At 48.9% G+C, this 213,116-nt stretch overlaps 2 protein-coding genes across 9 annotated transcripts; both read right to left on the reverse strand.

The window, feature by feature from the left end:
• Positions 1-1,085: 1,085 nt before the first annotated feature.
• On the reverse strand, positions 1,086-136,183 carry ST3GAL3 (ST3 beta-galactoside alpha-2,3-sialyltransferase 3). Of its 7 annotated transcripts, none has more exons than XM_036756276.1 (14): positions 136,158-136,183; positions 127,629-127,761; positions 106,921-107,136; positions 93,532-93,579; positions 91,259-91,339; positions 80,948-80,990; positions 66,253-66,345; positions 23,040-23,134; positions 21,705-21,768; positions 20,768-20,863; positions 20,298-20,484; positions 7,225-7,371; positions 4,335-4,481; positions 1,086-1,655 (listed from the first exon to the last, which is right to left on the reverse strand). In XM_036756276.1, exons 2-14 carry the CDS (start codon positions 127,747-127,749, stop codon positions 1,566-1,568), a joined length of 1,428 nt encoding a protein of 475 aa, XP_036612171.1. In that variant the 5' UTR covers positions 127,750-127,761; positions 136,158-136,183; the 3' UTR covers positions 1,086-1,565. The 7 variants fall into 7 exon arrangements, with proteins under 7 accessions (XP_036612171.1, XP_036612172.1, XP_036612174.1 ...); XM_036756277.1 differs by lacking the exon at positions 136,158-136,183 and adding an exon at positions 128,056-128,075; XM_036756279.1 differs by lacking the exon at positions 106,921-107,136.
• Positions 136,184-147,535: 11,352 nt separating this feature from the next.
• Positions 147,536-174,409, reverse strand: KDM4A (lysine demethylase 4A). Of its 2 annotated transcripts, none has more exons than XM_036756202.1 (22): positions 174,259-174,409; positions 172,883-173,058; positions 172,072-172,247; positions 168,905-169,019; positions 165,432-165,625; positions 164,134-164,183; positions 163,578-163,681; positions 162,370-162,507; positions 160,531-160,754; positions 159,778-159,974; positions 159,138-159,376; positions 157,131-157,233; positions 154,562-154,743; positions 153,855-154,059; positions 152,459-152,535; positions 152,207-152,262; positions 151,391-151,499; positions 151,090-151,278; positions 150,331-150,501; positions 149,745-149,864; positions 148,865-148,957; positions 147,536-148,783 (listed from the first exon to the last, which is right to left on the reverse strand). In XM_036756202.1, exons 2-22 carry the CDS (start codon positions 173,018-173,020, stop codon positions 148,643-148,645), a joined length of 3,021 nt encoding a protein of 1,006 aa, XP_036612097.1. In that variant the 5' UTR covers positions 173,021-173,058; positions 174,259-174,409; the 3' UTR covers positions 147,536-148,642. The 2 variants fall into 2 exon arrangements, with proteins under 2 accessions (XP_036612097.1, XP_036612098.1); XM_036756203.1 differs by having other exon boundaries at positions 151,108-151,278; positions 174,259-174,400.
• Between the last annotated feature and the right edge of the window lie 38,707 nt (positions 174,410-213,116).

Genomic DNA, 213,116 nt, shown 5'->3' on the forward strand with positions numbered 1-213,116 from the left:
AAGGGGAGGCCCTTGTGCCAGGGGCAGGCAGAGCTTAGAGCCAAGGCCCGATGGACCACTTCTGGTTTGTCTCTCCCTGGAAAAATCAAATGAGGTTTTGTATTTCATTAAATATCATAGGAAGGCATATCTTGGCTTTGGTGAGAGTCTGACCTTGTACAGGGAATCTGACGGTGAAATGCAGTAGAAGCCACCAGGCCAGATCATTGGGCAGGCTACCCCAAAAGGGCTCAAAGAGGGCTCCTGACAGAGCTGGGGGTGGGAGCAGGCCACCAAAGGGGGAGGTGCCTGCCAAGCCCCTTCAGAGTCTCCAAGTTGGGCTGGGTTGGGCTAACAGAAGGAGCTGGTGAGGCCCCAGGGTCCAGATATGATTGGGGCAAGCAGACAGGGCTCTGCTGTGCACAGGAGATACCAGGCTGGCTAGCCTCAGACCCTGCCAAGGGAAAAGGTGAGGAAGAGACCCACGCCAGACTGCTGCTAGCTTTATTGCTCCTTGGCCCCTGAAGAAGGGGTAGCACAGGCCCTATAGGCTCCTGCTCATCTGGGCCAGTCCTGGCCTTCTGGCCTGGATCCCACCCAGCAGTAGCAGCAGCAGCAGCAGCAGCTCAGGGCCTTGGGAGGCCAGATCCATCACCTCTGACCTCAGGTCCTGCAGGTCCTCAGGAATGCAGGGGAGGCCTGGGCCCTGGAGCTCCAAGGTGCCAGGGAGGCAGAGGTGGTGGTGGCGGCTGCTGCTGCTGCTACAGAGAGCTCAGGCCTCCTCTCTGGGCCTTGCAAGGCTCCAAGGGCTCAAGTCAGGCAGGGATGAGGGGAGTTAGGAGAGGAGGGTACAGCACTCTCTCTGCTCCCTCCGCTGCCCCCGCTGGCTCCAAGCCACACCTTCTACCAGGGGCAGGTCTGGGAATAGCAGACACCCCTCCCCCCCAACTCCTCAGACCCCTTCTGCTGTTCCCTGCCCCCACCCCCCTGGGGTGCAGCCCAGGGACATTGCCTACTTTCTCTCCTTGCCAAACATTGACCAGACTTCATGTCTTCAGCCTTATTTAAAAAATAAATTATCCCCCTTCCCTCCCTCCCCACCCCACTCGGCATCCACAAAATAAAATACAGCAAACACTGAGGAAAGAGACTTTCCCAGGGGCCCTGAAGGCCAGACCCTGCCAGCCAGCCAGTCAGGGCCCCCTAGTCCCAGCTAGGGCCCTCAGCATCAGGCAGGGCTCCCCAGTCTCAGGCAGACCCCCTCAGTCCCAGGCGGGGCCTTTCAGGGCCATGCAGAGTCCCCCAGTCCCAGGGAGGTTCCTCAGTTCCAGACAGAGCCCCCAGGTAAGTTCCTCAGTTCCAAGCAAGGCCCAGTCTGGGAAAAGTGTTTTTCCCAAGAGGCCCTGCCTAGATGAAGGAGGCTGGGCAGGTCAAGGCTGGCACTGGTGGCCCTTGGCACTTGACCACCCAGATGCTCCTCGTCCATCCAGGGGTCCAATTACAGGGGAGGAAGGTGGCTCTCCCATCAAAGGTTGGGCCTGGCATCCTGTGGAAGTTGGGGTTTCAAGTACTACATCCTGGGCCCTTCAGATGCCACTGGTAAGGTCGGTGATGACATGGGCCTTCACCAGCTTCCGAAGGAACTCCTTCTCTCGCTGGATGTTGTGTGTCCAGGACTGGAAGTGAAGAGAAGCTTGGTCAGCCAGGCTGCAGCCCCCACCCTCATTCCTTGTCTCAACTGGGCCAGACACTGGAAGGCCCCGATCCCTGCCTTACTGTGGGCCTAGCTATGTGTCACCACCGGGGCAACATGCTCCAAGCTGGAAGCCTGCACCTAGTGAGGTGGGGGCATCTTGCCCAGTCTGACCCTGAACCACATGCTGCCCTCCCACATCCAGCTTCTACATGGCTCTAAGATGCCAGAAGCCAGGCTGGATGTGGGTCCTGGCACCGGGAGCTTGGCGGGGCAGGCTCTGTGCCTGGGGCCCAGCAAGACAAACCTGACCCTCCTTCCACAGGCCAGCTCTCACCAAAAGTCCAAGGGGGCTGGGGACACTGGCAGATTCAGGACTGACCCCTTGGTGACTGGGAAGGTGGGGGGGGCAGCCCAGGGTAAAGCCTTTGACCATGAATGACTTCACATATCTCCAGCCCTGGAAGGTCAATGGTGTGCCCAGAGAGGAGTGGGCACTGCCTAGGGAGAGGGGTAGGGGCAGGGAATGGGTGTGGTGGCAGTGATATCTGCTAGGTTGAATTTTTCTCATTTCTGAGGTGATGGAAAACATGTCTATACCAGTCACTTTTCCTGGAGGATGAAGATACTGTGTTAACTCAGGGTGGATGAGGGAGCCCAAGCCCATGCCCGGGCCCAGGATGCTACCGGGAGGCTCCATGTCTGGGGTGTGGCTTGGGCTGTTTGGGGGCAGGAGGCCTTAAGGGACAAGGAGGAAGAGAAAGGAAGACCCAGGGCCCTGTGGCTGCACTGATCAGGCTGGGGCATCCTGAGCACCCGGCCTGTGTCTGGGGGCTGCCTTCAGCCTCTTCTGGCAAGTGGTTTTTGAATTGAGATTCTGAAGGAGACAGACAGGAAGAGAAAAGGGCTGGAGGCATGGGAAGACTGGAACTAGGGAGCTCAGGACTTCAAGAATGGGGCAGGTGGAGAAAAGCTCAGGAAGTTCCAGTGTGGGAACTCTCTGAGGGCAGGACTGGCTGGGAAGCTCAAAGACATCTAGGGATGGGGAAATCATTACCTCCCAAGGAAGCCCCCTGTACTCAGCTTGGCATTCAAGGCCCTCCCCATACACACTGTCTCTGCCCTGGTGGCATGACCCTTGGGCTGCCCTCACCTCCACCTGGATATTTAAGCAGGCCATGTCCCGATCTCCATCCTCACACTTGGCCCTGGCCCCAGCCCAGTTCCTGGTCCCTCAGACTCTGAGTCCCTGGTACCCAGCAGCAGACTGGTCCCCTCTGAGGTGGAAGGATCATGGCAGGCTGCCTGCAGAAGGAGGGGAGCCTCTGCTGCAGGCCCCCCACTCATCCTGTCCATAGGAAGGAGCCTCAAAGAGAAGGACCCTGTGAAACACACAGGTGGGGACCCTTAAGTGAGTGTTGGTAACCCTGACACTGCAGGGTTGCCCCCAAGAACCCTGATGATAAAAAAAAACAGTCAGAACTGGGAGAATGAGCCCAGAGCCTCCTCTCTACCAGAAAAAGTGCTAAGAAGAGACTCCTTCAAAAAGTTACAAAATGCATGAACAATTTGAGTTAACCTTCAGAAATCCACTGAATAATAACCAGTGCCACACACTCATTTCAGAAGGATCAACAAATCCCCGGAGAGTTCTTCACCACTCATGGTTGGGAGGCTGAGGTCCCAGAGGAGAGAGGTTTGCCCTGGCCCCAGCTCACATAAACTCTGAACTGAGCTACAAGAAGCCAATCTGCCACAATATGTCTGACAAGTAGACATCCTGCTTCTGCTTTGAGCCCTTTTAGGATGGGGAGCTCACTACCTCCCCCCATAGCCCATCCTGCCTCTGAAGGGCAGCTCCCGACATCCCGCCTCATCTTCCTGCTCTAGAGCTCTCTCCCACTCCCCTTCTAACAGAATAGTCTGGAGAGCCCTTCAGCCATCACATCCCCCACGGGCCTTCTCTCCACTGGACTAACACCCTCCAATTGCATCAGCCACTCCTCCTTGGGCATGGACTCCAGGCCCTTCCCCAGCCTGGGTGCCCTCCTCTGGAAACTGTACTGAGCAGGACATGAGCCTCCAGAGGAGGGCTGAGGAGGGCACGGTTCAGGGCACAGCCACCTCCCTCCTCTTCTGCCCCTTCCCTGAGCTTCCCTGGCTGCCAATCACATGCCTGTGGTCTCATGGGGACCTTGTGGTCCTTCCCCCAGTTCAAACTGCAGCTAACCAGTCTTGCTCCATCTTGGATGCGTGAGGGCTGATTTTTTGAACCCAAAGTGTAAGTATTGACATTTATTCTGGTTAAATTCACTTGATTGGATTCAGCCCAAAACCTCAGCCTGCTAAGTGTTTTTCAGATTTTGACTGTATTACCCAGTGTGTTAGCTCCCTCTCTCCCTTCCAGCTTTGGGCCATCTGCAGATTGGACGAGTTTGCTTTCAGCCAATCACTGAGAAAAGTGTAGAACAGTCCAAGGGGATGGCTGGCCCAGAGCTCTAGGCATGAGGAGCCAGGAAAGTTCTCAGGTCCCCCGCTCCCACCTCCCAATGTACATATTCTCAGAGAACAGAGGCAGAAAAGACTCAGAGTGGGATTTGGGCTAGGACACCACCCCCCCAGGGCCATCCTCCAGACCTGTAATCCTACACCTCATTCCTACCTCCTTGATGGCTGCCATGCGAACAGATTCGTAGTAATGAAGGGGGGCATTGGGTGAGCTCATGTCGTAGCCAAAGCCGGCCACCGCCACCTGGTCACAGCTGTGCAAGGCCATTGTGACTGCCACGGTGCCCAGAGTTGGGATGTTCTGGGGGAGGAGGGAGAACAGCTCAGGGTCTGTGTGTTGGAAGGATTCCCCCTCCACCTCTGTCTCCCCAGAGGCGTGCTGTGCTCCCCAGCCCGCCGACAAGCCTGGGCCTAGGTAATGAGACTGAGCCCCATCTAGGGAGGGCAGCAGAGTTCCCTGGGGGGCTGAATTCCCCATCTGGGTGAAGGATCTCTCTGCTATCACTACAAGGTCATGGCAACACTGGAACCTTCCACCTCTGCCCCATCTCCCTGCCTTGGGGAGAGGTGGAGATCATAGACAAAGAGATAGGAGGAGACCCGAAGCCCTCTCAGAGAAGTAGAGAGACAGAGAGAGAAAAGGGGGAAGGGCTAAGGTACCAGAAAGAGGATCAGAGACACAGAGCAGGGCCAAGAGAGAGATGGAGGGACAGAGGGAGACCCAGGGGGATGGGTACAGACAATGACATGGGACAGAGACCAGCAGAGACAAAGAAGCAGGTAGAGACAGCTGCCAGGAAGGGGCAGAAAGATGGGGCCACCTCGAGGCCAGGCTGGGAAGGGGTGGCCGAGCTGCTCAGAGGAGGGATGCTTTTTGTGGCCTCACTGGTAGGCTCTGGTGGGGTCTGGAGATGCAGGCTCTGTCTCCCTGTGCTCATGAGCTGAGCATGGAGCTGGCCTCCCTGCCCTGTGCCCGCAAGCTAACCACAGCACTGGCCTCCCTGCTCTGTGCCCGCAAGCTAACCACAGCACTGGCCTCCCTGCCCTGTGCCCACAAGCTGACCACAGTGCTGGCCTCCCTACCCCATACCCGCGAGCTGACCACAGTGCTGGCCTTCCTGCCCTGTGCCCATGAGCTGACCACAGTGCTGGATTCCCCGTCCTCACTCCCTTCCCGTCGGGCTTCTAAAAACTGAAGTCGGCTGGTGAGCTGCCAGCGTGGCTACAATGGTCTCTTTAGACAAGGGCCACTTTTCCTTCTCGTGAAGACTAAAGGGCTGTGAGTATGTATATGTGTGTGCTTGTGTGTGTATATATATATATATATATATATATATATATATATATATATATATATATATATATATATATATATAACAAGTGTTTACAGATGTATGTCTAGGTATATATTGTGTGCAGGTGTGTTTGTATGTATTGTGTGTACATGTGTATATTTATGTCCATCATGATGCGTGTCTATGTGGATGTATATGCATGTACGTGTTTATGTATGTGTGTGTGCGCATGTGTGTGGCCAAGGCTTCACTGAAAGCTCCTTCTCACCCCTAGTGAACTGACTTCCCACAGGATTTGGCCCCTTCTGTGCCAGGCACGGCCCTTGACGTCTCCCCAGAGAAATGCCCTGGACCAATGGTCCTGCCCTGCCTGAAGAAGGGCCCTGCCCAGGGCCACGCTACCGATGCAGCATCAGAGGCCAGACTGGAACTCACATCTTCCCAACTCTGAGACTGGCTTTTTCTCCTCTCCTCCACCCCGGCTCTCCCACCTTTATTCTGAACTCTCCAGCCCCATCCCAAAGACACAAGTCAGACTCAGCCCACTCTCAGCATTGCCCACTCTAAGACAGAAAAGTCCTTGGTGCTCGCGTGGAACCAGGGGTGCCATCACTTGTGCTGGCCCGGATCTGGCACAGGATGAACCTGCCCAGGGTCGGGGGGAGCACTGGAGGCTCCGCTTCTGAAGCACACAGCCCTCCTGCTGCAAGTCAGCTTTCCCAACACTTTTCCTTCCTTCCTGGACAGCTTTAAGATCCCTTTCCGTTCTGGAGGCAGCCAGGGAGGGGGCAGGGGAGGTGATGGTGTGGGGGAAGTGGGTAGAATGCAGGACCTAGCACCAGAAAACTGGAGTTCAAACCTGGCCTCAGATACTTGCTAGCCGTGTGACCCTGGGCAAGTCACTAAACCTGTCTGTCTGTAAAATGGGAACAGTGATAGTGTCTTCTTCCTACAGCTGCTGTGCGGACCCAATGAGATGATGTTTGTAAAATGCTATCTGGTGCCTAGCACACAGTGGGTGCTCATTAAATGCTTGCTCCCCCAGTCCTTTCTCTGTGCCTTTCCCGTGGCTCCCCCCACGCCTACAGAGTATCCCCCTTCCTCACCGCCATCTCTGGACAGCCCCTTCTGCACAAAGCCCTCCCCATCTGCCATGCACTAGCACCTCAGACCCCCCATTCCCTCCTGCTTCCTGTGTATCCGCTTCTCAACTGAATGTGGGCCCCTGGAGGCAGGGGCTGTCTCAGCTCTTAATCAACGCTCGCTGGACTGGCTGTGACAGTCTGGCCCAGGCTGCTCCAGGTGAGACCCTGACTCCATCCTCTGTCCTGCCCTGGGCCTCTGCCGCCTTGCCCAGGCAGCTCCCTGCTCACGCTCGATGGAACAGAGGTCCCACTGCTCACTACCACAAGGCCTTCCAGGGAAATCTCTTCTTTCCACAGATGCTGAAAGCCTGCACTTTGCAGTAGCTGTTTTCCTGGTTATTCAGCCACATCCTGAGCCACCTGATTTTAATCTCATCTGGCCTGCAAGCACATTGGGAGAGCCTCTGTCTAGTTGGAGACGCTCTTTTAGGCTGCAAGACTGGAAGCTAGGAGAAAGGTTAGGGCTGGATGTACATATCTGGGAGTCAGCCTCCCCAAGATGACACTGGCCCTCTGGGTATGTGCTCCTCCTCCCAACCTCATGCTCTTGTACCCCTCCCCTCCCTGAGGCCTCCTGCCATCCTGGCCCAGCCAGGCTTCTTACCCCCCGGCCCATTAGACCATGGTTGAAGGGGAGTCCAATGAAACTGAAGGCAGCCTCCTGGATGAAGTAGGGGTTGAGGATTCGTATCTCAGGCGGCTCCTTGGGCACTCGAGTGGCCACTGACTTCCAGAAACCATCCGAAGCACTCTGGGAGGGAACAAGGAGATAGTAAGTCTAAGAAGAGAGGGTGACAGGGCTGCAAAGGAGATTCCAAACATGTGACGGAGGCCTGAAGGGTGTGAGCCAAGACCAGGAGTATGAATGGGGGCCAGGAGGGCATCAATGGGGACAAGAGCATGTGACTGAGGTATCAGGAGGGCACACAGCTTAAAGGAGGGGTGTGACTAGGAGTGAAACACATGTGAGATTGGGGGAAGGGTGTGACTGCAAGTGGGGGTAAGTCACAGAGGGGATAGGAGAGAGATGAGTAGAAATGGGAGAGAGGAAATGAGTAGAAATGGGAGAGAGGTGTGAATGGGGATAGGAAAGAGGTGTGAATGGAGATGAAACAGAGTTGTGAATGGGGATGGGACAGAGGTGTGAATGTACATGGGAGAGATGTGTGACTGGACATGGGAGGGATGTGTGAATGGGGATGGCACAGGGATATGGATGGGGATGGGAGAGAGATGAGCAGAAATAGGGAAGAGGTATGAATGAGCATGGGAGAGAGATGTGAATGGGGATGGGACAGAGGTGTGAATGGGGACAGGAAAGAGGTGTGAATGGACATGGGAGAGATGTGTGAATGGACATGGGAGAGATGTGTGAATGGATATGGGACAGAGGTGTGAATGGGGATGGGACAGAGGTGTGAATGGTGATGGGACAGAGGTGTGAATGGGGATGGGACAGAGGTGTGAATGGACATGGGAGGGATGTGTGAATGGATATGGGAGGGATGTGTGAATGGGGACAGGAAAGAGGTGTGAATGGACATGGGAGAGATATGTGAATGGACATGGGAGAGATGTGTGAATGGGGAAGGGACAGAGGTGTGAATGGGGAAGGGACAGAGGTGTGAATGGGGAAGGGACAGAGGTGTGAATGGGGATGGGACAGAGGTGTGAATGGACATGGGAGGGATGTGTGAATGGGGATGGGACAGAGGTGTGAATGGGTTAGGAAAGGGGCATGAGTGGTGATGAGGCAGGTTGTGGTTGAGGGCTGGGTAATAGGTGAATGGGGATATTCACATATTCAGGCAGGGGCCAGAACTGGCTGTGAATGAGGAAGAGGCAGGTTATGATTAAGGATGGGAAGAAGAATGAACAGGGACGGGGCAGAAGTATGAACAGCAATGGAAGAGGACATGACAGGAATAGCAGTGTGAATAGAGCTGGCCCAGGGTATGGGGGGACAGGGTGGGTCAGTGGTGTGCCTAGGGTACACAGGAGCATTACTGGGGGTAAGTTTGAAAAGCAGGCTCCATGGCAGTGCCATTCTTGGACAAAGGGGCCCAGGTCACCATCCTGTCTCAGTGCCCAGGCTCACCCCCCTCCCCGTTTCCTCATGGCAGCTGGTCCAGTCCTTCCTGACACCGCTCTTGCCTCCCCTCCCTCCTCCCTCCAGCCTCTCCTGGCCTGCCACTGTCTCCTGGGGGGCCTCTGCCCCCCTCTTCACGCTAGCTCACACTGCTGCTGCCTCGAGGGTGGTGGGCACTGTCTCGCTCTCTGTCTTCCTGGCTGCCTTGCTCTCTCTATCTTGTTTGCTTCCTTGCTCTGTCTTGATCATTCTTTCCTATAAGGAACCTGGAAAATGAAGACACAGGCAGTTAGGTGGGACTCCCTCAGCTCTCTCTGTCCTTTGGGCCTTTCCTCAAGGCCTGTCTCAGGACAGTGGATCAGCTGGCACCTGAGCTCTTGTCCGGCTCTGACTCAAATCATTAACCCTGTCCCTCGGCATCCCCATGCTAGGCTCTTCTAAGCCTACAGCTGGGGAAGTTGTTGGTTAAAGAGAAAGAGACATCTGGATTACGGGGTGGGGGGAGAGGAAAGGGGACCACGTGGAAGCCTGATAAGGTGGGCAGAGAGAAAGGAGACCACCACCCGGCAGTGGAATCTGGGAAGAGTAGCCACATCTGACCAAAGACAGTCAGGAAGCTGGGCTTCTAGGCGAATGAGAAATTGATTCTCAAGGGATAGAAGAGAGGGGAAATCCCAGAATGATGGGGGGAAAACCACAAGCAGTATCGCCATCATTAGTGGCTGCCAAACCACAGGCCTGTTTGTCATCATTTCTCATGAGAACAGTCCAGAACATGGAGATCAATCAGCAGAAGGCAGAGACAGAAGAAACCAGCGCTGCCCTCAGGGAGCTAACAGTAACAGTCTAACTCTCAAGAGCTGCCTCCTTGCCAGCACTGGGCTGCTTGATCCAGGCTGAGCCGGTGGGTGCAGCAGAGCTGCGCATTAGCTGGCCTTGCACGTCCTTCTTGTGGGTGAGGCTGGAAGACCCCGATGTGGCTTCAGAGCCAGATGAACAAGATCCAAATGGAGGCCTGCCGGGATGCTCAGCCATTCTACCAGCTCTGTGGGACTCAGGCTCCTCATCTGTGACACGGGGATAACAGCAGCTTATAGCAGAGGGCAATTATACACTTGGATAGAGCCCTGGACCTGGAGTCAGGAAGACCTGAGTTCACTTACTATCTGGGTGTCCTGGGCACAGGGTCACCGTGAGGCAAGGAAAGCCCCAGAGAAATGGAAATGGTTATTACGAAGAGATGAACGTCAGCATGGAGGGAGGTCTCTAGGAGAGTGTCACAGGGATCTTTCTGCTGCTCTGTTCTTTAATCAAGGTACTTTGTGTATTGATGCAGAAGCACTCGGTACTTTGAGCAGTGACTTGGATGAAGGTTTGCACATGAAATTCAACAATTTGATTCAGCCTCCTACGTGCCACACACTGTGTTCAAGCTGGGGACTGTCCCAAGGGAAGGTCTGCTTTATGGATGACCAAGTTGGGCCGGCCAGTTAGCACCTCCAAGGATGATGGACCCTTTTCTCTTTCTTGTACTTCTATTCCTGCACCAGCCCACCAGACCTCAGGTCTTTAAACCACATCTTTTGACCTGCCGACCCAAGGCAGACACCCTTGTCAATCGTATTTGTTGCCGAGTTCCTGGGAAGGATACCTGCTGGCTGTCTCTCCTCCTGATCCATCAGGCTGGCTTCCATGCACTCCCAGCCCCCCACCCTCCCATGCTAGAGACATGGCTCTGACCAAGGCCAGACACGACCCCTTCTAACCAAATGCAAAAGGCCTGCTCTTTTTCTCCTTCTGAAATTTGGGGCTCCCATTCTCCCCTCATCCTTCCAGTTCTCCCTGCAGCAATCAGTACTGGTGGGCACCCCCCGCTCCTGTAGCTCACTCCTAGGAGACTCCTTTTTCTTGGTTCTCCTCCTGTCCCTTCGACTGTTCCTTCTGGAGTTCCTCTGCTGGATCCCACACTCTGGTAACAAACTTCTTCGCCTTAGACCTCATTTATGGGCCTTCCACCTTCTAATACTCATGGAAAGTGTCCTCCTCCTTCCCACCCCCAAGACCTTACATCCACAGCCAGCCCCACTGAGCCCAGAGGAAGAGGAGGTGGCTCCCTGCTTCTCACAACCTCTCCTCCTCCTCCTCAGAGGCTTGCTCCGTTGGCCTTCATCATACCGCCAACATCCTTGCTACAGACTTCTAGCCCCCAGGAGTTCAGAACCCCAAGCCCTGGCCCCGGTCAACTGCTCAAACGTGGGGTCTTCCATATACCCTTGGACATACCCTCAGACACCCTGACTCCCAGGTCAGTCTCCAGCTCTGCTGTGATTTGTGCCCTTTTTCCCCCCAGACACAGCCACACCAGCATCTGAAGTATTCCACAGCTGTTACCTGGAACTCAGAATTCCCTCTATTGCTCTAGAGCTTCCTCTGCCTCACTCCCCCCAAACCTCCAGTCAGGCCATCGCCCCAGTCACGACATCTGTCTCAGAGTGGAACGGGCTAGCTTAGGCGGAAGGTGGCGTCACCACCTTGGAGTCTCCAGGCTGAGGAGAAAGTCTCCTTGTCAGAGCACAGGCGAGATCCCCTGTATCTGGTTTGGATGACGGAGCCACTTGAGTCTCTCCCGACTCTTGGCTGCTGTGATTCTGCTCTGGCCTTTTCTCCTCACAGACCTTGACCTCCTGGTCGATGAGCCCAACTTTCTACCATCCTCTCTGCTTGAATCCCTTCTCCTTCATCCTCTGCCATCTCGTGCCTCGCTGACCCTCAGCTCTGGGCTTGCCCCTACCACCCACCTGCTCACTTCCCACTAGGGCACTGCTCACCATCACTAAGCTAAGGCACACAACTTTGTGGGGATTCCTGGCCTACCACAATTAATCAACATGTATTAATTAATCACCTACTTGGTGCTAGGTGCTATGTCAGGCAGACACCAGGCATATAAAGGACCAAGAATGAGACAATCTCTCTTCACAAGGAGCTCCCATTCTAAGCAGGGAGGCAAGAGGTACATATGAAAACACACACAGCATAAGTGAGTAAATAAAACGTACGCAAAGTCATTCAACACAAGGTTGTCTGGAGGGGCGGCCCAAGCAGCTTCATCTTCCCTGCCTGATTCCAAAGGTTACCAACAACTTCTAAGTTTGACAACCTCCCCTCAGCCCTCACCTTCCCGGCCCCTCGCAGAGCCCTCCCCGAGCTTCCATGCCCCTGCTCTCTCCTGGTTTTCCTTCCTCTCTACCTGTTCCTTTGCTGGATCATGGGTCATGTTGAGCTCCCTAATCTTGGGTGCCTGCCTGCTCGGGTGCTGTGGCCTGGGTCCCTCTTCTGCCCCTCAGTCAGGGATTTCATAGCCTCCCATCACTTCTCTCCTGAGCTGCAGTCCCACGTTCCCAACACCCTGCTAGGCATTTCCAGCTGAATGTTCTCTAGGCATCTCTGAACCCACATGCCCTCCCAGAAGCCCTGCTAAGCACATTCTGTCTATGGACTTCCCAATTGCAATTATGGGAACCATTCACATCACAGTTTGTACCTTTGGATCACAGCTTAAAATACAGAGATGGAGTATAGCTAAGGAACACTGATAAAAAAGTATTTGCTCAGTCCGGCAAATCTAAAAAGAAAGACTTCTACCTGAAAAAGAAAGGGGACAGAGAAAACTGCCAGTGTACATCCTTGCTAGACATCACAGAGAGCAGCTATGTTGCAGGAGGGTGAGGAGCGGCAGCAGTGACGCCCACAAATTCAAGAAAGAAGATACGGTTCAAGAAAAAAAGTCATTAAAAAGCCCAGGCCTCAGGCATCTGCATGCAAAAGCATGAAGTAGAATGACCCAGAGATCCTGAGGCTGGGAGGCGAATTTGATCTTCCAAACACCACTGAGCCTCGGTGAGTTGAGATCCATGACTTGAATAGGGCTCTGGAATCATATAGCTTATTCAAAAGAAACAGAATATGGAAAGAAGGGACGGGGACAAAGGAGCACTGTCTGTTAGGAAGATATATATATGTGTCAGAAAGTCTAGGGACCAGAGCGGGTGGAGAAGAGTCAGGGAAGAGCCAACGAGATAGTCTTGGGGTAAGCATCTGCACTGTCATCAGAGGGGACTAGAGACCACTGGGACGCAAAGAGGAGAAAGAGGAGGAGCCTGCGGGTGATGTCCACCGTTTTGACACCTGATGGCTCTCTCAGTCAAAAGCAGTTCAACCCAATTCAATATGCCTTACTAAGTAGCAACACTGTGCTAGGTAGCATGCTAATCGCTGGAGATAGGTAATGAGATGACCCAGTGGGGAGAGCCTGGAGACAGGAAGACCTGAGTTCAAATCCAGCCACAGATACTTACTAGCTGTGTGACCTTAGGAAAGTCACTTAACCTCTGCTGCCTTGGTTTCCTCAGTTAAGGGGATAATAATAGCACCTTCCTCCCAGGGTTGTGGTGAGACACAAATAAGCCAATATTTGTAAAGCACTTAGCAGTGTCTGGCACGCAGTAGGTGTTCTATAAATGTTACCTATTGTTGCTGTAGGAGGCAAAACAGCCCCCGCCCTCCAGGAGCTTATAACGTCATGGGGCACTGTAATGTGTATTTAGATAAAGTCAGGCCATGCTGAGAGGTAGAGAGCATTAGCAGCTGCAGGGCTAGGAATTGGCTTGTGGAGGTGGTGCCCCAGTGGTGCCCTGAAGGCAGCCAGTGATTCTAAAGAGTGGAGGTAAAGAAGGAGGGCATCCCAGGCATGGGGCTGCCTGTGCAAAGACATGGAGTTGGGAGATGGACTTTGCCTCTGGGAAAGAACTAGCAGGCCAGCTAGACCAGAGGCAGAGTGCACCACGAAGAGTGCGGAACAGCCAGGTATGCCTCAGTCTGCCTCTAGCCACCTCATCCTTCACCAGGTGGAAGAACCAATAAGGGAAAATCCTACTCTGGGCCTGACTGAGAAACGGAAATGAAGCATTCAAGTCAGAGAGGTTGTGGCATGATCCCAAGAGAGATGGCTCCATCGGGTCCAATGTTGGTCTGAATGTAAGATGGACTGATAAGGACGAGCAAACATTATGACATTTAGATCCAAAACTGCTGTTTCACAGGATGGTCAAGGCACAGTTTGACAGCATGCTGAAAAGGATCTGGGGGGGTCAGTGGACCAAAAGCTCAATTGGAGTCAATAGTATAATATGGCCACACCCAAAGCTCAGGCCGTCCTAGGCTGCACTGAGAAGAACCAAGTATCGGGGACAAGGTGGTGGGGAGGGGGAGGGGGGCAGTCCTGGTCAGAACACATATGGAGGATTACATGCAAGTCTGAGCACTACATTTTAGAAGTTCCCTACCCATTTGGAGAGTGTCCAAAGGAGAGAGCGCAGGCTGGTGCAAAGCCTGGAGACTACCACATCAGGCCCAGGCAAAGGAAAGGGGGAGCTGTAGCCCCGAGACACAAGGGACGGCAGGGGGGGTATGAGAACTGTCTCCAAGGATGTGAAGGGCTGTCATGTGGAAAGAGGGGGACAAGCAGAGGCGGGGAGACCCTCGTCAATCAGATGGGCCAGAGGTGATGAAGGGTCCCATCGCTCCAGTGGGAGGCAGATGGCCAGCCCATGGTTAGGAGGGTGGTTGGGAGGTGAGCTGTGTCTCAGGTCCATCCATGGCATTTTCCTCACTGGCATCTGTGGTTCTTCCCTCCTGTTTCTGAAGGCTTTCCATAAGCCCATTCATTTCCCAGGGGAAGGAGGCAAGACCTGGTGTTGGCCCTAAAACAGCCTTACACAGGCCTCTAGAAACCTGAGATCAAATTGTCAGGGACTTGGGGCCTGAGGCTAAGACCCTCCCTAGCCTGGCAGATGAATACTGTAGCTGTGCAGGCCTTCTCTCACCCTGGGCCCTCCCCAGGTACAGAACCATGCTCTCTCCTCATCCCCAAAGCAGATTCTAAACCCCCTGCACCCCTTCAGGCCCCCACTTGTCTTGCCCCTGTGGTCTCAGGCTACACATGCCACTCTGGGCAGCTCTCAGGCTGCTGAGGCCCAGACACTTAGCTTGAGAGGGCAAGCCTAGACCTGGGACCCTGGGGAAGGCTTCCTGATTGCTGAGCAGCTTTATCAGACATGGAAAGCTGCACCCCCACCCCCACCCCCACACACAACCCTCCATGCAGTCTGCCTGTCTGGGAGTGGAAGCTCCCTGGGGTAGGGGGCAGGCTTGGGTCAGGGACCACACCCACTACAACAACCCTCCTTACTCTCGCCTACCCTGCAGGGATGGAGGAGGCCCAGGCTTCAGGCCTGAGTCTTTCATCGGGACAAGTCAGCCATATAATGACACATTTCCTGTCCTGGGAGGAAGGAATGAGGAAATAGCATGTGAGAAGCTTGGGGGCTGGGCTGGGGGAGCAGCTGCCATTGGGGCATCCTCCTCTTCCTCCAGTGGCTAACTCTAGCTTCAGTGATAAGCCATGCAAAGCAGGGGGAGGGGGACTGGGAGGATGCCTGAAGCCTCCCTCTCCTGGTCCATTCCAGGCCTCTGCCTGGGAGAGCATGTTTTCCTGATGTTAAGCCCACATTCTCCTCTTAAGAATTTGCACCACACATTGCCCCTGGTCCTGCCCTCTGGGTGTGCCAAGCAGGACAAGTTCCCGCCATTGGACAGCCATTCACATACCCCTGAGTTTTTCCTTCTCCAAACTAAACATGCCATGTCCTTCAATCTCTCCTCCCCCGCCATGGACCCGAAGCCTTTCTCTATTGTGGGTGCCTTCCTCTGATCCTCCCTCACCAGCTTCTCAATGTCCTTCCTAAATCACATCACAGAGCAATGAGAACCATCCTCCACATGTGTTCTGGGGGCTCAGGACAGAGGGGACCCCTCCCAACCAGGCCTGGAAGCCCTGCCTAAGATCCCATTAGCCTCCCGATGCCACAGTGAGATAACGCAGAGCCAGTGCCCAGCTGCCAACCTTGGCATGCTAGACAAACGGGGTTAGGGTATCGTTCCTGTCCCGAGGGCTAGCGTGGCCATTCCCATGTTCAGCAACACCCTCTTCGTGGCCTGCCCTTGCTCTGGCCTGTATCTGCCTTTGGGAAATCAAGGCTCCTCATGCCGCCACATCAGGCTTTTTAGACAACGATCTTCATCAAGATCATTTCTCTTTGTATCTTGAGAATTTCATTCCCAAGCACTCCCCAAGGTCCCCAAGGGCTGACTTATGCTGATACTTTTAGTGTGGGGCCCCAGCTCTCCTTTCTCTGACCCACCCCAATGTAATCCACTCTCCCCCTATCCGGGGCACTTCCAGACTAGCCCTGGCTTTCTTCTCCTGCTCTACCACAAATTCTGAGAAGAGAAAAAAACTCCACTAAACACTTCCTCCCAAGATTCTACCATTGTAAGCTTCAGCAGAACATTCTTTCTTGTTGCTGAGAATCAGATGCAGAAGACAAGGCGAGGAGCTTGGAGATGCTCCTTGTCCTCTGCCTTGGCTCTCCCCAGGTCCTGGGCCCAGGGTGGGCATCTACTTCCCAAAGCCCTCTCCCTTCTTCTTCAGGACACGTCCCTTTGGGGCCTCCTCAGCCCAGGGTTTCAATGAGCCCCTTTAGGCTCGTCATCCTCAAGTCTTACCCATCTACCTCTCTCCCGACCCCCAGATTCACATCCAACTCATCGGTCATTTCAAACGATGTCCGGCAGACATCTAAACTCAGAGCTCCGAAATGGAACTTGTCTTTCCCTCCAAACACGCCCATCTTCCAGACTTCCATATCATCATCGAAGGCACCACCACCCTCAATCCCCCGGGCTCAGGATCTAGGGGACATCTGCAGCTCCTCACTTCTGCCACCCCCCACCCAATCTATTGCCAAGGCCTGTGGTTCTTATCTTAATGACATCTCTCCAACACACCCCCTTCTCTTGTCTGAGACTGCACCGAGCCCAGCGCAGGCCCCCGTCATCTCACCCCTGCTGGAGGGTCTCGAGTCTCCCCCAACTCAGCTGGCAAAGTGCAGGTCCCACATGTAACCCCACCTCCACTCAAGAACCTCCAGGGGCTCCTATCACCCCCAGGATCAAGTGTAAAATCCTCTGCTGTCCCTGACCCAGTTCCTTCCTACCTGTTCAGTCTGCTTACACTCACTCCCTGCCATGTACTCTGCAATCCAGCCACACTGGACCCCATGTGGTTCCTCCATCTCCTGCCTCCAGGCATGGTCACGGACTGTGCTCCCTGCCTGGAGTGCTCTCCCCCCTCATCCTCCCAGCTTCCCTCAAGCCCCAGCTAAAATCCCACCTTCTACAGAAAGCCTTTCTTCATCTGCCCTAATGCCAGTGCCTTCCTTCTACTGATATCTCCAATTTAGCCTATCCAGAGCTCGTTTGTACTTTGTTGTTTGCCGGTTGCCTTCCCAACTAGACTGTAAGCCCCTCAAAAGACAGGCTGTCTTCTGCCTTTTTTTCATTTCCCCAGGGCTTAGCATAGTGCCTGGCATACAGCCAGCACTTAGCCAGTGCTTACTGACTGACTGACCCCTCATCCGTTTCCTCCTTCTGTCTCAGTGGTATTTAGTCAGCTCTGAAGACAATTCGCTTCTCTCTCCACTAAGGTGCTCTCTGGTTCCTGGTTCTCCTCACATAAGCACGGATGTCTTCTTAATAGACAGTGCTCCTTTGTCCTCACCCCACATGCATTTTAAAGCCCATCCTGTGCGTACAGCTCATTCTCCCAGTTAATGGATCTCATCCCACCATCTCCTTGGCAATTGGGAGATCAGATTTGCCTCCTGGACTCAGGATTTCCTGTCTGTTCTCCTTTGTGCCACCTTGTACAGACACTCGAGGCCGCTGGCTTCTTTCTTGGATTGTGTCTCCTTTCTTAGATTTCTGGGTGTCTCTGCTGCTGTTATTCACCTTCCTGCACTCTGGCTCCTCTCTGCAGTATGTCTGAGATGCTGGCAGTTTTCTCCTTTCCCCTTCTTTTTCCAGTGGAAGTCTTTTTCTTAGATTTGCAAGACTCCCAACAAACTCCATCTTTTCAGTACTTTTTAGCTACACTCCATCCCTGGCCAGGAGCCTGTCGTTTCCATGTTTAAGCTGTAGCCCGGACATCTGCCATTCACCTCCCTTTTCTGCCTTTCTTTCTGGAATCCTTGCCTTCATCTCTCCTCCTTTTCTCAGCCAAAGTCTTAGAAAAGGCTGCCCACACTCTTCCACTTGCTGCCTCCTACACGCTACTTAACCCTTTGTAGTCTGGCCTCTAACCTCACCACCCAGCAGAAACTACTCTCTCCAAAGTTATCAAAGATCTCCTCCTAGCTGCCAAATCCACTGAATGTTTCTCCCTCCTCATCCTTCCTGCCCCGCCTCCTTCCTCCAAGCCTTTGCCTTCTCCTCTCTGGATTTTTGTGACACGGTTCCCTCAACATTCTGTCTGTCTGGACCCTCTTGGGCCCTACCCTGGGCCTTCTCCTCTCTCTAGAGCATCTCCCTTGGTGACTTCATCAGCTCCCACAGGAGCAATTCTCCCATCCCTGAAGAAGATTCAGAGTTCCATCTCTCTAGTCCTTGACTCTCTCCCCACCCCCAGGAAATCCACATCATAAACTGTCTACTGGACATTTCCATCTGGAGGTCTTGGGCATTTCAAACTCAACAAATCCAAAACAAAATCCATTAGCTACCCCGTCTCTTCTGAACTTCCTTGCCCTCCTTGATGTCTCCCAGGTTCACAGCCTCACAATAAGTCACTAACTAGTGACCCTGGACAAGTCACTTAACCTCAACTGTAAAGTGGGGATAATAATAGCATTTAGTTGCAGGGTTGTTGTGAGGACCAAATGAAATAATTTGTGAAGCACTTAGCACAGGGCCTGGTACAGCAGATGCTTAATGAATGCGCACTGGTTGCTTGAGTGACTGCCGGACAACAGTGACAGAAGTGCCAGTTCTGCCCCTTGGGCTTTCCCTTTCCCACTAGGACCGTGAGCAAAGCTTCTCAGTCTCTCCTGCCGACATTCCCTTTGCCCATGAATCACCACCGTGGGTGGCAGGTACCTCATCTGATAAACCACTGTGAGTGTCCAAGGTAGGATGGGCTCAGCAAACGCCAAGCAACAGCTGCATCTCAGCACCCTGAGAAAGGGAGCTGCCTGCAGGCCCTGCTGCAGGCCCTGGCTGATTAGAACCAAGTCAGGGAAGCCAGAATGAAGTAAGGAGGAGGAAGGCTGGCAGCTACAGGAAGAAGAGGGTCACCCCCGTAGCCTCCCACGGTCACATTTCCTAGAGAAACGTGACAGACACACAGCAGGGACGAAGTCTGGGAGCCCCAGCCTGGGCTAGGCAGAGACACAAGACTGCAGAGAACATGGGCCCCTGAGTGTGTGAGCAGGGAGGTGGGGTGCTGGGCTGGGTAGAGAGCCAGCCACACTTGGCCTCCCCGTGCCCCTGGGCAAGTCTCTACGATGATAAAGGGCAGAGAAGTCACCATCCCCCTCTGTCTTGGCACCTTTCCCATCAGAGGCAGAGGCAATGGGCCTGCAGTGAACTGGGCATGGGAACTAAGCCTGGGCAGGCTGAGGGCATTGCTGAAGGATCTGGCAGGACCACATGAAAGGCATGAAGTAGATCTCTTCTCACTGCAGCCACAGGAATAGCCACCTAGGGCTCCACCACCCACCAAGGAGCATAGAGGAGGCGCTCCAGGCTCCCTGCACCAGCTCAGGGCCTGCCCTCACAGGGTGTACATTCTGTAGGAGGTGTCTTGTGCCAGGTGACCTAAGAAAACAAGACCCCAGCAGCCGGTGTGCCAAGAAAGCCCTCAGGGGGAGGGGGCCCTGGAGCAGAGCCCAAACAGAAGCCAGGGATTCTACACCAGGAAGATCTGAGTTCAGATCCTACCTCAGACATGAGCTGTGGGACCCTCAGCATTTAACCACTCTGAGCCTGTAGCCTCATCTGTAAAATGGGATCACTCCTACTTTCCAGGGTTTTTGTGAGGATCAGAGGAAATAGAAACCTTAGAGCACTCTATACATTAATGCCCCATCTCTAGAGCACATTAGGAATCTTAAGTTGCTACTCTGGCGTGCCCCAGATGCCGGGCTCTCAGCCCTCAAGCCCCAGTGACGCCGGCAGGTTCCCCCCTTCCCCTCCACATACTGGGGAACAGTACGTCTGTGCTTTGAGCCGCCACCACTTTTGGCTCCTGACCTAGCTCAGGCTGGGGGGATGGTCGGGAAAGCTCAGGGGCATCTCCAGGGCTATGGGAACCACTCCATCTGGTGCCAACCCTTCCTGACCCCAGGGCGGATGGACAGTGAGAAGGTGATGGCACCATGGGAGGGCCAGTGGCACCGCGAGAGGGCTGGCGGTGGTCAGGGTCCTGAAGGGCCAGATGGGCAGTGGGAGAGTGGTGGCACAAGGGGAGGGCCAGCGGCACCACGGGAGGGCCAGTGGCACCGTGGGAGGGCTGGCAGTGGTCAGCATCCCGAAGGGCCGGATGGACAGCAGGAGGGTGGTGGCACCAGGGGAGGACTGGTAGCACCAGGGAAGGGCCGGCAGTGGTCAGGGTCCCAAAGGACCAGGCTCACCACTTTCTCCTTGTAGACAATATACTTGAGCCACTTGAAGTCTTGCCACTTGAAGCCAGCCAGGACAAAGAGCGAGTCCTTCTCATACTCCTCTGGCCGCTGCATGGCTCCCTCGGGGTAAGTGATACGCAGGGTGGTCTTGCCCCCAACGTCCTTCTCAAAACCTTTCACCGGAGCTGAGTTCAACCTAGTGAAGTATGGTCAGTGTTGGTCCCCAAGCAGTCCTGCCAGATCCCTCCTCTTCCCACCCCTAGCTCCCAGCCTCAGTTTCCCCATACATAGCAGCTATGGAGGATGCAGCCTATGGTGCTTTGTCCTGCCAGAAGGATGGAGCCACAGGAGCCAGCAGCCAGTCTTCACTGGCAAGCAAAGGGCCTTGGAACACTTCTGAGGCCACCGGCCAGAGCCTGGAGCCCGACTGCCCTGTACCCCTCTCTCTGCAGCTAGGCCTTGCCCTGCCCACAGCTCACCTGACCACGATGTCATAGTCATCGATCCGGGCTCCCAAGGACTTGTTGGCCAGGACACCTCCGTTCCCTATGATGATGCAGCGACGGCAGCTGAGGCTGTTGGGGAACAGCAGAGGCCCCTCGAGTTGGGCTGGGCCCAAAGCTCAGGCAACAATGGTTGGCCACCCCAGCTCCCCCAAGACCTTGGCCTCCCTGTCTGCCAAGCCCACTATTGATGCTCAAGGAGCTTCAGACACTGTCCACTGGGGAGCAGAAGGGGGAGTGGGCATGGGGGATGGGGGACAGGTGTGGCCCATCACATTCCTAGAACCCTGTGACTTGTAAGTGATCCTCAGGCCAGGAGGCAATGTCTCTGGGCTGCTCTCTGTGGGTCCTATTCCATGTGGGTCAGTGTCTGTTCCATTGTGCTGGTGAGGGCCCCAAAATGGTGGCATGGGGGTGGAGAGGAAAAGGTGGGGAGAGAAGCAGGAGGAAGAGAAAGAGAGGAGGACAGAGCAGACTGGCAGGGAAGGAAGTGTGGCTGCCCAGGGAGCTCTCTGACCAATGGAGATTTTAAAAGGCATGCACAGGGGCAGCCCATGGAGGATAAAGGCAGAAGCCTGGGTGGTTCACAGAAGCAGAACTTCTAAGGCCCAGGAGAGCTGCTCCAGAGTGGAATGGGTGGCCTCAGGAAGGAAGGAGGGAGGGAGGGCCTTGCCCACAGGAGGTCTTTAAGGAAAGGATAGACAGCCTCTTGTTGGAGATGTTGGGGAAGGCCTCCTTGTTCAGGCCTGGGATGGACAAGAGGCTTCTGAGCACTTTCCAACTGAGAGTCTGTGACTCTCGGAAGGCAGAAATGAGGGAAGGGCCAAGGAGATGGGAGGAAGGTGGGGGAGTCTGGGTAGGTACCCAGGCTCCAGGATCCTGAGGGGGCCTGTGGGCTCAGCTCAGGCCTTACCTGTCCAGGGCAGGGGTCAGGCGGTACTCTTTGGTGGCTGACAGGATGGCTTTGATCAGATTATCTGTGGGACAGAGAAGGCTGATTTAGAAGGGTGGCTGAGTGGAAATCCTCCTCTGCAAAGACCACTTGGAAGCTTTACTACATAACCATAATTTGAACTGTGATCACTGGGGAGCTGGGGTCTGAGGCTTGAGGCTTGGGGCCTGGACACCTGTGTTCTAACTGGTGGGAGAAGGTGCTTGGCATTCTAATATCCCTCTAAAGGGCTTCTGCCAGGATCATCCCTGGAGGAGTGGCTACCTGCCCCAGTGAAGGACCATTCTGCATAGCTCTCCCCTGCCTCATCCCCCCCCCCACCCGCTGGGGAGGCTGCCCCAGCTGTCAGCATAGCCTGCTGGGCTGTAATTCATCAGTCTTGGCCTTGGCAGCTGGGATTTGGGCTTCCTCCCAGCTCTTTCCTCCCTTCCTGATACCACCCTGGCCCTGCTGCTCCCCCTTGTCACGGCTTTCTCCAGACCTTTCTCTGGTGCAGCTCTGGGGATGCCAAGGAGCCAAGTTGAAGTCCAGGCCAGAGCCTGGGTCAACCAGAGCCAAGGCAGAAGGGCAGGTGGGCAGGCTGCCTCACCCCTGCAAGCCGTTTCCAGAACCCAGGCCCTTCCTTCTGCATGTGGGCAGGATGGTGCAGGCCCTGCTCCCTTTCCCAGAAGGCCATCATTGTGCCCAAAGGGCCCCGGGGAAAAGGTAGCCTCCCCTCTGGGCTCAGGGGGACACAATGGACAGTTTGCACACTATGCTCACACATGAAAAGGTATGTGTGCATGTGTGCGTGTACATGCGTGTGCCTTCATACAAGAGGGACCTCCAGGGCTTCTGTAGGTGTCTATGTGGGCCTGAATGTCTAAGTATATTTGGACCTGGGGACATTTATATATACACATGAAAAAACATGCAACTATCTCATCCCAGGGAGAGAAAGAGACTTGGCCACGGTTTCCCTTCTCATGTCTGCTCCAAGGGTCCCCGTTTCCTGTGAGGTTAGGCTGAAGACCCCCCTTCTGTGGCACTCCCAGGCTTCCCCTGCCTAACCCCTCCACACACTTAGACATGTACAGATTAGTCTGCCTGTTTTTGCCTCGGTCTCCCAAGTGGCAGGCACAAAACAAGGACTTTAACAAACACTTGTCAACTGCCTGACATCCAGATCTGGCCTCTTGTCCCCAGCCTGGCTCCCTTCTACAGGGCCTAGGGAGGCCAGGCACCCAGGCTGAGCAGCCTGCTGTCTGAGTGGTACTGACCCTCCTTGGACGTCAGGGCCCAGGCCCCGCAACGTACCTTGTCCTTTAATTCCAAAGGGTGGCACAAAGTCTCTGATGCGGGCCCACTTGCGGAAGGAGTCATCCAAGAACATGGGGGCAGGCCTGGAGAATCTGGGGAAACAGCCCATCAAGCCTGGTTACTCTTCTGGGAGAGACCCTGGCCCTCTCCTCCCAGGTGGGGGAGCCTGCTTCTCTCAGACATGGCCAGCAGACAAGTAGACAAACCTGACTGGCCTCAGGAGTTGGCCAGCAAAGGTGCTAGGGGAAAAGACAGGACCCTGCAGAGTGGACAGGCAGCTTGATGCCCTTAGAGGATGGGGAGCTGGTGCAGATGGGGAAACTGAGGAAGACGGGGAGAAAGGATGGCTGAGCAAGGTCTGGGATACGTCATTTAGAAACATCCTCTGCTTTGTGCCGAGTCATTCCAGCTCAGGGAATGAGAAGGGTGGCAGCCTCGCCTGGCCCCGCCCTGCCCATGGTTGCCCTGCCTGGCATGGAACGGGGCAGCCAGTGTTGGCCCCCAGGCCCTCCTGTTCCCTGCTTCCACTGGTTGGTCCTTTTTGTTTTGGTTAGCATTTTATTTTTTTCCAGTACCAGTATAAGTTTTATTTATTTCATTAGTTTTCAACATTCACTTTTATAAGATTTTGAGTTCCAAATTTTTTTCTCCCCCTCTCTCTCCCCTCTCTACCCAAGACAGCAAGCAAAACGGTACAGGCTGTACATGTACAATCACATTAAACATATCTCTACATTAGTCATGTTGTGAAAGAAGAAGCAAAACAAAAGGGGAAAACCACAAGAAAGGAAAAAAATAAAGAAAATCGTCTGCTTCCATCTGCATTCAGACTCTCTAGTTCTTTCTCTGGACATGGACAGCATTCCCCATCATGAGTCTTTTGGAGCTGCCTTAGGTCCCTGCATTGCTGAGAAGAGCTAAGTCTGTCAAGGTCAGTCATCTCACAATGTGGCTGTTACTGTGTACAGTGTTCTCCAGGTTCTGCTCACTTCACTCAGCATCAGTTCATTTAAGTCTTTCCAGCCTTTTCTGAAGTCCACCTGCTCATTGTTTCTCTTTTTATTAATTTGTTTTTAGTTTTCAACATTCATTTCCACAAGATTTTGAGTTCCAAATTTTCTCCCCATCTCTCCCCTCCTCCCACCCCAAGATGGCATGCATTCTGCTTACCCTTCCCCTAGTCTGCCCTCCTTTCTATCACCCTCCCTCATCCCCTTCCCCCTTACTTTCCTGTAGGGCAAGATAGATTTCTATACCCCATTGCCTGCATATCTTATTTCCCAGTTGCATGTAAGAACAATTTTTAACATTTGTTTTTAAAACTTTGAGTTCCAAATTCTGCCCTTTCTCCTCTTCCCACCCACTCTCCTTGAGAAGGCATCTCATCATTTCTTATAGCACAACAGCATTCCATTGCATTCATATACCCCAACTTGTTCAGCCATTCCCTGACCGATGGGCGTCCCCTTGGTTTCCAAATCTTGGCCACCACGAAAAGAGCTGCTATAAATGTGCTCATACCTGGGCGTCCTTTTCCCTTTTTATGATCTCTTTGGGTGCTTGGTCCTTCTTAATGGTCATCATCTCGAGGCAGAAGCAAAGGGCCTTGAGAACAACCCCAGGAACAGTCTGAGAATCTCAGGGCTAGCAAGCCCCTCAGAAGTACCCCTTCCAGTGACAGGGAGCTCACTACTGCCTGAGGTAGCAATAATTATAGTGTCCTTAAATTTCCCTCGAGTTAGCAAAGTACTTTGTGTCTGGTCCCAGCAGAGCCTCTCAATGTGAAGAGAGGTGTGTAGATATTATTAGCCCCATCTGACAGATGAAGCCACTGAAGCACAAAGCCATACTGCCAGGCAGTTTCAGAGGCAGGACTTGAACCCAGGTCTTCCTGTCTGAGAACTCTATTCATTACTCCACACTGCCTCAGAGATCTAATGGAAACATCTCTGTTTAATTTTGAAAGCCCTTTAAACCTTGGCTCTGGTGTAGCTTTTGCAGCCCCTCACTAGATGCCACGCCCTGCCACCTCCTGCACTGTGCCAAACTGGCCTTTTTCTCTGTTCCTCATTCATGACATTTCATCTCCCAGCTCCAAGCCTTTGCACTGGCTGTTGCCCATACCTGGAATGCCCTCCCTTCTTATCTCCTCCTCAGAGTCCCTCTCTATGCTCCTGATGCAGCTCAGGTACCACCTCCTGCAGGGAGCCTTCCTTAATCCCCCCATCCCCAGGTTCTCATACCCTTGTCCCTACCACGCTACACCTTGTAGTGAATGGCTTTGTGCCCATTTGTCTTGATTCTCTGTACATATGCTGCACATGCTCATACATGGCGTCCTTGTTGTCTCCCCCCCTTAGAAAATCAGCCCCACACGAGCAGGGATTACTTTATTATTTGTCCTTGTATCCGCAATACCTGGCATACAGCAGATGCTTAATAAATGCTTACTGATGACCTGTGGCAAAGCAGCAGTGAGCCTTAGAGGCGACACTCCCTGCCAGGCTGGCGGTTACAAGCTGCACCAGCTGATAATATAAAAGGGCCACTTCAAGGCCCTGCTGTCCCGATGTATGACCTGGCCAGTGTAAACACAGCCCAGCTCTAGCTAGTGGGCCACAGACCACCAACCACCCAGTCATCCCACTTGCCACCTGCATTAAGACAAATTTAGATTCAATGTCAGAAAAAACTTACTAAAAAAAGAAAAAGAAAAAAACTTCCTAATGAAGCTCCTTTTAAGTGTTTAATAAATGTTTTTCATTGAATTAATTTGTGCTTCTAGCCAGTTTCACCTCATAAAGCAAAAAGAAACAGTGGGAGGCAAAGAACCAGTTCAAAGACATCTTGATCAAAGATTCAAATAAGCAAAATTATGCCAAAGATGTTTAAGGACAGATATAGCAGGACAAAAATAGAAGAAAAGTGGAAAAGATCTGCAAAGATGATTATCACCAATCGTTTTCAGCACAAAGGTTAGTGGAACCACCTACCACACCTGGCCTCTGACCCCACAGCTCTGGATGTACTTACCAGGAACACGGAAACCGCTCTAAAAAGAACAAAGAAGGGAAACGGACTAAGGGAATACAGAGGAGATCTACGTTGGTGACAACACAATTGGGAATGCATTGAAGGACCAACATGCAAGGCATCTGAAGAAGAGGAAGATGCCAAAGATGCTCTCACCACTGATATTCAACGATGGACCACATCTTTAAAAGGATGTAGAGAATGCAAGGTGTGTCAATCAACAGGCAGTGACCTACCACGTGCCATTCCTTCTGTTAAGTGGTGGTGACACAAAGAAAAGGAAAAAAAGCCCCTGACCTCGAGAAGCTCACGTGCAGTCTGATGGGGGAGACAACGTGAAATAACCAGCAAACAGGACGCACAGGCGGCATCTACACCACCAGCTGGCACTTCAAGGGTGGCAAAATACATTACAAGCTTTATTTCATTTTATCCTCACAAAAATGAGAATGGTGCTAGTATTATTTCCATTTTACAGATGAAGAAACTGAGGCAGAGAGCAGTCAAGTGACCTGGCGGCTCGTACCTGAGGCTGGACTTGAACTCTGGTCTTTCTGCCTCCAGATCACTGTGCCTCCTGGCTGCTCCAAGACATATTCAGAGTAGGTGGATAGCAACCTTAAGGGAAGGCCCTGACAGCTGCTGGGGCTCACTGTTTGACAATCACAGAAAAGCATTTGATTCAGTAGACCAACAGTGCCTCACTGGCCCCACAAAGATGTGAGTCTCTCATCTACACATCCATCAAAACCATCTGACATCCTCGGATATACCCACAGCAACAACCCTGAAGGCCTGGGCTGAGCAGCTAATGGAGGCCCCCAGCAAAGCCAGAAAGGATGGACCCAGAAGATGGTCATCCAGCTTCCTCTTGTGGACTCCTTCCCTGGTCCTTCATTCCTGATTCCACTGCCCGGTTGCCTGAGTGATGTTTTGCCCTCCAGCAGGGGGAAGGGCCTCTTTGTGGGCTAGACCAGAAGCTCGGTGGGGACAGGAATGGAGTCAGATCCAGACTTGATGAATCCCAGTGCCCAAGGCCAGGGCTCTGCACACAGCAGGCGCTTAATCAATGGTGAGTTTTCATTTGAATAAGGGGCCCTTTGGACCCATGATGGTCCTCCTGGCTAGGAAGTCTGTGGGGGAGGGGGAAGGAGTGGTAGAAGGGCAGCCCCCCGGAGTCACAGAATCTCAGGGACAGAAAAGGCCAGGCTGCAGAGACCCCTGGCCCAGCCCACACTTGAGCAGGTACACCGTCTGCAGCCTCCTCAGCACATGCTCATCTAGCCTCACCTGGGAGGCCTCTAGTGACTGGGAGCTCACTCCATCCCCAAGGCAGCCCCTCTCCCCGTTGCTCGGGAGCCTCAGTTTGACTCTGCACTCCTTCCTTCTCCTGTCTTCATTAGAGGCCCTGGATACAAGGCCCTTCTGCACCCCTTTCCTATTACTGAAGACCACAGGTGCCAAACCAGTCACTGGGGCTGCACACTGACCTAGAAAACCACAAAGTCACACTGTCTATGCTGTATTTCTGCTTATCTTGTTAAACATTTCCCAATTACATTTTGATGTGGTTCCTTTTGTTGGGCTGCTCCCCAAAGTTTACGTCACCCAGGCTCACATCCTGAGCATCAGCCTCAGCTCCTTCTTCTCTGCCAACCCACAAAACCAATCTGCAGTCAGAGCTTGTTGTTTCTGCCTTCGCCACACAGCCCTGCCCCCAATTCTCGGGCCTTCTGTCTCCATCATGATCCATGAGCCTCCTCACCTCGGAAGATCCCTCTGCCCCACAACCCCTTGTTCTGATCGGTCCATTTTAAGGAAAGGGCTCAGGCCAGCCATGGTGGCTCCATTTCTGGGCTCCACCCCGATTTGTTTAGAATTCTTCAGGGCAGGGACTGTCTTTTTCACTTGTATTTACATTCCCAACACTTAGCAGAGCGCCTGGCACACAGCAAATGTTTAATGCTTGTTGCATTAAGCATTAACCAATAGGTGCTTTTAGGTGGTACAGTGGATAGAGCTCTTGGCCTGGAGTCAGGAAGACTTGAGTTCAAATCTAGCCTCAGATACTTATTAGCTGTGTGACCCTGGGCAAGTGGCTTCACCCTGTTTGCCTCAGTTTCTTCTTCTGGAGAAGGAAATGCCAAACCACACGAGTATTTCTGCCAAGAAAACCCCAAATGGGGTCAAGAAAAGTCAGACAGGATGAAACGGCTGAACAACCACAATAAATGCTTGTTGATCATGTCTCTCCCCGACACAGCCGTCACCCTGGCTCAGGGCCTCACCACCTCTCAGCTGGACTACTGACATAGTCTTCCTTTATTTCAACCATGCCCTTTATTCAGCTGCCAAAGTGACAGAGGTCCAACCATGTCTTGGTCGCTCCCTACGGCCTCCAGGGCCATCTAGCTCAACCCATGCCCAGCACAGAGCTGCCCACTGGTGTCCTATTTGGTACTAAAGGTCCTCTGCAGCCTGGCCTCCACTGACCCTTCCAGCCTCAGGACTCACTTTCTCTCCTGCTCACTCTTTCAGCTTTCTGTCTTGGCCTGCTTTCTCATCCTCCTCCGTGACATCCCATCTCCCCTCACCACTCCTTTGCCCAAGCTGTCCTCTATACCTGGAAGGCTCTCTGTCTCCTCATTTCCTTCTCAGATTGCCTGGCTTCCTTCAAAGTTCAGCTCAAACACCAGCTCTGATGTGAGGCCTTCCTGATCTTCTCAGTTATTAGGGACCTCCCCGATCCCAATAAGTACTTAGCATTTCTCTCCAGCCAGGTGTGACCTCCTCAAAAGCAGATTGTCCTTTTTCTGTCACTACATCCTCAGGGCCAAGCATGATGCCGGGTCCACAGCAGACCCTTTATCCATGCTTGGGGATTGGGTGCATTTTGCAAAAGGGCCACACCTCCCCCAGCTCCTTCTTTCCAGGCCCCATCCTGACAGCCCCGGTGACACAGCCTCCCTCCAACCCCCTACAGAAGCTGTGTGGAACTGGCTCTCTGGTGGGCTCTGTGTGTCATGGCTGAGCAAGCTCACCCTGGCGGCAGGGGACAGATGAGGACAGTGTGCTGACCCAGGAAGAACTCAGCAGCTGTTCAAGGGTGAGACAGCTTCCTGTCTAGCTTCCTTTCTCCCAATGGCTGAGGGTGTGAGGTTCTGGCTTAGATTGCCCAGGTGGATAGAGGCTGTGGGGTGCCTCTCCCCTGTGGCACCTACAGGGGCTGCTCCTACACAGCCCCCACAGCATGTATTTTTGGAACTGGATGCTCTACGTGCTCCTTCTTTGTGGAATCTCTCCTGAGCACAGGTGACTGAACCACAATCCCAAGATGGGCATTTCCAGCCTTGGAGGCAGTCTCCAGTGTGAGACATGGAGAGATCCGGAGTCCTTCAGTCAGAGCAGAGCAGAAGCAGCAGGAATATTCTGTACACCAAATTCTGCCTTCTTAAAGAAGTTGACCAGAAAACCTGCACACAGCTGAGGCAAAGCACCTATTCAGCAGTTTCATAAAAATGTCCCAGGTTTTAATGCTTTAAGTATCAGTTTCCTGAGTTATGGGTTCCTGTTTTTACATGGTTTAAGTCTTTGTCAATGTATTTTTAGGAACCTTTTGTGTTTTAAGGTTTTGGTTTTGGGGTTTTTTTTTTTGAGAAGGAAATAAACAGCTGCCCTACATTGTACCTTTGTCCCCCCAGATCTGGGGAGAGCCCAGACAAGAGCCAGACCTAAGCTCTCAGAGATTTCCTTGGGGCTCAAGGGTGGGGGCTTAAAGAGCCTGAGTCTTCTCATTAGAGGCCAGGATCACCCAGACTGAACCCAGGCCCATGTGTACAGAGGGGAGGAGAGGGAAGAAAAGGGTTCCCTGGGCCAGTACATGTACAATTTTAGCAGAAAGCCTTAGAATCCAGGCCAGAGGTGGTGCTGGAAGCAGATGTGGGTCAGCATAGCCTGACCTAGCCTAGGGCACAGGCAGTTAGTTCTCCATGAGGGGGAACCTAAGGACACTTCCTCTGCTCAGCTCCTGGGCCTAGGGAGCCTCTGAGGCAGAACTCTTATGAGCACCCTTCTGAACCCGCTGGGCTCAGAGCCCTGTGGACCCCCCATGGGGGAGGGGTGTGGAAGACTCCAGTCCTAGCTCTTGGCTCTGGAGGAGCGGGGGGTGGGGCAGAGCAGCTGTGAAGTCAGAGGCAGACATGCCCCAGCCAGCCCAGGTGGAAGGCCAGACCAGGATCCTGGAGCACAATGAGGCAGCGATCAAATTTCCCTGGGTGTGTATGTGTGTGTGTGCGCGTGTGCACGTGCACACGTGCGTGTGTATGTGCACATGAGAGTGTGTTAATTGTGTGCAGGTGTCTGTCTATCTGCTTGCGAACCAGCAAATGTTCATGGCATGTCCAGGGCTTGCAAGGTCAGGCTGGGAGGATGGATGGGTGCCCCAGGGTCCTTGGGGGCTGGGCTCTCCTAGGCCTCATCCCCAATGTCCCCGTCCCTCCATGCTGGGGGGTGCCTGCAGCTGGAGGGAGCAGGAGGGCATGGCCATATGGCCCAACAATGGGCATGGAAAGAAGAGGTGAACGTGAGCCCTCGCACGCTAATGATCTGCCCTCATCCACCCACTCACTGCCTTGCTCAGGAAACAGCAGCTAAGGCCTGGGCTCCCCCCACCACCTCTGCCATCTGGCCCTACCTAGGTCTTCCTCCACACCCCACACTCACCACAAGGGAACAGGCCAGGTCTAGAACCAGGGCAGCCCCACGCAGACACAGAGCAGCTGGTCCTTGGACCAGGCAGGTGCCTGGGTGACTGGCCATAGACCCCTCGCAGGCTTGCGATCCGCCCCATCGCCCAGCCCATCATCACACATGGCATGACCTGCTACCCCATTTAGTCTAAATTGACTCCTCCCTCTTTTTTCTCACTGCCCTCCCCCCACCCCATAACTAAGTCAAATGGTGCACCTAGAACAGACAGTGGCTGAGTGTGGCAAGTCAAGGGCCTGGTCCTATCTCAGTGTGATCTATGTCAATTCTGGCACCCGGGTTCTAAACTGAGGGAGAGGAGCAGAGAGAGAAAGAAAGAAGGGGGAGGGGCAGAAGGAGAGGAGAAGAGAGAAGAAGAAAGAACAGTAGCGGGGAGCTATCAGGAAGGTGGCAGGTCACAGGGAGGAGGCTTGGGATAGTGGGTGGGAAGTCAGAATGATCAGTCCCTTACCAAACAGCTTGCCCCGCCTTCCAGGCTGGCTGCACACAGCCAGCATCCTGGAGCCCATGGCACCAGAACCAGGGAAGGAAGGAAGGAAGTTTAGATAGCTGGCTCTCGATGGCATCAGGAGGTAGGAATGCCCCAGTGCTAGGTCCTGGGCAGAAACCAGGGGGAGGCTAAGGATCCATTCTGAGAGCCATGGTTTAGGAGCATCGGAAGCAGAGCATCCACGTCCGAGGGGATGCTGAGGACGGCTCCAAAGGAGATGTCATCTTAAGGCTTACAAAGCCTTACGGATTTTAGCTCATTTGAGAGACAAGTAAGGGGCTTGAGATTGTGTTGTATAAGGATCAAATGAAGGATCTGAGTACATTTGGCTTGGGAAGACGCAAGGCACTTAAGTATTTATGAAGCTCTTACTACATGCAAGGCCCTGGCCTAAGCAGGGAGGAGACAAGTGTAAGCAAAAAGAAAGCCAGTCCCTGCCCTCAAGGAGTTTTCATTCTAATGGAAGAAAACAACAAATGACAGGGAATCAAAGTCTAGAAAGTCAGAAGCAGAGGGGGTAAAGGAAGGGAATAAGTATTTATTAAACTCCTACTATGTGCCTATCAGGCACTGTGGGGAAAGGGAAAGCGAATAAGCATTTTTATATAGCACCTAGTGTGTGCTAGGCACTGTGCTAAGCTGCAAATATTATCTCATTTTATCCTCACAACAACCTTGAGAGGTAGGTGCTAGCACCCCCATTTTATAATTGAGGAAACTGAGGCAGGCAGACATTAAAAGACCTTGCCAGGGTCATACAACTAGTAACTATCTGAGGCTGGATTTGAATTCAGGTCTTCCTGATCTCAGACCCAAGACTCTCTCTACTGCATTGCTTGGCTGCCTCTAAAAGCAGAGCCAGGAAAGGAAAGGACAACTGGCTGGCCGGGGCCTTCCCTGAGATGGAGGTTCCAGAGGGACTGGCCATGGAAGGAGAAGTCCTGGGGTGGAGGGACATTCTGGGGTGAGAAGAGCCCAGGGGCAGAAGGCAACTGAGGCATGCTGGGAGAGGAAGAGAAACCTCAGCCCAATGGGTGTCTCTGAGTACTGAAGGAGGGATTGGTCCCAGGGGGCCAAAGCAGAAGGCTGATGGAGGCCACATGCCAGGGGAAGCTTCCTAACGATCTGAGTAGGGTCAGAGAGGGCTGCACCACCTGAGCTCCCCTTCCTCAGAGATCTTCCAGCAGATGCTGAATGACCACATGTCCTTTGTGTGGTGGGGGGCGGGGGGGGGTAACCCCTTCCCCTTGGTCAGACCTGGGTTGGACTACATGGTACTAGGGACCCTTCCAGCTCTGACATTCTGCAGCCTGGGACATCCCCCAGTGTCTGACCTACTGGAGCTAAAATAGGAATCAGCAGGAGAAATATGAGGAGCTGCTCTAGTCACTGCCAGGGGTGGGGAATCAGGACCATCGGGTCTGACTCCATCTGACACACCGCCCTTCTCCTCCAACCCATCTGCCAAGGAAAAGGTCACCAGGTCAGGCTTGGGACAATGCCCGGAGCCTTTGGGGCTCACAGCCATGTGGAGAGGGCAATGGGGGAAGAGGCTCCATCACTCGGCATCACCCCCCTGCTCCTTCACCAGCCTCCAGCCCAGTCCTCCTATCAGCAGCAACAGCCCTTGAGCTCTAGCCTCTGAAGCATCATGCTCCCTCCCCCAGGCTGCAGAGGCTTGTAAAAGCAAACAAGGTTTTAACAATGTTAGGGCAGAACACCAACCTTGTAAAGTCGACCTCCTAAGAAGGACAGCACCCAGATCCCCACAAGAGGGGCCACTGCAGAGGACTGGAGAAGGGGGCTGCCAGGGACCCAGAGGGAGCTCTTAAGGGCCCCTGGTCCTCTCTTTTGGGGAAAGGACCATTGGGTCCGATTCTGAGCTGAAGGCATCTGTTCAGCGCCAGAGTCACAAAAACTGGCTGAAAACCAGGCTCAGTCTAAGACCTCGGATCTGCCCAGTGGAAAGCCTTAGCCCCCAGACCCACATCCCCAGGCCACAGCTCATGGCAGATGTGCCTGGGCTCCATGTGCTGGAACAGCTTCTGCCTGATTGTTGTCATCTCACCCAAGAGCTCCCCATCCACATCCAAGAAGTCTTGACTCCAGCTGCCTACCTTCCCACCCCTCTCCCCCTCTGCCTCATTCCTTCTGAACGTGCTCATCCTCACCATGGCTCCAGACTCTACCCTCTGTGCCCTTGCAGGCCTCCATCCTCCCTGCCTTCACTTTCCTCCTTTCCTAACATCGACCCTAGAGCTGACCACTTAAACTCCACATTGTCCTCTGCTCAGGAATCCCTCGCTGCTCTGGCCATTCATTCCTTGTCCAGCCCTAGCCTGGACAACTGCCCCTCCCAGCTTTCTCCACACCCCCTTATATGACATCCCACAGCCACACTGACTGTGCCTCTGCATGTTCATGCTAGCCAACTTCAGCTGGGCCCTGACGGCAGCAGGGTGATCCTTTTACTCCTCCCTAATGGAGTCTCCATCACAGTCAGCACCGCACCCCCTCCCGCTGAACCAAACTCTCCTCAAGCCTCCCACGATCCCCTGACCCTCTCACTGGAGGAGTCACCTCTTACTGAAGCCCTTTGCTGGGCGCCCCCTCTCCATCTCACAGCCCCTCAGCATCATCCTCTACTCCAAGCTCTGACAAAGAGGTGACCCTTCTCCTCCTCAAGGCTAACTCCTTGTGATCTTGGGTGTGTCCCAAAGAGACTGCCCCCACCATCCCGGCTCTGTCTCTTTCTTCTGGCTCCCTCTGGGCTGCCTAAAAACCTGCCCCAGTCTGGCCTAGCTTTCAAAATAGACTTCATTAAACCCCCACCCCCTCAAGCCACTGTCTATACCTCTCCTCCCTTTCTCAGCCAGACTCTTAGAAGAGCTGTCTACACTGATGTTCCCACTTTCTCAGCCCTTTGCAATCTGGTTTTCATTGCCCAACTAAAATCGATGTCTTCAAAGTTATAGTGATTCTTCATTGTTGGATCTGATTTCTTCCCATCTTCTCTGCAGCATTCAACACTGCTGCCTACCTTCTCCTCTCTGTTCTCTCCTCATCTCCTGGTTCTCTTCTTGTCTCTCTGGCCACTTCTTGGGGTCAAAGGGCAGGGGATACACTTTGACCCCTACTTCATGCTTGGAAGGCTCTCCCTCCTCACCGCCTCGAATCCTTCTCTTTCTTCCCTGACCCATCTGCTCAGGCCTCTCCTCCCAAACCACTTGTATGGATTTTGTAGTTTTCCCACAGGCTATGGTCACTGAGTCTACTTACTCTGAATGGACACCCAAATGTCTACACTGCCTCCCTGAGTGACCCACATGGAGTAATCAGGTACTTAATAAGTGTTTGCTGACTAATTGGGTCTGGCCAGAGCTGGGGCCTTCTCCCTTCTCCCAAGGGCTGCAGGACTTTAGCAGCCAAAGTCTTGGTCCCAGAGGCCTCTGTTCTGGTTGGAACATCAGCAACACCGTGCCCCACTGGCAGCATATTCGAAGAAGGACATTGAAAAGACAGAAGGTGTAGGCCACAAAGAGTTGGACTTAACTGAATACAACGAAACAATAATAAAAACAAGCTCAGGACAGAGAGGGGCCCCTTAAGGCACACTCCTTAGCCTGGAGAAGAGACTCTAGGGGACGGGAGAAATATCTTCAAGTCTCTGAAGAGCTGCCTTTGGCCCTGAAGGGCAGAATCAGGAGTAGCGGAGGAAGGTTCAGAGGCAGATCGATGCTCCAAAGGTCCTAACCATGAGATTTGTCCCAGGGTAGAAAGGGGAGCCTGGAGAGGGAACAAGCTCCCCCTCACTGGAGGGCTCCAAGGGAAGGCTGGGAGATTCTTGCTGGAACAGCTGTAGCTGAAGCCCTTTCCCGCTCTCAATATGGGACTCTGTGAGTCCATCGGAACAGCCTGGCCTCACTGGCCCACACCCTGTCAAGCCTCACTCTAGTTAGCTCCCTCCTCCCTGCTGGGGCCACAGCAGGGGCTTTGTGCTACCCCCAGGGAAATCATGGGGTAGCCAGGGTGCTGACGCCAGGCTCCCTTGTCATTGAGCCCAGGGCTCCACCTGCATCGGGGAAGACATTCAGGAGGCTGGGACATTTCCCTGTACAACATTTGCATCTTGTGGAAATTTCTCAGGTAAATGGCACGCTACTTACATCACCCAGGCTTCAGGAGGCCTGAGGCTTCTCACAAATGAGGAAATGAGGAAAGCCATGCTGACAGCTGGGCAGAGCATCACCCTCTTGTCTGTTTCCAGGCCCTCCTGCCTGGGGCCCTCACATGGTCCCTTCACATCTGGGTAAGCTACTAGTCACTAGGGCAGGCCATCAGCCCTCTGTCAGAAGGGGGGACTAGCCCCTGGCTCTTGATGCCTCCTGCCCTTGGGCCAGGCACAGGGATCTGAGAGAGCAGCCTCCCACTTCCCCAGGACCAAGCACTGCCTCATGCTGCCCAAGGGCAGCTCCCTCTGACAGACTTCAGTATTTCTCTAAAAATGTCCACATACCTGGTGCAGTAGAAGAGGAAATAGAATATTTAAAATAACTCTGTCTTAGAAAAAGAAACTGAACATGCCTTGCTGAGCTCCCTAAGGAAAAATCCCCAGGACCAGATGGATTCACAAGTGAATTCTAACAAACATTTAAGGAACAATTAATCGCAATACTATATGAACTGTGAAAAAATAGGTAAAGAAGGAATCCTACAAATTCCTCTTATGACACAAATATAGGTTTAATACCTAAACCAGTGAGAGCAAAGACAGAGAAAGAAAACTATAGACCAATTTCCTTTATGAATATTGATACAAAAAGTTTAAATAAAACCCTAGCAAGAGGATTACAGCAATATATCACCAAGATCACACACTATGTGACCACAAGGTGGTCATTCGTACTAGGAATGCAGGGATGGTTCAATATTAGGAAAACTATCAGTATAATTGACCATATCAAAAATAAAAACGATAAAAATCATATCATTTTCTCAATAGATGCAGAAAAAGCTTTTGAGAAAAACACAGCACCCCATTCCTATTAAAAACACTAAAAAGCATAGGAATCAATGGAACCATTCTTAAAATGATAAGTAGTGCCTATCTAAAACCACCAGCAAGCATTAGTTGTGATGGGGATTAAGCTAGAAGCCTTCCCAATATAAAACAAGAAGGTCCATTATCACCACTATTATTCAATATTGTACTAGAAAAGTTAGCTATAGCAATAGGAAAAGAAAAGAAATTGAAGGAATTAGAATAGGCAACTATTCCAGCACTCTTTGTAGACAATATGATGGTATACTTAGTGAATCCTAGAGAATCAACTAAAAAACTAGTGTAAATAATTAAAAGCTTCAGCAAAATTGCAGGATATAAAGTAAACCCACATAAATCTTCAGCATTTCTATCTATTACCAACAAAGCCCAGCAGCAAGAAGTAGAAAGAGAAATTCCATTTAAAATAACTTTTGACAATATGAAATACTGGGGCATCTACCTGACAAGACAAACCCAGGGACTGGATGAACAAAACTATAAAACAATTTTCACACAAATAAAGTCAGATCTAAACAACTGGAGAAATATTAATTGCTCATAGGTAGGCTGGACCAACATAATAAAAACGACAATTCTACCTAAACTAATTTACTTTTTCGGTGCCATGCCAATCAAACTATCCAAACAATTTTATACAGAGCTAGAAAAAATAATAATAACAAAATTCACCTGGAAGAATAGAGGGTCAAGAATATCAAGGGAATGCGAGAAAAAAATGTGAAGGAAGGTGGACTGGCAATATCAGACTTTGCATTGTAACTCTGTAATTAAAGCAATAACCATCAAAATGATCTGGGACTGGCTAAGAAATAGAGTGGTGGAGCATGGGAATAGATCGGGTACACAAGACAGAGTGGTAAATGACTATAGCAATCTAGTGTTTGATAAATTCAAAGATCCAAGACCATGGGACAAAAAAAGCACTATTTGACAAAAAACTGGAAAGCAAAGCAGTTTGGCAGAAACTAGGTATAGATCAGAATCTCACACTGTATACCAAGATAAGGTCAAAATGGAAACATGATTCAGATGTAAAGGGGTCTATTATATAGTCCCTAAATTTATATATAGCCCTCTAAATTAGGGGACTATTTTACCTGTCAGATTTATGGGAAGAATTTATAGCCAAACAAGAGATAAAGGCAATAGCAGGAAGTAAAATAGATAATTTTGATTACATGAAACTAAAAGGCTTTTGCACAAACAAAACTAACGCGGCCAAAATTAGAAAGAAAACAGAAAACTGGGAAAAATATTATGACAAGTTTCTCTGATAAAGGCCTTACTTCTCAATTACTGAGCCAAATTTATAAAAATAAGAGCTATTCCCCAATTGATAAATGGTCAAGTGATATAAACAGGCAGTACTCAGAAGAAATTAAAGCTATCTATAGTCACTTGGAAAAAAAATGCTCTAAATCACTACTGATTAGAGAAATGCAAATTAAAACAACTCTAAGTTACCATCTCATACACATCAAACTGGCTAACATGAAAGAAAAGGAAAATGACAAATGCTAGAGGGAATGTGGAAAAATTAGGACATTAATGCATTGTTGGTGGAGTTGTGAATTGATCCAACCATTCCAGAGAACAGTTTGGAGTTACACCCAAAGAGTTATAAAACTGTGTACCCTTTGATCCAGCAATACCACTACTAGGTCTGTATCCCAAAGAGATCAGAGAAAAGGGAAAAGGGCCTGTTTGTATAAAAATATTTACAGTAACTCTTTTTGTGGTGGCAAAGAATTGGAATCTGAGGGTATCCCCATCAATTGGGGGCTGGCTAAACAAGTTGTGGTATATGAATGTAATGGAATACTACTGTTCCATAAAAAATGAAGAGCAGGTGAATTTCAGAAAATCCTGGAAAGACTTGCAGGAACTGATGCTGAGTGAAGTGAACAGAACCAGAACAACTGTACACAGTAACAGCAATACTGTACAATGAAGAACTATGAATGACAGCTATTCTCAGCAATGCAATGACAAAAGACTCATGATGTAAATGCTATTCACATCCAGGGAAAGAAGTATGGAGTCTGAATGCAGATCAAAGCATAGTATTTGCGCTCGCTCTCTCTCTCTGTCTCTCTCTCTCTCAGTTTTTTCTTTCTCATGGTTTTTCCCTTTTGTTCTAATTCTTCTTTCACAACATGACTAATGTGGAAATAGGTTTAATACGATTATACATGTACAGACTACATCAGAATGCATGCTGTCTTGGGGAGGGAGGAGGAGAAGGGGGGGAAAATTGGAACTCAAAATCTTATAAAAGTGAATGTTGAAAACTAAAAATAAAAAAAGCACAGTGAACTAAGAGAATAGGGCCAGAATTCAGCTGAGAAAATTAAGAGTTAACTCCAGAGCACCCGAGTAATCTGGGCAGGATCAGGACATTAATTAATTAATGTAATTAATCTGTCTTCCCTTAGCTGTGCATTTGCCAATGATACGTAATCTCATAGAGCTATTTTACAGACAAATAGCTGCTTTGCTTCTGTTCTGCTTTTGATTTTGAGAGCCATACCTGTGTTTTGATTCAATAGGATTTTTATTAAAAGCATTTTTATGAATAAAAAAAAGAAATGAACAGTATGGTTTCAGAAAAACCTGGGAAGACTTACATGAACTGATGGGAAGGAAAGTGAATAGAGCCAGGAGAACACTGTACACAGCAACAGCAATACTGTAAGGATGATCAAGTGTGAAAGACTTAGCCGCTCTGATCCAGACAATGATGTAAGGCTACCCCAAGGGACCCATGATGAAACACATGATCCACCTCCAGAGAGAGAACTGAAGAACTCTGAATGGAGATTGAAGCAGACTTTGTTTAACTTTCTTTATTATTGTTGTATTATTTTGTTTATGTTTCTTTTTACAACATGGCTAATATGAAAATATGTTTCGCATGGCCTCACATGTATAATCAAATCAAACTCCTTGCCTTCTCAAGGAGAGGGGAAGGGCAGGAGGGAGAATTTGGAATTCAACATTTTTTAAAATGATAGTTTAAAATTTTTTACGTATAATTGGGAAGTAATGAAATGAATAAAAAATAATTTTAAAATAACAAAACTAAGCATGTCAAAAACCACCACCCACACACGTGGTGTGCACCTTGGGCAGGCCAGGTATGTGGTACTCTCAGAGCTAGAAGATTTTGTGAAAGGATCATCCCAGCAGCAAGGTCTTGGCAGGGTCTCCAAGCAGTCCCACATGAGTCCTGCTGCCTAGGGTTTTGATTGCTGGCATCAGATGGCACCAGGAGGGTGAACCAGCTCTGGCCAGTCTAGCCAGAGACACTAGGGCGAAGATTTTTTCCAAGCATTAGGGTGGAAGTGATAGGCTGGAGACAGCTCTCACATTCAGCTATTTGGGATTTGGAACGCTTTGGCTGGGTCACCTTATGAAATGCTGTTGGGCTTCCTCTACCACAACACAAGAACCCCTGGAAGCACTCCCAGCACAGCTGCCCAGGCCAGGGTCTTGCCTTGGTGGTCCCTTTGGCCTCCTCATCCTCTTCTCCCCAAGGGGATATGGGGCAGATTGCCAGCAAAGCTCTCATTCTACTTCCTTGTCCTGATCCTGCCCAGCTGAGCCCCTTTGCATAACACACTGGCATCTCATGCCATCACCTTCCCACCTGCCTTCCTTCCGGCTCAGGGTCACTCCCTAGCTCCCCCACCTGCCCTGCCAGCACCCTGGGGGCAGAGAACAAGCTGAGTCCTGCCCCTCAAATTCCCCAGCCCAGGCTCCTTCCCAGGTCCCTGCTGGGCCTCTTCAGGTCACTTCAGCTGTCTGGGCTCACTCGACATCATCTATCTCCTCGTTCCTTTCCAAGCCTTGTGCTTTCCCTATTACTCACAGGCCCAGGCACCTCTCACTTCCTAACTCATCAGCCCAAATTCATTCCCAACTGCCAAACTAGCCTTCCTACAGCCAGAGTTTGACCAGACCACTCCCTTGCTCAAAAGCCTTTAATGACTCACCCTTGTTTGAAAGAGAAACTTACAGAACTTACGGAGGGATCTCAGAGGCCACCCAGCCTATCGCTGACCTGAACACAGCACACAGACAATTCGGCTCCAGGGATGGGGAACTCACTACCTTCCAAGGCAGCCAAAGCCCCCTGAGGACAGCTCTGATCATTCCAAAAGTGTTTCCAGATGTCCAGTCTGAGTTAAACAATTCTGCTGTCAGGGACCAAGCAGCACATGGCTGATCCCACATCCCCAGGACAGTCCTTTCCATGTTAGGGGTCTTCTCTCTTTGAGTCTCAATGGTTTGATGGGCTGCAGAGCTAGGGAGGAGAAGTGAGAAGTGACAGTCCCTCTGTCCTTGACCCTAGTCAGACAATAACAGGGGCACAGTGGCCATCTTTGGGCACCACATCCTAGGAGGGACATGGATCAGTGGGAAAGTGGTCAGAGAAGGGCAGAGAGGATGAGGAAAAGCCTGTGACAGACAGTCCCTGCCATATGACCAGGAAGGATGAGAATTGGGAAGCCACAGACAGACACAATCCAGAAGGGAGGACAGAGCACAGGACAGGCCTGTCTTGACTTCAGTAGAGTAGCAGATGGCTTATCCTGGGATCCCTCACCTGGGAGGCCACCAGAGACAGCAGGGAGACAAAGTCAGGCACCCCAGCCTAAAGGCTAGCAAGGCCCACTCCCTTAGGCCACCAGCAGCAAATGCTGACCCAGGGCATTTCTAGGAGGTTTTCTGACCCTGCCTCTGCCATCAGAGCCTGTGCTTCTAAAGTCCCTTCAATGTCCACCTCAGAGTGGGCCATCCTGGAGTGGGGTGGCTCAAGCAAAGGCTGCAGCACCACTTGCCAAGGATGTTGTTAAAGAGCTGGACTATGCTGAGGTCAAAATTCTGTGTCAAGAGCTAATCTCAAGACTTTGACAGGTGTCAGAGGGCAGAGGGCTGACCACCTCCCTATTCCTGGAAGCTCTGTCTCCCTCAATTCATCCCAAGGCTGTCAAAAATGCCTCTTGGCTGCCATGTCACACCCTTCAGTCCACTAAATTCCCCAATTCTGTCAGATGACCTGCTGTCTACCCACACCTCCCCCATCTTGGCACTTGTGAAGTTGATTATTTGGACCCAAGCATACGACTTCACATTTATTTCTGAATTCAACTTGCTTGGTTCAGCCCAACGGTTAAGCCTCTTTTAGTTTTTTAAGATCCTGACTATGGTGTCCAGTGGATTAGCCAGCCCTCCCAACCTGGTGGCACCATCAGCAAATTTCATAAGCATGCCATTGATGCTTAATAAAGTTAATAATAAAAGTTCAAAGGGCACAGTCGAGCACAGATCCCTGGGGCACTTCACTGAAGACAGTTTGCCAGGGTGACATCAACCATTAATAACTATGTTTTAGGTCAGGCTATCCAAATAGCTTGAAATCCTTCTAATTGCTCCCCCGTCTAGCTCCACCTCTGTCTTTTAGACATGAATAGTAAGAGACTTCATCTAGTTATTAACCAAAGTCCCAGCATTCCCCTAATCTCTCAGTTGAGTAATCTTGTCCAAAAAGGATGTGAGCTGAGTCTAGCCAGGGAGGTGGGTAGGTGCTCGGGGTCACCACCTCCTTTTCTAGGCATTCATTAACTTGCCATCCCTTTAATAATATAATAATAATTTCTCTCCTAGGAATCTAAGGCAAGTACACTGACCCAGAGCATGATGTCTATCCCCTTCCTTTTTTTGAAACTTGGCCCATCTATTTCTTTTTTGGGGGGGGGGGGAGGGAAGGCAGGGCAACTGGGGTTAAGTGACTTGCCCAAGGTCACACAGCTAGTGTGTCAAGTGTCTGAGGCTGGATTTGAACTCAGGTCCTCCTGACTCCAGGGCCAGTGCTCTACTCACTACGCCACCTAGCTGCCCCTGGCCCATCTATTCTTCTGCAGTCCAGCGGCACACACCACTCTTATTTGCCACATCTCTGAAATGTCACAAACAGTGGTTCTACAATCAAAACCACCAGTTTGTTCTCTACCTGGGCCTAGTGACTTAACTTATCTCGAGAGGCCAGATTGTCCCCTCCTATCACTCTTCTTTGGTCAGGCATTCAAGGTCTCCCATGACCTGGCTCCAACTGCCTTTTCTGACTTGGCACCTCACTACTCCCCTTCACACGCCCAACAGGCCAACCTGGAAGAAACTGCCACAGGCTTTGGGCCCATTGAGGACTTCAGCTTGGTGTATATGGTATGGGGGCAAAGAATTATCTTAGCATAATTTCAGCCTTGCTGTTCTCTGAACCCTGGCTCAATGTACTGGGTCCCTGATAGCCTGAGTCATGGGGTTTCTGGGTTCCCCAGGCTGGGGGCTGCCACGGTTCATCACAGACAACCTGTCCCCCTTGTGAGCTGTCACCGATAGCCCTGGACGGCTGCTTCTACCCTCCAGGTCCTCTTCCCTCCCAACCCTGCTGTAACACCTCCCATAGCCCACTAGTGTGTCTTCATAAGGAAACAGTCTCCACCCAGGCCAAGGCCCAGGTGTAAGGGGACGGCCAGGAAGGAGAACGTGCACCAGAGTCCCTGGAGCCCAGGCTGGGGAGAGCCCAGCTTAGCATCTGCTAGGGCAAGGCTCACTCCTAGGCATCTGCTTTACCCAGGCCCCAGGAGATGCTCCTACTTCTCTCTAGCTCCTCTCCATCTAGCCTCCAGGGTACCACTTTGGGCCCAGGACCCAGTTCAAATACCCAAGGTCAGCATCTGGGAAATTTCTCGGAAGGATTCACTGATCACCAGAGAGAATTTCTGTTCTCTCTTTAAAAGGGAAAGGAAGGATGGATGGCCAAGGGGGTATTTGTGGGGAGCTGGGCTCTATTTCTGGCCCTGGTGCCTACTCCAGCATTCAGTGGCCTGGCCAGGAGCATAAACACCCTGCTAAAAATAGGGTCTTCAAATCGAAGGCATGGGATTGAGGAGACTTCCCCAGGGGCCTCAATTATGGGTGAAGCACTATAGTAGGGCCCATTCCTAGGCAAGGACCCTGGGAAGGGTTTCACCTCTGACCGCTGGGCCGGAATCCCAGTGTTAATGGCTTCCCCAGCTCCGTCTTGCCTGGTAACAGGGAGCCCCAGCCTTCCCTACCCCATCCCCGCTTGCCTACACAGCCCACTGATCCAGACTCATCTCTACCCTGGTCCCACAGACAGCAAAGTCAACAGTCTCCCTTAATGCCCCCTTCCCTGACCCACCCACATCCATCATGTCTTTGTCCAACAGCACAGCGGCTTAGATGATCACTGCTGGAGCGGAGGCCCATGCCCAGGAGGGGCAGAGACGTCAAGATGGATAAAGAATCAAAGAACCAAGGCAAGATTTTCCAGAAGCAGGGGGAGGGAACTAGAAGCTATGTCTGATGTGCATTAGTCCAGGGATCACGTGTGCCACTGTCACTTCACCCGGCACAGCCAACAAACTCTCACTGACTAGTCACCCTTCCCAAGGACTGTGCCAGCTAGACCCTACTTAGAGGGTTTCTGACCCTGCCTCTGGACCAGGGCTAGTTTCCTTAACTATTCCCGAGGCTGCACTAACCATTTTTCTACGTGAGAGGCCAGGGGCTCAGGCCCCTGGGCCTCTCTGATCCTCCTAGGACTCAGTCACTGGGCTTGTCAGCACCACCCCTCTCCTCTCCACACTGATGGCACGGGAGATGGCAGGCTTGAGCAAAAGTTATAAGGTGGGCATTGTGAGCTGAGCAACAACAAAGGGAATAGGGGGATGGCGAGTCAGGGACCAAGTTGTTGGGGCTCAGGCTTCATACCATAGAAAGGGAACAAATAGGAGCAGAGCTTCCACGTGGCGAAAAGAAAGCCTTAACAGCTAGGGAGACGTGGACCTACCTGGGGGTGGCATCGGGCACCATTTCTCTCATTCTTGACCTTATTTGTTCCAAAAACGAGCACATCCAGGCCCACACAGAGCTAGAGCTGGGGAGCTCCTGTGCACCGCACCAAGCAGGACAAGTACCCAGCACAAGCAGATACTGCCCAGAGGATCCAAACCCAGGGCAGAGTCCCTGCCTTGGGGGATTTAAGAGAGGAGGAGAATTGTGGCTCTGGTCACAAGGTAGGCCAGGTCTGTTCAGGGCCCAGGAAGGCAGGCCTTTGGACCAGCAACAGCTACAGCCCACCCCAAGTCTGGGGGCAATTCTGAAAGGGAAACCAGACCTGCCGTCATTCACCTCTGACCTTTGGTTAACTAAGCTTATCAAAGGAGAGCTGGGGACAGCCAGAGCAGAGATCCATTGGCCCTTCTTGTTCTCCAAAAGACACAAACCTATTTGGGAAGATTGAGGGGGAAGCTCATGGCCTGAGGACAAGCAGAGTTTTATTCTTGCAGCTTGAAGGAACCTCAGAAAAGCTTCTAACTCAACACAGACTCGGTCTGTGAGCCAACAGTCAGCAGCTTCTGCTGGAATGCCTCTAGTGATGGGAAACTCACTACCTCCCAAAGCTGATTGGGCACAGGACCAAAGTACACCAGGGGCCAGAGAAGGTCATCATCTATAACCACCAGGACACTGAGGCTTTCCTGGGCTTAAGAGAGAGAGAGAGGGTATGAGGACAAATGATGGGGCAAAAGAAAGTCTAATTTTACGTAGTGGGCAGAAGCCAAGTTAGTCAACAAGTGTTCATGGGCTAAGGAACTGCTGTGTGTGGGGCCTGGGCCAGGTGAGTGGGATACAAACCAGGTGCCAGGTCAGTGGGGGGCAGAGGCCCTGTCCCTGGGCACACAGAGGCCTCCACTCTAGAGCCCCTCCCCTTTCCCACCATCTCCTCGGATCCTGCAGATCATAGATTTTGGGCCTCTTGCTCTGTCCTGCATCTTTGGCCTTTGTGTTCTAGTGAAGGACAAAGGGAGATCAAGGGACAGTGAAGAGGCCAATTTGGCGAGAGTCCAAGGCCTGGGGAATGGCTGCAAAGGCTAGCTAGTCACACTGAAGAGGCCTTGAACACTAGGATAAGGAACCTGACAGTTTCATGCTTCTGTCAGGGAGACCTGGGGCAGAGGGACCACGGACTGGGCTGCCTGAGTCAGCACGGCCACTGGGAGCTCAGAAAGCTCTTGACTCAACGGGATTCTGCCTCTGAGGAGAGGAAGGCTCTGAAAAGGGCCCTGTGGAAGATCAGGAAGGTTCTGGGAAGTGGGAAGGCAGGAACTGCATTGATCCTTCCTGGTATGCCTTATGGGCCAGCACAGGCCACTGCCTAGAGGAGGTCCCAAATCATTGCTTGCAGAAGAGAAAGAAGGAAGAGAGGAGCAAGAGAGGGAGGAAGAAAGAGAAAGAAAAGAGGAGGGAAGGGAGGAAAGAAGAAAAATGGAGGGAAGGAAGAAAGAGGATAAGGAAGAGAAGAAGGGAAAAAGAGACAAAGGAAGGAATCAGAGAGGCAAGGGAGGAAGAAGGTAGGGGAGGAGGGAAGAAATAGTTATGGTTGGGGAAGCTGGCTCCATAGGCCTGAGGATAGGTGAGGCCTTGAATGACTAGAAGAAGAAACAGAAGGAGGGCCCCTGTGTGAGAGAGGTAGGCCCTGGGGGGTAAGGGAAGGTGAGGCCCTGGCTTCCCTCCTGGGCTGGCATCTAACCAAACATCAGCACCCTCTCCTTTGGCCACAGCCCCTGCACCCTGAGGGGTGCTTGGGCTCTGTGCCCAAGGCTGCTGGCACGGAAGGGCTGTGGGGTGGGGGCAGGGGCTTGGCTGCCTGGCAGGATGAGGGAGGGCTGGTCCCCTGGGTCGCCTTCCCAGTCTCTGTTCAGCTGGCCCTCCCTCTGCCTGAGGCCTTTCGTGACTTGCGGAGGAGATGTTTCATCAACAGACTCTTGTTTGGCTCTGAGGGCTGGGAGTGAGCCAACAAGAATCTTGCTCGGAAGAGACTTTTCAGAGGTTATTTCTGTCTATGTCCATCCATGGTTCCAGAAGCCGTGTGATCCTGGGGCTGGGGCCATCCTGGCCACTGCAGCCTGTACCCTGCTCCTAACAGAATCTGAAGGCAGAAGAGCCGGGGTTCCCCCCAACTCCCTCCACCCTGGACCTGTCCTCACCTGGCAATTAGGTCCCTGGCCTAGTGTTTCCCCACCCCTCAGAGGACAGAAAGCAAAGAGGAAAGAGAGCAAACCCAGAGATACGCTCAGAGAAGTAGAAACCGGGGGACAGAGATGCCAAGTTAACTTAGGGGCCGTTCTATGTTCCCCAGCACAGAATCCTAGACTCCCCAAGTAGTCGATGCAAGAATCCCCTCTATGATATCCCAGACCAATGAGCTTCCAGCCTCTGCTCACAGACCTCCAGGGGCAGGGAACCCACCACCTCCCCAGTCAGCCCAGGCCATTTTAGGCCAGCTCCCATGGTTAGGATGCATTTCCTGACATCCACAAACACTCCCTCCCACACTGCTCCTGGCTGGGCCCTCTGAACAAGGCTAAATCCTCTTCCAGTACTTGGGGACGTGGACAATTTCTCAATGACCAAATGAGATAATTGTAGATGAGATAATCTCGTTGTAAATAAGGTAAGTCATAAATCTTCCCCTTTCTCTTCCGGCTCTAAGCTGTCTCTTCTCCTGGCCCAATATGCCCAACCCCCTCAGCATATCCTCAGATGAGGACCCAAGGCCCTGGCCACTCTCCAGATTATGAGTGATGCTGGGTCTGAGCTACTCTCACTGCTGCTTCTGAGGAAGGAAGTACTGAGGACCAAACGGTCCAGTCAGTCCACAGGCATTTATTAATCACCAACTATGTGCCAGACACCATGCCAAGTGCGCAGATACAAAGAAAGGCAAAAGCAGTCTTGTTCTCAAGGAGTTCAACTCTAATGGAGAAGACGTGAAAATAACGAGGTCCAAACAGGAAACATACAGAGGAGGCTGAAGGTTGACTTAGAGAAGAAGGCAGCTGGGGAGACCAGGAAAGGCCCCCTCCTTCAGGTGGGACATGAGCCAGGAGTCCGAGCGAAGGAGGGAGAGCATTCCAGGCATCTGGGAGAGTCAATGGCAAGGTGTGGAGTGTTGTATGTACATGAGGAAGGGTGAGCAGGCCACTGGACCTGGACCACAGAGGAGACAAGTAAGGTACAGGAAGACCGGGGGAAGAGGGGTGAGGAGGGGCCAAATAAAGATCTGATATTTGATCCTGGACTTCACTGAGCAGGGTGCTGACCTGCTCAGTCCATGTCTCAACAAACACCCATTGGTGGCTTGTACGCCACAGTCCTGGGATGTTGGATCCCTGCCCTCAAGAAGCTCATGCTCTACTGGGGAAGACAGCATGAAAACAAGTCAGCACACACAAGATACGGACGAGCGGATGGAAGGGAGTCTGCAGTGGTCCAAGTGCAGAAGAAAGTGTCTGAGGAGAGAAGGGCGCATTCAACAGAGGAGGGACAGGCAACAGGCCTTGGCAACTGAGTGGCTGGGGCGGGGGGGGGGGGGGGGGAGCAGTGAGAGAGGGAGGAGTTGAGAATGACCCAACAAGGTTGAGAGGCAGTGCCTGGAGAGCTAATGGAGCCCTCACGATAACAGGGGAGTTAGGAACAATAAGCTGTGGGGAAGGAAGGGGAGAGGATGAGTCAGTCTTGTACATGGTGAGTTTGAGCCGCCTATGGGACAGCCAAGTGGAGAGGTCTGGCGGGCAGGCAGTGATGCAGGACCACAAGCTGGGCAGAGAAGTTAGGAAGGAGCTCCAGATCGGGAGTCATCCCAGGGAGAGCTGAGGAGATAAGGAGAGAGCCCAGGACAGAGGCTCAGGGGGGAGGCCCTGTAGCTGTTGGGGGTAGAGAAGTTTCTGGAACACGTCCCCCACTTCAAGTCAGGATCCCTTCCCCAAGCCAGGCCATGGAACCCACACACCTCTTCCTTCATGGAATGACTTTAATTCAGTACAGACTAGGTGCCGGAAACGCAGATGGGAACAAAACAGTCCTTGTCTCTGGGGAGCCAACATGAACAAAGGAGAGGGGGAGTGACTCCGGGGGCACAAGCACCAGCCTCAGAGGCTCTGTGCCCAACAGCAGCTGGGTGATATCAGGCTTTGGTGAGGTTTCCCACCCCAGGAGGGGCCCAGAGCTCCCTGGGGCTGCTCTGATCCAGCCCTAGCTGCAGCTGCTCTGGGAACTTCCCTAAACTCAGACTGACCTTTAAAGGCAGTCTGGAAGCCTGGCCAGCAACTAGAAACCCACCCACCGCCCAACAAAGAAAGGGCACAGGGCAGGGGCACCAGGCTTGGCTGTGGAGGCTGCCGGGGGCTCTGTGGCACGAGGCTCCTGGCTATGCCCAGTTCAGCGGGGATCCTCCCCCTCCAGCCCCTTCTCCAAGAATAAAGGCACCTCCCATTTTCACCAGCTTTAAGTTTCCATCCTAATGCTGCTAGGAGGGAACTCCTGGGAGCATTTGTTGTCCCCAAGAGAGCTGGAGTGACCTGCTGCAAGGGGCCAGCATGCTGACCAAACTGGCCGACTGTGCAACCGTCTTCCGGTACTTTGCCCAGGCGCAGACCTGGAACGGTGTCCCCATTTGAGAGGTACTGTGGTATTAGATAGTTCTGTTGTGTTATAGAATCCCTAGCTTCCTCGTACCACTCCCGACCTCGTACCACCTCCCACATGAAGTCATCCTGGATCTTAGGGCCCCTCCGTCCTCACACGACTAACACACACTCAGTCACTTCGGGCACACCTTGAGGTTTACTTAGATGTGCACATGTCTCTTCTGGTAGAGTGCAAAAGCTTCTGGAGTACAACAATTGTTTTATTTCTGTTCTATATATCCCCAGAAGCTAGCACAGGGACCGATACGCTGCTGCAAAGACAGATTGGTGAGCATCTAGACTCCCACTTAGCCTAACAGAAGCTGATGCCCCAGCAGTGAGGCTCAGGGGACTGCTCTCACTGTCATCAGTTACTTCTTCTTTGGGCTGGTCACCCCCAGCAGTTCCAGGCCTGAGGCAGGGAGCCCTCCCACCCACATCAAAGCTAGCAGGAAGACATCCTGGACAGCTCTCCTGAGCAAATACAGATGGCGCCCTGAGGTGTGTGAAATGATGGAGGCTTTGACAAAGTCAAGCCAGTGGGCTTTGGCCCCTAAGGCACTGCCCAGGGTTTGGCTGACCCAAGTCACCAGTTTCCACAAGGTAGCAGCCTAGACAGAGAATGGACCAGGAGAATGGACCAGTTCCAGCTACAGCCAAGCAGCCCTGATTGATAAGAACCTTCTTCAAGGAGTGGGGAGGAAAAATTCAGGTGGGCAGCCAATTAAGAAGACAGCACCCAAGAACAGTATGTGGATTCCTGAACCAAGCCTTAAAATACAGGAATGGCAGCTTCCTGGCCAGGGATGGAGAGTATCTGACAGGGGACTGGGTAAGAGTATATATATACGTATACATATACATATACATATACATATACATATACATATACATATACATATACATATACACATTATACCAATAATACATTATTGGTAGAACAGTGAATGAGCCCAACCACTCTGGAAAGTGATTAGGAATTACACAGTGACAAAAATCACTCATATGTTTTGCCTGAGAGATTCCACTACCAGGCATTTACTCCACAGAGGTCAAGATAAAGAAAGGTTCCATAGACACCCACAAAGGCAGTAGTACTTTCTGTGGTAACAAAGAACTGGACACAAAGCGACATTCTGATATCAACGGGGGACTGGCTAATCAAATGGTGGTATGCAAAGGTCAGAGAAGATCAGTCCACTTACTAAGGAATAATAAATAAGACGAATTCCGAGAAACACTATGAACGGAGACAGTGATTAAGCACCACCGAGAACACAAGGGCATGATGACTGAACAAGATGAAACACCCCTGTGTGATTCCAGTGGCCAGCCTTGCCTCAGAAGACAGGATGGCAGGGAAGCCAGGGCAGGAAGCACCTAGCGCAGGCCTTGCCAGATAGGGTTCATGTGTTGTTTGGTTGCTGTTTTTCTATATTGATCTTTGTTGAAGGGAAGGCTCGCTCAGCTCAGCCGTCCCTGGGGCCATGCATCCCCAGGATGGCCCTGGACATCTGTGCCTCACTGCCACAGCTGATGGCCCTCCTCTTCTTCACCTCCCCTTCTGGCCACAGCAACAGCCTGCAGAAGGGAGATGGGGGTTCTGCCTACCTCAAGTGTCTCCCACTTCAGCCCATCCTCCAGTCATCTTCCTGTGGCACATCTCACCATGTCACACGCATACACGACCCCCTTCCCCAATAAACTCCAGTGGCTCCTTGTCCCCTCCAGGATCAAACATACACTCCTCTGCTGGTCTTTGAAACCCCTTCACAACCTGGGCCCTTCCCATCTGTCCTGTCTTTTTACATGTGACTCCCCTCCATGAACTCTCCAATGCAGAGGCACGGCCTCCTTGCCATTCATTCCTATGTGACACATGTCTGTGCTTTGGCGCTGGCCTTGAATGTTCTCTCTCCTCACTTCTTAACTCCTGGCTTCCCTGGGAAAGTAGCAAAAGCACCTGCGAATCCCAGGCCAGTGAGCTTGACTTTGATTCCTGGCAAATTCTAGACCAGGGGACTTCAACCTGGGGCCACAGACCCCTTAGACTTTAGGGGGCCTGCAAACTTGAATGAGAAAAAAACCCTGACATAGACAGTAAGCCAATAAGGTATTTACAGTGCGAATGGAAGGACTAGCAATGGAGGGGCAGGACTTCAGTCTCTAACTGAAATTTAGCATTTCCTTCCATTTTTTAAACAGGAGGGTCCATTGGCTTCATCAGTTTTCCCACCCAAATAGTCCAGGACACTAGGTAAAGAACCTCTGTTCTAGACTGAACTGTAGCAGGCACCCACGATGGCTTTTGCCCCCCACCCACCCCATGTCCCTGGGAGCAGCTGGACACAAGACTGATTGGAAAGCAGCAGAGCTTTGTCTTCCAGAAAACCAAGCTTTTCACACATTATTTCTGCTGACCAGAGGGTCAGAGGGTCATCGTTAGACATAACTCCACATAAGTTTAGAAAAAGAGCTCAAATAAATAAAAGGGAAAAGGACCTACATATAGAAAAACTTTTTGCGGTGACAAAGAATTGAAAATGGAGGGGATGCTCATCCGCTGGGGAATTAGCTGAACAAGCTGCGGTATGTGGTCGTAATAGAATACTATTGTGCTATAAAAAATGACAAGAGGGATGGTTTTAAAAAAGCCTGGGAAGACTTACATGAACTGATGCAGAGCGAAGCGAGCTGAGCCAGGAGAATATTGAACAAAGTAACAGCAACACGGGAAGGACGATCAAGTGTGACTTAGCTACTCTGATCAAGACAATGATGAAAAATGCTATCCACCTCCAGAGAGAGAATGGATAGTGAACTCTGAGAGCAGACTGAAGCATATATTTAAAAATTTTCTTTCTGTTTCTTGTCCTCGTGAGGGTATGTTTTCTTCAAAACATGGCTAATAGGGAAATGTGTTTTGCATGACTTTACATGTATTATCTATATCAAATTGCTTGCCTTCTTAATGGGTGAGGAAGGGGCAGGAGGGAGATAATTTGGAACTCAAAAATTTTTTTTAAAATGTTAAAAAATTTGTACATGTAATTGGGAAATATATAATGAAACAAATAAAATATATTAAATTTTTTAAAAAGAGAGCCCAAGGACACCTCAGGGTTCCAAATATATTGGGGGGAGCCTCCAAGGTCAGCCAGGACTAGCCCTTATTTCACAGAGGAGGAAGCTGAGGCCCACGAGAGTGAGGTGGGACCTTGCCAAGGTCAGCCAGGAAGTCCACATCAAAGGAAAGTTTTGCCTCCAGGTCCTCTGGCTCTCTCCACCGCATTCCCCCCATCCCAGTTTCAGTCAAGAAGAGAGAGGGGAGCAGAAAGCCAGGGCCCTGGGCCAGGCTTCTGGGGGAGCTCTGGCTGTCCCCTTTAGGCTCTGGAGACACTGCCTTCCTTGCTGTTCCTCACATGTGACCCTCTAGCTCCCACCTCTTGGACTTTGCACTGGCTGTGCCCCATCTTTGGAGAGCTCTCTCCCTTCAACCCTAATTTCTGGCACCCCTCAAATCCTGGCTCAATCCTCTCTTTCCCTAGAGGCTCGTCCTGCTCCCCATACCCACTGTCAGTCCTTTCCTCTGAAACTGCCCTCCATTCACACTGTAAATCTCTCATGATGCAGTTTTGCCTTTCTTTGCATCCCTAGGGCTTAGTGCATGGCCTGGTACACAACAGGCACTTAATAAATGACTGAGTGGCCTAGAGTTTAGCAGCATATTTAGCAAGATCTCTCATGTTACTCTCTTTCCTTCTTTCCTTTCCTTCCTTCCTTTCTTTCCTCCCTCCCTCTCTCCCTTCCTTCTTGACTCTTTACTCTCACCACATATTCAATCTCTTGGCAATTCTCATTTTTAGCTTCTGAACATCTCTAGCATCTGTCCCCTTCTCCCTACTCACCAGGTCACCACCCTACATCAAGCCCTCAATTTCTCTTGCTCAGACTATTGCAACAGCCTTTTCACAGTCTGTACTTTTTTTACATTAATTTTTTTTCTTTTAATCTAGATCAATATTACAACATTGATGCGCTTAGCAGAACAGCAAACCTAATCATCACCCCTTCTGGACAGACATTATCCAATTTCTGATATAAATGTCCTTAAGTCTGATTTCAAAAGAAGACATGTAAAACTTGAAGAAAATAATATTTTGACATGGAAATGATTTTATTGCTAAAGATGTTGAAATGTGTGCATATCAATTTAGGTACAAAGCATTTTTAACCTCAGTAATGTTTTAGCCTTTCCAAACCATTTGTCAAGCTGACATCCCTATGGCCCATGGTTCATAGTCCAGCCCAGCCACATGTTTGCTCCCTGCCTCACTGCAGCCCCCTCTGAACCTGCAGAGACCATGCCTGGGGGCCTTGGACTACTCAGCTTGGAACCCCTACCATAGGGCCAGTCCCATGCTGGCTAACAGACCCCCACAGCCCTCTCTGTCTAGCAACTCCATCTCAGCCATCTTCTTCCCATCTGCCCAGTAGCAGCATATACCTTTTCTATCCCTCCACACTGTCCCTAGAGGAAGACTCTTCTTGGAATCTGCCTCACTCTCTGATGTCACTTCCACCACCCTCAACAGGCTCATCCCTGCAGCAAGGCCAGCCTTCTATTCCTTTTTAATTGATTATCTTTGAAAAAAAATTTTCAATTAACAAGCATTTATTTTCTCAACTTCCTACCTTTCCCACCCCAACTGAAAAACAATAAAAAACATAAAGGCAGAGCCAAGATGGTAGAAAAGCAGAAAGAAGTAAGCCAGCTCCTCTACCCTACCCTGCACAAATCTTTCAAAAAGATCTAGAGAATGCAGGAGACTGAATCCTGATCAGGAAATACAAGAAAAAGTCACAGTGAATGATTTCCAGCCCAGGTTGGCAAAGGGAAACATACCGGTAGGTCTACACAGGGGAAGGGGTTGGGCCACAATCATGCTGCTTAGAACATTCTAGGACAGAAAAGATCCCACATGGAGCAGAGAAGGGCCCTCCTTGTTCAGGGTACAGGAACAGGTGCTATCTAGAAACTCCGTACTTCCCTTCCCAGGATCCAGGGAGGACTGAGGAGGGCAGTTGTACTTAGGGATGGTATGACAAGGCAAAGGGTGGTTGCGGGTCCTAGGCTACATATCAAGAGGAGCAAGCTCAAAAACAAGCAGCAGCTATGTGCCTCCGACCCTAGGAGCAGAACCTGCAACAGAAGAACCAGGGCAGGAAGCCCAGATCAAAGGGGAGCCAACAGTTCCATCCCTCTCACTAGCAGAGCTTCTCAGCTGGCTGACTAATAGGGGCTGAGTCCAGAAACAGTCTACTGGAACCCTAAAAAGGGCAAACCTACCAGCCTGCTACCCAGGCACAAACTCAGGTCAAGAATTTGCACAGCTGTCATGCTTTGTCCTAGATCTGACCACTCTGGGAGTACTGGAAGCTTGTAGGTCTACAGCCTGAGCTGTTCCTGAGATCCTGGAATAATATGGCACTCAATACCCACAAGAAAGCAGCAGCAGGACTAGCCTAGACCTTCCCTCCAGAAGTGGGCAGAGCCCAGACCTAATATCAAGTCCAAAGTCAGAAAGTGGGCCGGAAGGATGAGAAAATAAAAAAAATCCCATCATATAAAGCTATTGTGGCAACAAGGATGCTCAAGCCATAAACACAGAAGAAAGAAATGGGTGTTGTGGGTTTGTCTGGGTTTTTCAGGACACTGTTTTCTCCTGGTTCTCCTCATACCTGTCTCATCATTTTTTCAGTCTCCTTTGCTGGTTCTTTATCCATGCATTCTAGCCAGACTAGTGAAAACAGCCTTCTTACTGTTCCTTACACATACACTGTCTCCTGTGTCCAAGCTTTTGCACCAGCCATCCCCCACTTAGAATACTTTTCCCCAGTGAAGACCTCCTACAAGCAGGCTTCCTGGTCCCTCCACCTTTCTTCCCTAGCTACTTCTTCTTTTTCTATGTTATACTTATAAATATGCCTACCATCTGCCCCTTGGAGTGTAAGCTCCTTGAGAACAGGGCCTGCTTTGCTTCCGTCCATGAATCTCCAGCTCCTGGTAGTCCCAGCCACTTAAAAATGGCTTGTTGATTGGCCGACCTAGGTTTCCCAGTGCTATAGAAGCATAGTTACACCACTACCAGTGAAATCCCTGCTCTCAGGAGCTCTGGGCCATGCCACATGCCCATCTGCCAGCTCTGTATCCAAGGCACCATGAGATGAGCTATTATTAATAGGGATAAAAGTCAGTCACAAGGATAGGATTGGGGAGGGGTGGCAACACTGAATTTATGAGCTTCTGCTGCCAAGGCTAGGCAGTGAGGCAGGAAGGTGCAAGATATATCTCAGCAGACTATCACAGCCATGATGTTTGGGAATGGATCTTGCCAGATTAAAGTCTTAGCTTTTCTTGAGTCTGTGCCCAGAGCAGTCTTCGAAGGGTGCACTCACTGTGATGAGCAGAGACAAGACTGGAGCTAAAGAAAGCCATCCTTGACTCCTCTTGGGTATGCTGGGCTGGAGCCTCATTGCTCCCAGTGAGACCATTCAGGGCCTCTCTTCTGCTGCTGGAAGGCCTAGCTGAGATAACTCTGGGACCCTGGACCTCACCTGGGGGGCCTTCCTGCCTTTCCTCACTGTTTATTGCTTTTCTTTTTTTCCCTCTCTTATTTTTTCTCAACGTTCGAAAAATTTTAACGTTCATTTTTAAAAACTTTGAGATCCAAATTCTCTCCTTCTCTCCTTCCCCTTCCCCCTCCTTGAGAAGACAATTTGATATAGATTATACATGTACATTCATGCAAAACACATTTCCATATTAGCCAAGTTGCAAAAGAAAACATAGACCAAGAAGGAAAGCACAAGAAAAATCAAGTTTAAAAAGTATGCTTCAATCTGCATTCAGACTCCATTAGTTCTTTCTCTGGAGATGGAAAGCATTTTTCATTGTAAGTCGTTTGGAATTGTCTTGGATCATTGTATAGCTGAGAAGAGCTAAGTCATTCACAGTTGACCATCGCACATTATCGCCATTACTGCATACAATATTCTTCTAGTTTGAATCACTTCACTTTGCATGAGTTCATATGAGTTTTCCCAGACTTTTCAGAAAGCACCCTGCTTATCATTTCTTATAGCATAATATATAGCACAGTACTCCATCATAATCGTATACCACAATTTGTTTGGCCATTCCCAATTGATGGGCATCCCCTTGGATTCCAATTCTTTGCCGCCACAAAAAGAGCTACTATAAATGTTTTTGTACAAACAGGTCCTTTCCCCTTTTCTCTGACTTCTTTGGTAAACAGACCTAGTAATGGTATTGCTGGATCAAAGGGTATGCACAGTTTGGTTGCTCTTGGGGCATAGTTCCAAATTGCTCTCCGGAATGGTTGGATCGGTTCACAATTTCCCTGACGGTACATTAATGTCCCAATTTTTCCACATCTCCTCCAGTAGTCATCATTTTCCTTTTCTGTCATGTTAGCCAATCTGATAGGTATAAGATGGTACCCCAGAATTGTTTAATTTGCATCTCTCTAATCAGTAGTGATTTAGAGCATTTTTATATGACTAAAGATAGCTTTGATGTCTCCTTCTGAAAACTGCCTATTCATATCTTTTGACTAGTTATCAACTGAAAAATGGCTCTTATAAGTCTGGCTCACTTCTCTCTATATTTGAGGCCTTTATTAGAGAAACTTGTAACAAAAAAAATTTTTCCCAGTTTCCTGCTTTCCTTTTAATCTTGGCAGTAATGGTTTTATTTGTGCAAAATCTTTTTAATTCTGTGTAATCAAATTATCCGTTTTACATCCCATAATGTTCTATCTCTTGTTTGGATACAAATCCTTCCCTTAGGTGCAGAAACAGGAGAACATTATACAAGATTACAGACACACGGTATCTGTAAGGACTAACTTTGATACACTTGGCTCTTCTCATCAATGCAAGGTTCAAAGACAGCTCCAAAAGACTCAAAATGAAAAAGCTATGCACATCCAGAGAAAGAATTACAGAGTCTGAATGCAGATTGAGGCAAACTATTTGCTCTCTTTTTTTTTTCCTTCTTTTTTGGTTTCCTTTCTTCCTTCTCATGATTCATTCCATTGGTTATAATTCTTCCTAACAACTAGACTGTTACGTAAATAAGTTTAAAGTGAAGGTATATGTAGAGCTTATATCAGATTACAAGCCATCTTGCGGGGGAGAGAGGAGGAGAGGGAGGGAGAGAAAATTTGGAACTCAAAAACTTGTGGAACCAAGTGTTGTAAACTAAAAATAAAAAATAAATTTTAAAAAAAGAGTTGTAACAGAACTTCAAAAAAAAAATAAATCTTTACCTCTTCCATAAATCTGACAGGTAAAATTTTCCATGTTCCCCTAATTTGTTTATGATGTCACCCTTTATGTCTAAAACATGTACCCATTCTGACCTTTTCTCAGTATACAGTGTGAGATGTTGGTCTATACCTAGTTTCTGCCGAATTGCTTTCTAGTTTCCCCAGCATTTTTTGTCAGATAGTGATTTCTTGTCCCAGAATCTTGGATCTTTGAGTTTATCAAAGAGTACATTACAATGGTCATCTACTACTGTGTATTGTATGCCTAATCAATTCCACTGATCCACTACTCTATTTCTTAGGCAGTGCTTTATAATACAGTTCGAGATCTGGTACCGCTAAGCCACGTTCCTTCACATCTTTTTTTCCTTTGGTTCCCTTAACATTCTTGACCTTTTGTTCTTCCAGATGAATTTTCTTATTGCTTTTTCTAGCTCTATAAAATAATTTTTCGTAATGTGATTGATGTGGCATTGAATAAGTAAATTAATTTAGGCAGAATTACAATTTTTATTGCATTGGCTCAGCCTACACGTGAGCAATTAATACTTCTCCAATTGTTTAGATCTGACTGTTTCTGTGAAAAGTGTTTTATAACTGTGTTCATATAGTTTCTGAGTTTGTCTTGGCAGGTAAACGCCCAAGTATTTTATATTGTCTACGGCTATTTTAAATGGAATTTCTCTTTCTGTCTCTTGCTGCTGGGCTTTGTTGTAATTTATAGAAATGTTGATGATTAGAGGCTGTACTGCAACATAGATTGGTTCTTGATTATTTGCTAACAGAAGAGGAAGATGTTTGTGGGAAACTCAACCTCTCTAGTTGTTGCATAAAAATAGATGATAATGGACAGGGTGTAAAAGAAATTACTAATAGTATCAGGAAACTAGCACATGTCCCAGTTCAGACATGGACCAGTCCGTTCAATCCTTCTTGGTTTGATTGGTTCAAGGGTTCCTGGTGGAAACAAATTATTGGAGTCTTCCTGCTAGCATTATGTGGCCTATTCTTGTTACTTCTATGTATACCCTGTATTATACAATTGGTTACCAAAACTGCCATTCAGGGTATGGGGGTGGTATATTTTAATGAAGGAGGGAGGGTAAAAATGTTGATTGTAAAAACAGATGATGGGAAAGATGATGAAGAATGTGAATTAATGTTAAAACAAATTGAGAATAGGAATGAATAAGAAGTGTGGGAGCAAAGATCCCAAAAGGGGGGGGGGAGAAGTTTTCATTATCCCATAGACTAAGGCTGGGATTTAAAGTTATATTGTATCTTTGTGGGATAGGGTCCTTAGATGTTTTAAAGTGATATAAGAGGGGGGCGGAGCCAAGATGGCGGCTGGAAAGCAGGGACCAGCCTGAGCTCCCTGCCGAGCCCCTCCAAAAACCTATAAAAAATGGCTCTGAACCAATTCTAGAATGGCAGAACCCACAGAACAGCAGAGGGAAGCAGGGCTCCAGCCCAGGACAGCCTGGATGGTCTCTGGGTGAGGTCTATCCCACACGGAGCTGGGAGCTGGGAACAGAGTGGAGCAGAGCCCAGCCTGAGCGACTTGGACCATCCAGACCAGAAGCCGGGTGGAGGGGGCCCTAGCGCCCTGATTCAGTGAGCTGCGGTAGTTACGAGACTTCTCAACCCACAAACACCAAAGACTGCTGAGAAGGTTAGTGGGAAAAGCTGCGGGAGTGGAAGGAGTTCGAGGTTCGGCTTCCAGCCCCGGGGGCAGCGGAGGTGGGGCAGCTACAGCTGCTGCTGCTTCCGGCTCCAGGCCCACCTGGTGGGAGGAATTAAGTGGCGGATCAGAGCAGGGGTGCACAGCCTGCCGAAGATCTAAGCCCAGTTCGGGTTGGGGGTCCTTGGGGAAGGAGCAGTGCTGGTGCGGCAGAGCTGGCACCTCCCCCCCAAACGTGGAACATAGAACTCGTTAGTCTACAAGCAGTCATACCCCACTGAAAAACTCAAGGGTCAAGTTAGTTGGCTGGGATTATGGCCAGGCACCGAAAACACACCCAGATTCAGTCTCAGACTCTGCATTCTTTCTTTGCTGACAAAGAAGACCAAAACATACAGACAGAAGAAATTAATAAAGTCAAAGAGCCTACAACAGAAACCTCCAAGAAAAACATGAACTGGTCCCAGGCCATGGAAGAGCTCAAAAAGGATTTGGAAAAGCAAGTTAGAGAAGTAGAGGAAAAATTGGGAAGAGAAATGAGAAGGATGCAAGAAAACCATGAAAAACAAGTCAATGACTTGCTAAAGGAGACCCAAAAAAATACTGAAAAATACACTGAAGAAAACAACACCTTAAAAAACAGACTAACTCAAATGGCAAAAGAGCTCCAAAAAGCCAATGAGGAGAAGAATGCCTTGAAAGGCAGAATTAGCCAAATGGAAAAGGAGGTCCAAAAGACCACTGAAGAAAATACTACTTTAAAAATTAGATTGGAGCAAGTGGAAGCTAGTGACTTTATGAGAAACCAGGATATTATAAAACAGAACCAAAGAAATGAAAAAATGGAAGACAATGTGAAATATCTCCTTGGAAAAACCACTGACCTGGAAAATAGATCCAGGAGAGATAATTTAAAAATAATTGGACTACCTGAAAGCCATGATCAAAAAAAGAGCCTAGATATCATCTTTCAAGAAATTATGAAGGAGAACTGCCCTGATATTCTAGAGCCACGGGGCAAAATAGAAATTGAAAGAATCCATCGGTCGCCTCCTCAAATAGATCCAAAAAAGAAATCTCCTAGGAATATTGTCGCCAAATTCCAGAGCTCCCAGATCAAGGAGAAAATACTGCAAGCAGCCAGAAAGAAACAATTTGAGTATTGTGGAAACACAATCAGAATAACCCAGGATCTGGCAGCTTCTACATTAAGAGATCGAAGGGCTTGGAATGCGATATTCCGGAGGTCAATGGAGCTAGGATTAAAACCTCGAATCACCTACCCAGCAAAACTGAGTATCATGCTCCAAGGCAAAATATGGATTTTCAATAAAATAGAGGACTTTCAAGCTTTCTCAGTGAAAAGACCAGAACTGAATAGAAAATTTGACTTTCAAACATAAGAATCAAGAGAAGCATGAAAAGGTAATCAAGAAACAGAAATTGCAAGGGACTTACTAAAGTTGAACTGTTTTGTTTACATTCCTACATGGAAAGAGGACATGGATGATTCATGAGACCTCAGTATTAGGGTAGCTGAAGAGAATATGCATATATATATATATGTTTATGTATATATATAAGTGAATGTGTATGTATGTATATATCTATGTGTATATATATGTGTGACACAGGGTGAGTTGAAGATGAAGGGAAGATATCTAAAAGAAATAAAATGAAATTAAGGGATGAGAGAGCATCGTACTGAGAGAGCGAGATGGGGAGAGATGGAGTGGGGTGGATTGTCTCGCATAGGGGTGACAAAAGGAAGCAGTTCTGTGGGAGGAGGGGAGAGGGCAGGTGAGGGGGGAATGAGTGAACCTTGCTCTCATCAGATTTGGCCTGAGGGGGAATACCATACATACCCAGTTGTGTATCTTACCCCACAGGAAAGAAGAGGGAGGAAGAAAAAAAAAATAAAAGGGGGGGGATGATGGAGGGGAGGGCAGATGGGGGTGAAGGTAATCAAAAACAAACACTTTGGAAAGGGGACAGGGTCAAGGGAGAAAATTCAATAAAGCAGGATGGGTTGGGAAGGAGCAAAATGTAGTTAGTCTTTCACAACAGTGAGTATTATGGAAGGGTTATACATAATGATACACATGTGGCCCATGTTGAATTGCTCGACTTCTTGGGGAGGGTGGGTGGGAAGGGAGGAGGGGAGAGAATTTGGAACTCAAAGTTTTAAAATCAGATGTTCAAAAACAAACAAAAAAAAGTTTTTGCATGCAATTAAAAAATAAGATACACAGGCAATGGGGCGTAGAAATTTATCTTGCCCTACAAGAAAGGAAGGGAAAAGGAGATGAGAGGGGAGGGGGGTGATAGAGGGGAGGGCTGACTGGGGAACAGGGCAACCAGAATATACGCCATCTTGGAGTGGGGGGGAAGGGTGGAAATGGGGAGAAAATTTGTAATTCAAACTATTGTGAAAATCAATGCTGAAAACTAAATATGCCAAATAAATAAATTTAAATTAAAAAAAATTTATAGTAATACAAGACATTCCCCAATTGAAAAAAAAAATAAAGTGATATAAGAGCAATTAGGTATTGATACAAATAATGTAATTAATCACTGGAACTAAATCAGAGACATCTTCAGTTTGGGGAGAGGAATTTCAAAGTAAGTCTCTTTAAGAGAGATAAGTTGTAGAATTGTGTTGATGGAAAAAGTTAAATGTGGATTTGAATTCATTCCATCGTCTAAAACGTAAAGATAAAAATTATATGGTACAATTCTTTCAGATCAGGTATAATTAGAGAAGAACAGAAAAATAGAGGAGAAACTGATGCAAATGTGTTAGAGCAGTAACTTATGATCTTAATGGGAAGATTTTATGAACAAGGGAGGAAATGCATGCAAGCTACTTAGAGCTAGCTTTAAGGATGTTCCTTAGGCAATAGTTGGAACTTGCCGTTCAAATGAGACTGTTAACTGACTGTGTCTCTGAGTCTAACTCCAGGTGTGAGCATCAAGGAAGGCTGACCCAAGATGCCAGCAGCCCTGTGGGAGGGCAGGCACGAGCTGCAGGTATGATTTCTTGGCAAAGTTGAGGGGGCAACTGTTCAGCATGTGCTGAGGTGGGACCGTCTTGACCTGATGCCTCAGCTGAAACCTGGCAGACTAGGCCTGGCTCAATGCAGCTTGCAGTTTGACACAGCCTCTGCCTGGAGTTCAGAGGAAGCTGGGGAAAATATGGTCCCCTTACTCTAAGTCCCTACTCTCTTGGTGGCAAATTTCTATAATCAGAAGGTTTTGTAAATCTATTAAAATAATTGATTATGGAACATCTTAGATTACTCCAGGACTGGGACTAGTGTTAAGTTAGGTTTTTTTCTTGGAGATGGTATTGAGACAATTAGGTCAAGGGCTTGTGAGAATATTTTGTTATTTGGTTAATATCATGCTTGTCTAAAGCTTTGTTATGTTAAGTAAAATATGTAAAGAGTTAATGTAAAGTATGAGGAACTGGGTTCTGATGTAAAATTTCTTAAACACGGCAATTGGCCAAAGTTCCAATTTTGAATTTGTAAAAATGATCAGGGTGTAAGGATTAGAAAATTGTGCCAAGGTAACTTTTGTAGGAGAATGGAAAGAAAGCTGGTTCCTACAAGAAGGCAAGAAGAAGATGCTGGAGATGGCTGGAACAAATACCAAGGACCAGAAGACTTCACTGATGCTGTTCCCTGCCAGACAGCTTATGGGAAGAGACTTTTGAATCTTAAAGGGACAATTGCATTATCGTTTTCTTTTGGGTCTCTGTATCTGTATTTACAAAGGGGACTGCCCCCTTTGATTTTTCAATGCATCGATCAATCCTTCCCATGATTAAGGAGAAAAATTCAGATGAGAAAGAGAGTAAGGGAATATTAAAAATGTGGAAACAAAAATTTGAATAAAAGAAGAGGGGGAAATTGTAAGAAATGGGCGGAGGAGTTTTGTTTCCACAGAACTAAAGGTGTGCTTCCCCGCCCTCCCCCACCCCAGCTTTAGCAGAGACCAGGCCTCAAGGTTGGTCAGGTGAGAGGTCAGAGGCTTGTAAGCATGTACATGCTTTTTGAGAAGGCAGTCTGGGGAATTAGAGAGGCCAAACCCGCTTGAACCAGTTCAAGCTTATCTAGGGTCTGGTCTTGGTCAAGAATCCAGGCCTACTGATTTGCGTAATTTGCATATGTTAAAGAGGGAAAGTAGGGGAAGTAAAAGAATATAGTTTAATCCTAAACTAAGACAAGGAAAATCTAATTAACTTCATTTTTGCTTCTGTATCCTTATTATCCTATTTATATAAACTGTATAACCTAGGAAAACTATGTAAAAAATAAAGAATGTAAACTAACCATGACTCTAGCAGGAGTGGAGGGAATGGTTACCCCTGCTCCTGCAGCTGTATCAGTGTGAGTGTTCTTGAGCACTACACCTGCTGTCTCGGGGAGCGTGATAAAATGCCTTCCTCTGCCAAAAAAAAAAATGTTGATGATTTATGTGGGCTTATTTTGTATCCTGCAACTTTGTTAAAGTTATTACCTCAACTAGTTTTTTAGTTGATTCTCTAGAATTTTCTAAGCACATTATCGTATTTTCTGCAGAGTGATGGTTTTGTTTTCTTGTTGACTATTATAATTCCTTCAATTTGTATTTCTTCTCTTATTGCTATAACTAGCACTTCTAGTATAACTTTGAATAACAATGTTAGCAGAAGGCTAACTGATCTTACTGGAAAGGCTTCTAGTTTATCCCCACTATGGATAACACTTGCTGATGGTTTTAGATAGATTTAGGGTAGCTAGGGGGCATAGTGGATAGAACACTGGCTCTGGACCCAGGAGGAAGGGAAGGCTGACTTGCCTTTCAGTCCAAGCTGCTCTGCCCTAGGCTGCTGTGGTGACATGTCACCTGAAAAAGATCACAAGGTTCTAGTGAACCCCACACTCAAGTGGATTGGAACTCAGGTTTTCCTAACCCCAGGCCCAGTACTCTATTCACTGTGCCCCCAGATGCCTAGAAGACTTGTAACACCAGCAGGACACTGGATAGAAGCCAAGCTGTTCTCTTCACCCTCCAAGGAGCCCACCTGGAGAAATCTTCCTGCCCAGACCTGAATTCAGGAAATTTTGGAGTCAGCTGTAAGGTGGAACCGCACCAGAAATCTCCCTTTTTGGCTAGAGGGCCAGAGGACAACACCACGCCACCTGAGAGAACTCAAAATCTACCTCCACCCCACAGAAGACAGGGGTTAGAAACCCTGCCCTTATCTTCCTTCTCAGGCCATGTGAACGTACGCCTCCCTTGCCGTGTGCTTTTGGTAGGAAAAAGAAATTCCCTTCCCCAATCCCTGGCCACATTTTAGAGAGAAAAAGGTAAGAAATGAGTCTCAAGAACCTCCTTCTTTTCTTTCTCCTCCTCCTCCTCCCTTTCTCTATTTTCCTTCTCCCTCTCTCTCTCTCCCTCCTTCCCTCTTTCCTCCTCCTTTTCCTTTTCTCCCTTTTCTTACTTTGATTACACTGCACGCCTAAAAGGAAGCTAGATGGCCACTGTGGCTATTACAAGAGCATCAGCACCCAGCCTACAGTCAGGGCCTGGCCGTGGCACAGAAGACCTCACCAGAAGGTGGGGATGGCTTTGGCCTTTCCTGGGCTGCTTGTGATTCTGGTGCTCACTGGAGCTTAGAGCAGGGCTACCTGGTTGCTGTGGCTTTCTCGCCTCCCCCCTGCCTGACAAGGCATTGAGCTCAGCTGTTGGCCCAGTGGTGGGGCTTGCCTCTGGCCCCCTATCAATTTCCTGGGCCAGGAAGGACAAGGTGCTAGCAGGCCCCCAGCTCCTCTTCCCTGCTTGCTCCTTTGCTCAGCAGATGGGCCATGCTGGTGGCCAGGGAGCAGGCCTGGGGCAGGGATCAGCTTTCCCTCCACCTCCAGTCAGGCAGGTGACACATGATATATGGCTGCTCAGCTGAGGCTGCAAGCACACACAGGCAGCCATAATGCCAGGGCTCCAGGCGCGTAGGTGCTGAAGGTTAGAGGGTCTCCATAGCCATTGTGGTCCCAAACTTCTCCAGGAGTCTGAATCTGGACTTGCCCCCACCCCATTTCCTATCCACTAGGTCTCTGGAGTCCCTGGCACAGCAGGCCTCAGCCCAGTCCTCACAAAGACCACCTACACCAGGCAACTGTCAAGATATCCACAGCCAAAAGCACACGGGGGTGTGGCCAAGGAGCCCAGGGCTCTCTGGCTTTTATCTGGCCACTACTTGCCCAACAGGACAGGGCTCAGAGGCCCACATCCCTGGGGAATGGCAAGCAGGGCTACCCTAGACAGAGGAGGCCAATGAGCCCGAGGAGGCTCTCTGTGCCATGGACCTATGCACCCACCACTACTGCCCAGGCTGGGCTGATCACAAATGCACGTGGCTCACACTAGGGAATCCAAGCCAGTAGCGGAACAGCAGTGAGGTCAGGTCCCCCTCCGCCTCCAGGACCCAAGAAATAGCATCAGGCACAGACGACCAGCCAGCAGTCACAGCCCACAATGAACCAAGGCCAGACGTAGAGCCCTCTTCCCTCCCACCTCTACAGGCCAGCAGGTGATACACTTCCATGCTCTTGTCCCTAATTCTCTTGAACTAGCCCTCTCTCTGCTGGGTCTACTTAAAGTGGGCAGCTACCAGGAGCCAGGAACCCAGTCCAAGGCTGTTCTCCCTAGGAAAGAGCAAATGGTGCTCCTTGCCCCTGTCTTCTGCCCTGCTCCATGGCCAGACAGGCAGACAAGGCCCTGGAAGGAGCCCTGGCAGAAGGCTGAGTGGGCTAAGCTGAGTCAGCTGCCCCCTGCCCTCGAGCGGTTGCTTTCAGAGGACATTGTTTTCAGGGACAGAGCAGTCAGTCCCTTCCAGACCTCATGTGAACAAGACTTGACCAGACAGTCACATCAGCCAGAACTTGGGCAGTTTCTCAGTGTGGCCGTGGGCACCTCACCTCGTCGGCTGCCCATCAGGGCTCCAACCTCCTCACCACAGCCTTTATTCACATCCTGCCAAGCCTGGGGAGGGTGTCCGTCAATAGAAGCTTCAGGCCACAGGGTGGAAGGCCCAGTGGGCAGAGAGCAACGTGGGGCAGGCTCATCTTACCCAAATAACGGGCTAAAATCCTGGCCAAGAGGTCACCAGAGGTTGTCTTGTGGGGGTAGAGAAGAATGTCTTGTTGCTGGCTCTGATCCCCAGGCCAGGGGAGCAGGTCTGAAGGGTAGAGGGGGACAGAGTGCACTTACTTGGGGAAGATGGCCGTCATTAGGGCGGATGCGTAGCCAGGCTTGCAAGCCCCATCTGACAAGTTGGCATACTTGGTCGCTAACTCTGCAGGCCTGTGAGGGAAAAGGAGATGGGAGTTAGCAGGCCCAGCATCTTCACTGCTCCTCAAGTCCACATCTAGAGACTGTCTGAGATCTCCTACAGCATGTCCCCAATCCTACTCCCTCTATCTACCTAACTGCCTCCCATCCTTCAAGAAGACCTTGACCTTCAAAAAGTCTGTCCTGAACTGTCCCCAGCCTGGAAATGCCCCCTCCCTCCTGAAAGCCTCTAGTGAAGGATCCTGGAGTAGCAGGCCAAAGGATCGGCCATCTGCCCCCATCCCTAACAAGCAGCCACCTGGCCTCTGTTTAAACACTTCCGATGACAGGAAGCTCCCCACCTTTCCGGCAGTCAGGAGCAGTGGACAGAGCACTTTGCCTGGGATCAAGAAGGCATGAATTCAAATATGACCTCAGACGCTTTCTAAAGGGGAAAACAAAGGCTGAGGGAGATGAAGGGAACTGCCCCCAAGATCACATGGGAGGGAAAGAAACAAGATCTGAGTTCCAAGCCAGCACTGTGTCTACTTCCCTGAGTGTGGGCAGCTGCAGCAGGAGGTGCAGGCTACAGGGCAAGGGAAGGGGTGGAGGAGTCAGCCCCAAGGGCCTACTCCTCAGAACAGGGACCACACCTCGGGGGCCGTGAGGATTCCCCCAAAGATCAATGGCCGGGATGCTTAACCAAGGACGTCTGATGTCCCTACAGATCTGAGGCAACAGGAGTGGCAACACCTCCTTCCCTAAACCAGGGACAGGTGCCCTGCCAGGAGAAAAGTGGCTCATATCAGACCAAAGGCCTTTCATGGGCAGGAGCCCTGCATGCCTCCTCTAGACATAACCACAGGGAAGCAGCCTCTTTGCCTCAGTCCGTAAGGAAGGAATTCATGGAAACCCCCACAATTTAGCACTGGTTTCTTCAGTCAGACCCGTGAGGATATTGACACCATGTGGACAGACACAGTCAGGGCCTCTGGGAGCCCGGTAAGCCAGGGTGGCCTTCTCAGACACACACACACACACACCCCACTGTGGCTCTCTCCGGTGGGGACCGACACAGCCAGGGCCTCTGGGAGTCCTTCTGAGGGCTAGGACTGGGGAGGTCGGGGAGGTTGCCACAGGAAAGGGGAATAAGAAGGAAGAGGCTTTGATTAAAGGCCTACTACGTTCCAGGCACTGTGCTAAGAATTTTACAATTATCTCGTTTGGTCCTCACAACTGTGAAAAATAGGTGCTATTATTATCCCCCATTGTACAGCGAGGAAACTGAGGCAGGCAGGAAGTAGATGACTCACCAGGATCACACAGCTAGTAAATGTCTGAGGTTGGATTGGAACTTGGGTCTTCCTGACCTCTCTAGATTGCACCACAGAAGATGGATGGGCACCCGACATCAAACCACCCTGACACCTTCTTTGCTGCCCACCTGATCCTATCTCTACATCAGAGGGAAGACTTGGGGAAGACGGAGGTCGGTCTCGGTGGGGCCCATGTCCACCACGGTGCTGAGCACGTACTTGCCAGCCTGGATGTGCAGCCAGAGCCAGAGGCCTGGGGCCAGTCAACTTGAGCTCCCCTCAGAGGGAGTGGAAGGGACGAGGCAGGCCTAGCTCCCTCCTCTCCTCATCCTGGCATTCTGGGTGCTCTAACCCAGGCAGCAGGGTCCGGAAGGCCTCCCCCACAAAGAAGTGCCCCCTCTGGCCCCAGAATGCGGAGTTCCCTCTTACAACAAACAGGCAAAGTCAAGGCCATTCCTCAATTAAAATGCCACTGCCATGAGCCGCGCTGCCTGTGTAGGAGAAGAATAAGGGGAGTGTTGGGCTGGCTGAGTCACCTCCCACAGCAGCCCCTCCATGGGTGTGGGACCCCCAGGCCATCTGTAACCCAAACCACAAGAGTTTCTGAACAGGGAGCATTTTACTGTCAGGCCTAACTCCGAAATGCCATAGGCTTATGAGGATGTCGAAGGCCACCCCAGATGTCTGGCTGACTCTGGGCTCTTGTCCTTGAAAGAGCATCCATCAGATAGCATGTCACAGACCCACTGTCTCCCTAGGTCCAAGGGGAAAAGGCCCCCAGCTCTGCAGCCATGTGAACAACACAGATTCATTTAACAAACATTAATCCGATACCTGATCCTGCGCCCAGCACTGAGGGTAAAGACAAAAAAGAAACGGCCCTAGCTCTCAGTAGTTTAATTTAATAAACATTTATATATTAAGTGCCTACTGTGTGCCAGACGCTGTGCTAAGAGTCGGGGATACAAATATGAAAAAGACAGTCCTTGCCTTCGAGAAGCTTCCCATCTAACAGGGAAGACACAGAAGGAGGCGGGAAAGGGGGAGCACCAGGGGTGCCCCCCAGTGAGGACTCCCCCACTCTAGGAGGAAGCTTCCTCGAGGGCTCTTGCTGAGCAATGTGCTTTTAAAACGGGGAGGCCCAGAATTCACGGCACGTACATGAGCAAAGGACACGACACCTGTGAGACCCCTGGCAACCCTGAAAGCACCGGGGAAAAAGCATTTATTGTTATTATCACTACCTCTTATGTACGTAGTTATGTGCATGTAGTCTCCCCAATTATAATGAACTCCTCGAAGCCAGGGACCATGTTGCCTTTCTTTGTATCACTGGGGCTTAATATAGTGCTTGGCACACAGCAGGTGCTTAATAAATGATTGCTGACTGACTGAACCCAATAGTCTACATGAGGCCTGATATGGGCAGATGACAGTGGGACTATCGCTTTCCCTCTCTTGGATGCTGTACCGCTCTCAGTACAGCCCAAGTTCCCGTTAGATTTTTTTTTGGGGGGGGGGGTGCGGCTACCACTTCCCACTGCTGCCTCATATTAAGCTTGTGGTCTGCTTAAACCTCCAGATCTTTAACTAGCCATTCATTTTCTACATGTCTCTTTGTATTTGGTTAAGTGTCAACGTTTCCCCTATGGGTTATAGGCTATTATAAACAATGTGGTTATAGTGGAGATGTGTCTCTAAGCCCTGGGATCCAGGAGTTAATTAGCATAAAGGAAGACACAAGAGAAGATGTGAAGAAAACATTTTGCCAGTCTCCAAATGTCCAAATGGTAGTCAGATGGAGAAGGGTTAGATGTTATCTTCGGAGTAAACCAACAGGGAGAAGCTGCACAGTGTCAGAGCTTGACTCAACACAAGGAAATATTTTTTTACAAATAGAAATATCGAAAAATGCAATGCACTTGGGTGGTAGTGAGCTTCACATCACTGAAGGTATTTAAGAAGGCTCTGGCTGACCACTCAGTGATGTGTACCTGGTAATCCCAATTTGGGCAGACGCTGGGCTGACCCCTGGGGCCCCTTCCAATTCTGCAGGCCCAGAGCTTGTGGTTATCTGGGTGCTTGTCTCACTCGTCTGACCCTAGCTTCCATGGGAGCCTCATTCCCACACAGACCAAAGTCTTCTTGGATCTTCTTCCTAGAGCTTCGGGAGGAAATAGAATTGTGGGAGAGAGGGTGCAGACTGTCATGGCTCAGGAGGGACTGAGGATAGAGAGAAAAGACTAAGGAAACTTCTCCCCTCAGAGGCTATTAAGCTCTTATCATAGGGAAGAGACATCTTGAGTCTTTGAAATCCTCAGACACGTGAATGGTGGGAGTCCATTTCCAGAGTTAAGAAGTCAGCAGTTATAGTTAATATTTAGAAGTGACTCCAACTGCGATCTTTCTCACTGTGATACATTGTTGAGGTATTTAAATATGACAGAGTAAACGTTTAAATACTCAACTGATTAATATCTTTTATTGTTTGTTACACTGCTAATAAATTGCATATCCAGCAACACAGATGTTTATTTCAGTTTATGAGATTAAGCTGTTTGAGAGGAGAAAAGGAACAAGAGCTTATGGAGGAAAAGGTTTCTCCAGTTTGTTTAATAAACTATAGTGAGGGCTCAGTGCTAACTGATTAATTAATGAGATTGTGCATTCCTATTACTTTGTGAGCAAATATCAGAGCACAGCCTTGGACTGGCTTAGAGTCTGAGATGAGAATGAAGAAGGCCAATGAGGCCAGTAACAGGAGGAGGGGAGGGGCTTTGCTGCGGCCACCTTTGCCCTCCATTCAGTGGGGCAGTTGTCCCGTATGCCTGATGGGATGCCTTAGTTGTAAGCTCCTTAAGACAATGGGGTGAGAAGTCCCTGGGAGTCAGCTGCTTCCAAGATCTCTCAATAAATGATGCACCAAAGGGAAGAAAAACTACAAATGCCTCATGGGAAACTAAAATCAGCATCAAATTAAATGAGCTAAGAAGAGCCAAGTGCTGACCCAAATTGTAGAGTCCTCCAGAACAAGTGACAAAGTGATCAGAGCAGAACCAAAGGCCCAACAGAGAAATGACCTTTCTGAAGGAAGGGGGCGAGGACCTCTGGCCAGAAAATCCCAAGACAAGCGGAAGTTGAAGGGAAGAAAATATCAAAGGTGAGAAAAAGGGAGACTGGCCAGGAGCAGTCACAACGATAGCCAAAAGGGAGAGAGGAGTGAGACACTCAACCTTCCACAGACTCAACACATCAGCAAACAGACCGCCCTGATCCTCAGGCAGGGGAAGAGAGGATCAGGAAATCCCCAAATGCTCTTGAGAAGAATCGAAGGGACTGAGGTCTGGGCTTGGAGTCAGGAAAGGCATGGGTTCAAATCCTGGCTCCAGCCCTGGACAAACCATTTAAGAACTCTGAGGCTCAATTCCCAGATCTATCAGAGGTCTGTCAGCCCCTTCACTGCCTCTACTCTATAGAATCAGGAGGACAAAGAGGAGGAAGAGGACGAGACCAGTGCTTTGCAAATCCTGTTCACTGACAGAAACCAAACTTTGATTAAGATAAAGTCTGGCAAAAACCTGAAGAGCACTTCTCTACTCTCTGGAGAGAGGTAGGGGACTGTGGGTGAGAATGGTGCCTACACTGTATCCATTGGTTTTACTTAATTACTTTTCTTAAATGACTATGATATAAAAACAACAAGCATAGGTAAAAATTTTTAAAAAGAAATTAAGAGTTATGAGCATCCTTACTAAAATATTCAGAGTCAAGAGACTAACCTAGAAGGCAAGCCAAAATAGCAATCTCAGAATTATTGACATCACAGAAAATTTAGAGAAAACAAAAGAATCTGAGCACGACATTTCAGGAAATCACAGAAGAAAGCTTTGCAAGCTCCAGGGACTCCCTCTTGGCTCTAGGATAAAGTACAGACTTTTCACCTTGCTGCTTAAGGGCCTTCACAAGCTGGCTGCAGCCCATCTTTCTGGAATCTCTGCACAACACTTCCTCATCTCACTTCAACCTGGGGCTGCAATCTTGTGGACTGCGGGGCCTCCCAGACACTGCTGTTTGCAGATGACATAGTACAAATGCATCACACCCTAGAGCCCCTCAGAGGCTCCTGGAAGAGATCTGGACCCACACAGAGGAGTTTCCATCCATACAGGAAAGACCAAGCGGATGAAGAATGTCTGTTGCCCAGAGCTCAGCACACATTTGGATGGATGCCCCATGGAGGCTGTCCAACAATGTGTGTATCTGGCGTGGACAGGACAGGTGGAGAGTAAGCAAGGCCCCAAGCTAAACGAGAAAAGGACAGTGGGCTGGATGCCCATCTTTTCAGGACTCACACTCTACCGGTGTTGCTGTACATTAGTGAGACACAGAACACAAGTTTCTAAAGATGAGCATCGGCCAGAGGGCTGGAGAGAGAGGCCCACAGTCGTGGGAAGAGCCGCTACACAAAGGCAACGGAAAACTAAAGGGAAACAGGAAAAAAAGACGCCATCATGGAACCATGTGACAGGAAGAGAAAGCAGCTGATCACACAGCGAGAGGTGGGTAGCCAGAGGGCTCCCTCCCCCAGGGGTCCTCACCTGTCGCATAGTCCCTCTGATGCTAACTTTTGGGAAGAAACAGGCTGCAATCTGCATCATGGGAGGGAATTCCTGAATCCGTGGGATCACAGGGACACCACAGGACTAGAATATATACTTGCGTACTCTGCCTCATGCACCCTATGTAAGAATCCATCTCCTGTCTCCACTCACATGGTGACCAAAGAAGCCTAGTCTTGGCCCTGGGCTCTGACACAGGAGTCCTGCCCCACCCCCTCACCCCAACACATACACACACTTCTTGTCTCAGAGCTCACCCCCTCTGCCCCCTCCCACTCACCCAGGATACCAACAAGGAGAGGAAGAGGGATGACCCAGGATCCAGGACTGGTCTTTTCCTTCCTGGGGGTGATTTGTTTAACCAAATGCTGATACAGGGAACATGGATAGACCAAGGCAAAGAAAACCCAATCTAGGAAGTCAAGGCCAACAGGATCCCAAGCAATGGTCTGCTCCAACAACCAGAGCTGCCTGCAAGGGGAATGGATGATTTGGAAGCTAGTAAGCTTCCTATCCTGGCCACTCTTCAAGCTGAAGTGGGGTACCCACTGCTTAGGGGTGCCATGGGGAGATTCCTGTTCAAGTGCCAGCTTGACTGAAGCCTCCACAGGACTTTCCAGGTAAGCTATTCTAGGGATTCAGTGTCCTACAAGGGTGAGGCCCGGCTCAAGGCTCCAACTCCAACATCTAGGTCCCAGGCCACAGGCCACAACAGCTTGATAAGGACAATTTGGATTAAGAAAGCCTCTGAACCTGCATTCTACCAAGGCAAAGCTCACATATAGGGAACAGACCAGGAGCCTCTGAGCAAGGGAACAAAGAGAAGCCGGACTCCAGCTTTTCAAGGGTAAGCATCTGTTCCATAAAAGGGAGGGTCAGGCTCTGGGGGAATGCAGAAGAGAAAGGAAGGAGGACAGGGAAGGCGAGAGAGAGAGAGAAAAGGAGGGAAAGAGGGAAAAGGGAGGGGGAAGAGGAGAAGGGCAGGAGAGGGAGGGAGGAGGAAGAGAAAAAGAGAGAGAAGGGGAAGGAGGGAGGGAGAGAAAGAGGGAGGGAGGAAATAGGAAAAAAGCAGGGTATAGAAAGGGGGAAAGGGAGAGGGGGAGAAAGAGAAGAAAATGCAACTGGAGAGAGACAAGTGAGAGGGAAAGAGAAAGAAGAAAGGCATTGCAGTGGCTAGAAGGCCCCCATCTGCTCCTGCTTACAGTAGAGGTAGCCCAGGCTCCCAGGAGGGGACATGGGGGAGGGAGTTCACAAAACCTGGGCTCAGATATGGGCCTGGGATATGTGGAAAGCCGGGCTTAGCCAAAACCAAGAGTTCTCTTCCCAAAGGGCTCATGAAAGTCCCCAGTGCCAGAGAGAGGCTACCAGGGAGCAGGCAGGCAGACAGATGAGTGGGTGGGTAGCCAGGCTCTTGGCCTGAGTTTTTTTAATATTAATTAATTTAGTTTTAGTTTTTTTAACATTCACTTTCATAAGATTCTGAGTTCCAAATTTTCTCCCCCTCTCTCCCCTCCCCCTACCTCAAGATGGCATGCAATCTGATATAGGCTCTACATATACATTCATATTAAATGTATTTTCACATTAGTCATGTTGTAAAGAAGAATTAGAACCAAAGGGAAGAACCACAAGAAAGAAGAAACAAAAAAAGAGAAAGCAAATAGTCTGCTTCGATCTGCATTCAGATGCCATAGTTCTTTCTCTGGATGTGAACAGCATTTTCCATCATGAATCTTTTGGAGTTGTTCCAGGTCCTTGCATTGCTGAGAAGAGCTAAGTCTATCAAAGTCAGTCATCACACACTGTGGCTGTTACTGTGTACAGTGCTCTCCTGGTTCTACTCCCCTCACTCAGCATCAGTTCATGTAAGTCTCTCCAGGTTTTTCTGAAGTCCGCCTGCTCATCATTTCTTATAGCACGATAGTATTCCATTACATTCATATACCACAGCTTGTTCAGCCATTCCCCAACGGATGGGCATCCCCTCGATTTCTAATTCTTATTGTCCTGAGACAGTTTCTTGTCCCCCTGAGTCTCCTCTTCTCCAGGATAACCATGATCCGTCTTCTGATCATCACCAGCATGTCCCCGAAGCCCCTCCCTAGCCTGGTGGTCTCCTCCCAAGTTCAGCACCTCAGTATTCTTCTAAAACTGCAGTGCCAAGAACTGAGCACATCCTCCAACGGTTTGACCTGGGCATGATGCTGTGGGCCTATCACCACCCTATTCCTGGAGGTTATGGCTTTCTTGATTCCACTCATGGTCATCACATCACACAGTAGGCTTGCTTCTGTCCCACCTTGCACCAACACAGAGGAGCCAGAAACATTCTACTCCCCTGACATTATCCATGGAGCTACTCCCATCAACTGCTCCTCTGCCAGGACACATCCCCTACAGCTGGCAGTCTCCCAGCGCCATTTCCTTTCCTGTTCCCTGTGATGCTGGATCCCCATCTGCCTACCGTCTGACATCTAGCTCAGCCCTGCCGCTTCCAGAGCCCACTTCGGGTCTGCCTGCCTTTTCCACCGTGCCCTCTGGAATTCCTGAACCCTTCCTTTTAGGTCCCTCCTCACCCTCTTCCCATTCTCCGGGATACCTGGCCCTGCCACTGAGGATGTGCATCCCTGGCTGCACCTTGTATCATACCCCCCAACTCACTGTCTTTTGCCTGTCTTTGTAGAGACAGCTGGTGGCACAGTGGCTAGAGTGCTGGGCCTGGAATCAGGAAGACTTGAGTTCAAATCTGACCTGAGGCATTGATTAGCTATGCGACCCTGGGACCTGTTTGTCTCAGTTTTCCTAGCTGTAAAATGTGTATACTAATAGCATTTATCTCCCAGGGTTGTTGTGAGGACCAAAGGAGATGATATTTGTCAAAGGCACTTAGCATAGTGTTCGGCATACTGTAGGTGCCGTATGAATGCTGATTCCCTTCCCCAGGCCCTCATGCTGAACACAGTGCCTAGTACATAGTAGTCGCTTAACAAATACTTGCTGACTGACCAGTAACAGTGGGGAGGTCAATCCCCTTTGCTCCCTTCACCATGTCCAGACTCTCCCTCTGCCTCCATCACACATTTTTCAGGGAATGGGCGCTGCCCTAGCTTCCCTGTTCAATTCCACACCATCCCCTGGCTCTTGAATTCCTTGCCCTGGGTCCCAAGCCCTCTCGCATGGCTCCAGCTCAGAGAAGATCCAGGAATCTGGCCCAGCACAGGTGCTGGGGGCACAGACATCACCAACAGACACCATGAGAAGGCCTTCCACGCAAGCCTCCAATCTCTTGGCAGAATGGTAGCCCCATAGATGGCGGCAGGAAAGCAGGGACTTGCCTAAGCTCCCCCCGCCAAAATCCCTCCAAACACCTGTAAAAAAATGGCTCTGAATGAATTCTAGAGCTGCAGAACCCACGAAATAGCAGAGGGAAAGAGATCTCCAGCCCAGGAGAGCCTGGATGGTCACCAGGTCACAAGAATCAAGAGAAGCATGAAAAGGTAAACAAGAATGAGAATTCATACGGAACTCACTAAAGTTGAACTGTTACATTTACATTCCTACATGGAAAGGTGATGTGTGTAATTCAGGAGACCTTTCTCAGTATTAGGTTGAAGGAAATATAGACAGAGGGCACAGGATGAGTTCAATATGAAGGGATGATATCTAAAAAATGAAATAAATTTAAAGGGTGAGAGAGGAATATATTGAGAGAGGGAGAAAGGGAGAGATAGAATGGGGTAAATTATCTCACATAAAAGTGGCAAGAAAAAGCAGTTCTGTTGGAAGGGAAGAGGGGGCAGGTGAAGGGGAATGAGTGAATCTTACTCTCATCAGATTCAACTTGAGGAGGGAATAACATACACACTCAATTGGGTATCTTACTCCACAGGAAAGTAAGGGGAAGGGGATAAAAAAGGGGGGATGATAGAAGGGAGAGCAGATAGGAGGAGGAGGAGGTAATCAAAAGTAAACACCTTTGAAAAGGAACTGGAAGAAAGTTGAATAAAAGGAGACAGGATAGAATGGAAGGAAATATAGTTAGCCTTTCACAACGTGAGCATTATGGAAGTATTTTGCATAATGATACATGTGTGATCTATGTTGAATTGCTTGCCTTCTTAGGGAGGGTGGGTGGGGAGGGAAGAGGGGAGACAATTTGGAACTCAAAGTTTTAAAAGCAGATGCTTAAAAAAAATTAAAAAAAATTTTTTTGCATACAGCTGAGAAACAAGATATATAGGAAATGGGGCATGGAAATCTATCCTGCCCTACAAGAAAGTAAGGGGAAAGGGGATGGGGGAGGGAATGGGGTGAAAGAGGGAAGGGCTGACTGGGGAACAAGGCAATCAGAATATGCCATCTTGGAATGGGGGGAGGGTAGAAACGGGGAGAAAATTTGTAACTCAAAATCTTGTGGAAATCAATGTCGAAAATTAAAACATTAAATAAAATATATACAGAAAAAAAGAATGGTAGCCCTAGCAGGCGCTGGTTCTGTGGAGCCCAGGTAGGAAGCAGAGACCAGACACTGCATATCAGGGTGTCTCAATCCCCCCATTCACTTCACAACATCGACTGCGGCTCTGCACTCCCTGTTCTTCCATGGCCACTGCCAGGCCCTGGGGCACAGAGGGGAGTGGAATCCAGCCTCCTGCACTGCCCAAGCCTTGGTGTAAAAGGCTCCAGCTGGCACCGACTCCAGTGAAAAGAAGGGGCCTCCGCAGGGCTCTGGACTGGGCAGGGGTAGGGCTCATGGTGGCTAGAGGCAAGTCCATTCTCAAATGGGTAAAGATCTTCTCCTGTGAGATTACCTTCCACCTCCTTGGGGTGGGGATATTGGCGGTCCCTGGCAGTTTGCATATTGTCACTCTCCCCCACTGGAAAGAGGGCTCCCCAGGGCAGGGGCTGCTTGTGCCCTTCTTCATATCCCCAATGCCTAGCACAGAGTAAGAGCCTAGAGGCTAATAAATAAATGCTTGCTGATTGATTGAGTGAAATGAAATGCTTATTAACTTGGTAACAGAATGGCCCTTAAAGGGTTTCCAAAAAGTCATTTCCTCTGCCAGATGATTGGAAAGCCGAGCCTTCCCTGGGGGAGGGGAAGAGGAACAACTTCATTTTCTCTCTGTACTTTACTAAAGACACTTGAAATAAGTCTGGGAGCTGCTCCTTCCACAGGGAACACTCCTTAAGTGGAGAGGAGGTGGGGAACCTAGGGGAACTAGGTCAGGAACACTAGCAGTGCCTTGGGCCCTACAAGAGGCCAGCCTGCCTGCCTTATAGAGCACTGAGGCAGGCACTGGGGAGACTGAGATACCAGGGAAGGAAAGAAGGCACACAAGAAGAGATGAACCTTGGACTGCCCAGTGGGATTTTTTGTTGGTTTTTTTGGGGGGCAGAGTAAGAACATTTAATAAGCAAAGGGAGGGAAGAAGGACCTTTCAAACATAGGGCACAGTATAAGCAAAGGCCTGGAGGCAGGAGAGCCATCAGGAAAATTGGAAAGCAATTTGCCAAAAACAGAGTTAGCCCAGAAGCATCCACATGGAGACTTGACCCAGAGAAAGGAAGCTTCTTGAGGTCAGAGGGTATTTGTCTTTGTCTTTCTAGTGCCCAACAAAGTTCCAGGAGATGGTTTCAGAGAAACCTGGGAAGACCTGTATGAACTGATGAAGACTAAAGTGAGCAGAACCAGGAGAACAGATAATACAATAACATCATCGTCATAAACATAAGCAACTCTGAAAGACTTCAGAACTCTGATCAGCACAAGGACAGAGCACGGTTCCAGAGGACTCCCGATGAAACACCCTGCCCGCCTCCAGTCAGAGAGGGGAGGGTCTCAGAGTGCAGGTGTATATTGGGGGGAGGGGACATTCTTTGGCCAGGGCCACTGCAGGAAAGCATCTTGTTTGACTATACATGCATGTGACCTGTTTTGTTCTTCTTGCCTCCTCAACAGGATGGGGAGGGAAAGGGAAGAAAAGAGAGAGAAGGTAGAATTAGGGAACTGGTGATTGAAGGTTATCTGTAACGATGGTACAGGAATGTTCTGAGCAGTAATTTGGATTGATCTCTCCTTTGGCTTTTGTTATCAATAAAATTACTGATCCCTTTTCCTTTAAAAACACACACAAAGATTTGTTTCCTTCAAGGCTCAGGGAGTCTCCTCAGATTATTCCTAGATGGTGCTGGCTGTCTCCCCAGATACGCTCATTTGTCTGTTTGCATCCTATTTCCCCAGCAGACTGTAAGCTCCCTGAGGGCAGGAGCTATTTTTCTTTTTCTTTTTTTTTTTGGAGGGGGGAAGGCAGGACAATTGAGGTTAACTGACTTGCCCAAGGTCACACAGCTAGTAAGTGTGTCAAGTGTCTGAGGATGGATTTGAACTCAGGTCCTCCTGACTCCAGAACTCTACTCACTGCACCACCTAGCTGCTCATTTTTTTTTATCTTCAGATGCCCTCTTCTGAGTGCAGGAATGGCTGGGCATACAGGACGAACGTGGTAAATACTTGGTCACTTGAATCCTTGACTTAAGGCAGCTTCTCCCAATTCTCCTACGCTATTTAGGGTTCTGGGGACTCGGCCTCAGGGCTGATGTTAGTACTTGTGGAAGATGAAAACTGGTCTGGGGCTGGTAACCCAGCTCAAGGTCTGGGGTATGTACAATGGGGGAGGCAGAGAGGGTCAGGCTTGGTGAATTAGCCCTAGAAGTGGGAGAGAGAAAAGAAGCAGGTGCAAAAGGCTCTCCTGGAAGAGGAGGAGGGAAAGCGTCCAGGTGAGGCTGAGCTCCCACACTCTAGCCCATGTCCTAGCTGCACTCCCACAGCGGGGCAACAAGGAGTGTGGGCCCTTGGTCAGCCCCAGCCTTTTCTGGGCTCTTTCCTATCCAGCCCCCAATGACAGCAACATGACATATGTTAAGTGCCTGCTGTGGTTCTAAGGGCCTGCCCTCAAGGAACCTGGAGTCCAGCTGCAGAGAGCCAGGCTCTAGAGTGTGCACAAAATCACACAACCAGAAAACACAAGATGCCAGCCAGCAACATTCAAGATATGCTCACGTGGAGGAGGGGTGCAAGGGAGGGCAGGCTTCCTGGAGGAGAGGGCACCAGAGCAGAGCTGGGCTTGAAAGGATGGGGAGAAATAAGGATGGGGAAGGGGGCAGGGAGGGCGGGGGATGAAGCACAGACTTGGGGAAAGTGGGGCAGGAAAAATCCCACTTTTGTATCAAAAGCAGCTGTCACCATCCTCAACTGTGTCTAGACGCTGCCCCACATACAGCCCGTGACTCTTCAGTGACTACTGAACTCGGTTCCCACAGCGGGGATTCCTTCTGACACAGTTTGGTTCCCTGTGCGTTTGGGGGAGCAGAACCTGAGGAGGAAGCTGGGCCCTGGGTCCCAACCCCTTTATTTCTTGGAGGCCTATGGGGGGAGGGGCATGGTACAGGAGCTAAGAAACTGGGTAGGGACAGGATGTCCAACAGTGGAGGACCTTCAATGCCAGGCAAAGATGCCTGTACTTTACACAGTATGTGTCGGGGTGTACATCCAAGCAGGAAGAAGAGGAATTGGCCCTTGGGCAGGACTTTTTCTGAGCCCACTCATTTACATGGAGAACAGAAGAAGCTCAGGGTTGGAAAGCTAGGGAACTCTGAACCCTGGAGCTGCCAATCACCACACCTCCCTGGTTTATAGTTTTTAGAGATTAAAATTGGGAAGAATATGGAATGATCACCATGAACTAAAGTGGGGTATCCTATGACCTCAAGCCTAGAGACTTGGGAGTTTGTCCAAAGAAAAGATTGAGCCTGAGGACATTAGTGAAATGAGGGGACCCTCTATTTTGTTCTAAGAGCCTGGTACCAGGGACTGAGACTCTCTAGGCAGCCAGATGAGAAAAACCAATACTCTTAAGAAAACAAGACTTTATGAAAACCTAATGAAATGGGGTTTGTGGAAGAAATCTTTTCCTGCTGCTTTTCTTCCTATTATTTCATTAAATGTCTTTTCTTTGAACTAATTGTACCTTCTAGATGATTAGAAAAGGAAAACACCTTGTGTGGGGGCTTGTGAACTGCAGTTTTAAGAGATGAACGCACAAAATATTTTGAATCTGGATGACTCACTCAGAGACTTGGGGTGGGAGGCTGCCAATAGGCACTAGGCATCAGGAAGATCAATCTGGCAGTGGTATGAAAGACCAAATAGTGCGGGGAAGACATGTAATGAGGCCCATTCAGGAGAGCATGGATCAAGCCATCTAGTCCACTCTCCACCCCACCCCCAAGTAGTAAGTGGCAGAGCTGGGGTTTGAGCCCAAGTGCTAACATTCTGAGTCCAGCAGACTTTCTCCCTGCACTGCCTCCCTACTACAACTATGGCAGGTAAAGATGACCCGGCTGAAGGCGTTGGTGAGGGGAACAGAGCAGAGGAGAGAGCTGGGAGAGGCTGAAGTTTTGCATCAGCAAGACTCTGTAATGGAGCAACAATCCTGGTGGTATTGTGCCAGGGCACAATATTGCCAGGTACCCTGTGCTACCCTGCGCCCTGAGGGTAACAACTCGGAGAGCAGATGTTTGCTGAGCGTCCAGCTTTCCCCCTCCCTCCCCACAAGGTCAAAGACAGGACTTTGAGATACCGAAAACCTCACCCTTCATATACCACTGGGACAAACCCTCCCACCTCATGTTACTCACAATTTTGAGTCCAATTTCAGGAGAAAACCCAATCGATCATATTCTGAAAAATAAAGCAGAAAAAGAAAGTGTCAGCCCCCAGTCCAAAGGGCAGAGGGGTCTGGTCAGTCCAGCCCACTATCCTAGAGCTCAGCTTAGGAGAACCACCATGAGATGGTAGGCCCATCACCTCACCAAGCACTGAGGGGTGTCACCAAGCACCAATCTAACTCTGTTAAAGTGCAGTAAGTCATACAGTTGAAATTCACAAAAACAAGGTGGTCAGATGATGAATTGTCTGAAAGAGATATCTAGGGGGTCTGAGTGGACCAAAGCTCAATGAGAGTCAGCCAGAAAACATCTCCTTGGGCAGAGCTTCTAGGTATAGGGAGGTGAAGATCTCTGTCCTCTGGCCTGAGTAGGCCTCAGCCAATGCCTCGTGCATATTTTAAGAAGTGCATTGACCAGATGGAGATCATGCAGAGGAGGGAAGGGGGGACATGAGGCTGTGTTCAAGTATGTGATGGACTGTCTTATGGAAGAGGGGATCAGCCTTGTTCTGCCTGACCCCCAAGGGCAGAGTTAGACTAGACTGTCAGGAAGTTTCCTAGCACAGAGGGCTGTTCCAGAGTGGAAGGGGGCTGCCTCAGCAATGATGGGCTCTCCCTCATTGGGAGAGTACAGAGACTTCCCTCCATCATCCATGGACAATGGAACCCACATCCTCTCCCTTCATCCCCCCAGGATTGCCCAGATTCTTGCGATCCTTAGCTTCTCTTGCTCCTGCCTGACTGTGCCATATTTCTTGGGGCTCCCAGCCTCCTTCAGGCAGGTGTCTAGAAGGCTGGGGTCAGTGTTTACTCAGGAGTCCATCTCATATGTGTCTCACTGTCTGCCTAATGTCTCCCTCATAAGACTGTGAGCATCATGAAGGTAAAGATTGTTTTCGCTTTATTTTGTGCCTTCCCCAGAGTTTAGCATACAGGAAACTCAGAATCAGTGCCCGTCAATTAATCAGAGGTGCGCTAGAGTCAGACTGAAAGAGCTGGTTGTTAAATGTTCAGTGTAAACACTGACACCTCAGAAATCAGCAAACCTATGACTAGGGCCTGATTTGTTTTGCTGTCGACTTAAAGTGATGGAGAAAATAGCAATGCTGCAGATTAAACTTACGAATGTCTTTTATTTTTTTTTGGAAAGCAGGTTGTTAAATATTTACCAGAACATCCCCCCCAATAAAGGCTCATCAGAAATAATCCTTGTAGGAAAATCACTCCCCCCACCAAAAACCCAAAGGATTCCAAGGAGCTTCAGCTATCATCTCAGCTGGCCTGCCAGCCCTGGGCCCAATGACCTGGCCTCCCTGGCCGGCAGGCACTCTCTTTCCAGCCCTCCATTTGCCTTTCCTCTTCAGTACTTGGAAGCCTGGAGATTGTCTCCTGGTGGAAAGGGCCAAGGCAGAGAGGGACCGACTTCTCCCATTTGTGAGGACCAAGTTCCCACGGGTAGAAATTTCTGGCTCACGCACAAGTGTTCCTGCAGACTGTCACTTTTCAGCAGCTTCAGTGTGGCCTCCCCTTCCCTCACCTCCCATCTCCGCCCTGCCTCGCTGATATTGCACAGAAGCTCCAGCTGCCAAGACCTCAGCGCCTGGAGGCCTCTCCCTCCTCCCCTCTATCCCCTGGGGACCAGAGAGCCCAGCATCACAAGAAAGGACCACAGGGTACATCGAGGCTAATGGAGAAGGAAACGAGCCCAGAGAACTAGCCCAGGGTCACCCAGATCTGAGGCCAGCTTGGCCACAGATTCCTTGGGCTGGAAGAGAATCATTTGGGTCCCCCCTTCCAGCTCTCAGTTTCTGTGTTACTGAAGCCTCTGTCAGAGGGATCTCCAAGAAAGGAAGACCGCACGTAGCCAGGTCTTAAGAAGCAGCTACCAAGGACTCCCCTTTTCATGACTCTCAAGAACTACAAAGAACTTCGATCTATTGCTTGCGAGGTGCCGGGAGGGGGCTCTGCCAGCCCTAGGCCGGGCCAATGCTGAGGTGAGACTATTATGGGGGGCCTGGCAAAGAGGCTGCACTTTGCCTTGGGGCTAATCTGTGGACAGGGTACTCAAGAGGCCAATCTAAGAGCCAGGAAGATGTGGGTGAAGTCCATGTGACTCTCCTAACACCATTGAAATCACGGAGATGGATCAGACAAGACATCCCATCCACCTTTTCTTGTGATGGCCAAGCACAGGTCTGTGGTTCCCAAAGGGACAGATGGATGGGTCACCTAGAGCCCCTCTGGCTCTCTTGAGGCCTTCCTCTTCTTCATCCTCCCCTGCAGGGCTCCTCAAATACCACTGTCTACAGGTCTTCGAGGGCTCTTTATCCATCTCGTCCACTGAAATTGCCTCAGAAGTTGCTCATAACTTGGCAGTGTTTCTCATGTGCTCTCTGTCTGGGCCCGGGGGGCCCTCTCAAGACTTCATCATCCATAACAGGCTGGACAATGACCCAGGAGAGCAGCCAGGATGGTGAGGCCAGGAAAAACCTCCCTGGCATCAGAGCTGGCCAACAAGAGGTCCCAAGCTCAGTGCAGGTTCTTTGGAAGAAGCCCCAGTTCAGCCACCCTCTGGGCAGAAACAGCAGGTATCAGTCAGAAGTACCTGCTGGTCACTGTCATAGTGGACAGGATCTAAGGAGAAGGTTCAGACATGCTCTGCCCTGCTGGAGGGCAGGTGAGGCTGGATGTCAGGGCAGACTTCCCAGCAATGACAGCAATCTCAGAAGGGTAGGGGCTGTTCCAACTGGTAGTGAGCTCTCTGTCCCTGGAAGTGTGCAAGGAGAGACAACCTGCCTGCTGGGTATGCCTCTCAGAGTCTTGTGCAGGGACCAGCCAAACAAGGTATCCCTGAGACCCGCTGGAGCCCTGAGATTCTCTAATTGGCACTGAGAGGGGTGGTCTCTAGTGCCACCTCCGGCTGCCAACAGTAAGCCTCTCACCCTTCTTTTGGCCCTGTGTGGATCATAATGGCTGGGCAGTCAAGCTCTGCTGAGGAGGCTCTGAGGAGAAATTGAAGGGACAGAGGCAGCGAGACATGGGTGAGGACCATGACCTAAACCACCCAGGATATTACTCAGAATAGACTCATAAGGCCAGGCTTGGGCACCTGGGGAGACCACAGCTCTGGGTGGGGCATCTCGGTGAGGGAGGCAGCTGGCCCATGCCCAGTGCCAAGAGGGAGGGTGGTGGGGTGGGCATGGCTGCTCTTTCTCCACTACATAAGCTGAAGAAATGGGTGATGGAGGGGGGAGACAAAAAAGGTCCTCACTGATGCCCTAGAGGAGGCTCCCACAAGGAACAGCTGGTGCTCACTCATGGAGTGAAAGGGGCTGTGCACACAGTGACCTTAACTGCTCCAAGCCTCAGTTTCAACATCTATAAAAAGGGAATGAAATCATTTGAATGAATTTCCAGCTGCCATAAGGAGAGCCCTTGTTGCGTCTTAAGCCATTATCAGCCCGTGGGTTGGCATTTCCTGGCCAAGGGCAGCTCCCAGGATTAGGAAGGCTCAGGCTGGAAGACCCACCCAGGATCCCTCTGTCTGGCATCAGGCTCCCAGGGCAGCTCAGACAATGTGAAGAGCTGAACCACGGGAGGTGGGGAGCAATGTGGGGGTCAATCAGGGATGGGAAAAAGCAGTGCCATGGAACTGGAAATGGCTAACCAACTCTATCCTGAGAGTAAAAACAATGGGGAAGTGTCCCCAGGAGGGAGGGCTTCAGGGTCATGCCACAGGGCTCTGTGACACCCACCATCTATACCAGTGACTTGAATGAAGACAGCCATGGCAGACAGATCCATCTTCCCCAGTAGAAAGCCAGCTCTCTGAGGACAGGAAACTCTCCAAGATTCAGCACAGTGCCTGGGCAACAGCCAGTGCCACTGACCCCCGGTCTGGCATGCTTAAATCCAGCCAAGCTCTGTCCTGCTGCTACCCGCTCCCCATTGGGCAGGCCTCAGGCCTGGGGTCGTCCACCTCTCCCCCAGCCTGGCCGGGAGGCAGGTGTGTGGGTGCACCAGGCCACGTGCCATTTTGGCTCACACTCAGCCCTGCCTGTGCTGGGCCACCCCCAAGCTGACCGCCAGCCCTGCAGCCGGCTTCCCAGAGGCCCTAACTCCTCTTCTGCCTCCTCAGCTCAGGATGCTCTTTCCCATCCTGTCACTCTCACCTCCAGGCCCTCCTAATACTGACAGAGCTCCTGGAGGGCAGCAATCATGAGCAGATGGGTGAACAGGAAGAGACTGAAGACAGACCAAGCCATTTGACTGGGCAGGGAGGGGCTGCTGGACAGTCTTGGGCCAGAAGAGGTCAGACTGCCCAGGGGGAGCCATGAGTGGGACAAAGATCAAGCAGACACAGTGAATGGAGACGTTCTTTCAAGGATTTTGCTGTGTAAAGGAAGCCAGGGACAAGCACTGGGTATCTGGAGCCCTCCACCACTGGCCAGGGAACACACCAGCAGTCCTCAAAGGAGCGTGGCTCCCTGCAAGCCCATGATGGGCAGACCAGCAGCAGGGCGCCTCCCAGGCCTGGAGCCAAGGCCATCCCAGCCAAGCACAACAAGCTGTGCAGAAGCCCCCCCAGCAGGCCCCTGGTGAGGAGGCCAAAGAAGTCCGACTGGTGGGCAGTGAAGGAGAACTGTTTAGTCTTTGGCTGCAGAGCCTGGGGGACCACCCAGCAGGAAGGGCCTGGCTTGGGGCAAGCAGGCAGAGAGGGTAGAGACTGGCCAGGCCAGCCTCATCACCTTTGGCCTTCCCTCAGCCCAGCACCAGGGTGCCCCAGGATTCCCAAGCCAGGCCAGAACCTCACGGCTGGACAGCAGCTCCCTGAGGAGACATAGCAGGCAAACTTCAGCCAGCAGCCTCAGGGAGAGGGCCAGGTCCTCAGGGAAGGACGGCATGCCCCTCTTCCCAGACTGGAGGCCTGGCATAGTGAGGCTGCTCACCCCACAGGCTCTCACTGACAGTGGATCAACAACTGTACTACCAGTTTGCTCAGCAGACCAGGATGTGAGGGGAGGCCCCTTCCACTCTGGGATGGCTCTCACTATTAGGAAGCGCTTCCTGATCAGAAGCCTCAGTTGGACTTTTTGCAGCTTCCTTTTAGCTCCTGGCTCTGCCTCTCTGGGGCCAAGTAGAAGAAAGCTAATCCCTCTTCCTCCAACAGCCCCTCAAATACTTGAACACACAGAGAACAGGGCCCCCCGAGCTTTCTCTTCTGAAGGCTAAATAACCTCAGCTGAACCTCAGGGCCCTTCCCCAGTCTGGCCTCCTTCCTCTGGATGCTGTCTAGCTTGTCAGTCTTCCAGAACACATACAAGGGGTCAGATGTGGCCTGACAGGCAAGAATCACAGTGACCCCAGCAGACACTGATACAGGGTGCCAGGGGCTGCAGAGTGCCCCACGGGCCTGCGTCTCATTTGAGGCCAACCACCCCACCAGGAGCAGGGCACAACCAATACCACCATCAGCACCGAGCAGATGAGGAAACCGACACTCAGGGAGGGGAGGGACAAAGCTGAGAGACGTTAGGGGAAGGACTAGAATCCAAGTCCCCCTAATGCCTCGGCTTGACCTCTGACTGCAACACCCATCTCGAGGAGAGAGGGAGAGCCCAAAGACACCGAGGCGCACTTCGCTCCTGCTTCTCCTCCCATCTGATTCCTCCTTTCCAGCATCCTCTGCTGGACCTTCATGTAACCCCAGCATCCCCCTGGATTCCTCTGTATCTCGGACCCTCTCGATTTCACCTTTACCTCATCTGTCGAATACGCCGCCTTCTCTCCTCTGCACCCTCAGTGCAGGCCCTCATCACCTCCTGCCTGGACCCCTGCAATAGCTGCTGGATTGTGTGTGTGTGGTGGTGGTGGGGTCCTGCCTGTCCTTAGTCTCTCCCCACTCCAATCCAGGCCCCACTTGGATGTCCAATCGACTTTCCTAAGGTAGAGGTCTGTCTGACCTTGTCACCCTTCTACTTAACAAACTCCTGATCACTTCCAGAAACAAATGCAAAATCCTATTTGGTATTCAAAGACCTTCCTGATCTGTCCCACCCCCACCTTTCCAGGCTTCTTACACCTCATACCGCTCCTCTCCCCATGCTCTGGGATCCAGTGATGCTGGCCTCCGACTGTTCCTTGAATAAGGTCCCCCATCTCCAGACTTCGGGTGCTTTCCCTGACTCGCTCCCACATCCAGAATGTCCCCCCTCCTCACCCCTGGCTCCTGGCTTCCTTTAAGCCCCAGCTTCTGCAGACCACCTATCCTGACCCCTCTGTCTCTAAACTAGCTTGTATGTATAATACACACACACACACACACACACACACACACACGCACGCACGCACGCACGCACGCACACACACACACACACACACACTCACACTCTCATATGCGTGTGCACACACACACCTACACATACCCAGAAACCCTGAGTTCTTAGAGGTCAGGGACCAGGGGATTCTTAACTTTCTATCCCCACAGCTCAACATTGAGCCTGGCAAAAAGTGGAAGCCTAGTAAATACCTGTTGATTAATGACTGATGAATGATATTCAAGGAAACAGAAAGAAAAGGCAGGTTCAGCTGCTGATCCATTCTGAGAGATCTTTGGAAGGTGGTAGGGGAGGAAGGAAGAGTTACCTAAGGCAGGACAGAAGAAGGTTGAGTGTGGTCCCAATTTTCTAAAAAAGGAATAAAAAAAATAACTGCAAACCAGAGGCCAAAGAGCTTGACTGACTTCTGGGAAAACTCTGGAATAACTTTTTAATAAAAAGGCTGCCTGGTGGAAATTTCGAAAAGGAAGCAGTGATTGCAAAGAGGCAGCCCGGCTTCATCATGGACAGGTCTTGCCAGACCAACCTCGTTTCCTCTCCTGACGGGGTTAGTAAGCTAATAGATGAGGGGAATAGAAACATGGAATGGATGTGGTTTACCTACATTTTAGGAAGGCATTTGAAAAAATCTTTCCTACTAAAGACGGATATGGGATATACAGTAACATAAACTTTCACAGACTCAGCATACAGGAGTTGGAAGGGGCGGGGGAAGGGAACAAGCCTTCATTGCACGCCTGCTAGACGTCAGGCACTGTGCTAAGCGCTCTACAAATATCATTTCATTTGATCTTCCCAACAACCCTGGGAGGCGGGTGCTGCTGCTATTCCCATTTCCAGTTGAGGAAACTGAGGCAAACAGAGGGTAAGTGACCTGCTCAGGGTCACTCGGCTGAGTGTCTAAAGTCCCATTCGAACTCAGGTCCTCCTGACTCAGGCCCAATGCTCCCCCCACAGCACCACTAGCCAGCAAAGGAAGCTCAAGGAATCCCGAGTACACCGCTCCTGACCAATGGTCATCTAGCTGCTCAAGGGGTGGGATGATGGACAATTTGGGGAAGGAATAGGGCTGAAACCAGCTAGCAGTGGTTGCAGTCATGCAGTGCCAACAGACAGAGACAGAGAGGCAGAGACAGAGACACAGAGAGACAGAGACAGAAACAGAGAAAGAGACACAGAGACAGAAACACAGAGACATAGAGACAGAGGCAAAGACAGAGGAGTGCCAGCCATGAGAGCTGTCCAGAATGTAGAATGGGTACAGAGCTGGGCTAGGAAAGAGCTCAAGCTAATCTGAAGGTCTCCTGGGGACCATATGGGGCAGGTGTGTACCCCACATCCTCCAGCAATGCCAGCCTCCCCAGTTCCTGTCATTGCTGACACCAGGACAGGCTTGGGGAAGGGGAAGGAGACTTGTTTTCCTTGGCTGAAGAAAGCAGAGATGGGGGTCCCAAGGAACTCCAGGAAGGAGGACTTCTTACGAGCTCAGTGATGGCTTCTCCTGATTGAGGCAGTTCCTCCTCCACGGAGGCTGGGAAGCCTGGCAGGGATATCGGGCCAAGGACAGACAATACACCTGGTATTCTATGACATCATGTGACTCCAAGGGTCAAGTCAGAGAAGAAAAGCACAAGGGGTGAGAGCTGCCTGTCCTGGGGCCCAGGAATGAAGCCTTGCCTTGGACTCCCTCCTTCAGTATCGATGGCTTTGGGGCCCATGAAGCACCCCTGGGTCACTGATTCCCCCCATTAAATGAGGGCGATGGATAATGCCTGGGATCCTTCCCAGCTCTAGATTCTGGAAACTAAAGAAAACCTGAACCAGAAGAAATAACCAGGGCTCTCCCAAGGCTGGGGTTTCTTTTCTTTTTGAGGCAATCTAGGTGAAGTGACTAGCCCAGGGTCACACAGCTATTAAGTGTCAGAGGCCACATTTGAATTCAGGTCCTCCTGACTCTGGGATATACTCCATCCACCTTGCCACCTCGCTGCCCTCGGGCTGTCGTTTTCAAAGCTGATGAAGGCCCGAAGGTGAGCATGTGTCCCAAAGAGCCCTGGGAGGGCACCCCCTGTTCCCCAATGCTGTCCTCCCTGCTCACTTCAGCATCAGTGCCAGTATGAGGGTGGGGTGCCCTCGCACAGAGTGGGGTTCAGTGTTGCGTGGTAATAAGAACAACAAAGTAGGTACGATTCCCTATGAGAATCCCTTGCTGGTAGCCGATGACCCAAGTCGGGCCAAGGTGTGTTGGAATGGTACTAGGCCTATGAGAAAGCCATGGTGGCCAGGCCCCTGTGGGATGAAAAAGGAGCAAGGCTGCTTGGGCAGAATGCACAAAGATGGCCATGCAGTATGTTCTCCACGAGGCGCCTTTGCCTTCCTCCACACCTCAGCTAAACCCCATCTTCTCCAAGAAGCCATCCATGTCCATCACAGGGCCAGCACCTTCCTCTGGGGATTGGGAGCCACTTACCCCAGCCAGAGCTTGTCTGTGCACAGCTGTCTGCGTGTGATGTCTCCTCCATGAGACTGTGTGCTCTCCAAGGGCAAGGCCAGCTTTCTACTTTTCTCTGGTATCCCCAGCCCTCAGCACAGTGCCGGGCACACAGCGGGCATGTAATAAATGTCTACTGGCTGGGACAGTATAGCTGGTGTGATGGGTCAGAGCATTTGTTACTGCACAATTATAAGGCTTTTTCAAAAAATCTCTTTGAAGCTCTCCTTCCGTTGTGGTGGAGGGAATAAATACCTGCTGGTTCTCTTCCTTAGATCAACTTTGTACTCCAGCATCCATTCTAGAAGGGACCCTGTCAATGCCTTTGAGGACACCCTCAACAGGAGCTTTGCTTTAAAGATTTCTCCCTAGATCTACTCTGGGCTGGTGGGAGGCGGGGCAGGGTGCTGAGGATGAGACAGAGAGTATAAGAAAAGCCTGATTCCCCTCTTTGGGCTCAGGTCCCTCCCAGGATCACTCAGGCTTCAGGTGAGTTCAGAGTTGAGCCTCCTACCTAGAAAGGGGCCCCCCAGCCCTATCTTACACCTTAGGGACACCTAGCCCCCAGGGCCACCCTGCCTTCCTTTCATTTGGGGGCTCAGAGGCTGGCTAATGTATATGGAGGGGTGAATGGTGGCATGATGGATGGCCGTGCGGCCCAGAACAAACACAATGGAACACAAAAACCATGTTAGGGAGGGGAGACCTTGGGAGGAGGGAGTATCCTTGATTAGAGCACCAGGGATGCTAAAGAGCACAAGACAAAAGATCCCACCAATGAGCACCCTCCACAGCTGGCAGCTCAGCCACAGGCTGGGGCAGGGGGGCAGTGAAGGCCCAAGGGGAGGCTGACAAAACGTCAATCCTCTCCCACTTGGTCTCCAGGCTTGGAGATAAATGAAAAAGTTTGACCAATTAATCACAGGAGGAGGGAAAAGCAATTTGACAAACTAGGTGTGGAAATTTCCTGACCTTGACAAATAAGTGACCCAGGGATTGAACCTGAACAGCCCCAGAGCACCAAGCAATTGTACCGGCGAGGCCTGGTGGCCTAGGCGTACGTTCATGCCGGCTCCTCTGCGGGACCCCTGCTCAGGCCCACTCAGCATGGAGGCTTCCACACAAGCTCAATGCTGGGGAGCCTTCTGGGCCACTCTCTGGAGGCAGAGGCCTCCCAGGCAGGCACCACAACATCCTCCACCTGTCTCAGTGCCATGCCTCACACCTTCCCTGAACATCTGCCATGTGTCTGGCCACACCATGGGGAGGGGGACGGTTGAGGGGACCAGGCCTTCAGAGAGCAGCAGTTACCAGCCCTGCACAAGCAGGGATGGGTCTTACAAAGTGACTCCCCCAGGGCACTGCCAGCCAGAGCTGGAGGGGCAGGGGAGGGAGGGGGCAGCACAGTCAGAGCTTAAAGAAACCAAAAGGTCCCCTTGGGGGCCACACCTACTGGGCTGGGCTGGGCTCTGGGCGGCCCGGGCATCGATCATCTTTTTCTGGGTTCTGGATTGTCCTGAGTCCACAGCAAGGCCTGAGGGCAGCGAAGAGAGAAAGTCAAGGGCCACATTGTTGCTCTCTCTCCTTCCTGTTTGACAATGAAAGCTTTCCCTCAATGGGGAAGGTCCAGCATCTTATTCCATACTGGGAGGCCCAAAAACCAGGTCTTTTCACGTCCTCCTGGGACCTGCAAGGGTGGCTCCAGGAACCACAGGAGGGATGAAATGGGTGATCTCTTCCTCCAATGCCACTGGCAGCAGCCTCTAACGTGGAGGAGGCCAACTGGGTCCGGCACCATGTGGGGCCTCCCTTCAGCAGGGGTTGCCCAGGAGGAGCCCCAGGGTGGCCACCCCAAGCCCCTCCCACTGCAGCAGAGTACTAGGCTCCCAGGAGCATCAGCAGACCCCATTCATTTGCACCCTGATGTGGGCTCAGTATGAACAGATGCCCTCCAGGGGCCAGGGGCCAGGCCATCTCCAACCTTGCCCAAAGGAAACCGCAAGGTGTGAAGAGAATGCTAAGGTGTCCAAGCTCTACAGAAAAGGCATCTGGCCTCTCCAGTAGAGCAGCCCAGAACCATGAAGGGTCTTAGCTCCACCCTCAGTGAGGGGCCATTCCCACCTCCCCTCCTGCCCTGTCTCTGGCCAAGACTGCTAAGGCATAGCACTGGCTGCGGTGGTGGGAGCAGTGGCGGTTTGGGCAGCAAGCAGAAGGCAGCGTGGGACGCAAGGGGGAGTTAGGAAGCCAGAGGCCTGAGGAGATAAGCATGGCAGTTAGACAGGGCCATTGGCCCAACAAAGGCACCATGTTGGAAGGCAGCAAACCCGCTATCAACTCTGGGGTACGGGAGAGGTAGCACCTAACCTTCTCCAGGTCAACCAGGGCCTACCTTTCATTTCTAAGAGAAGGGTAAGTGAGCCATGCTCCTCTTGATGAGTGCTAAAGGACTAGGCCAGGGCCAGGCAATTCTATTAACAGCCCAGGCCTCTAAGAAACTGATGTCCGTCAGGAGAAAGCCAGCTGAAACCACCAGGAAATAATTCTGTAGGCCCAGTTCCCTTGGGTGTCCTAGAAGGGAGTCTAGGCCTAGAAGCAGTAGGCCCCTAGGAACCAATGAGGCCCAAAGGATCCCCCCCAACTCCCAGGGCAAAGGCTGTTGCCCTGACAACAAGGGACACCAGACAAGCAAGGGGTAACCCCAAAAGGGGCAGAGGGTGGGCCAGCCAGAAAGGGCTCATCCTCTGTCCTGACATTGTCTAGAATCTCTGGCCTGTCCTTCCTGAGCCTAAGGAGGCTCAGTGACATATTCAGTATGACTAGAAGGGAAATTCTGGTAAGCCACTACACCAAGATCCCTAGGGCTCTCTGCCGCTCCAGACAGCCCTCCACTACCCTCCAGCCTCATTCACTGGCCTGTAGGACAGTGATTAGGGCCCTGGCAGGGCATGGGCACATGCCCTTCCAACAAGCCAAAGCTGAGACCCAAGGCACAGGAATTCAAGCTTTGGTCTCCCTTCCCAGCAGGGAACAGCTTAAACTAGGCCCACTCCTGGAGAGTCACCACTAAGCAAGTGTCCAAATCTACAAGGGACAATGCCAGGCCTCTGAAGTCTAAAGGAAAGACCACCTTCCCTGACTCTCCCTCCCCAATTCCTGGCTTGGCTAGGAGGGCCTAGTCAGCCCAGGGCCAGAGAAAACACCTGCTGAGCCTTGGATGGAGTGGAGGAAGAGGGCACCCAGGGACATGTAGGTATCCACACTGGACAGCTGCCCACTCCCTTGCTAGGCCAAGATTGGCCTGGATAACCTCTGAGAGCACATAGCTGCCAGCTCTGATCATAGGAGAAGTTGAGGCCACTTTGGCCTAGACCCTAGGCCTGTTCACCATCTCCTGCCTACTCAAGGGGGTTGGGGTCCCATGGGGAACGAATGCTAACAGCAGGTACCACACGCACACATGCCCACAGGCACATGAGCCACTGTTCACGCCAAGCCCTGAGGATGGCAAGCTGCCCTCTCTGCCCCTCACCAGCCTCCCTGGGGCCCTGAAGGTCAGCCAGAGGGGAGCAGCAGTCCTGTCCAGGTCCACCAAGGCTCAGAAGACCCTGGCCTAGCTGCACCTCATCATCTCACCTGCCTGTGCCTCCCAACATGGCCATCAAGCCCCACCCTGGACAGAAACAAGCCTGGGGCCACAGAGGGAAGAGAAGGGGAAGGAGATTGTACCTGAGCCTAGTGTCCGTCCAACGGAGTCAAAGGTAAGAGCCCCTGAATCTGCAACACAAGAGGACAAGTTCATGGCTTTTGCCTTTTTTTGGTGGGCTTCTCAGCATCCCAGCCACCCCCCCACCCCCAAGAGCACAAAGTGCTGCCTGGTACAAGCTTCAAAGCAGGTACCCAGCTCTACTGTACATCTCCCAGGTCAGGTACAAACCCATCTGGAGCCCAGGGCAGACTGCCTGGCCTTTGTCTGGGGCACTGCTAAGCTCCCCTGCATGAGGGGCTAAGTTCAGTTGTCCAGCAGATGGGGGCTACCCATGACTGGGGAGGAAGCTTCCTATAGGAAGACCATGATGGCCCTGGGAGGGAGGCAGCCAGAAGGCTCCCCCCATGCCCACCCCTACCCTGGCCCCTCTCTCCTTAGAGATGGACAGCAGACTCTACCTGTCCACTGCCAAACACTCAATAGCCAATCCCTTATACCCTATGGTTATGTAGCTTCCGTGGAGAGTTCGGGTTTCTGGACCTAGACTGCAAGATCCCTGAGGACATGAACCATGGTTTCTTCCCAATGGCCTCACTCAGCAACAGATGTGAACACAAGGGAAGGGGAAGGATACAAGTCCTTAATGATGGTGATTCTAGAACCACAGAACTATAGACCAACAAGGACATCCAGCCCCACCCCAGCACTCCCACCCCAGGCAAGGAGCCTGTCTATGACAACCCAGAGAAGTCAGCTAGTTTGTGCTTACATCCCTCAAGTGAAAGAGATCTCACTAACTTCCAAGGCTCTCCTCACCCATAGCACTTGGTGCACAGTGCCAACTATTAGAAAGTTCTCCTTTTATTAAGCAGAAATGTACAAAGTTTCAGCCAGAGGGCCTGGGTCTGTTCAGAACAAATCTGATCCCTCCTCCATATGGCAAGGGAAGAGGGAAAAAACACTGATTAAGTGCCCACCATGTCCCAGGGGTTGCGCTGGGTACTAGTCAAGTCAACCAGAATTTATTAAGCACCAACTATGTGCCAGATGGTCCTGCTCTTGAGGAGCTCAGTGGGGTAGACAATACGCAAACCACTCTGTAAAACAAGCTGCAGACAAGATAAACTGGAGATAATTAACAGAGGGAAGACCTTAGCTTTAAGGCAGATCAGGAAAGGCTTCTTGTAGGAGGGATTTTAATTGAGACATGAAGAAATCCAGATAACCCAGGAGGCAGAAATGAAGTAGGAGATGGGGGCATAGCGGCCAGCCAGTGAAAATGCCCAGAGTCCAGAGATGGAGTGTCCTGTTCGAGGAACAGCCAGGAGGTCAGTGTCACTGGACTGAAGAGTATGTGCAAATGGAGAGGAAGAGGCGAGGGAAGAAGACTGAAAAGATCAGGCAGGCAAGTTATGAAGGACTTGGAATGTCAGAGGCTTTTAGATCTGATCCTGGAGGCTACAGAGGGGTGGCGGGGGGAGGGTGACATGGTCAGACCTTCAGGTTAGGAAGATCACTGACATCCGAGTGGAAGATGGACTGGAGTACAGAGAGACTTGGTGAAGAGAAACCAATCAGCAGGCTCTGGCAACAGCCCAGGCATGAAGAGAGAAGGGCCCGCACCAGAGGGTGGCAATGTCAAAGGAAAAACGGCAGGGAATATAAGAGAGACCCTGGCAATAGACTGGATATGGGGGGTGATAAGTCAAGAATGACACCTAGATTGTGGGAGGATGCGGAAGCCAAGAAGAAGGGAGGGTTGGCGGGGGCTGGGGGATATAATGAGTTCAGTTTTGGACACGTTGAGTTTAAAATGACTGCATGTACACATCTAATTCAAGATGTCTAGCAGGCAGATGGAGATGCAAGTCTCGAGGTCAGCAGAGAAGTTAGGGCTGGAGAAGGAGATCTGAGAATCATCAGCATAGAGATGGTCACTGAATACACGAGATGATGAGATCACCCAGTGAAATAGCAAAGAGGAAGAAGAAAAGAGGGTCCAGGACACCTACAGTGGGTGGTTAGGGCCCAGATGAAGATCTAACAAAGGAGACGGGAGAAGGAGAACCAGGAGAGAGCAGAGTCATAAAAACCCAGAAAGAAGAGTGCATCCAGAATAAGAGGTTGGTCAATCGTGTCAAAGGTTGCAGAGAGGTCACCAAGGATGAGGACAGAGAAACAGTCCTTAGAAGTGGCAATGATGAGCTAACTAGTACCTTGGGAGAGGGGGCATTGGGTTGAATGATGCCAGATTGCCAGTCAGAAGCCAGAACGCAGAGTTAAGAAGAGAATGAGAGGAAGGGAAATGGAGGAGGGCCTTCTTAAGGTCATCTAGTGTGGGAATACAGTCCTCCTCATCATAAACCCCTGGAAGGCAGGTACAGGTTTGCTTTGTTTTGTTTCATAATTAGAACACAGTGCCCTGCACATGCAGAAAGCACTTATGAATACATGAAGGAAGGAAAGAAGAGAAAAGTATCTCTGTGTCTCTCCTTTGTCCTACACCATCACTGGTCTCTATGGGAGGAGTCTTTGTCTATTTACCAGGCCCTGCACCGCCCCCCTCCTTCCTTTTCAGCTTACAGCCTTTTGGATTACATTTGCAAGATCTCCGGGCTTTACATGTTTCCAGGTGCACTTGTAATATCAATTAAGTTGGGACTTTCTTACTGTTTTAAAATGATTAAGTGTATTTGATTGAGTCTTACTAGGTGCTAAGCCCCAGGCCCAAACCCCTATCTATTAGGTGCTAAGCCTATGTGTGTGTGAATTGGTAACTAAGGTGGGGATCCAGGTGGGGCCCATGAAGGGAGGTCTGATTATATCTTCACTCCCAGGTAGGCCCCAAACCCCTAGCTGTTAGGTGCTAAGTCGATGTGGGCGTGAAGCCCTGGAGGTGCTGACTCCAGAGCCAATAGTAAAAGCTTCAGTTCTGGTTGTTCAGATGACGTTTGATGATGGCTAAAGATTGCATAAAAAGGGAAGACAGAGCTATTTGCTGAGGGCTCTCACCCTTGAGGTGCCTGATGTGGAGACTCTGGGCAGCTGTAGCTAAGAGCCCTCCAGCTGGTAAACCCGGAATTTCGGAATTGGTTAAACTCTGGTAACTATGTATTGAGATTTGAATCAGACAAGGTCTGTCGATGTTTGTAATTTGTTTGTTTGCTCTGAAATTCAGGGTGCAGGCTTTTCCCCCTGAACTAAGTGAATGATATTTGTATGTTAGATTAAATTGAGATTGTTAACCCCTTAACGTTGCTTTCCTTAGTAAAGCAGATCAAAAGAACTTGGGCTTGCAGAATTCTGTGAGCTGATTGTTGTTGGTTTTTCACCCCCACAGCAGCTGCTAGCCGGACTGTTGAAACAGCACTCCATCCCTGACCAGGAGTCTGCCATGTCTATATTTTAAGTTACAAGATGATAACTATAGACTAGCTCTATGAAGGTAGGATTTGTTTTTGTTTTGTATTCTCAGCATCTAGCACAGAGTCTGGTGTTTGCATTGTGTAGGAGCTTCATAAATGATTGTTGGATTAGACTGAAATAAATTTCATCTCCATCACTACTATCTTAACTAGTTAGCGATTTCCCACAGTTCCATGCCCTCCTCCTCTCATTATAAAACTAAAGAGGAGGAGGGTGCTATATCATGCTCTTTACTCCTACTGACCTTGTAGTTCATTGGGACAAAACTCAGGTGTTTTTCAGAGAATGTCTATCTAGGCATATCACCCCATCCTATCCCGCTGAAGCTGACTGAACCCAAGTATATGCCTTGACATTTATCCCCATTAAATTTCATCTTATTCAGTCCAGCCCAATGTCAAGATCTTCTCAGATCCTGACTCTGTCATCCTTGTGGGTTAACATTCCATTCCAGCTGTTTGGATGCTATTTATTTAACATGGAAAACTAATGAGGTTCCAGGACCATCATGTTTCAACAGCTCCAATGTAGTTCCTTTCTTTAAAGGGGAGATTGTGTTTTAAATACACATACAATATAAAAGCAGGAAGCACTTGTTTAACAGTTTCTGGACCCATGTAGCCAGAGCCAAGCAGGTGTTGGGTGCCCCCTCCTTCTAGTTCAGAGAGAGCTAAGTGCTCGGCTTACACTGCTGACAATTTATACAGCTTACAATGGCTAAAAGAATGGCTTGTTTCCAGTCACAGACCCTGCTGCCCAGGCACAAGAGCTAAAAGAGTCATTCTCCCTAGACATGGCATGGAAGAGAAGAAAGACAGGAGGGAGGACCGGCTGATCTAGACCAGGTAGACACAGAAGACAGCTGGTTTGAAAGAGAGGAAAATGTTTGGGTGAAGGCTCTGGGATCTCACTGATTCAATGTGACCTCCATGATGTTCACCCCAGGATTGCGGGACCACTCAACGTTCTGGAGGTCTCAATTTCTCTTACCCTGAGAGGGCACCAGGGGAACACTTGATACTGAGCATTTCACATGGTGTTTTGAGGTTTGTGTGGTCTCATCTGATCCTCCTAAGAACCCAGTGAGGTCAACGCTATTCTTATTCCCAGTTTACAAAGGAGCAAACTGGGCTTCAGAGAAGCAAGATGACTTGCCCAGGGTCAAACAGTTAGCAAGGTCTGGGTCTCCACTGCCCTGCCCAGCTGCCTCCCTGGGCCGTCTTGTCAGCTCTGGCCCCTGCCACAAGACCAGCCCCTCACCCACTCTCAGCACACATTCTCTCGATGACAACCTTGACTCCTGAACTTCTTCCTGGTTCCCCACTAGTCACATGGCAGAGCCTGCTGACACCCACAATGCACCTCTCCATTATTATCACAATTAGACACCTATCTCATAGAGCAGAGACAGTGTAGAGTAAAACCAGTTTAAAGAGGCCTTGATAAGAGGGTCAAATAAGCAACATCATCTCAAGGACATTCAAGGTTAGAAATGGAAGGACCAATAACAGAAGAAAAATGGAAAAGATCTGCAAAGATTATTATAGCAAACTTTATCCAAGACAGTGGAACCATTAGTTTGTCAGCTCTTCCATTAGATTGTGCACTCCTTGAGGGCAGAGACTGGTTTTTTGCCTCTTTTTGTATCTCCAGTACTTGGTACAGTGCCTGGCACATAGTAGGTGCTTAATAAATATTTACTGATTGATTGGAACCACAGAAAAGGACATTTGGACCCTGATATCACAGGCTCCAGGGTGTTTACGGAGAGTAGAAATGACACAAAGAAAAGTAGCCAATTAGACCAAATACACATAGAGGAGAGCCATGCTGGAAACAATGCAATTGTGAGCATGCTAACATACTGATATACACTGTATCTGAAGGAGAGGAAGGTGGGAAACATTTTAGCTCTTACTGATACAGAAAACATACCAACACTTACCCACATATATACCAATTCTCCCATTTTTTTTCAAAATACCCAACACTTGGGAAAAAATCATTTATATTATTACCCAAAAAAATGTACCTGTAAAAAAAGTCAATAATCACTGATCTTCTCTTTTTTTAAGTTCAGTTGGATTTCACAAACAATTGCTAAGCACCTATACGTGCCAGGCATGAGAAACAAAGCTAACAGCCAAAGAGGTCCTTCAGAGAGGATACAACAAGATCATGAGGAAGCTGGTCCAAAGAACACTCAAAGTAACAAAAGGGAAGCCTGCCAACAAGAACCAGGGAAGTCTCTCGGAGGAGGCATCTCAGCTGTGCTTTAAAGGAAGCTGGAGATTCTAAGGACAGGAGGGAGGAGGAAAGGGTTCAGAAGGGGTAGACTTTGGGTAAAGGTATGGAGGTGGGAGATGTAACAAGTACAGGGAATTCTGTGAAGGAAAGTCATTTAAAATAGGACTGGAAAGGTAGGTGACAGCCACACTGTGGAAGGCTTCAAAGTTTGCCCCAGGACTTTGGTTTTTCAATCAATCACTTCCTACTATAATTCTCCCACCACCACCCATGTAACAAAGAATAATCGAGTGACACCAAGCCTGAGCCGCACTATACACTCATCCCAAACCCAGAAGTCTCTGCCAAGGAGAGGAAAGTATGTCTCAACATCGGCCATAATCAAACAAGGCGCTGGGGGAACTCTGAGGGGTGGTTTAAATGCCACTTATTGCAGTCCCCAGGTGAACAGATCCATCCTGCTGAGCCAAGATCACTCACTCACATGCACACTTTTCCATCTTTTAAAAAACCTCCATAGAGTAGGATTAGCAGTTGGTAAAAAGCAAAAGTTAATAGAACATGTACAATCATTACAACATCTTGGTGGGGAAGAGGGTAATGATCCTTGCTTCACCTTGCACGCCTGGCATTACTATTTTGTTTTCTTATGTTCTTGTTTATATAATCAAGGATCTTTACTCGTCAATAGAAATGAAAATAAATTTATTATCAATTTTTTTAAAACCTCCATAAGAGTAACAGCCTCTGTGTGAACAGGGACAAGCACAGCAACTTATGATCAGTCCCACAACTGCCCGAAAGGGGCAGACAACCTAAGCTCACACTGAGCTTGTTAATCGAGACCTCTGTTAAAACACAATGCCGCTTTCCAGGTTCTCCTCTGTCCCCCAGACCCTGTTCCATTCCAGCGTCTCCCCAAGGAATACATCAAATCATTTGAAATTCCTCAAAAGGCTTCACAGCCCAGAAAACTCTGCTGGATGCCCCCTGATTCCTGATACCAAATGGGGCAGAAGGTTGTCCAGCAAGTTCTGTGCCAGCTCCCATGCCAGGCGCGTGCCTGACGAAGGTGACTGACTGCCCTGGTCACAGTGGAGCCAGCCAGAGTCCAGGTGAAGGGAGGAGATCCTAGCCATGGCGAGGGCCCCCAGATGGCCTTTTGCTGATTGCTTTGAGCCCTGGGACTCACCAGAGCCTCCAGGAAGAGATCTGGAATCAATCAAAAGACTTTGGCCTCCACAATCCACACAAAAAATCCAGGGCCCCTGCCTCTACACCCCAAGGCACACCGCTTCCTGCTGGCAATCAAAAGTGTGCACCTTAGCTGGAGGGTGCTATGGGCTGGGCTAAGCATATTTGCCCAGTGATCACACAGATCCATTGAATAAGGCCTCAACGGGCAGCACCGAAGAGTAGTTTATTACATCTGAAAACTGAGACGATATTGGAAATCATTTTTACAGTCAGATGTTTCCTGTTTCTGGTTTCTAAAGTGGCTTTTTCCTTCCCTATAGGGCCTATGAATAAAACGAGGGCTGGGCCCTTTCAGCACCTGGTCTGGGCTCACCGCTGGCATTCTGCCCAATCCCTTAGTGCCCTGGGCATGCCATGAACAGAGGGCCCTGTGGGCACAGGAAGGTGTCTCCTTGCCATTTGTGATGGCTGGTGGAAGCGTTGGATTGACTCTCCAAACCCTGAAACCTGGAAGAGGCAAAGGAATGCGGGAGAGGAAGGAGCTGCCACGAAAACATTAGCCCCTTTACTAAGCAGAAAGAGTCATAGCTGGGGTAGGGCAGTACTCTGCTACCCTGAAGAGGACAGACACTGGCCCCAAACAGCTTGGCTCCCATTCTGAGCCCTCACTGTTAAGTCAAATTAATTAAGCACCTACTATGTGCCAGACACTGGGCTAAGCACTGGGGATAAGAAGAAAGGCAGAGACAGTTCCTGCCCTCAAGGAACTCCCATTCTAACAGGGGAAACAACACGTAAATAATTATGTACAAACAAGGTATAGACAGGATAAATAGGAAATAATTAAGAAAGGGAAAACATTAGAATTAAGATAGATCGAAAAGGAAGTCAGGGAAGCCAGAAGGGAGAGATGAGGAGGGAAAGGATTCCAGGCATGCGACACAGCCAGAGAAAACACCAAGAGGTGGGAGATAGAGGATCTTGTGCACTAAGTGCTGGATTCGGAGCTGAAGAAACCTCTGAAGCCGCCAGCCTGGCCCACCCCGGGTACCGCCACCCGAGCAAATCCAAGTGCCTCGTTGCCATCCTTCTCCATCGGGGTTCTGCAAATGAGCCGCCATGCGCCATACTGATTCCCATAGGGTTCAGGCTGCCTGGCGTGGGAGAGGGAGCTAGAATTGAGACTAGAACCTGGGCGAGAAACCTGGGAGCATAGCCAGGAGAGCGTAGCTATGGAGAGGAGGCAGGAGAACTGAGCTCTCAGCTAGTTAGGGCCTGGACTGACAGACGGCAGCCCTAGAAAGCTCTAGACAAAAGCATTTGTATAACTCAAGGAAGCCAAAGGGAGTGACCTTCGAGGAGGCGGCTCTCTCCACAGGTAGTCATGCAAGGAAATGACTTCATTCATAGAAGGATTAGCTACTACACAGAGAGCCATTTTTTTTCTCCTTTGGGTACCTATGTACCAGTGGATGAAGCTCTGGACCCCTTGTGGTCTATCTGGGCCAAAGCCTTGAGCAAGTCCCCTGGAGGCCCAGACAGGGAGGGATGGGTCTGGCCAGACAAGAGGCCTTTCTCTCCACAGTCCAGGTCTTTTCGAACAATGGAATGGGTACTCGCATGGAGCTCCTCTTGGCAACCCAAAGATGATTTTTTAAAAATCAGAGATATGGAGAAACAAAGACAGAAGTAGAGATGAAAGAGAGAGAGAGACTGGGAGAGACAGAAGCAGGAAGGCAGGGAAAGAAAGACACAAGGGAGAGAGAAGGGAGGAAAGAGCGTACGAGGAGGTGGGAGATTTCAGTGTCAGAGACTCTGAGAAGACAGGTCCATAGAGGCACAGCCAGTGGAGCTGTGATGTGGCCCAACTGTTTTGGATTTCCATTTGGAAGAATGTAAGAAAAGCCTCTGACCCAGCAATCCCTGTGCTTGGCAGACACCCAAAGGTCAAAGACAGCAGCAAGGGCCTAACACGTACCAGAATAGTCAAAGAACCACACTTTTTAAAATGACATTGTTGTTAATTGATACTGTTCTTACACCACAATGACGAGTAGATTCTCTTCCCTTCCCCTATCCCTCATGTCATTCAGTCATTTCAGTCGTGCCCGATTCTTCTCAACCCCACTTGGGGTTTTCTTGGCAAAGATAGTAAGTGGTTTGCCATTTCCTTCTCCAGCTCATTTTACAAATGAGGAAACAGAGGCAAACAGGGTCAAGTGACTTGCCCAGGGTCACTCAGCTAGTAAGTGCCTGAGGCCAGATTTAACTCAGGTATCTTCCTGACTCTATCCACTGTACCACTCAGCTGCCTCTCTCCTCACTCCTCTTCTCTCCTCTCTCCCTCCGTGGTTCCTCTCCCTACTCCCTGTTTTTCTGGGTTTTTTTTTTGGAGAGTCTTCCAATATGAGACTCTTCAACTTAAATAAACTATGATTATAAAAGCTCAGAACACATGGTAGCCAACAGGCTAACTCAGCCCAGGGTAGACAGCACCTGGCCCTGAGAGAAGGTAGAGTAGAATATGTGAGCAGGCCTCCTGGCACAGTTCTGTTCTGAACTGAATGCATCACACAGAGAGGAGGGGTCAGAAGTAGCCAAGTGGATTCCTCTCTTTGTCCAACTGCAGGTAGTGAGGAGAAGGCTCCTGGCTTGGTTTGCCACATCCCTGGCAGGGCTCTCTGGGGATCACAGGGAATGAAAAGCCTCCTGCAGAGTAAGAGAAGGCCTTGGGCTGCCTCAGCTTTTCAAAGAGGGGGAAAAGATGGTCTCAGTGAACTGCAGACTGGGAGACTCACTTTGATTCATGACAAAATTGGCATGGGATGTTTTCTGAGTGCAGAAAAAGAAAAACCATAAACCCTCAGGGCCTGCAGGGTTAATGAGGAACACATTAGGCCACACTCGGAGCAGTACCTAGTGAGGGGATGGTCTAGAAAAAACAAGAACAAAATTCATCTGCAAGAACAAAAGGTCTGGAATCACAAGGGAAAGACTGAGGGAAAAGTATGATTGCAGGGAGCACAGCATTACCAGACCTTAAACTATATTATAAAGCAGTAGTCATTAAAACTATTTAGTACAGGGTTAAAAACAAAAACAGAAACCGAAAAGTGCTCTATCATGGAACAGACTACATAAATAAGAAAGAGAAGCAAGAAAACAGTGGTCTAGTATTTGACAAATAGGAGGACGTCTTTCTTTGACCAAAACTGTTGGGCAGAAATTAGGCTTAGACCAACATCTTACACCATCTTAAAATGGGTACATGGCCTGAATATAAAAGGCCACAGCAGCAGGAGGAGGAGGAAGAGGAAGAGGAAAAGGAGGAGGAGGAGGAGAAGGAAGAGGAGGAAGAGGAGGAGGAGGAAGAGGAAGAAGAAGAAAATGAGATAGACATTCTAATACATTGTGTGTTGGGAAGGGGGGGGGGGTTGTTCTATTTTTTGGAAGCAATCGAGGTTAGGTGACTTGCCCAGGGTCACACAGCTAGTAAGGGTCTAAGGCCAAATTTGAACTCTGGTCCTCCTGACTCCAAGGCTGGTGCTCTATCCACTGTGTCCCCTAGCTGCCCCCAACAGATTGTTAAAGGAGCTGTGAAATGGTCCAGTCATTTTGGAAAGCAATTTGGAATCGTGCAAATAAAGTGACTAAAATTTCCATATCTTTTGAACCTGAGACTCCATTACTAGACTTATACCCTGAGAAAGCCATCAATAAGAAACAAGTCCCCTTATAGTAAAAAATACTTATAGCAGCACTTTCTATGATAGCTAAGAATTGGAAACAAATCGATGTCCATCAACTGGAGGATGGCTATACAAACTATAGTATAGGAATGTAATGGAATATTACTGCCCCCTGTGAGAAATGATGGGTATAATGAATACAAAGAAGCATGGAAAGAGCTATATGAACTGATGCAGAGTGGTGTAAGCAGAACCAAAAAAATATACACAGTGACCACAACAATGTAAATGGAAAGAACAGTGACACAGCAAAAAATCAAAACTGAATGTAACAAAATTATAATGATCAAGTGGGACTCAAGTAAAGAGACATGAGAAGATACCCCTAACCCACCCCTTTGTGGAGGTAGAGGGATCCACAGGGGTTACGCATAGCACAGGTTTTGGGACTTTTGTATTGACCTTTTTCCTCCTCTTTTTCTTCTCCAAAAAATAATATTTTTCATATGGAATGGCTGTCAGGGAGAGTGAGGGAGAGGGATACATGGAAGATCACAGTGATATAAGAAATAGAAGTTAATTTTTAAAAAAAGAAAAAGACAACGAGATGAGACATGTTTTACAACTGGCTAAGAAAGAGAATTCTTAAATAAAAAGAGAAGGCAATTATAAAACACAAAAGAGGCAAATTCCATTACATAAAGTTAAAAAGCTTTTGCATGAATAAAATCAATGAATACAGAATGAGAAGAGAAACTGGAAAGCAAGAAAATATTAGAATTAAAATTTACTGATAAAAGTCTGCTATCCAAGATGCATAGCAAAATGACCCACACATAAATATGTACATAGGAACATACACAAATGTGTTTTAAAAAAAACCCTAGAGTCATTCTTCAACAAAGTTATGAACAGATAATTTCCAAAAAAAAAAAAAAGAAATGCAAACTATAAATGATCATTTAAACCAACTCTGAGGTTTCACCTCAAACCCTGCAAATTGGCCAAAATGACAAAAATCAGAACTGTCAGTGTTGGAAGGACTGTGGAAAGATAGGAACACTGAGGCATGCACAGTTGGTGAATCTGTACAGTGATCTAATCATTCCTCAGGTCAACTTGGAATTCTGCAACAAAAGTGACAATACTATCCAAATGCGTTGGTCCAGAGATTGTATTGTTGGACACATACCCCCAGGGAAGTCAGACAGAAACAAAGGTAGATAGATATACCAAACTATTTGGAGAGTGTTCTGTGGCATTAAAGAATTGGAAAGAAAAGTGGGTGTTTATTGGACTGGAAAATGGCTAACCAAGTTGAACATAATTAGATATTACTATGTGGCATGAAAAAAATTAACATGAGGAATTCAAAGAAACATGGAAAGATTTGTATGAGCTGATGCAGAAGGCAATTAGCAAACCCAGAAGAAGAGTAATAATAACCGTCACAATGTAAAAGAAAAGATCCCTAATAGGAAACCAAACTCTGAGCATCTGAAAAAACACTGTTGAGCCACAAGAACAAAAGCCAAAATGTACCTCTCTCCTCAGCAAAAAGTTAGCCAAAGAAATGATGGGGAGAAGGGCAGCAGGGCTCCCAATGAGGAAATTCCAGGGCCTCCAAAGGGCAGCGCCTCCTCCGAAGCTCCTCTCCTCAGGTGACCAACAGGAACGCGGGCCTCAGGCAGGAAATGACAGGCCCTGGCGACCCTTCCCTCTGCACATGGAACATGCTGCTCATTTCTGAACCCCACTCTTGGGAGGGCACCATCAGGTCGGCCACATTGTAGAATGACTGGCAGACCAAAGAGGGCCCAGGATGGGGCCTTCTCCGCATAGGGAAGGGGCTTCCCTGTGCAGAAGGGCGAAACCTCGTTCTGTTTGGCCCCAAAGGGGCAGAACCAGGAACAGTGGGAAGAAGGCTTACGGTCACCACAAGGAAAATCACTGCCAATGTCTTTGGGCATGGGGCAGGTATAAAGGAGGGAAGGGATGACAGCTTCAGGCCAAGGGTGGGCCCCCACCGACTTTCCAACACTGCACCTAGGGGTCTAATGAATCAAGGTCACAGAGAGGGCAAACGTTTACTCCCCAAACTCTACAAGCCTAGACAAGCTCCAGGTCCGGAAGAGAAAAGTTTAGGCAGTGATCTTCCTCCAGTGCCCCCTTCTCAATGAACTCAAGGGGCTGCCTAGCATCTCTAGGATCAAAAACCATAAAATCTCTTCACAACCCGGCCTCCTCCTACATTTCCAGCCTTCTCGCACTCTACCCTTCTCGCCACCCCCAAGTACTCCAAAATCTAGTAACACTGGCCTCCTGGCTATTCCTGGAAAGAGACCCCCAACAGACCCTCCATCTCCTGGCTCCGGTCATTCTCTCCGGCTGTGCCCCCTGCCTGGAATGCCCTCCCTCCTCATCTCCACCTCTTGGCTTCCCTGGCTTCCTTCCAGTCCCAGATCAAATCCCTCCTTCTACAGGAAGCCTTCCCCGCCCCCTTAATATTAATGCCTTCTCTCTATTGGTTATCTCCAATCTGCCCTGTATATATCTTTTTTGTCCAGAGTTTTTTGCATCTTGCCTCCCCCATTATACTATGAGCTTCTGGGGAGCAAAGACTATCTTTTTGCCTTTCTTCATGCTTAGCACAGTGCCTGGCACACAGTGGGGATTTAATAAATGCCAGTTATCTTTTGAACAAATGAAAGAAAATGACAATTTTCAGTTTATATCAGGAAAAGAATTCTCTGTTAGTTGCATCACAGAGAACTCTACTTCCCTCAAATTGGCCACACTAAAATATACTTCAAAGGCCCCAGGGTGCAGGTCAGGTGAGCTTTGAAGTACCTGCCAACTTAGAGGGTTTTCCCACTGGGCTACCAAAGGCAGGAAGAGAAATCTGTTCTTCAAGAGGCTTCGGGGAAGGCATCTTGAGGACCAGAGAGGGCTGCTGAGCCAAGGAGATGAGGCCATTCTGGGGTGTAGAGGAGGCAGATTCCACAATGTTCCGTGATGTCACCCCTCTTCTTTCTCCATCAGCTGCAACCTCCTTCCAGAAGGGTCCTGTGGCAGAGGGGAGGTGCCTGGGTGAGAATCTGAAAGCTGTATTGCCATTACCGGGATGGGTGAGCCTGGGTAGGTAACTTTCCCTCCTCAGCTGTAAATGGAGGCCAGCAGTACCCCGTAGCTCACAAGGCTGCTGGGAAGGATTAGACTTGAACAGAATCAGGTGAAATCACCCTGAACTAGGAATGGACAAATGAGCTTCAATTAAGCTTGATATCAGGCAGTGGGGAAGGAACCTGTGGATAATGAGAGCCTGACAAGAGGGATGGAGGGACCCTAGGCCAGAAGGGGAAGGGAATAAGCACAGATAAAGTGCCTACTGTGTGCCAGGCACTGTGCTTAGAGCTTTTCACAGTATCTCATTTGAGAAAAAGAGTCACCTCTGGAGCAATGGGAGCAAAGCAGGAAAGAGTAAGGGCAGGAACGGAAGGAGTCACCAACAATTTTCAAAGTTCGAGCAGACTAAGATTCTCTTCCAAATCTAATCAATTAAACTCAATTAGCATTTATGTCTTCAACACCTGCAATGAGGCCGCACTGTGCTGGGCCCTGGAGGTCCTCAGAGGCATAAATGGGGGGAGGCACAGCCTGCCCATGGTAATAAACACGATGTATAGACAATGAAAATGCAGTGTAATGGTAGGGAGGGAAAGGTCAAAGCTGTGCCACTGGAGGAACAGGAAAGGCCTCGTGTAGGAGGATGCACCAAAGCCAAGGCTGGAACAGAGGCAGGGGCTCCAAGAGGTTTCCAAGTCAGAAGGGAGTGAATTACAAGCCTGGGGCACAGAACGTGCAAACACCAGGTGGTGGGAGATGGACTGTAACGTGGTCACCAGTTTGGCTGGAATAAAGAGCATGTGAAATCAGTCCAACAAGATGGGCAGAAGCAAGGAAGGGTAAAGAGGGCCAAGGGCCTTGACTTGGGTGGGTGTGATGTGAGGTGAGAAGAGATAAAGAGATGAAAGCTGTCTGGATGCAGAAGCAGCATCCTGGACATGGCCACCTCATTGGTGACCATCCCTCCCCACACGTGGAAGCACTGCCTGGTCACAACCCCTGCTCACCCCAGAGTCCGGGCTGGGGGCCCAAGGATGTGCTCCAGCCAAACAAAAAAGCCCACACCTACCTGGCCCCAGGAGGCCCAGTAAAAGGAGGCTTTCCTCTGAGCGTAAGAGAAAATCCCCAAAAATGCCAGGCTGGGAATGAAATTCAAGTGCTTCTGCTGCCCTCTGCTGACTGCTGTGCTTACTGCACCCCAGGGTCTCATTCAACAGCAAAATTCCACAGTGACATCATTATGAGGTACACGTCCCACAAGGAGGGATCAGCCTGGCCCTCCTGGGCCCCAGGAGGCAGAAACAGGAGCATGTTCCAAGAGACAGACTGAGTGTGACATCAGGAAGAACTTCCTAAAATTAAGAGCCATCCTAAAGGGCAGCGGGAAGCCTCAGGACGGGAAGGATTAAGTGACTACTGTGTGCTGAGTGCTTTGCAAATATCATTTCACTGGACCTTCACAAGAGCCCTGGGACATAAAAGTGCTATTATTACTAAGCCCATCTTATGACTGAGGAAAATGAAGCAGGCAAAAGTTAAGTGACTTGGCCAGGGTCAAACGTCAGGCCATCCCTCAGGTGCTGTGTGAGAGGAGACACAGGGTCACAGCTAGTGAGGAGGGATGGACCACAAGAGGGTTTGTGAATGGGGCATTGGAGAGATGGCGTTCCATCCCAGGCTGCATGCTGGTTCTGTCACCATGTCCTCTTTCACCCCTGTGTCACATGAAGAGATGGTAACCCCCTCCACATGCACAAGTGAGCCATTCCCATCTGTCCTCTCCAGCAGATCGCCCCATTACTATCTCCACTGGGCCTCGATTTCTGTCCACTGGCTGCCTCCCCACTTCCTACAATCATGCTGAGGTTTCCTCCATTGTCAGAAAAACCTCACTTTATCTGGACATCCCCTCTAACTATTCCCCCTATCTCTCTTGCCTTCTCTCGCTAAAGCCCTGGAGAAGGCCATCTATAATAGATGTCTCCACTTCCTTTCAGGTCACTCTCTTCTTAATTCTACAATGTAGTTTCCAGCATCATCATTCAACTGAAAAGTGCTCCCCAAAGTTACTAACAATTTCTTTTTTTCCTCATTTAGTATTTTATTTTTCCCCAATTACATGCAAAACTATTTTTAATATTCATTTTTAAAACTTTCCCTTCCTCCTTCCCCACCCCCTCAATGGGAAGGCAAGCAATTTGATATAGGTTATACGTGTGTAGTCATGTAAAACATATTTCCATATTAGTCATGTTGTGAAAGAAAACATAGATCAAAAAAAACCCTCAAGAAAAATAAAGTAAAAAAGGTATGCTTTAATCTGTAGTCAGATGCCATCAGTTCTCTCTCTGGGGATGGGGAGCATTTTTTCACCCTAAGTCCTTCAGAGCTGTCTTGGATCACCATATTGCTGAGAATAGCTAAGTCATTCACAGCTGATCATTTACAATATTGCTGTTACTTTGAACACAGGACATTTCACTTTGTAGCAGCCCATACAAGTCTTTCCAGTTTCTTCTGAGAGCATCCTGCTCATCATTTCTTATAGCACAATAGCGTTCCATCACAATCACACACCACAACTTGTTCAACCATTCCCCAATTGATGGGCATCCACTCAACTTCTAATCATTTGGCCCAAGAAAAGAGTTGCTATAAATATTTTTGTACATGTAGGTCCTTTTTTTGTTTTTTTTTTAAATCTCTTTTGGTATACAGGCCTAGTAAGTCAAAGGTCAAATGATACGTATGGTTTTATAAGCCTTTGGGCATAGTTCAAAATTGCTCTACAGAATGGTTGAATCAGTTCACAACTCCACCAACAGTGCATTAATGTCTCATTTTTCCCACATCCCTTCAAACATGTGTCATTTCCCTTTTCTGTCATGTTAGCCAATCTAATAGGTATGAGGTAGTACCTCAAAATTACTTTAATTTGCATTTCTCCAATCAATAGTGATTTAGAGCTTTTTTCGCATGGTTATAGACAGCTTTGATTACTTCATCAGAAAACTGTTCATATCTTTTGATCATTTATCATTTGGGGAATGGCTCTTATTTTTATAAATTTCACTAGGTCCTCTAAATATTTGAGAAATGAGGCCTTTTTCAGAGAAACTTGCTTCAAATATTTTTTCACTATACTATTGCTAAACATATTTCCCTCCATCCTATTTCCCTCCGTGTTTATTCTATTCTCTCTCTTCTTTCACCCTGGCCCTCTTCAAAAATGTTTTGCTTCTGGCTACCACCTCCTCCAATCTGCCTTCCCTTCTACCTCTCTCCCTTTTTCTTACCCCTTTCCTCTCCTACTTCCCTGTAGAATAAGATAGATTTCTATACCCAATTGAGTGTGTATGTTATTCCCTCTTTGAGCCAATTCTGATGAGAGTAACGTTCACTCATTTCCTCTCACCTTCCCCTTCTTCCCCCCCACTATAAAAGCTTTTTCTTGCCTCTTTTACGTGAAATAATTTACCCCATTCTACCTCTCCCTTTCTCTTTCTCCTGCTGCCTTCCTCTTTCTCACCCCTTAATTTTATTTTTTATATTTTTATCCCTTCATATTCAACTCACACTTGTGCCCTCTGTCTATATATAATCCTTCTAACTACTCTAATGATGAAAAAGTTTTTATGAGTTACAAGTGTCATCTTCCCATGTAGGAATGTAAACAGTCAAACCATATTAAGTCCCTAGGCATCATCCTCCTCTCTTCGCTCTCAATCACTTCCTATATCCAATCAATTGCCAAGGCCTGTCATAGCCTATCATACCTACCTTCATAGCCTCTCCTGAATACGTCCCCTTCTCTCCACCAACACTGACATCCCCTGGTGCAGGCCTCATCACCTCACACCTATCAAACTAGCTGCTGGCAGGAGGAAGAGTGGGTCTTCCTACCTCTCTCTCCATTCCAGGCCATCCTCCACTCAGCTGTCAAAATGATCTCCCTAAAAGGCAGGTCTGACTTTGTCATACCACCCCCCACACTCAAATTCCTGTGGCTCCCTATCGCCTACAGAATAAAACGTAAAATCCTCTGGTATTGAAAGCCATTCATAAGACAGACACACACACACATGCCTTACCAGTCTTCTTACACCTTATAACTCTACTCTCTGATCTGATGACACAGGACTCCTTGCTTTTCCTTGCATGAGACCTTCCATCTCCTCACTCCCAACATTTTCCCTGGCCATTCCCCATGCCTGGAATGCTCTCCCTCTTCATCTCTATCTCCTGGCTTCTCCATCTTACTTCAAGTCCCAGCTAAAATCCCACCTTCTACAGGAAGCCCTTCCTAATCCCTCTTCTCCCTTTTGATTATCTGCCTTTAGCCTCTTTGCACATATGGCTGATATGTCCAGAGCTGTTTGATGTTGTCTCCCCCATCAGACTGTGAGCTCCCTGAGAGCAGGGACCATTTTTGCCCTTCTTTGCAACCCCACAGCTCAGCACAGTGCCTGGTACACAGTAAGTGCCTAATACATGCTTAATGACTGGCTGACTGACATGAAAGTAGCAGCAGGGTAGCAGACGGTAGAAGAGGAAAGACTTGGGATAAGTGAGAGAGTGGGGACGATGAGGCAGGGGGACAATCTGCTGGGAAAGATGGAAGGGCATGGGCTCACTTGTGCATGCAGCAAGAACAACCACCACGTCTTGGTGTGAGATGGATGAAGGAGGAGATAGCAGGGACCAGTGGGAAGGGGACACTGAAGGAAGACACAGGAAGAGGAGAGAAAATGGAACACTCAATGAATGGGGTGAAGGGTAAGCTAAGGCTCTCCACAGCGGGGTGAGGGAGGTGGGGAGCAGGGGTGCCTCCATGGGGCCAGAGTCCTTGAGGGTGTCCTGGTGGGTGAGGCTGGTCACAAATCCAGCAGAGCCCATTCTCAGCCCATGGCCTCTCATATCAACAGAGATAAGATCTCTGTGTAGTAGTTGGGAAATGCTGCTTCCAACAGGACCCAGGCAGGCTAGACAGTCCTCAGGGCCTCTGAAGACAGTGGGCAGGACACTCAGCAGGGTCCCAAGCTCAACCCCTAAGTCCCCCAGCCCTGGCCCTGACATACAGAAATGTATCCTCGCTACCCTCCTATTCCCCCAGACCGAGGGACAGACCAGTCCAAGCTTCCTTCCAGGTGGGATTAAGGGAGTGAATGAGGCTACTGTGATGGGCGGAAAGAGTAGTGATTTTAGAGTCAGAGAAGCTGGGTTCTAATCCCACCTCTGACACTTTATAGATGTATAACTATAGGCAAAGACTTCCTTTCTCTAGGACTCAGTTTCCTCATCTATAAAAAAAATGTTTACATTTCTCCCAATTTAACTAAATTTATTACAACAAACAATCATTATGTACAGAGATATCATTTTGGAGATACAAAAATGAAAGATGACATAGCTCTTTAAAGATTTACAATCAACTGGGCATAGGGGTGGGATACAAAAAATACAAAGGTAAGGTAGAATTACAGTTAGGTACAGCTTAGTGTGAATGATAATCTCCATGAAGTGGTCATTTTACTCTTTTATTTGATGGTATAATTATGTAAAATATGATTAAGTGGCTCAAGCCCAATCAAAAAATGCCTCTCTGTGAATCCAAATAAAAGAAGCACTTCATCTCATCTGAAATTAACACAAAAAGACTCTAAGTCTGGAGCTGCAGAGACGCTGAGGCCTGAGACTTCCTGCAGCCCCACTAGGTTCACAGCCTGACTCCGCTGCTTCTTACCTAGGTGGCCTGGGAGAGGACTTTCACCTCTTTGGGCCATTCCCTCCTCAGTCAAACAAAAGGGACGGATCAGCTGGCCTCCAAGGTCAGCTCTTCATCTCTGACCTCAATAAGAGCTCACCCTCATGCAGTGCTAGAGGGTCTGCGAAGACCCAGCTCCTTGGAGCCCCACTAACACTCTGGGAGACAGGGCCTCCAGGAGTTCCTTCCGAGCAAAGTGAACCTCAGAGTGAAGGTCCTCAGGCCTGGGCCACCTGACATCCCCCTCTCCCCAGGCTCTGTCTATCCCACCTCCCAAGCACAGGATCCAGAGGTCTCAGGGCTCTCTCAGGACTTAGGTACAAGATCAGAACCAGAAACCAGAGAAAAGCACCACAGACTGGATAGAATTCACCCTTGAGAAAAAGCGTAGGAAGGTAGGAAGACATCGGCTTCCTCATCTGATGTCTCCTCAGGAAGGCCCGACTCTGAAATATCACTGTGTGAAATAAACTGTGAAATGAGCCTATTAATTAACCAAACAAGGGATAGAAACGAGCACAATAGATACAACAGATCATTTCCATTGCAAAAAACGGAAAAACTTCTGAATGAATAAAACTAATGAAATGGGGATAAGATGAGAAGCTAAGCTGTCAACTAGGGGGAAATCTTCTGTCAAATATCTGCAATAGGGGTCTGATATCCAAGATATATATAGGGAGCTAACAAAAATATAGATGAGAGCAAAAGCCATTCCCCAACAGATAAGTAGTCAAAGGGCAGGAACAAACTGCTCTAAAAAGAACTAAAAACTGATACCGACTATGTGAAAGATTACTCCAAATAACCAAAACAGCCCTGTGAGGCCTCACCTCACACCCAGCAATCTGGGAAAGTGGACAAAAAAGCTAGGGGGGGCGTCAGTGCTGGATGGGGTTTTGGAAAGACAGGTACACTGGAGCACTGTTGATGGAGCCATACATTGAACCTAACTATTCTGGAAAGCAATTGGGGGAGGGGGGAAGAGCCAAGATGGTGGACCAAGAGGGAGAAGGATAGGCCAGTAACATGGTCTGACTTGCCCTTTAGGAAGATCATTTGACATCTGAGTAATGGGTGTACTGGAGTGAGAGGTAACTTGTGGCAGAGAGACCACCCAAAAGGCTACGGAAGTAACAAGGGCCTGTACCAGGGTGGTGGCAATCACAGGAGAGAGCCTCTTTGGGATGGCTCCCACGGCAAGATAACCAACATCCAGCTAAAAGCAGTAGAAATGGTACCCAAAAGGATAATAAAATTGGGCCCAGCAGCTGAACTAGACCAGACCCAATCAGAGAAGGTCAGCAGAGGGCCCCACCCCATGTCCACGGTGGAGACATGAAGTCTGGAGGCATCTTGAAGAGAATGACCAAAGACTCAAGAAAGGCCTTGGACATTCCTATCACCCCAAAGATGAGGCCAACAGGATAACAAGAAGTGCCAGGCCTGTGCCCATTCTCCTGGTCCCACCAGGGCTCTAGGATGTCCTATGCCTGTACTCAGAGTGAGGCCACTTGAAGGCCACCCAGAAGGCAAAGGAATCTCTACAAATGGTGAGCTCCTCCAGGTGCTCCCTCTGCAAATAATGACAACGCACACATCTAGAGTGTTGTACATAGATTATCTTGTTTTTATCCTCATGCCAACCCTGGGGGAGCAGTGGGCGCTGTTAACAGATGAGGAAACTGAGGCACAGAGGTTAAGTGACTTGCCCAGAGTCAGGCAGCTACTCTTAAGTGCCATAGGCCAGATTTAGACTCAGTTTTCCCGACTCCAGGTTCTATCCACTGTGACACTGCCCCCATCCCCAGCTGCCTCAAGTGATGCTGCTACTTAAGGCAATGTCCTAAGTGAGCACTATAATTGCTCACAAGTACTCAGCTTCACCATCTACACAAGAAAACCCAAGTGTCTGTACATGCCTTACGTCTGGCCTCAGTTCTATACCTAGAAGGACAATGAGCTTAGTTGGGCCCTGAATGGAGGAAAAGGAGGCACTGGCCAGGCTATCAAAATGGATCAGGAGCAGCCAGGCTGCAATGGAGGCTTTCGGGGAAGTGCATGGGATCCACCTCTGCTGATCCCAGAATTATCCCCAGCCCCTCCTGTGAGGCTGTGAGTCAGCCCCCAAATGAAAATGGAGAAGGGGACAAAGGGCAGGGTGCAAAAGGCTCTCATGCCAACCAAGAGTTGGCTAGTCACATGGCAAGAGCAGCCAGCCCTGGGGCTTGACACAGGCTCAAGAAGACAGCTGGGTCACCAACTGAGAATCCAAAGGAGCACATAGATGAGAGCAACCCAGGGTAAGAAGGGCTGGATGGACCTTAGATATGCATCCTCAGAGGGAGTACCCCCAACACTGTGGTCACAAAGCCAGGAGCTTATCAGAGCACAGGGTGTGCTTTTGGAGTCAGGAAAACTAGAGTTCAGATCCAGCCTCAAACACTTCCTAGTTGTGTGACTCTGGGAAGACCACACTGGAAGGAGGGCAGGGGAAGGACAGTGCCAAGTTCCCAGGAAGACCTGGATGGTCCAGCACAGGAATCCTGTTTCCTAAGGTCTGGAACAATAATAACAACTGCAGGAGTAGCAGAAATTTTATTCCTTTCCAGGAAAGCAAGCAACAACATCACGGAGAAAATGCAAGCACAAAGGTACCCTTAACAACTGCAACCCAAGTAACCCTCAATGTCCTGACGAGGTAAGGAAGTGGGCACCACCATGTGGCTCCTCAGACATGCATTCACACCAGGGAGAAGTACACAGGTTGAAAGTGAGAAGAAGGAAGGTCCCCCCAGAGCACAGCATGTACAACACTAGCAGCAGGCCTGGGGATGGCTGCTGTTAACAGCACAGCTGCAGCTTCGAGCACTCTCAGCTCATAGACGGTAAGAGGGCCGACAACTGGTCAAAAAGAGATTACAGGGGACCCTTTGCTGGGACTGGGTACAAGACTGTCATATTGCCTATACACAGTTCCAGGCAAAGAGGAGCCCTAGCACTTGAAGACAACCTGAAAGCTATGATCAAAAAAAAAAGAGTCTAGACATCATATTTCAAGAAATTAACAAAGAAAACTGCTCTTATATCCCAGATCCAGATGGTAAAATAGAAATTGAAAGAATCCACCAACCACCTCCTGAAAGAGATCCCAAAATGAAAACTTCTAGAAAAATTACAGCCAGATTTCAGAGCTCCCAGGTCAAGGAGAAAATATTGCAAGCAGCCAGAAAGAAATACTTCAATTAGCATGAAGTCACAACCAGGATCACACAAGATTTAGCAGCTTCCACATTAGAGAGGAGAGGGCCTGGAATATGATATTCCAAAAGGCAAAGGAGCTAAGATTACAACTAAGAAACTAAGTATTCAGTAGGAAAGTGGATGTTTAATGAAACAGAGGACTTTCAAGCATTCTTGATGAAAAGACCAAAGCTGAATAGAAAATCTGACAATAAAACACAAGACTCAGAAGAAGCATCAAAAGGTAAACGTGAAAGCGAAATCAAGCAGGGTTCAATATGGTTAAACTGTTTACATTCCTATATGGGAACATGATACATGTAATTCCTAAGAGCTTTATCATTATTAGGGCGGCTAAAAGAAGTATACATAGGCAGAGGGCATGAATGTGAGTTGAATTTAATGGGATGATCTAAAAAAAAAAAATCTAAGGGGTGGAAAAGAGGGATGCACTGGAAAAAGGGAGAAGAGAGAAAAATAGGGAAAATTATCTCACATAATGCTTGAACCTCAGTCTCATTGGAATTGGTTCAAAGAGGGAAGACACTCTGAGTTGGGTATAGAAATCTATCTTACCCAACGGGGAAATAGAAGGGAAAGAGGGTAAGAGAAGGAGAGGGAAGGTGATAAAAGGAAGGGTGGATTAAGAGAGGCAGTGGTCAAAAGCAAAACAGATTTTGAGGAGGGGCAAGATAAAAAGAGAGAGAGAAGAAGAAACTGGGGGAAAATAGGATGGAAGAAAATACAGTTTGTAATCATAACTGTAAATGTGAAAGAGATGAACTCACCCATAAAATGGATGCAGACACCCAACAATATGGTGTTTACAAGAAACACACTTGAAACAGAGATATACATAAAGTAAAAATAAGAAGCTGGAGAAGAAAAATCTATTATACTTCTCCTGATGTAAAAAAAAAAGTCAGGGGTAGTAATCATGATCTCAGACAAAGCAAAAGCAAAAGTAGACCTAATTAAAAGAGATAAGCAGGGAAACTACATTTTGCCAAAGACAATGAAGTAATATGAATACTAAACACATATGCGCCAAATGGAAAAGCATCCAAATTCTTAAAGGAAAAGTTAAATGAGTAACACAAGAAAATAGTAAAACTATACTAGTGGGAGGACCTCAACTTTCTGCTCTCAAAACTAGATAAGTCTAACCATATAATAAATAGAATTTTAGAAAAGTTAGATATGAGAGATCTGTGGAGAAAACTGAATGGGAATAGAAAGAAGTATACCTTTTTCTTAGCTGTACATGGCACCTTCACAAAAACTGACCATGTATTAAGCATAAAAGCCTCACAACCAAGTGCAGAAAAGCAGAAATATTAAATGCATATTTTTCAGACCATGATGCAATAAAAATAACATTTAATGAAGGGCCATCAAAACATAGAAAAAAATTAATTTGAAATTAATTTAATCCTAAAAAATGAGTGGGTCAAAAAACAAATCATAGAGACAATCAATAATTTCTCATTAAAAAAGACAACAAAGAGAAAAAAATAACAATTTATGGGAGGCAGCCAAACCTGTACTTAGGGGAAAATTTATATTTCCAAACATTTACATGAATAAAATAGAGAAAGAATAGATCAGTGAATTGGACATGCAATTAAATAAACTAGAAAAAAAAAAACAAATTAAAAATCCCCAACGAAACAACAAATTTAAGAGATCCTGAAAATTAAGGGAGAGATTATTAAAACTGAGAGTAAAAAAACCATTGAACTAATAAAAAAAAACTAGAAACTGGTTTTATGAAAAAAAATAGATAAACCATTAATTAATTTTATTTTAAAAAAAGAAGAAAACCAAACTACCTGTACCAAAAATTAAAAGGGTGAATGTGCCACCAATGAGATGAAATTAAAGCAATTATTAGGACCTAGTTTGCCCAATTATATGCCAATTAATCTGAGGTGAAATGGATGAATATTTAGAAAAATATAAATTGCCCAGATTACCAGAAGAGGAAATAGAATACTTAAACAACCCTATCTTAGAAAAAGAAATTGAATGAGCCATGAATGAGCTTCCTAAGAAAAAGTCCCCAGGACCAGATGGATTCACAAGTGAGTTCTCCCAAACATTTAAAGAACAATTAATTCCAATACTATGGAAACTATTTGGAACAATAGGCCTAAAAAGGAGTCCTACCAAATTCCTTTTACAACATAAATATGGTTTTGATTGCTAAAGCAGGAAATGCAAAAACAGAGAAAGAAAACTATAGACCAATTTCCCTAATGAATATTGATGCGAAAAATTTAAATAAAACACTAACAAGGAGATTACAGCAACACACTATGACCAGGTGGGATTCATATTAGGAATGTACAGTTGGTTCAATATTAGGAAAACTATCAGCATAGCCAATATCAATAATAAAAAGAACTAAAATTGGACGATCACCTCAATAGATGCAGAAAAAGCTTTCGACAAAGCGCAACACTCATTCCTAACAATAACACTAGAAAACAGGAATGAATGGAGCTTTACTTAAAATGGTTAGTATCTATCTAAAACCATGAGAAAGCATCATCTGTAATGAGGATAACTGGAGGCCTTCCCAATAAAATCAGAGGTATTCAATATTGTACTAGAAATGTTAACCACAGCAATAAGAGAAGAAAAAGAAATTGAAGGAATTAGAATAGGCAATGAGGAAACACCATCATCACTCTCTGCATATGATATGATGGTATATACTTAGAGAATCAACTAAAAAAACTGGCCGAAACAATAAACTTTAGCAAAGCAGTAGAATGTAAAATAAACCCATATAAATCATCAGTATTTCTACATATTACCAAGAAAGTCCAACAGAAAGAGATAGAAAGAGAAATTCCACTTAAAATAACTGTAGACAATATAAAATACTTGGGATTCTAACTGCCAAGACAAACTCAGGAACTATATAAATATGTTAACAAAAAACTTCACATGAATAAAGACAATTGGAGAACTATTAATTGCTTGTGGGTAGGCTAAGCCAAGATAATAAAAATGACAACTCTCTCTAAATTAATGTACTTATTCAGTGCCATACCAATTGAACTACACCGAAAATTTTATAGAGCTAGAAAAATAATAACAAAATTCATCTGGAAGAACAAAAGATCAAGAATATTAAGGGAATCAATGAAAAAAATGTTAAAAACGATAGTCCAGCAGTAGCTACCTCAGACTGCATTACAAAATGGCAATCACCAAAATAACCTAGTCCTGGGTCAAAAATAGGGTGGTCGATCAGTGGAATACAGAAGGTGCCTAGTACACAGTGATAAATAACCACAGCAATCTAGCGTTTGATAAACATCCAAGCTTTTGGGGTAAGAATTCACTATTCGACAAAAATTGCTGGAAAAACTCAAAAGAAATTTGGTAGAAACTAGGTATAGATCAAAATCTCACACCAAATACCAAGGTAAGGTCAAAATGGGCACGTGACTTAGACATAAAGGATGATGTTATAAGCAAATTAGGGGAGTGTGGAATATTTTACCTGTCAGATCCACGGATAAGGGAAAAATTTATGCCCAAACGAGAGAGGACTGCAGGAAATAAAATGGATAAGTTTGATTGTTGTTGCTGTTCAGTCATCTCAGTCGTGTCCTACTCTTCCTGACCCCGCTTGCAGTTTTCTTGGCAAAGATGGCGGAGTTGTTTGTCATTTCCTTCTCCAGCTCATTTTACATAAGAGAAACGGAGGCAAAAAGGGTTAAGTGATTTGTCCAGACTCATATAGCTTGTAAGTGTCTGAGTTCAGATTTAAACTCATGAGGACTGACTCTCTACCAGGCACAGTATCCACCTAACTGCCCATAATTTTGATTACATTAAAAAGATTTTGTACAAATAAAATAATCTTGCCAAGATTAAAAGCAAAGCAGCAAAATGGGGGGGGGGGGAGGGAGAAGGGATTTACAGCAAGTTTCTCTGATAAAAGCCTCATTTCTCACGTGTATGGAGAACTGAGTCAAATTTATAAGGATTCGAGTAATTTTCAATTGATAACTGGTCAAAGGATTATGAACAGGCAATTTCAGAGGTAATCAAAACTATCTGCAGATATATGAGAAAGTGCCCTAAATTATTACAGATTAGGGCAGGGGTGGGGAACCTGTGGCCTTAAGGGTAAATTATCTCACATAAAAGAGGCAAAAAAAAAAAAAGCTTTTATGGTGGAAGGGAAGATGAGGGAGTTGGGGGACACTTACTCTCATCGGAATTGGCTCAAAAAGGGAATAACATACACAATCAACTGGGTATAGAAATCTCTTACCCTACTGGAAAGCAGGAGTGGAACAGGATGAGAAGGGGAGGAGGTACTAAGAGCAGATTGGGATAGGTAAAGCATAGAAGCAAAACATTTTTGAGGATGAACAGGGTGAAAGGGGAAAGAGAGTAGGATAAACAGGTGGGGAGGAGAAAATCGGATGAAGGGAAAGATATAGTAATCGTGACTGTGAAATACGATTTTTACAGCAAGTTTTTCTGATAAAGACTTCATTTCTCAGTATATAGAGAACTAAGTCAAATTTATAAAAATAGAGCCATTTCCCAATCAATGGTCAAACGATACGAACAGACAGTTTTCAGACAGAATAATCAAGCTATCTATAATCATATAAAAATGCTCTAAATTACTCATGATTAAAGAAATGCAAATTAAAACAATGCTGAGCTACCACTCCACACCTATTAAATTGGCTAATATGACAGAAAATAGGGGCAGCTAGGTGGCGCAGTGAGTAGAGCACCGGCCCTGGAGTCAGGAGAACCTGAGTTCAAATGTGACCTCAGACACTTGACATACCTACTAGCTGTGTGATCTTGGGCAAGTCATTAACCCCAATTGCTCTGCCTTCCCCCCTCCAAAAAAAAACCCTAAGAATTTTGAAGGACTTCTGATGAAAAATGCTATCCAACTCCAGAGAAAGAACTGATGGTATCTGAATGCAGATCAAAGCATACTTTTTCTTTATTTTTCTTGGTTTTGGTTTGGTTTTGTTTTTGGGTTTATTTTTTGGTCCGTGTTTTCTTTTACAACCTAATTAACATGGAAGTATATTTTGCAAGACTGAACATGCATAACCTATACCAAATTGCCTGCCTTCTAAATTGGCGGTGAGGGAGACAGAGAGGGAAAGAATTTGGAACGCAAAATTTTTTAAAAACAAATGTTAAAAACTTTTTTACGTGTAATTGGAGGGGAAAATAAAACATTAAATCACTATTTAAAAAAGAAATGAGTTAATCACACACAATTCAGCTCAACAAAGTTATTAAAAGTCTGCTAAGGGCAGAGTGCTGCAACTTCCTCACATCAGAAACTCTTACATTAAAAACAGGTTTATGTCCCTGAGGCCCTTAATTGCATTATAGTATTCGATTCTACGGATGGAACATCGTTTACCCCACTATTCCCTACTGTTGGACTTTCAAGTTGTGTACCACAGCTTCGGAAACCCTGAACAGGGCTCCCTGGTTTGGGGTAAAGACTTTCAGGTGTGAACCCAACTATGGAATTCCAGGTGAAAGGGCAGAATTATTTTTGCTACCTGTGCTGTGCACTACCCAACTGTTCTCCAGAGAGGTCCACCAGCCGTGACGAAGTGAGCTTGCTTCTCCACAATCCTGCCAGCACTCAACTTCATTCCTTTTGATAGTCTGGCCAGTTTGATGGGTTAGAGGGTGGGGGTGAGAGTGGGGGGTGGGTGTCATTTTATATTTCTTTGATTATTGAGGTTAAACATTGTTTCAAGTGATTATTAACAATCTGTTATTTCCTCTCTTGAAAATACATGCTCATATCCCTTGACAGGATAAATAAATCTGAAAAGACCTTTATAACAATGAGGGGGAAAGGTAGAACCAGAAAAGGAGCACGCCCCAACTGTGATCACAAGAAGAAGAGGAAATGAAAATGAATAGTCAAAATTCCACCGAGGCCTGAGAGGGGAGGCTGAAATATGGCTGTGATCCTTCGTGCATTAAAGTTACCAGCATCACTTAAGTAAGTTTGGTTGTCTGCTTTGCTACTCAACAGTAAGCTTCTAATAAAACATTTGTTATAAAGATTTAATGCACATCTATTCACTTTGCCATTTCCATTTCAAATACTGTAAATACAGCATCCAATCTGACCCACCAAGCATTTATTAAGTGCCTATTGTAATCCAGGGACTATGCTGGAAGCTGAGGATTCAAAAAAGGAAACAAAACAGGCCTTGCTCTCAAGGAGTTTACATTCTATTCACTCTGCAGAATGGTGACTCCCTAGCTCAAACCCCATAGGATGGTAAACTTTGGAGAAAAGGAATTGTCTTGCCTCTCTTTGTAACCCCCAGCATTTAGCACAGAGCCCGGCATGTGGAAGGCCCCTGAGAAGTGCTTGCTGAATTGACCCGACCCTTTCCCGAGGGGCCCAGGCCTCCTCCATAGCCTTCTAACCCTGCAGTTGCCTCTGCCCTGGGGCCCACTCTCTTGATCTGGGAGTCTCTGAGCCAGACCACCCTTTGAAGCAGGAGAGGCCCAGGCCACACTTGCTTCACTCCCAGCTCTACTGGTCACTCTCCAGATTTCTCTACTTCCTCACCAGCAGCCTTCTACCCAAAAGGGCAAGGTTTCCTTTTCAGGGGCCTTTATACAGCGTTCTCTTCTCTAATCAGAATATAAGCTTCCTGAAGGCAGGGTTGGCCATTTTGCTTCCACATGGGGTGGGGGGGAAGGCACAGTATCCCAAGATCAGGAAAATCCAGTAAAAATGTTTGGCTCTCCCCTTGTACCAGAGAAGCAGTCTGAATTATTATGGTGTTAAAAGATAAACTATGTAGATATTCTACAATACAAACATATATTTTATGCATTTCTGAGTTCCTCAACATTTTCTGTGTCCTGTGCTAGCCTTCGTGTGTCCTCCGCAGCTTCTGCAAAACTCCCAAAAAATTCCCATTTAATTTCTTAGGCCGACTCATGATATATTGAAACCACAATAGGGAAAGTCATGATGTGGAAGAGATGACTGTGCACCCCACCAGGCTTAGCACAGTGCCCAGCACCCAGGAAATGCTTAGCTTTGTCTCTCTACTGAAGGGAAACAACCCACACACAGAAAACTCGTGGCAAAATAAACACAAAGCAATTGGGGGGAGGGAAGAGAACAAGTATTTATTAAGCACCTACTATGTGCCAGGCACTGTGTTAAGCACTTTACAATTATCTCATCTGACTCCAGGAAGAGGTGCTGTCATTCAGGCACCCTCAGAATAGGCTAAAGGAGACCCAAACTGAGTCTTGGAGGAGGCAAAAGAATTCTATGAGGAAGGGAGTGGAGTGGGGAGGGCATCCATGGGGGGGTAGCAGGCAAAGAAGTAGGAGACAGAATGCTGTTTGTGAGGAACAGAAAGAAGGTCAGTTTGTCTGGAGTGTAGTCCATCCCTAAAGGGGACTAATGTGTGATGAGACTAGAAAGGTAGGACACAGCCAGACTGGACAGAGGACTTTGTATTTTAACCCACAGGTAAGAGGGAGCCACTGAAGGTTCTTGAGTGGGAGTGACACAGTCAGACCTTCAGAAAGAGGCCAGTTAGGAGGAGGAGAGGGGGATGGGAGGGTGGCCATGATGGAAGTGGGGAGGAGGCAGCTCCCAGAAACCTTGTGGAGGGAGATTCAGCCAGACTTGGGAACCAACTGGAAGCGAGGGCTGTGTGAGAGGGGAGGGGTGAAGACGACACAGAGGTTATGAAACAGAGACTCATGGTCCACCTCTGATAAAAATTGAGAAAAGTGGAGGAGAACCCAAGGTTGGGAGCCTAGGCGACTGGAAGAATGGGGGCCCCCCCACCTAGAAGAAGGGTGTTAGACGACGCTTAGGAAGAAGCTTCTGTGCTCTGGTCTGGACACCCAGCAAGAGAGTCCGGGGAGTGGCCCTCAGACAGGAATCCAATCAAAAAAAGGCTTCAGCCCTTCCCTCCTCTGAAGCCCTGGGAAGCATTTTTCCCCATATATGGGGGTATGCCAGACTGGAGCTGGATCACCTCTCTACCTCTCCTCCATCATAGTCTAGGAGGAAGGAATCACTTCCCCACAGAGTCCCCATCTTTCCAACCTCAGCAAACAGCTCCCCTTCATTAGGGGAATCAGGTCCACACTAGAACCCCCTCTCTTAGGTTCCCTCACCCTTTGGGGTAGGGGTCAAAATGATCCCTAAGGCATCTGTTTCTGTTCAATTTCATCTTTCCTTCCTTTTGCCCAACATTCTGACCTGTCAAGAGTGTTCCACATCCTGGCTCTGAACTCTCTCCTGTTTATTTTTCTCTGGCCATACTGTCTCCCCATTGGAGTATCAGCTCCTTGAGGGTTTTATTTGTCTTTGTATCACCAGCCCCTGACACATAGTAGGTGCTTAATAAATGTAGTATTAGGACTGTCATGTGGAGGAAGCAACAGCCTTGTTCTGCTTGGCTCGTAGGAAAGAAGAGCAGTTGCAGAAAGGCCAACTGAGGCTGGTGTCAGGACAACTTCCTCCTGACATGGGATCTCCTCGTTAAAGGGCTTCCAGCCCAAGCCCCTGACAGATCATGGGACAATGGACAGAGGCTTTCAGCCTACAGAAGAAAAGAATCCATTCATAGACACCGAAGACATGTGAATAGCCCCAGCCTCTGGCTCCCGCTTATCTGCTGCTCCCTGGCTCCCGGCCAGAGGCCTCCCAGAGGAGCCCAACGGTGGCTTGGTCTCTGGTAGGTTAAGTGGGGGACAACTGCCCTGAGAACATGCAGTGGCCAGGCATGTGATGAGTAAGTCACCATGTTCCCAGCAGGCTGCACTGTCTGCTGGCCCTCCTCCCACCCGGCCTGGAGTCAGGAAGACCCTCATTCAAATCTGGCCTCAGATCCTCACCAGCTGTGTGACCCTGAGGCCTGGGTCACACTGTACCTGTTTGCCTCAGTTTCCTCAACTGTAAAAGAGGGATAATGATAACACTTACATCCCAGGGCCGTCGTGAGGATCAGGGGAGATACTGTTTGTAAAAAAAAAAAAGAAACAAACAAACAAATGCTTGGCACAGTGCCTGGCACACAGTAGGTGCTCCACAAACTGCGGGTCCACCCAGTCGGGCCTCCCCCAGTCCCCCTGGCCACAACTCACACAGTCGTTTTTCCAGCTCCCTCGTTCTAACCATCCATTCACAGAACAGTTTCTCAAGGTCTGAGAGTTAGAGGGTGTGCAGAGCTGTGAACACTCGGTTAACACTGTTTATCCACTAGATGACTTTCCACAAGACAATCAGTAATTCACGGAGGGGCAGGGGTCACCAGAGTACCCTCCAGCTGCTCCCGGTCCCCATTCCCAGCTTTGCCCCCCTCCCTGCCCCTTCTCCCTCCTTCCCAGGCCAGGAGTAGGAATAAGAAGAGAGCATCTGCGCAGCATCGTAAGGTTCGCACTCCACAGTTTGGTCACTGGACCCTCCAGGATGGAAGCTGATTTTTTAGGGTCGGTGGCACCTTTTATTAAAGTACTTCTCTGTTTCTCTGTGTTTTTCATTCAAAAGGACCATGCCTGCGACATTTGCTACTTCTTTCTCTTGCAAAGAAAGGAGTCCAGTTCAGCTGCTCTGGGTCTGGGGCCCCAGAGACAGCCGGGCGTCCTCCAGTCAGTGCCCCGGGCCAGCGTTCTCCACCGACAAAGGCTTGCCTCCAACTGCGAAGCTCAGATACAAAGGCTCCCTGTGCTCCCCAGGCACCCCCACCCTCTGCCCCAAATGGGCCTGCGCAGAGCTCTGAGCTGGGAGGAAGCCCCACAGACCCCAGCAATCAGGGGTCAGGGTGAACAAAGCTCAGAAGAGCCATCCAGACGAGGACAGGAAATCAGGCCCCGCTGCAATGCCAAGAACAAAGGCATCCTTGGAAAAGAAGCTGGGGCTCCAGGTGGGCGGGTGCTGGGATCCCCCGCTGCAGCCAGGCTGGCCCAGAAGCCTGCAGGAGCTCACCGCTGCCTCACTCACATGCCCCCAAGCACACAACAGAATCACAGGGGCTGCCTGTCTTCTAGCCCCACCTCAGGCCTCTCACCTGGGCCCACACGGCTGGCCTCTCCAGCCTGGTCCATCCCACAGGGGACACCACTTTGAAGCACTTCCCAGCTGGCCAAGAGGGTGGTAGGAGGGACACTGAAGGGGACAGGAGGCTGGGGCATAGCGGACTCCTAGGGAAGACCGGGGGAGGGCACTGCAGAAGAAGGGACACGAAGGGAACTGAAGGGTAATAAAAAATGGAAAGAGGGGACAGAAAATGGCTGGGTTAGGACTTGATGGTGACACTTAGTCTGGAATAAATCACATCCTATTGGTCTAGCCCCTGACTGACTGAATGATTGTGCATCATTCATTCTGGAGAGCAAAGCAGGGGATTAACCCAGGTTCACAGATTGTCCACTTCCCCAACCTTCCTATGGCCCCTCTGCCCCCTGGGCCCAGTGCACAGACTTCCTCCCTCCCCTACAAGGTGCCAGGTACAGCTAAGAAAAAGAAGAAAAGACCCCAGTGAAGAGAAAGCTCCTGACTCTCAGAGGGAAGGGAGGGTGGCAAATTTCCACGATGATGGGTCAGCACTAACCGTGTGGGGTCACTGCCTTTCACCCTGGGCTACAGTGCCAGGCCGCCTCCTCTGCTAGGGCACAGGTCAGGAGGGGCCTCTGGGTCCTGAGCTACTACCAGCCAGGGGAGGGGCAGGGAGGAGGGGCAGGGCAGAGGGAGGGGGGAGGAGAGGGGCACTAGAAAGCCTGGTGGCTCTGGGGTCACAGGACCAGGGCCAATCCTGCCTCTATCCGTTGTGGTCTCTGAGCAAGTCGTTGAGCTTCCCTTGGCCTCGGTTTCCACATTTGTACAACGACAAGGCCAAGCCCAATGGGGCTGAGATCTCACCCAGCTCCACCTCTGTGATCCTACCATTCTGTGATTTTGGGTAAGTGCTTTTTTTCCTCTGGGCCTCAGTTTCCCCCTCTGTAAAGTGAGAAGGTAGGGAGGATTTGGATGTCACAGCCTCAGGGGCTCCTCCCAGCTCTACATCTGTGATCTTAAGCCCTTGGGAAAGTCTCTTAGCTTAGTCAAGTCACTGATTCTCTGGGCCTGTTTCCTCCTCTATAAGATGGGGCTTGGGGGAAGGAAGGGTGGACTCTGGGGCCTGTCCCAATTCTCAAGCATCCCAGAAACCTCAGAAGGCTCTAGAGGAGGCCTCAATCAGCACCACCAACAAAAGCCTCCCACGCTCTCTCCAGGGCCCAAGCAGTGCAAGGTCACTGACAGAGTAAAGCTTTCTTAGGATGAGCCACTGTGGTCCAGCCTCCAGGGGAACTGTGAACCAGTGACCATCCTGGGGCTCAGCAGGGCCCCTCTGCTGGTACTTACTGGGGTCTTCCCATCGGAGGAGCTGCAGCTTCCAGGCAGCGTAGTACATGAAGCCCAGCACCAGGCAGAGGCACAGGGTGAGCAGCAGGTTCCGGACGAGCACCACAAGGCCCATCTTCATTGGCTACATGACCTAAGAGAGCAAACAGAAGGGGTCTTGAGAGGTGGGCACCAAGTCTCACCAGCCTGCTCTCCATAGACATGTAGGGTGGGTGGACATGGAAGGAGCACCCTAGATGTGAGCTAGGGCCAAGCCTGGTACAATGGTCAGAGCAGCGCCCCTCCGTGGGTTGCCTCCTACACAAGGCCTGAAAAGGGCTTGGCAGCTCTCACTCCAGAGGTGCTAGTCCTCCTGAACACCCTACACCAGGTGAAGTAGTATGGAGGGAGAAGAGAAGAGGATCCAGGGCAGAACCCTGAGGCACACCTGTGGAGGAGGATCCAGCAAGGGAGACAGAGAAGGAGCAGTCAGAGAAGTAAGAGGAGAACCAGGAGAGCATCTCGTCATGAAAACCAAGAGAGAAGAGAGTGTCCAGGAGACGAGGGTGATCAACAGAGTCCAAACCTGCAGAGAAGTCCAGGAGAATGAAGATGGAGAAAAGGCCACTGGGCTTGGCCGCTAAGAGATCCTGGGTAACTTTGGAGAGGGCAGCTTCAGTGGAATGAGGAAGTCAGAAGCTGGATTGTATGGGGTTAAGAAGAGAGTGAGAGGAGTGGCACTCACTGTAGATGACCCTTTTTAGGAACTTACAAAGGGCAGAAGAGAAGTGGGAACATAACACATGGTTGTTAACTGAGAGCTGACCGACCGCATCGGCACCACCTTCCTTCTTCTGAGCCTCGTTCTGGTCCTGATCTCCCAACCCTCCATGTCCCCAATTCTCCCAGGCCATCACCACCCTGCTCTGCCCTGGCTCCTCACATTCCCTCACACTGCTACCCGCCCCGCCCCCACCCCAGTCATTTCAGAACCCACCCAGGGCTGCCCTGCCACCACCAGGGGGCAGCTTCCCCTGAGCCCCCTTCCCAGACCAGGCTTCCCAGAGTCCATCCCCACTGCTTGAGAGATCCTCTGGCTTGGTTGAGATGGGAGTCTTCTGAGGAAACTGAGGGCCACCAGGCCTTGCCATCTGCCCTGTCTCTACGCCCTGCAAACCTACTGAGATATCCTAATGACCTATGGCCTTGCCATGGGCCACAGAGTATGAGCTCCTTGAGAACAGGGGCTGTCTTGCTGTGTATCCCCAGCACTTGGTACATAATGAACACCCAATAAATGCTTTTTCTTTCTTTCATTCATTCACTGCTCTTGACATCCCACATTCTAAACCCCAGCCACCTCCATCCATCTCTCAGGCTGTCAGCAGTCTCACCACCCCCAGCCTGGGCCCTGGCCACTGCTTGGTGATCCCTTACGTCTATCACATTCCTTGGGCCACCTGTGCCCTTCCCCAGCTGCACTCTCTCTGCAGAGGATTGGGAAACTGAGGACATCATCACAAGGCTGAATGGCTCACAACCGCAGGGTCATTCTCTCTAACTCCCCTTTTCCAAGCCATTGTCAAGTTTAGTTTTTCTGCCTTTATAACAACCCCCATGCATGCCCCCTTCTCCCCTCAGACACTGCCACCACCCCAGGGCTGGCCCTCACCACCTCACACTTGGACTGGCCTCCCTGCCTCTAGGTTCTTCCCTCTACTCAGCCACTGAAGTGATCTTCCTAAAGCAGGTTTCAATGGCTCCCCACTGCTCTTGGGTGTAGCACAAATTCCCATGTTTAGCCTTTAACATCTTTCATAATCTGGCTCCAGTCTATCCAGCCAGCAATGATGACACGTCATTCACTATCACTTTCTCTACAGTTCAGTCGAACTGGTCCACAGACTTTGTTCTCTGAACACAACATCTCATCTCCCACCTCGGTGGCTTTGCATAGGCTGGCTGCCATGCCAGGAACACACTTCATCCTCACTTAACACCCTCTGGAATGCATATCCCCATTTAAGGTTGAAGTCAACTGTCGCCTCCCACAAGAGCTGTTGCCCATACTCCCCAGGACCCCAGTTAATAGGCTCCCCATCTCCAAATGGCTTCACCTTGACTCTGAAAGGATTCCGTACTGAGTTCTCTAGGTACATGTGATAGCCCCTCAGTTGAATTCAAGCTTTTGGAGGACAGGGTCTGCCACTTACTCCTTTCCATACCCAGCACGTCCCACATCTCCTCCAATGCAGCACGTGCCTAATAAGTGCTTGTAGGACCACACTGAGCACCAGTACTGTGAGCTGTGTAAGCCATGCACACCTGGGGGAGGGACTTAATCCCCAAAAGAAGAGACCCTGGGAGGGAGAGCTGGCCAGGACTGACCATTCACGGGCTAGGGGAGAAAAAATGGTGTCTTCCACCACAAATAAAGTTTGTCTTCTATTAGACATTAGCACAGCCTGCATGACTACATGAGAGCTGAGGATCCTTTTAGCCCGATATGGACCAAATTCTGAGAAAATGTGGGTGGAGGCATGAGACCAGGAGAAGCCCCAAAGACTGAAGCCAGGCCGTGTAGCTGGGCTGATGACCCCACTCAGTGCTCATGATGCCCCTGGCCCTGCCATAGGAATCACCATCCCAGACAGGATCAAACAAGAGGGAGGCTCCTACCTGCCCCTATCCCCACTGCTCTGCATGCCTGGAATTCTCTCGATCCTCCCCTCTGGCTCCTGGCTTCCTTCCAAAGCCAGACCAAAGCCCACCGTCTGCCGGAGGCCTTGTGGGCCCCACCCCCACCTGCTAAGGCCTTCTCTGGGATTACGCCCATTTGCCCATTTACCCTGTATTCACGATGTCTGTAGGTGGTTTCTCCATTAGAAAGTGAGCTCCCTGAGGGCAGGGACCAGGTTTTTGTCGGTCTTTGCTGAGTTTAGCACAGGGCCTGGCATGTAGCAGGTGGTTAATAAAAGTGCTGCCTGACTAGCGTTATGGAAAAGTTAGGGAGATTTGAGCTTGTCCGTGGGATCAGATTCAGGACTTATCCTTAATAGTTCAATGTCCATATAGGAAGAGATATCCAGTGGAGTACCCAGGAGATCTGGGCTGGGCCCTGGATTGCTGTTATTAATGATTTGGACAAAGACGGAAATGGCAGACAGCCAACCGGAGACGTCTACTTCAAATGCCCTGCTGGCACCTTAAGCTTCTCTTTAGAAATCCTGCCACGAGCCCAGCCTTTCCTACCTCAGACACCCAGGGGAGTTCAACACCTGCACCTTTAACGTTTACAGCCTTAGACCCACCGAGATGCTCAGCCTCACCAGCTCCTCTCCCGTGGCCCCCTTGGAGCCACCCTCTCCACCCCTTCCTGGCCATGGCTCTAGTGTCCCACTTGCTCCCTGCCCCCACTTCCGTCCTGCCACCTGAGCTTGTCACCCCTCCACTCAAACACCTTCTGTGGCTCCCCACTATGACCTGAACAAAATAAGCCTTATACATAAATATGAGAGCAGAGGACTTACAACCAGGAGGTCCGGGATCGGGAGGCTCAGGATCTCAACTGAGGCCTGACACTCCCTAGCTGTATAACTTGGGGCGTGTTTCCTCAGTGGCAGACTAAAGGTAACCTTTGCACTACTATTTGCAAAGGTCTTTCTGAGGAGCACACCACATAGCTGAGAGCTGTTTTAACTATTCTGGCATTCAAGGCCCTCCATGATCTGGTTCCAGCCTCACCTCCTGGTTCTCCCACCTCACTACTGGACCTCCCCAAGACCTAGAGACCCTGTCCTCCACTTCAGGGAAGACCTGAGCCCACAAGGATTTTTCCCCTTCTGAACCCCTCAGGTATCATTTACAGAACCAGAATTTGAGAAATGAACAGGACCTTGGAGCCAGCCCTATCCTGTTTCAGAAAAGGAAACTGAGGGCCAAAATGGGAAATGACTGGCCCAAGGTTACAAAGCCTGGAAGGGGAAGATTGTGGGCTCCTGCTCTAGTCTCATGTCCAAACTGGCCTCCAGTCACTCATTTCCCTCAGAGGGACAGGAAGTTTGTGTGACCCTCGAGTCAGAAGCCCTGGGTTCAAATCCTCTCTCTGAGGCTTACTTCCTGGATGTCTTTGGGCAGGGCCTAGAACCTGCCTGTTTCCTCCTACATAAAAGAGGGGGTGGACCAGCCGGCTCCTGAGATCCCTGCCAGCTCTGGAGCGAGGCTGGCATGATCCCCAAATCCCCAGGGCATGGGCTTGACCTCCTCGAGATGGCACAGGAGCAAACCTCCAGGGACAGTCCACCCCCATCAACTGCACCCCCAGGGCAAAAGAGACCAAAGCCTTCCCGGCTCTCTCCAACACTGGCTAAAAAGCACATAATCCAGGACAGCAAGTTTCCCATTACCAAGGGAGCTGGGCCAGCTGCTGAGCAGCCTAGAATGACAAGGCCACAGCCCAGCCTGGGACCTGAGCCCTGGCAGAAAATCATATCTACCACCAAGTTGGGGCCAGGGAGCAGCTTCTCTTGCTATTAGAAAGGATGTGAAAACAGAATCCTGGCTGAGCCAACTCTGCCTTCCTCCTCCCTCTTCTTCCTCTTCCTCCCCACCTTATTGCTCCCCCTCCCCCTCTTCCTCCCCATCTTGTTCCTTCTACTCCTCCTCCTCCCCCTCCCCATCTTGCTCCTCCTCCTCCTTCTCCCCGTCTCTGAAATCCTGCTTTCCCATCTCATCATCACAGCTCAGGCCTCACTTTGCTCTTTTCACAATTATGAAACTAAGGTTACCCCGTTCACCTTGACAATATCTTCTTCCATCAAATGTCTTGCTGCCATAACCTGACATCGTGCCAAACCCGAGCCCTGGCATGCCCTCCCACCAACCACCTTCTGCACTCCTATAGCAGGCTACTAGGGAATGCTACCAGTGGACATCACCTCAGCTGGCTGACCTGGGCCACTACAGATGTTATGTCATCTCAGCCAGGTACTAAGCACTACTTATGTATCCTTCCACTCCTCCCTGAAGGAATTCCTCAGCCCCTCCTAAGTCTTTTAGCTGAGGACCTTATCTCAAGGCCATTCCCTGGGAGCTCACGGGCCCTTGATATTACCCCAATTCTCTCTCCCTCTGATGAGGAAGAGATGTCCCTTTTCTTCCCCAAGCCCAATTCCTCAACACGTGCCCCGATCTCATCCTCTTCCATATATTGCCCCTTCAGTCATCTCCACCTCTCCCTGTGTCTCTGGGAATCTCTGTCTCTGGCCCTCTCCCTATCTACTGGCCACTTCCCTGCTGCCTACAAACATGCCATGTTTCCCCAGCCCTAAAAATCTTAGCATCCCCTCAAGCTGTGGTCCTGAATCTCTTTTCTCCTTACCGCTGCCTGCCCACTCACCCCAAACTGGTCTCGCCAAAGTGACTGCTGATCTCTTCATGGCCACATCCAGTGTCCTCAGTCCTCCTCCTTCTCAGCCTCTCTGCAGCCTCTGACATCACTGCCCACCTCCTCCTCCTGGATGCTCTCTCCTCTCTGGGCTTTCCTGACATTGCTACTTCTCACTCTCCTCTGCTAGTCCAGCATCCATGCCACACCCACTAATCCTGTGTTCTCCCCTAGACTACATCCAGTCCCCCCTTCCCTTCTCTCCAGACTGTCTCACTCGGTGACCTCATCAGCTCAGGTATCATCCCTCTGCAGATGATTCTCAAATCTGCATCTCCACAGGCCCATCCTGGAGCTCACTGTCTTCCCCTAAACCCAGCCCAGCACATCCAGACCATCCAGACTGACTTCCTAGCCATGATTTATCTCCCATCTCTGCACCTTTGCACAGGTTGTGCCCTATGCCTGGAGTGCTCTCACTCTTCATCTCTGCCTCCTAGAATCCCTGGGTCCCTTCAAAACTGTGCATGAGTGCTGTCTTCTCCAGGAAGTCCTTCCTTACCCCTCATGCCCCATCCCTAGTGCCCTTCTCTCCTATTTCACTTACATCAATAAACATATCTCAGACAGATGCATGTATAGTCTCCATGATAGTATAGAACCTCTTCGATAGTATGGAAGCTTTCTGTTTCTCCCATATCTAGCATAGTACCTGGCATATAGTAGATTTTTAATAAATGCATGTTAATGGACTGATTCCCTCCTCCTAGCTTCCCTATTACTACCAAGGGTACCACCAGCCTTGCTGTAGCAGCAAGCAAAGAGAGTAGGTCACATGGGCCAGGCAGGTCAAATCCCCACCCCCACCGGACCACCATCTCCCCTCGGACCCAATCAGGGACAGCTCAGGAGTCTGGGGAACTACACTGCTTCTGGGAAGCCACACCTGGTGAGAGGCAGCCTGGCACCTGCTCCTACAAGTGCTGCAGCCACAGGGACTGAAGGAATTGATGAATGAAAGAAGAGAGCATTTATTAGGCACTTACTGTGTGCTAAGTGCTGGATTTCCGGATGGAAAAGCAAGACCCCTGCCCCCAGGAGCTCCAGTCTAGTGGGGCGGGGGCGGGGGGGGGGGAAGGATAACCCCCAGGGAAGCTTTCAGCTGCACATCAGATGGAAAGGTCCCTAGGTCCTTGGGGTGCAGCGGTCCAGCAGACAGTCAGGCCTCTCCTTAGTGTCATTTCTACTGATAAAACCTCAGTTTCTGATATTGAGCCACTTGACTGGGCCAAGGACTTTGGTGACAAGAACTTTCCTTGCCAGGTCCTCAGGCCCTGGGGCTGCAGGGCCTGCAGGAGCACTTGCCAGGCTGCATTTCTACAGGGGGATGACAGCAGGCAGTGGGCAGGAAGCATAGCTACTCCCAGGGCTCTTGGTCCCCGAGGGGAGATGGTGAAGGTATGCTGGTGCCTGACCTGCCTGGCCCATGTTGCCTCCCTCAGGGTGCCCAGCTCTTCAGTCAGGCTGGCCCTCCTGCCCTGGGGATGGCATTTGGTGGCAGGTGGTGAGGATGACTGGCACCCTTTCCGTAGGAGCTGCCTCCATGGATGATGGTTATGAGGGCTGGGCAGGATGCTAGTCTGGAAGTCTGGGGGTGCTACCCCTCATCTGCCTGTGGTGGCAGGTGTCAGTGAGGAGGAAGGTGGGTCCCTTCTCCACAGTAATTTCTCCCTTAATTGGTGGTGGAGGCTGGGCTGGAGACACTCTGGTGGTCTGGGGAGTGCAGGTTCCTGAGCTTGTCCCCATTATGGTCAGGGGGTTGCTGGTGCCCCACCTCACCCTTACAGGGCCTTACTGCCTCAGCCAGGCTGGCCTGCCTGCTCTGTGGGCAGCAGCCAGTGAAGACCCAGAAAGGAAAGGGTTAGACATCAGATTTTATCATCAAAGACAATGCTGCACCCCCCAGGCCCAGGGGCTCTCTCCCCTTCCTCATTAGACTGGGAGTCCCCGGATGGTGTGGATTTTCTTGCTAAGCAATGCTGTACACACAGCTTGAGTCATTCTCTCCTGACAGGTCATGCCTCCCTCTCCACTCACATGACCCCCCCCAGCTCCTCTCCCCAAATTCCTAACAGCTCTGCCAGCTGCAAAGCCCAAGTCTGACCACCTCGATCCCCTCAGGGATCCAACACCTTCCACACCCCTGTGTGAGCTTGAGGACCTCCTCAAACTGGGCTCTTTGCAGTTAGCTCCCCATCCCCAAGCCTGGCCCGTTCTCCCTTCTGGTCTCCCCTCAGGGGATGGCTATCAGCACTGGGGAGGGCATTGCAGTGGGAGAGTCCTGGATCTCCTGGGTTCTAGGATTGTCACCAGGTGTGTGGGGCAGGGGTCCCTGGAGGTAGTGAGCTCCCTGTTGCCAGAGGGCTTCTGCAAAGTGCACAAACACTGCTGTAACCAGAGCTCGGGCTGGGCTGCTGGAGCCTCCTTGGAGGTTGCAGGAGTTCCATATGCTCCAGCATGAATTGAGTGCCTACTGTGTGTCAGGCTCTGGGCCCTGCCCTCCACAAGCTGACAGCTCAGTACGAGTTGGGGTCCGAGGGGGTGGCCCAGGCATTGCACCCCTCCCGGTCGCCCCACTCTTAAAGGCACAGAGTAAGCGCTAGATGCCGCCAAGGGCAGGCAGGGAGGTGGGGGGCATGGAGGACGGCGAAGCCAAAGGCGCGGGGAGGAGAGATGTGAGGTCCGGCGGGGGGACAGCACCAAGGTCAGTTTGTCTGGACCCGGAAGGGATGGAGGGCGGGATGGACGGAGGGTCTGCGGTGGGCTGGAAGGGCTTCCCGGAGGAAGGAGGAGCTGGGACGAGGCAATGGGGAGCCCCAGGGGGGGCGGGGTACTGGAGGGTCCAGGCCCGAGGGGGATGGGGAGGGATCCACGCGCGGGGATGACCCGAGCACGGCCGCCCGCAGGCAGAGCCCTGGGGCCCCTCACTGAAGACCTCGGCCACCAGGGCCCGGGCCCGCCCCCGCCCTCTCCCTGTCCCCGCGGGCGAGGGGGCGTCCTGGGGCGCCCAGCGCGGTCACGGGCGGGTCACGGTCACGGGCCGGGGGCGCGCGCCAGGACCGTTAGTTGCGGGCGCGCGCGGCGGGGCGGGGACGCGCTCTTACCGCGGGGCTTGCTCGGCGGCGGCGGGCTGGGTGGGCGCGGGGCCGGCGGGCGTGGGGTCGGGCCCGGCCTCGGGCTCCGGCGCGGGGGGTTCCGCGGGCGCCGCCATGGCGGGGACGCAGCCTCGGCCTCACAGCGCCAGGGGCGGGGCCACGGGCGGAGGCGGGGCCGGACTGACCAATGGGGAGCCGCGACCCCGGCCCGCTAGCAAGGGGGCGGACCCAGATGGAGCCGAGGCCAATCGGCACGAGGGGGCGGGGCGGGTCGAGCCGGGTGGACAGCCAATGGCAGAGTGAGGTCGTAGGAGATGGGCGGGGGGAGGAGAAGAGGATGAGGGAGGGGGCCGGGGATCCAGGCGGGGTAGGGGGAGAGAGCGCAGCCCCCGCGCCCAGCCCCCGCTCCCTTGCCTCCCCTCCCCCACTCACCCTGACTCAGTTTCCTTAATGGAGCCCCTGTTCTTGCCTCGGTTTCCCCATTCACTCCTAACATTCACTCCACTTGTTTTCGCCATTTCCCCTCCCCCCCTGCCTCAGTTTCCCCATTCACTCACACCCACCCCTCATTTTTCCCACTCACCCTCACATTCATCCTGTCTCGGTTTTCTTAATTGGCCCCCTGCTTGCTTTGACTAGATTTCCCGATTCAGCCTTCACACTCACCTGGCCTCAATCTCCCCATTTATCCCTGCAGCAGCCTGCCTGTTTTTCTCTTTGGCCCCTGCTACCTCAGTTTCCCCAACCGCACTTGGCCTCAGAAGAGAGGCCTTCCTTCCCTCCACGTGCTCCCTCCCCCCAACCTTTTTCTGTCAGACCCCGTACGGGGTTAGCCATGGGCTCCCTGAATGGAGCTTAGCTCTGGGAGCCTGTACGATGCCCTCCCAAAACAGGACTGCCCCTTCAGAAGGGGCAGCAGCAGCAGCGGCTGTTGCCCCCGAGCACAGCCCCCCGCCCCCCCCAGGACTTCAGAGTCTACCAGACTGTATCTGCTCCTTCTGTCCTAGGGACAAGTGGCTGCACATAGACACTGCCTCCCCCAGGTATCTTGTCCAGCCCTGGCCTGACCTAGGCTCTCCCTGACAGCGTCCCAGAGGAATGACCACCCCTCCCCCCACAGGAAAACCTCCTGGGATGGGGAGCTAAGAGAGCCCACAGATGGGGAACTTTTTCCTCCTGACTAGCCTGGGGCAAGACGGCCTCTTGACGGCTAATCTCCTCTGTTCAGGGCTCTTCCCCCTCAGCTCAAGGGGATCTAGGGAGCTGCCCCCCAGCTTGGCCCCTCAGGCTGAGACCTAGAATCAGAGTGGCCCTGAGCTCCAAGGGGAAATGACTTGCCCAGAGTCACACACAGGGTCAGAAGCAGGACTTCCTGGCTCCAGAGCACACCATCTGCTCCAACCAGTCTGATCCTTCCTCCCCTGCTCAGTCTGTTCTCCAGCTCCTTCCCCAGATCAGCTATGCCCTGGGGGAAGAGAGAGGGGGAAAAGGGGGTATGTGATCTCAGAAGGCTAGTGTTGCTAAGGGGCCCTAAATCCCGAGGGTCAGCTGGCTGAGAAACCCTCCAGCCTCGACCTTCCTCAGCCTGTGCCTTATGCCGAGGGTCACCCCTGCCCCTACCCCAGCTGCTAGGGTCTCCCCTTCCCAGCACACTACCTTGGTTGATTACCTCCTTACCTGTGTACATATGGCAAGTCCATGAATGCATGCCCCACCCCAGCCCATCCCAGACACTAGCACCCTTCTCCTCCACAAAGGGCTTCTTTCCTTGTGCCTTGTTTTATGGGGCCCTGTGTTCATAAACTCATCCATAGGTCCCTTGATTCAGAGCTAGGAGACACCTTAGAAACCCTTTAGCATTCATGGTATTGATGAGGAAACAGGTCCAGAGAGAGAAAAGAACCCAACTGAGGTCACAGAAGCCAGGACCTGTCTTCCCTTTCCAAGACCCAATTCATTTCAATCAAACAAGCCCATACTGCAGCAAACAGGGGATACAAAACCTAGATGAAGGTCCCTACCCTCAAAGAGCTTACGCTCTCCTGGAAAAACAAAGATGAACACAGATGGAGATTTCCAAGGGAATTGCTAGCAAATGAGATGCCAGTAAGAGGTGGCACTGCCAATCAGCCTTCAACGAGTCCTAGGGAAAATCAAAAGGTGCCTCCCCAATTACCAACGATCTCCTAATTGCCACATCCAATGGTCCTTTCTCAGTCCTCCTCTTAGCCTCTCTGCAGCCTTTGACGCTGTGGATCACTCTCTCCTCCTGGATACTCTCTCCTCTCTAGGTTTTCAGGACCAACCCCCCCAACCCCTGCCCCTTCTCCTTCTACCTCCCAGTCTCCCTGGCTGAATCTTCATGTAGGTCATACCCACTACTCACAGGTGTCAGAGATTTTGTCCCTCTCCCTTATTTAACTTGGTGGTATCATCAGCTTCCAGTTTCACTTCTCATTTCCAAGATGATTCTCAGATTCGTCCACCTGTAACCTTTCTCCTGACCTCCAGGCTTGCAACTTCAACCACCTATCAGACATTTCAAATTGAATGTCTTAGCCATCTTACGCTCAATATTTCCAAAACTGAACTCTTCTCTTCCTCTCAAACCTTCCCCCTTCCTAACTTCTAATACTATGAAGGATACCACCATTCTCCCATCTCCCAGACACCCAGCTTGGGTGCCATTCTCTACCCCCATCCGATCTATTTCCAAGAATTGTCAATTTCACCTTCATAACACCTCTCACATTGGCCTTCTCTCCTCTGACACTGACTCTGCAGACCCTGGATAGCTCACGCCTGGGTTACTGCACCAGCTGCTGGGAGGTCTGCCTCTCTCAAGTCCCTCCTCACTCTGGACCATCCTCCACTCAGCCGTCAAAGTGATCTTCCTAAAGCACAAGTCTGACCATGACACCCCCCCCTTAACCAGTCAACTCCAGTGACTCCTCATCACCTTCAGAATCAGATTTAAAATCTTGCTTGGCTTCTAAAGCCCTCCCTAACCTGGAACCTTTCTTACCTTCTGACACTGTGGACACCCCATCCCCCAGTAACTCGGCACAGACACTGCACTCCTGGCTGTTCCTCAAACAAGACTCTCTATCTCTGACTCTAGGAGTCTTCCCTGCCTGTCCCCCAGGCTGGAATTCTCTCTCTCCTTATTCCTACCTCTGGCTTCCTTGAAGGGCCAGCTAAAATCTATACCTTCTATTGGAAACCTTTCCTAATCCCCCTTAAAGCCTTCTCTCTGTAGATTACCCCCAGTTCATTCCATCTATACCTAGTTTGTGCATATTTGTTTGTATCTTGTCTTCCTCACCTCCTTGAGAGCAGGGACCTCTGTTCTGAATACCCAGTACTCAGTAGTGTCTAGCATACAGCTGGTGCTTAATGAACATTGGTTGACTGATGCCAGCTACATCCTGAGTCTGTTACCTCTGACCCAGAGAAAAGTAGGGAAAGGAGGTCAGACAGGTGGAGGTGGCTAACCAGACCGTGAAGAGACCTTGAAGGGAGCATGGTCACTAATGTTCTCTCCCTTCTGTAGGCTTTGACCTCCCTCGTTGGAAGGCTTTCCGGGGCTCTTGAGTCCCAGGGCCAGAGGGCAGATCAAAGTCCTCAGCCTGCTTTTTCCTCTTCTCTTTCCAGGATTCAATAGTCTACAGGTTCTCAGGGGGGTAAAGTGAGGCTACCATCCTGGCTCAGCCTCCTGGCCTCCTCCGCTCTCAGCCCAGAGTCAGGGGAAGCCAGGAGGGAGGGAAGAGCCGGTGAGGGCCTCTCGGTAAAAGAAGCCCCAGGAGGTTTACCACATCCTCCCCCTTACACCTTTTTCAGCTTCTGCCCTCCTCCTTGACTCTTTCTAGGTCACACTCTGCTGGCCTTCCTCTCCCCTAAGGGTAGTCAGTACCTGGCTGACACCTGGGCCTTCTCTATCCTAGCCCCGCCGCCCCTCCATATACACCCGGTCTCCCAGCTCTAGGCCTTGGAGCTCCCCACGGTTCCACAAAGGAGTGTCAGGCCACTAGCCCCACCCCCAGCGCAATTTGCCCCAGGGACCAGAATTCCCAGGCCAGGTTCAGCTCCTTCCTAGAACAAGATGAGGCTGTTAAAATACTTCCTCCCCCTACCCATTTCCCACTCCAGGAATTAGGATGATTATGTAATTATATGTAATCATAGCATAAACATATATACATACACACACAATCATAGTATATACATACATACATACACACACATAATACCAAGCCAGGGAGCTCAGGAATGATGACTCTTATTTTAGAGGCAAAAACAGGCTTAGAAATTTGCCCAAGGTCACATGGCCAGTGGGCAGCTGGATGGTCAGCCACTTCATAGAATGCTACCTCAGCCCCTTCCTGGGGGGATGAGGGGCAAGAGGTGGAGAGGGAGAAGGGAAATTCAAGCCTTCATGGGGGGGGGGGGGCGGGGTGCAGCACCAACCTCTGCCCTGCAGAGCCTCAAGGGCCCAGAGAAAGAGAAGGGAACAGTGGTACCCATGTTCCCTGGCCTCAGTTGGACAGAGGAGTCCCATAGGCAGCTTGGCCTGGCCTGGCCCGACCTGATGGGCTTTGGGGGTGGGCTGGGCTGAAGGAGCAGGGGCAACAGGCAAGACCTCCAGTGTCTTACTCACCTCTCCCTCTCCAGTCCTGGCTCAGCAGGGATCCTCCCCCATCCTGCTCTGTGAGCCTTGATCAGCAGACTGGCAAGGGGAGGGAATAGGCCCCAAGTGGTCCCGGCAGGCCCTCCCCTCTTGCAAGGGGGAGGTGGGCATTGAAAGGTTGCATTGAGGCCCGGCCCTGGGCTGGGCGGGTCAGGTAACCACAGCCCCTCCCAACCCCTACACAAAGAGGGGCATTGAGGCAGAGTCCCTAGCGGTGCCCTGCTCCTCCCCCTACCTCACTGTACAGGTTCTTGTCTTCCCAGGGGTCTAGGGCCAGGAAGCCCCAACTTTGCCAGTGCTTCCCAAAGGGGTTTAGAAAACCTGAGACCCCAGCCAGGGAAGACCATTCCCCTCCCTTTGCAAAATATAGAGTTAGCCCAGATGGTCTCTAAGGGGCCACTAAATCCAAGCTTCTGTGACCTGTGACCCGGGCAGAGAACTGGATTACCTTCCTCAGGGAAGGGACCTTCCATAAGCAGAAAAGGATCTCTGAAGCTATCAGTCCAATGCCCTCATTTTAAAGAGGAAAATCAGGCCCAGAGAAAAGAAAGGACTGGCCCAGTGTCTGGCAGATGGTAAGGAGCAGAAGCCCTAAGTCCAGGCAAGGCAGCCCACCTCCCTGGGACCTATTTAGAAAAGCCCCGGGAATGGCTCTGCTCACCTCCTCTCTCCGCCTGTGCCCTTCCCCCACTTCCTAAACCTGACCTCAGCCAGCTGCCCCCAGGTGTGGACGAGTTTATTTGCACTTTCTTAGAAACACCCCTCCAGAGGGTTCTGGGCACCTGCCCAAATAGACTCTGGCCTCCTCAGAGGGAAGGAGGGAGCTCTCTGTCCAAAGCCACTCCTTGTCCGGCCCCCAAACCCAGCACCAGTCTGTCCCTCCTCTTCCTCTGGGCCTTTCCCGCGCCTTGGCTCCTGCCAACCCGAGGCGACTTTATTGACAACTAGGGAAGAAGCTGAAGCCTGGGAAAGAGCAATACCAAGCCATGCCCTAGTCTGGGAAGCCCAGGACCGGAATTGGAACCCTGGTTCACTCCAAATGGAACATTCTGGCACCTGGAGCCCTGCCTGGGCGGTTAATCATAGTGAGACTTCACCTTCAATGTCTCAACCCCATCGATGCCCCTTCCTGAGGTTGGCCATCTCTGCTGGTGCTCACCGGTATCAACTCTCTCCATAATGCCTCTGGAAACCACTTCTTTTTCTTCACAGACCTGGCTTTTGGCCTCGCTCAGACACCCATTCACTGCTTGCCTGAGATCCAAGCTAAACCAACTGAATAAACATTTTTTAAGCACCTACTGTATGTGTAGGCAATGCAGAAACAAAATGAATGGTACATGCCTTCAGGAAACTGGCATTCTCTTGGGAATTCCTGAATCTCTAAGCTGGAAGGGAAAGGGAAGAGGCACTTATTAAGCACCTACTATGTGCCAGGCACTGTGCAGATATTATCTCACTTAGTCCTCATAAGCCTGTGAGGCAGGTGCTATTATTATCCCCACGTTACAGTTGAGAAAACTGAACCAGATAGGGTGACTGGCCCAAGGTCACAGAACTACATCTGAGGCAAGGATTTGAGCTTGGGTCTTGCTGACCCCAGCAGGCAGAGAGATGACACAGTGAATAGAGTGAAGGGCCTGCAGTCAGGAAGACTCATCGTCCTGAGTTCAAATCTGGCCTGGGACATTTACTAGCTGTGTGACCCTGGGCAAGTCATTTAACCCTTTTTGCCTCAGTTTCCTCATCTGTAAAAAGAGCTGGAGAGGGAAATGACAAACCACTCCATCAAGAAAACCCAGAATGAGGTCACGAAGACAGTCGGACACAACTGAAAATGACTGAACAGAAACCAGCTACTTGCTGACTCTAGACCCAATGCTCTGTCCACTATGGACCGTTAAGACCGCCAGGGCCATCAAGTCCAACCTGAGCCAGACCCAGAATCCTAGCTCAACATTCTCATAGAGGAGTCATTTCACTTCTGAGACCTCCAGGGAGGAGGCATCCTATCCAAGACGGCTGCAGGCCCTGGGGGCCACTGCCCGGGGGTGGGGGACTGCTCCTCAGTTCATTTATGTCTTTCACCCATGATTGTTTCCAGCTCTGGCCTCTCTCCCATCCATCCTGAACCTTCTTTTCTCCAGATTGACCATGCCCACTTCTCTGGACCCACAATTCCTAATCCTAATTGCCCAGTTCTTCACATGTGGAGGGCTGACAGTGGCAGAGTGCCATGGGATTGTCCTCGTCCCCTCCCTAACTCCAAGGCACTGTGCTTCTCTTTAGCGTTCTTATTTCTGTACACTTAGCTCTTCTCAGCAATGCAAGGCTCTAAGACAACCCCAAAGGCTCATGATGGAAAATGCCTTCCACATCCAGAGAAAAAACTAAGGAGTCTGAACGCAAAGCGAAGCAGACTATTGGCTCTTTTTTTTCCTTCTTTCTCTTCTAGTTCTCTTTGGTTACTCCCATTGGTTCTAACTCTTCTTCACATCATGACTAACGTGAAAATGTTTAATATGAATGTACATGTAGAGCCTATATCAGGTTGCATGCCGTCTTGGGGAGGGGAGAGAAAATTTAAAACTCAAAATCTTAAGGAAGTGAATATTGAAAACTAAAAATACCTTTTTAAAAAATGTCATGTTCTTAGCTACACTATCACACCAGAGCCTGGTGTAGGGCTGGGAGTTACAAGGATGTAGCAGGTCAGCATCCTGATGCTTCCTAGGTGAGTCTCTCTGGCCAAGTCACTTCACCGTAGGGCCCCTCTCCTAACGTCAGACAGGCTGCAATGATGGGTGGGTGCACCCTTGAGTGAGAATGAGTCCCAGATTCCTCCCTCATTTGCACGGTGCAGATTATATGTTCAACTTTGACTCGCCTTCCCCCATCTTACTCAGAAAAGCAGCTCTCTTGTGCCAGACTCCCCTTTTGTAGTCACGAAGTTGATTTTAGGAATCCCAGTAGTTTGTCACCATTGATGACAATGATCTTAGATTCAGCTCAATCTGGCGCCTGTTATTTCCACCCTTATCCATTTACCCCTCCTCTATCTGTATCCTCCACAAACGAGATAAGCCTGCCACCTCTACTTTTGGGTGGCATCCCACTAGAGACCCCCCCTCCAAGCCAAGGCAACACACCAATGCTGATGAAAATCACACTGTGGGCCAGTTTTTAATCAACTCCGATTCAATCTGATTAGGTCACATTAAAACTAAATCTCCCTTTCCACAAGAGTGGGGCAAGGGCCGTCTCACCTCTGTCTTTGTATCTGCAGTGCCGGAACAGGACCTGGTATAAGGGAGGCACTGGACAAACGCTTATGTCTGGCTTGGACCATTCTAACTGAAACCACGAAGGCTCATACAGATCACTGCCTCCTTTTCTAAAATCCATCAGCCATCCCTTTATAAAGCATCCTAGAATTTCTCCAGCAATCAAGTTAAGCTCACTGGCCCATGGGATGCTCACTCCATTCTCTTGCATTTTTCAGAAACCTGTGACTTTTGCCCTTCTCTAGCCCTGCATCACCTCTTGAATTTTCCAGAATACTTCAAAGACCTTCTTTGGTCAGTGGCTCATTAATCATGCCCATGGGAATCTTTCAATCCCCCAGGATTCTCCATTAGTTTTCCTGCTCCCTTCTGCTTATACTGGGCCTCAACATCCCATTGTTCATTTTTGGCTCCGTCCTCTGCTGTCCAAAGAACATTCTCCTTGGCAGAAAAAACAGACGCCAAGTAAGAGTTTGCCTTCAGCTCTGCCTCCGCTTTGAGGTTTGTTTGAAGTCCCTTGGCCCTGGATAAGGGCCAAGTCCTTGTTTTCTGAGTCTTTTCTTTATTCCATGATGGTCTTTGAAAAAATCCTTTCATGGTCCTTAGCTGTTCTTTGCAGCTTCCCACTTTGATTCGCCACTGCTGAGAGCCACTTGTGAAGCACCTACTGTGTACCAAGTACTCTGGACATTCTTCTCATAGGTCAGGGTCCTGTTCTTGTGCCTGGCCTGTTACCTGAACTAGCCTCCCTCCATCTTCTGTATGTCTCCTTAGGAAATTCCAGAGTCCATGGCACACCATCTCTGGCTTTCTCGACCTTTACCCCAGAACCTGAGATGGAGATATCACTTCCCTGCAGAGTTCCAGTCATGTCTACCCCAGCATCCAGTTCCACCCATCCATTTCTTCCCCTTTTCATCAATGAAATCCTCATGAGCCAAGTCAAGAAGTTATCAGCTGTTGGAGGGGAAGAAGAGAGAACAGATGTCCAGTTGATTGAAGAGAAGGCTGGGGAGGGTGTCTCCAAGGATATGCAGCTGTGAGGGTGGAGTCTTGGGGTGGGATAGGTGAGGGCTATGCCAGAATGTCTGCCTCCTTCAGCCTTCTATCAGTTTTGCCTTCCTCCATTCCCTTCTTCCCACCCTAGATGGGATCTTTTGATTCCATTCCACAGCCACCATTCCTGCCAAACTGGGTCACCAGCTGGTTCCCAAGCGGAGCTGCACCCCATGCTTATGGCGATGCTCCATGCCCATCATACAATCTGATTTTTTTCTTCCAAGGCTTCACTTGCTTTTTCCCTCCTTAAGCATAGAGCTTTTACTTGTGACTAGAACAGCTGATGCTGCAGTCCACCAAAAGTCCCTGAGGGCTGTTAAATTCAGCAAGCATTTATTAAGAGGCTATCGTGCACTTAAGCCACTCTGCTAGGCTCTAGGGACACAAAGCCAAAAGGAGGTTACACTTTGCTTGGAAGATGCACCCTGATACATCCAGGGAAATGCCAAGCCCTATTAGGAGTGGGCATGGACAACAGGGTGGAGGGCTTCAGGAGAAGGGAGGGATCAGGGAAGGGCTTTTCTAGGGGGTGGAGCTCAGGCTAGCTCTTGAAGAAGTTGGGGATTTTCTGTGGCAGAGGTGAGAAGAATGGCCCTCCCATGTAGAGGGTGCATACAGCCTAGACCAAAACCTGGAGGTAGGAGATGGAATGTCATGTATGTTGGTAGGTGAAGAGATGAGGGCCTGCACTAAGATGTAACGTTGGGCTGTGGGTGTGGGTAGAAGGGACAAACAAGAATGTATCCCTGAAGGGACAAGCAGGGATGTCTGGAGAACCTACGGGTTGTTTTAATGATGGTCTAGCCTGGTGATGGGGGCAGAGGCTCAGGCACTGAGCAGGTTTGGAGCTGATTTCCACAGGGCTCGGGCTCTTCTCTTCCTCTGATCCTGTCCTGGCAGCCTGGCCTCCTCCTCTGCAGAGGAGCCTCATTCATCACCCACTTGGCACACCAGGGGTCTTCCTCCCCTTCTCTGGGTGACCTTCCACCCTCCAATCTCACGGTCAATATTCCTATTCTTTCTTGTTTTTACCCACAAGCCCTAGTTTGGTCTGTTTTCCTGGAAGCAGCAGAAGGCTCCCCAAGGTCCTGCATACTTTGAGCACCTGAGGCCATCCCCTGGATGAGCACAGGCCTCCTCCCTCAATGCTAACCTCATGGTAGCGGCACCCCAGGCCTGTCTTTCTTGCTGGTGACTCCTGATCAATCATTACAGTGACCTAATTGGTCTCTCTGCATCCAGTCTGTCTTTCCTCTGACTGGTCAAGGGCCAAAATGGCCTTTGTAACAGAGCCCACCAAATCTGTGCTTGGCACCACACAAACTGTGGCTTAGCCCTGCCAAGGCTTTCACTATACCTCTCCTGGACTAGGAGTCCACGTCCTGAGGCCAGGGTCTGTGTCACTGTCAGCACCCCAGGCCCAGCACAGTAACCGGCCTTAGGCGAAGAGCCTGGCACATGTTTATCAAATTCAGTAGAAATGACATTCCAGTACTCACAGACTAACCCATGGCAGAAGAGGATGTCTTGCGCCCTGTGAAGTATCGGCTCAGTGGCCCCTCCTCCAGGCCACTTTCCCTGCTCCCTCCACCTGACAGGGATGGCCCTCCTGTTCCCCAAGTATACCCCACCCGGCACTTAACTTGTCTGCCACCATTGAGTAGCCACTGCCCCTGCCTCTCATGCCCATTTTGCTGTGTCCTCAAGGCCTAGCAGAGTAAGCATCATATAAATGTTGCAGCTTGCCTCTAGGCCTCATCTATGAAAGAAGAGGTTGAACCAGAGGATCAGAGGGCTGTGAGTTCAGACGGAAGGATCACGAGTGTGAGGGGAAGGCAGCCAAGACAGTTCTACCACCTACCCCCTCCCAATAGGGGAGGGAAGAGGAGAGGAGGGAAGTTTTACCTTAGCTCCCAACCCCCCTTTCCATCCTTAGGAAAAGCTCCTCAGGAGACTGAAGGGACTCCGCTGCTCCCTGCACCAAATGCAAGTCTCTAGAGGCCTTGGGGGGTGGGGAAGGCCAAGGGTTGGTCTTGCCCCTTGCAGGAGAGGAAAGGGGAGCGGGCAGGCCCCAAATCAAGGCGGAGCTCTCCTCCATCCTCTCTCCACTCTCCCCCTTCCTGACTGCAGCCCTCCCTTGGGATGACATTCCAAGGGTTAAAAGGCTGTAAGCCAGGCTGGATTTTCTGAGGGATTTGGCACCTGCTGACCACAGGGTTAGGGAAGGAGAGTCTAGAAACATGGCCAGGAAGATTAGGTTTCCAGACAGCCTGGCCCTGTCCTCCTCCTGCCCCTGCTCCCAGAGCTCATAAGAGCATCTCACCTGCACAGCTGCTAACCACCACATCATACGCCAGTTTTCAAAATAATTTGGTTTTATAGCATTAGAGTGTAACAAAAAGGCAAAGGATCAAATCCCTGGTTCTCCTGCACACAGGGAGGCGGGCCAGCAGAAGCCCAGGCCCGCACAACAAATTCATGGGCATCCCACAGTGCTCAGCCCATCCCAAGCCCCTACATGATTGACAACTTCACCAGTTAATGCTGACAGGTGCTCCCCACCAGCTGCAGCACCCCACCCCCCCCTCTGCTGCAGGTGGTCCTGACCATCGTTAAAATGCCCCCTTCCCTCCCCTCACAGTCCTTCCCCCCCCACCCCCCTCCACCTCACTACGCCATTCAGGGTCCCAAGAAGCCTGGTCCAAAAGTCCCCAATCCTCCTGCCCCAAGGCAGGTCCAGAAAGGGTTGGGACCTCAAGACTATACCACTCAGAGACAAGTAAGGAGGTTCCTCAGGAGCTGGGCCCCGGGCCCCCCACCTTGGTGCTTCCAAAGCCTGAGCCCACCCAAGGGAAGGAGCTCCTGGTGCCCAGCTCAGCCCCTGATTGGCCAAACAGGGGTGTGACTCTTCACATTTGGTTTCTTCCGGTCAATCCTTCCGGCCTCTCCCCAGGAGAGGGGGCTGCAGCCAGAGAGGCACCAGGAAGCCAACGGAAGCTGGTGGAGACCAAACATACACATATATAAATATAAAAAGGAGAAAGGGGGGCAAGCACCAGTAATACTGCCTGTTCCACCGTCGTCCATTTGTCCGACCAGCTGGCCAAGGGCCAGCACACTCCCCCATTCCGCCAGGGGTGTTTGCACACACCCACAGGGGCAGGGGGTGCAGATAGCACCAGCTCCCAGTCCCCACAAGCAGGGCCCAGCCTCTTCAGGGGGGCTCCTGCTAGCCACAGGCCCACCACCACCATCCAGGGTCCCACGCTCAGCTTCCCTTCTCCATGGCCAATGTGTGGCAGAAGGACCAGGGAAGGGAATGGGGCACAGAAAGAAGAGCTAGTTCATTTGGTTTTTACAATTTCAGTTCTCAAAATCCTAGTCCGAGTTCCATGGCTGCTTGGGGGCTCTGGACCCTGGAGTGCTCCTGCTTGGCCAGCTGGGTCCATGTGGCAGCCCCTCCCTTACTCCATGATGGCCCGGTAGAGCGCAGGCTCAATGTAATCTTCTCGGTAACGGGAATTGATCACTCGCTGACGTTTCTTCTCCTGCCTGACGTCCTTCTCTGTGAAGATCTCTGTGAAGCGCATGTCTGAGGCCACCGACTAGGAGGAGACCAGAGGCACATCCGTCCAGACCCCTCCATGGCCTGGGCCCTCCCCACCGGGGCTTCCCAAGTCACTCACCAGCCGGGACTTGACTCTCTTGGGGAGCTCCTCATCCAGCGTGTAAACATCATCTCTCTTCACCATGAGCTGGGAGCCATCTTCGAACTCCACCTGCAAGGGAGCATGGCTATTCAGCCACAGCACCCACTCACCTGGGCCCAGCATCTTCTGCAGGGGTAGGAGCAGGAGCTGCCTGGTGAGGCCCAAGAGACGCAGAGAAGAAAAAGACCCACATGGACAAAAATATTGATAGCAGCTTTTTCTGGTGGCCAAGAACCGGCAATTGAGGGGATGCCCATCAACTGGGGAATGGCTGAACAGTTGTACAATATAATGGAATACTACTGTGCTATAAGAAGTGATGAGCACGCAGACTTCAGAAAAACCCGGAAACACTTATGTGAACTGATGCTGAGTGAAGGAGCAGAACCAGGAGAACACTGTACACAGTAACAGCCACAATGTGCAAGGACTGATTTTGACAGACTTAGCCCTTCTCAGCAATGCAAGGACCTGAAACCATTCCAAAGGACTCACGATGGAAAATGCCATTCGCTTCCAGAGAAAGAACTATGGAGTCTGAATGCAGAGTGAAACAGATTCTTTTCTCTTTTGTTTTGTTTTCTTTCTCATGGTTTCCCCCATTCATTATAGTTCTATGCAACATGACTAACGTAAAAATATGTTTAATAGGATTGCATGCCGTCTTGGGGAGGGAGGGGGAGAACATTTAAAACTTATGGAAGTGAATGCAGAAAACTGAAAATAAATAAATTAAATATATTTTTAAAAAAGAGGCAGACAAGGCCTCCCCACTCGCCATACAGGACCCCCAGGCAGACTGACAAGGAGGAAGCCTCCTTCGCAGGGCTCAGGTCACCAGCCAGCTGTCCAGTACCTGATACATCTGGATGGGATGGGAAGCTACAAATGTGGCTCCATAGACTTGTCCATCTGTCCATCTCACTTGGACCACTTCCCCTCCAGCAGGAGGACCCAACTGGAGACAGTCACGACTCTAAAGGTCCAAAGGAAGAGAGAAGAATGAGGGTGACCCAAAGAAAGGTGGCATGCCTATTGCTCAGACTGGCCCAGGGCCCCAAGAGAGGAGGGAGCTGGGGAGAAGAGTCACATGCAACCCCTCCTCTTCCTCCTTCATGCTCAGAAACACCAGGAAGGGACTGTACTGCCTCTGACCCAGACTCGAACCCAGCCCACCCCAGGGAGCAGCCGAGCAAGCCCCTTCTGCTAGGCAGAGATCCTGCAAACTGCGGGGAGCCCAGAAAACAAGCCTCTTTTGCATTAAGAGGCTCCCCCAGAAGGATCTACTTTCCATAGCATAACATCAACTTCCAAACCTCTTTCTTGCCAGCAGAGGCAGCCAAGCAGAAAGAGAGGAGTGGGCTATAGATGGCAGCTCCAAGGGCGCAGCGGCTTTCTGGGGAGGGGAAAGGATCGCTGCCACTGAGACAGGCACTAGTTACCACAATGTCCTCAGGGTAGAGATTGTCGCTGAAAGAACCATCATCAAAGTTGACTTCATAGAAGGTCTCCGTGGTGAGCTGGACCACCTCGCACTGGTAGAAGCGGCCATTCTTGTGCTTGCTGATGACCGTCTGGCCTGCAGAGAGGTCCTGGAGGGAGCCCTTGGCGCGCTGAAGGGAGCCCAGGAGCCCAGGTCAAGCCACACTAGGCACAGAAGCACAGGCCCAACAGCCCAGGGGGCTGCAGAGCCCACTTGTCCACCTGCTCTCCCAGGTGACTGCCTCTCCGCACCACCCTCCAAGCTCATCCTCAAACACCCACAATGGCCCCTGGTGGGGACTGACTTCTAGACTGAGCCCTGACACTTAGACAATGCCAGCCAACACCTCTCAGACTGTGGGGAGACCTGAGAGGACTCAGGTCCCTTCACCTGGAGAAGGGAAGGCTAGCTGTCTTCAAGTGTCTGAAAGGCTCACACAGGGACCACTGGGCCCTGTCAGTTGCTGAGGATGAGATCTGGGAGGTGTCAAACCCAACTGCCAACCACTCAGGGCCAGCTAACAAAGAGCAAGCAGGCCCCGTCAAGGCCTTCAGGAAAGGCAGAGTGAGTCCTCATCTGGGATGCCAGCTTCTAGCAGAGTCCTTGCTCTCAGCCAGCCCAGAGAGAATCGGCCCCAAGGCCCTGGGGCTGCTGTGAGAAAGGGAGAGTCCCTGTGTCCTCTGCCTCTTCCGAATGGCCACCTCCCTCCCTCCCTCACCTCTGCCTGAGAAGGAACCTTGTGCCGAAAGCAGGTGATGAAGACCACAAAGGGCCAGTCGTCCGGCTGCATCATCACCCCGGCAGCCTGGGCACAGCTCACATGGAAGGAGGTTGGACAACGACCATGGGAGCACTGGACACAGCAGCCGGCAACCCTTTTCCTCCGCTTCTTACAGAAGACGCATTTCTGGAGCAGACAGACAGCGACCCGTCACAGGAACAACACTCCCAGGTACAGCTGTCCTCCCCTAGGCTCAAACCCTGAAGCTGCCCAACAGGGCACAGGCCCTCTCCCTTACCAACTTGAAGCGGAGAAGAGGAATTCTGCTTAGGTCCACTGGGCTGCGCTCAGCAATGTTGACAAACTTGGCTTCCAGGACTGCAATGGCACACATTACGTGGACCCACCTATCACCAGGACAATGAGCTCGACCTTGGCCAAGGCTGTTCAGGGCCAGCTTCTAGCCCCACCTATGCCCAAAGGCTGCCAGCCTGGCACCCATCTCCAGTGGGAGGAATCACACCCTGCCCTAACCCACAGATCACCCAGCACAATTCACTGGCCCCACTTAGACAATGTGTCTCATGGAGCCCAGTCACACTCAGGTTTTAAGCCAGTAGCCAGACAGTAGAAACCCCTGGGCCCTAATCAAGCTCATGGGTGTGACTGGGGGGGCGGGAATGTATCTGGCTTGCAGCTGACCAGAAGCAAGGGTGGGTGGCTACAACAGGAAAGGGCCTCTTGCCAGGACACAAGCCCAATGGGGCTACACTCTCTTGGGCCCTCCCACTGGATGAACAGTGACCCCAGCACTGATGTCCATAGGTGGCTCCTGAGCACCCTCCCCAGCCCAGCCTCTCTCTCAGGCTGACTCGCATAGCCATAGTCTTGTAGTGCCAGAAGCTAACCACTGGTCTAATCCACCCTGGCTCTGCTCTCCTAGAGCAGATGAGTGGACTATCCCGTTCCTCCCTCCAACCATTTCCAAAGTGCTCTCCTCCTCATTTCGGGGGGGGGGGGGGAGGGCGACCCCCCCCCTTTGTTTCTCTTTAGTGTTTCATCTCCCTATGCTCAGCCTACCATGTCAGAAGTGGGGGCAGCTGCCTGTACTCACCGATCATCGTTAGCTCTCTGCAGGGCCCCTCCTCGCAATAAGCACAGACAGCAACCCTGGGGGTAGGGGGAGGGAGTGGCCATTGAGGCATCAGGAACCCGAGCACTGTCCCCACTCCCCCTCAGAGGCTGCCAACAGCCAGGAGCCACACAGCCCCGGGGGGGGGGGGGGGGGGGGGCGGGCTACTGAGGCTTGTCACCTCCCCCGCCAGCAGAGGCTCACTGCCCTAGCTGCCCTCGCCCAGCCCCTCACCTCCTCCAAAGCACTGGCCGCACACCGAGAACACATCCAGTCATCTGAGGCCTGCTCAGGGGAGACTCCGTAACAGCCTAATGGAGATAAACCAGAGCCCCTCAGGGAAAGCCACACACGCCCTCAGGACTCCTGGGGGAGCCTGTGGGCACCCTGGGTGTGCGCCTGCACAAACACTTATCCATCACCCATCACCTGCCTACTAAGTGCCCTTCCAGCTGTCCTGTCACTCTGTGAGGGCTGCATTCAAGGGGTGCTCACTGTTTGTGCCTCAACAACCCTCATTAGACTTGGAAAAACAGGGTTAGTCCCGTATGACACAGGAAGAAACCCAGGTAAAGTCCAGATTACCTTCCTTGTCAAAAGCCACACCACAGCTGCAGACTGTTCATGCCAGACTTGACACCCAGTCCGACCTCTCCCTGCCTGCCCCAGACTATTGGCCTTCAGAGTTTTCAAATACTTTCATGGAAACAAGGCTTCCCCGGGCTCTCTCCAGGGCCTTGTGTGTTAGTAAGCAAGATGCGCTCCTCAGCACTTAGTTCAACAAGTGCCCTTGAAGAGTTTGGCTTTTGTTTGCTTTGATTAATTCAGTGTATTTCACTCAGTCTTACTAAGTGCTAAGCCCCAGGCCCAAACCCCTATTAGGTGTAAAACCTTAGTGGGTGTGGATTGGCAACTAAGGTGGGGCCCAAGGTGGGGCTAACTCCAGGGAGGGCCTAGTTTACATGTATGGGAGAGCAGAGGCTCTTGGACCTTGTGGGTTTAAGTCACCTCTTTGTGACGATTCTAGGTCATGTGAGTGAGTCGCATGTGTGACTCACCCCTGACGCTGAAAAAGATATAAAAACCAGGGGTTGGCTGTCTGTTCCTTGGAGTTCTTTGCCACAGCAGTGGTGGCGCGAGTGACTCTGGGCCAACCCTTGTTCTGAGCTCCCGGGCTGAACCTAGATGTTGGTAACTATGAATCTGTATTGGGTCTGTCTGTTGATGTTTGTAATTTGTTTGTAGTTTGCTCCAAAGTTCAGTGTGCTGGTCTCTTCCCCTGAACTAAGTGAATGATATTTGTATGCTGAATTAAAGTAAGCTTGTCAACCCCTTCACCTTGCTTTCCTTTGTTAAGCACATCAAAAGAAACTGTGCTGTTGGCAGCTTTCTGGATGCTGGCTGTGGGTGGATCTTACACCCCCACAGAAGCTGCTAGCCGGACTGTTGAAACACCTTGCCCCAAAGAGCCTGGCACGCAGCGCCCCAGCAGCAGAGTCTGTGCCCACCAAGTGCTAGCACACCTCAGACATGCAGCAGGTACTCAAAGTATGCTGGTCAGAGTGGACTCCTGAATGGCAGGCCGAGAAGGGCAGCCCCCTCACCTACACGCAGGTCGCCCAGGACTTACTAGCATGGACACAGACGCAGCACTTCTTGCAGGTGATCAGGATGCTGGTGCCATCTTCCTCCAGGTAGGGCGTTGAAAGGCTCAGGTCCGTGCTGCAACCCGTTGCAGTGAAGCACATCTCAGGAATCAGAGGCTTGGTTCTGCGCCTCCCTGGATCTGTGTCAGGTCCATTTGTCCAACTCTGGTTGTGGCCTCCTCCCTCAGCCTAGGAGACAGATAGACAGGCAGGGGGCCCCAGTGGGCGTACAAGGCAGCACACAATGCTCCTGCCAGAAACAGAGTTCGTGAAGAGGAAGGCTGTGGCACCGGCCCCCACATCCCACCTGGCAATGGGGAGAAATCTAGTGACTCAGCTAGATGACCTCCACAGGCCTCTCGATGACAGCCCATGAGTCTAACTGAAGATATCCACAGATCCACCCCAGCAAAGGCATTGTGGTGGCTCTAGGAGTCCACTGCTGACCAAGGCCTGAGTCCTGTGCCCCCATCACTACTCCTCACCTCATCCTAAGGACCTTTAACAGCAGGGGCTGTTATGGGGTCTTCACCCCCCGCCCAGCCCACCCCACCAAGATGAAGGCAGGGCTTGAGGTGAGCACCATTTATTCTGAGGCTTCCTGCACACAGGCCTCTGGACAGTGCACATTCCCAGTCTTTCAGGGACAACTGTAACATGACAACCGTCATCTCCCTGTCCCAGGTCTCACCTGTTGGTAGGTTTGGAAAATCATACACACTGCACAGTGTGGGGGCTGCTGAGCCATGCTCTCATTGTATGCCCTTTCAGCCTCGAAGTTCAGGGGTCGGTTCTGCCACAGCTGACTCAGCGGCTTGGCCCAAGGCTCCGTCTCTTCAGCCTCTTCTTCTGGGGTCAGCTGCTCACCAGCCTCTGCAGCCAAGATCAGCCACAAGGTGAGGATGCAGGGAGGAAGCTCAGGCCTGCGGGGCAGCCCCAGGCCCTGGACCAATGGGCAGAGCCACACACATGTGACCTACGGAATGCCCACTGGTCATCTGAGGCCCTTCCCACACGTGGATGCCCTGGTGCCCAGGGCATGGAAGCCATTTTGGGAGTGTCTGCACAGGTGCTGAATGTGCTGGAGGGAGAGGGACTCCCAGGCCCTTTATGGATTGTGAAGTAGCTCTGAGTCGGCTGCCCTCTCTACACATTCCCTGCACACAGAGCTGGCTTCTCAGCCTCACTCCACTCTCCTGCTGACAGTACTAGCCAGCACTTAGCCCTTTACCTCCATTACCTGACTTAGTCTTCACCACAATGGGCCTGGAAGGTGAATTCTATTACCGTCTCCATTTTCTAGATAAGGAAACTGAAGATTTGGAGGCAACATTTGAACTCGGGTCTTCCTGACTCAAGTCCAACATTCTACCCACTGCCCTGCTTTAGATGCCTTTTAAAAAAAATGCTTTTTTCTTTCTGTAGTGTTACTGCAAAAATATCTTTTTTTTTTTACATCTATGTTGCTTTTATTTAAAGCACAAAAGTTAAGACCTGACAAACACATTTGTACGTAGAGAGGAAAAACCCTCTGTCAGAAAAGGAGGCGAGGCATAGGGAGTTCTCCAAGGCTCATTCATTGCCGCCAGGTCTCGGTACCTTTGGGGCTGGAGGGAAGTCGGGCAAACAGTGTGAGGTCTGGGGTCCGGTTCACAAAGCCAAACCAGCCCCGACAGGAGTGGGTGTGAGCAGGCAGTCTCAGGGGGGCCTCCTCCTCTCACATCTGCAGAGTCAAAGCCACCCCCTTCCCTGCCGCCTCCCTCCACAGGCTGATGGGCCCTGAGAACTCAAATAACAACAAAACTATCTTTGCTTAACTTGTGCATTGGCTAGGAGAGTTTCCCAACTGCAAATGATGCTGCCTTTGGGGTTTTCATTAATGACACTGGGCTAGAATTCTCCCTCTCTGCCTTATCCTTCCTTGATCAAGTTATCTGGCTATAGCTGTCTCATCAGGAGTTTGGTGCAGCACCTTCTCAAATTTCAGAAACAATTCTGTAATAGAGAGCCTGTCAGTCATGACATGTCTTCAAGACACCCCTTCTCTCCTCTGATGCCCCACCCCCCCACCCTCTGGTGCAGGCCCTCCCTCCATCACCTCACACCTGGGGGGGGTGGCAGGCCACACCTCTCCACTCTAGGCCATTCTCCACTCAGCCAGGACAAAGGGGACTGCCTTAAAATGCAGGTCTGATCACGTCACCCCCTTGCTCAATGACCTCCACTGGCTCCCTAGCTCCTCCATTTGGCCTTTGAAGACCTTCATAAGCTATCCTCTCCCTGACCTTTCCAATCTCCTTCTATCTTACACCACACTCCCCCCCCCCCAATGGTCCATGAGCCAGTGACCCTGCCCTCTGGCTCTTCCAGATATTCCAGACATGCCCAGCAGGACCACAGACTCCAGGCCTTGGTTCTGGTTTTTCCCAGTGCCTCTTCACCTCTTGGCTTCCCTGGCCATGGCCTTCAAGTCCCAACTTAAATCTGACCTTTCTCCATTCCCCTCAATGCTGGTGCCTTCCCTCTGGGGATTATTCCAATTTATCCTGTATGTGGCCTGTATCTCATTGTCTGCATGTTGTTAGACTGTTAGACTGTAAGCTCCCTGAGAGCAAGGACTGTCTTTGGCCTTTCTTTGTATCCACAGTGCTTAGCCTAGTGCCTGGTACATAGCAGGCACTTAAATGCTTCATGACCATCATTACTGACTAAAACATTTATAGCAGCAATTCCAGCAAAGAAACCAGTGAGATGCCCATAAATTATGGCCTGGCTTATAAACAAGTTGGAGTCCTAGCTAGTCTCAGAAAATGGCACACCTCCAGGATGCCTGTGCAGCAGCCAAGGGGTAAATCAATGGTCCCACTGGAAATAACTTGGGCTCCCTAGTGGGTGTGGGAGGGGGAATACTTCAGATGCCCTAGATCCTAGACCCTGTTCAACCCACCCAATCTCCACTCAATTCTAATGACCACAAGGAACACAGCAGAGCCATGCCAAAGGGCATCACCCAATGGGACCAAGCCCCCAACCTAGCGGAAAACCAGAAAACGTCTGCAAGGAGCTCATCAGAAGAGGGTTAAAGGAGCAGGGAAGGGAAGCCCATTGGGAGCCCAGAGGGCTGCAGGGAGGCCTGAAGGGCCTGGAAACCCATGTGAGCTCAGGCCCAGAAGGCTCCCCTGCCACAAGCTCCAGGGTACAAGCCTGGCTTCTGGCATAGTACACAAGCCCACCTGCCTGCCCCTCCTCACAGAACTCACCATCATCACTGCCGCACTCCTGGGCCACAAGTGGGTGATGCCGAGGAAGCTTGCTCAAAGGCTGCCGACGGCCCTTCGCCTTTTGACTCTCCTCTTCTGCATTCTAGGCCAAGGACAAGAGTAGTTAGTGCAAAGCTCCAAGCAAGCCCAGCACAAGACTCCAACAAGCAGCACCGGACCCCACCAGGCCCCTTTCCCTTCCCTTCACTGGGGCTGTTCTGCCATCTTGTCCTTAAGTTGTGGGTATCACTGGGTTCATGCTGTCCTCAACTCCTCACTCTTTTCTTATCCCCCCTTTTCTCCTGACTCTGGCACTTCACCTCCGGACTAATGCAGCAGCCTGCTGGTCTCCCCAAGTCTCCTCGAGTCCAATTTGACTTTGTCACCACCCCCCACTCAAATTCCAGTTGCTCCCCATCACCTCCAAGATCAAATATAAAATCCTCTGCTTGGCATTCAAAGCCTTTCATAAGCTGGCCCCTCTCTTTACATCTTACACTCCTTCCTCCACCCCCGCCATGCTCTCTGTGATCCAGTAACACAGGCTTCTGTGTTGTTTCTCAAACAAGACCCACTGTCTCCAGACTCTTGGCATTGTCACTGGCTGTTGCCCCTGTCTGGGATGCCCTTCCTCCTACCTCCACCTTCTAGCTTCCTTCAGGTCCCAGCATTAAAATCCCACCCTGTACAGGAAGCCTTTCCCAGTCCCTTTAATGCCAGGGCCTTCTCTCTGGACATCACCTCCAATTTATCTCATTTATATCCCTAGTTCCCTTCAAGGCTCAACTCCTTCAGGAAGCCTTCCCTGATGGTCATTTCTAGCAACCCCCAAACTAAAATGGATGGTCTCAACTGTGCACCAGGATGCCCAGAGCTCAAGAAACAGGGTGCCAGGCACATGAAGGAGCTTAGTCAATGCTTGCTGACTGACTCATTAGCTTCTGAGGTTTTTAAGGGTGGCCTATCCTTCCATCATTGGCCCCTCTGTTGCCTCACCCTTGGACAGAGATGGCTGGCTGGGCAATCTCGAAGTGTTAAGGAGAAAGTCTGCCCCTGGGAGCACTTCAGGAAGACACGGGGCTGCTGCCAGCTCACATGCAAAGCTCAGCAGCAAAACCTGCTCACCAGTAGCAGAAACCTGACTCCCCCAGGGTGCCTGAGAAAGGGAGGCCACGGGCTGAGCCAGACCCTGGCTAGCACCAAGGAGAGCACCACACAGGGTTGGGCAATGGACTTCTCTGTGTACCTGCCACCTGTTGTACTGGAGTCTGTTCAGCAGACACCCAGCAATGTTTGCTCAGCTTAATCTTCCGACCCGAAAAACCTTTCTTGTTTAGCAAAAGGCCCGTGGTGTGGACAGTGCTCCCAAACTGGTTATTTTAACATGATATATCAAGGCACACCACAGCCAATACCAGATCTTCTGGGCAGGACCATGGCGGGGGCCAGGGGGTGGGGAGAGGGAGGAAGAGGAGGGAAAAAGGAAGGATTAAGAGCCTACTATGTGCCAGGCACTGTGCGAAGCACTTTACAAATATTATCTCATTTGATCATCATAATGATCCTGTGAGATAGGTGCCCATTTTATAGTTAAGGAAACTGAGGCAGACAGAGGTTAAGTGATTTGTTCAGGGTCACACACCTGGAAAGTGTCTGAAGCAGGATTAGAACTCCAGGCCCAGCACTCTCCACTGTGCCACTGGGCCCTGAAAGGGCCAAAATCAGGGGTAGGGAAACCTGAGGCCTCGAGGCCACGTTGCAGCCCTTTGACTGAATCCAAACTTCACAGAACAAATTCCCATAACAAAAGCAGTTGTTCTGTAAAACTTGAACTCAAGGCTGCATGTGGCCACATGTGGCCTCGAGGCCGAAGGTTTTCCCACCTCTGGCTAGAGGCAAAGGCTTCTGCCTCAGAGCAGGCCCTCCCAAAGCCCCTGTATCTACAGCAACAAACTGCACTGGGGCCTGGCCTCCCTGTCCCCACCCCAACCCTGCCACAGCTAGCACCTCAGAGAATTCTTGTTCTGAATCATCGTCCTGGGCACAGCTGTGGGCAGTCAATGTTCGGCGGGCCCGATGAGACCGGGTCTCAGAACTGCGAGCTCGGCTCTTTTTGGAGGCCTGGTTTGTAGTGCTAGACAGCGAAAGGTCCAAGGCTGCAGCTTCCTCCTCCTCCTCCTCGTCCTCTTCTTCCAATTTAACATTCTTGAGTTCTTCAAATTTCACTTCACCAGAGTCCGGATAATCTGAAAAGAAGAGTCCAGTGAGATCCAAAGGACAATTAGGGCCAGTCTGCCGTTCTTGGAGAGGCTGGAGGGCAGTGGTCATCAGGCTAATGGGCAGTTAGCTATCCAAGGCAAGGCCCTGCCCAATCACAGGGTCCAAACACTGACACCCAAGCCCTTTCTGGGGCCTCCTCGCTCCATCTCCTGGGCCTCACCTAACCCATTACTCTCTGGCTTGCTGGATGTCTCTCTCTCCTTCCCATCAGAGAGGACCATGAACTACACAAAGCTGGCGAGTCACCAAAACTCCCAAGCTGACCCACCAGGACTCTGCTATCTGGGGTCATGAAGGGAATCGAAGGCTGGCTAAGTTTGTGGGTTTGAGCCAAGCCTGGCTTGGGGGGCGAAAGGAGGAGACTAACCTGGCGAAAGGAAGGTGCCGTTCTCAGCTCGCAGTGGTGACACCAAATCTGGGCCAGGTTTTCCAGGAGCAACAGCTGTCTGCTCCCCATCCATGTCATAGGGTTCTCTCTGGGCAAAAGCCTCGCTTTCACTCACCTCCTGAGGCACCTCAAGACACACCCGGTGCCTCTTGGCTCCAATCCGATGCTTGGTGGGGCTAGTAAGAGAAACACACGCCTCCTTAGGGGAACCCTGGCTCTCTGGAGGGGCCAGTCCGGGACTAGCACATCTGAGATGCAAACAGTGGCACAGTCCCTGCCCTCAGGGAGCTCATGTCCTAATGGAAGAGCCACGCCCAATCCTAGCTTTCCTTAGGCAAATCACCACCTCTCTGGGCCACAATGAGGGAGTCGGATTAGGTCATTAGGACGCTTCTTCTAGCTCTAAAATCAATCATCTCCTATGACACCCCCCACCCCTTCTGTTCTGTATTTGTTCATTCCTGGCCAAGCCTCCACCTCCAGCATTCTCAAGCCAAGTTTTCACACCCTCCTGGGCTGGCCTCACTCCAAGAGCATCTGCTTGCACCTCTGCCAATGTCCCACCCGAGTGGGAAGCTGATCTTGGCAGGGTTCTGGGTACGTAAAGAGCCAGACTAGGACAGGGCCCTTTCCAGGGCCCCGAAGGACCAGGAGTTTGTCATGAGAGCTCCCAAGGAAGAGAATACCCAATGCTGCTTGTGTCCTTGACCCTCAGAAGCAGGTCTTGGTTACCTTCTCCTGGCATCCTCACTGACTGGGTCCCCATTGCTGTCCAGGGCTTCCTCCAGGCAGTCTTGCTGCTCCCCCTTGTGGAACTCAGCTGCTTCAGGGGTGGGCAGAGTGTGGTCAATGACAGGGGCATCTTTGCCGGCCTTCCACAGCTTGTACCGCTCAGGCTGGAACTTGCGCACAAATACATCCATAGATATCTTCACCATATCCTTCCTGCAAGAGCACTGTACCACAGAGAAACAAGGCTGCTGCTAAGTCCCCACAGCTGGCCTTAGCCTTGCCACTGCTCAGAGAGCCCACAGAAGCCAACTCTCATTCACTTAAGAGTAGGTCTAGCAGATCTGCCCTGAGGCCCAGAGGCCCCCTGGGGGCAAGGGGACATTTTTCTAATGTGATGAGCTCAAGAACTCAGTATGAATCACTGATTAGTTAATAATCTCCCTTATACCAACAATATCCCTCAGTGATTGGCACCCTAGTAGCCTTTATCCGATATCAATTAGCTTTTAGAATGGGATCTCTACCAGGAAGACGCAGGACGAACTGAAACACCCACCAGAGTGCTCCTTCCTCCAAGGGCTCAGGGCCTTAACCCCCAGAGTGCCTGGGGGCCAGGGAGGGGCACACTCCAGAGACACTAAGAAGGACTAAGTGAGAGAGTCATGAAGCCAGAGATTAGGGAGCCAAAGCAGCCCAAGCCCTTCCCCAAAGAGGCACCTTTTATGCCTAAAAGGTATAAGCCTGGACTCAAGAAAAAACCAGGAACATGGTTTGTCTTAGGTCCACTGCAGAGTGGGAAGGGGGTACTTCCTGGCGGCTTAGGCCAAGACACATAGGGCTCCCTCCTGGCCTAAGAACCTTGACCCCAAACCTGTGAGTATAGTCTCTAAATCTCTGGGCACTGCTTCTTTTGAAAACCCAACGATTGCTGAGGAGAGGTAGGGCTCCTAACCCTGGGCTTCCTTCCTCACCAGGATGGTGCTACTGGGCTGGCCTGCTGCAGTAACCAGGGCTCCCCAACAAGGGCCTACCATCAGGATGCCTGAACCACTGCCCCTCTGTGCACCTTCACCGTGTCAGGGGCCTCTCAGGGATCCACCCCAGACATCAGAGCTCGGGGACAAGGCAGGGGCTCCTACACAAGAGTCAGGGTCACCTGTGCTGGGAGAAAGGCCTACGCTGTAATTAGAAAAAGCCCTTTTCCCATTCTATCTTAGTGTCTGAGGTGGGCTTGAAGGCGGAAATTGTACCTTCACCTTCAAAAGCCTTAAGAGAGAAGGGCCAGGAAGCCCAAGACCTACGAAAGGTTCTTGTATGGTGAAGATCTTGGACTTTTGGCTTAAGACATGACTGTGTATTATATAAGATGATGCATTTAGTAACTGAGTCCCAGAGTCTCGGAGCTGGACAAGAGCACAAAAGCCACTGCTCCAACCTGCCTAGAGTAAGAATCTCCTAGGTGCCCACTTGGCAGCTCCTCCAGAGCTCCCCTGCCCCACCCAAGGCGCTCCCTGGCAGGGCAGTGTCCACATTAGCTAAGCCAAGGTCTCCTTCACACCAAGTCTCAAAGCCTCCCTCAGAAAAGTCCCCCCAGAGCACTGGGTTCAGCCCCTTAGGGAGCAGGGAGGGCAACCCTGACCTTCCTCCTCCAGTTTATTACCACATATGATGTTCCCTGAACCTTCCTTCACCAGATTAAGTGTCCCCACTCATCATGGGACCTGGATACCATCCTCCCAAAGCTGTGCTGGATGCCCAGTTATGCACTTGGCAGTGTGGAGGGGCAGGCTCCCCACACCCTGACCTGGCCAGCAGGTGCAGGCTCCTCCAGGCCCTTACCAGAACAGACTGCTTGCCGTACTCAATCCAACGAAGGGTGGCAAAGTTGGTAGACTCGGCACAATTGAATCCATGGTTGAAGCCAGCATGGTAGCCATAAGGAAAGGTGATCATAAACTCTCCAGCCTCCTGAGTCACCTGAAGCCGAAAGGGGGAGGCCCAATTAGAGAAGTGGAGCCCAGGGAAGCGGGCCTGCTGACTGGGTGGCCTTGGGCCATCTGCACAGCAGGGAGATTGCAGAAGTGAATCTCTAAGGCCCCTTTTTCCAGGCTTCCTAGTCCACCTCAGGACTCACCAAGTTAACTCTTCTCCCATCCCGCATTTCTACTTCCAGATCAGAGTGAGAAATGTTCAGCCCCTGCGGCCCTGTTGGAGCTCCCTGACCCTGGACATATTCCCTCTGTCCCTTGAACATCCCAAGCCCTTCCAAGCCCTTCCCATCCCAGAGGGGACCCGAGTCTGTAAGGGGAAGGCCTATGGCAGCTGGAGCAAAAACAGCCACACTCCAAAGAACTGGAAATTGAAGGAATGCTTATTAATTGTAATGGAATACTATTGTGCTCTAAGAAATGACAAGCAGGATGCTCTCAGAAAAACCTGGCAAGATTTCTCCGAACTCATGCAAATTGAAGTGAGCAGGAGAACATTGTGCATAGTAACAGCAATGCTGTACAGTGATCAGCTGAGAGTGACTTAGCTACTCTGAAGATGATGACCCCGACAATTCCAAAGGATCCAGGATGAAAAAGGCTATCTGTCCCCAGAGAGTACTGATGAACAGAGCGCAGACTGGAAGCAGACCTTTTTATAACTATTTTTATTGTTTTATTCTGGTTTTCCTTGTAAGATAGCTAACACAGAAATGTTTTTGCATGACCTCGCATGTATAGTCCATATCAAATTGCTTACCTTCTCAAGGAAGGAACAGGGGTGGGAGGGAGAGAGAGAATTTGGAACCCAAAATTTTAAAAAATGTTTGTTAAAGTTTTTTACATGTAATTGGGAAATGTTTAATGAAATAAATACATAAACACAAATTTTTAAAAGAACAGCCACACTCTGCTCAAATTCATGAAGTACAGCTGGCAATCTGCCAGGACCACCAACTCCAAGCCCCAAGAAGGGCCATCACCTGCTCCTCCCTCCCTCCATGCCCATGCACAGGAGGCCTGAAGCCAAAATCCTCAGTCAGCAAATAGGGAACCCACCTTATCAAAAGGGATGCCATACTTCTTCAGGATTGAAGGAGAAATCAAGGTCATTTTATGGCGGAGAAAAGCCTCACAGCTTTGGGCACTTCCTGGAAAGAAACCTACGTAAGAGAGAAGAGAGGTTACAGCTAGCTCTCCACCCCGAAGATCCCAGGAGGGGCAGAGGGGGCCCTAGCAGCAGGTAACCCAGCCCCCATGCTGTCAGGTACTCTTCTGAGCACATTTCCAGCCTCAGCTTAGACGTTCCTGGAATGAGGAGGAAGAAGAAAGCATTGGCCACACCTCCTCCTGTGGGGTCTAGCCCCTGCCCCGTGCCTGGACAAGCCACCCTCCCACCCCTACCCACCCTGAGCATACAGCTTAGGGTATTTGTGGAAAGTCCCCATCTATTATCTTGGTAAAGAACACATCAAAGCAAAGCAAGAATCAAACACCCAAAGGCATGCCTCTATGCCCCCAGCCCTCTGGATGGGGGTCTGCCTTCTTCTGAAGGGAAGCAGGGCTGGGTGTCCCAGTGGAGATTCCTGAGGAAGTCAGGGCAGAGAAACATTACCTTTGGCCAGCCGCTCCAGACGTTTGCCATGCTCTGGGGGAATGGAGTACCTGGAAGCACACAGGGGAGACGGACACATCTTCCTTTCGTTTCATTCACCCCCTGCGGGCCCTGGCTCCTCACCCCCATAGGCATCTTGCAACCCCAGAGCCCAGGACAGGCACAACAAGGTAAGGAGGTCCGAGGAGCACAGAGTAAAGAATATCCACCACCAGGGGCTGGGGGCAACACTTCACCAGAAGACAGTGACTTAGCAAAGCCACCATTTCTGGCCACCTAAAGCTTCCCTGCCACCTTCAGCAGCCCTAAGGCCAGGGACAAAGAGGAGGGGGTGGGGATGGGGTGGTGGTGGTAGTGGTGGTGTCAGTCTACCCTCAAAGGAAACAAAGCTGCTAAGGCAGGCTTCAATCACTATGACGTCAGTCCTTGGAGGTCTGCATAGGGCTTGACCCCCATCATCTCTTCTGAACCTCCCCCCAGCTGCAGACCTCAGCCCCCTCCCAAAGCAGTCTAACCTCCAGCTTCCAGGAGCCTGCCCACTTCTGTTCTTGGCTTAACAGCTGGTTCACCTGCCTCTTCCTGCTCCCAAGGTGACCTTGGCCATGACCCTGGCTTCAGCTGAACCTCTGTGCCCATCATGCCGAAGTCTTTCTTATCAGCCCCAACCTTTGCTTCCATACTCAATAGCTCTACCGTAGGCCATGCCCCTCTTCTGCTCAGCTGCCTATTTCTGTGGACGAACCACTGCCCACCTCTCCCCAACCCCACCAGTGCCCAGGGCACCCGTGGATACACCTGCAGAAATGTTCTTTATAACATCAGCTCTTTCCCTGGGCCACCCCCTGCATCGGGAGGGAGCTAGGTTCCCTATCTCACTCTCCATCACTCTCCTGTACACCCCCCCCCCCACTCTCATGCAACCTGGGGCATCTCTGACCTATAGTCTCTCTCCAGTTTCACACACACCTGACCAGCCCACCCACCATGGGGCTTCCAAGACCAATTTATTCATGTCTAGGTCCAACTATGTCAGTCCAATAGTCATTAGAGAACCTTCGGTGGCTCCCCTTAGCCCAGAGTCTAGGACAAATGCCACAGCAACCAGTGACCAGTGGCACACTGGCTGTCCCCTCTCCCAGCCTTTCTTCCCATTCCACTCCCCTCAGCTGCCCTAAGCTCCAGAAATTAACCCAGAAACAGACCCATCAGGACACACCTTCCCCGGCCTGGAACAGGCATCTGCTCACTCTCCTCTGTTTTTCTGGGTACCCAGGGGCAGGTGGACAGGCTGGACTCACCAGGATTTGGGCTCGCCAAAGTGCAGGTAGTTGATGCTATACAGGTCCATGTCCTCCGTATGCCAGGCAAAAGAGGTCTTCCACATGCCAAAGTAGAGGTAGGGAGTGTTGACGCCCTCAATGGTGATGCCGCTCTCATTCTCCACTACATCCAGGATGGTGTTCAAGCGACCAATGTTCCATTCGTCTACATGCTGCAAGCCACAAGCCCAGTCAGGAGGGGAAGAAGGGGTCCAGTGGGCACCACCTCTCCCCACACGACAGGCTCTTGCAATGGGAGTCCCAGGTGGTTGTGAGTGGTAGCATTAGCAAGACTACTTCAGACAGAAGCGAGGGTACATGGGCAGGCCACCAAGCCTCTTTCAGGCTGGCCTCTAAGCCCACCCACCCACTCAAGTAGAGAAGGGGGAGAGGGTAACTTCTTGCCTACAACCCATCCAGTAAATCTGTACCCCCCAGCCCAACATTCAGCCACCAACATCGAAAATGTACCCACTGTGAGTGGAGCATTGTGCCCAGGCTGGAGGCTGAATCAAACAACTGGGCTTGACAGCTCAACGAGAGCTTATAAAGAACACCAATGAAAAGGATGTGCTGGGCCTGAGAGGAGGTGGTAGTTCGGAGCAGTAAAATGTCAGGAAGGGGAGGGAAAACAAACTGAGATACCTCAGAGACATTTGGGGATGGATCTCAGGAGAGGGAGCAGAGCTATATTGTCTAAGAGATCTGGGAATCGGCTGTACAGAAATGACCATTACCACCCCCACCCCATTAGAAGTGGTTGAAATCACCAAGGGAGAAAGGGCAGAGAGAAAGAAGCTCCAGAACAGAACCCAGGGGAAACCCAATTAATGGGCATGACAAGGATAAAAAGGACACTGAAGAGGAAGGGGTGCCAAGAACAATGTGAGGAAAACCCAAAGGAGATTAACACCCAACCACTCAACATGCATTAAGGGCCTACTATGTGCCAGGAACTACAGGTGAGCAGCAGTGTCAAAGGTCACAGAAAGTGGCTGTTTGATTTGACAACTAGGAGAATACTGCTAACTTTAGGGAGCCAGATTGCATTGGCTAGAGAGCCAAGTCTTGAGCACAAATGGCTTTTTCAAAGAACGTGGATGAGAAGGGGAGAAATGCTGGGTGCCAGCTCTCAGCAAAGGTTGGACCAAGCAGAGACTGTGAAAAGATGAGGGACACAGGGGAGTTCCAATTGGCAGCAAGAAAGCCAGACAAGAGAAAGAGGGGGAATGGCAGGGGGCACTCTGCTGGAGAACACAGCATGGGAACTTGGCTCATTCTGCACCCTAGGGGCCTGGGAGCAGGAGGGCTTCTGGTCAAAGGCAGTGGTCAGTGGAGACCCCTTTCAAATGGCCCAGGAGGGCCAGGTGCTGAGGTTACAAGGCAGACTCGGAATGACAGAAGTCTCAGACCCTTCTAGCCAAGGAGCTAGGATCACCAAGTGGTCAATGCCATGCAGAGGAAGACTTGGGAGAGGACAGTGTAGAGCTGGACTGATTCACTGATGGGTCAAGATGAGCAGAAGAGACCTGGGAGGGAACTGAGGGCTCAGTGGTGTGGACCAGGAGTGCAGAGGAATGGGCAGAAGGTCCATCTGCTCACTGATCTCTGGCCCACTGACAAAGCTCTGAGCTCACTCTAGGAGCAGATTCACACATCAGAGCTGCTCAGATCAGGGCCCTGTGTCTGAGCCAGAATCAAAGGGAAAGGGCTCCCAGAGGCCTAGACTCAATAAGCATTGGCACATAGTAGCTGTGCAATCCTGGGCCCATCCCTTCATCACCTTTTGCCTCAGTTTCCTCATCTGTAAAATGGAGATGCATTGTCCTCCTCTCCCAAGTCCTGGCATCCTTGTCACATGACTAAAGGCACCCAGCCAAGTCTCAGCCTGCCATCGCTCCCACCATCTGCTGCCCACCCCCTGAACCAAGGCTGAGAAAACAGCCCCCCCCGTGCTGACAGGGCCCCTACAAATGTATGGGACCAGCACTGATGGGGCCCTTGAGGATGCCAGGTGATCCTACTCCACTTCCATCCAGGGACATTAGCCTTCTGGATGTTCTGGGCACAAAGGCCCTCCATCTCTGACTGGCATGCTCTCCCTCCCCAGGTTCCCATCACGGCCCAACCAAAGCTCCCCCTTTCACAGGAAGCCTTCCCCAAGCCCCTTAATTCTAGTGCCTTTCCTCTGCTAGCTATTTCTGCTTTCTCCTGCACAGAGCTCCCTCAGACACACATCTTTGCTTGCTGCCTCTCATATTAGATTGTGAGCTCCATGAGGGCAGAGTCGGTTGTCTTTTGTGTAGCCTTCAGCAGAGCACCTGGGCACAGAGTTGGTGGCCTAATAAACGTTCACTGACTTTCCCCTTCCTGAGGGAACTTCAGCCATACTGTCTATGGCACAAATTCCCACAGTCTAAGCTGATCTGATCCAATGCTTCCCAACTTCTTCATCTTTAAGTCCTATGTCTTAAGGGACAGAGTAAGAGGTCACCTCAGTGTCCTGGATAAGTCCAAATCACAGGTCCTGGAGAATGGAACCCCAAAGAATAAGACGACTAGCAGCTCTGAGGCTCAAAGTATGCCAGGGAGCCCTGAAAAACGTGGCGGAGGGGGATCAGAAGGGGTCACTGGATCAATTTTCAAAAAGCAGGGAAAAAAGTGGAGTCGGCCAATAAGCTGGTGAGATTGACATCAGTTTCTGGCAAAATTCAAGAATGTTTTATGAAAAGCACGGTCTAAGAGTAGCTAGAAGAGGCAGCAGCGATCCCATCCCAGTCCACCTGGCTGTACCAGTCTTGCCAGATTCACCTTACCACCCCCCAGAGAGCTGGCAATTATCAGTCTACAGGATTCTTTTCTAGACAGGGCCATCGGCCTGGGAGAGCATGGAAAGTCAGAACTAAGTGGTCCTTGGCTCCCTTTGTGTTTATGTTCCTGGGCACCACTGCAAGGCAAGAGGAACAATGTCCCACAAACTCTCTTGGTCACCTCATCAGAAAGACCCCAGGAACCATCCTGCCCAGAAGGGGGCAACTGAACCATGACTGGGCCTCATCCAGCCATGACAGAAACAGCAAGCCACAAGCCTTGGGCAAGAGCTGACCACAGTAGGAGCCAGGCTCCATGCCAACAGTTGGGGACACAAAGAAAGAAAAACAGATCCTATTTACGACAAGAACTGCATCTCCAAAGACAGGAAAAGCCTGCCCAAAGTCTGGATGCACCACACAGAGGGCCTCGCACCCCTCTGCAGGAGGGCAGGCCAACAGCTGCCATACTCACAGCAGCCACTTACAAACGGCTCCGTCCATTCTCGTCAGACCATATGACCCAAAAGAAGAGAGCCTCCAAAAGTTATGTCAGGGGCAGGATTTGAAACCAGGTTACTATGGCCTCCATGGCTATCCTCTACCCACTAGGCCTCCTTGCCTCCCCAAAGCCCTCCTCACCTTTTCATACAGTGTCCCGTTCACATCAGCACCATAGATGGGGGGATTGAATGTTAGATTTTTCCAGTATTTTCGCTCAAGTTCTTCAAATTCATTGTAGCGTGGGGTACAGTACCTTTGAAAAAAACAAACGGACACAAACCACCTGATCATTCCCCATCAAGAGAAGAAGAAAGCGTCAACAGAGTCCCCTGTGCTGGGGCAGGAGGAGGAGGAAAACCTGCTTCCTGCCTCTGTCCAAATGCCCAGCCCTTGCCCCTGCAGGCATCTGTACTGGCCTGGCCTGGCATGGGCCTCAGGACAAGGGCATCTGTGCTGGCAGAAGAACTAGAGTGGGGAGCAGGCCCTATACCAGTAGCTCACAAAGAGGGTCCCCAAAGGGGCTGCTCTAAAAACCCCGAGCCAGACTGCTTCCTTCAGAGATGGACGGGCCTGATCCCTGATCACTGAGCACACACAAACTCTGAGAGTACCATATTAAAGGGATGGTCAAAGAACACCTAGAAAAAGGCAGCAGGCAGATCAAAGGATAGACTCGAGAGGGGAAGAATGGAAGGCAGGAAGACCAGTCAATGCAAAAGTTATTCCAAGAGTATAAACAAGAAATACTGAGGCCTTGACCTTGGCAACTGCAGCAGAGTGGTGGGAGATGCTGCAGAGCAAGCCTCAACACTGCTGGGGGGTGGGCAGGGGGAGCAAGAATAGACAGATGATGAGGACTCCAAGGACTCAGCCTGAGGGAGCTTCTCCTTGGCAAACATCTACAAGGGACAAGGGATGGCTGGCCTGGAGGGTCCAAGGTCACAGTGGATGAGCTGCCCATCAGGAAGGTGGAGAAGGTCATAGAGGCAAGAGAGAATGAGAACACCAAGCAAATGCTGAGAGGGAAGGGAAGTCAGTGAAAAGCCAACCAAACAAAGCCCAAAGGAGCCTTTGTTCAGAGAGCAAGCAAACACCAGCAGCACAGAGGCATGGGGCATCAGATGCAGCCAGGAGGGCAAGGAAGCCAGAAAAGGCTGCCTCAGTGGAGCAGAAGAGACAGAGGCCTGAGGAGGGAGTGCCCAGGACCTGACCAAAGGCAGCTTCCTTTCTAGAACTCTGACAGCCCCAGGAGAAAGCAGACGGCATGGCATAGAGGGAATGGCCAAGGGCAGAAGGCCGGCGACCTGGTCCTACACAGCCAAGTTCCGAGGAGCTTGTGCCCAGGCTGGCCTGGCAGCTATGCTAACTCTTTACAACCACATGGACCTTGTCCCGGAGGGGAGGGGTGGCAACTGGAGTGCTGCATCAGATGTTCGAGGTGTGGAACCAGAAGGATGTGGCCAAATGGGAACCAAGAGCTCCACAAGAAGAGAGGGACTGCTTGAAGGAGCCTTCAAGGTCATGGCACAGACAGAGCAAAGACGGCACCAGGGCTGTGGGGAGAGCCTAAGTTAGTGCCAGGGGAGGCAAGAAAAGACTCAAGGAAGGTCAGGTTGGTGAGGTCATATCCTGAGAGGGAAGAACACAGGGAGGGTGACCACATCCCTCAGCCAGGCTGTCCCAAGTCCCTGAGGCAGCCTCCCAATGTGGATGCATACTGAGTCCTGGAGGAAGTGGGAGCCAAAGGACAGGAGGCAAGAGGTATGGCAGAGCCGTGCCAAGTCCTAGGAGAGCAGCAAAGGGGGAGAACTAAGGAGTCTCAGGGCACGAAGTAGCCCCTCCCCAGAACCATATCAACATTCCAGGACCAATGACTCTGGAACCTCGAGGGCCCTGACCCAAAGTCCAAACTTCGAAGGCAGGGCCCAGGGGAGGAGGGAGGGGCTGTTGGTGGAAGCATCTGTTTGAATGGCAGCACAAACTCTGGTGAAAGAATAAAAAAGAGAAAAGTCAGGATCCCAGAAGAGGGACACAAAGACACAGCTTGGTGTCAATCTCAGATGGCTCTGGAGTGGAAATCAGGCATTACGGAAGGATTTAGAGAAACAAATAGAGACACAGAACAACCAAGAGCCAGCAGGCAGAATGGAGGCAGTGACGGGGACAGGGAGAAAAAGGCTGTTTGGAGCCAGAAGCTTTCAGACTAAGCGATGGCTGACACCTCGAAGCAGTGGGACCTTCCACAGATCACCCAAGAGGCAGCCTGAGATGGGGCCAAGAGGGCAGCTCACTTTCAAGAGGTGGCATGAGAGGGGCTCAGGGGGGCAGCTTACCCAAGAGATGGTGTGAGATGGGACCAGGGGGAGCAGCTCACCCAAGAGATGGCATGAGACAGAGACAGGGGAGCAGCTCACCCAAGAGATGGCATGAGACGTGGCCAGAGGGGCAGCTCACCCAAGACATGGCATGAGAGGGGCTCAGGGGGGCAGCTCACCCAAAAGATGGCATGAGACAGAGCCAGGGGCAGCTCACTCAAAAGATGGCATGAGAGGGGCTCGGGGGGCAGCTCACCCAAGAGATGGTGTGAGATGGGGCCAGGGGGGCAGCTCACCCAAGAGATGGCATGGCACGGGGCCTGGGCAGCTCACCCAAGAGATGGCATGAGATGGGGCCAGGGAAGTGTGAGACAGGGCCAGGTGGCTCCACTGGGAGCCAAGGGCCTTGGGTTCAAAATACTGGCTCTACCACTTCAACCTGGACCTGTGAGAGCTTGAGAAAGTCACCAGAATTCCCTGGGCCTCAGCTTCCTTACAACAAAGACAAAAAGGCTGGACTGGAGGGACTAACTGCCCTTGGGCAGTTTCCTCCTCTGAAAACATGGGTATGAGCTGGGCTTTCCAAAGCCTCAGTCCTTGGACCCTACCTCAAGGAAGAGGAGCCCAAAATGGGCCACCTGGGAAAGGAAAAAGAGAAAGGCTCAGGTGCCAAGCCCTGAGGGAGGGAAGGCAATGAAGAAAGAATGGAGGCAGCAGAGACAGAGAAGGCCCCATCACAGAAAGTGGTGAGGACCCTCAGGGCTTGCTTCCATCCCAGCCCCTCCCAGGCTAAGAGGAGGGGGCTGCTCGGACGAGACAGGCCCCAAGGGGCTCAGCTTAGTGGCACAGACTTTACTCCTTGGAGCCCCCTGCTTGAGGCAGGAGGAGAAGGGCAAATAGCAGCTGCTGCCCAGGCACCACGACAGGATGGCAGTACCCCCAGGGAGGGCAAGGGCAGCAGCGGGAACGCTCTGCATCCTCCTTACTCACTTGTCACTATTGGCTATCCTTCGAAACTCCCGAACAGTCATCGCCTTCTTCTGGATGTTGTACTGGGTAAAGAGGCCAGACTGGCCAGTCACCACCTGCTGGATGGGGGCCGGGATGACCAAATCATCGATGTCATCGTAGGTCGACCGTGGCCTCCACTCCTTTGGGGGAACCACCTGCGAGGACAGACCCAGTCCGCTCACTCTGGCTTTGTGATCACCCCACCTCAGCCCCCACCCCAAGACCAAGAAAGGCAGCTGCGGGCCACTCATGGCAAAGGCTGCCTAGGCACCATCTGAAAGGAGGCCACGGGTGGGGAGCAAAGCCCTGGGAGGGCCCCAGTGTCTGTGTCCTCAGCCAGGAGGTGAAAACACTGGGCCTGGAGTCAAGAAGACCTCAGTTCCAATCCCGCCTTGGACACTCACTGGCTGTGTGACCCTGGGTAAGTCACTTAACCTCTGTCCCCCTCAGAATTCTCATCTGTGAAATGAGGGGAATCATAGCTCCCACATCTAATGAGGTAGTACTCATACCCGCCCAGCATAGTGCCTGGCACATAGTAGGTGCCATATAAACATTAGCTATTATTATTGTCGCTACCATCATTACGACTAGACCTAGGAGGCCAGCTGCTCTTCCTGGAGGAGACTCTTCGCAATGAGCCTGGCTCCTTTCTCAGACCTCGAAGGAAGGTGGCCTGGCTCTTCCTGGTCTCTGGGGCCACGTCTCCTATGTAGAACCTGCCTCCCCTAACCCTCCCCCCACCCCGGGCTCTCATGCCTCTCACAGCTGGGCACCCGGGCACACCGACCTTGGCCAGCCCCGCCCGGTGCGCTCCTTGCGATTCAATGTAAGCAATGTAGCGGCTGAAGTTCCGGAACTCCTCCATGGTGGGGTAGAAGGTCATGATGCGGGCGCTGGGGTTCAAGCTCTCTGACTCGGAAGCCATGCTGCCTTCTCTTCTTAGCTTGATCCAAGTCAAGAAATCTGGAGCAAGAAAAAGCCAAGTTCTCTTGGTCTCCCCCACTGGGCTGGGAGTTCCAGGAGAGCAGGGACTCCAATCCTTGGCCTTTCTTTGTATCCCCAGCGCTCAGCACACAGCAAATGCTTAATAAACGCTGGCTGGCTGGACTCCACTTGTTTGTACGCTGCATCCACCATTAGAGACTCGGAGCTCCTTGAGGGCAGAGAATGACCATGGCTTTTGCCTGTCTGTGCATTCCCAAGACGGCACAGTGGAGAGTGCCAGGCCTGGAGTCCTGAAGACCTGAGTTCAAATCCAGCCTCCTACACTTACCGGCTGGGTGACCCTGACCAAGTCACTTAACTCTGTTTGCCTCAGTTTCCTCACCTGTAAAATGAGTTGGAGAAAGAAATGACAAACCCCTCCAGTGTCTCTGCCAAGGGAACCCAAACGGGGTCACAGGGTCGGACACGACTGAAACAAATGAACAAGTGTCCCCAAGAGCTTAACATAGGCCCACGCAGACTAGAGGTGCTTCATAAATGTTTGGTGCCTTGATCTGGCTAAGAAGCTGGTTCCCAAGAATGGGGCCACTGAGTGGATTCGGTCGGCTGCCACACTAAGGCACCCTCAAGGGCCCGGTTGCATTCACCCTGTCAGTAATCATTTATTAAGCTCCTACTGTATTTGCCAGGCGCTGTGCTAAAAACTGGGGTTAAAAATAAAAGCAAACGACAGCCGCTGGCCTCGAAAAGCTTGGTCTAATGAAGAAAACAAATTGCAAAGAACTATATACACACAAGCCATAGACTGGATGAAAAGTGTTCAGTTGTGGGAGGGCCCAGCTGCCGGGAGGGCCCCCAGTTGCACCGTCCCCAAGCCGCGGAAGACAGGCTCAGAAGCGGCGGGACAGCGGGGGGCTGGGACCACTTCCTACCAGACGGTAGGAGCCCAAGGCGGTCCCGAGCCACGGCCCCCGCAGGCCCGACCCGCAGGAGCAGCAGCAGGAAGAAACCTAGGTACGGCCCCCCGGCGCTTATTGGCCGAGCGCGGCAGGCACGGATCCACGAAAAGCTGAGAGGCCGCAACGCCACCTCCCATTGGTCGGGGGAGCCGCCAGTCCGTACGCTGGGCCCCCGCCGCCCCTCCCCCACCCGGGAAAGGCCAGCTCCGAGCGCAGGCCTCAGGTTCCAACAAGGGCCCACAGCGCCCAGAATGCTCACCCGCGCGTGGCCGCCGCTCCGCCACGGACCTCGGCCTGGCGCTGGCGCCGCCTCGGGCTCCGCGGAACGCTACCCACCAGCTCCACCACGACCACCTCCGACCAGACACTCGATGAGCTCCGCCTCCCGCCTGCTCGCGCAGCCGCACAGCGCCCCCTCCGCAGCCAATCGGCTTCCAGCAACTTTCCTGGGACCAGCCAATAACTGCTAGTCAGGACCGGGTAGAAGGCGGGGCTTCGCCCCCGCAGGCCAATCTACGCCAGCTGCGTCTGTTGCCAGGAGGAAACGCCGGCCCCAAAGGACCAGAAGCCACTGAATGACTCGGCCACCTCTGGAGATAACCAATCAACAGTAGAAATCTGCCCGACGAGGGCCAATCAGCGCCAGAGAGGGGCGGTGTCCGCCGAACTGGAAGGGCCAAGAAAAGCTGAGAGGAGGGGCGGGACAGGGTTATTATGGGATGTTCCCCGAGGGCGGGGGCCCCCGGGATCTTGACAATAGTGACCGCTCCGCGGGGGGCGGGCGGGCACGTGGCGCCGCGGGAGCGCGCTTGGGGGGTGCTAATCTAGCCAAAGTATGAGGTTGGACTCTGGTCCCAAGCCTAGCCAGGGTCTGAGATCAAGCTCATGGGATCTTAGGTATGGACTTGAACCAACAGATCAATCCACAAACATTTGTTAAGCCTGTGATGCTGTTAAACCGGGGATACAAAAAAGGGAGAAAAGACATCCCCTGCCCACGAGGAGGTTACACTCTAACTGGGGGAACAAGCAAACAGGCTAGGAACGGAGCCAGCAATATCCCCCGGATAAACGGGCAATCATCACCAAAGGGAAGGCACGTTCAGAGGGGCTGGGGAAGGCCTCCGGTGCAAGCTTCGATTTTGGTTTGGATTTAAAGGCAGAGCAGAAGGGGGAGAGTATTCCAGGCATGGGGAAGGGACAGCCAAGCCGGGGAATGTCCAGAGCCGAGAGACGCAGCGAGCGCCGCGCTTGAGGGACCTCCAGGACCCGGAGTCACTCACTGGAGCCAAGAGTGCAATGAGTTCCGTTCCGGAGATGAGTTGAAGACATCTGCCGGACATCCATTTGGAGATATCTGAAAGTCAGTTGGACATCGATGGCGGGAGGGGGGGGGAGGGAGAAGAGGAGAGCGGCCAGGACAGAAGCCCGGGGGATCCCCAAGCTTAGAGGGCATCATCTGGAAGAGGATCCGGCAAAGGGGACAGAGGAGGAGCCGTCAGAGGGGGGGGGAGGGAGTGTCCTGAAAACCTAGAGAGAAGTGAATATCGGGGAGGAGCGAGTGATCGACCACGTCCATGGCTGCATTGGGGTCGAGGATGGAGAGGATGGAGAGAAGGCCGTTGGACCTGGCAACTAAGAGATCCTTGGTAACTTTGGAGAGAGCAGTTTTGGTGGAACGATGACGTCAGGACCGTATTGTAAGGGGCTGAGAGGAGAGTGAGAAGAGGGAAAGTGGAGACATCCATTGTAGATGCCTTTTCGAGGAAGATAAAGGATGACAGCGGGGATGGAAGGATTGAGGGAGGATTTTTTTTCAGGAAGGGGGAAATGCGGGCGTGTTTGTAGTCCGTAGGAAGAGCCAGGATTCAGGAAGAGATGGAAAAAAATGAGAGTGTATGGGACCCGAGAGTCCATTGGCCTCTACCGTCCTCATTTTACAGTTGGGGAAACTGAGGCCCTGAGAAGCGTCAAATTCAGATGACTGAATCTGACCTATGAATAGCCAGAGGCTGACCAGACGTTATCCCTCCCAGAGTCGGGACTATTATGCAAATGGCCCAAACTCTCCAAATTCCCAAGCTTTCTCTACCGACTTTCACTTGTTATGCAAAACAATTTCCCTAGAGAAACTGTGAGACTTCCTCAGCCCCTGATCCCTCCCACCTGCAGCAGGGCCAGTCCCTCCGCCCGACCCCTCCCACCTGCAGCCTGTCCAATTACTCCGCCTGACCCCTCCTACCTACAGTCCGGCGAGTCCCTCAGCCTTAGTACCCTATATAAGCCCTGTTCCCAGCCCCCTCCTAGGGTACCCCAGCACTTGCTGTGTGGCACCCTGCGGTCAATTCACTTGCGCCAATTAAAGACCTCAGCTTTGCTATGTTAACTGTTTTCTCTTGAATTCAGGTTGACACAAGACAAGTGGGTCTCCCAGGATCTGAGTCAGGGTTCAAGGAAGAAAGGAACAACTTATTAAGCACCTACTATGCACTAGGCAAAGTGAGGCAGTTGAGACAGTTAGGTACCTGTGGATAAAGGGAGAGGGAGGCCTGGGCCTGGAGTCAGAAAGACCTGAGTTCAAATAGGACCTTGGACACTTCCTAGCTGTATGACCCTGGTTGAGTCACTTAACCACTGTTTGACTCAGTTTAAAGAGGTCGGGGAACAATATGAAGAGGTCAGGGAACTATATGTTTTAGGGGTGCTCAATACCCCAAAATGCCAACATGCCAGGTCGTGCTCGAACGAATTTGACTCAAGCCTTCTCACAGCCAAAGAAAGACAAAGTTTATTAAAGGTTCACCATTATTGGGTTGTGTTAAGAAATCTCAGGCAACAGATTGGATATGTGGGTGAGAGACAGCAGGGAGTTAAGGGGGGCACCTAGCTTGTCAACTGGGGGGGACTGGGAGGATGGGGTATCCTCGACATTAACAGAAAAGTTTGAGGTGGGGTGGACTCTAGAGGGGAGGGAAGGGGTGGCACCTCCTCTGGGCACTTTACACATACTCCACTTGATCCTCCCAACAGCCCCGTGAGGGAGGCGCTGCCATCATTCCCATTTCACAGTTGAGGAAACTTGATTAGCCTGGAGATGTGACTGGACCGGAGTCGCACAGCAAGCGCCTTGCACCGGGAGAGGGTTTCCAAGTCCGGCACTCCCTCTGCCTAGCTGCTCCTCATCCTAGAAACCAGTCAGGAATGGCGGCATCATCTCGTCAAAGTGCACTTCTCTCAGGGAGGGGACCAAAGAGCCCATCCAGCTCCATGGCAGGAGTGCCCTGGTCACTTTGGATACAGATTTGTCTAGGAGTTTGGCAGACAAAAGGGGAAGAGATTGAGGACTGTAGCGGAGATAACATGAGCTGGGGGATGGGGGAGACTGGGTATTTTTGTAGGAAACAGGGAAGGAACTAGTAAATGGGGAGAGACTGAAGAGGGGAGAGAGATAGGATGAATATGGAAACAATCTTCCAAAGGACAAAGAAAGGATGAGATCCAGGTTATCCTCGAAGGGCTTGGCCTTGGCAGCTAGGTGGCACAGTGGGTAAAGTGGTGGACTTGGAGTCAGGAAGATCTGAGTTAAAATCTGACCTCTGACACTTCCTAGCTGGGCGACTCTGGGAAAGTTACTTAACCTGTGTCTGCCTTAGTTTTTTCATCTGTAAAATGGGGATAATCATAGCATATTTTTTTTTCTTCCAGAGTTGTTATGAGGATCAAATGAGTCGTAAAGTGCTTTGCAAATTTTGTATCACTATATGAATGCTAGCAATTATTATTAATCATATTAATTAATTAATAATTACTTAATTATTTAATCAATTAATCATAATCATTATTAAGGAGATATGACATCTCTATAGTTTAGAGAAAGGAGGAGAGGGTGGGAAATGATCCTAAAGGATTTGAGAGGTAGAAAAAATAGAACCCACAGTAAATGGCCTCTCTTTTTCCAGTAAAGTAGGAGGCAAGGTCCTCAGGAGTGGGTGGAGGTGGTGTGGGAGACTGGAGGAGAGAAAAGAAGGTTTGGATCAGCCATCTGAGGGAATGTGGTAGAGAATCCACTAGGGAGGTCCAGAAGGCTGCTGAGATTTAATAACATAAAACGAAACACAGGTGATCCAATCCCTATTGTTGGGTGACTTTGTCCAGCTCTGTTAAATACGAAGGGAGTGAACATGATGTATGTGGATGATGGGAGTCTTCCACAGATAGGGTTGGCAAAGTGTGATTGGTCATAGGACCATGAAGACACAGAGAAAGAGAGAGACATCCATCTGGAAGTGGCCAAGGAAGCTCTTAGAGTCTCAGGGACTCAAATCAGGGTCAGGTGCCTTGAATTTATCCACATTAGTGAGGTGCCTACTTAGGACTATGCCTACTCATCTTAAGCATAAACATCTTCTCAGTCATTTTTCTTTTCTTTCTCTACCAAAGATCCTTCTCCTTGGCAAAGAAAATAGCAGCTAAGAGTGGAAGTGTTCTGCCTTAGATATCTATCTTGGCACTGGGTACCATCAATGCTTCCTTCCATTCTAAGCCTTGGTCCTGTTCCCTCCTTCTGTCCTCACACTTCTGTCTCCAGTGTCCTTTAAAAAAAAGCTACTTTGGTTGTCCCTCATTGCCCTTGCCAGCCTCAGTTCATCCTGAGGTTTAGTCCCTCCTGACTGTTCTTACACAGCTGTGCCAGGCTTTCATCTGCACCGTTACCTGGCCTGGTTTCCATCTTCAGTATTTTGCTTCTAAAAATCTGCCTTTGCTGGGGAGCTCCCTGTGCATCCACATTGGTCTCTTCAGACAAATCCCCTTTTTCCTTCTCATTGAAATTGTTTCCTTTTTGTGCCTTCAGACTTTACTTCTTCAGTCTCCTGGGCTGACTTCTCCTCCTTCCTCTGATGTCTTTGAAATCTACTCTTTCAGAACCCATTGTGCATGCCAGGACAGGCTCAACTTTCCAGAAGGGAGGGAGCCCTTCTCCCTCCGGTCTCTGGCATTTCCAACCACTGACAGGAAGAGGTGGCACCTGAAAGTGAAAAAAAAATTGCAAGTCACGGTCTGTTTGGGTTTGGAGTTCTGGACCTTGTAAGATGCTCAGTCAAAGCAAGTCTGAAGTGAAAGTGAAGTGTCTATTCAACAGTCCCCCAAAGTACCTTTACCTATTAGGAGAGTAATATGATAGACATGGGTTGTGTTTTAAGTATTTGTTAATGTGATGTATGTGTCATGTTTTAAGTAGAGAAAGTAGAGAAAATAAATAGCTGTCCTGTATGTGATATCTACTTTATACATGAAATATATTTTTTCCTAGATGGGTCTCCCCTTTTGGGGACACTTGTTGTTGATGTTCATCCTTCGTTCTGGAAGAGGACCAATGACATCACAAGGGTGATGTTTTAACTTGCTCATAAATTGGATTTAAGTGAGGCAGAGCTGGGCAAAGTCATCAGCCTCACTGTCCTCCAGCATCATCTGAAGTCTAGTGACAAGACTAGTCAAGATGACTGGTCCAAATCACAGTCTTTCCCAGACCTCAGTCTGTCTGAGGCAACACCTATTCAATGACCAAGGGCCAGGTGAGCCAAACACACTTGTTTAAGAGAGTTTCCCCAGAACCCTGGATTTGAGAACATAAAAAGCTAGAGAGATAGAGAAAAGCCTGAACCTCTGCTTTAGAAAGGGCAGGCCTTTCTCGGGATTGATTCTGGTCTGTCTAAGTCCAGAGCTAGAGCCGCTTAGTGGGAAGGCCCCAAGGCCATGGGGGACATTAGAAAGTACAAGGGAGTTGGAAACAAAGTTGTTGCCTATCCCTTGGGGAGTAGCCCAACAAGTAGAGGCACAAGAATTGAATTAGTGTGCAGTAGAAAATGAAGAGAATGAATAGGAAAGAAGAGAGAGTTAAAACATATGAATGGATGCAGTGAAGGGGGCAGAACCAGTAGAACAACATACGAGAAATGGCTTTGACTGTGCACATGGAAAGAGCACAGCACCTGGAACCCAAAGTGAGTAACCAAAATGACCAAATTTTGCCCAGAAAAAGCTATGGGAAAAAATGCACGCAAGTGCACACACACATGGCCAACCCTCTCCTTCTTGTGATGGTCCGGGAGCATGGGTATAGAGCACTGCATCTACTGGTTTAGTGGAAGAGTTTCCTTCTCCTTCTCTTTCCCCCACAGAAGTGGGAGAGAGGTCAGCCTCCCAGCCCTTTGTCCTCAAAGCTTGCTTGGAGCACTGGCTAGGTGGGGCATGTGGAGGTGTACCTTTTGGAGCTCAGTGTTCACTCTACTCAGGGATTCCACCATTTAGGAGTTCCCAGTGGGAGGAGGAGAGAATGCTTCATAAGAAGCCCAAGCCAGAATGGGAGGTGGGGGTGAGGTGATTGTTGACCACCCATAAGATGCAAAGGATGCCTCTTACAAGCGGGAACAAATGCCCTGTGCTTTGTGGAGGAACCACATCCTGGGAGAGATCTTTGGTTAATGATGATTCTAATGGCTGACATTTATATCTCCCTTTAAGATTTGGTTGTAAGCTCCTCGAAGGCATGGACTGTCTTTTCTTGCCTCTTTTTGTGTCCCTACTGCTTACCCACAATTCCTGGCACAAAGTAGGCACTTAATAAATGTTGATTGATTAATTCAAAGTACCACTAAACTAGTAGTTGGAGCTATGAATTTGTACAGTCATTTTCAAAAGCCATTTGGAATTGATGAGGTCAGAGTTGGGAGAGCTGGTTCATCAAATATGAAAGAATTCACTTAGACCTCTGTAGCCATTGGGAGCTTTATTGATGCAAAAGCAACGGGCCGCAGATTTAGCAAGGAGCTAAACAAAGGCACTGATGTAGGGAAGGGGCCAGACTTATACAGACAAAAAGCTATACAGTCTGTAGGACGATTTTAGAGTTTCTTTTGGGGGTTGGAGATTTAGGGATAGGATAAGTCTTACCGGGTAAGGACAAGATAAGGGAGACTGGACACACAATAAGGGAGTCCAGACCAGAGACAAGATAAGGGGAGGAGACTTTAGGGAGCCAGAGAGAGAAACTCATTCATCCCTTAGGCCACTGCTTGCATCCACATCAGAATCATGTAAATAAAGTAGTTAAAATGCCCATACCTTTTGACCCAGAGATTCTGGTGGGTGCTTGGGTGCTTGTGCTTGGACCCCACTTCCAAGATCACACTTCTCCCTAGCTTCAGAGCACTATCCCTGATGGTTTTCTCCCCAGCCCAGGGACACTATGCCTAGCAATAACTCATGAGTGGACTCCAATGAAGCAAACTATCCTTCCATGTGACAAGAACAAGCTGACCTCTGCAGAATTTCCCTTGTAAAAACAGGCCTAACTTGTACCAGCAGTCATTATGTATTGATTCCCACAGTTATCCAGAGGTCAAGTAATAGACGTCAACTCTCAAAGCTATCTTCCTATGGACACAACAGTACTTCCAGTAGTGAATGATGCCAGTGACCAAGATTGTATGTTATCACCCAATTAGCGTATCTGCCAGATAATCTACTACTTTTCCTATTTCAGCTTTTGCATCATTCCAGTTAGGTTTCAAAGTTCCTTAAGGAGCTCTGCCCACCACATTAGCATTATAATAAACCTTTGCCACCCAGACTTAAAGAATGTTTGAGTCCTTGAATTCGTTCCCGGCAACCCTCTCCCTCTCCCATACTTCAGTCATTAAGGGATCCCTGAACCTCTCAAACCTGAATCAATTCCACCACTAGGCTTATAGCCCAAAGAGATAGATCATTGATAAATAGAAAGATCCCATATACACCACGATCATCATAGTGGTGCTTTTTGAGGGAGCGAAGAGCCCAAAACAAAAGTGCCCATCGGTTGGGAAAGGTTGAGCCAATTATGGTATACAGGTGGAATCTTACTGTGATCTAAGAAATGACAGACAAATGTGATTGGAAGAGAGAAGCATGGGCAGATTTTACAAGAGAGGTCAAAGAAAGAAGCAGTTTACACAATGATGACCACAGTGTAAATAGAAGAACAGCCTGGGAGCTTTCACGCCAGCTGGTTGAGGTTGGTAATATAGGTATGGTGATAGCCATTTTACAGGTGAGTGACCCAAGGCCCCGGGGGTTTAACACCTGGGTAGCCCAGCTACCAAGCTTCAGAGGTGGGCTATGAATGAATGAATGAATGAATGAAAAGACATGTATTAAACCTTTCAAATGAGCCAGACCCTGTGCAAAGTGCCGAGAATAAATGCAAGCAAAAAGAAAGACAGCCCCTGCTCTCAAGGAATTTATATTCTAATGAGTTGAGACAATTCACTTTGGGAAGCTAGACTTGGGATGGGCTGGAGGGGCAGAATGGTAAGGGCCTAGTAGCCCGATATGGAGATGGGCAGGTATTTTATGGTGGTCAGAGCGCACAGTTCCAAGGGTACAATTCTGGGTTCCAGGGAGAAGAGGAAGAGGGCCCCAGGGCAGGGGGCACAGTTTAGAGATGTCTTCTACATTAGCCAGTGACAACCTAAAGACTGACTCCCAGAGGTCTTCAGTGAGAAACTTGTGGGGTATTCTCAATTGTTTACTTATAGAGAATAAGCCATTCTTGGCTAGGCAAAGAACTCAAAATGGGAAAGGAAAACAGAGAAAGAACTCTTCACCCCAATGAATGGAGCTTGCTCTCTCTCTCTCCCTCTCCCTCTCTCTCTCTCTGTCTCTGTCTCTCTCTCTCTCTCTCTCTCTCTCTCTCTCTCTCTCTCTCTCTCTCTCTCATACACACAAACACACACACACACACACACTCCTGTGTCCCCCGCCCCCTCCCCTCCCCCCCCCCCACCCCGTACTTGTTTGGTCAAATACAGACTCTATCGGCATAGAGGCCATCCAGGATGGGATGAAGATCAAGAGATGAAGTCCCTAGACAGTTTCCATGCTTGCCTATGCAGCTAGGTGTTGAAGTGGATAGAGCACCAGACCTAGAGTCAGGAAGACCTGAGTTCGAATCCAGCCTCAGACACATCCTAGCTGTTTGACCCTAGGCAAGTCACTTGACCTCTGCCTCAGTTTCCCCACCCATAAAAATGGGAATAATAACAGCACTTCCCTCTCAGGGCTGTTGGGAAGATCCAGTGAGAAAATAAACGTAAAGTGCTTCGTGACCCTTAAGCCACATTTAAGTTTTCTCTGTTAATACTATTGCCCAATTATTTGTCAGGTCCCATGGAAATGTTCTGGGGCTTCCTGCTGGGCCAGGCATAGTTCTGGTAGTACCAAGGTCAGGAGTGGATTCTCTCCCTCTCTGTTTGTCTGGGCAGAGGGTCTATATGTTGAGACTTCAGGGCTTGTCAGGGCCCAGCGGACAATGTGGTTGTGGCTTAAGAAGGCAGAGTCAGAAGAAGAGTGGGCCTAGCTCGGCTGTCAGCAGAGGCCCCGAGGCCCTAAAGTGCCCCTTCGCTCCTCGCCATGCCAGCCACCTGGTCCCTTATTCTTCTCCCTTCCAAGTGGCCAGTGCCAGTGGCCCTGGGCTGGAATCTTCACAAGGACAGGCAGTCCCCCACCCAGAGGAGCGCTCAAGCTGGGACACCCTCTGCCCAGAGCCATCCTGTGCCACACCCTGTGCCACACCCTGCTAGGAATGGCTGCTAGTCCTGTGCCTTAGGGGGATGAAGAGACCCAGGAAAGCAAAACTCAGAATACATCTTCTAGGCAGGGTCTTCAGCAACCCCAGAGAGGGACATGAAACCTCCCCATACCTGAAACATCTGGCAAAAGTGGATGCCCAGCCTCTGTGGAAAGAGCTGGAGCGTGTGGGAAGGAGGCTCCCAGGCAACCCAGCCCACTCCTGGAGAGTTTCAAGCCTTTCCTGACCCTCCCCCACTCCCACTGCTCTGGGTCTGTCCTAGGGGGTCAAGCAGAATGAGGCTGCTGCCCACTTCAGATTCTTTCGGACAGCATTCACATTCCCCCTAAGTCTTTTCTTCTCCAGGCTAAGTCTTTCCAGTTCCTGGAACCTTGTCCTCACAGTACATGGACTCAAGACCATTCCTCATCCTGACTGCCCTCTCTGGACAATGACCTTCTTAATCAATGTCTTTCTGGTCACTCAGAGTCACCCTCAACTTCTCATTTTCTCTCATCTCAGTTCCATCCATGCAGCCAATAGAAGAGGCTCCTCTTCATCACAGGACTAGCTGACCAGAACCAGAACCAGAACCAGCTACAGAATGTCTTCTCCATGGCAATTCCACTGCAGGCCATGCCTTTCTGGAATCAGACTCCCCAACCTCTTCCATGTTTGAAATTATATCAGCCTGTTACTCCCCCCAATCTGGGCCCATAAGCAAAAATTGTAGCAGCAAAGTATTGCCTTAAAAGAGGAAAGGAATTAAAAAACAAACAGTTTTTTTAAGTGCTAAAGAAACAAATGAAGGCAAACACGAACTTAACTGTCATAATTTTAAACATGAATTGACTAAACAATCCAATAAAATGAAAACGTGGAAAAATGGATAAGAAAACAAACCCCATAATTTACTGTTTACGAGATAACCCGTCTAAGAAGCAAAGACACACACACGATTAAAATGTGGAGTCGAAACAAAATTTACTAAATCGCAAAAAGACAAAATAGTGATTCAATAATCACAGGAGACATTAATGTTCCTCAGAGATGGGAAAATCAAACAGAAATATAAACAAAGGAAAAAGGACTTAGCAAACTGTTAGAAAATTTATAGCTGTTTCTGTTTTTAAAAATTTTATGTATATATATTTAATCAACAAAAATCAGCCCTCTCTCCCTCTTACCACTCTCCCCAAATCCCTATTGAGAACTAAAGAAACACAAAACAAGCTACAATTACAATTACAGACACGTATAGTCAAGGAAAAGAAATATCTTCATTGGCCATATTCCCTGTAATACACACACACACACACACACACACACACACACATACACACACACAAACAAACACATACATATATATAATATATATGTATATACATATATTGTATATACATATACATAATAAATAGGTATGTACATATATAAAACTTATACATATACATAAATATACACACATATCTCTCTATCTGTGTGTGTGTGTGTATGTGTGTGTGTGTGTGTGTGTGTGTGTGTGTGTGTCTCATTCTGGCCTCCAAGTCCCTCACATCTCTGTCTGCCGCAGAGGGGCAGGATGTTTCATGTTGGTTGGTATGCTGATCAGAGTTCCTAGGTCTTTCAAAGTTGTTTGTCTTTACCATTTTGTCTTTGCATAAAATGTTCTCTGGGTTCTTCTCACTTCACTTTGCCTCTGTTCATAGTCTTCCCAGGTTTCTCTGAAACCATCCATCATTTTTGACAACACAATAGTATTCTATCTTATTTATATAGCATATGTTCAACCATTCCTCGATGGATGGGCATCCCCTCAGATTCTCATTCTTTGCCGCCACAGAAAGAGCTGCCGTAAATATTTTTGTTGAGCCTTGGTTAAAACATCTAGCTCACAAACAGGAGGACAGATTTTTGAATAGTCTAGAAGGAGTATGGCATGAAGAACATTTGGAACAGCAGCTGGGGTGATTGGGATAGGGGACCCATGAAAGAGGAATGGAAACATTGCTGTGTTGTTTTCCTTTCGCAAACCTCAAGGACAAAAACATTCTATACATTCCCTTTATACTAGCTACCTAGCAGCACTATCCTTTTGGAATGAGTGTTGGCCATCAGTGGCAATGGTTTTGTGACAAGACTGGTTGGAGATGAAAGCTTTAAAATAGATTTACCAGAATTGGTTGAGGCAGCTAGGAGGTGCCACAGTGCACAGAGTCAGGAAGACTCATCTTCCTGAGTTCAAATCCAGCCTCAGACACTTACTGTCTGTGTGACCCTGGACAAGTCACTTAACCCTATTTGCCTCAGTTTCCTCATCTGTAGAATGAGCTGGAGAAGGAAATGTCAAACCACTCCAGTATCTCTGCCAAAGAAAGTCCCAAATGGGGTCATGAAGAGTTGGACACAACTGAAATTGGATGAAGAATTTTTTCTTTTATTGTAACAATAATTGTAATAAAACAAACAGAAATCCAAAGTAGGGGTGAGGGGAAGAATCACTGTGCCCAGCTGAGATTAGAGAACAAGCCTTTCAGAGGATCCAGGAAGCAGTTTGGGGATAGTCTCCATCTTTGTTTAGTGTCACAGGAGTAGGGACAGAAGAGACAGATGATAGGAGCAATCCAGGGTTGGATCTTGGTAATGAATGATTAGCAACTGGACAAAGGGACAAGGGAGGGTCAACATATTGGGAGACATCCTTTTTTCCAGAGCTAGCAAGAGAGTTGTGCCCTGAGTTTGGCATAACAACAATCCTTTGCGCTGACCCTCTGGCAAAATCACATAATTATCATATTGCTTTGACCAGCACCAGGTGTTCTCTGAGCTTGGACAAGCTTGGATAAGTACCCATGTTCCGGCCACGAAGACCTGTTATGAATCAAACTTGTCACATTGTTGCTGTTGCCTCTCATTGTCAGGGCTACGGCTCACTTTGTAGCCATTGGTACGTGTGTGTGTGTGTGTGTGTGTGTGTGTATACAGAGAGAGAGAGAGAGAGAGAGAGAGAGAGATCTCCCCACATTGACTCAGGTCCCCCCCACTAGGAGCAGGGCCCTGGCACGTGTGTCTAGATGCCTTCCTTGCTTGCAAGCTATTTCCCTCGCTCTGAAATTAAACTTCTGTTTGATTTCTGACTCTCCTGTCTCTAGCTGGCTTTGCTCGGTTCCGTCCGCCCACAGCTTAGAGGTGGTCTGGGCCAGTTGACAGGAGTCAAGAATAAAGAATGGTCTTAGGAGGAGTTTGACATATGGAGAGTTGGAACGACAGGACATTGTAAGTGAAGAAGGACATTTCTGAGGACTTGAAGTGGGGCACTTAGGGGTGATACTGAGATTAAGGGTATGACTGTGCCTGAGAGGGATCATAGGTGCCTGAGTAGGAGATTCAGTAACTCAGTGATTAAGGTGTTGGAAGGAACATAAATGTGTCTATAAAGTTGGGGTAGGTTGGAGACTGTGACCCAGGCACTGAACTCCTTGAGAAAGGAGGAAGAATGTTTAGGGGTATGGTAGAGAACATCCACCATGATCTCTTTTGGGTGAAAAATCTTAAGTGAACCTCAAAGGAAGAGAGCTCCGGGAGTTATGTAAGCAGAAAGTTCTAGAAGTAATAATGAGGAACAAGAAGTATTCAGTTCAACTAATGTATTGTTAGTGGAGTTGTAAACTGATCCAACCATTCTGGAGAACAATTTGAAACTATGCCCAAAGGGCTATAAAACTGTACATACCCCTTGATCTAGCAATTCCACTACTAGGTCTGTATCCCAAAGAGATCATACAAATGGGGAAAGGACCCATATGTACAAAAATATTTATAGCAGCTCTTTTGGTGGTGGCAAAGAATTGGAAATTAAGGGGATGTCCATCAATTGGGGAATGGCTGAACAAGTTGTATTATATGAATGTAATGGAATACTATTGTGCTATAAGAAATGATGAGCAGGTGGAGTTCAGAAAAGCCTGAATTGATGCTAAGCAAATTGAGCAGAGCCAGGAGAACATTGTACACAGTAACAGAAACATTGTGCAATGATCGGCTTTGATAGACTTATCTCTTCTTAGTAATACAAGGATCCAAGACAACTCCAAAGGACTCATGGTGGAAAATGCTGTCCACATCTAGAAGAAAAAAAAACCTATGGATCTGAACTCAGATTGAAGCATACTATTTTCTCTCCCTTTTTGTTTGTTTTTTCTTTCTCATGATTTTTCCCTTTTGTTCTGATTCTTCTTTCACAACATGACTAATGTGGAAATACGTTTAACATGATTGTACGTGTATGTCCTATATCACATTGCTTGCTGTCTTGGGAAGGGGGGATAGGAGGGAGGGGGGAAATTTGGAACTCAGAATCTTATAAAAGTGAATGTTGAAAACTAAAAATATATAAATTAATTAAAAAGAAGAGAAAGATACTCAGTTTAGACTCCTCCCTCCAGGACTAACGAGTTGATTGTGTTTGTCCTTCATGCTAGAAGAGGACCATGACATCAGAGAAATGATGACATGACTTGCAGTTGACTTTGATTTGAGTGAGGGAGAGCTAAGGAGTTGAAGAGGATGAAAGAAGGGGTGACCAGCATTAGGAAGGATGACCAGGGATGCAGTGTCATTGAACAATGGAGGACGAGACCTAATCTCCATTAGTTACCTCTGATTTATCATGCACGTAGCTTGTTTGTACAGAGTTGTTTGCATTTTGTCTCCCATGTTAGACTGTGGGTTCCTCTGGAGCAGTGACTGTTTTTTGCCTTTCTTTGCATCCTTAGCACTTAGCACAGTACTTGGCACATAGTAGGTGCTTCATGAATGGTACTTAACTGACTAAAATGAAGGAAGTTTGTGAATTGTGGAAAGGGAGCTCCAAAGAGTACAGTGGAAAGGGAAGGTAGGTCTAGGGGGAAACATTGAATGGGTAGAGTTGAGGCATATGGAGAAAAAAGAGAAAAGAAAGTGGTAGGTGAGCAGTGGGTTTACTCTTAGTCAGAAATTAGTATCACTGGTGTGGGGATGATAAGGGAGCGGAAGCTCATCGACCATTGGATAATGAGTTCAGGCAGAGAATTGATAGATGGGAGCAGGGCCTCTGATGAAGGCAGGTGAGTCCAATGCTCCCAGTAATGCCTCTGCCTCCTGGTTGTCTTGGCACGGTAGTGCTTTCCATGATGTCTGTCTCTCTGTCTAGGTCCAATATGGTCTTTCTTTTTACGGTAAATCAGGGTTAAGTGACTTGCCCAAGGTCACACAGCTAGTAAGTGTCTGAGGCCAGTTTTGAACTCAGGACCTCCTGACTCCAGGACCAGTGCTCTACCCACTGTGCCACCTAGCTGCCCTCCAATATGGTCTTTCAAGAGTGTTGTCTCTTAGAACTCCCAGGGGTACCACCGCCTGGTTTTTCTAGGATGGCCTCCAGCTCTCATACTCTCTTGGTATGTTCTGTGGCCTCTTCCAACTCTAAAATTCCATGAGCTAAAGTCCCTCCTGGCTCTAACACACTTTGCAAATAATTTTTCAAATCTTTTCCATCTTTCTTTGTTTATTATTCTGCTTCCATTTTTACTCCTAAATGTTCCCAGAATGACTTTGCTTAGTTTACTGTTTTCCCAAGACCCTACCCTTTGCTGCTTCTCTCTTCATTATGAGAGGATACAATTCATAATCAACTGTAAATGGTCATACGGGTGTGTATATGTGAGGTTCCCCCTACCCACCCCTGCCCACTTGGTGTAATCCAACTGGTTGATGTTGGGATTAGAACTCATCAGTCCTGAGAATTTATCAGTTCATGGTGAAGTCAAGACATATCTAGCAGAGAACAGAAATTACACAATCACATTACAGAGAGAGCAGTAGCAGGCCAGGCAGGAAACTGCTTCAAGGAATGAGACCTTTGATGGCAGGGAAGAGATCTAACCATGGATTCGAGAAGGAATTTGTCCACCAAACTCTATTTACCCTTTGAGCCAGGCATACTGCTGTTAGGTCTATACTCCAAAGGTATCAAAAACATAGGAAAAGATCCAGATGCACAAAGATATTTATAGCATCACTTTTTGTTATAGAAAAGAATTGGAAGTCAAGAAAGGGGTGGAAGTCACCATTGATGGTATATCCCTTAAATCCATACCTTAAATCTCTCTCTTAAATACTCACTGCCTCAGGGGAAAGAGTCCTTAGACATTACAGGACTGTAGGTGCTCTGATGCTCCTCAGGGAGCCCTCACACTACTCTCTTCCCTCTCTTCTGCATGCTTCCCCCTACTGGCCCCATCACTTACTTGTTCTCTCTGCAATGATAGTTAATAATAATGATAGCCAGCACTGGCTCCCCATCACCTCCAAGATAAATATGAAATGCTGTCTTTGCCATTCAAAACCCTTCATAACCTAGCCCCCTTCTACTTTTCCAGTCTTCTTATACCTTACTCTCTGACATTCTTTGGTCTAGTCATTACCTTCCACTCACTCTGAATGTCTTATATACATCCAGTTATTTATATGTTACCTCCCCCATTAGCATGTATGCTCCTTGAAGGCCAAACTTTGTTGGGGTTTTTTTTGGCCATTCTTTGTATCCCTAGTTCTAAGCACAGTACATGGCATATGCTAAATGCTTAAAAAATACTTAGTTGACTAACTGTATGAATGTAATGAAATATCATTGTGCCATAATGATAAAAGGGATGAATTCAAAGAAACCCAGAAGATTCATCTGAACTGATACAGAGTGAAGTGAGCAGAACCAAGAAAATAATTTATACAATAAATACAATGCTGTGAAGAAAAACAACTCTGAAAAATGTAAGAACTCTGATTAATACAACCAGCAGTCATCACTTTATCAGATCTCTGCCCATAATCAATAAACAATTACACGTAAACCTGTTATGTGCTAGCTAGGCACTCTGCTAAGTGCTGGGATACAAATATAAAAAAGAAAGGCAATTCCAGCCCTAAATTAGTTCATAATCTGATGGGAGAAAGTAGGTGGTGCCATAGTGAACAAAGCACGAGGCCTGAATCAGGAAGATTTGAATTCAAATCAAACCTCAGATACTTACTAGTTGTGTGACCCTAGGCAAGTCCCTTAACCTTGTTTGCCTCAGTTCCCTCAACTGTGAAATGAGCTGAGAAGCAAATGGCAAACCATTCCAGTATCTTTGCCAAGAAAACCCCAAATGGGGTCACAAAGAGTCAGACACAACTGAAACAACAGAACAACGCACAAAAGGAAGCAGAAAAGGGTGGAAGGAGTCATGCCAGATATGTCAGTTGTAGCCATAGGAGAAGGTTGAGCTCTCTCCTAAGGTGGAAGTTTGGAGTTCTTGACCCCACTCTCCAATCAGAGAGGCTGAGGATGGGTAGAGATTAGGTGATATACTTTTGGGATGATGAGGTTATCTCAATAATGAGTGTCCTGGACCTGGTGGAGAAATCAGTCTGAGGAGTCCTCAAGTAGGTGGTGCTGCCAGATGAGAAATGAGATGTCTGAGCTCAACTCTTTCCTTAAAAGATTATGAATCGTGTTCCCCACCTCCTATCAGAGAGGCCCCAGGGTGGGGTGGGGTGGGGTGGTGGTTGGGGTGGGGGAGAGATGGGTTCTGCTTGACTCTGCTTATTTGTTAGGAGGGAGGTACCGTTGCTGTTATTTTTAATTTGGGGAGAGGGGATGCTTAGAAGGGATCCCAAAAGAGAGAAGCAGAAGTGTTGTGGGAGCATTTTTTCTAAATACACAGAAGACAAAATAAGGAAATTGAGGACACGCAGCCAGGCAGGGCAGCTTTGAAACCCACCTATTGAACTTATTATATTTTTTAAAATGCCAACTGTAAGTAATAGACATTCATGGTCTCATGAACAATCCTCCTTTTCAATTCTTCTGTGTGAATGGAAGTGATCCTGTTTGATCATGCTTGTCAAACACAGGAAAACAAACAAACAAACAAAACTGAAACCTAAAAACAGCTCTCGAAAGAAATCCACTCTAGAGGAGAGTGGAGAGACAGCTAGGCCTCCAGTCAGAAATTCCTGAATTCAAATCCAGACTCAGACACTTTCTTAGCTGTGTGACCCTAGGCAAGTTACTTAACCTCTGCCTCAGTTTCCTCAGCTGTAACATGAGGATTATCATAGCTCCTACCTCCCAGAGTTCTTGTGAGAAAGACAAAATGACATAGGATTTCTAAAGTGTTTTACAAACCTTAAAGCTTTATATAAATGCTAGCTATTATTATTATTAGCTATTATTGAGGAGAGGAGTAGGCCCCAGATGAGCAATGGGGCCAGCAGGGGGGAAGCATGAGGAAGAGAGGGAGGAGAGTAGTGTGAGGGCTCCCTGAGGAGCATTGGAGCCCCTGCAGTCCTGTAATGTATGTGCCTCACTCTAGCGACTCTTTCCCCTGATGCAGTGAGTATTTAAGAGAGACTTTGCCCCAGGGAGACTTTATGGGGGAAGTGGATGTTTTGTGGCTACTGAATGCCTTAGCTGCTCTTAGCAAAAACCCTTGCTTTGAGCTAAATTGTGTCTCCTTCTTGACTATTAAAAGTTGGTTTGAGCTAATGAACTATAGTTTGAGGAATTCCTGACCACCCTAGAACCTGGAGTAGTCAAATCAGTCTCAAGCATTTATTAAACACTTACTGTGTACCAGACACTGTGCCAAGTACTAAGATACAAAGAAAATTAAAGCTTGGTCCCATCCCACAAGGAGCTCATGTTCCAATGGGGTAGATAAGGAGCAAACAATTTAGTCAGTCAATCAATCAACATTTATTAAGTGCCATGTGCCTGGCACTATGCTAAGTGCTAGAGATGTTATGTTTTCAGTCCTGTCTGCCTCTTTGTGACCCCATCTGGGGTTTTCTTGGCAAAGTCACTGGAATGGTCTGTCATTTCCTTCTCCAGCTCATTTTACAGATGAGGAAACTGAGGCAAACAGGGTTAAGGGACTTGCCCAGGGTCACACAGCTAGGAAGTATCTGAGCCTTGATTTGAACTAAGGTCCTCCTGACTCTAGGCCCAGCACCCAAGGAGCTTACCATCTGAGGAGACATGTAAGCTAACATATACAAAGCAAGCTATATACGGCATAAATAGAAAATAATTAACAAAGGGAAGGCACCAGAACTGAGAGGGGTTGGAAAGGGCTTCCTGTAGAAGACGGGATTTTGGTTGGGATTTAAAGCCAGGGAGGCCAGTGGTCTGAGTAGAGAAGGAGGGAAAGCATTCCAGGCATGGGAGACAGCTAGAGAAAATGCCTAGAGCTAAGAGATGGAGAATCTTGCTTGGGGAACAGCCAGCAGACCAGTGTCACTAGGTCAAAGAGTGTCAGAGAGTAAGGTATAAGAAGACTGGAAAGGTAGAAGGGGACTAGGTTATGAAGGGTTTTGAATGGCAAAGAGAGCACTTCATATTTATCCTGGAAGTGATAGGGAGCCAGTGGAGTTTTTTGAGTATGGGAGTAATATGATTGGACCTATATTTTAGGAAAATCACTTTAGTGTCTGAATGGAGGATGGATTGGAGTGGGGAGAGACTTGAGGGAGGCAGACCCTGTAGCAGGCTATTACAATCATCCAGACTTGAGGTGACTTGGGGCCTGCACTAGAGCTGGGGCAATGTCAGAGGAGAGAAGGGGGTAGTATTGGAAAGGTGCTCCAGAGGTGAAATCCACAAGAGGTGCTGCAGAGGTGAAAGTGACCAAAGATTCTGCAGAGGTGAAATCAACAGGCCTTGGTAACAGCTTGGATATGGGGGCGGTATGATAGTGAGGAGTCCAGGATGACTCTTAAGTTGTGAGCCTGAGGGTCTGGGAGGAGGGTGTTACCCTTTATAGTAGCCTGGAAAGCTGGGGTTGTTGAGGGAGAACCTACGGGGAAAGATAATAATTTTTGTTTTGGACATTTAGAGTTTAAGATGTGTTGACCTGCAAAGTTTGGTTAAAGGAGGCAAACAGACTAGGTGATATGAAAATTCATATTATTCATTTATTCCCTTAAGCATAGTGGACATGCATGCATGGAGTCAGACAAAGGGTCTGACTTCCTGAACAAAGGAAATGAGGAGGTTTAAATACATTTTTCTTTAACAGACTCATCATGTCTGTATTACTTCACATTTATGATCCCCATCTATGTTTAACCATGATACAAGACAAGGATTTTCCGTAATGGAATAGGTTGTAAATACAATAGGTCAGGATAGTTGACAAAGTGTCAATTGGAATTACAATCCAGGATCTCTGTGTTTAATTTGCCATTAACATTCCATAACATAGTATATGCCCATAAAAATTAAGATAAGAAAAAGTCACATAATTCAAGATAGTGTCTGGAGTCAAGGTTCTGACCCTTAATGGCCATGGACAGAGGAAGGAATGTTCCACCTGGGCTTGTTGACATAAGAAAAAGAGGCATATTCTGAGTCACTCAGAACAAAGAAGCTGTTAGGTCCAGAGTCTTCCTCTGTTTGATTAGTTCAGGCTCTGGGTCTTATTGAAATTACAAAAGTGATATAAAATGATATAAAATTTTCCTCATTTCCTCCTTTTGGTCAAAGTCAAGCTGAAGGTTTTGTCTGTAGACCAATTAAGGTGTGGAAAAATCTCTATCTTCCTCAGGGGCGAAGTTCTAAAAATCCTAATCTAGGTAGATTCAGGTTTATTTTTCTTCCTGTGGTTGAACAGCCCCAGAGATGGGCAGTCATTGTAAACTAATTGTAAACAAGCAGAGGGAGCAAGGTGCAAGGGGGATCAGGGTAGGGAGCATAATGGGAAAAATAGAGCAACTAAGTAAAATAGGCTAAAGATACCAAAGATACCAGTCTTGGGAATGCAAAGGACTCAGAAAGGGAGCTGTTCTTCATGCAGGTCTTATCTGGACTATGTCTGATATAGTCCTTTGAAACCCTGAGGGCAAGGTCTCCTATGGGCTCAGATGTCCACTTGGGAGCAGGGGCAGTCCTCAGATGTGACAGAGGGATCAAGGAGTCCACATCCACAAGTTGGCAGCTATAGGAGTAGTCAGACCTGACAGGAGCTCCCAGAACACATATGATTTGATAAGTGAGAGAAAAAAACACAACATAGGTCTTTGACTAAAGGCACATAGAAATGCTTCCGTTTCCCAGCCATGCAGGGCTAAGTTTAAACAGTGCAATAAATTGTTCAGTATCCCAGCCACACAGGGCTGAGTTTAAACAAATACAATAAAGTTTTTCTCACAATTCACAAAATTGCACAATTACATTAAGTCAGGTACAGACCAAACCACTTAGATGGTTCACAATAGGCTGGTATTGAGAGGGGGGAAATTTGCATGTCACATGTTTTACATTTACACATTAGATAACCAAGAAACTTAAACATGAACCATACAAAGTAATGCAATTAACAATGTTGACTAACATTAAATTCCTTGTATCCTAGTAACACAGTATATATAACATCATAAACTTTTAGCCATGCCATGTCTCTTTGATGGCATTTACAAAATAAACCACAAACCATTCTTCTTTTAACATTATTAATTGTAACAAAGCTTTAGACAGGCATGATTTTAACAAAATAATATTCTCACAAGCCCTTGACCTAATTGTCTTCATACCATTACCAAGAATTAAAGACCCTTACTTATACAGGAACACTAGCGCCAGTCCTATGGTAATCTAAGATGTTCCATAATCAATTATTTTAATAGATTTGTTACTGTACTTACAAAACCTTCTGATTATAGAAATTTGCCACTAAGAGATTAGGGACTTAGAGTAAAGGGATGATATTTTCCCCAGTTTCCTGTCAACTCCAGGCAGAAGTTGTGTCAAAATGCAAGCTGCCTTGAGCCAGTCTGCCAGGTTTAAATCATACCTGCAGTTCACGCCTGCCTTCCCTGCAAGGGCTGCTGGCATCTTGGGTCAGCCTTCCTTGATATTCTCACCTGGAGTTAGACTCAGAAAAAAATAGTCAGTTAACAGTCCCATTAAGTCTTTGAATAGCAAGTTTCAATAATATGACTATAATCTCACATTGCCTAAGGAACATCCTTAAGGCTAGCTTTAAATAGCTTGCATGCATTTCAAAAATTAGACCACATAAATATGATAGGTAAAATGTTTCTGATTTAATTCCAGAAATTAATTACACAATTTGTAATAATACCCAATTTGCTCTTATATCATTTGAAACATTTGAGGACCTTATTCCACATAGATACAAAGTAACTTTAAATCCCAGCCTTAGTCTATGGGATAATGATTCAACCTAACATTTGTATTTTTATTTCATAGACTTCTTTTTCCTTTGTACAAATTATTCCCATTAATATTTAGAAACAATATCATCTTTACAATCACTTAAATTTGGTTCTCTATTTTTGAAACTTCAGAGAATTTCAGTTTATGTGTTATTTGCTGTTTCTATCCTTACCTAAATTTTGTACCTGCTATAAGAAACCTTTAAAATGTGAAGGTCTAACCATAAAACGAGCTCATCTTCCTTTTAAAATTATCAGACAGATACTTTAATAAGGCACTTGTACTACCATCTTATACAATTTTCTTTTGCAAAAATCCAAATTTACGATCTTGTTACCAAAATATGATAAATTTTGGAAGTCAATCATATACATCTGTATATAATTCTTAGAAGAATCAGTCTGATCCTATTGCTTTTCTCAAAATTTGCTATCCTTTTTTTTATTCATCTATCACATTACATCTTTGTCTTATCACTTTGTCTAATCATTTCCTCCTTTCGGAGGATGTTATCGCTATATTATGTTAATTTTTATTTGGCCATGAACATAGGTTAAAATTGTTTAAAATTGTAAGCTATTCATTCCTGCATCCTATTATAATAACTCAGAGATATTCCAATATTCATCTATTACCTAATAGATTTAGCATTGTGCTTACAAAACTTCTTGATAATATAAATTTGCTATGAAAGAAAAGAAGGACAATGTCATATATCTTAATGGAAAGAAAGAACTTCCTTAGCTCTATAATGATTCCAGGCATGAGTCGTATCTGATTGCCAATCATATAGTCACTAGATGCTGAAAGCAGGGCTTAGGAGTAATCAGGCAGGGGATTTTTCCTTTTCAGAAAGGAAGTAGCAGAATTGGGAAACAGAGTCAAGAAGATCCTACCTAGGCCATGTCCAATCTTCGAAACTTTTTCCCAGGCACAGACATCCCTTTAGAAGTTCTCAGCCTGTAATGCCTGCCATTCTACTACTGGCTTCATGAGACCTATCCCTGTAATCAGAGCTTAAAACAATATTAAATTGTAGTCCCATAAAATCTTAAATAGTAAATAAATATCCTTCAGATAGGACCGTCCCAGAATTTCATTGAGCTAATAATTATCAAATCAAGTTATATAACTTTTCTGTCTTCTAAAATACTTTCTCACACCCTCTCAACTTACTGAAACCATCTGAAACTAACTCTCAGGACAGGAGAGGCTTAGCTAACTCCCATTTGTCCCTAAATCTTCTTATCTGCCTTGCGTATTTCCAATCAAACCTTTATTTATCTTTCCAAATCTCTCAAACCCATTATTCAGCCTTTCTTTGTGTTTCAACCATATGACAAAATAGCTCATAAATTAGTACTTTTTACTGGCATAACTGTCTATACTGGGATCCCATTCCAGCTTAAACAAAGCAAAGAGGTTAATGACTAACCCCACAGGTTGATGAATTTGTCCTTGCTTCACAAGTTTGTTTATTCTTCCCTAATTATACTCATTCTGGAAGAATAAGGCACCCCAGGAATTAAATCTGGTACATATGATAAGTTCAAACACTAATTTTAATGACTCAAATGAAAGTTTAGTAGGTCTTCTAAAAATCACAAAAAGATTCTTAAAAAATATTTCTTCTAAAAGTGTTTCCCCTTTTAAGACAGTTTTAAAATTTATCCTGATGTAAAAAGGAATAGTTACTAAACTTTTCTGAAGAAAATTATTTAGAAAGTTTTAACATAATAGACATCTCTTTCTTTCTCCTTAAAGCAAATTAACCTTCAAACACTGGAATTCATTAACTAAGTTGGTAGAAAATGTCCTCATTCTCAAATACTGTACAGAATTCCTAGATATTTCAAAGTTCCTTAGTCAAAAAGGTGTTGTAATGGGGCGAATACTTAGTTTCTATAAATTACATACCCAATTAAATAAACATTATCACAATAAAAGATTACCAGGACTTTAAAAAAACTTACTTCATAGGAATTCTTCTACACAGAAAACTACACAAGATTGATAAGAATTCATGACTAGATGGTTACAATTCTTAATCTAACAGCATCTAGATTACAAGAGGAATTATTTTCCTGACAACATAGGTAATGCAATGTTAATCAAATTGCACAATACAAGAAAATTTAGAAATATAAGCACACCACAAGCAATTATCATGTATTTACAACTTTAAACGGAATCCACTAATTACAATCAGGTGACCATAACTTAGTTGGATGAGCAAATCAAATCTGGATTCATAATCACTAGTAGTAACATTTTAATTTCTAAGGCCCAATACTCTTAGCACTATAAAAGAGAAGATTATTATCTATAAAATCACATTTTTCTTCAATATTGCTGATATATCTGTTTGCCAAATTACACAATTTAGAAATGTAACAATGCCCTAAACATAATTATGCATTTTAAAACTTGAAACAACCCATTTATCAATTTAGGTGAATGCATTTCTAAACCTCCTTGCACAGAGAATCTTTCATCTCATCATTTGAAACTATAACTTTTAAACCACCACATATATCCTCATAATAGACAAGATTTCACATGGAAAGTCTATTCTCATAGTATTATTAATTATTACTTGTTATAACCAAATATAACAGTTCCAAATCATCAAATTTTATCACATCCCTTTAAAAATCCAATTCGTATATCAAAATCAGATTAAAATTGCTTCTCAAATTTCATAATCTATGAGAATTTTAGAAATACAATGCAATTTTTTGAAATACATAAACAATGAACTTCAGATGACATCAATTGCATTTCCAGATTATCACATATAGAAATTATTCAACTTATTACTTTTGGTATTTAAAAACTACTTTAAAAGTTAACAGTTACATTAAAATTAGAGAGATAGTAATAATGCTATGTCTAACATATATCAGACATTATGTTAAGCATTTTACAATCATTATATCATTTTGACCCCATAACAACCATTATTATTTTCCCTTTACAAATCAGGAAACAGGTCAAATAGAGACAAAACGTAGTTTTGCAATTGCAACAGAGAAGTGTGAAGTTACCTAGAGCAGAAGCTGGTATCCCAGTGATGACAATTCTGGGAGGCAGAGCTTAGGAAATGCTAACTGCAGTCCAAATCCATCTACTCTTCCCCTCCCCCACAACTGCAGAATTTACTGAGCCTAGGGTGGTCTGTAGCCACTGGGACAGGATGGGTGAAATGTATAGGATCTGTATGACATTTCCAAGCTTTGCCAAAAAGGATGGGCTACAAAGTGCCCAGGGGCCCAGGACCGTTGCCAGTGGAGTCCCTGATATTGCTGCTACACCTCCCCCCTTTTTCTTTTCCCAGGTGGGGGAGGATGACTCAAATTCCCTACCATTACTCTCCTCCCTTATCTGATCTGAGATGAGAGAATTTGTTTTAGCTGCTCTTTTACTGCAGCGCTGGCTCAGTCAGAGACAGGACAACAGGGTGAAAGATCTTAATGATTCTAACTCAAATAAACTTCACCTTTGTGCTCACTCCTTAAAAACTTTTTTTTGCACTTAAATCTAAGGGAAAAAGATTCCCTCTTCAGTCTGGGGAGGGAGTGGGGAATGATAAGTGATCAGCATTGAGAGGAGATGTTTCAGCAAGAGTGAGCTCCTGGAGTGATTTGCACAATACTCAAGTTGTTTCTTTCTGGATGCTTGCAGGATTTTCTCCTTGATCTGGGAGCTCTGGAATTTGGCGACAATATTCCTAGGAGAGTTCTTTTTGGGATCTATTTGAGGAGGCGATCGGTGGATTCTTTCAATTTCTATTTTGCCCTGTGGCTGTAGAATATCAGGGCAGTTCTCCTTGATAATTTCTTGAAAGATGGTATCTAGGCTCTTTTTTTGATCATGGCTTTCAGGTAGTCCAATAATTTTAAAATTATCTCTCCTGGATCTATTTTCCAGGTCAGTGGTTTTTCCAATGAGATATTTCATGTTGTCTTCCATTTTTTCATTCCTTTGGTTCTGTTTTATAATATCTTGATTTCTCATAAAGTCACTAGCTTCCACTTGCTCCAATCTAATTTTTTTTTAATTTAAAATTATTTATTTAACATATTTGGTTTTCAGCATTGATTTTCACAACAGTTTGAATTACAAATTATCTCCCCATTTCTACCCTCCCCCCCACTCCAAGATGGCATATATTCTGGTTGCCCTGTTCCCCAGTCAGCCCTCCCCTCTATCACCCCCCTCCCCTCTCATCCCCTTTTCCCTTCCTTTCTTGTAGGGCAAGATAAATCTCTATGCCCCATTGCCTGTGTATCTTATTTTTTAGTTGCATGCCAAAAACTTTTTTTTTTTGAACATCTGATTTTAAAACTTTGAGTTCCAAATTCTCTCCCCTCTTCCCTTCCCACCCACCCTCCCTAAGAAGTCGAGCAATTCAACCTAGGCCACACATGTATCATTATGTATAACCCTTCCACAATACTCATGTTGTGAAAGGCTAACTACATTTTGCTCCTTCCCAACCCATCCCGCTTTATTGAATTTTCTCCCTTGACCCTGTCCCCTTTCCAAAGTGTTTGTTTTGATTACCTCCACCCCCATCTGCCCTCCCCTCCATCATCCCCCCCTTTTAATTTTTTTTTATCTTCCTCCCTCTTCTTTCCTGTGGGGTAAGATACCCAACTGAGTATGTATTGTATTCCCCCTCAGGCCAAATCTGATGAGAGCAAGGTTCACTCATTCCCCCCTCACCTGCCCTCTCCCCTCCTCCCACAGAACTGCTTCCTCTTGCCACCTTTATGCGAGATAATCCACCCCATTCTATCTCTCCCTATCTCCCTCTCTCAGTATGTTGCTCTCTCGTCCCTTAATTTCATTTTATTTCTTTTAGATATCTTCCCTTCATCTTCAACTCAACCTGTGTCTGCTCTCTCTCTTTTACACACATACACACACACACACACACACACATATATAAACACACATATATATATACACATACATACACATACATACATATACACATAGATATATACATACGTACACATTCACTTATATATATACATAAACATGAATCATACACATCATCTTTCCATGTAGGAATGTAAACAAAACAGTTCAACTTTAGTAAGTCCCTTGCAATTTCCATTTCTTGATTACCTTTTCATGCTTCTCTTGATTCTTGTGTTTGAAAGTCAAATTTTCTATTCAGTTCTGGTCTTTTCACTGAGAAAGCTTGAAAGTCCTCTATTTTATTGAAAATCCATATTTTGCCTTGGAACATGATACTCAGTTTTGCTGGGTAGGTGATTCTAGGTTTTAATCCTAGCTCCATTGACCTCCGGAATATCGCATTCCAAGCCCTTCAATCTCTTAATGTAGAAGCTGCCAGATCTTGGGTTATTCTGATTGGGTTTCCATAATACTCAAATTGTTTCTTTCTGGCTGCTTGCAGTATTTTCTCCTTGATCTGGGAGCTCTGGAATTTGGTGACAATATTCCTAGGAGATTTCTTTTGGGGATCTATTTGAGGAGGCGATCGATGGATTCTTTCAATTTCTATTTTGCCCCGTGGCTCTAGAATATCATGGCAGTTCTCCTTGATAATTTCTTGAAAGATGGTATCTAGGCTCTTTTTTTGATCATGGCTTTCAGGTAGTCCAATAATTTTAAAATTATCTCTCCTGGATCTATTTTCCAGGTCAGTGGTTTTTCCAAGGAGATATTTCACATTGTCTTCCATTTTTTCATTCCTTTGTTTCTGTTTTATAATATCCTGATTTCTCATAAAGTCACTAGCTTCCACTTGCTCCAATCTAATTTTTAAAGTAGTATTTTCTTCAGTGGTCTTTTGGACCTCCTTTTCCATTTGGCTAATTCTGCCTTTCAAGGCATTCTTCTCCTCATTGGCTTTTTGGAGCTCTTTTGCCATTTGAGTTAGTCTATTTTTTAAGGTGTTGTTTTCTTCAGTATATTTTTCAGTATTTTTTTGGGTCTCCTTTAGCAAGTCATTGACTTGTTTTTCATGGTTTTCTTGCATCCTTCTCATTTCTCTTCCCAATTTTTCCTCTACTTCTCTAACTTGCTTTTCCAAATCCTTTTTGAGCTCTTCCATGGCCTGAGACCAGTTCATGTTTTTCTTGGAGGCTTTTGTTGTAGGCTCTTTGACTTTGTTGACTTCTTCTGACTGTATGTTTTGGTCTTTGTCACCAAAGAAAGATTCCAAAGTCTGAGACTGAATGGGTGTGTTTTCGCTGCCTGGCCATATTCCCAGCCAACTAACTTGACCCTTGAGTTTTTCAGCAGGGTATGACTGCTTGTAGAGTTAAGAGAACTATGTTCCAAGCTTGGGGGGATGCATCAGCTCTGCCACACCAGCACTCCCTGGAGTGATTTACAGTCTTAGGAGTTCTCTCTGCCAAAATCCAACTAATCAGTTTCCAAACTTTTTAATGGTTACTCCCAGAATCTGCTAAAATGTTTAGCTCTATTTCCATTGTAATCCAGGTTGACCAGACCAGAAATTACAAGGAAAAGAGTCTTTGTTTCCCTCGCTGCAGCCTTAGAGATCTCTGGCTGCCTGCGTTTCAGATTTTACAAGGTAATAGACTCATTTCACAGCACACACACACTAACACACACTGACAGACAAATTGACAATTTAACAGAACAAATATAGACTGAGATCACAATTTAACGACAAACAGACAGACTTAGGGGCTTTCATGAGTTGGCTATTAGCACCCCTATGGTCTTTGAGGAAGCCTTGGCGTCCCCGATGTTTCTGACTCTCCATAACCTACACCCAGAGTGTAGCTGTACTTCTCAAAAACAAAGCCCTTAAGAAGTGGGGGAAAGTGGGAAATGGAGGAGGCAACAGCAGCACAACAAAGTTATTCATCCTCCTTAGGGCTAGAGCTAGGGCAGGTAAGGGAAAGGCGAGGAGTAAGGACAGAATGCACCTATCCTCCCCCTAATCAGAACCTTTATGAGAATGGAGGCAGGAAGGAGGTGAGGAATAGGAGGGAAAGAGTAGAACAGCTAGAGCTGGAGTCACTGGAAAACAAAGATCAATCTACAAAGAGAACCAAATTAATCCAAAGTGATTTATTGGTCCCTGCCCTCAAAGCTAGCTTAAAGAGAATTTTCAGACTTCAACCAAACTCATAGGAGTCCTTTTTGGAAGCTGGGAATAGAGACAACTTAACCCATCTCATCAAGGCCAAGATTCCAGGAAAAAATGAATCCTGAGGCACCTAAGAATGGCATTAGCGAGATTGGGCTGCAGTTAGTTCTTTGTCTTGCTTCCGTAATTTCCATCCGAGTCACGGCACCATAACTGTTGACCTGAAAAGTTTGGTTAAAGGAGGCAAACAGACTAAGTGATATGAAAATTCATATTACTTATTTATTTATTCCCTTAAGCATAGTGGACATGGACGCATGGAGTCAGGCAAAGGGTCTGACTGCCTGAACAAAGGAAATGAGGGCGTTTAAATACATTTTTCTTTAACAGACTCAGCATATCTGTATTACTTCACTTTTATGATCCCCATGTATGTTTAACCATGATACAAGACAAGGATTTTCCTTAATGGAATAGGTTGTAAATACAATAAGTCAGGATAGTTGACAAAGTGTCAATTGGAATTACAATCCAGGATCTCTGTGTTTAATTTGCCATTAACATTCCATAACATAGTATATGCCCATAAAATATTAAGATAAGAAAAAGTCACGTAATTCAAGATAGTGTCTGGGGTCAAGGTTCTCACCCTTAACAGCCATGGACAGAGGAAGGAATGCTCTACCTGGGCTTGTTGACATAAGAAAAAGAGGCATATTCTGAGTCACTCAGAACAAAGAAGCTGTTAGGTCCAGAGTCTTCCTCTGTTTGATTAGTTCAGGCTCTGGGTCTTACTGAAATTACAAAAATGATATAAAATGGTATAAAATGTTCCTCAGATGTCTATTGGATTTCCACTTGGAGATGTCTGAAAGGCAGGTGGAGATGTGAGATTGGAGGTCAACAGAGTGACTGAGGCAGGATGGGTAGATTTGAAAATCATCACATAGAGATGGCAACTAAATCCAACCAACTGCATACATTTAAGATATATACAGAGTAGATGAAAAGTAATCTCAGAAGTAAGTTGTTGGCGGGGGGTGGGGGGAGTGGGGACTGCCAAAGACCTCCTGAGAAAGTAGAATTTGAACTGTCTTGAAAGGAAGTCAGGGAAGCTAAGAGGCAGAGGGAGGAGGGAGAACATTCCAGTCAAAGAAGACAGACAATTTAAAGGCATGGAGATCAGAGATGGAGCATCTTGTTGGAGGAAGGAGGCCAGTGTTACCAGATCAGATATTGTGTGGAGGGTGAGTAAAGTGTCAGAAGACTGGAAAGATAGGAAGGGGCCAGGTGGCAAAGTGCTTTAAATAGCAAACAGAGGATTTTACTTATGATCCTAGAGGTAATAGGGAGTCACTGGAATTTACTGAGTAGTAACCATACCCTGGGAAATTAGCCTAGGAGTGCTCACATCCAAGATTGTTTTTCCTAAGATTTTGCAAAGAAGTTTCTTTTCTAACTTGATGTTGCCTTTGGTCAACTGGAACAAGTTTGGAGCTTACAATCTGATGGGGGAGACACCATGCAAACAAATATGTACAAAGCAAGCTCTATATAGAATAAATAGGTAATAATTAACAGAGGGAAGTAATATAATAGCTAGCATTATATGGCATTCAATGTTTGCCATACACTTTACATGTTAGCTCTCTCAGTTGATCAGTAAGTCAGATGTTTACTGACTTTCTGGGCTCTTCTTGTGGCAACTGAAGGGAAAATACACAAATTGATTGGCTAACAAACTGAAATATTACTTGTTTTATGTTAGACTGACATAGATTGATGCATCATCAGCTCAGTACCTCCCTTCAGAGAAGGGATTGGTCCACTCCCTTCTAGGTCACAATCTTCCCTATACGCCCCCAATACGTAACTCCTTGGGTGTTCCCCCCTCCTCAACATAAGTCCCATGTTCAAAAATGGCGGAAAAACTCCTCCCTGTGGGTGTGTAAGGCAATATTCGATTAGCCAATTAAGCATGCATAGTAGCCATTTGACCCAGTTTTCTCTTCAACCCTGACTGTTATCTGGCCAGTTTAGACCAGTTTTTCCTATATTCTGAGTTTGTGGTTTTCAGAAAGCCACTAACTATTCTCTCATTGACTGAGTCCATCTACCTTAATTTTTTTTCCTTCTTTGTTCATGCTGACACTTCATTAACTATTCTGTGGAGCTCAATTAACTCTTCTGTGGAAATCTAACTTTCCCTAACTTTTACCCATCTCTCACATTTTATCAACTGGTTTTAATGTTTGAAATAGATATCATAGGAGCATAGATGTAGAGATGGAAGAGGCCTTGGGAGGTCATATGGAACAAACCCTGTCATGGGAGGAAAACCCATTTCTTTCAACATTGAGCCAGGCCAAACAGAGAAGGCATTAACATACACACACACACACACACACACACACACACACACACACAGCCTGGGAAGAATCTTGTAGGAAAACAGCCCTCCCCTATTGAGTCTTTTATGCCCTGAGGGATGGAGGGAATGCAGATGGAGGAAAATGTGGCTTCTCACTTTACAAGAAATTGAGATTAAGGTAGCACAGGCCCTTGGCCAAGCAAGCTCCTAGGGCACCTTGATGTGCCCCTCTTAGTGGACATCTCTTTACTATTATCATCCCCCTTTGAGCTCCACCCCACTCCCACTGTGTTCCCCATTATTAGGGGGCTGGCCACTAGGACACCCCCCCCCCCACTGAACTACTTTGGGATGTTTTGGTTTTTAATGTGATTAATTATATTGATTGTTTTCCTAATGCTGAACCATCCTTACATCTCTGGTATAAATCCTGGATGGTCATAATGAATGAATGATTTCCTGGATAAACTGTAGTTTATTTGACAAGATTTTGTTTGAAATTTTCGAGTTTATGTTCATTAATGATATTGGCCTGTGGTTTTTCCAAAAGGATATTTACTCCAGAGGGGCGCTAGGTGGTGCCATAGTGCGCAGTGTTGTGCCTGAAGTCAAGAAGACTCATCATCATCATCTTCCTGAGTTCAAATCTGACCTCAGATACGTGGAAGTACCCCTGAGATTAATATGTCTGTTTTCGTAGAAAAGACCTGAGTTCAGGGGGCAGCTAGGTGGCACAGTGAGTAGAGCATCAGCCCTGGAGTCAGGAGGACCTGAGTTCAAATGTGACCTCACACACTTGACACACTTACTAGCTGTGTGACCTTGGGCAAGTCACTTAACCCCAATTGCCCTGCCTCCCCCCTTCCAAAGAAAGAAAGAAAAAAAGAAAGAAAGAAAGAGCCTGAGTTCAAGTCAAGCCTCAGATATTTACTAGCTGTGTAACTCTGGGTAAATCTGGAAAAAGAAATGGCAAACTACCGCAGTATCTTTCTCAAGAGAATCCCCCAAAAAGGGGTCACAAAGAGTTGGACATGACACACAATGACTAAATAATAACTAACAACGATAGCTGGTCAAGAGGCCTTTTGACCGTTAGCTAAGCTGAAGAAGTTACATGGCAAGAAGTTCAGGAACAATTAAATGGAACAATTAAAGGGTAAATGTGGATAGGCATAGTAAATTGGTGAAACCAATATGGAATGTTGATGGAAGACTGAAAGGCAGGGGGTATGGCCTGGAGTTGTTCAGACTAAGAAAAGCAAGTTAGATGGTAGGGCTAGGCTCTCAAGAAGGAATACCTGGCTAGAAAAGTTTAAATGTTGGGTGCTTAGGGACGAGGCACAAATGCCTACAGTTAAGCTATTGTTGTTGTCTTTTTAAATCTGTTATATGGAGAGTAAGGGAAGTTATGTGATAACGTACTTGTGTCCGGTGCATGCTGCCAAACCATCTACATTCCTACCACCAATGAGTGGACACTTTCTAAATTCCAGCCTACAAGTTAATCTCTCTCCTGCAGGAGGAGGTGAAGAGATTCAGAGACACCTGTCCACCTGTGCTTCAGGTTGTTTGGAGGTGGGGTGGAGGGTGAGGGTGGGGGGTGAGGGAGTGGGGGGGGAAGGGAATGGAGTGTCCCCAAGGGAAATTGAAAGTGAAGCTTCCATGAGGAAAAAAGAGAGATGGAAGGTGGAAGAGAGTTGCTATAGGCCCTGGTCAGGAAGAACCTTAGATAGAGGAGAAAGGGAAGAAAAAGGCCAGCCATATAAGGAAAGCTTCAAAGCTCATCTTTAGGAAGAGGAACGAGGTAGGAGATCTGAGGAGGAAATAGCTTGGGGGAGGGGCAGGACTAGGGAGGAAAGGACTGCAGTACTTGGTGTCTCCTTCCCCTGAGGCACTGAGACAGGGATTTGCTGACCTGATAACATCAATGTGGGAAGTCACTTTGCCCAGGGTCCTGAATCTTAGATATAACAAAGATAACTGAGAAGATCTCATCAAATAGATAACAAACTTATCTTGCCCAGTTGATAGCAATTACCCCCTTAGGGGTGATTTCTAAATCTAAAAATCTAGATCTAAAGTGCCACCAACTGGATGTCATTAATATTGAGTCTTTTTTTTTCAGTTGTGTCTGACTCTGTCACCCCATTTGCAGTTTTCTTGGGGAAGTGGTTTGTCATTTCTTTCTCCAGCTCATTTTACAGATGAGAAAACTGAGGCACACAGGGAGAAGTGACTTGCCCAGGGTCACACAGCTAGTGTCTATTGTTCCCCCTTCTTTCTCGAAGAGGACTGATTACATTACAAGAAGCCTTATTTGAACACAGGTCTTCCTGAATACAGGTCCTGAGCTCAATCCACTATGCCACCTAGCTGCCCCCAACAAGATGTTGAGGATTCCAGATTTCTCACAAATACTCCATTAGACCTGCAAAAATACACCAGAATAAACAGTGATAAAGAAAACCAAAGAGAAATAGCTATAAGCTCCTGCATCCAGCCCAGGGTTGCACAATAAGATTCTCAGAAGCTGAGGGCCATTTCGAGGGAAGATTAAGCCTAGGGAGTCAGGACCATATCAGCAGCCCAGCAGCCTGCCTCAGAATTGTAACATATGTCTTTAAGGAGCATTTTGGAAGTCTTTCGTGTGTTTTGGTAGGTTGATCCCCACATATTTTATGCATTTTGTAGTAATTTGGAATGGGATTTCCCTCTCTATTATTGTTTCTTGTATTTTGTTATTGTTATATAGAAATGCTGCTAATTGTTTTTTTCAGTCAATAACCATTTATTAAGCACATACTATGTGCTAGGCACTGAACTAAGTGCTGGAGATACAAAAAAAAAACCAAACACAAAAACAAAAGACAATCTCTGCCCTCAGGGAGGTCACAATGTAATTGTGGGGTAGGGGGGTGGGAATAACAAGTAAACAAATATATGCAAAAAAGTATATATGTATATAATATACATTATATATATATATATATACACATATACATATTGATGTCACTTTGGTCCTCTTCGAGAACAAAGGACAACATGCATGTATGTGTATGTATATATATGTATATGTATATATGTGTATGTGTATACACACATACACACATAGGATAAGCAGGAGGTAACAGAGGGAAGGCACCAGAATTAAGGAGGATTGGGAAAGGCTTCCTGCAGAAGGTGAGATTTTAGTTGGGACTTGAGGGACACCGGGACATGGAGACAACTAGGGAGAGTGTTCTCGTCGGGGTGGGGGGGCAGCCAGAGAAGATGTCCAGAGCTGAGATATGGTGTGTCTTGTTCGTGGAACAGCAAGGAGGCCAGCATCACTGGATAGAAGAGTACGTATATGTTGGGGTGGGGAGTATAAGGCGGGAGATAGGTTATGCAGGGCTTTGAATGCCAAACAAAGGAGTTTGATTTTGATCCTAAAGCTGATAGGGAATCACTGGGGGTTACAGATTGGGAGGGTGGGGATGACATGGTCAGATCTGAGCTTTAGGAAAATTGCTTTGAATGGAAGATAGATTGGACTAGGAAGAGAATTGTGACAGACAGGCGCACCAGTATCAATAGTATCGCCTCTTTATAGATGAGAAAACTGATACAAGTCATCTGCCTAGGATCACCCAGTGCCCAATGTTTTTCCCACTACACCAAACTGCCTGCAGAGTAGCTGGGATAGTGAGAGGGTACAAGGAGAATCATCTACCTTTACAATAAGTCAAATCCTGCTGGTCAAAATGCAAGCAGGAGAATGTAGGAGGGCCAGGAGATATGAGCTGGAAGGGACTCCAGAGATGATATAATTCAGCTCCATTGTTTTATGGCTGAGGAATCTGAGGTCTAGAGAAGTAACCTGCCCAAGGCTGTCCAGGTAATAAGTAACAGAGCTGGGATTCAAATCCGAGCATTTGGTTTCTAAATCCCACAGTGCTAACTTGAGTCCAGAAGCTAAAGGTTTTTACACTAATATCAAGGCAAGTTTCCCAGACCCAGGCCCAAACTGCTCCCAACACGACTAGGCAAGAACTGTACATATACCAAACATTTGCTTCTGTTCCTGGGGTAGGACCGAGGCCAGCAGAGATGCAGTTAAAGGCTCGTGCCCTTGGATATGTGCAGCTGGCCCCATTATCTGATGTTTATTACACACAGCTGAGGAGGATAGAGAGGCTAGGTGAGCTGAAGCATAGATTTGAGAGATGAAGCAGGAGAGATTATATTGTGTTATAATCTATAGAGGATGTATTAACTATTTCTGCCTTTTTACACTTTTTGCAATATCTCTGTGTTGTAGCACATGGACAATTTTTGTAAAAGTTCTCTGTGATGCTAAGAAACATGTACGTTCTTTTGCTATTCCATTTGCTGTTCATCCTTCATTTCAAAGAGGACCAATGACATCACAGGGTGATGTCTTGACTCAAAGGTGAATTTGGTTTAAGTGAGGCACAAAGTTATCAGCCTTATTCTCTCTTCCAGAGTCATCAAAGTCCAATGGCAAGACAGAAGTCAAAATAGCCTGGCAATAGCCTGGGGTGCAGTGGATGACCTTGGTAGCTTTGATGTCTGACCAAGCTCTAAGCACTGCACAGTACCTGGTTTAACTGCCTTCATGGCTGTTGGAACAAATTGTTCTCATTGGCCCATTCTGCCAGGGGAAGTCTTCATATGCTTGGGGTAGATGTCTTCCTAACTCAGTGACAGTTTTGAGACCTGATCCATTTAGAAGATGTCATAAGACTTTTAAAACTCTAGTTTCTCCAGCAATTTTCTCCGTTCACTATTTTCCCTTTTGTTTATCTTTCTGCTAGATTTATCCAAAACTGAGAGAGGGATATTTAAGTCTCCAGTCACTATTGTGTTACTATTTTTGTCCTCTTGTAGCCCAAATGTTTTCTTTACAAATTTAGATAAGGCATTTGGAACATAGAAATTTATTACTGATATCCATTTGTTGTCTATGGTTCTTTTCAGCATAACATAGTTTCTTAATTTATGCCTTTTTATTTTTAGAATGTTTGTCTTTGCTTTGTCAGAGAGCATGATTACAACTCCTACTTTTTTGGATTCATTTGATGAATCTTAAAAAAATTTTCCATCCCTTTAATTTTATTTTGGGTCTAATTAGTTTTGTAAACCTGTTTTTTGTAAGCAAAAGATTACAGGGTTTTTGTTTACTTATACAATCTGTCACTCTTTTTCATTTTATTAGATTGTTTGATCCATTCGTATTTACAGTTATGAAAGTTAGTTTTATATTTTCCTCCAGCTATCTCTAATATTTTTCAAGTTGTGATTTTTTTTTCCTCTTCTGGTGTAAACAGCATACTATGTCCCTTCAGTTACTTTACTTAAACATTTTTCAAGGTGGCTCTGTTCTACTTGGCTGTGTTTCCCTTGCCCCAATCCCTTCCTTTCATTTGTTACTCTCTCCCTTTAGGTTTTGCTTACTGTTTCCTTTTTTCCCCTGTTTTTATCTGGTTATATAATTCTTCTCTTCTTTTTTTCCTCTTACTCAAATAGATTTTGCCTTCCTCTTCTCCTCTTCAAGTCTTGTTCATCAGTTTTTTTTTAAATTTTTTTTTTTTGAGGGGCGGCTAGGTGACACAGCGAACAGAGCACCAGCCCTGGAGTAATGAAGACCTGAGTTCAAAATCTGACCTCAGACACTAGCTATGTAACGTTGGGAAAGTCACAGTTCCAATTGCTTCCAAAAAAAAAATTCATTTTTTGCACCCTTTTCCAGAAAAGGATTTCTCTCATTTTCCATCCTTTCTGTCCACTTTAGACCCTAAATCTCTGATGTATGACCCCCATAATTATCTGGTCTTTCTCTTTTCTCTGGATTTCTCACACTATCAATCAAGGTTTACTGAGTATCCATTCAAGGCTATTGACTCTAATAAGTTTCTGCTTCTACCTTGTAGAATTTGCTCATAGATTTCCTCTTTTCCACTGTGCCTCATCCCAGAACAAATGCCAATTACTGCTGATGTTAGAGAGGACCCTGACCCATGGTCCAGCCCCTCCCTCCCTCCCCTGGTTACCATTTTCCCCATTTGCTTCCAAATCTCCTCCCTAGGTTCATGCTTTGCCACTCCCCACAAGTGCCAGTTGCCCCCAGGACACTCATTTATTTATAATGTGATTGTGTGTGTGTGCGTGCATGCATGCGTGCGTGTGTGTATGTATTACATATGTGATCATAAATACATTTGGAGCTCTTGATGCATGAGATGTTGGTCTTTACCTAATTTCTGTCAGATGGCTATCTAATTTTCCCAGTAGTTTTTGTCAAATAATGAATCCTTCCCTCAGTAAAGGAGGTCTTTGGATTTATCAAATACTATAACAGGTGTTTGTTTACTTCTGTATATTGGGTTTCACTGGTTGACCTCTTTTTTTCCAGTACCAAATCATTTTAATAATTACAATTAACAATTTAATAATTAATAATAATTTGTAGTAGTTTAATATCTGGTACTCCTAAGCCTTCTTCCTTTTTACTCTTTTAAAATTTAATCATCCTTGAAATTCTTGACTTTCAATCCTTCCATATAAATTTCATTACTGCTTTTCTAGGGCTATAAAATATTCTTTTGGGAGTTTGGTACAACACAACGAGTACATTGATTTAGGCAGTATTAGGGTTAGTTTTTTTTCCTGATGACCCCATTTGGGGTTTTCTTGGAAAAAGTTATTGGAATGGTTTGCCATTTCCTTCTCTAGCTCATTTTACAGATGAGGAAACTGAGGCAAACAAGGTTAAGTGACATGCCCAGGGTCACACAAATAGTGTCTGAGGACAGATTTGAACTCAAGAAGATGCCTTTTGCACTGTGGTGCCACTTAGGTGCTTCAGGGTAGTATTAACATTTTATTAAATTGCTTCTCCAATTATTTAGAGCTGTTTTTATTTCTGTTTGTTTTTGTTTTTTGAGGGGGGAAGGCAGGGCAATTGGGGTTAAGTGACTTGCCCAAGGTCACACAGCTAGTAAGTGTGTCAAGTGTGTGAAGTGAGATTTGAACTCAGGTCCTCCTGACTCCAGGCCCGGTGCTCTATTCACTGAGCCACCTAGCTGCCCTGAGTTGTTTTTATTTCTGCAAAGGGCGTTTCCTAGTTAGAGGTTCACACAGCCTTTGAGTAAATCTTGGGGCTGTACTCTCAAGCATTTTGTAGCTTCTATGGTTATTTTGAATGAATTTTTCTTTCTAGATCTTTCTTGCTTTATTTTGTTGGCTCTATAAGGAATGCTGATGCCTTATTTGGATTTATCTTATATCCTATAACTTTGTGGAAGTCATTAATTGCCTAAATTAATTTTATTATTTGATTCTCTAAGTCTCTCTATATTCACGCCATCATATCATTTATGAAAACAATTTCATCTTTGTCCACGATTATTCACTCAATTCCTTTTTTCTTTTTTTGTCTTGCTATAGCTAGCATTTCTAGCAAGGTGTTAAATACTAGTAGTGATAGTGAGCACCCTTCACTTCTGATCTTATAAGTGAGGCCTCTAACTTCTCTCTGTTACATAGAATCTTTTCTCTTAAATTTAGGTAAATAATACTTAACATATTAAGGAAAGATCTATTTATTCAAATGATTTCCAGAATTTTTAATAGAAATGAGTGTTAGATTTTGTCAATTTGGTTTCATTCTCTTTTTAAATTGTCTGCTATTTTATTATTTTTTTCATAAAAAACATGCTTCTACCTTTATTTATCAATTCAAAGGTCTTAATTTATTTAATTTTCATAATTTCCACTTT

This window comes from Trichosurus vulpecula, chromosome 4 (assembly GCF_011100635.1).
Source record: "Trichosurus vulpecula isolate mTriVul1 chromosome 4, mTriVul1.pri, whole genome shotgun sequence".
In the NCBI taxonomy this organism is placed as follows: domain Eukaryota; kingdom Metazoa; phylum Chordata; class Mammalia; order Diprotodontia; family Phalangeridae; genus Trichosurus; species Trichosurus vulpecula.

Bases quoted from the DNA above. Each gene is read 5' to 3' on its own strand.
- ST3GAL3 (XM_036756276.1), bottom strand. From the start codon at position 127,749: ATGAAGATGGGCCTTGTGGTGCTCGTCCGGAACCTGCTGCTCACCCTG. The intron at 107,137-127,628 runs GTAAGTACCAGC...CCTCTGCCACAG, and splicing joins CCTCCGATGGGAAGACCCCA to GACCCTTCTGGAAGGAGGTT. The intron at 93,580-106,920 runs GTACTTCAAAGC...CTTGTGTTGCAG, and splicing joins AAAACCCTCTAAGTTGGCAG to ATTCAGGGGCTCTTACCTTT.
- KDM4A (XM_036756202.1), bottom strand. From the start codon at position 173,020: ATGGCTTCCGAGTCAGAGAGCTTGAACCCCAGCGCCCGCATCATGACC. The intron at 152,263-152,458 runs GTGAGGGGCTGG...CCCTACCCCCAG, and splicing joins CGGCCAGTGCTTTGGAGGAG to GGTTGCTGTCTGTGCTTATT. The intron at 151,500-152,206 runs GTGAGTACAGGC...TCCTGGTGATAG, and splicing joins CAGAGAGCTAACGATGATCG to GTGGGTCCACGTAATGTGTG.